Genomic DNA, 285,000 nt, shown 5'->3' with positions numbered 1-285,000 from the left:
GCTAGATGCAGGAAGATTGTTCCCGATGTTAGGGAAGTCCAGGACAAGGGGTCACAGCTTAAGGATAAAGGGGAAATCCTTTAAAACCGAGATGAGAAGAACTTTTTTCACGCAGAGAGTGGTGAATCTCTGGAACTCTCTGCCACAGAGGGTAGTTGAGGCCAGTTCATTGGCTATATTTAAGAGGGAGTTAGATGTGGCCCTTGTGGCTAAGGGGATCAGGGGGTATGGAGAGAAGGCAGGTACGGGATACTGAGTTGGATGATCAGCCATGATCATATTGAATGGCGGTGCAGGCTCGAAGGGCCGAATGGCCTACTCCTGCACCTAATTTCTATGTTTCTATGTTTCTATGTTACCATAACCCTCCATTCCCTTCTAATCCATATGCCTATCCAATTTATTTTTAAATGATACCAATGAACCTGCCTCCACCACTTCCACTGGAAGCTCATTCCACACCGCTGCCACTCTCTGAGTAAAGAAGTTCCCCCTCATATTACCCCTAAACTAAATGTATCTTGTATCTTGAATCTTGAGGGTCAGACCCCAGCTGAACACGGGCGCTTGCTGGGGTTAAAGTGAACCGTGAATGTTCCTTCCGACCAACCTACCTGATTATACTTCAAACAATCCATCATGCTTCAGCTAAATTTATTTTGAGTCTGTAATAATTTTAAGTCCATTCTTGGCTGAGTTTTTTCCATTGTTGCTTTATCTGGAAACAACCCAAGCACCAAGTGTATCAAAAGTGCTGGAGAAACTCAGCGGGCGAAACCGAAGGACATAGGCAACCTTTTAGGGCCGAAACCCTTCTGGAAATAGGAAACGTTGCCTATTTCCTTCGCTCCATAGACGCTGCTGCACCCGCTGAGTTTCACCAGCACTTTTGTCTACCTTCGATTTTCCAGCATCTGCAGTTCCTTCTTAAACAGACACAAAATGCTGGAGTAACTCAGCGGGGGCCAGACAGCGTCTCTGGGGAGAAGGAATGGGTGACGTTTCCGGGGACGAGACCCTTCCTCAGACCACGAGTCAGGGGAGTGCGGAGACACAGAGATATGAAAGGGTAAGGTGTGAAGAGGACAGATCAAAAGGGGGACGTCGGTCAAGGAAAATGTGGAACGGTCCATTGTTGGAGGAGGGGAAGGTGACAGCGAGGCACACAATCAGTAATATTTAATCAGGGGGAAAGTGAGACAATAGACAATAGGTGCAGGAGGAGGCCATTCGGCCCTTCGAGCCAGCACCGCCATTCAATGTGATCATCCCCGTTCCTGAGACTAGTCGGGGAGAACTAAGATGGGGAGGGGATGGAGAGAGAGGGAAAGCAAGGGCTATCTGAAGTTAGAGAAGTCAATGTTCATACCGTTGGGGTGTAAACTGCCCAAGCGAAATATTGGGGCACTGTTCCTCCAATTCCTCATACGGACAATGGAGAAGGCCCAGGATAGAAAGGTCAGGAATGGGATTGGGAATGGGAGGGGGAGTCTCCCCCAATGCAGGTCTAGGCGGACTGGGGGTCTCAAGTGTACCAGCCCAATGCCTCCTCGAACCACGAGGCTTCATTACATGTACAGAGGGCGTCTGTGGCCGGATACTGCCCCCAATCCCAGGGGGTGACCTCACTGCGTCGGTGCAGCGGGTGGAGCTGCTGCCTCACAGCGACATTGACCCGGGTTGGATCCTGACCTCGGGTGCTGTCTGTACGGAGTTTGTACGTTCTCCCTGTGACCGCGTGGGGTTCCTCCGGGCGCTCCGGTTGCCTCCCACACACCGAAGACGCGCAAATTCGTTTATAAGTCACTGGTGCAGAATTAGGTCATTTTCACACAGAGGCTGATGGGTTTATAGAACGAGCTGCCGGAGGAGGTAGTTGAGGCAGGAACTATCATGACGTTTCAGCGACAGAAAGACAGGTACATGGATAGGACAGGCTTAGAGGAATATGGGCCAAATGCCTGCAGGTGGGACTAGTGTAGATGGGGCATGATGGTCAGCATGGGTAACTTGGGCCGAAGGGCCTGTGTCCACGCTGTGTGACTCTGGCTATATTCAATGTCTTGCCCACCTGTCTGTCGAGATCATGTCATAAGGTCATAAATGATAGGAGTAGAATTAGGCCATTCGGCCCATCACGTCTACTCCACCATTCAATCATTACTGATCTATCTCTCCCTCCTAACCCCATTCTCCTGCTGTCTCCCCATAATCAAGAATCTACCTCTGCATTAAAAATATCCACCGACTTGGCCTCCGCAGCCGTCTGTGGCAAAGAATCCCACAGATTCACCACCCTCTGGGTAAAGACATTCCTTCTCATCTCCTTCCTAAAGGAACGCCCTTTAATTCTGAGGCTGTGACCTCTAGTCCTAGACTCTCCCACTAGTGGAAATATCCTCTCCACATCCACTCTATCCAGGCCTTTCACTATTCTGTACGTTTCAATGAGGTCCCCTCATCCTTCTAAACTCCAGCGAGTGCAGGCCCAGTGACCGCCTGTTGATTTGACCCTCCCCCCCCTCCCCTCCACAGACAGCGTAACAGACGCACATCAAACCCACGAGAGCTCAGTCACAACCCTGACCTTTCCCAGACGTCAGGCCAGCAAATGTCACCCACACCTTGCCTTGCATCAAAGGTTCACACCAATACCTGACTACACAGGGTCTCACCACCGGCGTTCTCAGTGCTCAGCTCATTAGCTCATATGAGATAGGAGCAGAATAAGGATATCACAATTTCAATAATACTTTATTAGCCAAGTATGTTTTGCAACATGCGAGGAATTCCATTTTCCAAGTCAGTCATACAAATGAAAAGCAACAGAACACACAAAACCCATTTTAACATAAACATCCACCACAGTGACTCCTCCACATTCCTCACTGTGATGGAAGGCGAAACAAAGTTCAATCTCTTCCCTTCTTTGTTCTCCCGCGGGATGATCTTGACCCCCGTATAGCCGGCAGCGTTTGGGCCTTCCACATCGGGGCGATCAGCTCCTGCATCGAGGGGGGGTGTCAGCTCCCCCGCGCCGGATGATCAAACCCCACGTCGGGGCTGGTCGAACATTGGAGCTCCCAACGTCCACCGCCTCTCCCGAGACTGCGAGCTCCCGGTGTAAAGTCCGCAGATTGGAGCGATCCCAGGTAAGGGATCAACTCCGATGTAAGTCCACCTCCCGCGGTGGGGCCCAAGGTCAGTCCGAGGAGACCTCCAGCTCCATCGATGGTAGGCCGCAGAGCAGCCGGAGAATGCGATCCGAATATTAATCGCATCTCCGGAAACTGTCCTCTGACCCTCTCCCCCTCCCCCCCAACATAAAACAAACAGGAGAACATTTACACAGACGTTTAACACACGCTAAAAATGAAAAAAATACAAAAAAAAACAAACAGACTGTTGGCGGGGCTGCCAATCGTGCAATGCAGAATGCAGCAGAACAAAGCTTTTCACTTTACCTCGGTACACGTGACAATAATACACCTGAACTACAACCTAAACATACTTCCACTATCTCTGCCTCCACCACCCTCTGTACTGTTTATTGTGTTCTTTTCACTCAAATATCACTGTACCTTAAATGGTGCATGTGACAATAATTGTGAACGTGAACTTGAACTAGGCCATAGTCCTGATCTTCCAACCTACCTCGTTGCACTTGATGTTATCTGCACTTTCTCTGTAGCTGTAACTGTGTGATGCTTTAACACTAGATTCTGCACTCTGGTATATTTCTCTTTGTTGTATTTGTGTGTGACTTGATTATACTCAACATGGTATGTTGTGACGATATCACAGAGAGTTATTCACTGTACCTCGGTGCATGTGACAATAATAAACTGATATCATGGCCAATTGTAAAGTGATCGCCCCCTTTCTGGTCCACACATCTCCCACAAGCTGGTTAACACCTCATACCTCACTTGGGCAGCTGAAACAAGCCAGCAGTATGAATATTGATTTCTCTAACTTCAAGTAACTCTTGCTTCCCGAAGATACACTCGACACAAAATTCTGGAGTAACTCAGCGGGACAGGCAGCATCTTCGGAGAGAAGGAATGGGTGAAGTTTCGGGTCGAGACCCTTCTTCAGACCCTGAAGACTTCTCAAGAAGAGTCTCAGCCCGAAACGTCACCCATTCCTTCTCTCCAGAGCTGCTGCCCGTCCCGCTGAGTTTCTCCAGCTTTTTGTGTCTATCTTCAGTATAAACCAGCATCTGCAATTCCTTCCTACATAGCCCTTGCTTTCCCTCTCTCTCCCTCCCTCCCTCCCCCACCTTAGTTCTCTGACTAATTTCATTGTCCTCCTGATTAAATATTACTGATTCTCCCCTACGATCTCTGTTTTCACACCTTATCCTTTCATATCTCTATGCTTCCCTCTCCCCTGAGTGTCAGTCTAGTTTATTGTCACGTGTACCGAGGTACAGTGAAAAGCTTTTGCTGCGTGCTATCCAGTCAGCGGAAAGACAATACATGATTTAAACTAAAGAGTGGGGTCTGGAGACAAATTGGAAATACAGGGATGGAGTTAAAGGGAAAGAGAGTATAGGAAAAGATAAGAAAGACACCAGAATTAACGGAGCAGAAAGCTCACAAATGGATAGGAGAGTACGGCCAAGTGCTATAGGGATCGATGTGAAAGGTGAGGTTAGTAATGGATTAAAAGTATTATATATGAATGCGCAAAGTATAAGAAATAAAGTGGATGAGCTTGAGGCTCAGTTAGAGGTTTGTAGATATGACATTGTGTGGATTACTGAGACGTGGCTGCAGGAGGATCGGGACTGGGAACATAATATTCAGGGTTATACATCCTATAGAAAGGACAGGCAGGTCGGCAGAGGAGGGGGGGTAGCTCTGCTGGTGAGGGATGGAATTCAGTCCCTTGTGAGGGAAGACATAGGGACTGACGAGGTAGAGTCACTGTGGATAGAATTGAGGAATTGTAAAGGCAAGAAGACACTAATTGGTGTTATCCACATAACCCCAAACAGTAGCCTGAATGTAGGGTGTAAGTTACAGCAGGAGTTAAAACTGGCATGTAACAAAGGTAATGCCACTGTGGTGATGGGGGATTTCAATATACAGATAGACTGGGAAAATCAGTTTGGTTCTGGACCCCAAGAAAGGGAGTTTGTAGAGTGCCTCCGAGATGGATTCTTAGAGCAGCTTGTAATGGAGCCGACCAGAGAGAAATCGAAGGTACACAAAATTGCTGGAGAAACTCAGCGGGTGCAGCAGCATCTATGGAGCGAAGGAAATAGGCGACGTTTCGGGCCGAAACCCTTCTTCAGACTGATGGGGGGGGGGGGGGGGAGGTTGAGAAGGAAGGAAAAAGGGAGGAGGAGGAGCCCGAGGGCGGGGGGGGATGGGAGGAGACAGCTCGGGGGTTAAGGAAGGGGAGGAGACAGCAAGGGCTAGCAAAATTGGGAGAATTCAACGTTCATGCCATCAGGACGCAAGCTGCCCAGGCGGAAGAAATTCTGGACTTGTCTAATGAACCAGATTTGATAAGGGAACTCGAGGTAAAGGAACCGCTAGGAGGTAGTGATCATAATATGATAAGTTTCAATCTGCAATTTGAGAAGGAGAAGGTTAAATCAGAAGTGTCAGTGATGCAGTTGAACGAAGGGGACTATGAAGGCATGAGAGGGGAGCTGGCCAAGGTCGACTGGAAAAGGGATCCTAGCAGGAATGATGGTGGAACAGCAATGGCAGGAATTTCTGGGCATAATCCAGAAGATGCAGGATCATATTCCAAAGAGGAGGAAAGATTCTAAGGGGAGTAAGAGGCAACCGTGGCTGACAAGGGAAGTTAGGGATAAAACTAAAAGAAAAGGTGTATAACACAGCAAAGAGTAGCGGGAAGCCAGAGGATTGGGAGACTGTTGCTTTTAATTGTATGACTGACCTGGCCAATTCCTCGTATATGTTGCAAAACATACTTGGTGAATAAAGTGTGATTCTGATATATATTAATGATTTAGATGATGGAATTAAAAGAAACACCAGCAGATTTGCAGATGATACAAAGCTGGGTGGCAGTGTGAACTGTGAAGAGGATGTTAGGAGGTTGCAGGGTGACTTGGACAGGTTGAGTGAGTGGGCAGATGCAGTATAATGTAGATAAATGTGACCTTATCCACTTTGGCGGCAAGAACAAGGAGGCAGATTATTATCTCAATGGTGTCAGATTAGGAAAAAGGGAAGTGCAACGAGACCTGGGTGCCCTTGTTCATCAGTCACTGAAAGTAAACATGCAGGTATAGCAGGCAGTGAAGAAAGCATCTATGGAGCAAAGGAAATAGGCAACGTTTCGGGCCGAAACCCTTCTTCAGATGAAGAAGGGTCTGAAGAAAGGTTTCGGCCCGAAACGTTGCCTATTTCCTTCGCTCCATAGATGCTGCTGCACCTGCTGAGTTTCTCCAGCATTTTTGTGTACCTTTGATTTTCCAGCATCTGCAGTTCCTTCTTAAAAGCTAATGGCATGTTGGCCTTCATAATGAGAGGATTTGAGTATAGGAGTAAAGAGGTCCTTCTGCAGATGTACAGGGTCTTGGTGAGACCACATCTGGAGTATTGTGTGCAGTTTTGGTCTCCTAATTTGAGGAAGGACATCCTTGCTATTGAGGGAGTGCAGCGTAGGTTCACGAGATTGATCCCTGACATGGCAGGACTGTCATATGAGGAAAGATTAAAAAGACTAGGCTTGTATTCACTGGAATTTAGAAGGATGAGAGGGGATCTTATAGAAACGTATTAAATTATAAAAGGACTGGACAAGCTAGATGTGGGAAAAATATTGGAAAAGTCCAGAACCAGGGGCCACAGTCTAAGAATAAAGGGGGGGCCATTTAAGACTGAGAAGAGAAAAGAAATTCACCCAGAGAGTTGTGAATTTATGGAATTCTCTGCCACAGAGGGCAGTGGAGGCCAATTCACTGGATGAATTTAAAATAGTTAGATACAGCTCTAGGGGCTAACGGAATCAAGGGATATGGGGAGAAGGCAGGCACGGGTTATTGATTGTGGATGATCAGACATGACCACAATGAATGACAGTGCTGGCTCGAAGGGCCGAATGGCCTCCTACTGTATCTATTGTCCATGTTTCTATTACAATCGAGCCGTTCCCAGTGTACAGATACATGATAAGGGAATAACGTTTAGTGCAAGGTAAAGTTAGTAAATTCCAATCAATGATAGTCCGAGGGTCACCAATGAGGTAGATAGTTGCTCTGTACTGCTCTCTGGGTGTGGTAGGATGGTTTGTTGCCTGATAGCAGCTGGGGAGACTCTCAGTCTGAAGAAGGGTCTCGACTTGGAACGTCACCCCTTCCTTCTCTCCAGAGGTGCTGCCTGTCCCGCCGAGTTACTCCAGCATTTTGTGTCTATCTTTGGTTTAATCCTTTGTTGATTCTCCAGTCTCCGACAATCAATCATATAAATTAAGAATCGTCCCCGGGGGCAAGTGAATGGATCGATACCAAGCTGCCCCTGTGTGCCCATGTTGTCTGCTGGCTGGGAGCTGCATCACTGAGTGGAGGCTTGGATCATAGAGTGATACAGTGTGGAAACAGGCACTTCAGCCCAACTTGCCCACACCGGCCAACATGTCCCAGCTACACTAGTCCCACCTGCCCCCGCTTGGTCCATATCCCTCCAAACCTGTCCTATCCATGTATCTGTCTAACTGTTTCCACACACACACACACACAACCCCACACACACACACACTCAAACACACGCACGCCTACACACACTCACACACACACACAACCCCACACACACACACACACACACACACACACACACACACACACACACACACACACACACACACACACACACAGGCACGCACACACACACGCACAAGCACACACGCACACACACAGACACACACACACACACACACGCACGCACACACACACGCGCACACACACACACACACACACACACACACACACACACACACACACACACACACACACACACACACACACACACATAGACTCACACACACACACACACACACAGACTCACATACACATACACACACCCACACACACACACACACACGCACGGTACACACGCACACACACAGCACGCACGCACACACACACACACACACACACACACACACACACACACACACACACACACACACACACACACACACACACACACACACACACACACACACACACACCTGGGGAGGTGGTGAAGCAAGTGAGGGCGAATGTTCCCGCATAAGGTCATTGGTGATAGGAGCAGAATTAGGCCATTCGGCCCATCAAGTCTACTCCACCATTCAATCATGGCTGATCTATCTCACCCTCCTAACCCCATCCTCCTGCCTTCTCCCCATAACCTCTGACACCCGTACTGATCAAGAATCTATCTATCTCTGCCTAAATATATCCACTGACTTGTGGCCTCCACAGCCGTCTGTGGCAAAGAATTCCACAGATTCACCACCCTCTGACTAAAGAAATTCCTCCTCATCTCCTTCCTAAAGGAACATCCTTTAAATCTGAGGCTGTGACCTCTAGTCCTGGACTCTCCCACTGGACACTTCCATGAGAGAGCTAGATAGGGCTGTTAAAGATAGCGGAGTCAGGGGGATATGGGGAGAAGGCAGGAACGGGGTACTGATTGGGGATGATCAGCCATGATCACATTGAATGGCGGTGCTGGCCTCCCCTGACATCAGTCTGACGAAGGGTCTTGACCCAAAATGTCAACCATTCCTTCTCTCCAGAGATGCTGCCCGTCCCGCTGAGTTACTCCAGCACCTGTTGTTCTATCTTCTACACATGAAGCTATTTCTCCCGCTTGCCCCGGTGTGTGTGAGTGCACGGATTTAGCCGTTGGTTGTGAGGGTGTCAATAGACAATAGACAATAGGTGCAGGAGTAGGCCATTCGGCCCTTCGAGCCTGCACCGCCATTCAATGGCTGATCATCCCCAATCAGTACCCCGTCCCTGCCTTCTCCCCATATCCCCTGACTCCGCTATTTTTAAGAGCCCTATCTAGCTCTCTCTTGAAAGCATCCAGATATCCTGCCTCCACCGCCCTCTGAGGCAGAGAATTCCACAGACTCATCACTCTCCGTGAGAAAAAGTGTTTCCTCATCTCCGTTCTAAATGACTTACCCCTTATTCTTAAACTGTGGCCCCTGGTTCTGGACTCCCCCAACATCAGGAACATGTTTCCTGCTCCAGTGTGTCCAAACCCTTAACAATCTTATACGTTTCAATGAGATCTCCTCTCATCCTTCTAAACTCCAGAGTGTACAAGCCCAGCTGCTCCATTCTCTCAGCACATGACAGTCCCGCCATCCCGGGAATTAACCTTGTAAACCTACGCTGCACTCCCTCAATAGGAAGAATGTCCTTCCTCAAATTAGGGGACCAAAACTGTACACAATACTCCAGGTGTGGTCTCACTAGGGCTCAGTGCAACTGCAGAAGGACCTCTTTGCTGCTATACCCGACTCCTCTTGTTATAAAGGCTTTCTTCACTGCCTGCTGTACCTGCTGTCGGGGAATGTAGGTGAGCCAGTTCCTGCCGCGGTTAGACAACAGAGAGAGGACGGGGGTGGGTGTAAGCATGGTGGCTGCTGTCTGCCGCTGTGCCATGGAGCCTGACTAACGATCCAATCCTGTTACTGTGGAGCCAGCCGTGTGTGTGTGTGTGTGTGTGGGAGTGAGCAGGCAGGCTGCAGGCAGGCAGCTCTCTGATTCACCTGCCCCACATCACTGCAGGAGCATCCAAAAATCACAGCCTGCCCACGGCCACAGACCCGTCACCACTCCCCCCCCCCCTCACCCCACCCCCCCCCCCTCATTGCCCCTCCCCCACAGCATGGCGCCCCCTCACCCCTGCCCCCCCTCTCCCGGGTGGGGTTAGGGAGGGGCTACGCGCTGTCCACAGGCACCCTGTGGTATTTGCGGGACCGCTGGTCACTGCGGGGGGTGGAATGTATCCTGGACATAGGGGTGTAAGATAGATGTATAATACTCAGTATATTTGATAGTTGATTTAATTTATTTTTGGTTCAAAAAATAAAACAAAACAGCACGGCCATGATCACATTGAATGGCGGTGCTGGCTCGAAGGGCCGAATGGCCTCGTCCTGCACCTATTGTCTATTGTCTATTGTCACACACTAGGGACAATTTACACCTACACCAAGCCAATGCACGTCTTTGGAGTGTTGGAGGGAACCGGAGCACCTGGAGAAAACCTACACAGGTCACGGGGAGAACGTGCAAACTCCGTTCAGACAGCACCTGTAGTGAGGGTGGAACCCGGGTCTCCGGCGCTGCATTGGCTGTCAGGCGGCAACTCTACCGCTGCCGCAGCGTGTTGGCAGATGAGCGTACATGACTGAGATGTGGGCAAGGTGACCAGTGACTCAGCCTCTCCCTGCCAACAAGCTGAGAGCTCTCGTTAAACATCCTCTCTCGGGGACTGGGGTTGACAGAAGCTTGCGTGCTCAGAATCCATTCCCCACGACACAAGGCTGGCGGGGAATTCTAATCAGCAAGAGTTGTCCTTTACAGAGACCTGGAGCGTGGGCTGTGACATGAGTTGGTGTTTGTGGAGTGAACACAGAGGGAGGGGGAGCCAGCCGGGATCTCCACAGGCAGCCGTTGTCTGCAATGTACTGGGAGTTTCCTCACCTCCACACCACAGGTTCACAAGTCCAGAAATGATATTATCTAGTTATTATCTAAATGGTGGCCGATTGGGAAAGGGGGAGATGCAGCGAGACCTGGGTGTCATGGTACACCAGTCATTGAAGGTAGGCATGCAGGTGCAGCAGGCAGTAAAGAAAGCGAATGGTATGTTAGCTTTCATTGCAAAAGGATTTGAGTATAGGAGCAGGGAGGTTCTACTGCAGTTGTACAGGGTCTTGGTGAGACCACACCTGGAGTATTGCGTACAGTTTTGGTCTCCAAATCTGAGGAAGGACATTATTGCCATAGAGGGAGTGCAGAGACGGTTCACCAGACTGATTCCTGGGATGTCAGGACTGTCTTATGAAGAAAGACTGGATAGACTTGGTTTATACTCTCTAGAATTTAGGAGATTGAGAGGGGATCTTATAGAAACTTACAAAATTCTTAAGGGGTTGGATAGGCTAGATGCAGGAAGATTGTTCCCGATGTTGGGGAAGTCCAGGACAAGGGGTCACAGCTTAAGGATAAGGTGGAAATCCTTTAAAACCGAGATGAGAAGAACTTTTTTCACACAGAGAGTGGTGAATCTGTGGAACTCTCTGCCACAGAGGGTAGTTGAGGCCAGTTCATTGGCTATATTTAAGAGGGAGTTAGATGTGGCCCTTGTGGCTAAGGGGATCAGGGGGTATGGAGAGAAGGCAGGCAGGTATGGGATACTGAGTTGGATGATCAGCCATGATCATATTGAATGGCAGTGCGGGCTCGAAGGGCCGAATGGCCTACTCCTGCACCTAATTTCTATGTTTCTATGTTTCTATGATAGGAGCAGAATTAGACCATTCGGCCCATCAAGTCTACTCCGCCATTCAATCATGGCTGATCTATCTCTCACTCCTAACCCCATTCTCCTGCTTTCTCCCCATAACCCCTGACACCCGTACTGATCAAGAATCTATCTATCTCTGCCTTAAATATATCCACTGACTTGTGGCCTCCACAGCCGTCTGTGGCAATGTGACCCTGCTCCTAGAAGAATGCCAGTGAGGGTCCAGGGGTCGGGGGGGGGTGTGGGTTAGGGGGGTGTGGGTCAGGGGTCAGTGGGTGTAGGTCAGGGGGGGTGGGGTCAGGGGGTGTGGGTCAGGGGTCAGGGGGTGTAGGTCACGGGGTATGGATCAGGGGCAGGAGGGCGATGTGAATCGAGGGGGATGCACTCCAATCCTAGTGAAAGGCCTGGATAGAGTGGATGTGGAGAGGATGTTTCCACTAGTGGGAGAGTCTAGGACCAGAGGTCACAGCCTCAGAATTAAAGAATGTCCCTTTAGAATGGAAATGAGGAGGAATGTTTTCAGTCAGAGGGTGGTGAATCTGTGGGATTCTTTGCCACAGACGGCTGTGGAGGCGACAAGTCAGTGGATATATTTAAGGCAGAGATAGATAGATTCTTGATTAGTACGGGTGTCAGGGGTTATGGGGAGAAGGCAGGAGAATGGGGTTAGGAGGGAGAGATAGATCAGCCATGATTGAATGGTGGAGTAGACTTGATGGGCCGAATGGCCTAATTCTGCTCCTGTCACTTATGAAGTTATGAACAGATGGTGGTTGGGATGTGGAACTCACGGCCTGAGAGGCTGGTGGAGGCAGACATAGTGGCAGTATGTTTAGGTTGTGTATTATTGTCACGTGTAGGGAGGTACAGTGAAAAGCTTTGTTCTTCATGCTGTCCATACTGATCAGATATACAATCGTCAAACTCAAAGTCCAACAGGTCGAGGAGCAAAGGGGAAGATACAGAGTGCAGAATATAGTTCTCAGCATTGTAGCGCATCAGTTCCACAGACAAAGTCCAATATCCGCAATGGGGTAGAGGTGAATCGGACAGTACCCTAGCTTATGGAAGGACCGTTCAGAAGCCTGATCACAGAGGGGAAATAGAACTGATTAGTTTAGTTTAGGTTCGAGATGTAGCACGGAAACAGGCACTTCAGCCCACCGAGTCCGCGCCGACCAGCGATCCCCGCACAAGGGCGGCCACGGTGGCACAGCGGTAGAGTTGCTGCCTTACAGCGTTTGCTGGGCCAGTGACCCGGGTTTGATTCCGACTACGGGCGCTATCTCTGTACGGAGTTTGTACGTTCTCCCCGTGACCTGCGTGGGTTTTCTCCGGGATCTTCGGTTTCCTCCCACACTCCAAATTCCTAGTGTGTGTTGGACAGCGTTAAGTGCGCGGGGATCGCTGGTCGGTGCGGACTCGCTGGGCCGAAGGGCCTGTTTCCGCGCTGTATCTCTAAACTAAACGAACGCAATCCTACACACACTGGGGACAATTTACGATTTTTACCAAAGCCAATGAACCCACAAACCCGCACGTCTTTGGAGTGTGGGAGGAAACCAGAGCACCCGGAGAAAACCCACGCAGGTCACGGGGAGAACGTACAAACGCCGTACAGACAGCACCCATAGTTGGAATCAAACCCGGGTCTCTGGAGCTGTGAGGCAGCAACTCTACCCGCTGTTCCTGAGTCTGGTGGTGTGCGGGCTTTCTCCTCTGAGAAGGTCACGGAAGCGAAGGAATGAAATAAAATGAAGAATGATGTACTGGAACGCGCCCAGATTGTGCAGGCCAGGTACTGGCAGAGTAATGGCACATTACGGCTGATCATTCCACGGGAAGGCACAACAAGCTGGATTAACTCAACAGGACAGGCAGCATCTCTGGAGAGAAGGAATGGGTGAGGTTTCGGGTCGAGACCCTTCTTCAGGCTGGTCTGGGATAAGGGAAACGAGAAATATAGACGGCGATGTAGAGAGATAAAGAACAATGAATGAAAGATATGCAAAAAAGTCACGATGATAAAGGAAAGAGGCCATTGTTAGCTGTTTGCTGGATGGGAACAAGAAGCTGGTGCGACTTGGGTGGGGGAGGGATAGAGAGAGAGGAAATGCTGGGGCTACTTGGCATTAGAGAGATCAAGATTCATGCCACGGGGCTGGAAGCTGCCCAAGCGAAATTTGAGATGCTGTTCCTCCAATGTGCGTTTGGACAATAGACAATAGACAATAGACAATAGACAACAGGTGCGGGAGGAGGCCATTTGGCCCTTCGAGCCAGCACCGCCATTCAATGTGAACATGGCTGATCATCCCCAATCAGTACCCCGTTCCTGCCTTCTCCCCATATCCCCTGACTCCGCTATCTTTAAGAGCCCTATCTAGCTCTCTCTTGCAAGCATCCAGAGAACCGGCCTCCACCGCCCTCTGAGGAAGAGAATTCCACAGACTCACTCTGACAATGGAGGAGGCCCAGGACAGAAAGGTCAGTGTGGGAATGGGAAGGAGAATTAAAGTGTCCAGCAAGCGGGAGATCGGGTAGGTTCAGGCGGGCTGAGCCAAGGTGTTCCGTGAACCGATCGCCCAGTCTGCGTTTGGTCTAGCCGATGTATAAGAGTCCACGTCTGGCACAACGGATACAGTGGATGAGGTTGGAGGAAGCATTCTGTGTGGCCTGGCCAAATGTACAGAGGACATCATCTTTAGCAACAGACCCCTCATAGAGAGTGTTCTGGAGGGGGGCGGGCATGATGATGAGCCTATGATGAATGTTTGTCGGCACTGGGCCTGTACTCGCTGGAATCTAGAAGGATGAGGGGGGGGCCCTCATTGAAACTTAACGGATAGTTTTTTTTTTACCGACATGGATTGTTGTCTCTGGAACGTCAGAGATTGAGGGGGGACCTGATAGAAGTTTATCAAATGATGAGAGGCGTAGATAGGGTAGACAGTCACAGCCTTGTCCCCAGGGTGGGGATGGCACAGGATAGAGGGCGCAGCTGTAGGGTGAGAGGGGCAAAGTTTAAAGGAGATGTGCGGGGCAAGTGTGAGGGTGGTGGGAGCCAGGGGTGGGGGCGGAGGCAGATACGATAGTGGTGTTTAAGAGGCTATTGGATAGACACGTGGATATGCAGGGAGTGGAGGGATATGGATCACGTGCAGGCAGAGATTAGTTTAACTTGGCATCATGTACAACACGGACATCATGGGCCGAAGGGCCTGCAACTGTTCTATACAGTTCTGTGTTCTACGTACGGCAATGATAAACGTCGCCAGAAATCTTGGGAAGAGCTGAAGTGATTGGAAGAATAAATCACTTCCCTTGATTCACGGCCAATAGAATCAATTGCACAAATTAAACACTTTTATTCCACTGCCAGGTGGAAACTTCACAAAAATTATTTATGTGATAATTGCTGCCTTTCATCAGTTGCCGCGGTTACACTGTGTGAGTCCCACACTGCAGGAGTCGGCACAGCCCCCTGTATCCACTCCTCCTCCCCCCCCCTCCCTCACCCCCTCCTCTCTTCCTCCCCACCCACCTCACCCTCTCCCTCACCCCCTCCTCTCTTCCTCCCCACCCCCACCACACCCCCTCCCCAAACCCCCCCCACCCCCCCCCCATCCGCTTCCCCCCCCCCCCACCCCCCCCCCACCCCCACCCTCCCCCCCTCCCTCACCCCCTCCTCTCTTCCTCCCCCCCCCCACCTCACCCTCTCCCTCACCCCGTCCTCTCTTCCTCCCCACCTCACCTCACCCCCTCCCCCCCAAACCCACCCCCCCCCCACACCCACCCCATCCCCTACCCCCCACACCCACGTTTCAGGTCTGAACAAGGGTCTCGACCCAAGACATTACTTATTCCATTCCTCCAGAGATGCTGCCTGACCTGCAGCATCTGGTGTTTATCTTGCTGTAATCTATGTGGGCAACACCAGGCAATGGTGAAGTTATTCAGATACGATCATCCCTCAGAAACTCCACGTGGCCACCTCTTTCCAGCCGCTGCTCTAGGCGTCAGCTGCATCGGTGAGACCAAGCGCAGGTTTGGCGATCCATTCACCCAACACCTCCGCTCGGTTTGCATTAGCCAACCTGCTCAGCACTTCAACTCCCACTCCTATTCCGAATCCAACCTTTCTGTCCTGGGCCTCCTCCATGGCCAGAGTGAGGCCCACTGTAAATTGGAGGAGCAGCATCTCATATTTCGCTTGGGTAGTTTACACCCCAGTGGTATGAACATTAACTTCTCCAATTTCAGGTAGTCCTTGCTTTCTCCCTCCTTCCCCTCCCCTTCCCAGCTCACCCACAGCCCACTGTCTCCGCCTCTTCCTTTCTTCTTCCCCCCCACATCAGTCAGAAGAACGGTCTCGACCTGAAACGTCACCTATTCCTTCGCTCCATAGATGCCTCCTCATCCGCTGAGTCTCTCCAGCATTTTTGTCCACCTTATAGACAATAGACAATAGGTGCAGGAGTAAGCCAATTCGGCCCTTCGAGCCAGCACCGCCATTCAATGTGATCATGGCTGATCATCCCCAATCAGTACCCTGTTCCTGCCTTCTCCCCATATCCGCTGACTCCGCTATCTTTAAGAGCCCTGTCTAGCTCTCTCTTGAAAGTATCCAGAGAATCGGCCTCCACCGCCCTCTGAGGCAGAGAATTCCACAGACTCACAACTCTCTGTGTGAAAAAGTGTTTCCTCGTCTCCGTTTTAAATGGCTTACCCCTTATTCTTAAACTGTGGGCCGAATGGCCTGTCGCTGTGCTATACTGTCCTATGGTCTGTGTGTCGTAGAACTGGTTCTAATAGTTTTCCCAGCACCGTGTTAAATGGGCTGGACAACTCATAGAAACATAGAAACATAGAAATTAGGTGCAGGAGTAGGCCATTCGGCCCTTCGAGCCTGCACCAGCCATTCAATATGATCATGGCTGATCATCCAACTCAGTATCCTGTACCTGCCTTCTCTCCACACCCCCTGATCCCTTTAGCCACAAGGGCCACATCTAACTCCCTCTTAAATATAGTCAATGAACTGGCCTCAACTACCTTCTGTGGCAGAGAATTCCAGAGATTCACCACTCTCTGTGTGAAAAATGTTTTCCTCATCCCGGTCCTAAAAGATTTCCTCTTTATCATTAAACTGTGACCCCTTGTTCTGGACTTCCCCAACATCGGGAACAATCTTCCTGCATCTAGCCTGTCCAACCCCTTACGAATGTTGTGAGTTTCTATGTTTTTATGTCTTCATGTCTTTAGACTTTACTCTAGGCTTTAGAGATACAGCGTGGAAACAAGCCCTTCGGCCCACCAGGTCCGCGCCGACCAGCGACCACTCCGTACACTAGCGCTATCCTACACACACTAGGGACAATTTACAGGGACAATTAACCTACAAACCTGTACGTCTTTGGGATGTCGGTGTGTGAGGTTATGGGGAGAAGGCAGGAGAATGGGGTTAGGAAGGAGAGATAGATCAGCCATGATTGAATGGTGGAGTAGACTTGATGGGCCGAATGGCCTAATTCTGCTCCTATCCCTTGTGAACTAATGAAACCGGAGCATGCGGAGAAAACCCACGCCGTCCCGGGGAGAACGTGCAAACTCCGTACAGACAGCGCCCGTGGTCAGGATGGAACCTGGGTGCTATACAACTCTACAGCTGCACCACCGTGCCGGGCCAACAGAAGGTTGGGGGGGACGGAGGGAGGGGGTGGGGGGGGGGGGGGGGGATGGTTACAAGTTCATCCGAGTGGGAGCAGCATGAAAGGGAATGTTTTGCAAGATGCAGAGGGAGTGTGGGGACTGTCTGTCAGAGAGTCCCTGTTGTCCAGGTAACCATTACTCCACAAGCCAGCAGTGCATGTGAGGACCGACACAAACACACTCACTGGATCAGGGAGGCTGGGATATTACCAGCTTTACACTTTAGAGATACAGCGCGGAAACAGGCCCTTCAGCCCACCGTGTCCGTGCCGACCAGCGATCCCCGCACACTAACACTATCCCACACACACACTAGCGACAATTTACACATACACCAAGCCAATGAACCTACAAACCTGCACGTCTTTGGAGTGTGGGAGGAAACCGAAGATCTCGGAGAAAACCCACGCAGGTCACGGGGAGAGCGTATTAGACAGGCTCCGTAGTCAGGATCGAACCCGGGACTCCGGTGCTGTGAGGCAGCAACTCTACCGCTGCGCCACCGTGCCGCTCTCATCTCGCTGCTACCATCGGGAAGTTGACACAGGAGCCTGAAAACCGTGACCTCCAGGTTCAAGAACAGCCTTCTTCCCAGCAATCAGCGGACACTAAATGCTGGAGTAACTCAGCGGCGACAGGCAGCATCTCTGGAGAGAAGGAATGGGTGACGTTTCGGGTCGAGACCCCTCTTCAGACTGGGAGTCAGGGGAGAGGGAGTGCAGAGAAATGGAAGGGTGATGTGTGAAAATTGCAGATCAAAAGACAATAGACAATTGGTGCAGGAGTAGGCCATTCGGCCCTTCGAGCCAGCACCGCCATTCAATGTGATCATGGCTGATCATCCCCAATCAGTACCCCGTTCCTGCCTTCTCCCCCATATCCCCTGACTCCGCTATCTTTAGGAACCCTATCTAGCTCTCTCTTGAAAACATTCAGAAAATTGGCCTCCACCGCCCTCTGAGGCAGAGAATCCCACAGACTCACAACTCTCTGTGTGAAAAAGTGTTTCCTTGTCCCCGTTCTAAATGGCTTACCCCTTATTCTTAAACTGTGGCCCCTGGTTCTGGACTCCCCCAACATCGGGAACATGTTTCCTGCCTCTAGCGTGTCCAAACCCTTAATAATCTTACATGTTTCAATAAGATATCCTCTCATCCTTCTAAACTCCAGAGTGTACAAGCCCAGCCGCTCCATTCTCTCAGTATACGACAGTCCCGCCATCCCGGGAATTTACCTTGTAAACCTACGCTGCACTCCCTCAATAGCAAGAATGTCCTTCCTCAAATTTAGAGACCAAAACTGCACACGATACTCCAGGTGTGGTCTCACTAGGGCCCTGTACAACTGCAGAATGACCTCTTTGCTGCTATACTCGACTCCTCTTGTTATAAAGGCCAACATGCCATTAGCTTTCTTCACTGCCTGCTGTACCTGCATGTTTACTTTCAAAGCAGACAATGTAAATGAAATGTAGATTTGTTCATTGTTAGCTGAGGGGGCGATGACATTGAGACATACAATCAGTAATATTTAATCAGGAGGACATTAGGGTGGGGGGGAGGGGACGGAGGGAGAGGAGAAGCAGAGGTTACTTGAAGTTGGCTAAATCAATATTCATACCACTGGGTTCTAAGCTGCCCACGCAAAATATAAGGTGCTGTTGCTACAATGTTACAACCTGGCTCTCAGTCTGAGGAAGGGTCTCGACCCAAAACGTCACCCATTCCTTCACTCCAGAGATGCTGCCTGCCCCGCTGAGTTACGCCAGCACTCTGTGCCTTCAGTGTAAACCTGCATAAGGCCATAAGGAAAAGTAGAAACACTACTCCGCCATTCAATCATGGCTGACCTATCCCCCCCTCCTAACCCCATTCTCCTGCCTTCTCCCCATAACCTCTGACACCCGTACTAATCAAGAATCTATCTATCTCTGCCTTAAAAATACCCACTGACTTGTGGCCTCCACAGCCGTCTGTGGCAAAGAATTCCACAGATTCACCAAAGAAAGTTTTCATCTCCTTCCTAAAAGAAAACGTCCTTTAATTCTGAGGCTGTGCCCTCTGGTCCTAGACTCTCCCACTAGTGGAAACATCCTCTCCACATCCACTCTATCCAGGCCTTTCACTATTCTGTAAGTTTCAATGAGGTCCCCCCTCATCCTTCTAAACTCCAGCGAGTACAGGCCCAGTGCCGACAAACACTTATTCGTTCTTGTTCTTGTAACCCACTCATTCCTGATCGTTCTTGTAAACCTCCTCTGGACCCTCTCCAGAGCCGGCACATCCTTCCTCAGATACGGGGCCCAAAATTGCTCACAATATTCCAAATGTGGCCTGACCAGCGCCTGATAGAGCCTCAGCATTACATCCCTGTTTGTGTGTGCAAGCCCTCATGAGAACCCAAGACGGCCACGGGGTGAATGGACAAACTCCGCACACACAGCACCCGTGTTCAGGATCGATTCCCAGGTCTCTGGCGCTGTGAGGCATCAGCTCCACCCGCTGCGCCACCATGCCGCACAAAGGGCCAAGTATGAGTAGGTGTTTTATGGGCTGTCGGAGTGGGCGACTCGCTCTGTCAACGGCAGCAATAATATTTAGCCTGGGGAAGTTTTATGGTGTTGTTGCTGCTTCTCTGGGAAGAGTCTCAGTGGCAAGGAGTTGCAGAGCCAGGCGTGGGCTGCACAGCTGTGTACAGATGTTGCTCCACACAGCTGGACCACAGGCACTTCCACATTCAGGGACAGTGTCTTCCCAGCTGTTACCAGGCCACTCGAAGAATTCAGAATAAGGGGTCGGCCATTTAGAATGGAGATGAGGACAAAACCTGTTCACCCAGACAGTTGAGAATCTGTGGAATTATTTGCAGTGGAGGCCGATTCACTGGATGTTTTCAAGAGAGAGTTAGATTTAGCTCTTTGGGCTAACGGAATCAAGGGATATGGGGAAAAAAGCAGGAACAGGGGTACTGATTTTAGATGATCAGCCATGATCATATTGAATGGCCGTGCTGGCTCGAAGGGCCGAATGGCCTAGTCCTACACCTATGTTTCTCTCACCTTCCAGACCTCCCATCCACCTCATTGGAGACCCTCGGACTATATTTAATCAGACTTTATCTTGCACTAAACGTTATTCCCTTTATCCTGTATCTGTACACTGTGGACGGCTCGATTGTAATCATGTGTTGTCTTTCCACTGACTGGTTAGCACGCAACAAAAGCTTTTCACTGTACCTCGATACACGTGACAATAGACTAAACTCAACTACAAACTAGAATTACATTTACGTTATTTGCCACAGCCATCTGTGGCAAATAATTCCCCAGATTCACCACCCTCTGATTAGATACATTTCTGCTCATCTTCTTCCCAAAGGAACGGCCTTTAATTCTGAGGCTGTGCCCTCTAGTCCTAGACTCTCCCATGGTAGTCTGTCAAGAGTGGACAGAGCGGTAAAGAAGGCGAACGTTACGCTGGCCTTCATCGGTCGGGGCGTCGAGTACAAGAGTCAGGAAGTCACCATGCAGCTTTATCGGACTTGGGTCGGGCTGCATCTGGAGTATTGCGGGCAGTTCTGGTCGCCCCCATCACAGGGAGGATGTGGGGGCTTTGGAGACGGTGCGGAGGAGGTTTACCAGAACGATGCCGGGATTAGAGGGTTTCAGCTACAGGGAGAGGGTGGACAGACTTGGGTTGTTGTCTCTGGAACGTCAGAGATTGAGGGGAGACCTGATAGAAGTTTATAAAATGATGAGAGGCGTAGATAGGGTAGACAGTCACAGCCTTGTCCCCAGGGTGGGGATGTCACAGACTAGAGGGCACAGCTTTAGAGTGAGGGGGGCAAAGTTTAAAGGAGATGTGCGGGGCATATATATGTATCTTCTGCCGGATGGTAGAGAGAAGTGGGAATCGGTTCCTTCAAACAGATTACAGCAAGGCAAGGGGGAGTGGGGGATAACAATAGACAATAGACAACAGGTGCAGGAGGAGGCCATTCGGCCCTTCAAGCCAGCATCGCCATTCAATGTGATCATGGCTGATCATCCCCAATCAGTACCCCGTTCCTGCCTTCTCCCCATATCCCTTGATTCCTTTAGCCCTAAGAGCTAAATCTAACTCTCTCTTGAAAACATCCAGTGAATTGGCCTCCACTGCCTTCTCTGGCAGAGAATTCCACAGATTCACAACTCTCTGGGTGAAAAAGTTTTTCCTCATCTCAGTCCTAAATGACCTACCCCTTATTCTGAAACTGTGGGTGACCCCCTGGTTCTGGACTCCCCCAACATCGGGAACATTTTTCCTGCATCTAGCGTGTCCAATCCCTTAAGAATTTTATGTTTCTATAAGATACCCGCTCATCCTTCTAATTCCAGTGAATAATTCCTTGATGATGTTGGCTGCTTTCCCGAGGCAGCGTGAAGTGTAGATGGAGTCGATGGTGGGGAGTGTGGTCTTTGTGATGGACTGGGTTACATCTACAATGGTGGGGAGTGTGGTCTGTGTGATGGACTGGGCTACATCTACAATGGTGGGGAGTGTGGTCTGTGTGATGGACTGGGTTACATCTACAATGGTGGGGAGTGTGGTCTGTGTGATGGGTGTGGACTGGGCTACATCTACAATGGTGGGGAGTGTGGTGTGTGTAGGACTGGGCTACAGCTACAATGGTGGGGAGTGTGGTGTGTGATGGACTGGGCTATATCTACAATGGTGGGGAGAGTGGTGTGTGTGATGGACTGGGCTACATCTACAATGGTGGGGAGTGTGGTCTATGTGATGGTCTGCTCTATGTCCACAACTCTCTGCGATTTCTTGCGGTATTGGCCAGACTTGCTCCCAAACCAAGCTTTTAGACTTTCAAGATACAGTGTGGAAAAAGGCCCTTCAGCCCATCGAGTCCGCATAGACCCGCGATCACACTGGCACTATCCAACACACAAGGGACAATTTACCATTGTACAGAAGCCAATTAACCTACAAACCTGCACGTCTTTGGAGTGTGGGAGGAAACCGAAGATCTTGGAGAAAACCCACACAGGTCACGGGGAGAACGTGCAAACTCCGTACAGACAGCAACCGTGGTCGGGATCGATCCTGGGTCTCTGTTGCCCTGAAGCAGCAGCTCTACCCGCTGCGCCACCGAGAATGGAAAGATGATGAATAAGTGTGTTGGCCAAGTATGCACATACAAGGAATTTGCCGTGGTGCTCCGCCCGCAGGTGACAACATGGCAAACAGTGACAGCTTGGAATGACACATCAAACATTAACGATAAAACATGATTGAATAACACAGCTGAGTCCGTGCACACGGGGCTGGGTGGCTAACATGTTTATTGTTGCGCGCTCCATACAGTCACGGCTTCAACACGGCAAACACACGTCACAGGCGTGTCAGGAGCAGAGCGGTACATCGAGAGCGAGGCCATGCACTGCCATCCCCAAAACACGCAACTCCCCCGCTACATCCGTGTCCCAGCACACGGCAACACGCGTACCACACGGGCTGGGGCAACGTGACGTCCGACCCCCCCCCCGCTGGTGGTCCCTGACCCTCCGAACCCCAACACCTCCCCACCCACCCACATCTTCCCCTCAGCATGCTGGCACTGGGACCCTAGGGGGGGGGAGGTGACAAAGGCATTAGCTATCCTTGCCTTCACCATTCAGGGCATCGCGTTACAGGATCTGCGGTCCACAACTCCCTGACAGTGGCCACCCAAGTGGACAGAGCGGTAAAGAAGGCGAACGTTACGCTGGCCTTCATCGGTCGGGGCGTCGAGTACAAGAGTCAGGAAGTCACCATGCAGCTTTATCGGACTTGGGTCGGGCTGCATCTGGAGTATTGCGGGCAGTTCTGGTCGCCCCCATCACAGGGAGGATGTGGGGGCTTTGGAGACGGTGCAGAGGAGGTTTACCAGAACGATGCCGGGATTAGAGGGTTTCAGCTACAGGGAGAGGGTGGACAGACTTGGATTGTTGTCTCTGGAACGTCGGGAGACAAGGGTAGACCTGATAGATGTTTATAAAATAATGAGAGGCGGAGATAGGGTAGACAGTCACAGCCTTGTCCCCAGGGTGGGGATGTCACAGACTAGAGGGCACAGCTTTAAGGTGAGAGGGGCAAAGGTTAAAGGAGATGTGCGGGGCAAGTGTTTTACACAGAGGGTGGTGGGTGCCTGGAACGCGCTGCCAGGGGTGTGGGTGGAGGCAGATACGACAGTAGTGTTTAAGAGGCTGTTGTGGAGAGAGAGGCAGAGGGTCGGGAAGGAGGGGAGAGAAAGGTTGGTGAGGCCAGAGGTCAGTGAGGGGCCAGAGGTCGTGGGGATTGTCGGTGGGGTCGGAGGTCATTGTGAGTCAGAGGTCGGTGGAGTTGGAGGTCAGTGTGGGTCAGAGGTCGGTGGGGTGAGAGGTCGGTGTGGGTCAGAGGGGTTGGAGGTCTGTATGGGCCAGAGGTTGGTGGGGGTGAGAGGTCAGTGTGGGTCATAGGTCAGTGGGGTTGGAGGTCGCTGAGGGTCAGACGTCAGTGGGGTGAGAGGTCAGTGTGGGTCACAGGTCAGTGGGGTTGGAGGTCAGTGTGGGTCAGAGGTCGGTGGGGTTGGAGGTCAGTGTGGGTCAGAGGTTGGTGGGGTGAGAGGTCAGTGTGGATCAGAGGTCAGGGCCCGCCCACGGTGCTGACGGTGGTGTAGCTGAACTTGGAGAGGGAGGTGGCGGTGGTGGTGGGCTGGTCGTTGTGGGCGGTGAGGGTGCGGATGGGCGCGAGGCAGCGGGCCAGGGTGGCGAGGAACGCCTGGCGGAAGCGGCGGTTCATGAAGCAGTAGACCAGGGGGTTGACACAGGCCGAGGTGTAGGTCAACAGGTGGATGAAGGAGATGGGGGCCCCGGACAGCACGCGTGTGGCACTAGCGTGATCAAAGGCCCGCCACGTGTTGGCCGTGTACAGGGGCATCCAACACAGGAAGAACATGCCCACAATCACCATCAGCATCCGCACTACCCGCTTCTTGCCCTCCAGCTTCGACTCCGAGCCGCTGCACCGCACTCTCCCTCCGTCTGGTCCAGACATCTCCATCGAGGTCCGTCTCCTCCCAGTCTGTACGTAGCAGCCGTCCCCGTCCTCCGACGAGTCCCCTCCCCCACCCCCCCCCCCGCCCCCGCCACCTCCACCGCCCGCCTGTGCTGTAAAACACAACAACCCCACCGGTCAAACTGGACCCCAGACCAAGACACACAACCCAACCCCCTATCTCCCCATTCCCCCACCCCGACCCCCTTCCCCCAACCACCTCCCCTTCCCCCTCTGCCCCCCCATTCCCCCCACCCCCCCCCCCCCAATCCATCCCCCTTCCCTCCCTCCCCCCCCCCTATTCCCCTCCCCCTCCCCCCCCAATCCCCCCCTTCCCCCTATCTCCCCCCCCCCCCCCCCCCCATCCCCCCTTCCCCCCCCCCTCCCCCTTCCCCCTCTCCCCCCCTTTCCCCCCATTCCCCTCCCCCCCCCCAACCCTCCCCCAATCCCTCCCCTTCCCCTATCTCCCCTTCCCCCACCCCCATACCCCTTCCCCACCACCATCCCCTTCCCCCCCCCCATCTGCCCCCTTCCCCCCCATTCCCCTCCCCCTCCCCCCAATCCCCCCCCCCTCCCCCTCCCCCACCCCAACACCCCCCCACCCTTCCCCAACCCTTCCCCCTCTCCTCCCATTCCCCCACCCCGACACCCCTTCCCCATGGTCTCACCAACGTCTTATACAAGTCAGGCTATAGGGGCTGCTCACAAGGAACGGCCTCAAGGGGCTGACGAGGTTCCCCGATAGCCTGAAAAAGGATCCCGACCTGAAACGTCACCTATCCATGTCCTCCACAGATGCTGCCTGACCCGCTGAGTTACTCCAGCACTCTGTGAAACGTCACCTATCCATGTTCTCCACAGATGCTGCCTGACCCGCTGAGTTACTCCAGCACTCTGTGTCTATCTTCCCTAATAGAGGCATTGCACTTTGGGAAGTGGAGTGTAAGGGGAAAACATACAATTAGTGGCAGGACCGTCAACAGGGATGTTAGGGTCCAGATCCACAACTCTCCTGAAAGTGGCAACAGGAGTAGACATAGCGGTGAAGAGGGCGTCCAGAATACTGTGTTAAAGAGGGAACCTGGATTAGCTGGAGAAACTCAGCGCCTGGATTAGCAGGTCTCAGCTACAGGGAGAGATTGGACAGCTTTGGAGTTTGGCTGGAGACCCGTTGGCAGCATGTGAAGTGTGAGAGACATAGATAGGGTAGACAGTCAGAACCTTTTCCCCATAATGGACAATAGACAATAGACAATAAGTGCAGGAGGAGGCCATTCGGCCCTTCGAGCCAGCACTGCCATTCAATGTGATCATAGCTGACCATCCCCAATCAGTACCCCGTTCCTGCCATACCCCCTGACTCCGCTATCTTTAAGAGCCCTATCTAGCTCTCTCTTGAAAGCATCCACCGCCCTCTGAGGCAGAGAATTCCACAGACTCACAACTCTCTGTGTAAAAAAATGTTTGGGTGCCTGGAAGGCGCTGCCAGGGGTGGGGGTGGAGGCAGATACGGTGTTTAAGAGGCACGTGGAATGGAAGGATATGGATCACGTGCAGGCAGGTAGGAGATGGTCTTGGCATCATGTTTGGCATGGACATTGTACAGTTTAGTCTATTGTCTTGTGTACCGAGGTACAGTGAAAAGCTTTTGTTGCGTGCTAACCAGTCAGCGGAAAGACAACACATGATTACAATCGAGCCATTGTACAGTACGAGTGTACAGATACAGGATAAGGGAAGGTAGACAAAAATGCTGGAGAAACTCAGCTGGTGAGGCAGCATCTATGGAGCAAAGGAAATAGGCGACGTTTCGGGCCGAAACCCTTTTTCAGACTGATGTGGGGGTGGGAGGGGGGGCGGGAAGAAGAAAGGAAGAGGCGGAGACAGTGGGCTGTGGGAGAGCTGGGAAGGGGAGGGGAAGGATGGAGAAAGCAAGGACTACCTGAAATTGGAGAAGTCAATGTTCATACCGCTGGGGGGTAAACTACCCAAGCGGAATATGATAAGGGAATAACGTTTAGTGCAAGGTAAAGCCAGCAAAGTCCGATCAAGGATAGTCCGAGGGTCACCAATGAGGTGGATGAGTCGTTCAGCACTCATGTTCTATGTTCTACAGGGTGGTGAAGATGGTTTGTAGCACGCTGGCCTTCATCAGCCAGGATATTGAGTACAGGGATTCAGAGGTCACGTTATACTTGTACAAGACGTTGGTGAGACTGCGCTTGGAGCATTGTGATCTCGATTGCTCGGCCTGCTGTGGCTGCAAAGGGTGAAGAGAAGATTTACAAGGATGGCGCCAGGACTCAAAGGCCTGAGTCATAGAACAGACCCTTTGGCCCGACTAGCCCATACTGACTAACATGTCCCATCCACACTAGGAGGAGGGGTGAGGAGTAGGGGAGTGAGGGGGAGGGAGGGAGATGGGGGTAGGGTGAGGGGGGCGGTGGGGGTGGAGGTGAGGGGGGGGGGGGGGTGGAGGAGGGTGTGGTAGGGAGGTGTGAGGTGGAGGGAGGGAGGGGGGGGGGTGAGGGTGGGGAGAGATGGGGTGAGGGTGAGGGGGGAGAGGGGGGAAGATGGGGCTGAGGGTGAGGGGGGAGATGGGGAGAGGGGGGATGGGGGGGGATGGGGGAGTAGGGGGGAGTAGAGGAGGGGAGTAGGGTGGGGTAGGGGTGGGGTAGAGTGGGGGAGGGGAGGAATGTTTGGGTGAGGGGGGAGGTGGGGGTAGGGGTGGGGGAGCGGTGGGGGTAGGGTGTGGGGGGGGGGGGTGGGGTGGGGGAGCGAGGGGGTGAGATGGGGGGGTGGGGGGGAGGGGGGAGATGGGGGGAGATGGGGTGGGGAGGAGAGGGGGGAGAGATGGGGTGAGGGTGGGGAGATGGGGGGGGAGGGAGGGGAGATGGGGTGAGGGTGAGGGTGAGGGGGAGATGGGGGGAGGGATGGGGGGAGGGGGTGAGGGGGGAGTGGGGGTAGGGATGGGCGAGGGGGGGGGTCTCTGTACCTTTGGCCTCCTGCCGCTGCCGGAGCTCGAAGCGGATGCCGCGGTAAAGTTCGCGGGAGATCATGCCGTAAGCGCCGGCCATCACCGCGCCCGGCACCACGAATAATAACACCAGCAACAGCAGCACGTACCTGGGGTAGAGAGAAAGGGTTAATGTACCCGACCCCCCATAGCCCCCCCCGAACATCATCCCCCTGAATCCCACCCCCCTGACCCCCCGACATCATCCCCCATGAATCGCCCCCCCCTGACCCCCTGTACCCCGCCCGAAACATCACCCGCCCTGCACCCCCAACCCACATCCCCCCGAACACACCACCTCGTCATCACACAGACATATCCCCTCGACCCCAAGGAGCGTGACGGGGGGCGGAAGCTAGTGTAGCTGGGACATGTTGGCAGGTGTGGGCAGGTTGGGCCGAAGGGCCTGTTTCCACACTGTATCACTAGGTATGTTGCAAAGCCTACCTGAAGCGTCGCTGAAAATCTGTCCCAGCCCGTGTGCGCGATTTTGGCGCCGTTTAGTGGGAGCGGGTTTAAAACGCGATTTTCTCTAGGCTGTTCCAATCGAAGATGTTCAGCCTAGTTAAATATTAACAAAAAATCGCTGGAAGACCCCGTCGCAAAAGCTATTATTAGTTTTAAAGGCCTTGTATAATAGTTATAGTAGTTTAAAAATCAATCTCTAAACCCGCGACAACCGGCAGCCGTCAGGGTCGCATAGAGCAGACAACAGAAGGTAGGCTGTTTATTTTTACATTAAAAAGGGCTTCTTAAGATCCCTTTATACAAAGTTTACTATTGCGAGTAGCTCATTTTGGGCCCATTATATCCCGCAGTATTTTTCTGGGCATTTGAGGCACAAATCTAGCGCAATGTGAACGTTCTAAACCAGCGCGTTCACAGGAACCCACTAGAAAGCTGATTTAAAATGGACTTTAATTTACAGCAATTAAACACTAAATTCCTTCCATTTGGCCTATAAATTAATGTAAATTAGATTTAAAAATCATGTTTTATTGTGAATTATTTATGAATATTATTTGGACACTTAGGCTATTTAAAAATGTTAATCATTTATTAAGAAATGGATAGATGTTTAGATCTAGTAATTGAAGTTTGAAATTAGCTACACTTGGATAACTAACTAATTATATGCCTTAATTTCAGGTAATCCAAGTAAGATTATTTTATATTTGTTTCAGAATGGTTCAATCTACGATAACTGAAAATTTCATTCAGTTCTCTTAATTTTTAAGAAGGTTATGGGCTTTTGACTGCACACGACCACAGTTTTTTTGTTATGTCCATAGAAAATCAATAGCGAACAAGATGCTTATTTCCGAGTATGAAAATGGCCATAACTTTTTTAAATACTTGAGATATGAAAGTGAATTAGGTGTCAAATTAAACTTCTTTTTATGCTTTATCTGATGGGATAAATTACAGACTTGATTTTTAAAATCTCAAAATTTTGTAACATTGCTAGTATCACTCTATTGAAGCGGCAACTGCTGGTGCTCGCAAGTATCGAACCCTGCGGTCGGAAGCCGCGCGCACGTGACTCTGGGAGGGGTGGTGTTTTGGTGCGGTTTTCAAGGCTCTGCCCTTCAGTTGTTGTTCTGGTCAGTTGTGTTCTCAGTGGCAATTGTCAAGACCATGATCGGCGAATCATGTTGAGAATAAACCAGCGGCCTTTGTCTTGATCCGGCCAAAGTGGTGACCCCGACGTGATCACCACCCACTGTGGGGCCCAGTTCACACCTGGCAATTGTCAAGACTGTGATTGGTGAATCACATTGTGAATCACACAGCTTCGAATTCCTGGGCGTGCACATCTCTGAAGATCTTTCCTGGTCTGAGAACACTGATGCAATTATCAAGAACGCTCATCAGCGCCTCTACTTCCGGAGAAGATTACGGAGAGTCGGTTTGTCAAGGAAGACTCTCTCTAACCTCTACAGGTGCACAGTAGAGAGCATACTGACCGGTTGCATCGTGGCTTGGTTCGGCAACTTGAGCGCCCTGGAGAGGAAAAGACTACAAAAAGTAGTAAACATCCAGTCCATCATCGGCTCTGACCTTCCTTCCATCGAGGGGATTTATCGCAGTCGCTGCCTCAAAAAGGCTGGCAGTATCATCAAAGACCCACACCATCCTGGCCACACACTCATCTCCCTGCTACCTTCAGGTGGAAGGTACAGGAGCCTGAAGACTGCAACAACCAGGTTCAGGAATAGCTACTTCCCCACAGCCATCAGGCTATTAAACCAGGCTTGGACAAAACTGTGAACATTAATAACCCATTATCTGTTATTTGCACCTTATCAGTTTATTTATTCATGTGTGTATATATTTATATGGTATGGTATATGGACACACTGATCTGTTTTGTAGCCAATGACTACTATATTCTGTGTGCTGAAACAAAGCAAGAATTTCCCCACCATCTCCCCCCCCTCCCCCCCCCTCCCCCCCCCCCCCCCCCCCCCAGTACCAGGCTCTGTGGACGGCGAGGCTGGGCCAGGCCAGTCGGCAGAGATGGGCTGTGGATCCATCACCCCCCAAAGGGAAAAGGGGGAGAGGCGGCTGTACAGAGGGTAGGGAGCCATGAGGAGGGCAGCCAGGACCCAGGTCAGGCCGATCACACGGCAGGCGTGGGAGCGTGTCTGCCAGGCCCGGGACTGGAGCGGTTTACAGATGGCGTTGTAGCGCTCCAGAGCAATGGCCACCAGGCTGAGGGTAGACACCGTCACCGAGGTACCTGCGCGGGGAGACAGGGAGGGGGGGGGGGGGGGGATAGACAGGGGGGGAGGGGAGAGTGTTAGAGAGGGGGGGGCAATGTGTACCACTAACCCATCCCCACCCCTCCCCTCCCACCCCTTTCCCCCCCCTCGCCTCACCTCTCCTCCTCCTCTCCCCTACCCACCCACCCCACCCCTCCTTCCCCACCCCTTCTCTCCCCACCCCACCCCTCCACACCCCCACCCCTCCCCCCACCCCTCCCTTTAGAGATGGGGGAGTCTCCCCCTCCCCCTTCCACCCAACCCTTCCCATCCGCGCCATCCCACCCCCCCCCTTGTGCATCCCGCCCACTTGCCGCCCATCCCCCCACCCCAGGGGAGAGACCCCCATCTCCCCCCAGCTTCCATCCAACCCTTCCCCCATCCCCCCCCATCCCCCCCCCCCCACATGCATCCTCCCCCCCCCATCCCCCCATCCCCCCCCCCCCCCCCCCAGCCCCCAGCCCCCATCCCCCAGCCCCCAGGCTGACCCATGAAGAAGGCGGTGATCTTGCACATGGCGGCACCAAAGATGAAGTCGCCCAGCAGGTTGGGCACGAGGGTGAAGGGCATACAGACCAGCGCCAGGAGCAGGTCACTGCCCGCCAGCGAGCGACAGCAGGAAGCAGTTGGTCACCGTCCGCAGGCGCCGGTTGGCCCCCAGCACCGCGATCACCAGCGCGTTGCCCACCACACTCAGCAGGAAGATCACCGCGTACAGCACGATGCGCACCCAGTACTCCCAACTCTGGGGGGCGGGGGGGGGGAGGGGGGGGCAGGGGGGGGGGGGGGGGGCAGGGGGGGGAGAGGGGGGGAGAGGGGGGGGCAGGGGAGGGAGAGGGGGGGCAGGGGGAGAGGGGAGAGGGGGGAGAGAGGGGGGGGCAGGGGGAGAGAGAAGGGGGGCAGGGGGGAGAGAGAAGGAGGAGAGAAGGGGGAGGGGGGGAGAGAGGGGGGAGAGAGGGGGGAGTGGGGGGGGCAGAGTGGGGGGAGAAGGAGAGAGGGAAGGAGAGAATGGGGGGGCAGGGGAGAGAGGGGGGGAAGAGGGGCGAAGGGAGAGAAGAGAGAGAGGGGGGCAGGAGGGGAGGGGGGAGGAGAGAAGGAGAGAAGGGGGAGAGAGGAGAGGGAGAGAGGGGAGGGAAAGAGGGGGGGAGGAGAGAGAGGGGGTAGAGAGGGGGAGAGAGATGGGGAGAGAGGATGGGGGAGAGGGGGGAAAGAAGAGGGGAGAGAGGGGGAGAGATTGTCATTGGAGTCCCCACAGCAAACACACCACCCCTCCCTCAGTGCAGCCCTTCCCACAGTCCGAACCTTCTCCCAGAATAAATGTATAAAAGACTAGAGGGCACAGCTTTAAGGTGAGAGGGGCAAAGTTTAAAGGAGATGTGCGGGGCAAGTGTTTTACACAGAGGGTGGTGGGTGCCTGGAACGCGCTGCCAGGGGTGTGGGTGGAGGCAGATACGACAGTGGTGTTTAAGAGGCTTTTAGACAGGCACATGGATATGCGGGTAGTGGAGGGATGTGGATCACATGCAGGCAGAGATTAGTTCACCTTGGCAGCGTGTACAGCACGGACATTGTGGGCCGAAGGACAATAAACAAAACTGAAAATGTCCCGCTGAGTTACGTCAGCATTTTGTGTCGATCTTGAGTTAATACAGAGTTGTCTCTGCACCAGCTGCCTGTCCAGTCTAGATCACAGCCCCGTGACATAAATGGCGCACGCCAGCTCTCCAAACGCAGACACCAGCCCTCGATGGAGATTTATCTCTCGGCGTTAGTCCCAAGTCTTGCTCAAGGTCCTTGCACCAACATCAACAGCCTCTCTCTGTGTTTAAACACACTCTGCATTGCTGAGCCTACTGCCAAAGTGGATTATCTGTCAGCTCTCCGCAATACACCAGCCCGCCCTCCCATCCTCAGCACCCTCTCACTCACCCCCCCCCCTCATCTCCATCCACCACGCCAGACCACGGACAAGTGGACCGAGGTCTTCACACCTTCTCCCTTGAGTTGTGGACACAGCCCGGACCTTCACACACACAAACCAACCTCCCATCCATTGACTCCATCTACACCTCACGCTGCCTCGGCAAGGCCAGCAGCAACATCAAGGACCAGTCTCACCCCAGTCACTCCCTCTTCTCCCCTCTCCCATCCCCATCGGGCAAGAGGTACAGAAGTGTGAAAACGCACACACCTCCAGATTCAGGGACAATTTCTTCCCGGCTGTTATCAGGCAACTGAACCGTCCCACCACAACCAGAGAGCGGTCCTGAACTACTATCTACCTCAATGGAGACCCTCGGACTATCTTTGATCAGACTTTACTGGCTTTACCTTGCACTAAACATTATTCCCTTTATCCTGTATCTGTACACTGTAAACGCCTCAATTGTAATCATGTGTTGTCTTTCCGCTGACTGGTACACGCAACTAAAGTTTTTCATTGTACCTCGGTACACGTGACAATAAACTAAACTAAATTTATGTGAACTGATCCTTACAAATGCAGATATATCACATCCACTAAATGCACAGAGTCTCTTGCCCAGAGTAGGGGAATCGAGGACCAGAGGGCACCGGTTCAAGGTGAAGGGGAAAAGATTTAATAGGAATCTGAGGGGTAACTATATTACACAAAGGGTGGTGGGTGCATGGAACAAGCTGCCAGAGGAGGTGGTTGATGCTGGGACTATCCCAACGTTTAAGAAACAGTTAGACAGGTAGACAATAACTAATAGGTGCAGGAGTCGGCCATTCGGCCCTTCGAGCCAGCACCGCCATTCAATGTGATTATGGCTGATCATCCCAAATCAGTACCCCGTTCCTGCCTTCTCCCCATATCCCCTGACTCCGCTATCTTTAAGGTGCAGGTTTGGAGGGATATGGACCTACAGGTGGGACTAGTGTAGCTGGGACATGTTGGCCGGTGTGAGCGAGTTGGGGTGAAGGGCCTGTTTCCACACTGTATCACTCCACACAACCTCATCCTTATCAACCCTGGCCACCCACAATCTCATGAAACCCCAGCAGATAAATCAAATGTGATGTGGCTTCCACAAGTCTACACCAGAGGGATCTGGGAGTCAACGTACATCGTTCCCTGAAAGTTTGCATCACATCCAGCTGGACAGGACAGGGTGGTCAAAAAGGCTCTCGGTACGTTGGCCTTCATTGGTCAGGGCATTGAGCATGGAAGTTAGGGGAGGCCACATCTGGAGTGTTGTGGCCAGCTTTAGTAATGGTGCCGTTAAGGTGGAACGAGTTCAGAGCAGATTAACGAGGATGTGTAGGAAGGAACTGCAGATGCTGGTTTAAACCGAAGATAGACACAAAAAAAGCTGGAGTAACTCAGCGGGACAGGCAGGACACGAGACGTCACCCATCCCGCCTCTCCAGGGACGCTGAGTTACTCCAGCTTATTGTCTCTATTTCCGAGGATGTGACCTGTCTCTGTCTGTTCCACACTTCTCCTTTTTCACCTCGCTCAGTTCGGTCCTTACAGCACAGAAACAGGCCCTTCGGCCCAACTCATCCATGCTGGCCAAGATGGCTCCCTGTGCTAGTTCCACATATAACCATATACCAATTACAGCATGGAAACAGGCCATCTCGGCCCTTCTAGTCCGTGCCGAACACTTATTCTCCCCTCGTCCCATCTACCTGCACTCAGACCATAACCCTCCATCCCTTTCCCGTCCATATAACTATCCAATTTATTTTGAAATGATAAAATCGAACCTGCCTCCACCACCTTCCGCTGGAAGCTCATTCCACACAGCTACCACTCTCTGAGTAAAGAAGTCCCCCCTCATGTTACCCCTAAACTTCTGTCCCTTAATTCTCAAGTCATGTCCTCTTGTTTGAATCTTCCCTACTCTCATGTAACCCTGTCCTATCCATGTACCCGGCCAAGTGTCTTTTAAATGTTGGGATAGTCCCAGCCTCAACTAGCTCCTCCGGCAGCTCATTCCATACACCCACCGCTCTCTGAGTGAAAAACGTTGCCTCTCAGCTTCCTATTAAATCTTTCCCCTCTCACCCTGGTCACTCCCTCTTCTCCCCTCTCCCCTTTCCCATCGGGCAAGAGGTGTGTAAACGCACACCTCCAGATTCAGGGACAGTTTCTTCCCGGCTGTTATCAGGCATTTGAACCATCCTACCACAACCAGAGAGCAGTCCTGACCTCCCATCTACCTCATTGGAGACCCTCGGACTATCTTTGATCGGACTTTACCTTGCACTAAACGTTATTCCCTTTATCCTGTATCTGTACACTGTGGACGGCTCGAGTGTAATCATGTATTGTCTTTCCGCTGACTGGTTAGCACGCAACAAAAATGCTTTTTACTGTACCTCAGCACACGTAACAATGAACTCAACTATTTTTTATTCTCTGGGGGTTTTGATATTTGACGCCAGTGTCACCAACATCTCATCGTCTCACGGTAGAGTTGCTGCCTCACAGCGCCAGAGACCTGGGTTTGATGCTGACTACGGGTGCTGTCCGTAAGGAGTTTGCACGTTCCCCTGTGTCCTGCATGGGTTTTCTCCGGGTGCTCCGGTTTCCTCCCACACTCCAAAGACGTGCATTTTTGTCTGTTAATTGGCTTCGGTAAAAATTGTAAATTGTCCCCTAGTGTGTGTTGGATAGTGTTACTGGAGGGGAATCGCTGGTCAGCATGGACCTAGTGGGCCGAAGGGCCTGTTTCCGTGCTGTATCTCTAAACTAAACTACCACTCTGTGCAGGAAGGAACTGCAGATGCTGGTTTCAATCGAAGATGCTGGAGTAACTCAGCGGGACAGGCAGCGTCTCTGGAGAGAAGGAATGGGTGACGTTTTGGGTCGAGACCCTTCTTCAGACTGTCTCTCTCAGCCTTTCCTATCCCACCCCAACCATGACCCTGGGTGGCCCCTCTACCCTGGCAGTGATCACTGCTGAAGGAATCAAACATTTGTTCTAAATGACAAATTATTTAATTGAATGAGTAAAACTATCATTGACCTTTTAGTGCCATTTGCTTCAGCTTACAGCTTTGATTTATTTGTCGTTGTGCGTTCAGATTCACTACAGGAACCTTCCACCACTTTAAGGCCCTTCGGCCCACGATGTCTGTGCCAAACATAAAGCCGAGATAAACTCATCTCCTCTAACTGCACGTTATGAGATGTTGTGCGGAAACAGGCCCTTCGGCCCATCCAGCCTGTGCCGACCAGCCATCTCCATACACTAGTTGCATCCCACACACAAGCGACAATTTACACAATACAATTAACCTAAAAAAACGCACGTCTTTGGAGTGTGGGAGGAAACCGGAGCACCCGGAGAAAACCCACGCAGTCACGGGGAGAACGTACAAACTCCGTACAGACAGCACCCGAGGTCAGGATCGAACCTGGGTCTCTGGCGCCGTGAGGCAGCAACTCTACCGCTGCGCCACCGTGCCTCCTGCACGTGATCCATATCCCTCCATTCCCCGCATATCCATGTGCCTGTCTAAACGCCTCTTAAACACCACTGTCGTATCTGCCGCCACCCACACCCCCACCCCTGGCAGCGCGTTCCAGGCACCCACCACCCTCTGTGTAAAACTCTTGCCCCACACATCTCCTTTAACCTTTGCCCCTCTCACCCTACAGCTGCGCCCTCTAGTCTGTGACATCCCCACCCTGGGGACAAGGCTGTGACTGTCTACCCTATCTCCGCCTCTCATCATTTCATAAACATTTATCAGGTCTCCCCTCATCTCTGACGTTCCAGAGACAACAATCCCAGTCTGTCCACCGTCTCCCTGTAGCTGAAACCCTCTAATCCCGGCATCGTTCTGGTAAACCTCCTCTGCACCGTCTCCAAAGCCCCCACATCCTCCCTGTGATGGGGGCGACCAGAACTGCCCGCAATACTCCAGATGCAGCCCGACCCAAGTCCGATAAAGCTGCATGGTGACTTCCTGACTCTTGTACTCGACACCCCGACCGATGAAGGCCAGCGTAACGTTCGCCTTCTTTACCGCTCTGTCCACTTGCGTGGCCACTGTCAGGGAGTTGTGGACCGCAGATCCCTCTGTACATCAATGGTGTTGACAGTCTTGCCATTAACTGTCGACTTCCCCCTTCATTCCCCCAACACCTCTCACTCTTTGCTCACAGTAAATTCCAGTGGCCAGTCCTCCACGTATTTTCGTCACTAATATTAATTCCACTGCCTGATTGATTCTTGAGTCACAGAGTCGTAGAGTGATACAGTGTGGAAACAGGCCCTTCGGCCCAACGTGCCCACACTGGCCAACAATGCCCCATCTACCCTAGTCCCATAGAAACATAGAAATTAGGTGCAGGAGTAGCCATTCGGCCCTTCGAGCCTGCACCGCCATTCAATATGATCATGGCTGATCATCCAACTCAGTATCCCGTACCTGCCTTCTCTCCATACCCCCTGATCCCCTTAGCCACAAGGCCCACATCTAACTCCCTCTTAAATATAGCCAATGAACTGGCCTCAACTACCCTCTGTGGCAGAGAGTTCCAGAGATTCACCACTCTCTGTGTGAAAAAGTTCTTCTCATCTCGGTTTTTAAAGGATTTCCTGTCCCTATCCATTGTCCTGGACTTCCCTAACATCGGGAACAATCTTCCTGCATCTAGCCTGTAAATTAAGAATTTTGTAAGTTTCTATAAGATCCCCTCTCCAATCTCCTAAATTCTAGAGAGTATTCTAGATTCTAGAGATTCTAGAGATACAGTGTGGAAACAGGCCCTTCGGCCCAACTTGCCCACACCGGCCAACATACCCAATCTACACTAGTCCCACCTGCCTGCGCTTGGTCCATATCCCTCCAAACCTGTCCTATCCATGTACCTGTCTAAATGTTTCTTAAATGATGGGATAGTCCCAGCCTCAACTACTCCCTCTGCCAGCTTGTTCCATACACCCACCACCCTCTGTGTGAAAAGGTTACCCTTCTGATTCAATCTTGTCCTCTGGTCCTCGATTCCCCTACTCTGGGTAGAAGACTGTGCATCTGCCCGATCTATTCCTCTGATGATTTCATACACCTCTATAAAATCAGATTGAGATGCAGCGAAGTGCTTTGTTGTGCGTTGTCCAGACAAATCATACTACACACAAGCAAGTCACACCATGTAGTGCAAAGAGTAAATGACCAGAGTGCAGAATATAGCCATCAGCTATGGAGAAAGTGCAGATTTTAAAAAAGTGCAAAATCTGCAATGTGGTAGGTTGGAAGATCGGGACTACACCCTAGCTTATGGAAGGGCCGTTCGAAAGCCGGATCACAGAGGGGAAGAAGCTGTTCCTGAGTCTGGTGGTGCGCGCTTTCAAGCTTCTGTACCTACTGCCGGACGGGAGCGAGGAGAAGTGGGAATGACCGGGGTGTGAGTGGTCTTTGATTTTGTCGGCTGCTTTTCCCGAGGCAGCGTGAAGTGTAGCTGGAGTCGATGGGCCCTTGTGGGATTTGTATCTCCACCTGCTAGTCCTATGACTGCCGGATTTTCCCGCCTTGGAATTGGATGCGTTGGGAATGAAAGGACACAGAGTGCTGGAGTAACTCAGCGGGTCAGGCAGCATCCGTGGAGAACATGGATAGGTGACGTTTCACAGAGTGCTGGAGTAACTCAGCGGGTCAGGCAGCATCTGTGGAGAACATGGATAGGTGACGTTTCACAGGGTGCTGGAGTAACTCAGCGGGTCAGGCAACATCTGTGGAGAACATGGATAGGTGACGTTTCGGGTCGAGACCCTTCTCCAGAGATGTTGACTGTCCCACTGAGTTACTCCAGCACTTGGTGTCCTTTTGTGCAAAGCAGCATCTGCAGTTCTTTGTGTCAGTGACGTGAATAATCTCCTGGTGTTGGGGGGGAAGGGCGGTGGTCAGAGACTGACCCACGACATCTCGGACAGGCCGGACAAAGGAGCGGTCAACGGCAGAATAATCTGCATGGGGCAGGTCACCGTTGGGGGTGGGAGATGGGGGGGGAGAGAGGGTGAGGGGGGAGGGAGTGATGGGAGTGGGTGGGGGAGAGAGAGAGAGTGTGGGGGAGAGGGTGCGGGGGGGTGAGGGTGGGGGGGGATGATGGAGTGGGGGGGGTGAGGGAGTGGGGGTGGGGGGGGAAGGGGGAACATCTGTAACAGCTGGACGGTTGTATCAACTGCATAGGGTCAGGGGTGTCCTGAGGAGGGGGGGGGGCAGAGGGAATAAAACTGAGGGGGGGGCAGGAGTTTCACAGCAGGAGAGGGGGCAGTGAGGCAGGAAGTGAGGGGATTCAAAGCTACAGGTTGTCAGAGAGGCTGTTCCCCCCGGGTTTGGGGACTGAGACTGGGGGGTGGTGAGGGTGGGGGTGGGGGGAGGGTGGGGGGGGGTTGGGGGTTGTTCTGTGACCAGTCCCCTGGGATCCTACTGTGCACTGAATGGTTTTCAAACTCCCCCTGGGAAACGTTTCCCTTGCGGTAGCGCCGGGGACGATATCCCCCCCCTCCCCCCCCCCCCCCCCCACCTCCCTCTCCCGGGGCACCACCCAGGGAGACACCTCTACTCCACCCCCACACTCTCCCTCTCTCCCTCCCACACTCATCTCTTCGTTTCAAGAGAGAGTTAGATTTAGCTCTGGGGAGAAGGCAGGGACAGGGAACTGATTGTAGATGGTTGAATGGCCGTGCTGGCTCGAAGGGCTGAATGGCCTACACCTGCACCTATTTTTCTATGTTTCTCCCATTCCTCTCCCCCTCCTTTCTCTCTCTCTCTCTCTCCCCCCTCTCCCCTCTCTCTTCCCCTCTCCTTCTCTCTCTCTCTCTCCCCCACTCACCTCTTCCATTCTTCTCTCTCCCCCCCCTCTCTCTCTCTCTCTCCTCTCTTCCCCTCTCCTTCTCTCTCTCTCACTCCCACACTCCCCTCTTCCCCTCCTCTCTCCCCCCCTCTCTCTCACTCTCCTCTCTTCACCTCTCCTTCTCTCTCTCTCACTCCCACTCACCTCTTCCCCTCCTCTCTCTCCCCCTCTCTCTCTCTCTCTCTCTCCCTCTCCCCCCTCACCTCCTCCCCTCCTCCCCCCCCCTCCCTCTCTCTCTCCCTCCTCCATCCCCTCTCCTTCTCTCTCTCTCCCCTCCTCTTTCTCTCTCTCCTCTCCCCCCATCTCTCCCTCCCTCCCTCTTTTTCTCCCTCCCCCTCCCTCTCACTTCCTCCCCTCTCTCTCCCTCCCTTTCCCCCCTCTCTCCCCTCTCCCCTCTCTCCCTATCTCTCTCTCACTCTCACCTCTTCTCCCCCTCCTCTCTCTCTCTCCCACACACTCACCTCTCTCCCCCCCTCTCTATCTCTCTCTCACCACTCACCCCTCTTCTCCCCCTATCCCCTCTCCCCCTCTCTCTTTCACACTCACCTCTTCTCCCCTCCTCTCCCCCTCTCTCCCCACTCACCCCCTCTCCTCTCTCTCTCCCTCACACACACTCTCACTGTCTTCTCCCCCTCTCCCCTCTCCCCCCTCTCCCTCTCTCTATCTGTCTCTCCCTCTCTCACCCATCTCTGCCCCTCTCTTTCCCACTCTCTCTCCCTCTCCCTCTCTCTCTATCTCTCTCTCACACACTCACCTCTTCTCCCCGACCGCCCCTCTCCTCTCCGCGATTCCTCGCACGACCCATTGATCAGCATCGACTGGTTCCCGCAGCCGCTCGGCATCAGGCGGCTGGTGTTGGCATCCATGGCCGGACCGCGGACACTCGGAGCCGGGGCACCCAGACCCCTGTAGCCGCTCACACCCGCACCGACCGCGGCCACTCGGAGCCGCCACCAAACCCGGCTCCTGAACTGCAGCTCCCGGGGAATGGGAGAGACAGACAGACAGGCAGACACACCCCCGACCCTCCCCCCGAGCCGACGCCTCCCCCAGACACAGACCCAGACACAAACCCACAGACAGACTCTGCCCCAGACACAGACACACACACAGACAGACACACAGGCAGCCACAGACACAGACACGTACACACAGACACACAGACAGACACACACAGACAGACACTGCCCTAGACACAGACCCAGACACAAACCCACAGACAGACACTGGCCCAGACCCACAGACACAGCCCTAGACACAGACCCACAGACACAGACCCAGACACTACAGCAGACTGAGAGTTATAGTGGTGAAACCATGAGAGGAATAGATCGGGCAGATGCACAGAGTCTTTTACCCAGATTAAGTGAATCGAGGACCAGAGGACACAGGTTCAAGGTGAAGGGGGAAAGATTTAATAGGGACCTGAGGGGTAAATTTTCCAAACAGAGGTGGGTGTATGGAACGAGCTGCCAGAGGAGGTAGTTGAGGCTGAGACTATCCCAACATTTAATAGACATTTCAACAGATACTTGAAGAGGAAAGTTTAATCAGATTAATTCCCGGGATGGCAGGATTGTCATGTGTTGATACGAGGAACCACTTTTTCTCACAGAGAGTGGTGAATCTGTGGAATTATCTGCCTCAGAGGGCGGTGGAGGCCGGTTCTCTGGATGCTTTCAAGAGAGAGCCAGATAGGGCTCTTAAAGATAGCGGAGTCAAGGGATATGGGGAGAAGGCAGGAACGGGGTACTGATTGGGGATGATCAGCCATGATTGCATTGAATGGCGGTGCTGGCTCGAAGGGCCGAATGGCCTACTCCTGCACCTATTGTGTATTGTCTATTGTGTATTGTCTATTGCCGACCCCATATTCCCAATCACCGCTCCTCGATGTTTTACGATCTCTGATGATATTATGATCACTCTTCCCCAATTCCTCCACATTGTGACGTAGGTTGCACTTTGAACTCCCGCTGACCCCGAGAGTGTTTTATTATCACATGTCCTGAAACGGAAAGAGTCAAATTCTCGCTCCATCTCTGCTGTCTCGACTCACAGCAAATGGAAAACGTTCACCAATGAAGGAAGGTGGTGCAGCGGGTAGAGCTGCTGCCTCCCAGTGCCAGAGACCCCGGGCTTCATCCTGACCTTGGGTGCTGTCTGTGTGGAGTTTGCACGCTCTCCCTGCATCCCTTTGCAACTGGGTCGTCGAATTGCTCATCGAGAGACCACAAGTTTGATCTGGATTGGCAACTACACTTCCTCCTGGATGACCATCACCCCAGGGGCACCTGAAGACTGGCTGTGTCGTGTGCTCAGCCCCCTGCTCTACTCACTCTACACTCATGCAGTTCAAACTCACCCACCACACCACCAAGGCTGGATGCATTACATGTCATGATGAGACAGAGTACAGCAGGGAGATTGATCGATCGATCGACTGACCAGATGGTGCTGGATCAACCACCTTGCTCTCAACGTCAATAAACCAAAGATCTGATCGTTGACTTTAGAGGAGGAAGTACAAGGATAAACAAACCTGTCTTGTTATTGACAATATACAACAGACAATAGGTGCAGGAGTAGGCCATTCGGCCCTTCGTGCCAGCACCGCCATTCAATGTGATCATGGCTGATCATCCCCCATCAGTACCCCGTTCCTGCCTTCTCCCCATATCCACCGACTCCGCTATCTTTAAGAGCCCTATCTAGCTATCTATCTATTGAGGGAGTGCAGCGTAGGTTTACCAGGTTAATTCCCGGGATGGCGGGAGTGTCATATGCTGAGAGAATGGAGCGGCTGGGCTTGTACACTCTGGAGTTTAGAAGGTTGAGAAGGGATCTTATAGAAACATATAAGATTATTATGCGTTTGGACACGCCAGAGGCAGGAAACATGTTCCCGATGTTGGGGGAGTCCAGAACCAGGGGTCACACAGTTTAAGAATAAGGGGTAAGCCATTTAGAACTGAGACGAGGAAACACTTTTTCTCACAGAGAGTTGTGTGAGTCTGTGGAATTCTCTGCCTCAGAGGGCGGTGGAGGCCGGTTCTCTGGATGCTTTCAAGAGAGAGCGAGATAGGGTTCTTAAAGATAGCGGAGTCAGGGGATATGGGGAGAAGACAGGAACGGGGTACTGATTGGGGATGATCAGCCATGATCACATTGAATGGCGGTGCTGGCTCGAAGGGCCGAATGGTCTACTCCTGCACTTGTTGTCTATTGTCTATTGTCTTCATCAATGGGACGGTGGTTTCAAATGCAAAACAGCTTTGAATTCTTGGACGTGTGTATCTCTGAAGATCGATAACTAAACCAAATCGATGTCTCTAATTCCTTGGAAGAGTGAGGAGATTTGGTAATTGACAAAAACTCTCTTGAAGGTCTACAGGTGTGTGGTCGAGAGCACTGTGACTGGTGGCATCATGGCCTGGTTCAGTAACTCAAATGCCCAGGAATGAAGAGAATACAGAGAGTGGTGGACACTGGCTGCTCCAGCACAGGTCATAAGTGATAGGAGCAGAATGGTGCCATTCGGCCCATCAGAGACAGAAAGACAGGTACATGGATAGGACGGGTTGGGAGGAATATGGGCCAAACGCCTGCAGGTGGGACTAGTGTAGATGAGGTATGATGGTCAGCATGGGTAAGTTGGGCCGAAGGGCCTGTGTGATCGCTGTGTGACTCCGGCTATATGTAATGTCTTGCCCACCTGTCTATCGAGATCATGTCCTAACGTCATATGTGATAGGAGTAGAATTAGGCCATTCGGCCCATCAACTCTACTCTGTCATTCAATCATGGCTGTTCTATCTCTCCCTCCTAACCCCATTCTCCTGCCTTCTCCCATAACCCCTGACACCTGCACTAATCAAGAATCTATCTATCTCTGCCTTAAAAATATCCACTGACTTGTGGCCTCCACAGCCGCCTGTGGCAAATAATTCCACAGATTCACCACCCTCTGGCTAAAGAAATTCCTCCCCATCTCCTTCCTAAAGGAACGCCCTTTAATTCTGAGGCTGTGACCTCTGGTCCTAGACTCTCCCACTAGTGGAAACATCCTCTCCACATCCACTCTATCCAGGCCTTTCGCTATTTTGTAAGTTTCAATGAGGTTTCCCCTCAACCTAAACTCCAGCGAGTGCAGGCCCAGTGCACAGGTACTGACCTCCCCACCATCGCAGGGATCTACAGGAGGCGCTGCCTCAAAAAGGCAGCCAGCATCGTCAGAGACCCACACCACCCTGGCCACGCACTCATCTCCCTGCTACCACCAGGAAGAAGGTACAGGAGCCTGAAAACCGTGACCTCCAGGGTCAAGAACAGCTTCTTCCCATCAGTTGAACACTGCACGACACTAACTAAACTACAAACGCTTGTTTGCTCTCGAGACCATTGTTGTAAACTAATATAATTTCATATTTTTAAATGTATTGATCAGTTCTTTGTTTATTATGTTAGTTATTGAGTCTTGTGTTTGCAGATCGGTTATGCTGCTGTAAGTAAGAATTTCATCGTTCTGTTACAGATGACAATTCAACTCCCTTAACTAACTGTTGGTGATGTGGGTTTGCTGCGGGTGCTCCGGTTTCCTCCCACTTCCCAGAGACGTGCGGTTTTGTAGGTAAATCGGCCCCTCTGTAAACTGCCCCCTAGTGTGTAGGGAGTGGATGAGAAGGTGGGATAGCATGGAACTAGTGTGAGCGGATGGCCGATGGTCGGCATGAAATCGATGGGCCGAAGGGCCTGTTTCCGCGCTGTATCTCTTTAACCAAACTCGCAGTGGGGGTTGGGGTTTGGGGGGGGGAGAGGGAGGTGGGAAATGGGGGGTATTTAGAGATAACATGATCAATATCAGACTGAGAGTCAGGGGATTTCTATGTACCGACCATATCTCTAGTTTCCCTCTCCCCCTGACTCTCAGTCTGAAGAAGGGTCTCGACCCGAAACGTCACCCATTCCTTCTCTCCAGAGATGCTGCCTGTCCCGCTGAGTTACTCCAGCTCTTTGTGTCCATCTTCGGATTAAACCAGCATCTGCAGTTCCTCGCTCCATGCGACCACTCTGTTCCTGTGCCGAGTGCTGTCTGACATCACCAGGTCTCACGCTGCAGGCTACTCGGCCCATCGATCCTGTACTGGTTCAGGGTGAGAGGAATACATCGACTCCGATTGTAATCATAGGGAGACAAAAATGTTGGAGAAACACAGCAGGTGAGACAAGGTGGGTCCCCAGCTGTGACCCACATCTGTCCCCAGCTGTGACCCACATATGCACACAGCTGTGACCCACATCTGCACACAGCTGTGACCCACATATGCACACAGCTGTGACCCAACCAGGGATAAAGGATCCCCTGTCTCCTGCATTGTCTACCTGTTCATAAACCCTGACACGTGTGGGAACCACTCACCCTGCTCTCACCTGGGTTATCCTCCTATTCCCTGGAGCGCAGGAGGATGAGGGGGGATCTTATAGAGGTGTATAAAATCATGAGAGGAATAGATCGGGTAGACGCACAGAGTCTCTTGCCCAGAGTAGGGGAATCGAGGACCAGAGGACATAGGTTCAAGCTTAAGTGGAAAAGATTTAATAGGAATGCAAAGGGTAACTTTTTCACACAGAGGGTGGTGGGTGTATGGAACAAACTGCCGGAGGAGGTAGTTGAGGCTGGAACTATAGCAGCATTTAAAATACATTTGGACAGGGAAATGGATAACCATATAACAACCATATAACAATTACAGCACGGAAACAGGCCATCTCGGCCCTACAAGTCCGTGCCAAACAACTTTTTTTCCCTTAGTCCCACCTGCCTGCACTCATACCATAACCCTCCATTCCCTTCTCATCCATATGCCTATCTAATTTATTTTTAAATTTAAAGATAGGGCAGGTTTATGTGGACCCACTACCCCCCTCTGTCCCACACCCCTGCATCAATCCCACACTAATCCCACTACCCTGCTGGGTTAGTTGTTGGTCCCCAGGGTGAGGGTGGGTGGGCAGTGAGCATTTGGAATATTGTGAATACATTTTGGCCCCGTATCTGAGGAAGGATGTGCCGGCTCTGGAGAGGGTCCAGAGGGGGTTTATAAGAACGATCCCAGGAATGAGTGGGTTAACCTATGATGAGCATAAGGGTCTCGACCCGAGACGTCACCTATTCCTTCGCTCCATAGATGCTGCCTCACCCGCTGAGTTTCTCCAGCATTTTTGGCTACCTTCGATTGTTCCACCATCTGCAGTTCCTTCTTAAACACATATGATGAGCGTTTGTCGGCACTGGGCCTGTACTTGCTGGAGTTTAGACGAATGGGGAGGGGGGGGGGGGGGGGGCTCATTGAAACGTACAGAATAGTGAAAGGCCTGGATAGAGTGGATGTGGAGAGGATGTTTCCACTAGTGGGAGAGTCTAGGACCAGAGGGCACAGCCTCAGAATTAAAGGACGTTCCTTTAGGAAGGAGATGAGGAGGAATTTCTTTAGTCAGAGGGTGGTGAATCTGTGGAATTCATTGCCACAGACGGCTGTGGAGGCCACAAGTCAGTGGATGTTTTAAAGGTACAGATAGATTTGTGATTGATACGGGTGTCAGGGGTTATGGGGAGAAGGCAGGAGAATACGATACGATTATTTATCGCAGGAGGGAAATTGATCAGCCAACAGTCATAAAAAACATGAAATTAAAATGACGAGTGGAAAGGCTTGGGGGATGTGCAAAGATTGGGGGGGGGGGAGTCAATCTAAAGATAGCGGAGTCAGGGGATATGGGGAGAAGGCAGGAACGGGGTACTGATTGGGGATGATCAGCCATGATCACAGTGAATGGCGGTGCTGACTCGAAGGGCCGAATGGCCTACTCCTGCACCTATTGTCTATTGACGGAAGGGGGATGAGTTGTACAGTTTGATAGCCACAGGGAGGAAGGATCTCCTGTGTGTGTGCTGCATCTTGGTGGGGTTAACAAGGAAGAGATAGATCAGCCGTGATTGAATGGTAGAGCAGACGATGGGCCGAATGGCCTCACTGATGACATTATGGGGGTGTGGGTGAGGGGGTCGGTGGCCTGGGACTGACTGGCCGCAGTGACGGTGCGGAGAGTGGCCAAGCCTGCCACCTTGTGGCCGCTGCCGGCACGGGCTGGTGAACTCTTCTTTGCATCTCGACTCTGGGGAGCTGTGACATTAATATTGCTAACTCTCTCTCAATGTCCCAGCTGCAGATGTTACTCCAGGTGCCGAGCGGCGGGTAGAGTTGCTGCCCCACAGCACCAGAGACCCGGGTTCCATCCTGACTGGGGGTGCTGCCTGTGCGGAGTTTGCATGTTCTTGCTGTGACCGCGTTGGTTTTCTCCGGGTGGCCCGCTTTCCTCCCACAATCCGAAGACGTCCGGGTTTGTAGGTTAATTGGATTCGGTAATATTGCAAATTGTCCCCAGTGTGTGCAGGATAGTGCTGGTGTACATCCTGTATCTGCAGTTCCTTGTCTGAAGAAGAGTCTCATAGAAACATAGAAAACAGGTGCAGGAGTAGGCCATTCGGCCCTTCAATATGATCCTGGCTGATCATCCAACTCAGTATCCTGTACCTGCCTTCTCTCCATGCCCCCTGATCCCTCTAGCCACAAGGGCCACATCTAACTCCCTCTTAAATATAGCCAATGAGCTGGCTTCAACTACCTTCTGTGGCAGAGAATTCCACAGATTCACCACTCTCTGTGTGAAAAAAAATGTTTTTCTCATCTCGGTCCTAAAAGATTTCCCCCTTATCCTGAAACTGTGACCCCTTGTTCTAGACTTCCCCAACATCGGGAACAATCTTCCTGCATCTAGCCTGTCCAACCCCTTAAGAATTTTGTAAGTTTCCATAAGATCCCCCCTCAATCTTCTAAATTCTAGCCAGTACAAACGAGTCTATCCAGTCTTTCTTCATATGAAAGCCCTGACATGCCAGGAATTGACCCGAAACGTCACCCATGCCTTCTCTCCAGAGATGCTGCCTGTCCCGCTGAGTTACTCCAGCATCCGGTTTAATCCTTCCTACACGTTCCTTGTTTCTACCTCCTCTGGCAGCTCGTTCCATACACCCGCCACCCTGTGTGAAAAACATTGCGCTCCTTGTATTCTGAGGTTGTGCCCTCTGGACCTTGACAATCCCACTAGTGGAAACATCCTCTCTATCTTGGCCTTTCCATATTATGGACTGGGTCACCAATCATGACAAGGGCTTGGACAGGGTGGAATGTGTCAAATGTGAATGAATGAATGAATGAATGAATAAGTTTATTGGCCAAGTATTCACATACAAGGAATTTACCTTGGTGCTCCGCCCGCAAGTGACAACATGACATACAGTGTCAGTTGGGAATGACACATAAAACATTAATAATAAAACATTACTGATTAAACATGTGAATTAAACAAAATACCAGAGCAAAAGGAGGCTACAGATTGTTGGCTGTTGAGTAGAGCAACTACTCGTGGAAAAAAAGTTATTTTAATGTCTGGCTGTGGCAGCTTTGACTGTCCGGAGTCGCCTTCCAGAGGGAAGTGATTCAAAGAGTTTGTGGCCAGGGTGAGAGGGGTTAGAGATGATCTTGCCCGCTCGCTTCCTGGCCCTTGCAGTGTACAGTTCGTCAATGGAGGGAAGGTTGCAGCCAATAACCTTCTCAGCTGATCGGACGATTCGCTGCAGCCTCCAGGTGTCGTGCTTGGTGGCTGAGCCAAACCAGACCATGATGGAGAAGGTGAGAATGGACCGTGTAGAATTGGACCATCATTGCCTGTGGCAGATTGTGCTTCCTCAGCTGCCACAGGAAGTACATCCTCTGTTGTGCCTTTTTGACTGTGGAGTCGATGGTAGCCCCCACTTAAGATCCTTGGAGATGATGGTTCCAAGGAACTTAAAAAGCTCCACAGATGTGACTGTGGTGCTGTTGATGGTGAGTGGGGTGAGGGTAGGGGGAGCTGGAAATGTGTTCAAGAAAGCATCCGTGATCAATGTATTGAAGGCCTTACTAGTCTGTAATAAATATATTGAGATCCGTGAGGATTAGTAATCAGTAATCAATATATTGAGGACATATATTGTGTCTGTAATCAATATATAGACACAGAATGCTGGCGTAACTCAGCAAGGCAGGCAGCATCGCTGGAGAGAAGATTCGGGTCGAGACCCTTCTATATCAAGGTCCTTACTAGAGAAGGTATAATGTTAGACCAACTCATATGGCAACAAGGCAGAAGTGCCACAGAGTCAGTGTGAGGATCACTTTGGAACCAGTGGCCAGAGTTGTATTACCCTTTATAAAGTAGTTATGAAGGAAAGGGCAGGCCCCCAAGTTAAGGTCGTCAGCTGGAGAGGGGCCAAGTTTGGAGGCTTCAGGTGGGCTTTGCAGAGGGGGGCTGGAAGGGAATGTTCAGGCCCGTGTTCAGTCAGTCTCAGGAGACGCGGGTCTCTGCTCATTCCCGGGAAGACAGCAGTTAAGAGGTGAAAGGAGACACCGGGAACTGCAGCTGCCGGGATCTGGAGCAAAACACAAAGTGCTGGAGGAACTTAGCAGGTCAGGCAGCATCTGCGGAGGGAATGGACCGAGGACATTTTGAGTTGGGTTCCCCTTCTTCTTGAGTTTGAATGAGGGTCCTGACCTGAAACGTCGTCTGTCTGTCCTTCCAATGCGGAGAGGGAGCTGGGTGGGGGAAGGGGTAAACATAGAAACATCGGAAATAGGTGCAGGAGCAGGCCATTCGGCCCTTCAAGCCTGCACCGCCATTCAATATGATCATGGCTGATCATCCAACTCAGTATCCTGTACCTGCCTTCTCTCCATATCCCCTGATCCCTTTAGCCACATCTAACTCCTTCTTAAATATAGCCAATGAACTGGCCTCAACTACCTTCTGTGGCAGAGAATTCCAGAGATTCACCACTCTCTGTTTGAAAAATGTTTTTCTCAACTCGGTCCTAAAAGATTTCCCCCTCATCCTTAAACTGGGACCTCTTGTTCTGGAACAATGGGAGTTAGGGGAAGGATAAGAGATGGATGATGATCAGATTGAGGGAAAAGCGTAAAGTCTCTTGCCCAGAGTAGGGGAATCAAGAGGCAGAGGACATAGGTTTATAAACCCAGGGAAGGCGACACCGGACTGTCAAAGCCAGACATAAAACTATTTTATTTTCACGAGTAGTAGCTCCACTCAATAACCAAAAATCTGTAGCCTCCTTTTGCTCTGGTGTTTTCTATTATTTCATTCACAAGTTTAAACTAGAATGCTTTATTATTAATGTTTAATGATTTGTGTCATTCTTAATTGTTTACTGTGTGTCGTGTTATTACTTGTGGGCACTTGCGGAGCACCAAGGCAAATTCCTTGTATGTGAACATACTCGGCCAATAAACATATCCATCCATTCAAAGTGAGAGTGGAAAGATTTAATAGGAACCCGGGGGACAATGGTTTCACACTGTAGGTGGTGGGTGTATGGAACGAGCTGTCAGAGGAAGTTGTTGAGTCAGGGACTATAACAACATTACAAATACACTTGGACAGGTACATGGATAGCAAAGGTTTGGAGGGATATGGGCCAAATGGGACCAGCTTAGATGGAGAAGAACACAGAGTGCTGGAGTAACTAAGTGGGTCAGGCAGCATCTGTGGAGAACATGGATAGGTGACGTTTCACAGAGTGCTGGAGTAACTCAGCGGGTCAGGCAGCATCTGTGGAGAACATGGATAGATGACGTTTCACAGAGTGCTGGAGTAACTCAGTGGGTCAGGCAGCATCTGTGGAGAACATGGATAGGAGACGTTTCACAGAGTGCTGGAGTAACTCAGTGGGTCAGGCAGCATCTGTGGAGAACATGGATAGGTGACTTTTCGGGTTGGGACCTTCCTCTGACCAGCATATCATGGTTAGCACGGACCAATTTGGGCCGAAGGGCCTGTTTCCATCCATGAATCAAAAAACCTATGTTCTTGAGTCCCTTGAGCTGGAGATGTCTCTCACCCCCACGGATGCTGCCTGACTAGTGGAGTGTTTCTGTCTCAGACATGCCCTGCCAATGCACATTATACACGGCCCCCACCAGGGTGTGTGTGTGTGTCTCTGTCTCTTCTTCCATGTCTGTGTGTGTGTGTGTGTGTGTGTCTTTGTGTATCTCTCTGTGTGCTATGTGACTGCGTGTATGGACCTCTGTCTGTGCGTGTTCCTGCATCTGAGTGTGTGCAACCATGTTTGTGTGTCCACATGTGTGTGCGTGTGGATGTCTTTGTGTGGGTGCGTTTGTGCCCACGTGTGTGTGCGCCTGTCTGAGCGCGAGCGTCCATGTGTGTATGCGAGTCTGTGTGTGTGTCTGCGTGCTGGTGTACACGTGCGTGTGTGTGTGTACACGCGTGTGTACGTGCTTGTGTACACTTGCGTGTGTTGTGTGTGTACACGCGTGTGTGCGTGTGTGTACACGCGTGTGTTTCACTTACCGCTCTCCAGTGGCAGGGTCGGAGTCCGGGTGAGTTGCCGGTGTCTTCAGGTGCGTGCGTGCGGTGTATAGTCGGGGTGAAGCTGAGTGAGGTACAGTGACACACTCTCCCCTTCCCTCGATGAGCGGCCCCTCACCAGAGGGGAGGGGGGGGGTCCCATCCTGGGGAGCCGGTAGCCCCCGGGGGTGGTGAGAAGACAAAGACATTGCACGTGCTGGAGGATTTACATCGGTCCAGTTTATTGCTTGCATGCACTCTGCGCTTGTACATCCTGGAAGAACATCCTTTACACTTTCCTTTTGCTCAAATTTACATACATTTCTCTCCTTAACAAACAGCGAGGGTGGGGTGGGGTGGGGGTGGGGGGAGCAGAGGTGGGGGGGGGGAGGTACAGATTCTCCATCGCCAAACACTCACCCCTCCCATCAAAGGGGCATTACCCCTGCCCCTGCCCCCACTTACCCCCCCCTCCTCATTCCCACACCCCTCCCCTCCCCAAGGGGACACGACCTTTGTCCACTCCCCCCCTCCCCGCGGATGAACAGGGGGTCGGGGAGGGGGATCAGAGGGGGGGGGGAGGGGGGGATATTTCTCACTGTGCCCCTAGGCCAGCCACTGGTCTGGGCACCATTTCCCGAGTGGATAGGGGGATAAGGGGGGGTTAGACACTGTGCACAAGCTGCAATGGATGGGGGATTTGGGGGGAGGGGGAGGGGGGTGCCTCTCGATCTACAGGGACACCATGCTTCCCTGACATGCATTACACGTGTCTTTGGGTGAACACACACGGAACACGGGAGCTCGCGACACGCCTGCGCTCCAGAGCTGCTCACTGGGCACTGGACACTGGCTGGGACGGGGCGAAGGCATCTGTGATCCCACGGTGTGGAGGGACACGGGTAATCACGCGTGTGAACATGCCAGCCCCGCGTGTGCCCGCTTAGACAGACCCTGGACATCACAGTCTGTGTGTGACAGACTCCCAGGGCAGGGTCAACATAGGTTAGATACACAGAGAGTGGGCTGACCTGTCACGCACACACGTACACACACACACGCGCACACACGCGCACGCACGCGCAGGTACACACACGCACGCACACACTCTCAAAACAGAGTGAAGCTCTCTCTACCCGTCCCATCCACTCCCCCCCCGCAGTCAGTCACACAATGAAGCTGCCCCCCCCCACAGACAGGGGAAGCCTGTTTAAATTAGTTTAGTTTAGAGATACAGCGCGGAAACAGGCCCTTCAGCCCACCGAGTCCGCACCCACCAGCAATCTCGGCACATTAACACTATCCTACACACACTAGGGACAATTTACACTTACACCAAGCCAATTAACCTACAAATCTGTATGTCTTTGGAGTGTGGGAGGAAACGGGAGCGCCCGGAGAAAACCCCAGGTGGTCACGGGGAGAACGTGCAAACTCCGTACAGACAGCACCCGTGGGCAGGATGGAAGCCGGGTCTCCGGCAAGTCTACCCGCCCGGGTTCCACATGACGGGGGGCCTGTGCTCACGGGTGAGGGGGGGGTCAGGGTGAGGGGGGGCCTGTGCTCACGGGTGAGGGGGGGGTCAGGTGAGGGGGGGGGCCTGTGCTCACGGGTGAGGGGGGGTGACCAGTACAGCCGTCTGCCCACGGGTGGCAACATGCATGGCATGCATCGGTGAACCCACTGCACGCCCACACACACATGCAAGCACGCACACGCACACGCACAAACACACGCACACATAACCGATCTTTAATCGGACTTGACCTAGCGCTAAACGTTATTCCCTTTTATCCTGTATCTGTACACTGCGGACGGCTCGAGTGTAATCACGTGCAGTCTTTCCGCTGACTGGTTAGCACGCATCAAGAAAGCTTTTCACTGTACCTCGATACACGTGATAATTAACTAAACACACACACACACACACATACATACACACCTACGTACGCACGCGCACACACACGCACACACTCCCAGAGCTGACCACTACCTCCCAGCCGGCCTGGTCAGTGCACAAGCCGCACGTGAAGTGCCCACGCATGCCCCCCACATGAAGCAAACTCCAAGGCTACATTCACTACTTTGGCCAAGCAGCCTGGCGGCCAGTCACGGTGACCTCGGTCCACTGGGACCACCACACGGTGGAGGTTCGCCAGGGTGGTGCATGGGTGGAATTCCTTGCCACAGACGGCTGCGGGGAGGCCACAAGTCAGTGGATATATTTAAGGCAGAGATGGATAGATTCTTGTGTTTAAGAAGGAACTGCAGATGCTGGAAAATCGAAGGTAGACAAAAAGGCTGGAGAAACTCAGTGGGTGCAGCAGCAGCAGCATCTATGGAGCGAAGGAAATAGGCAACGTTTCGGGCCGAAACCTTTGCTTTCGGCCCGAAACGTTGCCTATTTCCTTCGCTCCATAGATGCTGCTGCACCCGCCGAGTTTCTCCAGCATTTTTGTCTACCTTAGATAGATTCTTGATCAGTACGGGTGTCAGGGGTTAGAATGGGGTTAGGAGGGAGAGATAGATCAGCCATGATTGAATGGCGGAGTAGACTTGATGGGGATAGACAATTGGCTAATTATGCTCCTTTCACTTATGACCTTATGGCCCAGGGCAGACAGTGGGTTCCCCCCCCCCCCCATCCCCAACAAGAGTAACTCAGCCCCAGCTAGACCAAACCATGCATGCAGCAGGGGAGCGGGCAGGGACATGCAGGCACGGAGGCTGACTGACCCTCACCGCCAGTGGTCAGGGACAAAGTCGGGACAAACACCAGTCACGTGTGCGGGAGTTGGCGGTCAGTCTGGTGATCAGGCCGTGACCCTAGACGTGAACCCCCCCCTGCCACCCCCCTCGCCCCTGTGGGCAGCTCAAACCTTGAATCTAAACCGTCCTCTCACCAACTAGAGAGCGGTCCTGAACTACTATCTACCTCATTGGTGACCCTCGGGCTATCCTTGATCGGACTTTGCTGGTTTGACCTTGCACTAAACGTTATTCCCTTTATCCTGTATCTGTACACTGTGGACGGCTCGATTGTAATCACGTGTTGTCTCTCCGCTGACTGGTTGGCGCCCAACTAAAAAGCTTTTCACTGTGCCTCGGTACACGTGACAATAGACAAAACCAGTCTGAGGAAGGGTGTTGACCCGAAACGTCACCCATCCCTTCTCTCCAGAGATGCTGCCTGACCCGCTGTGTTACTCCAGCACTTTGTGCCTAACTTAAACTAAGTTAAAGGTGGACAAAAAGCTGGTGTAACTCTGCGTCTGTGGAGAAAAGGAATAGGTGACGTCTCGGGTCGAGACCCTTGTTCAGGTTGAAACTAAATCTGTGCTGACTGCAGTGGACAAGACATTTACATCCAAGCAGCCCGGTTATGGTAGAAAGGTCAGAAATACAGAATATTGCATCTTTAAACAGCAAAGGCAAAATATATAAAATCTCAGCCAGAGGTGGGGGGGACAAGGAACAGTTGGAGGGGGGGGGGGGGGGGGGGGGGGCTGGGGGGTAACAGGCTACTGAGTGCCACAGAGGGCCAGGGACAATAGAATGGGCTCAGGGTGGGCAACAGCTGGCCATCCAGATGTTTTACATTGAAACCTGACTTTAGGGATTCGAGATCGATGAACAGGCCAGCGAGGGCTAAAGAGGACTGGAACCGTTAACAGAGGAGTGCAGTTAGAGCTCTTGGGGCTAACGGAATCAAGGGATGTGGGGAGAAGGCAGGAACGGGATACTGATTGTAGATGATCAGCCGTGATCATATTGAATGGCGGTGCTGGCTCGAAGGGCTGAATGGCCTACTCCTGCACCTATTGTCTACATTTCTATGTAGAGAGAGATTGACAGTGTATGGTGAAGAGGGAGAGCCACAATGTTAGACCACATCTGGAGTATTGCGGGCAGTTCTGGTCGCCTCCATTACAGGAAGCGTGTGGGGGCTTTGGAGACGGTGCAGAGGAGGTTTACCAGAACGATGCAGGGTTTCAGTTACAGGGAGAGGTTGGACAGACTGGGATTATTTTCTCTGGAATGACGGAAGAGGGGAGGCCTAAAAGTGTATAAAATGATGAGATAATGTAGATAGGGTAGACAGTCAGAACGTTTTACTCAGGATGGAAACATCCAACAATAAAGGGCATAGTTTTAAGGTGAGAGGGGCGACTTTTAATGCACTGGGCCTGTACTCGCTGGAGTGTAGAAGAAGGAGGGGAGGACCTCATTGAAACGTACAGAATAGTGAAAGGCTTGGACAGAGTGGATGTGGAGAGGATGTTTCCACTAGTGGGAGAGTCTAGGACTAGAGGGCACAGCCTCAGGCGTTCTTTTAGGAAGGAGATGAGGAGGAATTTCTTTAGGGGGTGGTGAATGTGTGTCATTCTTTGCCACAGACGGCTGTGGAGGCAACATGTCAGTGGATATATTTAAGGTAGAGACAGATAGATTCTTGATCAGTCCAGGTGTCAGAAGTTATGGGGAGAAGGCAGGAGAATGGGGTTAGGAGGGAGAGATAGATCAGCCATGATTGAATGGCGGAGTAGACTCGATGGGCTGAATGATCAAATTCTATTCCTATCACATGATCTTATGATGTGCGGGGCAAGTGTTTTGGATAGGGAGTTAAGGGTGCCTGGAACGTGCTGCCGGGGGAGGTGGTGGTGGTGGAGGTAGGCACGGTCGTGGTGCTTCAAGGGAATTGACATACACACATGGAATGGCAGGGAATAGAGGGGTATAGACCCTGTGTGGTCACATTGGTGCCATGGTTGCCACGGGCATCCTGGCCTGTAGTGGCCTATGTTTAACAGTGGGGGGTGTGAGAGAATGGGAGTGTGGGGGGTGAGAGAGGGAGAGTGAGTGGGGGGGGGGGGCGAGAGTAAAAGTGTGGGGGGGGGGGGGGGGAGCGAGGGTTATAGATTTACACTAGGTGCGAGTTCAACACCAGAGCAGTGGGTTCTTGGTATCAGTTTGTGTACCGAGATACAGGGAATACATTTATTTGGCCCAGAGGCAGAGAAAATGTTTAAGATGCAGGGTATTTTTTAAGGGGATTGTTGATCAGTAACGGGTATCAGGGGTTAATGGGAAGAAGGCAGGAGAATGGGGTTGGGAGGGAATGATAGATCAGCCATGATTGAATATAGCGGAGTTGACTTGATATGACTATGGCCAGAATGAGGGTCGGGCCGCATCTGGAGTATTGCGTGCAGTTCTGGGGAGGATGTGGGGGCTTTGGAGACGGTGCAGAGGAGGTTTACCAGAACGATGCCGGGATTAGATGGTTTCAGCTACAGGGAGAGGGTGGACAGACTGGGATTGTTTTCTCTGGAACGCCAGAGGTTGAGGGGAGACCTGGTAGAAGTTTATAAATGATTTCTTCTGCAGTTGTATAGGGCTCTGGAGACCACATCTGGAGTATTGTGCACAGTTTTGGTCTCCTAATTTGAGGAAGGACATCCTTGTGATTGAGGCAGTGCAGCGTAGGTTCACGAGATTGATCCCTGGGATGGCGAGACTGTCATATGAGGAAAGATTGAAAAGACTAGGCTTGTATTCACTGGAGTTTAGAAGGATGAGGGGATATCTTATAGAAACATATAAAATTATAAAAGGACTAGACAAGCTGGATGCAGGAAAAATGTTCCCAATGTTGGGCGAGTCAGGGGCAACAGTCTTAGAATAAAGGGGAGGCCATTTAAGACTGAGGTGAGAAAAAACTTTTTCACCCAGAGAGTTGTGAATTTATGGAATTCCCTGCCACAGAGGGCAGTGGAGGTCAAGTCACTGGATGGATTTAAGAGAGAGTTAGATAGAGCTCTTGGGGCTAGTGGAATCCAGGGATATGGGGAGAAGGCAGGCACGGGTTATTGATAGGGGACGATCAGCCATGATCACAATGAATGGCGGTGCTGGCTCAAAGTGCCGAATGGCCTCATCCTGCACCAATTTGCTATGTTTCCATGTGGGACGTAGATAGGATAGACATTCTGAGCCTTTTACCCAGTGTGGAAATAACAATTAGCATGGGGCACGACTTTAGGGTGAGAGGGGCAAAGTATTGAGATGTGCGGGGCAAGTGTTTTACACAGAGGGCGGTGGGTGCCGGGGGTGGGGGTGGAGGCTTTTAGGTAGGCACATGCTTATGCAGGGAATTGAGGGACATGGATCAGGAGCAGGCTGATTGGCACTCTACATGTCTGGCTATGATATTATGGGTCAATCAGCCTGTTCTTGTGCTGCCCTGGTCTAAGTCTAAGTGTGGAGGCTCAGGGATAGAGAGAGGAGCAGAGTTATGAGACAGAGTTAGTGAGATGAACAATGAAGGTGTTAACACTGTGGGCAGTGAAGGTTGCAGAGGTTAGCAGTGTAGGGGAGAGGGTCGGGGGGCAGGAGGGAAGGGCAACGAGGATGACAGGGATTAGTAGTGTAGGAGACGATTGGTGTAGAGGAGGGTTGAGGATTACAGAGACAGGTGACAGAAACTGCGTGTCCGAAATCAACACAGAACTGGTGAAACACTCAGCGGGTCAGGCAGCATCTGTGGAGAACATGGATAGGTGACGTTTCACAGAGTGCTGGAGTAACTCAGCGGGTCAGGCAGCATCTGTGTGGAGAACATGGATAGGTGACGTTTCATAGAGTGCTGGAGTAACTCAGCGGGTCAGGCAGCATCTGTGTGGAGAACATGGATAGGTGACGTTTCACAGAGTGCTGGAGTAACTCAGTGGGTCAGGCAGCATCTGTGTGGAGAACATGGATAGGTGACGTTTCACAGAGTGCTGGAGTAACTCAGCGGGTCAGGCAGCATCTGGGAAGCATCTGATGTTTCATGTTGAGGGGATTGGGGAGGTGGAGAGGAGAGGAGGATTTGAGGGGGAGTTAGAGAGGGATGGAAGTGTGTAACAGAGGGAGTGTGATGAAGTCTGGATGAGAGGGTCGTGGCAGAGAGACGTGTTGTGCTGGAGTGAGATTAACACTGGAGAGGAAATGCTGGCGGAACCCGTGGCCTGGATGTTTACCGGCTGATGATTTATTTTGCGTTGGGCAGGGGGCTTGTTGGCGGGAGGGGGGAGGGGGGGGGGTTGCGATTGTGGCACTGGAGCTGTAGGTGAGGGTCGCAGCGCAGGACACCACTCGAGCCCTTTCCCAAGTCTGGACTTTGTACATTTTTACATCTTTGGAACCGAGAGCAAGCCTCACAGTGAAGAGAGTTGGACGGGGGTGAATGGAGCGGGCATAGCCCTGACCCCACGACCACAGGACCCCGACCCAAGGGACGAACTGACCACCCACCCTGGGAACAAACAGGATCCCCACCCTGGGGACTAATACCCCACCCCCCCTCCACCTTGGCAAGTGGGGACAAAGGGGCAGACTCATCTGCCAACCTCTGGCACAGGTCTGCTGTGCATCGCTACATGACCAAACCCTAAATCAAACCTCCCTCAGGGGATAGTTTTTTAAAAATCATTTATCACTATTATTATTTTTTTGCTTTAGTTTTGTTTTTGCGGAAGCGTGGCGCGCGCATGCTGACCTGACACAAGGCGGGCGGGCGGGCAGACGGACAGACAGACACCAGCATGTGGGGGGGGGGGGGGGGGGGCATGCAGCGCGAGAGAGGGGAGGGGGGGGGGGGGGGAGGCGCGGGAACGGCCGCCTCTAGCTGCTCCGTCACCAAACAGGAAACACCAGTCTGTAAAATAAATAAGATTAAATAAAATCCACTCCCTGGGGACAAAGCCTGCGGACTTGAGTGAAGGTGTGTGTGAGAGAGTCTGCCCCCTCACTCTCACTCACTCACTCACTGCGACAGTTCTGGTGTGTCTCTAGACCACTGTAGTCTAGACGACTACTTCACCTTCTTCTTGAAGAGTTTGAAGCCAGGTTTTTTCTTGCTGGGGTTGGGCTCTGTGTCCTCGCCGGTCGAGGTGCTGTCATCTTCCATGGGGGATTTTTTGGTGGCCAGCTGCGGGATCTTGGTGGTCTTGGAGCCGCCGTCGCGGGGCTGCGGTTGGCCGGTGCCGGCGGCGGAGGCGGCGGCAGCTTCGGGCTCGGTGGAGGTGGGGCTGAGGGAGCGGGACGATTCGGACGGGCTGATGGCCGACCCCTCGTTGCCGCGGTGGATCTCGCTCAGGCTGGCCGACTTCTCCAGGCCGCGGGCGGAGGGGGGCTTCCTGGCGGCGGGGGGAGTGTCGGCCACGCTCTCCGAGTACATGCTGCCCAGAGAGTCGCCCGCCTGGCTGCTGCCGTTGGGGGTGGGCGTGTTAGAGTCCGAGGCCGTGCTGTGGGTGGGGGTCAGCTCCTCGGTCAGTTTCAGCAGGGAGCAGGGTCTGGAGGGCAGCGAGCGGGGGCCGGAGCTGTGGGCGTGGGGGGAGGAGGCAGGCGGGCGAGGCGGCTCACTGCACGACTCCTGGTCCGAGTGGTTTAGTTCCCTACGGAGAGAGAAACAGCACTGGTTAGCACTGGCACCAGACAGCGTGGGCTGGCCCACATTGACCTATGGCTAGACACTGACCCCGTAGCTGGGCACTGAGCCACGCTGACCCACACAGCCCTGTGCTGACCAGTGCCAGCACTGACCCACACTGCCCCTTGACCCCGCTGGCCATTGCCGCTGATGCAGAAGCCATTCGCATTTTAAGAGACATTATTATCTGTCCTGCACAATTGAAAGGCAGCGGGCGATGTCAGCGATCCTGGCCGCATGGCCAGACCAGACCACACCAGACGGGACGAGGCACTCACACTGCAGCAGCCAGCAGCCCCTGTAATGTCCAGCCACAGACGCCAGCAGCTCCCTGGGGTGGTGTGGGAGCCCTAACCCAGAGACTGGGACCCTGCGTCGGGCCAGACTGTGCGTCTGGGACCCTGCGTCGGGCCAGACAGCAGCCAGACTGTGCGTCTGGGACCCTGGGTTGTACCAGACTGCAGCCAGACTGTGTGTCTGGGACCCTGCGTCGGGCCAGACAGCAGCCAGACTGTGCGTCTGGAACCCTGCGTCGGGCCAGACAGCAGCCAGACTGTGCCGTCTGGGGCTGGGGTATGAATAGCCGAGCTAAGGCCAGCACAACCTCTCTGCCCAATGATGTGGCTTTGTCGGGACCACCCATCCATCACAAGTCACTCAGATGTTTCTTGTTCCCAAATCCTGGCCATTCCCACTTTGGGAATCGACAGGAATGACTTTCCTGTGTTTTTTCAGGAACAGCTTCTTCCCCGCTGTTATCAGGCTTCTGAACGGCCCTTCCATAAGCTAGGCTACTGTGCGATTCAACTCTACCCCATTGCGGACATTGGACTTTGTGTGTGGAACTGATGCGCTCCAATGCTGAGAACTATATTCTGCACTCTGTATCTCCCCCTTTGCTCCATCTGTTGTACTGGAGTTTGACTTGATTGCATTCATGAATCTGTGGAATTCTTTGCCACAGACGGCTGTGGAGGCCAAGTGAATGGATATTTTTAAGGCAGAGATAGATGGATTCTTGGGGAGAAGGCAGGAGAATGGGGTTAGGAGGGAGAGAACGATCAGCCATGATTGAATGGCGGAGTAGACTTGATGGGCCGAATGGCCTAATTCTGCTCCTATCCCTTATGACCCAATGATAGAAAGTAACTCAGCGGGTCAGGCAGCATCTGTGGAGAACATGGATAGATGACGTTTCACAGAGTGCTGGAGTAACTCAGCGTGTCAGGCAGCATCTGTGGAGAACATGGATAGATGACGTTTCACAGAGTGCTGGAGTAACTCAGCGGGTCAGGCACCATCTGTGGAGAACATGGATAGGTGACGTTTCACAGAGTGCTGGAGTAACTCAGCGGGTCAGGCAGCATCTGTGGAGAACATGGATAGGTGACGATTCGGAGTCAGAGGTCCCCAAGGTCTGTCCAGTGTGAAGAAGGGTCTCGACCCAAAACAACACCCATTCCTTCTCTCCAGGGATGCTGCCTGACCCGCTGAGTTACTCCGGTCTATCTTCAGACTACTGAAGCTCATGTTATAGGAGTAGAATTAGGCCATTCGGCCCATCGAGTCTACTGCGCCATTCAATCATGGCTGATCGCTGCCTCCGAATCCCATTTTCCTGCCTTCTCCCCAAAAAACCCTTGACAACCAAAGAATTTGTCCATCTCTGCCTTAAAAAATATCCAGACTTGGCCTCCACAGCCCTCTGTGGCAATGAGTTCCACAGATTCACCACCCTCTGACTAAATAAGTTCCCCCTCACCGCCTTGCTGCAAATTAGACCTATTGGCATTACATCCTGCCTTGCTCCATTGGTCAGGAGTGATTGATGGAGAAACTCAGCGGGTGCAGCAGCATCTATGGAGCGAAGGAAATAGGCAACGTTTCGGGCCGGTTTCGGCCCAAAACGTTGCCTATTTCCTTCGCTCCATAGATGCTGCTGCACCCGCTGAGTTTCTCCAACATTTTTGACTACCTCCGATTTTCCAGCATCTGCAGCTCTTTCTTAAACACGTCAGGAGTGCTTGATTCCTCATTGTCAGTCAATAATCACCGATAGACTGGAGTATTTGCTGCAGAGGCTGGTGGGCAGAGCACTGGTGGGCAGCTGGTAGCAGTGCCCTGGGGGTTGGGGAGTGGGCCCCTGTTCACTCTGCTGGGGGGGCAGAGTAGCACCTCTGTTTGACCACAGCTGAGGCCATGCAGGGGAACAACTCGGAGAGGAGTGAGATGGAAGCAGAGAAGAGGGGGGAAAAAAGGCACTACTAATGTCAATGAATTGTAAAAGCTGAAATGTAGCAACAGCAAAACCACGTGACAGCCAACGCACGCGCCAGCAGGTACGATTCCCCGACTCCATTCACACCGGTCCCAGCAAAGCCTGCGGAACGCACACATACGTACACACGGACACACGTACACAGACACACGTGCACACAAGTACAGCACTCAGTGAAACACACACAGGCACACACGCAGGCACCCACAGGGACAAGCACACAAATATACACACACACACACACACACAAATACACACACACACACACACACACAAATATACACACACACACACACAAATATACACACACACACACAAATATACACACACACATACACAGACACACACACACACAAATACACACACACACAAATATACACACACACACACAAATATACACACACACAAATACACAGACACACACACACAGATATGCATGCACAGGCACACACATGGATACATGCAGACACACACATACGGACACATACACACACACGTGGAGACACATACTGACACACACAGATGCTGACGCACACACGTGCGCAGTCAAGCACTCAGACACACATGGACCCGCACGCCGACACACATACACAGACACGCTCACACCGACACGTACGCATAGACTGATGCTGACACACACATACACGCATGTGGAGACACGCATTGACACACTAGCAGACACACACACGGACACGCACGCTGACACACACGCACGCTGACACACACGCATAGTCACGCTCTGTCCAGTCGCTGTCGTGGCAGCTCCGCGAAAACTGTGCCTATTTTTTAACTTGCATGTTCTTTTTCAATTTATTTCTAAGTTCTATCTCCCTAGTACTAACAAAGTATGGCAGGGAAACTCTCTTAAATCTAAACTCTAGCGCAAACGGAGACCTTTTAAACGCTGTACTTACCGATCCAGAGTGGCCAGCAGAGATCAACAGAGAGCGCCGCGGCAACAACAGTGGGAGCGTGGCTACAAGGAAAACCCGGAGAAAACATCGGGGTAAGCGGGGGGGGGATTCAGAATAGGCTGAGAGCCCAAGCCTTTCGTCCTCCTCTGCCCAGCATTCTTCTGGCGAACGTCCAGTCCCTGGAGAACAAGCTGGATGAGGGTCAGATTCCAGCAGGACATAAGGAACTGCAACATCCTCTGCCTTACTGAAACATGGCTGACCTCACTGATTCCGGATCAGGTAATCTGCCCAACCGAGTCCTTCACTGTCCACCGTGCTGACAGAACAGAAGCATCTGGGAAATCCAGGGGTGGAGGAGTCTGCTTCATGACCAATAACAACTGGTGCAACCCTGGAAATATCAAGATGCTTTCCCATTCCTGCTCGCACCTGACGATCTCGTGCCGCCCATTCTACCTTCCCCGGGAGTTTGGCTCAGTGATCGTCACAGCCGTCTACATTCCACCGCAGGCGGACACCGACGTGGCACTATCGGCCCTACACGATGTGCTATGTCGACATCAAGACAAGAACCCAGATGCGGCTATGGTGGTGGCTGGAGATTTTAATAAATCAAATCTCAAGAAGGTCATGCCCAACTTCTACCAACACATCACGTGTGCCACCAGGGGGGGAGAGAACATTGGACCACTGCTATACGCCGTTCCGGAAGGGCTACAAGGCCCTCCTCTAGGAAAATCTGACCACGCTGCCATTTTCCTGCTGCCGGAATATAAACAGAGGATAGTTCGGGAAGCGGTAGAGACGAGGGACGTAAAGCGGTGGTCCGACCAGTCAGAGGCCATGCTGCAAGATGCACTGAGCGATGTCGACTGGAATATGTTCCAAGCAAGTTCCAGTGACGTCAGTGAGTTCGCGGAAGCAGTCACGGACTTCAACGTAACAATAGCCGACAACATCGTCCCCACGGTAAGGGTAAGCACCTTTCCGAATCAAAAACCCTGGGTAGACATGTCCGCTCGTGTGGCCTTGAATGCTCGCACCGCTGCCTACAACTCGGGCCTGGCATCAGGAAACATGGACGTCTACAAGGCAGAGTCCTACCGACTGCGAAGGGCGGTGAAGGACGCAAAGAGAAGGTACAGAGACAAGATGGAGTCACAGATGGAGCAGCAGGACACCAGAAGCCTGTGGCAGGGGCTACGGACTGTAACCAACTACCGAAGCACCCCTCCCTCATCCGCAAGTGCCAGCACCTTCATAGCTGATGACCTGAACTCCTTCTACGCTCGTTTCGAGACGGGCAACATCACCCCAGGTTTGCCGACTAACGACAATACCGCCAGCGGGCTGGCTACCGAAGCTGAAGGGAGGAGTGTGCACACATTCTCGCTGTCCGAGCACGACGTGAGGAGGGCTCTGACACGGGTGAACACGAGGAAAGCTGCAGGCCCCGATGGCATCTCGGGGCGAGTACTCAAGTCCTGTGCTACGCAGCTAGCTCCGGTGCTCACTACAATATTCAACCTCTCCCTGGACAAGTCCGTGGTCCCTGCCTGCTTCAAAAAATCCATCATTGTACCGGTACCATTAAATGCCTCCCCAGCCTGTCTGAATGACTACCGTCCGGTGGCCCTTACCTCGGTAGTCATGAAATGCTTTGAGAGGCTGGTGAAGAAACACATCTGTGCCTTCCTCCCTCGGAACATGGACCCGTTGCAGTTCGCATACCGTCCGAACAGATCCACGGACGATGCGGTCTCCCAGGTCTTGCACACCGCTCTCTCCCATCTGGACAGCCAGAAGGGGGGCTGTGTGAGGATGCTGTTCATAGACTACAGTTCAGCCTTCAACACGATAGGCCCCACCAGACTGGCCGGGAAGCTACTGGAATTGGGGCTCAACACCTCCCTGTGTGCCTGGGTCCTGGACTTTCTCACCGCCAGGCCCCAGGTAGTCAAGATGGGAGGGAATACATCGGAAGTCTCTCACCCTGACCACAGGATCCCCCCAGGGTTGCGACCTCAGCCCCCTATTGTACTCCCTGTACACACATGACTGTGTGGCCAGGTTCAGCTCCAACTCTATAATCAAGTTTGCTGATGACACTGTGGTGGTGGGCCTGATCTCAGACAATGATGAGAAGGCCTACCGGGAGGTGGCTGATCTGGCACTCTGGTGTTAGGATAACAGCCTCCTCTTGAACATCAAAAAAACTAAGGAGCTGATCGTGGACATTAGGAGGGCACATCATCCGAGGACGTACACTCCATTGAGGATAAATGGGGATCCTGTGGATAGGGTGAGCTGTTTTAAATACCTGGGTCCACATCACAGAGGATCTGACATGGACATCACACGCTGCAGCACTGGTGAGTAAGGCAATGCAGAGCCTTTACCATCTCAGGCAATTGAGGAAATTCATAGTGTCTCCAGTCCTTCTACTCAGCGGCTGTGGAAAGCATCTTGTCTGGGAACATTACCATCTGGTTCGGCAATTGCTCTGCCCAGGACAAGAAGGCTCTGCAGTGAGTATTGCGTTCAGCCGAACGCACTATGGGAACTACACTCACCCCCCTGCAGGAACTATACATCAGAAGGTGCAAATCCAGAGCCAGCAAGATCATGGGAGACCCCTTCCACCCCAGCAACGGACTGTTCCAGCTGCTACAGTCAGGCAAACGCCTCTGTTGCCATGCTGTGAGAACGGAAAGGATGAGGAGTTTCTTCCCAGAGGCCATTAGGACACACACACACACACACACACTAATGCGCACACATAGACATGGATGCTGACACACACACACACACACAGACACACTTGGGCACAGACACACCCGCACATGCTAACACACACACGTGCACACACTCACGCTGACACACACGCAGACACTGTCAGGAATCTCGGCAGTGAGCGTTGGGAAAGAAAGAGAGAGAGAGAGAGAGAGAGAGAGAGCGCACAAGCGGGGGGTGGGTGGGGGGTGGTGGGGGGGGGGGCAGGCAGGCAGACAGGAAGAATGAAAGAAGCCGTACCCGTAACTGAATGTCCGTGGGCGGGTCCCGGCCGTCACGTCAGGAGGGGGGAGGTCGGCAATGGTTTCCAGCGAAGGATAGTGGGAGAGGTGATGGAAGCAGTGAGAGTGGGTGCAGGAGGAGGATGCGGTGGGCCCAAACACGTCGGAACAGGGGCACGAGTAGGAAAGGCTTCGCATACGGCGGAGAGATGCCCTGTTGCTCCACTGAAGTGATTCACAGCCCGGGCCAGCGTTAAACCCTTCTACCAACCTCTGTGATGGTGCCGTGTGCTGGCCCTCCACCTGGCGCTGGCGAACCGATGGGTGAGCACTGAGAGAGGCTGCGGGCGAGAGAGAGAGAGAGAGAGAGAGTTAGAGCCAGGGGAAGGTCCACCCGCCCGTCACCCCAGCCGCTGACCGCCCAGTGAGCAGCGCGGCCTGAGGGCTGGCCGGACTGACCACTGGGCAGCTGCAGGACACAGGACAGGGAGCTGCCAGCTGACCACACACACGCACACACGCACGCACGCACGCACGCACGCACGCACACACGCACACACACACACACACACACACACACACACACACACACACACAGTGCTGGAGGAACCTAGTGACTTGGAACAGCTTCTGTGGAAGCCACGGGGTCAACGGTTCCTGTCCGCACATTTCTTCAGCCAGCCCCTCCTCCTCTGCTGCCATTCCCACTGTCCGGCTGACATTCCCACTGACATTCCCGCTGACATTCCCACTGCCCGCCCCACTGTCGTTCCCACTGTCGGGCTCACATTCCCACTGCCATTCCCACAGTCCGGCTGACATTCCCACCGCCACTCCCACTGTCCGGCTGACATTGCCGCTGACATTCCCACTGTCGTTCCCACTGTCTGGCTGACATTCCCACTGCCATTCCCACAGTCCAGCTGACATTCCCACAGTCCGGCTAACATTCCCACTGACATTCCCACTGTCCGGCCAACATTCCCACTGCCATTCCCACTGTCCGGCTGCCATTCCCACTGTCGTTCCCACTGTCCGGCTCACATTCCCTTTGCTCTCCTGCTGTTTGACCAGTGTGAGGAGGGGTCCCGAGCTACACCGTTGCATGTCCGCCCGCTTCCACAGAGGCTGCCGGCCCCACTGGCTTTCTCCAGCACTGTGCGGCTGATTCAGGCTCGGGGGCACAGCTGGCAGGCTCCCCTCACACACCCTGGCGACCAGGGGCATGATCCCTGCTCTGGGCAAGGCTGGCAATGCCGGCGGGAGGCGGGAGCGGGGAGAAGGGGCTGTCGTCCCAGTGCCCATCCCTCCCACACACAACAAACCACAAGTGGCAGGAGCGACAGGCAAGGATTAGACGTGGCCCCATTTGTCCTGAAGTAGCAGCTGTTAACCACAAGGGGGGGTTAGACCAGACAGCGGCACCTTCACCTCGGCTCACGGGCTGGCCAAGGGTCACAGAGAGGGGGGGGGAGGGGGGGGGGGGGAGAAGTGGAGTGGGGAGGGGAGGGCGGGGGGGGGGGGGGGGGGGGGGGGGGGGGGGGGGGGGGGGGGGGGGGGGGGGGGAGAGGGGGGGGGGGGGGGAGGGGGGGGGAGGGGGAGGGGGGGGGAGAGAGAGAGGGGGCACAGAGGGGGAGGGGGGTGGGAGACGGGGGGAGACAGCCGGGGAGATGAGAGAGGAGGGAGAGGTGGGAGAGGAGGGGGGGTGAGAGAGGGGGGGAGAATGGGAGAGAGAGAGGAATGGATTAGAATGGGAGAGATGGATTGGGAGAGGAAAGGAGAGCGAGGGAGAGAGGGAGAGAGAAAGGAAGAGGGGGAGGAAAGAGAGGAGAGAGGAGGAGTTATGACAGAAGAGGGGCGGTGGGAGGAGAGGTAGGTGTCTCCAGGAGGGGGGGGTGAGAGGAGAGGGGTGAGGGGTGAGGCAGGAGGTGGTGAGGGAAGCTGACACATCCCAGAGCGGGGGGGGGGGGGGGGGGGGGGGGGGGGGGTAGGGGGGGTGTGTGTTGAGCGGTGGGATTAGCCTGTAATCCGGTAACCCGGCGACAGTGGTGGAGTTGCTGGGTAGTCAGCGACATGGGGGAAAGATGCTTTGTACCCGCTGTAGGCAGTGACCGAGGGTCCCTGTACCGACCCTCCCTCCCTCCTACCCCCTCCCCTCCTCGCTCCCTCTCTGCCACTGCTCCCCCCCCCCACCGCTACCCTCCCCGGCCCACTCGTGTGTGGGCTCGTGTGAAACAAACTGCCCCGGTGTCCAGATAGCAACCACAACGTTACAACTAGTGCCCTCCTCCAACCTACCCTGGCTTGTTCCATCCACACCTCTGACGGTTCGCTCCCTCAGTCTCCTAAACTCCAGGCAATGACACAGCTAGTGCATTAGCTGCAGCCTGTCCACCTCAAGCACAAGCCCACCCTTCATGTGGCCACCACTCCACACAAGGATCCACGTCTAGTCTGACCAGTGTCTGGTAAAGTCTAAAACATGCCTACAAGTCCTATCAGGGACACATGACAATAAACTCTCTTGAATCTTGCATCATGTCCCAGCCTGTGAAGGCAAGGGAGCCACATGCCTCCCTGTCCACCTTCTCGTTGTGTAATAAGGCTCACACAAAGTGATAAGAATCCAAAGTCCTTTATTAGCTACTCTGCAGAGGTAACCTCATCTCAGCATGCGTATGTAGTCTAAGAGCGAGAGAAAGCGTGCAAGAGAGAGAGTGAGAGAGTTCTCTAATAAGCCTGTGAGTGGAGTGACTCTAATCTACACCTCCACCTGTGTTGCCACTGTCAGCGAACAGTCCACCTGAATCCCACCATCTCTCTGTTCATCGACATTCCTTGCTGAGCTATCTTTACTAAGCATCTTGACTTGGAAAAGTGTATTGGCTTGTCCTTGCCACGACTAAACTCCACCTGCCGGCCGTTCCACCCTATCTCCACGCCGCTGTGGTTTTCCTCACCAACTCTCTCGTCACGTGCATGCTGAACGTGCCTGGTTAGTATTATGACAATAGACAATAGGTGCAGGAGTAGGCCATTCGGCCCTTTGAGCTAGCACCGCCATTCAATGTGATCATGGCTGATCATCCACAATCAGTACCCCGTTCCTGCCTTCTCCCCATATCCCCTGACTCCGTTATCTTTCAGAGCCCTATCTAACTCTCTCTTGAAAGCATCCAGAGAACTGGCCTCCACCGCCCTCTGAGGCAGAGAATTCCACAGACTCACAACTCTCTGTGAGAAAAAGAGTTTCCTTGTCTCCGTTCTAAATGGCTTACCCCTTATTCTTAAACTGTGGCCCCTGGTTCTGGACTCCCCCAACATCGGGAGCATGTTTCCTGCCTCCAGTGTGTCCAAGCCCTTAACAATCTTATATGTTTCAATAAGATCCCCTCTCATCCTAAACTCCAGAGTGTACAAACCCAGCTGCTCCATTCTCTCAGCATATGACAGTCCCGCCATCCCGGGAATTAACCTTGTAAACCTACGCTGCACTCCCTCAATAGCAAGAATGTCCTTCCTCAAATTAGGGGACCAAAACTGCACACAATACTCCAGGTGTGGTCTCACCAGGGCTCTGTACAACTGCAGAGTTATTCTTAAACTGTGACGCCTATTGTCTATTGAATGATGAGGAGGAGAGTTAGGTAGAGCTCTCAGGGCTAGCGGAGTGGAGAGATTCTGAGCTCGATTAGCCTGGACATCTGGTGTATTCCGTGAGCCATTCCCGGGCGTGAAGGGCTGGCGTCTGACCCATCTCTCCCTGTGGTCCCGGGCACTAGCTACAGCGGGTGAGGAAGCTCGGCATGCCCTGGTTTGGTGAGCAGGAGTGACGATTAGGGAACAAAAGGAGACATGTATATATGTAATGCCAAACCCGTGGAGCTCCATGTCGACAGACTGTCTATGGGTGTCCGGGAGCGGTCAGTAACTCTGTGATCCATTAACCATGCCATATCTGGTCCCAAACAATCCATGGAAAAAAACACCAACATGTTCACACAACACAGTCATTAGTTCATGAGTAGAATCAGGCCATTCGGCCCATCAAGTCTACTCCGCCATTCAATCCATCTTTCCCTCTCAACCCCATTCTCCTGCCTTCTCCCCATAACCCCTGACACCCGCACTAATCAAGATTCTGTCTATCTCTGCCTTAAAAAAAATCCACTGACTTGTGGCCTCCACAGCCGTCTGTGGCAACGAATTCCACAGATTGCCATAGAGGGAGTGCAGAGACGGTTCACCAGACTGATTCCTGGGATGTCAGGACTGTCTTATGAAGAAAGACTGGATAGACTTGGTTTATACTCTCTAGAATTTTGGAGATTGAGAGGGGATCTTATAGAAACTTACAAAATTCTTAAGGGGTTGGACAGGCTAGATGCAGGAAGATTGTTCCCGATGTTAGGGAAGTCCAGGACAAGGGGTCACAGCTTAAGGATAAGGGGGAAATCCTTTAAAACCGAGATGAGAAGAACTTTTTTCGCACAGAGAGTGGTGAATCTCTGGAACTCTCTGCCACAGAGGGTAGTTGAGGCCAGTTCATTGGCTATATTTAAGAGGGAGTTAGATGTGGCCCTTGTGGCTAAGGGGATCAGGGGGTATGGAGAGAAGGCAGGTACGGGATACTGCATTGGATGATCAGCCATGATCATATTGAATGGCGGTGCAGGCTCGAAGGGCCGAATGGCCTACTCCTGCACCTAATTTCTATGTTTCTATTCACCACCCTGACTAAATAAATTTCTCCTCATCTCCTTCCTAAAGGAACGTCCTTTAATTCTGAGGCTGTGAGTCCTAGACTCTCCAACTAGTGGAAACATCCTCTCCACATCCACTCTATCCAGGCCTTTCACTATTCTGTACGTTTCAATGAGGTCCCCCCCTCATTCTTCTAAGCTCCAGCGAGTACAGTCCCAGTGCCGACAAACACTCATCATAGGTTAACCCACTCATTGCTGCAATAATTCTGGTAAACCTCCTGTGGACCCTCTCCAGAGCCAGCACATGCCGTGCAAGTCAACCCAGCATGGCACGCTGCCCCCTAGACAAGCCACACGCAGAAACACAGCACACTAGCCTAGCTCAATAACTTAGACAAAAATGCTGGAGAGACTCAGCGGGTGAGGAGGCATCTATGGAGCGAAGGAATAGTTGACATTTCAGGTCGAGACCCTTCTTCAGACTGATGTGGGATGCGGGGGGTGGGAAGAAGAAAGGAAGAGGCGGAGACAGTGGGCTGTGGGAGAGCTGAGAAGGGGAGGGGAAGGAGGGAGAAAGCAAGGACTACCTGAATTTGGAGAAGTCAATGTTCATACCGCTGGGGTGTAAACTACCCAAGCAAAATATGAGGTGCTGCTCCTCCAATTTACGGTGGGCCTCACTCTGGCCATGGAGGAGGCCCAGGACAGAAAGGTCGGTTTCGGAATGGGAGGGGGAGTTGAAGTACTGAGCAGGTTGGCTAATGCAAACCGAGCGGAGGTGTTGGGTGAATGGATGAACCTCTGCCGCACCTGGAAAGATTGAGCAGTCTCACCCATTTCTCCAGCATTTTTGTCTACCATCGGTTTTTCCAGCATCTGCAGTTCGGTCTTAAACAGCTCAGTAACTTGGTCACTGGGCACAAGGATCAGGACTGAGACAGGCATCTATCTCATCATTTAATGTGTCAATGAAAGCAGAACATTATTGCTTCACCCGCCCCAGTATTGACACTATCAACATAGCTCAATCTGATAAAGAGTCACATCGCATGGAAGCAGACCCTTCAGCCCAACTCGACCCTGCTAACCAAAATGCCCCATCTACACAATCTGCCCGTGTTGGTCCCATATCCCTCTAAACATTACCTATCCATGTTGGCAATAGACAATAGGTGCAGGAGTAGGGCATTCGGCCCTTCGAGCCAGCACCGCCATTCAATGTGATCATGGCTGATCATCCCCAATCAGTACCCCGTTCCTGCCTTCCCCCCATATCCCCTGACTCCGCTATCTTTAAGAGCCCTGTCTAGCTCTCTCTTGAAAGTATCCAGAGAACCGGCCATGTACCTGTCCAAATGTCTTTGACATGTCGTTATATAGTACCTGTGTCAATCATCTCCTCTGTCAACTCATTCAATATAACTACGTCAAGACCCCCCCCCCGAGTTGAAAATCTGCCCCTCTGGTTCCAATTAAATCTTTCCCCTCTCATGTATAACCTCGGCCCTCCGGTTCTTGAACCCTTACCCAGGCAAAGACACTGTGTATTCACCCAATCTATTCCTCTCATGGTTTTATACACCTCTATAAGATCACCCCTCATCCTCCTGCGTCCAAGGCCCAGCCTCACTTTCTCTCTCTGTAGCTCAGGCCCTCGAGTCCTGGCACCATCCTTGTAAATGTTTAGTTTAGTTTAGCGATACAGCGCGGAAACAGGCCCTTCGGCCCAAAAGTCCGTGCCGACCAGCGACCCCCCCCCCCCCCCCCCCCGTACACTAACCTACACACACTAGGGACAATTTGCATCTATACCAAGCCAATTAATTTGCAAACCTGTACGTCTTTGGAGCGTGGGAGGAAACCAACACGGTCACGGGGAGAACGTACAAACTCCACACAGACAGCACCCGTAGTCAGGATCAACTGTGCAGCAGCAACTCTACCGCCGCGCCACCCAATTCTCTACATGCTTCCAGCCTAACGGCATCTTTAATGTCCTGAGACTGTGGGGATTGGCAAAATGAAGGCAGCTATTGATTTGTGGAAATGAAGGAGAATGGTGACTTACATTGGAGGGTGACGGGAGTCACCAGTTCCTCCTCCATATCATCCAGGTCATCGGTGAGGATGAAGTGTGTCGGCGTGGATCGGGATTGTCCAAGCCAGCTTGGATCCATGTTCAGCACGGCGTGGAGCGCACTGATCCCGGGGTTGTTCACGATCTGGAACTTACACAGCATCTCCACTTGCTGCCAGCGGTGGAGCCGTTCCCGCAGGGCCGCTGTCACCTCACTCAGCGACTGTCTGTGATAGAGAGAGAGGGGCAGCTGGTCATGGGTGCCCCCCGCACACCCACACCTCCCCACCACCCACACCTCCCCCACCCCCACCCCCCACCCCCACAGAGCCACCGTTACCTCCCTCAGCGACTGTCTGTGATAGAGAGAGGGGGCAGCTGGTCATGGGGTGCATATACACTGGCACCCAGCCACACCTCCCCACCCCCACCCCCCGCACCCCACAGAGCCACCGTCACCTCACTCAGCGACTGTCTGTGATAGAGAGAGAGGGGCAGCTGGTCATGGGGTGCATATACACTGGCACCCCCATCACCCTCCCCACCACCCCACAGAGCCCACCCCCACCCCACAGAGCCCACCGTTACCTCACTCGCGCGGACTGTCTGTGATAGAGAGAGGGGGGCAGCTGGTCATGGGGTGCATATACCCCCGCACCCCCCACACCATCCCCACCGCCCACACACCTCCCCACCCCCCCCCGCACCCCACAGAGCCACCGTTACCTCCACTGTCTTGATAGATAGAGGGGGGCAGCTGGTCATGGGGTGCATATACCCCCGCACACCCACACCTCCCCACCCCCCACCCCCACCCCACAGAGCCACCGTCACTCACTCAGCGACTGTCTGTGATAGAGAGAGACAGCTCACCATGGGGTCCATATACCCCCGCACCCCAACCCCCCCCCCCCCCACCCCCGCGGGCCATCACCTCACCCAGTGGTAAGGCCGCTCACACCCCCCCCACCCCCCCCCCCCCCCCCCCCCCCCACCCCCGTAACACGCCTGCCCAGGGAGGTCCCCACAGACCTATCCCCCTCCACCCCGTGCCATTCCACCCCCTCCTCCTACCCGGCCCCCAGAAGCTGCAGAAACCCCTTACACACAATCGCCCGATCCCAGGCCATCCCCATACCCAACCCCAGGGCTGGTTCAACCCCATTCTCGTGCCTTCTCCCCACAACTCCTGACACCCGTACTAATCAAGAATCTATCTATCTCTGCCTTAAAAATATCCACTGACTCGGCCTCCACAGCCGTCTGTGGCAAAGAATTCCACAGATTCACCACCCACTGACTAAAGAAATTCCTCCTCTTCTCCTCCCTAAAGGAACGTCCTTTAATTCTGAGGCTCCAGTGGAAACATTCTCTCCACATCCACTCTATCCAAGCCTTTCGCTATTCTGTACGTTTCAATGAGGTCCCCCCCCCCTCATCCTTCTAAACTCCAGTGAGTACAGGCCCAGGGTCGACAAACGCTCATCAGAGGTTAACCCACTCATTCCTGGGGCCATTCTGGTAAACCTCCTCTGGACCCTCTCCACAGACCCAGCACCTCCTTCCTCGGGTGTGGGGCCCACAAGTGCCGCTTTAAATCTGCTCGGTGCTTACTTTGCGGCGAGGATTTTGTGATCGACGTCGTCCAGTGAGGAGCTGTGCGCTACGTGGAATGTCCCAAACAAGGTGTTCCTCTTTTTCTTGATCTTCTCTGCCTGTAGATGGGGAACGAGACAGAGGTGTTTTAGTATCACCAGAACCCCAGCAATTCATTAATTACTTGGAGCAGCACAACTGGTCTCTAAACACAATGATAAACACCAACAAACTTCAGTATATATATATATATACATATACCCCCAAGTCTATGTAGCTCAGAGCCTATTTGGAAGTTGTCTTATGGATGCTGACCATGGGTGTGTCCAGGGTGCTATTCCTTATATGGAGGACGCCTGTGCGTGACTTTGTTTAACGTTGGGGAGACTGGTGCACAGACAGCAACCCCACAGTCCTTGACAGATCTGGGTCAGGATCCAGTGGCATGGAGTCCAAGACGACCGGAGACCCTTTTCTGCTACAGGACAGGTAGCGTCTCTGGAGAGAAGGAATGGGCGACGTTTTGGGTCGAGACCCTTCATCAGACTATGATCATGTCATTGTAATCCAATAATTGTGATCATGTACTGTCTTTCCGCTGATTGTTAGCAAGCACCAAAAGCTTTTCACTGTACCTCGGTACACGTGACGATAAACTAAACAGATTGTTTTGTTTGTATATTAATCCATAGTTATGGAGTTATTCTGGAGAAAAGAACCAGGTGACATTTCAGGTCGGAACCCTTACGACCGGAAACGTCACCTATCCATGTTCTCCACAGATGCTGCCTGACCCGCTGAGTTACTCCAGCACTCTGTGAAACGTCACCTATCCAATTGATTTGTGCGCGTGTCAGAGGTTATGGGGACACGGCAGGAGAAAGGGGTTAGGAGGGAGAGATAGATCAGTAATGATTGAATGGCGGAGTAGACGTGATGGGCCGAATGGCCTAATTCTACTCCTATCATTTATGACCTTATGACATGATCTAGACAGACAGGTGGGCAAGACATTGAATATAGCCAGAGTCACACAGCATGGACACTAGCCCTTCGGCCCATGCTACCCATATCAGCCCAGATTGAATGGTGGAGTAGACGATGGGGCGAATGGCCTGGATGTGCTGCTGTCATCCATGGGCATGAAGACTGGGGTGGAAGATTGCAACCTTCACTGGTTCGACTAATGCAATCAACTCGACGAGCACAAACGGAAGATCAAATAGAACAAGTTGTCCAACAAGTTTAGGCTGTGCACGCCACACGATAGAAGAAGAAGCATGAAGACTCACCCCTTCCTTGGCAATATAGAGCTGCCGCTCGGCACTCTGCTTCTTGATGTTGTAGTACTGGACTTCCACCTCGTGTGTGAGCTGCAGCCACTTCTGCAGGCTGTCGGGCGGCGACCAGCTGCCCCGTGACTCCAGCTCCTTCTCCGCCTTCTTCAGCGCCATGCGGACCTGAGGGAGACAGCTCACTGTTTCATTTCCCAGCGTCTGTCTGTCTGTGTGTCGTGCTGCCCCACTCCCTGGTCCCAGACGCTCCCCCCGCTCCACACCCTCGCCCTCCACCACCCACCCACCCACCCACGCAAAGCACCCGAGGCTGGGGGGAACACAGCGGCTCCGGCAGCCTCTATGGAGGGAGGGAACAGATAGAAACATAGAAAATAGGTGCAGGAGGAGGCCATTCGGCCCTTCGAGCCAGCACCGCCATTCAATGTGATCATGGATGATCATCCAACTCAGTATCCTGTACCTGCTTTCTCTCCATACCCCCTGATCCCTTCAGCCACAAGGGCCACATCTGACTCCCTCTTAAATATAGCCAATGAACTGGCCTCAACTATTTTCTGTGGCAGAGAATTCCACAGATTCACCACTCTCTGTGTGAAAATTTATTTTCTCATCTCGGTCCTAAAAGATTTCCCCCTTATCCTTAAACTGTGACCCCTTGTTCTGGACTTCCCCAACATCGGGAACAATCTTCCTGCATCTAGCCTGTCCAACCCCTTAAGAATTTTGTAAGTTTCTATAAGGTTCCCCCCTCAACCTTCTAAATTCCAGCGAGTACAAGCCGAGTCCATCCAGTCTTTCTTCATTTGAAAGTCCTGCCATCCCAGGAATCAGTCTGGTGAACCTTCTCTGTACTCCCTGTATGGCAAGAATGTCTTTCCTCAGATTAGGAGACCAAAACTGTACGCAATACTCCAGGTGTGGTCTCACCAAGACCCTGTACAACTGCAGATGTCCGCTCAGGACCCTTCCTCAAGCACTGTGTATGGTCCCTCACTACTCTGCCATCTTGTTTGTGGTGTGTTCAAGAGCTGGGTCCTTGCCCCCCTACCCCCGTCTCTCTGCCTCACCCCCACGTCCTCCCCTTGCCCACTTCCTATCACCCCCTCCTCCCCCCCATCACCCCCCCTCCTCCCCCCATCACCCCCCCCCCCTCCTCCCCCATCACCCGCCCTCCTCCCCACATCACCCCCCTCCTGCCCCATCACCCCCTCCTCCCCACATCACCCCCCTCCCCCCATCACCCCCCTCCACCCACATCACCCCCACCTGCACCCCCCTCCTGCCCCACCACTCACCCCCCTCCTCCCCACTCACCCCCCCTCCTCCCCCATCACCCCCTCCGCCCCACCAATCCCCCCCTCCTGCCCCATCCCCCTAGCCCCCCCTCCCCCCATCACCCCCTCCTCCCCCATCACCCCCCCCCCTCCCCCCACATCCCCCCCTCCTCCCCCATCACCCCCTCCTCCCCACATCACCCCCTCCTGCCCATCACCCCCTCCTCCCCACATCACCCCCCTCCTCCCCCATCACCCCCTCCTCCCCACATCACCCCCTCCTCCCCCATCACCCCCTCCTCCCCACATCACCCCTCCTCCCCTCCCCCCATCACCCCCTCCTCCCCACATCCCACCCCCTCCTCCCCCATCATCCCCCCTCCTCCCCCCCCCATCCACCCCCCCTCCCCACATCTTCCCCCCCCTCCTCCCCCATCACCCCTCCTCCCCCTCCTCTCCCCCCCTCCCTCCCCCCCTCACCCCATCCTCCCCCTCCTCCCCCCCATCACCCCCTCCTCCCCACACACCCCCTCCTCCCCCATCTCCCCCTCCTCCCCCATCCTCCCCCCTCCCTCCCCCATCTCACCCCCTCCCTCCCCCCACATCTTCTTACCCTCCTCCCCCATCCTCCCCACCTCCCCCCCCTCCTCCCCCCCCTCCCCCATCTACCTCCTCCCCCCCTCCCCCCTGCTCCCCCCATCCCCCCCTCCTCCCCACATCTCCCCCTTCTCCCCCCCCCTCCTTCCTATCCCCCCTCCTCCCCCATCACCCCTCCTCCCCACATCCTCCCCCCTCCTCCCCACAGATCCCCCCGCCCCCATTACCCCTCCCCACCTCCCCCCACTCTCCCCCCCCCCCTTTTCCCCCATCCCCCCTCCCCGCATTCTCCCATCATACCCCACCTCCCCACATCTCCCCCCGCCTCCCCATCCCCCCTCTTTCCCCCATCACCCCCTCCTCCCCCATCACCCCCTCCCTTCTCCCCTCACATCTCCCCCTCCCCCCCTTCGACCCCTCCTCCTCCTCCCTCTCCCTCTCCTCAACCACCCTCCCCTCCCCCATCTCCCCCCTCCCCCCTCCTCCCCCCCTCCTCCCCACTTTATCTCCCCCCGCCTCTTTCCCCCTCCCTTTACCCCACCCTCCTCCCCCCCCTCTACCCCCTCCTCTCCCCATCACCCCCCCTCCTCCCCATCTCCCCCTCCTCCCCACCATCACCCCCCTCCTTTTCCCATTCACCCCCCCTCCCCCTCTCAGCACCCCCCCCCCCTCCCACCCCACACCCCACCCCCCCCTCCCCCCCCCCCACCTGACTCCGCCCCACATCACCCCCCTCCTCCCCCTTCTCCCCCCCACCCCTCCCCACATCTCCCCCTCTCCTCCCATTCCATCGTCCCCCCTCCTCCCCCATCTTCCCCCCTCCGGCCACATCACCCCCTCCCCCCCCAGCACCCCCCCTCCCCCCCATCCTCCCCCCCCCATCACCCCCCCCCTGCCCCATCCCCCTCCGACCTCCTCCCCCCATTCACCCCCGCTCCTCTTCCCATTACCCCCCCCCTCTCCCCTATTCCCCCTTCCTGCCCCATCACCACACCCCCCTCACCCCTCTCCTCCCCCCCATCACCTCCCTCCTGCCCCACAAATCACACCCCGCCTGAACCCCCGCCTCCCCCCCGATCACCCCCCCGGGGCTCTCCTCTCTATTCCCCATCCTCCGTCCTCTCCACTTCACCTCCTCTCCATTCTCCTCACCACTCCCCCCCCCCAGCACCCCCCCCCCCCCCCCGGATTGTCCTCTGTCTGCGTTGCCCCTCCCCTCCCCTCCCCCCCCGCACCCCAGTGGTGGTCCCCTGGCTGTCACCCCTTACCCCTACATTCCCCACCCCTCCCCAGTGCCGGTCTCTGTCTCCGCCCTCCCCGGGGCTGGTCTCTACCCCTCCCCCCTTGTGGCCCGTCTCTCTCTCCCCCCCGTTGTCCCCGCCAGCCAGTACCTGGTCCTAGTGAAACGTACAACTCCCACCTGTTCCAACTCCTCCTCGGCGTATTTCTGTCGGCTCAGCTGGTTGACGGTCCCCTCGCGGAGCTCCCGCAGCCGCTGGGCCTCCTGCTTGGCCGCATTGATCTCGTCCCGCAGCTTCTGCTCCAGGTTCACCTTCTCCACCTCCACCGAGCGGTGCTCCTCCTGTGCCTTCAGCAGCCTGCCGGGGGGGGGGGTCAGTGTCAGGGTGATACTGGGGTACAGCACACACGAGCGACACCCGGCCCACACTCACACTGATAGCAGCCGAGCATGGGCGTGGGGTTTGGGGCGGTGGCACCAGGGGCAGTGGCAGCAACGTTACACAGACTGTCCCCTGACTGGCAGCAGCCGGTGGGAGAGAGAGTAGCAGGGGGCACAGTGTGGTACAGCACCCACTGTCTCCCCTCTCACACGGACAACAGCTGGCCAGGGCGAGCGTCAGTGCCGCAGCACCCTGGGGTGCCAGGCTGCGGGTGGGTGTGAGCACACTGGGGTGGGATCTCACTTCTCCTGCAGGTCATGCAGGTTCTGCTCAGCCTTCTGCAGCCCCTCCAGGTCCATCATCCACTTCATGTGCTCCTGGGGTGCCAGGCTGCGGGCGGGTGTGAGCACCCTGGGGTGCCAGGCTGCGGGGGGGTGTGAGCACCCTGGGGTGCCAGGCTGCGGGCGGGTGTGAGCACCCTGGGGTGCCAGGCTGTGGGTGGGTGCCAGAGCACCCTGGGGTGCCAGGCTGTGGGTGGGCGTGAGCACCCTGGGGTGCCAGGCTGCGGGTGGGTGTGAGCACCCTGGGGTGCCAGGCTGCGGGGTGGGTGTGAGCACCCTGGGGTGCCAGGCTGCGGGTGGGTGTGAGCACCCTGGGGTGCCAGACTGCGGGTGGGTGTGGGCACCCTGGGGTGCCAGACTGCGGGTGGGTGTGGGCACCCTGGGGTGCCAGACTGCGGGTGGGTGCGAGCACCCCGGGGTGCCAGGCTGCGGGTGGGTGTGAGCACCCTGGGGTGCCAGGCGTGGGGTGGGTGTGAGCACCCTGGGGTGCCAGGCGTGGGGTGGGTGTGAGCACCCTGGGGTGCCAGGCTGCGGGTGGGTGTGAGCACCCTGGGGTGCCAGGCTGCGGGTGGGTGTGAGCACCCTGGGGTGCCAGACTGCGGGTGGGTGTGGGCACCCTGGGGTGCCAGGCTGCGGGTGGGTGTGAGCACCCTGGGGTGCCAGGCTGCGGGTGGGTGTGAGCACCCTGGGGTGCCAGGCTGCGGGTGGGTGTGAGCATCCTGGGGTGCCAGGCTGCGGGTGGGTGTGAGCACCCAGGGGTGGGCTCTCACCTCTCCTGCAGGTCGTGCAGGCTCTGCTCAGCCTTCTGCAGCCCCTCCAGGTCCTTCATCATCCGCTTCATGTGCTCCTTGGAGTAGCGGTTCTGGATGTAGGCAAACCAGCAGCCACCCACACCAATCACAATGGACACCACCAGCATGAAGTCCTTCAGGTGGTTGTGGCGGGTCACTGCAACACACACACACACAGAGAGACAGTCAGCACACAGGCAGGGAGGGGAGAGGAGGGGTGGAGGGGGATGTGAGGGGAGGGAAGGAGAGGGGAGGGTGGGAAAGGAAGGAGGGGATTGGTGGGGAGGGGGAGGAGGAGGAGGGAGGGGGAGATAGCACAGCAGGCACTAACTACCCCCACAGATAGCGGAGTCAGGGGTTATGGGGAGAAGGCAAGAACCGGTTACTGATTGGGGATGATCAGCCATGATCACATTGGATGGCGGTGCTGGCTTGAAGGGCCGAATGGCCTACTCCTGCACCTGCTGTCTATTGGGAGAGGAGGGGGGAGTGGAGGAGGGGTGAGGAGGAGGGGAGAAGAGTGGAGGGGAGGAGAGGGGATGGGTGGAGAGGGGATGGGGCGGGGATGGGATGGGAGGAGAGGGGATGGGAGGAGAGGGAAAAGGGGGAGTGGGAAAGAAAGGGGAGGGAAGGGGAAGGGAGGGAGGGGGAGAGGAGAGGAGAGGGGAGGAAAGGTAAAGAGGAGGGGTGGGGTGGAAGGCATGGAGATGTATACCGAATCTGCAGAGACACGTGGAGCAGAGAGGATCAGACAGTCACTGACATCAATGCCAAAGCCAGGATGTACGATGGCCAATTGGCTTCTGTAAATGATAAATGGTCCCATGTGTGTAGGATAATGCTGGTCGGCTTGGACTCCATCGGCCATAAGTTTAGAAATACAGTTCGGGATCAGGCCCTTCGGCCCACCAAGTCCGCACTGACCTGTGATCCCCGTACACTCGCACTGCCCTACACCGAATAAGGACAATTTACAATTTTACCAAAGCCAATTAACCTACAAACCTGCACGTCTTTGGAGTGCGGGAGGAAATCAAAGATATTGGAGAATATCAGGCAGGTCACGGGGAGAACGTGCAAACTCCGTACAGACAGCACCCGCAGTCAGGATGGAACCCGGGTCTCTGGCGCTGTGAGGCAGCAACTCTACCGCTGCGCCACCGTGCCGCCCTTAACATGGGTGATATATATTCTGCCTGTTCCTGTGGTTGGGATACATGGCAGGTTTGTACACGAGCCTCACCATGCCCCTGAAATAGCCCCAGCATGGGGGCTGCAGGGTGGCACAGTGGGTAGAGTTGCTGCCTCACAGCGCCGGAGACCCGTGGTTCCATCCCAACTACGGGTGCTGTCTGTACGGAGTTTGTACGCTCTCCCCGTGACCAGCGTGGGTTTTCTCCAAGGTCATCGGTTTCTTCCCACACTCCAAAGACGTGCAGGTTTGTAGGTTAATTGGCTTGGTGTCAATCTATAAATGTGTGTGCAGGATGGTGTTAGTGTGCGGGGATCGCTGGTCGATGCGGACTCACTTCCGTGATGTATCTCGAAACTAAACTGAATCAACCATTGTTCATCATCGTTGCTTCATTGCATATATCTTTCATTCATTTGTTCAATATCTCTCTACGTCACAGTCTATGTCTCTCCTTTCCCTCTCCCCTCACTCTCAGTCTGAAGAACAAGGGGTCACAGTTTAAGGATAAGAGGGAAGGAAGTCTTTTAGGACCGAGATAAGAAAATCATTTTTTACACAGAGAGTGGTGAATCTGTGGAATTCTCTGCCACAGAAGGTTATGAGGCCACAGTTCATTGGCTATATTTAAGAGTGAGTTAGATGTGGCCCTTGTGGTTAAAGGGATCAGGGGGTATGGAGAGAAGGCAGGGATGGGATACTGAGTTGGATGATCAGCCATGATCACATTGAATGGCGGTGCAGGCTCGAAGGGCCGAATGGTCTACTCCTGCACCTATTGTCTATGTTTCTATGTAAGAAGGGCCTTGACCACAAACGTCACCCACTCCTTCTCTCCAGAGATGCTGCCTGTCCCGCTGAGTTACTCCAGCATTTTGTGCCTGTCTGTAACCAAACCTGCAGCAGCAGCAGTGTCCACGGTGGGAGGGTGCGGGCGCTGAGACGGTGTGGGGACGGTGGCGGCGGTGAGATGGTGCCTGGTGTGGGGACGGTGCCTGCGGTGAGTCGGTGGTGGACGGTGGCCGCGGTGGGCTGGTGCATAGAAACATAGAAATTAAGTGCAGGAGTAGGCCATTCGGCCCTTCGAGCCTGCACCGCCACTGGCCTTGACTACCCTCTGTGGCAGAGAGTTCCAGAGATTCACCACTCTCTGTGTGAAAAAAGTTCTTCTCATCTCGGTTTTAAAGGATTTCACCCTTATCCTTAAGCTGTGACCCCTTGTCCTGGACTTCCCCAACATCGGGAACAATCTTCCTGCATCTAGCCTGTCCAACCCCTTAAGAATTTTGTAAGTTTCTATAAGATCCCCTCTCAATCTCCTAAATTCTAGAGAGTATAAACCAAGTCTATCCAGTCTTTCTTCATAAGACAGTCCTGACATCCCAGGAATCAGTCTGGTGAACCTTCTCTGCACTCCCTCTATGGCAATAATGTCCTTCCTCAGATTTGGAGACCAAAACTGTACGCAATACTCCAGGTGTGGTCTCACCAAGACCCTGTACAACTGCAGTAGAACCTCCCTGCTCCTATACTCAAATATAACATACCATTCGCTTTCTTCACTGCCTGCTGTACCTGCATGCCTACTTTCAATGACTGGTGTACCATGACACCCAGGTCTCGCTGTATCTCCCCTTTTCCTAGTCGGCCACCATTTAGATAATAGTCTGCTTTCCTGTTTTTGCATGGTGTGGGGACGGTGCCCGCGGTGAGGTAGTGCCCCCTGTGGGTCGGTGCAGACTAGCACCTGAGCTGCCGCATCTCATCCACTATCATGCCAGCTTCACCCACTCACTGGATCTCCCCTCAATGGAAATATTAATCAGATGGGATATGGGCCAGATTAAACCCAGATTATCACTTCCTATTTTCAAAGCTACGATGAGATAATGAATTATATTTTTAGCTCCGGGGTTGATATTTGAGAAAAGCTGACGTCTGTACGTTTGCAATTGTTCCAACACAACAATCAGTACAACCTGCTGCCAGAATAAACATGCCTTCGCGTAGTGAGGGAGAGGGAGAGGGAGAGAGAGAGGTGGCGGGGGAAGAGAGGAGAGAAGGGGAGAGAGGGGGAGAGAGGGAGAAGAGAGGAGAGAAGTGAGGAGAGAAGAAGGTGAACAGAGGGATCTGGGAATAACTGTGCACAGTTCCCTGAAAGTGGAATTCATGTAGATAGGGTGGTAAAGAAAGCTTTTGGTGTGCTGGCCTTTATAAATCAGAGCATTGAGTATAGAAGTTGGGATGTAATGTTAAAATTGTACAAGGCATTGGTAAGGCCAATTCTGGAGTATGGTGTACAATTTTGGTCGCCTAATTATAGGAAGGATGTCAACAAAATAGAGAGAGTACAGAGGAGATTTACTAGAATGTTAACATAGAAACATAGAAATTAGGTGCAGGAGTAGGCCATTCGGCCCTTCGAGCCTGCACCGCCATTCAATATGATCATGGCTGATCATCCAACTCAGTATCCCGTACCTGCCTTCTCTCCATACCCCCTGATCCCCTTAGCTAGAAGGGCCACATCTAACTCCCTCTTAAATATAGCCAATGAACTGGCCTCAACTACCCTCTGTGGCAGAGAGTTCCAGAGATTCACCACTCTCTGTGTGAAAAAAGTTCTTCTCATCTCGGTTTTAAAGGATTTCCCCCCCCTTATCCTTAAGCTGTGACCCCTTGTCCTGGACTTCCCCAACATCGGGAACAATCTTCCTGCATCTAGCCTGTCCAACCCCTTAAGAATTTTGTAAGTTTCTATAAGATCCCCTCTCAATCTCCTAAATTCTAGAGAGTATAAACCAAGTCTATCCAGTCTTTCTTCATAAGACAGTCCTGACATCCCAGGAATCAGTCTGGTGAACCTTCTCTGCACTCCCTCTGGGTTTCAGCAACTAAGTTACAGAGAAAGGTTGAACAAGTTAGGGCTTTATTCTCTGGAGCGCAGAAGGTTAAGGGGGGACTTGATAGAGGTCTTTAAAATGATTAGAGGGATAGACAGAGTTGACGTGGATAAGCTTTTCCCACTGAGAGTAGGGAAGATTCAAACAAGGGGACATGACTTGAGAATTAAGGGACAGAAGTTTAGGGCAACATGAGGGGGAACTTCTTTACTCAGAGAGTGGTAGCTGTGTGGAATGAGCTTCCAGTGAAGGTGGTGGAGGCAGGTTCGTTTTTATCATTTAAAAATAAATTGGATAGTTATATGGACGGGAAAGGAATGGAGGGTTATGGTCTGAACGCAGGTGTATGGGACTAGGGGAGAACACGGACTAGAAGGGTCGAGATGGCCTGTTTCCGTGCTGTAATTGTTATATGGATATATGGTTAAGAGAGGGGGAGAGATGGGAAGAGAGGGGGAAGGGGGTTAGGGAAAGAGGTAGGGAGAGAAAGAGAGAGAGAGAGAGACTGTCAGATTGAGAGAGAGACAGAAAGAGAGACAGTGAGAGAGAGAGAGAGATAGAGTGATAGACAGAGAGAGAGTGTGAGCAAAAAGAGGAAATAAGAAAGAAAAAGCACAGAAACAGGAATCCAGACCAACGTGTACATGCCGACCAAGTTGGCATTCCGAGCTAGTCCCATTTACCTGCGTTTGGCCCATATCCCTCTAATCCCTTCCTATCCATATATCTGTTGAAATGTCTTTTAAAAGTCATAATTGTACCCGCTTGTACAGCTTCCTCTGGCAGCTGGTGCCAGATACAGACCACCCTCTGAGTGTTGAAGTTATCCCCGACATCCCTCTTAAATCTCTCCCCTCTCACCTTAACCCTGTGCCCTCTAGTTGTAGAATCCTCTACCCTGGGAAACAGACTGTGAGCGTTCACTTTATCCGTGCCCCTCATGATCTTGTCCACCTCAATAAGGTCACCCCTCAGCCCCCTACGCTCCACAGGACAAAGTCCCAGCCTATCCAACCTCTCCCTGTAACTCAAGCCCGCAAGCCCTGGTGCCATCCAGGTGAATCTCTGCTGCACCCACTCCAACAGATCGTCAGCCTTCCAGTAGCCCGGTGACCACAACTGCACACAGTGCTCCAGGTGTGGTCTCACCAACGTCTGACTGTAAGGGCCCTGGTGAGACCGCACCTGGAGTATTGTGTGCAGTTTTGGTCTGCTATTTTCAGGAAAAGCATTCTTGCTATTGAGGGAGTGCAGCGTCGGTTCACCAGGTTAATTCCCGGGATGGCGGGACTGACGTATGATGAAAGAATGGGTCGACTGGGCTTGTATTCACTGGAATTTAGGATGAGAGGGAATCTTATCGAAACAGATAAGATTAACCATACAACCATATAACAATTACAGCACGGAAACAGGCCATCTCGGCCCTACAAGTCCGTGCCGAACAACTTTTTTCCCTTAGTCCTACCTGCCTGCACTCATACCATAACCCTCCATTCCCTTCTCATCCATATGCCTATCCAATTTATTTTTAAAAGATACCAACGAACCTGCCGCCACCACTTCCACTGGAAGCTCATTCCACACCGCTACCACTCTCTGAGTAAAGAAGTTCCCCCTCATGTTACCCCTAAACTTCTGTCTCTTAATTCTGAAGTCATGTCCAAAGAAGATTCTTAGAGGATTGGACAGCGTATATGCAGGAAACATGTTCCTGATGTTGGGGGAGTCCAGAACCAGGGGTCACAGTTTAAGAATAAGGGGTAGGACTGAGATGAGGAAAAAACTTTTTCACACAAAGTTGTGAATCTGTGGAATTCTCTGCCACAGAAGGCAGTGGAGGCCAAATCACTGGATACTTTCAAGAGAGATTTGTCTCCTAGGGCTAACGGAATCAAGGGATATGGGGATAAATCAGGAACGGGGTGATCAGCCATGATCATATTGAATGGCGGTGCTGGCTCGAAGGCCGAATGGCCTACTCCTGCATCTATTGTCTATGTTTCTATGTCTTGTACAGATGCAGCAACCAGAGGCTCATATGCATTGGCTTTCACTTCCAGGGGTGGGGGGAGGGGTGGGGGGTGGTGGTGAGTTGGGGTTGGGTGGGTGGGGAAGGAGGGAGGTGGGTTGGGGGGGTGGATGGGGGGAGGTTGGTGGGGTGTAGGTGGGTAGGGAGGGAGGGGGTGAGTGGGGAGGGAGGGTGGGGGGTGGGTTGGAGGGTGCTGAGGGCGGGGGGGTGGGTGGGGAAGGAGGGAGGTGGGTGGGTGGTGAGGTTGGGGGTGGGTGGGTGGGTGTACAGGGAGGTTGGGGGTGGGTGGGTGGTGAGGGTGGGGGTGGGTGGGTGTGTACAGGGAGGTTGGGGGGGGGTGGGTGTACAGGGAGGTTGGGGGGGTGGTGTACAGGGACGTTGGGGGGGGGTGGGTGTACAGGGAGGTTGGGGTGGGTGGGTGGGTGTACAGGGAGGTTGGGGGGTGGGTGTACAGGGAGGGTTGGGGGGGGGGTGGGTGGGTGGGTGTACAGGGAGGTTGGAGGTGGGTGGGTGGGTGGGTGGGTGTGTACAGGGAGGTTGGGGGTGGGGTGGGTTGCTGCGAGGGAGGGGTGGGGGACGGAGCGTAAACTTACACAGGGGTGGCCCGAAGAGCACGGTGTCGAGAGCTTTGAGCTGCAGCTTCTGGCGGTGACTGCGGTCGTTGACCTTCAGCAGAGAGCAGGCCAGGGTCAGATTATTCACGGCCAACCTGTCACATCAACACAAGACACACATCAGGGGCAAGGGGCGGCTCGTGAAGGCAGTCGCATTCAACGCTGACGCTATTACACACAAACTTTAACTACAGTTTAGTTTATTGTCACGTGTACCAAGGTACAGTGAAAAGCTTTTGTCGCGTTCTGTCCAGTTGGCGGAGAGACAATACATGATTACAATCGAGCCGTTCACAGTGTGTAGATACATGATAAAGGGAATAACGTTTAGTGCAAGGTAAAGACAGCAAAGTCCAGTCAAGGATAGTCCGAGGGTCACCAATGAGGTAGATAGTAGTTCAGCACTGCTCTCTGGTTGTGGTAGGATTACTTGACAAGTACGTTAGGTTTTGAAGTACATCACATCAGTTTGAAGAATAATCTCGACCCAAAACGTCACCTGCTACTTTTCTCCACCCGCTGAGTTTCTCCAGCATTTTTAGTCTGCTCACAAAATATACTGGAGCCTTGATCAGGCGCCGTTTACTTCCCAGCCAGGACGTCCCAAAGCAAGATGATGGGGGGGGGGGTCTCACTGAAACTTACCGAATACTGCGAGGCCCGGATAGAGTGGATGTGGAGAGGATGTTTCCACTCGTGGGAGAGTCTCGGACCAGAGGGCACAGCCTCAGAATATATGGACATTCCTTCAAAAAGGTGACGAGGAGGAATTTCCTTGTCCAGAGGGTTATGAATCAAAGGAATTTTATTGCCACAGACGGCTGTGGAGGCCAAGTCAATGTGAATTTTTATAACGGAGATTGATAGGTTCTTGATTAGTACGGGTGTCAAAGGTTATGGAGAGAAGGCAGGAGAATGGGGTCAGGACGGAGAGATAGATCAAACATGATTGAATGACGGAGTAGACCAGATGGGCCGAATGGCCTAATTCAACACCTCTGTCAGAGACAGATTGATACAGTGTGGAAACCGGTCCTTCAGCCCAACTTGCCCACACTGGCCAACATGTCCCAGTTACAGTAGCAATAGACAATAGATAATAGGTGCAAGAGTAGGCCATTCGGCCCTTCGAGCCAGCACTGCCATTCAATGTGATCATGGCTGATCATCCCCAATCAGTTCTCCGTTCCTGCCTTCTCCCCATATTCCCTGACTCCGCTATTTTTAAGAGTCCTATCTAGCTCTCTCTTGAAAGTATCCAGAGAACCGGCCTCCACCGCCCTCTGAGGCAGAGAATTCCACAGACTCACCGCTCTCTGTGAGAAAAAGTTTCCTTGTCTCCGTTCTAAATGGCCTACCCCTTATTCTTAAACCGTGGCCCCTGGTTCTGAACTCCCCCAACATCGGGAACATGTTTCCTGACTCTAGGGTGTGCAAGCCCTGCACACAGCAGTAGTGAGCACTGGTGCAAGCCTGGTACACAGCAGTAGGTAGCACTGGTGCAAGTCCGGCACACGGCAGTAGTGAGCAGTGGTGCAAGCCCGACACACAGCAGTAGTGAGTAGTGGTGCAAGCCCGGCACACAGCAGTAGTGAGCAGTGGTGCAAGCCCGGCACACAGCAGTAGTGAGCACTGGTGCAAGCCCGACACACAGCAGTAGTGAGCACTGGTGCAAGCCCGGCACACAGCAGTAGTGAGCAGTGGTGCAAGCCCGGCACACAGCAGTAGTGAGCACTGGTGCAAGTCCGACACACAGCAGTAGTGAGCAGTGTTGCAAGCCCAACACACAGCAGTAGTGAGCACTGGTGCAAGCCCGACACACAGCAGTAGTGCACAGTGGTGCAAGCCCAGCACACAGCAGTAGTGAGCACTGGTGCAAGCCCGGCACACGGCAGTAGTGAGCAGTGGTGCAAGCCCAACACACAGCAGTAGTGAGCACTGGTGCAACCCCGGCACACAGCAGTAGTGAACAGTGTTGCAACCTCGGCACACAGCAGTAGTGAGCAGTGGTGCAAGCCCGGCACACAGCAGTAGTGAGCAGTGGTGCAAGCCCGGCACACAGCAGTAGTGAGCAGTGGTGCAAGCCCGGCACACAGCAGTAGTGAGCAGTGGTGCAAGCCCGGCACACAGCAGTAGTGAGCAGTGGTGCAAGCCCGGCACACAGCAGTAGTGAGCACTGGTGCAAGCCCGGCACACAGCAGTAGTGAGCAGTGGTGCAAGCCCGGCACACAGCAGTAGTGAGCACTGGTGCAAGCCCGACACACGGCAGTAGTGAGCAGTGGTGCAAGCCCGGCACACAGCAGTAGTGAGCAGTGGTGCAAGCCCGGTACACAGCAGTAGTGAGCAGTGGTGCAAGCCCGGCACACAGCAGTAGTGAGTAGTGGTGCAAGCCCGGCTGTACAGTAACTAGGCTGCGTTCTCCAGCATGTCGGGAAGCACACTATATCATGTTGTGCAGAAGGCCTGACAACTACACAGCATCCAACATATCACAGTGTGTCACCACATGCAATGATTACTGGCTCATTCATGACACTGAAAAGCCAACTGTGGCTCGGCCCTGAGCAAAGTGAGACCTGCGGGGACAAGAAGAATTGAACAGCATTCCTGGGACTAAAAACACGAGATATGGGAAATATTCAGCGGGTCAGGCACTGCGCTGGAGAGATGGTCCAGTAATCAGGCAAATGGACCATCCTACCACAACCAGAGAGCGGCCCAGAACTACTATCCACCTCATCGGAGACCCTCGGACTATCTTTGAGCGGACTTTATTGGTTTTACCTTGCACTAAACGTTATTCCCTTTATCATGTATCTGTACACTGCGAATGGCTTGATTGTAATCAGATACAGTATCGTCTTTCCGCTTGGTCACGAAGGTCTGAAGAAGGGTCTCGACCCGAAACGTCACCCATTCCTTCGCTCCAGAGATGCTGTCCGTCCCGCTGAGTTACTCCAGCTTTGTGTGTCAATCTATAATCGTTCTGCTGGCTGGATAGCACACAACAAAAGCTTTCCACTGTACCTCAGCACACGTGACAATAAACTAAACGGAACATACAGTTTCAGCCTGACAAACATTCTGCTCATCAGAGCTCATGAGATATTCCCATTTCAGAGTGATAGTTAGATTGGATGGTCACAGGGAGAACGTGCAAACTCCACACAGACAGCAGCCGAGGCCAGGATCAAACCGTGGTCTCTGGCGCTGTGAGGCAGTGGCTCTACCCACTGCGCAACTGTGCCACCCTAAGGTATGGTGGGCGGCATGGTTGCGCAGCGGTAGAGTTGCTGCCTCACAGCGCCAGAGACGCAGGTTCCATCCTGACTACGGGTGCTGTCTGTACGGGGTTTGCACGTTCTCCCCGTGACCTGCGTGGCTTTCCTCCGAGATCATCGGTTTCCTCCCACACTCCAAAGACGTACAGGTTTGTAGGTTAATTGTCTTGGAATAAATGTAAATTGTCCCAAGTGTGTGTAGGATAGTGTTAGTGTGCGGGGATCGCTGGTCGGTGTGGACTCGGTGGGCCGAAGGGCCTGTTTCCGTGCTGTATCTCTAAACTACACTAGGAGGTATCCAGAACCAAGGGGCATGGTTTCAGAGTAAGTGATCACCCAGCTAATTCACAAATGAAGCGTTCTGCTTGCATGTTTGTCAATCTTTGCAATTTACCTCCCACCCTAGATGGCAATGAAAACTGAATCAAAGCAGAACGGACAAGTCTTTGAGTGATTAAAGCATCAAGGGGAATGAGAGAGCAGGATTATGTTGAGGGTGAGCCTGTGACAGTTGCGATTTAATTTTCCCTGCTCCTTCTCCTGTTTTTTAAAGTTAGACAATAGACAATAGGTGCAGGAGTAGGCCAGTCGGCCCTTCGAGCCAGCACCGCCATTCAATGTGATCATGGCTGATCATCCCCAATCAGTACCCCATTCCTGCCTTCTCCCCATATCCCCTGACTCCGTTATATTTAAGAGCCCTATCTAGCTCTCTCTTGAAAGCATCCAGAGAACCTGCCTCCACCGCCCTCTGAGGCAGAGATTTCCACAGACTCACAACTCTCTGTGAGAAAAAGTGTTTCCTCGTCTCCGTTCTAAATGGCTTACCCCTTATTCTTAAACTGCGGCCCCTGGTTCTGGACTCCCCCAACATCGGGAACATGTTTCCTACCTCTAGTGGGTCTGTAAGCCAGTTATTTTAGTTTTACAGAGACAGTGCGGAAGCAGGCCCTTCAGCCCACCGTGTCCGTGCCGACCAACGATCCCCACACACTAACGCTATCCTACACACACTCGGGACGATTTACAATTATAGCAAGCTAATTAACCTGGAGTGTGGGAGGAAACCGGAGCACCCGGAGAAAACCCACGCAGGTCACGGGAAGAACTTACAAACTCTGTGCAGACAGCACCCGTAGTCAGGATGGAACCCGGGTTGAGGCAGCAACTCTACCGCTGTGCCACCGTGCCTTGTTGGGGAACTGACAGTGCGATGGGGAGAGGACCTAAGGGGGAGGAATATCTCATGGGAGAAATAGGAAGTGATAAAATCAATCAGATAGTCACACAGCACGGAAACAGGCCCTTCGGCCCAACTCGTCCATGCTGACCAACATATCCCATCTACACTAGCCCCACCTGCCTGTGTTTGGCCCATATCCTTCTAAACCTATCCTATCCACCTACCTATCCAAATGAATTTTAAATACTGTTATATTTACAGCGGTAGAGTTGCTGCCTTACAATGCTTACAGCCCCAGAGACCTGGGTTCGATCCTGGCCACGCCTGCAGTTTGTACGTTCTCCCCGTGACCTGCGTGGGTTTTCTCCGAGATCTTCGGTTTCTTCCCACACTCCACAGACATTGTTAATTGGCTTGGTGTAAATGTAAATTGTCCCTGGTGTGTGTAGGATAGTGTTAATATGTGGGGATCGCTGGTTGGCGAGGACTCGGTGGGCTCAAGGGTCTGTTTCCGCGCTGTATCTCGAAACTAAACTACCTGCCTCAAGTACCTCCTCTGGCAGCTCGTCCTATACACCCACCTCCTGAATCATCTCTCTGAAGGCCAGTCACAGGGCTGTAACTGATAGAGAGGCCCCATAGCAGAAGTGTCCACGTTGCGGGGGGGGCTGGAAACTGGAAGTATCCTGAGCTAATTCTGCCACCACCACCATCTATTGCAACAAGTGATGGTTCCCACTGATTGTCGCCGGAAGCTTGTGTCCTTTACAGGACGGATGATGACAGAAAGGTCAACATTTGAAACATGGAAGTTGGACACGAAATAAGAAGACTGATAGAGAACGGGGTAAAAAAAATGGGAGGGGATCGGGGTGGGGGGGAGCATAGACACAGGAAAGTTGGACTTCAGGAAGATGGAGGGAATGTGGGAAGAGGTATTTGAGGGTTTAAGAAGGAACTGCAGATGCTGGAAAATCGAAGGTAGACAGAAATGCTGGAGAAACTCAGCGTGCAGCAGCATCTATGGAGCGAAGGAAATAGGCAACGTTTCGGGGCCGAAACCCTTCTTCAGACTGGTATTTGAGGGATTTGATTGGGAAGAAGGCATGGTGTCACCTAAGGATTTAATGAGGACCAATGCAAACACCTGTTGTTGTTGTTGAGAAAATCTCATTCTTATCGCCTTTGTGAAGCGGTATGCCGTTAAATCAGGGGGTTTAGGTCAGTGAATATTCTCTTGTTAGAACACAGAACATGACAGCACACGAATGGGCCCTTCGGCCCACAATGTCCGTGCTGAACACGATGTTAAACAGAATCTCCTCTACACGTGATCCACACGAAACATAGAAATTAGGTGCCCATTCGGCCCTTCGAGCAATGTCACCGTGCATTCAATATGATCATGGCTGATCAAAACTCAGTAAACCTAATCTCTCCATACCCCCTCCCTTTACCACAAGGGCACATCTAACTCCATAAATATAGCCAATGAACCCTCACTACCCTCTGTGGCATTCCAGAGATTCTCTACTCTCTGTGTGAAAAAAGTTCTTCTCATCTCGGTTTTAAAGGATTTCCCCCTTATCCTTAAGCTGTGACCACTTGTCCTGGACTTCCCCAACATCGGGAACAATCTTCCTGCATCTAGCCTGTCCAACCCCTTAAGAATTTTGTACGTTTCTTACAAGAACCAGAGCCACCACATATCCCTCCACTCCCTGCATATCCACGTGCCTGTCTAAAAGCCTCTTAAACACCACTATCGTATCTACCTCCACCACGTTCCAGGCACCCACCTGTGTAAAACACTTGCCCCGCACATCCCCTTTAAACTTTGCCCCTCTCACCTTAAAGCTGTGCCCTCTACTGTTGGACATCTCCACCCTGGAATAAAAGGTTCCGACTGTCTACCCTATCTACGCCTCTCGTCATTTAATAAACTTCCATCAGGTCTCCCCTCAACCTCTGACGTTGCAGAGACAACAATCCAAGTCTGTCCAGCCTCTCCCTGTAGCTGTAATCAGGGCAGCATCCTGGCAAACCTGTTCTGCTCAGAATTCTAACACCGAGAAAGTTATGCTCACAATGAATGGTATTATTTCAAACTCTGAGAGGAATGCCTCCATGAAATGTCCGTGATCTGGAGCAGGTGGGAACGGTTCTAAAAACTACTAAAACTAAGCTGATTGTGGACTTTAGAAGGGCACAACAACCGAGGATGTACACGCCACTGGAGACTACTGTGGACAGGGTGAGCTGCTTTAAATACCTGGGAGTCCACATCACAGAGGATCTGACATGGACATCACACACTGCCGCACTGGTGAGTAAGGCAAGGCAGCGCCTTTACCACCTCAGGCAGCTGAGGAAATTCACAGTCTCTCTGAGGATCCTTCAATCCTTCTACACAGGGGCTGTAGAAAGCATCTTGTCCGGCAACATCACAATCTGGTTTGGGAACAGCTCTGCCCAGGATAGGAAGGCTCTGCAGAGAGTAGTGCGTTCAGCCGAACGCACCATGGGAACTACACTCACCCCCCTGCAGGACCTATACACCAGGAGGTGCAGATCCAGAGCCAGCAACATTATGAGGGACCCCTTCCACCCCAGCAACGGACTGTTCCAGCTGCTACGGTCAGGCAAACGCCTCCACTGTCACGCTGTGAAAACAGAGAGGATGAGACGGAGTTTCTTCCCACAGGCCATCAGGACTGTAAACTCTGATCTCACCAGAGACTCATTCACTGTTGTGTGTCTTTTTAAAATGTTAATACTGGATCTGTTCTGTTGTTGTTTTGCACACAATCCCGCAGGCATTGCCACTTTCATTTCACTGTACATCTTGTATGTGCATGTGACAAGTAAAGTTGACTTGACTTATTAAATGAGTCATTTAATTCTTATTCAACCAGATGCTGCCACATCACAGCCAAGCAAACACTGAAGTACATTCATGTAATAACAACATTCCAATGCCCATGCAGAACCTTCTAGACAGCTAAGACATTGATGAGGCCGCATTTAGAGTATTGTGTTCAGTTCTGGTCACCATGTTATAAGAAAGATGTTATCCAGCTGGAAAGAGTGTGGAAAGGATTTGCGAGGATGTCGAGGGCCTGAGCTACAGGGAGAGGTTGAGTAGGCTGGGTCTCTATTCCTTGGAGCGCAGGAAGATGCGGGGGGTTATCGTATAGAAGTATACGAAATCACGAGAGGAATAGATCAGGTAAATGCACAAAGAGTCTTTTGCCCAGAGTAGACGAATCGAGGACATAGGTTTAAGGTGAGAGTGGAAAGATTGAATGGGAATCTGAGGGGTAATATTTTTTAACTCAAAGAGTGGTGGGTGAATGGTAGTTGAGGCAGGTACCATCGCAACGTTTAAGCAACATTTAAACAGGTACGTGGATAGGGCAGGTTTGGAGGGATATGGGCCAAACGCGGGCAGGTGGGACTAGTGGAGATGGGACATGTTGTTCGGCGTGGGCAAGTTTGGCCCATGCTTCCGTGTTGTGTGACACTATGTGTTTTAAACAACGGTAACAGTGACTATGAAACTGTTGTAAAGACTGTTGTCAGCAAGAAAAACGAATGGAAGAACGCTACAGTTGCAAAATCCAGGATCTTGAGAGGCCTAATAATGAGCCTGGTAGAGGGTGGTGAATCCCTGGAACTCTGCACCAGGGGCCTAGCAGGAAGCTGCCTGCAGGTTAGTTTGTTTGTTACGTTATGTACACACCTGTCATGCTGCTGCAAGGAAGAGTTCCACTGCTCCGTTTCAGTACAGGTGTCATTAAACTCTTAAAAATAGCGGAGTCAGGCGATATGGGGAGAAGGCAGGAGCGGGGTACTGATTGGGGATGATCAGCCATGATCACATTGAATGGCTCGAAGGGCCAAATGGCCTACTCCTGCACCTATTGTCTAAACAGTGGTGCAGTGGTATGCAGAGAATATAGGGGGTTAGGTGAAATGCTGAGACTGAAGAAGGATCTCGACCTGAAACGTCACCCATTCCTTCTCTCCAGAGATGCTGCCCGTCCCGCTGCTTTACTCCAGCATTTTGTGTCTACCTTCGATTTAAACCAGCATCTGCAGTTCCTTCCTACACATTCTATACTACAGGAGTCAGCCTGTTGTTATGTGCTTCAGGGCGAGGGGGTGATTGGGTGTTATCTCCCTGTTCAGAGGGAGGGGAGATTAGGTAGGTGGGAGTACTGTGGCCAGGCAGAGGAAACGTTTCATCTATCGAGTTCATCTTGTTAATCCTGAATAAACTGAAGGAGAGCTTGCAGCCTCTATAATGGCTGCTGGATTTGCTACATCGGTGATGACATGTCAAACGCATTCACCAGCCGTCCTGTGATCAAGAACCGCACTGTGTAAATAAATAGATCGTGCTTCCTTTCATTTCATGACAGATTTTCACTTAGAAAGAATCATATTTGGTCTAAAAAAATGCACTAATTTTCTCAGATACACCAGACTGCTTTGAAGTGTTGGGTAGTATAAACGACAGCAGTTTGCTCATTCCCTGCATTGTCAGTTGTAATCTCTGCCTCAATCAGTCCACAACCTTTACATGTGGATCACGAGCACACAGCTGTGTTTTAGGTGGACCAAAATGCTGGAGAAACTCAGCGGGACAGGCAGCATCTATGGAGCAAAGGAACAGGTGACGTTTCGGGTCGAGACCACATTGTGTAAGTTACGAGATTGATCCCTGGGATGGCAGGACTGTCATATGAGGAAAGATTGAAAAGACTAGGCTTGCATTCACTGGAGTTTAGAAGGATGAGGGGGATCTTATAGAATCATATGAAATTATAAAAGGACTGGACAAGCTAGATGCCGGAAAAATGTTCCCAATGTTGGGCGAGTCCAGAACCAGGGGCCACAGTCTTAGTATAAAGGAGAGGTCATTTAAGACCGAGGTGAGAAAAAACTTTTTCACCCAGAGAGTTGTGAATTTATGGAATTCCCTGCCACAGAGGGCAGTGGAGGCCAAGTCACTGGATGGATTTAAGAGAGAGAGCTCTAGGGGATAGAGCTCTAGGGGCTGGTGGAATCAAGGGATATGGGGAGAAAGCAGGCACGGGTTATTGATAGAGGATGATCAGCCTTGATCACAATGAATGGCGGTGCTGGCTCGAAGGGCCGAATGGCCTCCTCCTGCACCTATTTTCTATGTTTCTCTGTTTCTATGAGACCCTTGATGTGGGGGGTGCAGGGGACGGGGGGGGGGGGGGGGGGGGGGGAGAAGAAGAAAGAAGGGGCGGAGACAGTGGGCTGTGGGAGAGCTGGGAAGGGGAGGGGAAAGATGGAGAAAGCAGGGACTACCTGAAATTGGAGAAGTCAATGTTCATACTGCTGGGGTGTAAACTACCCAAATGAAATATGAGGTGCTGCTCCTCCAATTTATGGTGGGACTCACTCTGGCCATGGAGGAGGCCCAGGACAGAAAGGTCGGATTGTGAATGTGTGGCGGAATTGAAGTGCTGAGCCACCGGGAGATCAGGTTGGTTAGTTTAGTTTGCTTTGGAGATACTATGCGGAAACAGGCCCTTCGGTCCACCGAGTCCACGCCGACCACACATTAACACTATCCTACACACACACTAGGGACAATTTACATTTACACCAAGCCAATTAACCTACAGACCTGCACGTCTTTGGAGTGTGGGAGGAAACCGACGATCTCGGTGGAAACCCACGCAAGTCACGTGGAGAATGTACAAATTCTGTACAGACAGAACCCGTAGTCAGGATCGTACCCGAGTCTCTGGCGCTGTGAGGCAGCAACTCTAGGGCTGTGCCACTGTGCCACTGATCCAGCAGGCCAGTAGACAGAGTAGAAACCGGGACAAGGGGGAAGAAAAGGGGTATTTTTCTCTTCAGCAAACACAGAGTGCTGGAGGAACTCAGAGGGTCAGGCAGCATCTGTGGAGGGAACGGACAGGCGATGTTTGGGGTTGGGTGGGATGGAAGGACCCGTCTGTTCATTCCCTCCACAGATGCTGCCTGATCCACTGTGGTCCTCCTGCACTTTGTGTCTATCTTTGGACAAGTATAAAAACGGATACAGGCTCACAGAGAGACTGCTTCATTGAAGATCATTTCACAGCCATTGTTCAAGGTGGGATCAAGCTTTCAATGGTTTCTAATTCATCCACGTTTGTGGCTGGAGGCTGATGTCAGGGTGGGAGGGTGGACCGGTACACTGTGGCAGGGTGGATCACCAGTACACAGTAGCAGGGTGGATCACCAGGTACACTGTGGCAGGGTGGATCACCAGGTACACAGTAGCAGGGTGGATCACCAGGTACACTGTGGCAGGGTGGATCACCAGTACACTGTGGCAGGGTGGATCACCAGTACACAGTGGCAGGGTGGATCACCAGGTACACAGTGGCAGGGTGGATCACCAGGGTACACTGTGGCAGGGTGGATCACCAGTACACTGTGGCAGGGTGGATCACCAGTACACTGTGGCAGGGTGGATGTGGCAGGGTGGATCACCAGGTATACTGTGGCAGGGTGGATCACCTGTGGCAGTACACTGTGGCACGGTGTGGATCACCAGTACACACACCAGTAGCAGGGTGGATCACCAGGGTGGACACAGTAGCAGGGTGGACTGGATCACCAGTGGCAGGGTGGATCACCAGTACACAGTGGATCACCAGGGTGGAGGGTGGATCACCAGTACACTGTGGCAGGTGGACTGTGGCAGGGTGGATCACCAGTACACTGTGGCAGGGTGGATCACCAGTACACAGTGGCAGGGTGGATCACCAGTAAACAGTAGCAGGGTGGAGCACCAGTACACAGTGGCAGGGCGGATCACCAGTACACTGTGGCAGGGTGGATCACCAGTACACTGTGGCAGGGTGGATCACCAGTACACTGTGGCAGGGTGGATCACCAGTACACTGTGGCAGGGTGGATCACCAGTACACTGTGGCAGGGTGGATCACCAGTACACTGTGGCAGGGTGGATCACCAGTACACTGTGGCAGGGTGGATCACCAGGTACACTGTGGCAGGGTGGATCTGTGTGGCAGGGTGGGTCAGGGTGGATCACCAGTACACTGTGGCAGGGTGGATCACCAGTACACTGTGGCAGGGTGGATCACCAGTACACTGTGGCAGGGTGGATCACCAGTACACTGTGGCAGGGTGGATCACCAGTACACAGTGGCAGGGTGGATCACCAGTACACAGTGGCAGGGTGGATCACCAGTACACAGTGGCAGGGTGGATCACCAGTACACTGTGGCAGGGTGGATCACCAGTACACTGTGGCAGGGTGGACAGGTACACACCTTGGCATGTCGTGTCCATTGATGTTGAGTTTTCTGAAGTGTTCCTCGTACTGCGGCAACTCCACGTAGTTGATGAGCCACTCAATCACCTCCTCTCCCGTCCAGTTGAACACTGAGGGAACAGGAAAACACCATTATTGCCTTTAGACAATACACAATAGGTGCAGGAGTAGGCCATTTGGCCCTTCGAGCCAGCACCACCATTCAATGTGATCATGGCTGATCATCCCTAATCAGGACCCCGTTCCTGCCTTCTCCCTGACTCCGCTATTTTTAAGAGCCCTGTCTAGCTCTCTCTTGAAAGCATCCAGAGAACCGGCCTCCACCGCCCTCTGTGGCAGAGAATTCCACCACTCACCACTCCCTGTGAGAAAAAGTCTTTCCTCGTCTCCGTTCTAAATGGCTTACTCGTTATTCTTAAATTGTACTTTACACTTTGGAGCTACAGCGCAGAAACTGGCCCTCAGGCCCACCGAGGTTGCACCAACCAGCCATTACCACTGACACCAGCGCTGTCCTACATTCACCAGGGACAATTTTACTGTCCTATAAACCTGCATATCTTTGGAGTGTGGGAAGAAACCAGAGCACCAAGTGAAAACCCACGTGGTCACAGGGAAAAGGTACAACCTTCGTGTAGACAGCATCCGACTGAGGTCAGGATCAAACCAGGTCTCTGGCGGTGGAAGGCAGGACAGAGCCCTTTACCCAAAGTAGGGGAATCAAAGACCAGAGGACGTAGGTTTAAGGTGAGAGGGGAAAGATTTAATAGGATCCTAAGGGACAAAGTTTTCACACTGAGGGTGGTGGGTGTATGGAACGAGCTGCCAGAGGAGGTAGTTCAGGCAGGTACTATAACAACACTTAAAAGATACGTGGACAGCAAATGGATAGGAAAGGATCAGCGGGATATGGACCAAACGGGGGCAGGTGGGGTTGGCATGAATGGGGCATCTTATATGCCATGGGCAAGTTGGGCCGAAGGGCCTGTGTATGTGCTGTAGGGCCGTGATGAGGGAAGGTGGTAGTGATAGGGGACTTGTAGTCAGGGCAACTGAGCAGCATCTCTGTGGCTGTAAGTCAGCAAGTCCCAGATGGAGTTGCTTTCCCGGTGTCAGGATCACTGGTGGGAGATGAGGGGGGGGTTGTTTGTTTGTTTGTATAGTTCATAAAATCATAAGTGATAGCAGCAGAATGAGACTATTCCGCCCATCAAGTCTACTCTGCCATCCAATCATGGCTGATCTATCTCTCCCTCTCAACCCCATTCTCCTGCCTTCTCTCCATAACCCCTGACACCCATACTAATCAAGAATCTATCTATCTCTGCCCTAAAAATATCCACTGACTTGGCCTCCACAGCCGTCTGTGGCAAAGAATTCCACAGATTCACCACCCTCTGACTAAGGAAATTCCTCCTCATCTCCTTCCTAAAAGTATGTCCTTTAATTCTGAGGCTCCTAGACTCTCCCACTTGTGGAAACATCCTCTCCACATCCAGGCTTTTCACTATTCTGTACGTTTCAATGAGGTCTCCCCTCATCCTTCTGAACTCCAGCGAGTACAGGCCCAGTGCCGACAAACACTCATCATAGATTAACCCACTCATTCCTGGGATCATTCTGGTAAACCTCCTCTGGACTCTCTCCAAAGCCAACACATCCTTCCTCAGATACGGAGCCCATAATGGCTCACAATATTCCAAATACGGCCTGACCTGAAAAGAGTCTTTATTCCCGCTACCAAAATGCATGACTCCACACTTTGCTACGCTGTAATCCATCTGCCACTTCTCTGCTCACTCTCCCAACCTGTCCAAGTCCTTCTGCAGAGTCCCTGCTTTCTCTACACTGCCTGCCCCTTCACCTATCTTCCTATTAACTAAAATTGGTGAATTCACAGAGGGTGGTGGGATATGAAACGAGTTGCCAGAGGAGGTGGTTGAGGCAGGGACAGTAACAATGTGTAAAAGGCATTTGGACAGGTTGGTGGACAGGACAGTCTTAGAGAGATACGCATCAAATGTGGGCAAATGGGACGAGCCTAGATTGGGCATCTTGCTTGGCATGGATGAGATGGGCTGAAGGGCCTGTGTCCGTACTGTGTGACTCTACGAGCCAGTACGGGACACAAATGTCCCAGGGTAGTACAGGAACTGCTCTGCCCAGGACAAGAAGGCTCTGCAGAGAGTAGTGCATTCAGCCGAACGCACTATGGGAACTACACCCACCCCACAGCAGGAACTATACATCAGAAGGTGCAACTCCAGAGCCAACAAGATCATGTGAGACCCCTTCCACCCCTGCAACGGACTCTGTTGGCAAACGCCTTGCCATGCTGTGAGAATGGAGAGGATGATAAGGAGTTTCTTCCAGAAGGCCATTAGGACTGTAAAGTCTCTCCAGGGACTAACTTTACTGAACCAAATTACTGTCTATTTAAAATTGCTGTTTTTTTCCCCTTTTCTTCCCTCCCTCCCACAATTATGTAATATGTGAATCTGTTCCATTCTGTTTGTAGTTTGTTTGATTGTTTTTTGCACAATTCGCGAGCATTGCCACTTTTCATTTCACTGCACATCTCGTATGTGTATGTGACGAATAAACTTGACTTGACTTGATTTGAGAACAATGTCCCAGGGTAGTACAGGGAACAATGTCCAGGGTAGTACAGGAGAATGCCCCAGGGTAGTACAGTAGAATGTCCAGGGTAGTACAGGAGAATGTCCAGGGTAGTACAGGGAGAATGTCCAGGATAGTACAGGGAACAATGTCCAGGGTACAGGAGAATGTCCAGGGTAGTACAGGAGAATGTCCAGGGTAGTACAGTAGAATGTCCAGGGTAGTACAGGGAACAATGTCCAGGGTAGTACAGGAGAATGTCCAGGGTAGTACAGGGAACAATGTCCAGGGTAGTACAGGAGAATGTCCAGGGTAGTACAGGAGAATGTCCAGGGTAGTACAGGAGAATGTCCAGGGTAGTACAGGGAACAATGTCCAGGGTAGTACAGGAGAACAATGTCCAGGGTAGTACAGGAGAATGTCCAGGGTAGTACAGGAGAATGTCCAGGGAAGTACAGGAGAACAATGTCCCAGGGTAGTACAGGAGAATGTCCAGGGTAGTACAGGAGAATGCCCCAGGGTAGTACAGGAGAATGTCCAGGGTAGTACAGTAGAATGTCCAGGGTAGTACAGGAGAATGCCCAGGGTAGTACAGGAGAATGTCCAGGGTAGTACAGGAGAATGTCCCAGGGTAGTACAGTAGAATGTACCAGGGTAGTACAGTAGAATGCCCAGGGTAGTACAGGAGAATGCCCAGGGTAGTACAGTAGAATGCCCAGGGTAGTACAGGGAACAATGTCCCAGGATAGTACAGTAGAATGTCCCAGGGTAGTACAGGAGAATGTCCCAGGGTAGTACAGGAGAATGTCCAGGGTAGTACAGGAGAATGTCCAGGGTAGTAGTACAGGAGAATGTCCAGGGTAGTACAGTAGAATGTCCCAGGGTAGTACAGTAGAATGTCCCAGGGTAGTACAGGAGAATGTCCAGGGTAGTACAGTAGAATGTCCAGGGTAGTACAGTAGAATGTCCAGGGTAGTACAGGAGAATGTCCAGGGTAGTACAGTAGAATGCCCAGGGTAGTACAGTAGAATGTCCAGGGTAGTACAGTAGAATGTCCAGGGTAGTACAGGAGAATGTCCAGGGTAGTACAGGAGAATGTCCAGGATAGTGGGCCCACATTTACCTTCAGAACTCTTCCATGATTTCCACAGGTCCTCCACACTGATCAGCTTGTCGCCCCCATGGAAGGTGCTGTGTTTGGCCGCCGCATCTTGGTAGTTCAGGTCTTCACGCAAAAACTGTGGAGACAAAGCTTCAGTTCAGTTTATTGTCACATGTACCGAGGTACAGTGAAAAGCTTTCGTTAGAGTCATAGAGTTATAGAGTGATCCAGTGTAGAAACAGGCCCTTCAGCCCAACTTGCCCACACCAGCCAACATGTCCCAGCTACACCAGTCCCACCTGCCTTTGCTTGGTCCATATCCCTCCAAACCTGTCCTATCCATGTACCTGTCTAACTGTTTCTTAAATGAGGGGATAGTCCCAGCCTCAACTACCTCCTCTGGCAGCTTGTTAAATGCACTCATATTGTGTGAAAAGATTACCCCTCAGATTCCTATTAAATCTTTTTTCCTTCAACTTGAACCTATGTCCTCTGGTCCTCAATTCCACTACTCTGGGCAAGAGACTCTGTGCATCTACCCGATCTATTTCTCTCATGATTTTATACACCTCAATAAGATTACCCCTCATCCTCCTGCGCTCCATGGAATCCATGGAGTCCCAGCCTACTCAACCTCTCCCTGTAGCTCAGACCCTCTAGTCCTGGCAACATCCTCATAAATCTTTTCTGAAAACCCTTCAAGTTTGACAATATCTTTCCTATAACATGGTTGCGTGCCAACCAGTCAGTGGAAAGACAATACATGATTATAATCGAGCCATTTACAGTGTATAGATACATGTTAAGGGTATAATGTTTCATGCAAGGTAAAGCCAGCAAATTCCGATCATGGATAGTCCGAGGGTCACCAATGATTTAGACCTACATCCTACTCTGGTTGTGGTAGGATGGTTCAGTTGCCTGATAACAGCCGGGAAGAAACTGTCCCTGAATCTGGAGGTGTGCGTTTTTACACAAGTACCTGTACCTCATGTCTGATGGGAGAGGGGAGGAGGGAGAGGAAAGAAGGGAGAAGAGGGGTAGGTCAAGTGTAGAGGAAGGTGGTTTGGTTTAACACCTTGATGAAGCATGCACATGACACGTCACCTCCAGGGCCAGCCCGGACACCCGACCTCCCTCCTCCCAGCAGATGGACACATGGCCCAATATCACCCTCTGAAAGATATCGAGGCAATGGCACAGACAAACTTGGATCTAAAGTGTCTCTTCCCTCAGTCACTGCACACCCACCTGTAAGTTCAAGTTCGTGTTTACTGTCACTTAACCAACTAAAGTACATTGAAATTTGAGTTATCACACAGCCACACTAAGTGAAAAGCAACGATACCATTTAACACAATTCAACATAAACATCCACCACAGTGGAATCCACATTCCTCACTGTGATGGAAGGCAATAAAGCTCAGTCATCTTCCTCCTTTGTTCACCCATGGTGGTCAGAGCGTTTGATCCCCAGCAGTCGCTGCTGCAGACGGTCCGATGTTCAAGCCCTCGCGTGGGGATGATGGAAACTCCGGCGTCGGGACAGATCGGAACACTCCGCGGCATGGAGCTCCCGAGTCGGCCTCTTCTTACCGGAGACCGTGGCTTCACGGTGTTAAAGTGCACAGGCTCCGCGGTTGGAGCGCTTTAGCTGGCGATCCTCGGCAATGGATCGCCCCTCCGCGATGGTAAGTCCAAAGCTTGAAGCTCCAAGCCAGGCCCCATGGGAGGCCGCACTGCTCCACGTTGTTAGGCAGCGGGGGTGGGGGGACGGAGATGCGACACGGGGAAAAAAATCGCATCTCCATCGAGGTAAGTGGCTGAAAATAGTTTCCCCGATCCCCCCACGTAAAATATACCAAGAAACACTAAAACATACCCTTAAGACTCGAAATAACAAAAACAGAGATGGGACAGGACAGGCTGTTGGCGAGGCAGCCATTACTGATGCTGCTGGTGCCACCCAGTTGGTTACTGCATGCCCTAATCAGCATCAGTTTAGTTTATTGTCATATGAGCGGCACGGTGGCGCAGCGGTAGAGTTGCTGCCTCACAGCGCCAGAGACCCTGATTCCATCCCGACTACAGATGCTGTCTGTACGGAGTTTGCACGTTCTCCCCGTGACCTGCATGGGTTTTCTCCAAGATCTTCGATTTCCTCCCACACTCCAAAGACGTACAGGTTTGTAAGTAAATTGGCTTGGGTATATACGTAAAAATTGTCCCTGGAGTGTATAGTTATATGTGCGGGGATCGCTGATCAGCGCGGAGTCGGTGGGCCAAAGGGCTTGTTTCCATGCTGTAACTCTAAACTAAAGTAAACTAATGTACCGAGATACAGTGAGAAGCTGTTACCTGGCACTGCACCATCCTCTCACCAACTAGACCCTCGGACTATCTTTAATCAGGTGACCCTCGGACTATCTTTAATCAGACTTCACTGGCTTTAACCTGCACTTTCATAGCAAAAGGATCTGAGTATAGGAGCAGGGAGGTTCTACTGCAGTTGTACAGGGTCTTGGCGAGACCACACCTGGAGTATTGTGTACAGTTTTGGTCTCCTAATCTGAGGAAGGACATTCTTGCCATAGAGGGAGTACAGAGAAGGTTCACCAGACTGATTCCTGGGATGGCAGGACTTTCATATGAAGAAAGACTGGATTGACTCGGCTTGTACTCGATAGAATTTAGAAGATTGAGGGGGTAATCTTATAGAAACTTACAAAATTCTTAAGGGGTTGGACAGGCTAGATGCAGGAAGATTGTTCCCGATGTTGGGGAAGTCCAGAACAAGGGGTCACAGTTTAAGGATAAGGGGGAAATCTTTTAGGACCGAGATGAGAAAAACATTTTTCACACAGAGTGTGGTGAATCTGTGGAATTCTCTGCCACAGAAGGTAGTTGAGGCCAGTTCATTGGCTATATTTAAGAGGGAGTTTGATGTGGCCCTTGTGACTAAAGGGATCAGGGGGTATGGAGTGAAGGCAGGTACAGGATACTGAGTGGATGATCAGCCATGATCATATTGAATGGAGGTGCAGGCTCGAAGGGCCGAATGGCCTAATCCTGCACCTATTTTCTATGTTTCTAAACTTTATTCCCTTTATCATGTGTCTGTACACTGTGGACGGCTTCAATGTAATCGTGTACAGTATTCTCGCTGGCTGGATAGCACGCTGGATAACAACAAGCTTTCCACTGTACCTCGGGACACGTGACAATGAACTAAACTAAATAAATGAGCAATCCAAATTCTGTTCACCGATACAAATACTCACTACTCACGTGCATTCACTACTCACAGTGTGGGCACAGTGCTCGCTGCTGCAGCCATATGAACACCTGCAAACAAGCCTGGCTACAGACATCACTCCCGTCACCTTGCCCTTCTGGTAAAGAAGGAAGTGTTCTCGTCCCTGGCAGAGGAGTGATGGGGGGAGAGGAGGTTCAGGAGGCCAAGCTGCTGTGGCACGGCCAGGCTGTGAGCATGCAGCTTCCACAGGACCACAGTCGAGGGTCCTTCCTCTGCTGGACATGGGGGGCAGGGTGTGGTGGAGACGCCCCTCAAAATAAGGGAAGGGATTCCACGCCACATAGAAACATAGAAAATAGGTGCAGGGATAGGCCATTCGGCCCTTCGAGCCTGCACTGTGACCCCTTGTTCTGGACTTCCCCAACATCGGGAACAATCTTCCTGCATCTAGCCTGTCCTACCCCATAAGAATTTTGTAAGTTTCTATAAGATCCCCCCTCATTCTTCTAAATTCTAGCGAGTACAAGCCGAGTCTATCCAGTCTTTCATCATATGAAAGTCCTGATCACATCACATGATGGCAAGGGTGGGAGATAAATTTGTGATAAATTTGTGAAATTTGAGCAATGTATGTAAACAGTACTAGACTAAATGGGACCCGTTGGGTCCCAGCATCACATAGGAGGGCTGGTCATCCAACGCAATATTTCACCTCTCCACCAATTCTAATATTGGTGCCAGTTGGGGGGGGGGGGGGCTTTCTGGAGCGCTAGTATGGGTGTTGTGGGCTGAAGGGACTGGTTTCCAGATGGATAGTATGCAAATTGTACGCCAAATGGATTCTTGGGCTGGCGTCTCAGTCAATCAAGCCTGTTGTGCTGGCAACTCACTCACTCACGGCTGGTGGGCTGGTAGTTGACTCACGGCTAATCCTTGAAATTCTATTTCATGCAGGGTATAAGGCCACCAAATTCAAGTGCAGTTTCTTACCACTTCTAGCTGGGTGCAAGGCCACCAAATTGAAGTGCAGTTTCATACCATTTGAAGTAGGGTGCAAAGCCACTATAGACAGCAAGTCGTGACCTCGCCCTCCTCCATCTTGCAGAGACTGAGCCACACCCACATTTCTGGGTTTTATAACCCCTCGCCCCCTCACCGGAAAAGGTGTGGCTTTCATGGAGTGATTGACAGGAGAGAGATTCTCAAGTTTTTTTTTAAACTAATAACACTTTTATTTTTCATTGATGGGAAGAATTCCCTGCACCTACTCAGCGGAGGGGGGCTGAGTAAGATGGCCAAAAATCACAGCCGTAAGTGGTAGCGTTTTATCTAAAATCAATATACAGTGCAAACAGGAAGTAAGTGCATTTACAGTAGTGCCTTTTAACTTCAAGCCAAAGCGCCCAAGCCATCATTTACAGTAAGTAGTGCCTTTCAACTTCAAGCCACCATTTGCAGTAAGTAGTGCCTTTCAACTTCAAACCACACCCAAGCCACTATTAGCAGCAAGTAGTGCCTTTCAACTTCAAACCACACTCAAGCCACCATTAGCAGTAAGAGGTGCCTTTCAACTTCAAGTCAAAGCTCCCAAGCCACCATTTGCAGTAATAGTGCCTGTCAACCTCATGCCACCATTTGCAGTAAGTACTTTTCTACTTCAAGCCAAAGCTCCCAAGCTACAATTTGCAGTAATAGTGCCTGTCAACCTCATGCCACTATTAGCAGCAAGTAGTGCCTTTCAACTTCAAACCACACTCAAGCCACCATTAGCAGTAAGAGGTGCCTTTCAACTTTAAGTCAAAGTTCCCAAGCCACCATTTGCAGTAAGTAGTGCCTTTCAACTTCAAGCCAAAGCACCCAAGCCACCATTTGCAGTAAGTAGTGCCTTACACTTCAAGCCAAAGCAACCAAGCCACCATTTGCAGTAAGTAATGCATTTTAACTTCAAGCCATTGCACCCAAGCCACCATCTGCAGTAAGTAGTGCTTTTCAACTTCAAGTCAAAGCTCCCAAGCCACCATTTGCAGTAAGTAGTGCCTTTCAACTTCAAGTCAAAGCTCCCAAGCCACCATTTGTAGTAAGCAGTGCCCTTTCAACTTCGTCAAAGCTCCCAAGCCACCATTTGCAGCAAGTAGTGCCTTTCAACTTCATGCCACCATTTGCAGTAAGTGGTGTCTTTCAATTTCTAGACACACCCACGCCAAGCCAACCAGGGGAGGAGGGGGAGGGAGGGGGCGCTTTTTGAAGCGCTAGTATGAACCAATTTAGAACCAATAGACTGTTGCACCATTTTTTTGCAAGCTTTAGAACCAATAGACATTGTTTTGCAAGCTTTAGAACCAATAGACATTTTTTTGCAAGCTTTAGAACCAATAGACAATTTTTGCAAGCTTTAGAACCAATAGAGACATTTTTTGCAAGTTTTAGAACCAATAGACATTTTTTTGCAAGCTTTAGAACCAATAGACTTTTTTTTTTGCAAGCTTTAGGATCAATAGACATTTGTTTGCAAGCTTTAGAACCAATAGACATTTTTTTTGCAAGCTTTAGAACCAATAGACATTTTTTTAGAAGCTTTAGAATCAATAGTGGGGAATTTTGTAAAAACATTAATATCTCTATCATTTTTAATCAACGGGAAAAATCCGCGGCACACATGCGGCGGAGGGGGCTCTGAGCGAGGTGGCAAAAAGTGACGGCCGTAGGTGGCGGCGTTCTCTCGGAAATCGCAGCACAGATGGCCAAAACCGGTCAAGAACAGATTTTAGTAATATAGATTTTATAGCCTCTGAAAAATGTCGGATGAATTTTTTGCATGGTTCATGCATTGTATATATTTATTACCTGAATAAAGTCTATTTTAGAAATATTTTAAAAAGGTGTAACATGAATTCACGTACAGTACTTGGAGAGCAAAACTTTGGAGGGATATTTCCATTGGTGGGAGACCCTAGAACGAGAGGTCATAGCCTCAGAATTAAAGGACGCTCTTTTAGGAAGATGAGGAGGAATTTCTTTAGTCAGAGGGTGATGAATCTGTGGGATTCTTTGCCATGGAAGGCTGTGGAGGCAGAGTCAATGGATAGTTTTAAGGCAGAGATAGATAGATTCTTGATTAGCACAGGTGTCAGGGGTTACGGGGAGAAGGCAGGAGAATGGGGTTAGGAGGGAGAGATAGATCAGCCATGATTGAATGGGCCGAATGGTCTAATTCTACTCCTATTCCTTATGACGGTGTGGGAGTAGGGCATTCAGCCCTTCGAGCCAGCACCGTATTCAATATGATCGTGGGTGATCATCTAAAATCAGTGCCCCATTCCTGCTTTTTCCCCATATCCCTTGATTCTCTTAGCCCCAAGAGCTAAATGGGCCAGCCGCAGGCAGGTGGGATTAGCATAGATGGTTTGGCCTGGCCGAATTGTGTAGAAGGGCCTGTGCCCATGTTGTATGACTCTAAAGCTCTCAGATGGATGAAGGGATCCTATGGTTTTATCCGTGTAGGAAGGAACTGCATATGAGGAAAGATTGAAAAGACTAGGCTTGTATTCAGTGGAGTTTAGAAGGATGAGGGGAATCTTATAGAAACATATAAAATTATAAAAGGACTAGACAAGCTAGATGCAGGAAAAATGTTCCCAATGTTGGGCGAGTCCAGAATCAGGGGCCACAGTCTTAGAATAAAGGGGAGGTCATTTAAGACTGAGGTGAGAAAACACTTTTTCACTCAGAGAGTTGTGAATTTGTGGAAATCCCTGCCACAGAGGGCAGTGGAGGCCAAATCATTGGATGGATTTAACAGAGAGTTAGGTAGAGCTCTAGGGGCTGGTGGAATCAAGGAATATGGGGAGAAGGCAGGCACGGGTTATTGATTGGGGACGATCAGCCATGATCGCAATGAATGACAGTGCTGGCTCGAAGGGCTGAAAGGCCACCTCCTGCACCTATTTTCTATGTTTCTATGCTGGTTTAAACCAAAGATAGACACACAATGCTGGAATAACTCAGCGGGCCAGGCAGCATCTGTGGAGAGAAGGCATGGATGACGTTTTGGGTCGAGGCCCTTCTTCAGTCTGAAGTTACACTGAGTTACTCCAGCATTTTGTGCCTATTTATGTTTTTTTCCTGTGCATTTGTATCTTCATTGGGTAACACGGTGGTGCAGCGGTAGAGTTGCTGCCTCACAGCACCAGATCCTGGCTGCGGGTGCTGTCTGTACAGAGTTTTACGTTGTCCCTGTGACTTGTGTGGGTTTTCTCCGGGTGCTCCGGTTTCCTCCCACACTTAGGTTAATTGGCTTTGGAAAAATTGTAAAATTGTCCCTAGTGTGTAGGATGATGCAAGTGTGCGGGGATCGATGGTCGGCGTGGACTCGGTGGGCCGAAGGGCCTGTTTCCGCGCTGTAGCTCGAAACTAAACCAAAGAAAGAAAACTCGCTGCTACACAATGAACCACAGTGACTCATTCAGGAAGCAAATCAGTAACGTCAAACTGCCAAGTTTTAGAAACATAGAAAATAGGTGCAGGAGTAGGCCATTCAGCCCTTCGAGCCAGCACCGTCATTCAATATGATCCTGGCTGATCATCCAACTCAGTATCCCGTACCTGCCTTCTCTCCATACCCCCTGATCCCCTTAGCCACAAGGGCCACATCTAACTCCCTCTTAAATATAGCCAATGAACTGGCCTCGACTACCTTCTGTGGCAGAGAATTCCACAGATTCACCACTCTCTGTGTGAAAAATGGTTTTCCTCATCTCGGTCCTAAAAGATTTCCCCCTTATCCTTAAACTGTGACCCCTTGTTCTGGACTTCCCCAACATCGGGAACAATCTTCCTGCATCTAGCCTGTCCAACCCCTTAAGAATTTTGTAAGTTTCTATAAGATCCCCCCTCAATCTTCTAAATTCTAGCGAGTACAAGCCGAGTCTATCCAGTCTTTCTTCATATGAAAGTCCTGACATCCCAGGAATCAGTCTGGTGAACCTTCTCTGTACTCCCTCTATGGCAAGAATGTCCTTCCTCAGATTAGGAGACCAAAACTGTACGCAATACTCCAGGTGTGGTCTCACCAAGGCCCTGTACAACTGCAGTAGAACCTCCCAGCTCCTATACTCAAATCCTTTTGCTATGAATGCTAACATACCATTTGCCTTCTTCGCCTTTTGTCAGAACATTTCAGTATTCTAGTACTTGAAAATCAGCATTTTGCTGAGGAAATCAGTATTTTTACGCGGTGCCATTTTGCTGAAATTTTCTATGTGCGGTCATACCCATTTAAGAGTACAAGAATGCATAACTTGTTTATTGTGTATCTGTAATACAGTTTATTGTGTATTATATGTCATAGCTGCTTTCTTGCATCTCTCTCTCTGTGTTGGCTGCAGCCATCATCTGCTTCAGTAAGGGAAATGAGAAAGAACGAGATGCAGAGATACCTCAACCCAAACACCGCGGCAGACCAACGCCCACAAAAACAATCATCCAGATCTTGAAACCCAAAAACACCTGAGGGTCTTGGCCCGAAACGTTGCCTATTTCCTTCGCTCCATAGATGCTGCCTCACCCGCTGAGTTTGTCCAGCATTTTTGCCTACAATAGATTTAATTTCTTACAATCCCCAGAGGTACAGCATGACCCCCCACATCGCTGCATTTTCCAAGCAGCAAGATCCCAAATCAACTCCACCAGGCCACTACCCCTGCATTGGCGAGTAGCATGGCAAGGAAACAGGAAGTCGGGCCACTCCCACCTGCCCGCTACAACTCGTTGTTACGATTATCTATGGTTGATTTTGGGTTGTGAAATACGGGCTTTTTAAAAATCCATATTTAACAACGCAAAACCGTACATCTGCATTCTTATCGCATTTCCGTACAAAATACGGAAAATCCGTACTACTTGGCAGCTCTGCAAACAAGAAGCACATTGTTATTGTCCGTGGGGGAAATCAGTTCAGTTTATAGACACACAAAGCTGGAGTAACTGAGCGGGCCAGGCAGCATCTCTGGAGAAAAGGAGTGGGTGCTGTGGGGCACACTGTCTGAAGAAGGGTCTCGACCCGAACCGTCACCCAATCCTTCTCTCCAGAGATGCTGCCTGTCCCGCTGAGTTACTCCAGCAGTTTGTGTCTATCTTTCAATTTAAACCAGCACCTGCAGTTCCTTCCAACACATCAGTTTAGTTTAGTGTCATGTGTACTGAAGTACAGTGGAAAGCTTTTGTTGCATGCTAACCAGTCAGTGTAAAGGCAATACATGAATATAATTGACCCATTTACAGTGTACAGATACATGGCAAGGGAATCTCCCTCCCTTCCTGTAGTATTCTGGGCTGCTGCCCAAGATCAAGGGTCAGGAGTGTTAATTGTCATGTGTGCCAGATAGAACAATGACATTCTCACTTGCAGCAGCACAACAGATGTAAACATAGTGCACTGTAAACAATATAATAAACGAGAGAAGTTCAGTGTGTGTGTGAAACATAAATAATAGGTGCAGGAGGAGGCCATTCGGCCCTTCGAGCCAGCATCGCCATTCATTGTGATCATGGCTGATCATCCACAATCAGTAACCCGTGCCTGCCTTCTCCCCATGTCCCTTGATTCCGCTGACCCCTAGAGCTCTATCTAACTCTCTTTAGAATTCATCCAGTGACTTGGCCTCCATTGCCTTTTGTGGCAGAGAATTCCACAAATTCACAACTTCTGGGAGAAAAGGTTCAGAGCTTGTAGTGTTTAACAGCCTGACGGTTGTAGTGAAGGAACTACAACCCTGGACCTGGACATTACAGTTTTCAGGCCCTTCATCCCGATGGCAGGGGTGAAATGAGTGTGTGGCCAGGGTGGTGTGGGTCTCTGATGATGCTGGCTGTCTTTTTGAGGCAGCGACTCGGGTAAATCCCTTCGATGGTGGGGAGGTGAAGGATCCATTAAAGGCAGGGGTCGGCAACGTCCGGCCCACGGACCGGATCCGGCCTGTAACCCAATATCATCCGGCCCGCAGGCGTATTCTTTTTCAATTCGTTTCCGCGACATGGGAACTGCAGCCAGTCCCGGGGCAGGCGGGCTGATCTGGGAACTGCAGCCAGTCCCGGGGCAGGCGGGCTGATCTGGGAACTGCAGCCAGTCCCGGGGCAGGCGGGCTGATCTGGGAACTGCAGCCAGTCCCGGGGCACGCGAGCTGATCTGGGAACTGCAGAAAACGAATTGAAAAACACGTGAAAACTAATGCTAAAAGAACACCAAGTGTCACCACTATGCCGATAGATGTGGCCCGCCATCCTCTCACACACATGGGTCCTGGCCCCTATGCAGAACAAGGTTGTCAGCCCCTGGTCTAAGGCATGGTCTCTCAGCCAAGGTGCAGACTGGACATTGCGGTGGTCAGCAATGTAAAAGTGTCCACGCACCGCCAGCGGTGCCCGCCTGAGTCACTTAATGGGCAACACACTTTAAAGCACCACTTGTGAAATACTTTATGGGGTAGAATGAATGTTACAAAAGACTGTCTTCATCTGAACATTCTCAAACCCATTGTCCCCCAGTCTTTCTCACTCACTCACACAGGGCTGCCATTCACGTCACCGTGTGAACTCCAACATCAGACTTTCTTTCAAGGACAAAGCACGCCAACGCATAAGACGTACACACCGTTGCTAAGCGAAGGGGAATGGTTGCTCTTTGTTTAGTTTCCCACTCTAGTCATCAACTGCTGTTAGATTTATTACACGCCTGAGATTGGCATCAAAAGCCACCTGTCCCTGTGATGGGACAATGGAGGAACTACTGCCATTGTGGACCTGTCAGTGACTGGAGGGCCACAATCACATCGAGACAGAGCCCTGACAGTGGCTGCTGTGCCCGGTGTCTGAGCCACATGGCAAGGGAGGTGCCGAGGGGAGCTTGTCGCACACACACACTCACGTGCTGGAGGGTAGCATGTCTCACACGCGTGCTAGATGGTAGCGTGTCTCACAAACACACACACACGCGTGCTAGAGGGTAGCGCGTCTCACACACACACGCGTGCTAGAGGGTAGCGCGTCTCACAAACACACACACACGCGTGATAGAGGGTAGCGTGTCTCACAAACACACACACACACGTGATAGAGGGTACCGCGTCTCACACACACACGCGTGCTAGAGGGTAGCGCGTCTCACACACACACACACACACACACACACGCGTGCTGGAGGGTAGCGTGTCTCACAAACACACACACACGCGTGATAGAGGGTAGCGCGTCTCACAAACACACACACACGCGTGCTAGAGGGTAGCGTGTCTCACAAACACACACACACGCGTGATAGAGGGTAGCGCGTCTCACAAACACACACACACGCGTGATAGAGGGTAGCGTGTCTCACAAACACACACACACACACGTGATAGAGGGTACCGCGTCTCACACACACACGCGTGCTAGAGGGTAGCGCGTCTCACACACACACACACGTGTGCTGGAGGGTAATGTGTCTCACACACACGCGTGCTGGAGGGTAGCGTGTCTCACAAACACACACACGCGTGATAGAGGGTAGCGTGTCTCACAAACACACACACACGCGTGATAGAGGGTAGCGTGTCTCACACACACACACAAGCGTGCTAGAGGGTAGCGTGTCTCACACACACGCGTGTTAGAGGGTAGCGTGTCTCACAAACACACACGCGCGTTAGAGGGTAGCGTGTCTCACACACACACGCGTGTTAGAAGGTAGCGTGTCACACACACACGCACACACGTGCTGGAGGGGACGTTCTTTTAGGAAGAGGAGGAATTTCTTTAGACAGAGGGTGGTGAATCTGTGGAATTCTTTGCCACAGAAGGCTGTGGGGGCCAAGTCAGTGGATATATTTAAGGTAGCGATAGATAGATTATTGATTTGTACGGGTACAGGTCTCAACCTGAACCTTTAACTCTGTAGCCCAGTCCGTCACACAGACCAGAGTCCCCACCATCGACTCCATCTACACTTCACGCTGCCTCAGGAAAGCAGCCGACATCACACCCTGGTCATTCCCTCTTCTCCCCTCTGGGACAGGGAGCAGGTGAGGAGTTAGCGTTGGGACATTGCATTACTGACCTCGTCGCTCTCCTCCACATCCACGTTGCCATTGGCGTCATCGTCCATCTGCTTGTGAATGCTCATGATGGCCTCGAAGCGGAGAACCTCATCCTCAATGTGGCACGAGGCTTCGTCGATCCTGCACAGATCTGGACACAGAAGCACAATTAGACTGGCACCACATCTCAAACCGCAGCACAAGTCCAAGCGACTTGCCCAAAGAGAGCCCACCGCAGACAATACACTTGCATCACCAGCACTTAGCCCTGCAAACCCGCGTCTTTCCACTGACTGGACAAGCCCGTTCCTGCCTCACCCGTTGAGTTACTCCAGCATTATGTGTCTACCAATTATTATCTGAACAGTGTCAAGTTGGGAAAAGAGGAAGTACAACGGGATCTGGGGGTCCTTGTTCATCAGTCTATGAAAGTAAACATGCAGGTACAGCAGGCAGTGAAGAAAACGAATGGCACGTTGGCCTTTATAACAAGAGGAGTTGAGTATAGGAGCAAAGAGGTCCTTCTGCAGTTGTACAGAGCCCTAGTGAGACCACACCTGGAGTATTGTGTGCAGTTTTGGTCCCCTAATTTGAGGAAGGGCATTCTTGCTATTGAGGGAGTGCAGCGTAGGTTCACTAGGTTAATTACCGGGATGGCGGGACTGTCATGTGCTGAGAGAATGGAGCGGCTGGGCTTGTATACTCCAAAGTTTGGACGAATGAGAAACATCCAAGAGGATCTTATTGAAACATTTAAGATTATTAAGGGTTTTGGCACGCTAGAGGCAGGAAACATGTTTCCGATGTTGGGGGAGTCCAGAACCAGGGCGTACAGTTTAAGAATAAAAAGTAAGCCATTTAGAACGGAGATGAGGAAACACTTTTTCACAGAGAGTTGCGAGTCTGTGGAATTGTCTGCCTCAGAGGGCGGTTCTCTGGATACTTTCAAAAGAGAGCTAGATAGGGCTCTTAAAGATAGCGGAGTCAGGGGATATGGGGAGAAGGCAGGAACAGGGTACTGATTGGGGATGATCAGCCATGATCACATTGAATAGCGGTGCTGGCACGAAGGGCTGAATGGCCTACTCCTACACCTATTGTCTAAAAGCTTTTCACTGTACCTTGGTACACGTGACAATAAATTAAATTGAACTGAGCCTTTGCTTTTGCTTCAACCCAGTCACATACGCAGGTCTTAATACAGACGGCACAGTGAAGCAGCGGCAGAGTTTGCTGCCTCACAGTGCCAGTGACCCAGCTTCAACACTGACTATAGGGGCTGGAAAAAGGCCCATAAGTCACTTGCTTATATTGAAGGATGTTGTTGTGTTGTTGCATTTACAGCCGCAGCAAGAAAGAATAGCATTGATCTGACCCTAACCTGGTACAAATGAAACTTAAACACTCGATGCTTGACAATGCTCATAAAGTGTTCTGCGTTTTTCAAAACTGCTGTTCATGCGTAAAATGAAAGTGCTTGATGATAAAGTGGGGCTTGTGACTTGTGCCTTCCAGCGGCTAGCTGGAGAGGGTGGCAGAGGCACCGAACAGTCACAGAGTCTTGTTAGTAGCCCAGCGGAAACCGATGAATAGTCCAGAGGCAACCTGGAGGTAACGGCTGGTCAGGTCCTCTAAGCTTCTACCTGCCTCACACTGCACATGGCTGGAAACAAGCAGAGAAACAACGAACTGCCAACTCTGGCTAGTACACAAAATGACACAACATATAAAGACAGGACAATAAAATAAACTGAACATGTATAGGTGACATTTCGGGTCAAGACCCTTCTGCAGCGCTGAAGATGAATCTCGACCTAAAAGGCCACCTATCCATGTTCTCCACAGATGCTGCCTGATCCGACTCCAGCACTCTGTGAAATGTCACCTATCCATGTTCTCCACAGATGCTGCCTGACCCGCTGAGTTACTCCAGCACTCTGTGAAACGTCACCTATCCATGTTCTCCACAGATGCTGCTGCCTGACCCGCTGAGTTACTCAAGCGCTCCTCATCACCTACACGATCCTTTTCCTCCATGAGATCTGGCCTGACCATGCTGAGTTGATCCATCACGTTGTGAAACCTCACCTACCCATGTTCTCTCCACAGATGCTGCCTGACCAGCTGAGTTACTCCAGCACTTTGTGAAACGTCACCTATCCATGTTCGCCACTGATGCTGCCTGCCCCGCTGGAGTTACTCCAGCACTGGATAGGTGACGTTTCACAGAGTGCTGGAGTAACTCAGCTGGTCAGGCAGCATCTGTGGGGAACATGGATAGGTGACGTTTCACAGAGTGCTGGAGTAACTCAGCGGGCCAGGCAGCATCCGTGGAGAACATGGATAGGTGACGTTTCACAGTGCTGGAGTAACTCAGTGGGTCAGGCAGCATCTGCGGATGGAATGGACAATCGACGTTTCGGGTCAGGACCCTTCCTCAGGCTGAGGGGAAAAAGCTGGAAAAGAGATGTGGACCGGACAAAGTCTGGCGAGTGATGGTGATATCCCAGCATTGCATCCTGGACTCTAACCATTCACTGAGTGCCTATTCTTCATGCCAATCCGGGTAGTTTCAGCACTCACCTTCGTCTGTCATCTCTGGTCTTTTGATCTCTACACTGAAAGTGATAGTTACTGTCTGTCTAAACCATTCAGGATATGCAACACCTCATGGAGACAGAGTTGTACCACACAGAAACAGCCCCTTAGACTAACGGCAAGGTCCACACAGACCTCTTAGCCTATCAATGTTAATCGCATCCGTCTACATTAGTTTAGTTCATGGTAACGTGCTCTAAGGTACATTATGACTGTGGCCTTCCTTCTATGCTCTGCCTATTTGACTGCCAATCTAATTGCCTCTTAAACAGAAGTGGACCTGATTGAGAGCTTCAAGTGCCTTTGTGTGCACATTATCAACAATTTGTCCTGGTCTAACCACATTCCACATTGATACCACGACCAGGAAAGCACAACAATACCTCAACTTCTTCAGAAGCTTGAGGAAATTCAACGTCTGCCATGAGTCATAAGGGGTAAGCCATTTAGAACGGAGACGAGGAAATACTTTTTCGCACAGAGAGTAGTGAGTCTGTGGAATTCTCTGCCTCAGAGGGTGGTGGAGGCCGGTTCTCTGGATACTTTCAAGAGAGAGCTGGATAGGGCTCTTAAAGATAGCGGAGTCAGGGGATATGGGGAGAAAGCAGGAACGGGGTACTGATTGTGGATGATCAGCCATGATCACATTGAATGGCGGTGTTGGCTCAAAGGGCCGAAAGGCCTACTCCTGCACCTGTTGTCTATTCCAATTTGTAAAGATCCACCACAGAAAGCATCAGAAGGTCCTAAGTGATTAGGCCATTCGGCCCACCAAGTCTACTCCGCCACTCAAACATGGCTGATCTATCTCTCCCTCCTAACCCCATTCTCCTGCCTTCTCCCCATAACCTCTGATTGCACCGTAGTCTGGTCTGGCAACTGCTCTGCCCAAGATCATGAGAAATTGCAGAGTTGTGGATGTAGCCCAGACCAGTCTCCCCGCTCCCGCCGTCCCAACCATGGTCTCGGTCTACACCACGCCACCACAGGACCCCGGCAAAGCATGACCACTCACACACCCGTCATTCCCTCTCCCGTCAGTTAGAAAATACAAAAGCTTGTAAAGACGATTACCACCAGATTCAAGTACAGATTCTCCTCAGCTGTTATCAGACTATTCAGCGTACCCTCATAAGCTACGGAGGTATTTGCGATCTTCCCATCTACCCGATTGTGGCCCTTGCACATTTTATTATCTGCATTTTCTGTGAAGCTGCAACATCATATTCTGCACTCTGTGTATTTTTCTCTTTGCACGACCTCTGCACTTGTTCATGGCTTGGTTCACTCATGCATGGTACCATTTGCCAGGATTACACTCAAAGCAGTTCTTCACTGCATCTCAGTGCACGTGACAATATTGAACCCAAATAATGCCAGCAGTATCTGATTCTACCACCATCCCTGTCTCTGTCCCAGCATGGGGGAGTCTTAAACTAGAGGGCATAGATTCAAGATGAGAAGGAGAAGATTTAAAATATTTACTTTCAAGAGAGAGTTTGATAGGGCTCTTAAAGATGGCGGAGTCAGGGGATATGGGGAGAAGGCAGGAACGGGGTACTGATTGGGGATGATCAGCCATGATCACATTGAATGGTGGTGCTGGCTCGAAGGGCCGAATGGCCTACTCCTGCACCTATTGTCTATTTCAATCCTCAGAACCCGATCTCTACTCCAGTTTATAGAATCATAGAAACATAGAAAATAGGTGCAGGAGATGGCCATTCGGCCCTTCGAGCCAGCACTGCCATTCATTGTGATCATGGCTGATCGTTCCCTATCAATAACCCGTGCCTGCCTTCTCCCCATATCCCTTGACTCCACTAGCCCCTGGAGCTCTATCTAACTCTCTCTTAAATCCATCCAGTGATTTGGCCTCCACTGCCCTCTGGGGCAGGGAATTCCATAAATTATCATGGGAGGAGATGACCAGATACAAAGGAGATTGAAGGACGTGCCCAAAATTGGTGTGATAAGGTGAATGCACAGAGACTTTTACCCAGAGCACAAGATCAAGAACTAGAAGCATAGATTTCAGGAGAGCTGAAAGGAACATTTGAATGGGAAGCTGATGGGACATCTTGGCCAGCGTGGGCATGTTAGGCCACAGGACCTGTGTGCGGGCTGGGTGACTCTAATTTCCGGGTGGGCAATAAACAATGGTCTTGCCCTCGGCCTGAGTATGCACAATGAAAGAACAAACTCCACTGCCTATTGTAAACCTGTGGTTCAGTGGGAGATAGAGTACAGGAACAGGCTGTGCCCTTTTTAAAAGGCCATTAATCAGTCACGAAACAATGCTCAAACTATTTCAGGTTCAGCAAAGCTAGGAACAAAGAACTGCAGGTGGCCACAAAATACTGGAGTAACTCAGCGTGACAGGCAGCACCTCTGGAGAGAAGGAACACGTTTCGGGTCAATAGACAATAGACAATAAGTAAAGGGCCTGTCCCACGAGCACGTGACTAGCGCAACCAAACCAGAAGTGGGGGCCGCGCAGAGGTCGAGTGAGTGACATGAAGTTCGAGCGGAGTCCGCGCGTGACGTACGGCGTCGAGGCGGTGCGTACAGCGGCAGGCCGTCGCAGCGCGGAATTTTTGAACACAGTCGGTTCTTCGGAGCCCCGCGCGATGTCGGGACACAACTCCATACGGCTCCGGCGATCGAAGTGGGACCGGACCCGCGAAGCCATACGGCTCAAGCGACCATGTTAGGTCGCGCTTGCCGCATGGAGTCGCATGCTCGTGGGACAGGCCCTTTAGTAAGTAAGTACGAGCAGTGGATCAGGATTGTTCGCTGAACATTTGTAACTTTGTCCCCACCCATGTCTACTGTCTCAGTCACATACAGCCCGGTATACAGCAGAAACGGCATTTCGTTTGGACCTCAAGGGGTCCAAATGACAATTAAATGTATCTTGTATCTTGTATCTTGGTTTTACCGGGCTGTATGCCAAACAAAGCATTTCACTGTGAAGTATCATTGAATAATTGCATCTGAAGAAGGGTCTCGACCCAAAACGTCACCCATTCCTTCTCTCCAGAGATGCCGCCTGTCCCGTTCAGTGACTCCAGCATTTTGTGTCTATCTTCGGTGTAAATTCAGTGAGAATCCAGAAATCGGAGGTGCAAAGAGACTTGGGAGTGCTGGTGCAGGATTCCCAAAAATGTAATCTGCAAGGCGAATCAGTAGTAAGGAAGGCAAACACAATGCTAGCATTTATTTCAAGAAGGCTTGTACACATAAACAGAGATGTAATGCTGAGGCTCTATAAGGCGCTGGTCAGGCCACATTTGGAATATTGTGAGCAATTTTGGGCCCCATATCCGAGGAAGGATGTGCCGGGTCTGGAGAGGGTCCAGAGGAGGTTTACAAGAATGATCCCAGGAATGAGTGGGTTAACATATGTTGAGCGTTTGTCGGCACTGGGCCTGTACTCACTGGAGTTTAGAAGAATGAGGGGGGGACCTCATTGAAATGTACAGAATAGTGAAAGGCCTGGATAGAGTGGATGTGGAGAGGATGTTTCCACTAGTGGGAGAGTCTAGGACCAGAGGGCAGTCTAAGAATTAAAGGACGTTCCTTTAGGAAAGAGGTGAGGAGGAATTTCTTTAGTCAGAGGGTGGTGAATCTGTGGAATTCATTGCCACAAAAAGCTGTGGAGGCCATAAGTCAGTGGATATATTTAAGGCAGAGATAGACAGATTGTTTAAGAAGGAACAACAGATGCTGGAAAATCGAAGGTAGACAAAAGTGCTGGAGAAACTCAGCGGGTGCAGCAGCATCTATGGAGCGAAGGAAATAGGCAACGTTTCGGGCAGAAACGTTGCTTATTTCCTTCGCTCCATAGATGCTGCTGCACCCGCTGAGTTTCTCCAGCACTTTTGTCTACCTTAGAGATAGATAGATTCTTGATCAGTACGGGTGTTAGGGGTTATGGGGAGAAGGCAAGAGAATGCGGTTTGGAGGGAGAGATAGATCAGCCATGATTGAATGACAGAGTAGACTTGATGGGCCGAATGGCCTTATGACCTTGAACGAGCAGTTGCTACCGACGACACATTGAATGCCTCCTCCGTGGTGCTGGGAGACCCGGCCAAGCCCCCCCCCCAGTGAGGGCAGGCCACTCATCTCAGACCTTTGTGTGGTGCTGTGCATGCGGACAGTGAGCTGAAGGTCCAACCACGGGACAGGAGGCTGAAAGCACACACCGTTTGTCCAGGAGCCCGCGGCAGGGTTGCGCACAACTTGCCCAAGATCGTCGACTTTGATAACCCGAGGAAAGAAAGTGCCTGGAAATGTGAGCTGACTTTATTTTTAGCAGCAGGGATGGGCTGCAGAGATGGCTCAGCCGCAGCCTGGCGCGGTGAAGGGGGAAGAACGAGCAAAGGAGAAGCAGGGACACTTTCACACTGTGTATACTCTGAACTGCAGGGGGGTTAGGTTGAAGCATAGCCTGCCATTCTCTCCTTGGTGCATGTGCTGAAGCCATTCGCATGGTGCAGCCCAGGTCTCAACAGCTACCCTAGTGGCTGCTTTATACACCCTTTCTAATATAACACTCTGCATGTAATTTAAAGAGGCTCTGAGCCAAGCAGCTAATCCCACAGAACTGGAACTAAACAGCTTAAACAACTTCAAACTGCAAGTGCGCAAGAAACTGACAAACGTTCTAACAAATGTTGATTTAAATGAGTCAAGCCACGGCAAGAATGGAGGAGATAAACATTTGGACAAAGTGTAGCCAAAGCTTGCCATGCATGGTCAGAGTATATCAATAAGGCTGTGGACTGACTGGGAGGCCAGAGTTAGTGAGTGACAGCCGGTGGTGAGAACGGAGCTGAATGCTGCTTATTGCAAGCAGCCTTGTCATTCAGCTAGCGCTGCTGGCAACTAACTATTGCTTCTCAATATATCTGCTTCCTTATCAAGGTCTTGTTTAGTTTACACAAAAAGGCCCTTCGGCCCGAGTCCATACCGTCCAGCGATCCCCGCACGTTAAAACAATCCCACACACACGAGGGACATAGATGTTCAAGAAGGAACTGCAGATGCTGGAAAATCGATGGTAGACAAAAGTGCTGGAGAAACTCAGCAGGTGAGGCAGCATCTATGGAGCAAAGGAAATAGGCAACGTTTCGGGAAGAAACCCTTCTTCAGACTTTTGTCTACCTAGACAATAGGTGCAGGAGTAGGCCATTCGGCCATTCGAGCCAGCACCCCCATTCAATGTGATCATGGCTGATCATCCACAATCAGTACCCCGTTCCTGCCTTCTCCCCGTATCCCTTGATTCCGTTAGCCCGAAGAGCTAAATCGAACTCTCTTTTGAAACGCATCGATTTTACATTTATACCACATCAATTAACCTACAAATGTCTTTGGAGTGCGGGAGGAAACCGAAGATCGCGGAGAAACCCACGCAGGTCACGAGGAGAACGTACAAACACCGTAGACAGCACCCGTAGTCAGGATTGAACCCGGGTCTCTGGTGCTGTGAGGCAACAACTCTACCGCTGAGCCACTCCATTCCGCCCTTGTCTGATGCATCAATGGCGCTTATGTCAATGATTTTGTACCTTCCCGAGATCTTGAGAATCAGCCAACAATAGACGCAGGAGTTGGCCATTCGGCCCTTTGAACCAGCACCACCATTCAATGTGATCATGGCTGATCATCCACAATCAGTACCCCGTTCCTGTCTTCTCCCCATATCCCTTGACTCCACTATCTTTAAGCTCTCTCTTGAAAGTATCCAGAGAACCTGCCTCCACCACCCTCCGAGGCACAGAATTCCACAACTCACAACTCTCTGTGAGAAAAAGTGTTTCCTCGTCTCCATTCTAAATGGCTTACCCCTTATTCTTAAACTGTGGTCCCTGGTTCTGGACTGCCCCAACATCGGGAACATGTTTCCTGCCTCTAGCGTGTCCAAACCCTTAATAATCTTATATGTTTCAATAAGATCCTCTCTCATTCTTCTAAACTCCAGGGTGTACAAGCCCAGCCGCTTCATTCTCTCAGTATATGACAGTCCCGCCATCGTGGGAATTAACCTTGTAAACCTACGCTGCACTCCCTCAATACCTTCAACAATATTTGGCCGAGTTATTTTGAGATATTTCTAGAGATCCCCAGACAGGTATCCATAAAAGCCAAGGTCTGCTCTGACTCTAGCAGAGTGTTTAGTCAGGGAATGGAGTTGCCAAAATATCCAGCTTGTAGAGCAGAACTGCCTTTGAAATCTGCGAACAAGATTGGTATTGGTTTGTTATTCTCACATGAACCAAGATACGGTGAGAAACTTTGTTTGCCTGCTATCCAGTCATCTCATACTGTACACAATTCCAATCAAGCCACATACGTACAACAGATAGTGCAAAGAGAATTATGCCAGAGTGGACAGTGTAGACTATTACAGCATTATCACGCTAGTTACAGATAAAGTGTAGGTTGTAAAAAGTGCAAGGGGCGCACGGAGATGGGCTGGGAGATGGGGATAGCTTACCCACTGTTTTAATTAAAATCAGGAGTAGTTGCTGGGATATATATTTGCTTAATTACAGGTAAACTTGCCAAAGACACAGTCCAGCACAACATGCATTTGTTCTTCCAAAAGCTATCATTTGGTCGCAGTTACCTTGCCAGATGGAGTTGCGACTGAATTCAGATTCTGATTCACTGTAGGCTATGATGAAGGTTCTCCTAAATAGAGTCATAGAGTTGGACAGCATGGACACAGGCCCTTCAGCCCATCTCGTCCATACCGATCAAGTCGGCATACTGGGCTAGTCCCATTGCCCTCTAAACCCTTGCTATCCCTACATCTGTCTAGTTGTATCACAGATAGACACAAAGTGCTGGAGTAACTCAGCGGGACAGGCAGCATCTCTGGTGAGAAGGAATGGGTGATGTTTCGGGGCGAGACCCTTCTTCAGACTGATTGCCAGTTGTATCACAGAGTGAGGACAGATTTTGGCTGAGCGATGGGAGCGAGACATACTATTCTTCCTGCACTGGCGATCCAGATGGGATTGAGATGCTGCAGATTAACTGCGGAAAAACACACGTTGCAACTGCAGAACGTCAATGAAGCTGGGAGCCTCCACCACGATCAGTCTGAAGTAAAGCCCCAACCCAAAACGTTACCTATCTGTGTTCTCCAAGCTGCTGCCTGACCCACTGAGTTACTCCAGAACTAGTGTCTTTCTTTTCCTCTCTAAACCGTTCCATAGAAACATAGAAAATAGGTGCAGGAGGAAGCCATTGGCCCTTCGAGCCAGCACCGCCATTCATTGTGATCATGGCTGATCGTCCCCCGTCAATAACCCGTGCCTGCCTTCTCCCCATATCCCTTCATTCCACTAGCCCCGAGAGCTCTATCTAACTCTCTCTTAAATCCAACCAGTGATTTGGCCTCCACTGCCCTCTGTGGCAGGGAATTCCACAAATTCACAACTCTCTGGGTAAAAACGTTTTTTCTCACCTCAGTCTTAAATGGCCTCCCCTTTATTCTAAGACTGTGGCCCCTGGTTCTGTACTCGCCCAACATTGAAAACATTCTTCCTGCATCTAGCTTATCCAGTCCTTTTATAATTTTCTATGTTTCTAATGTTCCAATTCATGTAACTGTCCAAGGCATGGTGTTGTCAGTCCATTCCACCAACAGATGCTGCCTGACCCGCTGAGTTTTGGTTCTGCTCAAGATTCCTGAATCGGCAGCTCCTTATGTCGACATGTTGCTTGAATGTGGATGATGTTTTAGGGGCAACAATGATGCAGCTCTCCAGTGAGTAGACCACTGCATGAGGTTCAAGACCAGAGGCAAACAGGAAGACACAAGAGGCTGCAGACATGGAATGTGTGGAGGACATTGGACATGCCATTTCAAGTCCAGACCCTTCTTTAGACTGAAGTTTTGGAGCTGGATTTGAAGTCTTGACCACAAAAACATTCCTTTGCTCAGATGGTCAAAGCATTAACGGACCAGGTAGTGTAAGAAGGAACTGCAGATGCTGGTTTAAACCGAAGATAGACACTAAAAGCAGGAGTAACTCAGCGGGGCAGGCAGCATCTCTGCAGAGAAGGAATGGGTGACGTTTCGGGTTGAGACGTCACCCTTCTGTAAGTCCAGGTAGGTCTTGTTGTCCAAATACACAAATACGTAAAAGCCAAACACTAATTAAGGAGGATATACAGAACTATGGAAGCAATGCATTATCTGTACATTGCCTTAATTGGATCTCGTGCAGAGTAAATGAAGAGTCGGGTTGATGAGAAGAGTGGAAATCTACTCCCACTCTCACAGACGGCCGCAGAAACCCAGGATCAGTTTATCTTTTCTAGTCATAGATTTTCTTTCTTCCAGTATGTCTTCCGTGACACACTAGTCAACCTGAGGAGCACCTTCAGCAACAGACTGGTTCCACCAAGATGCAGCACAGAACACCACAGGAGATCCTTCTTCCCTGTGGCTATCAAACTGTACAACTCCTCCCCCTTCTGTCGTGGGGTAGACTGAGACTGAGACTGACTCACCTCCCCTCCCACAATCTTTGCACATCCCCAATCGTGGCCTTCCCACTCTTCACTTTGATTTTGTGTTTCATAACCATATAACCATATAACAATTACAGCACGGAAACAGGCCATCTCGGCCCTACAAGTCCATGCCGAACAAATTTTTTCCCCTTAGTCCCACCTGCCTGCATTCGTACCTTCATGTATCTTGTTGCGTTTTATGACCAGTTCTATCGTATCGTATTGAAGAGAAGGTTGGAAAATGAGTGGGGATCTGGAAGTTACTGCCTGAACAGGTGATGGAAGCAGATTAAAAAGTGGCTTTCTGAAGGAAGTTGTGGAAATCATCCCTGACTGTCACTGTATGTCATGTTGTCACTTGTGGGTGGAGCGCCAAGGCAAATTCCTTGTATGTGAATGCTTGGCCAATAAACATATTCATTAATTCATTCACAAAGTGCTGGAGTAAGTCGGCGGGTCAGGTAGCATCTCTGGAGGAGAAGGATAGGTAACATTTTGGATGCCGAAATGTAGAAACAAAGAACTGCAGATGCTAGTTTATACCAAAGTGCTGGAGTAAATCAGCATATTTGACAGCATCTATGGAGACAATGGATAGGTGACGTTTCGTGTCGGGACCCTTCTTCAGAATGGTGTACTTGCCTTCATCGGTCCAGGCATTGAGTACAAGAGTTAGGAAATCACAATGCAGCTTTGTAGCACTTTGGTCAGGCAGCATCTGGAGTATTGCGTGCAGTTGTGGTCACCCCCATTACAGGAAGGATGGGGAATTTTGAAGGTTGCAGAGAATGTTTGCCAGAGTGATGCCTGGATTAGGGAGCAGTTTAGTTTAGAAGAGCTCCAGGGAGAGGTTGGGCAGTCTTGGATTGTTTTCTCTGCAATGCCAGAAGTTCAAGTCAAGTTAAATCAAGTTTATTCATCACATACACATACGAGGTGTGCAGTGAAATGAAAAGTGGCAATGCTCGCGGACTTTGTGCAAAAAGACAAACAAACAAACTACAAGCAGAATGGAACAGAATCACATCTTCTTTTACATATTGTGGGCGGAAGGAAAAAGGGAATAAACAGCAATTTAAAAAAAAGCAGTAGAGTGGTACAGTAGATTTAATCCCTGGTGAGATAGGAGTTTACAGTCCTAATGGCCTCTGGGAAGAAACTCCTTCTCAACCTCTCCGTTCTCACAGCATGGCAACGGAGGCGTTTGCCTGACCGTAGCAGCTGGAACAGTTCGTTGCAGGGGTGGAAGTTGTGGAACTATATAAAATTATGAGAGGCGTAGATAGGGTAGACAGGCAGAATCTTTCCCCCATGACAAAGGAGCAGAATTAGGATATTTGGCCCATCAATGTTGCTCGGCCATTCCATCATGGCAGATCTATCTTTCACTCTCAAGCCCATTCTCACTCCTGCCCAATAATGTTTAACACCCGTAAGGGCCTGTCCCACTTACGTGTCCTTGGCACGCAAATTACGCGACCTCGTCGTCGGGTTGAGGCGCACAGGCATCGTATGGCCGCACGGGGCCGGTCCCACTGAGAAGCGCGGAGGGGTATGTAGTTGTGCGCGACATCGCGCGGGGCTCCGAAATTTTTGTAGCGAACAAAATCTTTGCCCGCCAATTGCCTGTTGCGTACCTGACAGCCAAAGTGTGACAGTCGCAACGCAACGTCTCACCTCTAACAGCAGCAGAAGCAGGCAAATGATCGCCAAACTCGGCCTGGGGCTCACGGCCGTTGCAGTCCGAATCCACCCCCACTTCTACTCCCAGAGCGGGGCCAAGAAAATTGAAGATAGACACAAAATGTTGGGGTAACTCAGCGGGACCGGCAGCATCTCTGGAGAGAAGCAATGGGTGACGTTTCGGGTCAAGACCCATCTTACAGACTGAAGAAGAGTCTCGACCCGAAACATCACCCATTCCTTCTCTCCAGAGATGCTGCCGGTCCCGCTGAGTTACTCCTGCATTTTGTGTCCATCTTCAAATGACGTCACACGCTCCAGACGGCTGTGTGGGCGCATGAAATCACGCCCGACCTTCGCGGGACCGTCGCTCCTCAACGCGGCCACGAGGTGGCGTAATTAGCGTGCCAAGTGGGACAGGGGCTTTACTAATCAAGTGGAAATATCAAAGACTAGAGGGCACAGCTGTAGTGAGAAGGGCAAAGTTTAAAGGTGATGTTTTGTTTTTTTTAGTTCAGAGATACAGCGGGGAAACAAGCAGTCATTGCATGCAAAGGATATGCAACAAAATACTAAACATGACTACATTTACATGACATTGCTGTGTCCCAAACATTATGGTGCCCTGAAATAGGGGGGGGGGGGACTATGTATAAACACAGCTGTAATTTCTATCATGGTGAAACCAAAATGTATAAAAATGGCCTTTAATAATATCTGACACTGTGCACTTTAACCACATGTGATTTTTTCAATTACAAATCTCTATTTGTTGAGTACAGAGGCAAATAAATAAATGATGTGTCTTTATCCCAGACATTATGGAGGGCACTGTATATTCTAATGCTTCTTAAGCATCGAGATAGTCCCTGCTCAACTACTTCCTCCAGCAGCTTAGAAACATAGAAAACAGGTGCACGAGTAGGCCATTCGGCCCTTCGAACCAGCACCGCCATTCAATATGATCATGGTCGATCATCCAAACTCAGTACTGTTTTTCCTGCTTTTTCCCTATACCCCTTGATTCCGTTAACCCTAAGAGCTAAATCTAACTCTCTCTTGAAAACATCCAGTGAATTGGCCTCCACTGTGGCAGAGAATTCCACAGATTCACAACTCTCTGGGTAAAGAAGTTTTTCCTCATCTCAGTCCTAAATGGCCGACCCCTTATTCTTAAACTGTGACCCCTGGTTCTGGCATCCATACACCCTTGGTCCATACACCCAACACCAATGAAACCATGGGTTCCAGTCAGCCATGAATCAAAAGGGTGGTGAATCTGTGGAATTCTATGCCACCAAAGTCCAAGTCAGCGGACATTTTTAAGGCAGAGATAGATAGATTTTGGATTTGTACGGGTGTCAGGGGCTATGGGGAGAAGGCAGGAGAATGGGGTTTGGAGGGAGAGATAGATAAGTCATGATTGAATGGCGGAGTACACTTGATGGGCCGAATGGCCTAACTCTGCTCCTATCACTTATGATCTTATGAAGAGTCTAGCCATCAGATGCCACCAATTTTGGGACCGGCCTCCTGTTTGGGCAGTCCGCAGGTGGAGATGAGGCTAGTCTGCTCCAGGATGGGGCAGTGGGTTACTGACGGAGTGGGTAGATTGGGGTTGTTGTGTGCTTCCACCACTTACTTACACAGAGCGTACATGCAGTCTTCTTGCATGGCCCCAAGGTTCGCGACATCACCCTTAAAGCCCGTTCTCCACTTGCAGTAGCCATGGGCTGGGTATTCCCGGTAATAGATGTACAGCTTTGTAGGTTAAAATGTCCCTAGTGAGCGCAGGATAGTGTGAGTGTGCGGGGATCGCTGGTCGGTGTGGACTCGGGTAAACACCCCCCTTCTCTCTCCGATCTACCCATGTCCTCTACACCCTCTGCCCTCCCCCCTCATTCTTTAGGAAACAGGGGTTCTCGTCTTCCATTATAGATGAGGCTCTCACTAGGGTCTCCTCAATATCCCGCAGCTCTGCTCTTGCTCCCCCTCCCCCCATCCGTAACAAGGACAGAGGCCCCCTTGTCCTCACCTTCCACCCCATCAGCCGTCGCATACAACATTTTCATCCTCCAACATTTTCGCCACGTCCAACGGGATCCCACTACTGGCAAAATCTTCCTATCTCCACCCCTTACTGCTTTCCGCAGAGACCGCTCCCTCCTAAACTCTCTGGTCAACTCATCCCTTCCCTACCAAACCACCCCCTCCCCTGCTACTTCCCCCCCCCGCAACCGCAGGAAATGCAACACCTGTCCAAAGTGGTGTCTGTCCATTCCTTCCACAGATGCTGCCTGACCTGCTATGTTCCCCCAGCACTTTGTGTTTTGCTCAATTTTCCAGCATCTGCTGTCTCTCATGTTTCCATCCGTCTCACCCTGTTTGCCAACCCTGGGTTTGACAAAAAGCCTGCAGGGTTCCTACTAAATGCAGGAACTCCACTTCAGGCAGATTACATTCCATCTGTGGAAATACATCGGCACTCAAGGATGGGAGAGCAAATTAATATTCAAGCTGGTTAAGAAAGAACTGCAGATGCTGAAAAAATCGAAGGTAGACAAAAATGCTGGAGAAACTCAGTGGGTGTTGCAGCACCTATGGAGCGAAGGAATAGGTGATGTTTCGGGTCGTAGATGCTGCCTCACCCGCTGAGTTTCTCCAGCTTTTTTGTCTACCTTCAATAAATTCAAGCTGGTTGTTTAAACACCTTTCTCAAAAAGACCTGCTCCAATACAATCCCACAGACTCTGTGTGTGGACGGTAGAGGCAGGTAATGTCCCTGCCTCCATTTGCCATTGTGAGAACTGTCACATGGACAAACAGCACCTCATATTTCGCTTGGGCAGCTTAGACCCCAGCGGTATGTTTCTCTAACTTTAAGTAACCCTTGCATTCGATCTCTCTCCTTCCCTCCACCACCCTAGTTCTCTGACTAGTTGCACTGTCCTGATTAATTTTACTGATTGTGGTATACCATCAGATCCTGAGAGCGATGCCGTCTGGAGCTATGCTCCTGGTAGTGCCACCCATGGCAGTAAGCCACAAACGGCTGGGAAGATGGATGAAGGCTACAGCAGTAAAGGGTCTCCGGTCGTCTTGGACTCCATGCCACTGGATCCTGACCCAGATCTGTCAAGGACCGTGTGGTGGCTGTCTGTGCACCAGTCTCCCCACGTTAAACAAAGTCACGCACAGGCGGGTCCTCCAAACCTGGAGACACCCCTGGTCAGCCATGACCGAAGGGGGCCTAAGAATGCCTTGTTGTCACCTTCCCCTCAGCCAACAATGAACCATTCCAACATTTCATTAATCATTGTCTACTTTGATCTGTTGTTTGCACACCTTACCCGTCCAAGTCTCCCTCTTCCCTGGCTCTCAGATTGTTAAGGGTTTGGACACACTAGAGGCAGGAAACACGTTCCCGATGTTGGGGGAGTCCAGAACCAGGGGCCACAGTTTAAGAATAAGGAGAAAGCCATTTAGAACGGAGACGAGGAAACACTTTTTCTCACAGAGAGTGGGTGGAATTCTCTGCCTCAGGTTCTCTGGATGATTTCAAGAGAGAGCTAGATAGGGCTCTTAAAGATAGCAGAGTCAGGGGATATGGGGAGAAGGCAGGAATAGGGTACTGATTGTGGATGATCAGGCATGATCACATTGAATGGCGGTGCTGGCTCGAAGGGCCGAATGGCCTACTCCTTCACCTATTGTCTATTGTCAATCTGAAGAAGGGTATTGACCCGAAACGTCACCCATCCCTTCTCTCCAGAGATGCTGTCTGTCCCAGTGAGTTACTCCAGCATTTTGTGTCTGTCCTCGGTGTAAACCAGCATCTGCAGTTGCTTCCGACAAACAACATCCAGTTAAAATGTCTACATTATGCACAGCTGATACGAGGTTTGAGGTTCAGTGTGGACTTGCCCACAGCACAGATGAGACACCTGCAGTCCCACTGCACCAGAGGTAGATGAGTGGGGTAGCAATGGAGCCTGCTTGCATTTCCTCAGAAGAGAAGCATGGGTCCTGTGCAGGTAGATTATGCCAGTGGGTCATCACCGCTAGATACGGGACCAAAGAATCTCAGCCCAGTGATGAGCTGAAATTTAATTTTAAACCACTCCACTACTTACATAACGTTAGCTACCGTTAGCTAGCCTGACTTTAGCTAGTCTTTGCAGTTTGAAAATACCCTATGGCCCCAGCCTAAGGTGCAAACAAGATGCTATATTTACCCGTGGAAATGCACCCTCGCTTTGTGACTATGCTATTCATTATTTTAACATGTGCTTTACATGGGCACTATAATACACTGTAATTGGGCACTAATACACTGAAATTTAGAAGGAGAGAGGGCATCTTATATAAGATTATAAAGGGATTGGACACACTAGAGGCAGGAAACATGTTCCTGATGTTGGGGGAGTCCAGAACCACAAGAAAGGAGATGAGGAAAAGCCATTTAGAACGGAGATGAGGAAAAACCTTTTCACCCAGAGAATTGTGGATCTGTGGAATCCTCTGCCTCAGAGGGCGGTGGAGGCCGATTCTCTGGATTGTTTCAAGAGAGAGTAAGATAGAGCTCTTAAAGATAGTGGAGTCAGGGGGTTATGGGGAGAAGGCAGGAACGGGGTACTGATTGTGGATGATCAGGCTGGCTCGAAGGGCCGAGTGGCCTAGTCCGGCACCTATTTTCTATTGTCTATCCAGTGTTAATTGAAGGGGTGGGAGATTGCAACCTTCACGTGGTCCGCCCTGTTTCGACGAATGCAATCAAGTAAGATGAAATGGAACAAGTTGTCCTACAACTTTAGGCTGTGCACGCCATACGCAAGAAGAAGCAGAAGTGTTAATTGAAGAGAGTGGCTGGAGATGTATGCTTGGCAGCTTCACAACTGGCGAGTGAGTGGAGGATGGGGAGCCGGTGCGATCCGTCACTGGGGTCCATGTTTACAAGTGGGTGAAGGTGAACCTCAGCACTGCCCAGGGAGCCGGGCTGGCTCGATTCAGCTGAGCAGAGGAAGTCGGCACCAAGTGATCAGAGGACATTCAATCCCACGCTGGGAGCTCAGAAAGGTCGGCGGATCAGTTACTTCAGCCACAGGCACTGGGGTCCGATTACACGCGACTCACTTGGTGGCAAAATTCGGAATAACAATTCCAAAATTGTACACTTAAGCAGGATCCTCAAATAGACAATCTGTTAATCTCTGACATCCGTTCACTGGCTTTTTCAAAGAAAAATATTTCGGAAAGTTATTTTCAGAATGTCAGCTGGCGCAGAATCTTTGCACTGTAAGTGGGGGATCAATGCTGAGACTGTGACACAACGTTCCCCTTTCTCTGACGTACAGGATCAATACCCGCCCCACACACCACCACCTCATCCTTTCTCCTGACTTCCAATGTCAGCAAGCACTGCCCTGGGCCTCCTCCACTGTCACATTCAGGCCCAATGCAAATGCGAGAATCAGCACCTCATACTTCACTTGGGCAGTTCCCACCCCAGCAAGTAACCCTTGCTTCCCCTCTCGCTCTCTCTCTCTCCATTCCTCCCCCACCCTAGTTCTCCAATTAGTTCCACTGTCCTCCTGATTAAATATTACTGATTGTAAGCGTGTTGTCACCTTCCCCGCAACCAACAATGAACCATTTTTCTTGCATCATCCGAAGGGTCTCGACCCGAAACATCACCCATTCCTTGTCTCCAGAGATGCTGCCTGTCCCGCTGAGTTACTCCAGCGTTGTGTGTCTATCCGAGAGAGAGAGGCAGCAATCCAAACTGGATCCAGTCTGAAGAAGGGTCTCGACCCGAAACGTCACCTATTCCTTCTCTCCATAGATGCTGCCTCACCCGCTGAGTTCCTCCAGCATTTTTGTCTACCTTCGATTTTTCCAGCATCTGCAGTTCTTTCTTAAACAATCCAAACAAAAAGATCTGTGATGTGAGGTAATAAGAAGAGGGATGAGCATACAACTGCTCACGGCCTGTTAGCCACTCGATGACTCTATTGTACTGAAGAGATCATCAGTATAGAACAGCAATACAGAGCTCAGTAAGAAAGCAGCGATTTGTCTTGGTCCTGGCACAATGCCGTGACAATCTACAACGCCAGTGTGTTTAACATCAGACATTACTTCTCTCATTCTGCAAGCTTTGGCAGCGTGTGTAGTGCCAGCAGCCAAAGCCAGCTCCCAATGCACAAGTCAGCAACTTAAGGTGAGTCTGCATAGGTCAATATGCACAGCTGCCTGCCTGCCTGACTGCAGCTCTGCAACATCGGTGTGGACAAGACCAAGAGCCTTCAACTGCACTGGGACAAACTCAAGGTCTGCTCTCTGGTTAATGAAGGGGAGAAACAGCCTCTTCTTGCCAAGGCACCAACGCTATAAACAAACCAAGGCTTCCTCTGGAATCCTTGGGTGTTTCCATAACCTCAATGCTAGCAATCCCACCTTTACATCAGCACGCTTCACTACTTATGCTTCATAAGGTCATGGAGCAAAATTAGACCATTCGGCCCATCAAGTCTACTCCGCCATTCAATCATGGCTGATCTATCTTTCCTCTCAACCCCATTCTCCTGGGAGTACAGGCCCAGTGCTGTCAAACACTAAACTCCAGGGAGTACAGGCCCAGTGTGGTAAACTCCAGGGAGCACAGGCCCAGTGTGGTCAAACACTAGACTCCAGGGAGCACAGGCCCAGTGTGGTCAAACACTAAACTCCAGGGAGCACAGGCCCAGTGTGGTCAAACACTAAACTCCAGGGAGCACAGGCCCAGTGTGGTCAAACACTAAACTCCAGGGAGCACAGGCCCAGTGTGGTCAAACACTAAACTCCAGGGAGTACAGGCCCAGTGTGGTCAAACACTAGACTCCAGGGAGTACAGGCCCAGTGTGGTCAAACACTAAACTCCAGGGAGTACAGGCCCAGTGCTGTCAAACACTAAACTCCAGGGAGTACAGGCCCAGTGTGGTCAAACACTAAACTCCAGGGAGTACAGGCCCAGTGTGGTCAAACACTAAACTCCAGGGAGCACAGGCCCAGTGTGGTCAAACACTAAACTCCAGGGAGCACAGGCCCAGTGTGGTCAAACACTAAACTCCAGGGAGCACAGGCCCAGTGTGGTCAAACACTAAACTCCAGGGAGTACAGGCCCAGTGTGGTCAAACACTAGACTCCAGGGAGTACAGGCCCAGTGTGGTCAAACACTAGACTCCAGGGAGTACAGGCCCAGTGCGGTCAAACACTAAACTCCAGGGAGTACAGGCCCAGTGTGGTCAAACACTAAACTCCAGGGAGTACAGGCCCAGTGCTGTTAAACACTAAACTCCAGGGAGCAAATGCCCAGTGTGGTCAAACACTAGGCTCCATGGAGTACAGGCCCAGTGCTGTCAAACACTAGGCTCCATGGAGTACAGGCCCAGTGTGGTCAAACACTAGGCTCCAGGGAGCACAGGCCCAGTGTGGTCAAACACTAGGCTCCAGGGAGTACAGGCCCAGTGCTGTTAAACGCTCATCACACATGGTGCTTGAGCACATAATCCATTGTTATTGTGGGGCATCACGGAGGGACTGCTGCAGTGTGCGCTCCAAACAGAGAACAGTATAGCACAGGGACAGGCCCTTCGGCTCACAAGGATGGACAGGCGGAACATTTCTTCCCACGGTTGAAATGTCAAGGACTTGAGGGCATAGTTTGACAATGAGAGGGGCAATGTTTAAAGGAGATGTGCGGGGCAAGTGTTTTACACAGAGGGTGGTGGGTGCCTGGAGCGCGCTGCCAGGGGTGGGGGTGGAGGCAGATACGATAGTGGTGTTTGAGACAGGCACGTAGATATGCCGGGAATGGAGGGATCACGTGCAGGCAGAAGAGATTAGTTTATCTTGGCATCATACTCAGCACAGACATTGAAGGCCGAAGGGCCTGTTCCTGTGCTGGGCTGTCCTATGGTCTGTGTTAATGTCCGTGCCGAGCTTGATGGCAATATGAATTAATCTCCTCTGCCTGCACTTGATCCGTATCCCCCCATTCCCTATATATCCACGTGCCTGTTTAAACGCCACAGAGATTACACTTCAAAGACCTGTGAAGCGCTTTGCAGATCCTAAAGATACAAATGGCACCACAGAAAAGCACAGAATATTATTTGTCCAACACTGAAACCATGGCCTTGCCCCCATCTAAAGTCTCCTGAAATTCCATCCACAAACATCCAACATATGGCTTGTAATCCCAAAACTCAATGTGTTAATGTTTAACATTGTGGCCTTGGATATGAAGCGTTGGGTAAGGCACGTGGTAGTGGGTTATTCTGACTTGCATCAGTGGCAACACTTCAAGGATGCTACACTGGCAGCCGTTTCATCCACCTTCCCCACCCAGTGGATGTGGTGTATCTGGACTTTCACAAAGCCTTTCGTAAGGTCCCACACAAGAGATTAGTGTGCAAACTTAGACCACATGGTATTGGGGGTAGGGTATTGACATGGATAGAGAACTGGTTGGTAGACAGGAAGCAAAGAGTAGGAATTAACAGGTCCTTTTCAGAATGGCAGGCGGCGTCTTGTGGTTTGCAATATATATTAACGATTTAGTCGAGGGAATTAATGTGATATCTTCAAGTTGGGACACAAAGCTGGGTGGCAGTGTGAGCCGCGAGGAGGATGCTATGAGGATGCAGGGTGACTTGGATAGGTTGGGTGAGTGGGCAGATGCATGGCAGATGCAGTATAATTTGGATAAATGTGAGGTTATCCACTTTGGTGGCAAGAACAGGGAGGCAGATTATTATTATTATGTTCAGTCACTGAAAGTAAGCATGCAAGTACAGCAGGCAGTGAATAAAGCTAATGGCATGTTGGCCTTCATTGCGAGAGGATTTGAGTTTAGGAGCAAGGAGGCCCTGCTGCAATTGTACAGGGCCCTGGTGAGACCGCACCTGGAGTAGTGTGTGCAATTTTGGTCTCCTAATTTGAGGAAGGACATTCTTGCTATTGAGGGAGTGCAGCGCAGGTTCACCAGGTTAATTCCCGGGATGGCGGGACTGATATATGATGAAACAATGGGCCGACTGGGCTTGTATTCACTGGAATTTAGAAGGATGAGAAGATTTCATAGAAACATGTAAAATTCTTAAAGGATTGGACAGGCTAAATGCAGGGAAAATGTTCCCAATGTTGGGGGAGTCCAGAACCAGGGGTCCCAGTTTAAGAATAAGGGGTCGGCCATTTAGGACTGAGATGAGGAAAAATCTCTTCACCCAGAGAGTTGTGAATCTGTGGAAATTTCTGCCACAGAAGGCAGCGGAGGCCAATTCACTGGGCATTTTCAAGAGAGAGTTAGATTGATCTCATAGGACTAAGGGAAACAAGGAATATGGAGGAAAAGCTGGAAAGGGGTACTGTTTTTAGGTGATCAGCCATGATCACATTGAATGGCGGTGCTGGCTTGAAGGGCTGAATAGACTACTCCTGCACCTAGTTTTCTATGTTTCTATCCCAACCCTACTCTCCCCCCCATCCACACTCACACAACACTCCCCCCACCCTCCCAACCCACCCTACTCTCCCCCTCCATCCTACCCACCCTACTCTCCCCCTCCATCTACCCACCCTACTCTCCCCCTCCATCCCTACCCACCCTAGTCTCCCCCTCCATCCTACCCACCCCTACTCTCCCCCTCCATCCTACCCACCCTACTCTCCCCCTCCATCCTACCCACCCTAGTCTCCCCCTCCATCCTACCCCACCCTACTCTCCCCCCCCATCCTACCCACCCTAGTCTCCCCCCTCCATCCTACCCACCCTACTCTCCCCCTCCATCCTACCCACCCTACTCTCCCCCTCCATCCTACCCACCCTAGTCTCCCCCTCCATCCTACCCACCCTACTCTCCCCCCTCCATCCTACCCACCCTACTCTCCCCCTCCATCCTACCCACCCTACTCTCCCCCCCCCATCCTACCCACCCTACTCTCTCCCCCCCATCCTACCCACCCTAGTCTCTCCCCCTCCATCCTACCCACCCTAGTCTCCCCCTCCATCCTACCCACCCTAGTCTCCCCCTCCATCCTACCCACCCTAGTCTCCCCCTCCATCCTACCCACCCTACTCTCCCCCTCCATCCTACCCACCCTACTCTCCCCCCTCCATCCTACCCACCCTACTCTCCCCCTCCATCCTACCCACCCTATCCTCTCCACCACCATCCCATATGCACCTGTCTCACTCCTGGACAATATTTCCTTGCATCCTCGCTTTCCTCTCCCATATTCTCATCCACCCACACCCCTCCCTCCAGCTCCACATTTCACACCTCTTCTTTCTTTATCTCAAACCCTTTTGTCTCCTTTCCACCCTCAGCCTTTGTCATTTACTCCACGTATCTACAAATCCCCACCCCCCCCCCACCTGCGTCCACCTATCACTCGCCAGGCTTTGTCACGCCCCCACCCCTTTTCTTTACCAGCTTTCACCCGCCCTACATTAGTCTGAAGAAGGGTCCTGAAACGTTGCCTGCCCATTGCGTCCACAGATGCTGCCTGATCCGCTGAGATCCTCCAGGACACAAAGTGCTGGGGTAACTCAACACTTCAGGCAGCATCTCTAGGTGACGTTTCAGAACGAGACAATTCTTCAGACAACACTTTGCTTTTTGTTCATGATTCCAGCATCTCCAGACTCTGCCTACGACGAGTAGTTGCTTATTGCAAGTTTGCAGATTTAGTTTGAGAGATACAGCGCGGAAACCGGCCCATTGGCCCACCGTGTCCGCACCGACCAGCGATCCCCGCACATTATCACTATCCTACACATATTAGGGCAAATTTTTATAATGTTTTTTTAACACCAAGTCAATTAACCTACAAACCCGTATGTCTTTGGAGTATGGGAGGAAACCAGAGCACCAGGAGAAAACCCACGCAGGTCACAGGGAGAAGGTGCAAACTCTGTACAGACAACACCCGTAGTCAGGATGGAACCCGCGTAGCTGGCGCTGTGAGGCAGTAACTCTACCAATGCACCACTGTGCCGCCCAAATGACATATCAGATTACAATGTGTCACCCATTAAGCTTCATTAAAGCAGATTCTTCCAGTTAGTTACTCCGTGGGTGAGAGGAAGCCCATCTGTCCTCCCTCAGGGGATGTACTTTGCGTCACCTGCTCTCTAACGCATGGCTGACTCTTCGTGAGACTCCCCTGCTATTATGCACAGATTTAGTTGGAGACAGACAGTGAGCTGCACAAAGCAGCATCAGGATGTGACCAAAAGCTTTGCTTTGAGGAACGACATGAAGAAGGAGAGATGTTTATAGTTCAGCTTTAGAGATACAGCGCAGAAACAGGCCCCTCGGTCCACCGAGTCCGCACCGACCCGCGATCCCCGCACACTAACACAAGCCTACACACGCTAGGAGCAATTTACACAGTATACAAACCCAAGCCAATTAACCTACAAACCCGCACATCTTTGGAGTGTGGGAGGAAACCGAAGATCAGAGTAAAACCCACACGGGTCACTGGGAGAACGCACAAACTCCATACAGACAGCACCCATGGTCGGGATTGAACCCGGGTCTCAGGCGCTGCAAGCTCTGTAAGGCAGCAACACTAACACTGCACCACCGTGCCACCCTTGTACAGGATTGTACAGATGTAGATTGGAGCAAAATCCAGAATGCAAAGAATTAAAGACACAAAAGTCAATAGCGGAGGATGGTGCAATCCTCCGATTCTCTGAATAATATTTTTGCTAAATCATGGTTCTAGCGTGTGCTAATTTCCTCCCTCGTTTCTTTCAAGTCTGTCACATATTTCAAAGGGGACACAAGAGACTGCAGATGCTGCAATCTTGAACAAAAACAAACTGCTGGGGAAATTCAGCATGTCTGTGGAGGGAATCGATAGATACTGTTTTGGGTTGGGACCTGTCCATTCCCTCCAGGGATGCTGCCTGACCCACTGAGTTTCTCCAGCACTTTGCTCATCGTCATCCAAGTCTGGCAATTTATCCAGACTATCAATCTCTTAATCCCACTCCTGCTGACATTTACCAGGCTGTTTGAAGTAATGAGGGTCGAGATTACTAATATGGGAATTCCTAATCCCACCTTTCTGTCCTGGGCCTCCTCCATGGCCAAAGTGAGCCCCACCTCAAATTGGAGGAGCAGCACCTCATATTTTGCTTGGGTAGTTTACACCCCAGCGGTATAAACATTGACCTCCAATTTCAGGTAGTCCCTGCTTTCTCCCTCCTTCCCCTCCCCTTCCCAGCTCTCCCACAGCCCACTGTCTCCATCTCTTCCTTTCTTCTTCCTGACCCCCCCCCCCCACCCCCACCCCCATTAGTCTGAAGAAGGGTCTTGACCCAAAACGTCACCCATTACTTCACTCCATAGATGCAGCCTCACCCGCTGAGTTTCTCCAGCATGTTTGTCTTATAGACAATAGGTGCAGGAGTAGGCCATTCGGCCCTTCGAGCTAGCACATGATTGAATGATGGAGTAGACTCGATGGGGCTGAATCGCCTAATTTTACTCCTATAACTTGTGAATTTGTGAAAACACTGGATGCTGGGGCCAGCCAAAGTCAACACAATATCAATTTGATTTAAAATTAGTTAAACTTATCCCGGCATTTAAAAATTTCAATCAGAGCACAACAATCTCTTCCCTTGCCTCCTGGGATAAATCTCATCCTACCCTGGGCATTTATCCATCTTTAAACTTCCTGAGACATCGAGAATCTCCACTATGTATGGAGATATGTACTAGAAACATAAAGAATTCCATTCTTTAGTCAAAGGGTGGTGAATCTGTGGAATCCATTGCCACAGAAAGCAGTAGAGGCCAAGTCAATGGATATTTTTAAGGCGGAAATTGACAGATTCTTGATGAGCAAGGGTGTCAGGGGTTATGGGGAGAAGGCAGGAAAATTTCATTGAGAGGGAACGATAGATCAGCCATGGTTCAATAGCAAAGTAGACTTGATGGGCCGAATGGCCTAATTCAGCTCCTTTGATATATTAACTTATTTCCTTTGTGAAGTCCGTATCCTTCACATAAGGGTGAGTGAAAATCTTTCCTATCCCCACCTCAACAAAAAAGGAATCCAGTGAAAACGTCACAAGTTAAATGTAGTTTGTGTCTATATTAGGGACATTATATATTACTGACACGCGGCAATATTGTCTTAAAATACAATTATCCATGATCTAACAATGGTGGAGTTGCCTCCAGGGGCCGAATGGGCTGTTAGGTATTACCGTTGCTAGGCTAGGGCACACCGCTCCGTGTTTCTGTTTCTGGGGGGCACTGTTCCCTATGCCAAATCCCTCAATGTTGATTCAGTAAATTAAACCATGCAATGATTTACAGACAGCAAATCAAAGTGGTGAGAATTCACCAGTGTAAACACATACAAGAGTCACCCACCATTCTTCAGACTTCCTTATAACGACCGCGATGGACTTCTGACCCACTCGTTATTAACAACCTAGTAATTAGTCAAGAAACTGAGGTTACTGCTCAAACGGGTCAACCTTAAGTGGCTGTCAGGTTAAAGAGGGCACGGTCAGGTTCAAGAGGGGACATTCCCATATTATGCAATCACAAACACAATGGCTCATATTTCACTTGGGCAGCTTACAACCCAGTGGTATGAATATTGATTTCCCTAATTTCAAGTAACCCTTGTTTCCTGCTCTCTGAGATATCGAGAACCTCCACTAAGTATGGAGATTTGTACTACAATCTCACCTCCTGATTCCATTCTTTAGTCAGAGGGTGGTGAATCTTTTACACACAGAGTTATGAGTGTGGAATTCTCTGCCTCAGAGGGCAGTGGGGGGTGGAAGATTGCAACCTTCACGTGTTTCGACTAATGCAATCAACTCGACGTGCACAAACGGAAGATCAAATAGAACAAGTTGTCCAACAACTTTAGGCTGTGCACGCCACACGAAAGAGGGCGGTGGAGGCAGGTTCTCTGGATACTTTCAAGAGAGAGCTAGATAGGGCTCTTAAAGATAGCGGAGCCAGGGGATATGGGGAGGAGGCAGGAATAGGGTACTGATTGTGGATGATCAGCCATGATCACATTGAATGGCCTACTCCTGCACCCATTGTCTATTGTCTCTCCATCCCTCCCCCATCCTAGTTCTCCAACTAGTTTCACTGTCCTCCTGATTAAATGTTACTCTGAATGCCTCGCTGTCACCTTCCCCGAGCTAACAATGATCTAGTCTACATTTTCCTTCATCCCCATTGATCTCTCATTTTCACACCTTACCCTTCCACATCTCTCCTTCCATTCCCTCTCCCCTGACCCTGCCTGAAGAAGGGTCTCGATGCAAAACGTCACCCATTCCTACAATCCAGAGATGCTGCCTGTCCAGCATTTTGAGTGGTATACATCTTCGGTGGGAACCAACATCTGCAGTTGCATCCTACACTGGGCACGCTCAGTACCATGCTGCTTAGTGAAGGCAGCTTCAGAGCAGAAGCTGAACATATTTGGAGAAGTCAAGTAATGCAGCGATAGAGTTACTGCCAGCGACCCGTGTTCCATCCCAACTACGGGTGATGTCTGTACGGAGTTTGTACGTTCTCCCTATGACCACATCTCGAGTATTGTGTACAGTTTTGGCCTCCTAATTTGAGGAAGGACATCTTTGTGATTGAGGCAGTGCAGTGTAGGTTCACGAGATTGATCCCTGGGATGGCTGGACTGTCATATGAGGAAAGATTGGAAACATTAGGCTTGTATTCACTGGAGTTTAGAAGGATGAGGGGAAAATCGTATAGAAACATATAAAATTATAAAAGCTAGATGCAGGAAAAATGTTCCCAATGTGGGGCGAGTCCAGAACCAGGGGCCACAGTCTTAGAATATAGGGGAGGTCATTTAAGACTGAGGTGAGAAAAAACGTTTTCACCCAGAGAGTTGTGAATTTATGGAATTCCCTGCCACAGAGGGCAGTGGAGGCCAAGTCACTGGATGGATTTAAGAGAGAGTCAGATAGAGCTCTAGGGGCTAGTGGAATCAAGGGATATGGGGAGAAGGCAGGCACGGGTTATTGATAGGGGACAATCAGCCATGATCACAATGAATGGCGGTGTTGGCTCGAAGGGCCGAATGGCCGCCTCCTGCACCTATTTTCTATGTTTCTATGACCGCGTGGGTTTTCTCCAGGTGCTCTGGTTTCCTCCCACATTCTGAAGACGTGCAGGTTTGTAGGTTAATTGGCTTCGGTAAAATTGTCCCTAGTGTGTAGGATAGTGCTAGTGTGCAGGGGATTGTTGGTCGCCGTAGACTCAGAGGGCCGAAGGGCCTGTTGCTACGCTGTATCTCTAAACTAATAAGTCAGATCCCTTCTGGATATGGTTGGCAGAACTGTGCCTAATTTTGAGATATTAAACGAGGACCGAACAGAAAGAAATGGAGGTGCGGTGAGCATTGACAGACCCACCCTGGGATACGGCATCAGTCTTAATCGCAGACACAGTTTGACAACTTTACGTCGCACCACAGATGGATTTATGTCATTGCTTTAACACAACAACACTTTCCAGCAGTGGCACCAGACTAATTATGACACCGAGTTACACCAGGTAACATTCAATCAAATGAGCAAAGGCTTAATCACACACAGAATCAGACTGCACGGAAACAGGCCCATCGGCCCAACTTGCCCACGCCAACCAACACGGCCCATCTACACTAGTCCCACCTGCCTGCATCTGGCCCATAGCCCCCTATCCATGTACATGCCCAAATGTCTTTTAAATATTGTTATAGTCTCTACCAGCTCTGGCAGCTTGTTTCATATACCCACCACCCTCTTTTAAACAATTGTCCCTATCAGCTCTGAGATGCTGTATGACTCTTTGACTATTACTCTTACAACTTTTGCTATTTGCTTACGTGCTTGCTTCTTTCATTCACACTGGGTTCTACCCATTGAACCCATCCCCCCCCGCATCACAAACTTCTATAGCCTGGAATATTAAGCTGCCTGTCCTGGCTTTGTCTTAACCACATTTCCATGATTACTACATTATAATTTCATAAGTTCTAGGAGCAGAATGAGGCCAGTCAAGTCATTCAAGAATGCCAATCTATCATTCCCTCTCAAACCCATTCTCCTGCCTTCTCCCCAAAGCCGACACCTACACTAATCCATGACTCATGCTGGAAGCTCGGTGCTTCAAAGAGAATGCAGCTGAGGCAGCCAGCCCTACCGCAGTAACCCACCTGCCTCTGTCTCTCTGCCCACTGCACTCGTTTGCTGCACTGGCCATACTACTCCCCCCACCAACACCTCGACGATGCTGCCCGCGACCACGCCAGCCAAATTAATTACAACCTTCTTCAGGAGCGTGAGAAGATTTTTTTGCATTTTGTTTATGCATGTTATGAATTTCTATTAAGAAATAAATGTGTGCACACCATCAAGTGGTGCCTGCACCACAACAATGTGCTCACAGGTGCACGTAGATACATAGATACATTGACAATAGATGCAGGAGGCCATTCAGCCCTTCGAGCCAGTACTGCCATTCACTGTGATCATGGTTAATCATCCACAACCAGTACATCATTCCTGCCTTCTCCCCATATCCCCTTCACTATCTTTAAGAGCTCTATCTAACTTGGTTTTGAATGCATCCAGTGAATCGGCCTCCATTGCCTTATGAGGCAGGGAATTCCACAAACGCACAACTCTCTGGGTGAAAAAGTGTTTCCTCATCTCAGTTCTAAATGGCTTACCCCTTATTCTTCGCCCCTGGTTCTGGACTCCCCTAACATCAGGAACATGTTATCTGCATCTAGCGTGTCCAATCCCTTAATAATTTTATATGTTTCTATAAGATCCCCTCTCATCCTTCTAAGTTCCAGCGAATGCAAGCCCAGTCGCTCCACTCTTTCATCATATGACATCATATCCCGGGAATTAACCTGGTGAACCTACGCTGCACTCCCTCAATGGCAAGAATAACCTTCCTCAAATTTGGAGACCAAAACTGCACACAATACTCCAGGTGTGGTCTCACTAGGGCCCCGCACAAGTGAAGAAGGACCTCTTTGTTCCTATACTCAACTCCTCTTGTTATGAAGGCCAACATGCCATTTGCTTTCTTCACTGCCTACTGTACCTGCATGTTTACTTTCAGTGACTGATGTACTAGGACATACAGGTCTCACTGTACTTCCCCATTTCCTAACCTGACACCATTCAGATAATGTCTGAAGTCTGAAGAAGGGTTTTGGCCCGAAACGTTACCTATTTCCTTCGCTCCATAGATGCTGCTGCGCCAGCTGAGTTTCTCCAGCATTTTTGTGTACCTACCATTCATTTAATAATCTGCCTTCCCGTTCTTGCCTCCAAAGTGGATAACCTCATATTTATCCACATCATACTACATCTGCCCACTACCCCAACCTGTCCAAGTCACTCTGCATCTTCATAGCATCCTCTGCACAGTTCACTCTGCCACCCAGCTTTGTGTCATCTGCAAATTTGCTGATGTTACTTTGAATCCCTTCATCCAAATCATTGATGTATATTGTAAATAGCTGCGGCCCCAGCACCGAGCCTTGCGGTACCCCACTAGTCACTGCCTGCCATTCTGAAAGGGACCCGTTAATCCCTACTCTTTGTTTCCTGTCTGCCAACCACTTCTCTATCCATGTCAGCACTCTACCCCAAATACCATGTGCTTTAATTTTGCCCACTAATCTCCTATGTGGGACCTTATCAAAGGCTTTCTGAAAGTCCAGGTACACTACACCCACTGGCTCTCCCTTGTCCATTTTACTTGTTACATCCTCAAAAAATTCCAGAAGATTAGTCAAGATGATTTCTCCTTCGTAAATCCATGCTGACTCGGACCGATCCTGTTACTGCTATCCAAATGTTCGGCTATTTCATCTTTTATAATTGACTCCAGCATCTTCCCCACCACTGATGTCAGGCTAACTGGTCTATAGTTCCCTGCCTTCTCTCTCCATCCTTTCTTGAAAAGTGGGATAACATTAGCTACCCTCAAACCCATGGGAATTGATCCAGAATCTATAGAACATTGGAAAATGATCACCAATGCGTGATTTCTAGAGCCACCTCCTTGAGTACCCTGGGTTGCAGACCATCAGACCCTGGTGATTTATCAGCCTTCAGTCCCATCAGTCTACCCAACACCATTTCCTGCCTAATGTGAATTTCCTTCAGTTCCTACGTCATTCTAGATTCTCTGGCCACTAGTACATCTGTGAGATTGGTTCTGCCTTCACTAAGGAAGACACAAAGTACCTGTTCAACTCATCTGCCATTTCTTTGTTCCCCATAATAAATTCACCTGTTTCAGTCTTCAAGGGACCCACATTTGTCTTAAATATTTTATTTTATTTTCACATACCAAAAGAAGCTTTTATTATCCTCCTTTATATTCTTGGCTAGTTTACCTTCATTGCCTTTTTAGTTACCTTCTGTTGATCCTCTGGCTTCCCACTCATCTTTGCTATGTTATACTTCTCTATTATTTTTATACTGTCCTTGACTTCCCTTGTCAGCCACAGACGCCTCTTACTCCCCTTAGAATCTTTCTTCCTCTTTGGAATGAACTGATCCCGTACCTTCTGTATTATTCCACAGACGGCTGTGGAGGATATGGAGAATGGGGGTGAGAGGGAAAGACAGATCAGCCATGATTGATTGATGTATATGGTAAATAGCTGCGGTCCCAGCACTGAGCCTTGCGGTACCCCACTAGTCACTGCCTGCCATTCTGAAAGGGACCCGTTAATCCCTACTCTTTGTTTCTTGTCTGCCAACCACTTCTCTATCCATGTCAGCACCCTACCCCCAATACCATGTGCCCTAATTTAGTAAATGTTATACTACACAGACTCCTGTCACTGCCAGTGATGTTAACCACAAGCCTCTGCCCACCCTTCCTCACCTTGTCTCTTCACCCACACCTTCCGTTTTCCACAAGCGGACTCAGCTCCTCTTAAATGCATCATTGCATTTATCTTGAATCATTTTCTGTGGAAGTGTGCGTGGTTTCTCCCTGAACTCCCCGTCGATCACAATGCTTTGACATATAAGTTTCTCTTTGGGTGAAAATCAAGGTACCCAGAATTGATAGATCAACAGGAAGTGGTTTTCACATAAACTAAATGTCACTAAACTCTTTGAATCACTTCCCTCTGGAAGGCAACTCCGGACTGTCAAATCTGCCACAGCCAGACATAAAAACAGCTTTTTCCCCCCACGAGTAGTAGCTCTACTGTATATCGTGTATTTACTTGTGAGTAAAGCACCGAGGCAAATTCCTTGTATGTATACATACCTGGCGAATAAAATGTATTCACTCATTCCTTCATTCGTCATAGAGTTAGATAGACACAAAATGCTGGAGTAACACAGTAGGACATAGAGCCATACAGATTCAAAACGGCCATTTTGGCCCATCCAAGTTGGCATACTGGGCTAGTCCCATTTGGCAGGATTCATTCACCCTGTGAATTCCCACTTGTTTAATCCCCTCCCCCACCCCCACCCCCTCAGCGATGGGAAGGAGGGGGTTAAAGCAGTGGGAATTCACAGGGTGGGGAGCCACGGAGCCCCCAGCCCCACACGCGTTGTGCCGGGGACGAGGCCGGTACTCACGCCGCCTTCATGCCGCTTGCTCTCTCTCCACTCCCGCAACCAGGAACTCCCGTCACATGGTGCCAGCTCACTGGGTAACCGGCGGGGGTGGGGGGGGGGCGATGCAACAGGGGCCTTGGTCTGCTATAACCAAAATCCGTTATATCTGAAGGAGGGTCTCGACCCGATACGTCACCCATTCCTTCTCTCCTGAGATGCTGCCTGTCCCGCTGAGTTACTCCAGCATTGTGTGTCCATCATCCGTTATATCGAGGTGCGTTATTGGGAAGGTTTACCGTAATTCTATTAGCAACCCCACCCCCCCCCCCCCCCACTACCTCCGGCACTCCAAAGAAAATAATCCAAGTCTATCCAACCTCTACCTGTGGCTGGTACCCCCCCCCCCCTAGGTAAATCTAGGTAACATTCTCTGCACCATCTCCAAAGCCTCCATATCCTTCCTGTAATGAGTCAACCAGAAATGCACGCAATACTCAAATTGTGGCCGAACCAAACTTTCATCATGACTTCCTGACCCTTATGCTCAATGCCTTAACCAAATGAAACCACATCTTTATCATTCTAGAACGACTAGAAGTTGCTATCTTCACTTAACAAGAAATATTTCACAAAGAATCATCTCCAATGGCTGCTTCTGGTCAGGACAGGCAATCTCTCTCTCCCGTTACCTCCATTCTGTACATAGTCCCCAATAGAACAACACATTCTCCCGCCAGGCCTCCCTTCTCTGGACATACATGGTAAAACATAGGTTTGACGAGTCAGACAGAATGGAATAACGACCTATGTTTTACCATGTATGTCGTAGTGGATCATTAACAGACATTATATGTGGAGTGGAGATTATAAATGGTGTGGATTAATAAAGGTTAATCTACAGATACCGCATCAGTTTTTACACAGTTTGTGTAAATCCAATATCAAACTCTTCCCCCATTTTCATGCCGGTGACATTTTAGACAATCAGGAGAAACGTCTGCAAAGCTGGGAGAGGTGGGAGGGTTCCCAGAGTATCCCAAGATAATTAAACAGCCAAATGTGAAAGGGAAGGAGGGATGACGTTTGTTCTGCACTGCTTAAGATGTGTCATTTGTTTCTCCTTTTCATTAAATCCACGCTCAGTTAAAATTAGGTAAATGCCCGTAATGAATTGAAGTAATCCTGTGTGTGCAATGACAGATAAATGACACTGATCAAAATACATCCCACTGATGTGGCTCAGAGAGTCTGGAATCATACAGCACGGAAACAGGCCCTTCAGCCCAACTTGCACATGCCAACCAAGGTGCCTTCCAGAGCTAGTCCCAATTGTCTGCATTTGGCCCATGTCGCTCCAAACCTTTCCTATCCATTAACCTGTCCAAAGGTCTTAGAGAAGTTGTAGCGGTACCTGCCTCTAGCACCTCCTTTGGCAACTTGTTTCGTATACCCACCACCCACCGTGTGGAAAAATAGTCTCTCAGATGCCCTTCAAATCTTTCCCCTCTCACCTTAAATCTATGCCTCTAGTTTTAGACTACCATACCCCGAGTAATAAACAGTGTCATTCCTGCCTATAGACAGGAAAAGTCATAGCTGGCACCCTGGTGCCTTCGTAACAACCTGGAGCTCAATGCTTTTAAGATAGTAAGAGCTCCCCCTCCCCTCACCCCACTCACCATCAACAGCACCACAGTCACATCTGTGGAGTCTTTTAAGTTCCTTGGAACCATCATCTCCAAGGACCTTAAGTGGGGTGGGCTACCATCGACTCCACAGTCAAAAAGGCACAACAGAGGATGTACTTCCTGTGGCAGCTGAGGAAGCACAATCTGCCACAGGCAATGATGGCCCAATTCTATACGGCCATCCTCACCTTCTCCATCATGGTCTGGTTTGGCTCAGCCACCAAACACGACACCCGGAGGCTGCAGCGAATCGCTTGATCAACAGAGAAGGTTATTGGCTGCAACCTTCCCTCCATTGACGAACTGTACACTGCAAGGGCCAGGAAGCGAGCGGGCAAGATCATCTCTGACCCCTCTCACCCTGGCCACAAACTCTTTGAATCACTTCCCTCTGGAAGGCGACTCCGGACAGTCAAAGCCGCCACAGCCAGACATAAAGACAGCTTGCTTCCACGAGTAGTAGCTATGCTCATTCATTCATTCATGCCACACGATCTATGCTCCTCATGGATTTGTAAATCCCTGAGGTCACCCCCTCAACCCCCTTCATCCCAGCTATCCAGTCTCTCCTCATAACTCAAGCCCTCCAGTCCCACTAAATCCTTCCCAATCATTCCTGCACCTTCTCTAGCTTCTTTGCATCCTTCAGAGCTGCAAACCATATTGCAGGTGTGGTCTCATCAACGCCTTGTACAGCTGTGACACGACAACCCAACTCTTGTACTCAACTGTGTAGAAATTTAGTCTCAATTCAGTCTGAAGAAGGGAAAATGGAGGAGGACTGGTCAAATATTGTGCCTTCCACCACAGTGATGAATGCTGTGGTGGATGTTTGTGTTAAGTTTTGATTGTGTTTTTGTGTGTTCTTTTTCATTGTGCCGCTGTTGGCAAATTCATTTCACTTGCACTTTATGTGCAAGTGACGAATAAAATTGATTGATTGATTGATCAAGGGATATGGGGAGAAAGCAGGAACTGGTTCTGGATGATCAGCCATGATCATATTGAATGACTGTGCTGGCACGAATGGCCTACTCCTGCACCTATTTTCTACGTTTCTAACACCTCCTTCTCAAGGCAAGTAAGGATGGGCAATAAATGCTGGCATTGCCAGAGGTGCTCAGTTCCCAATAGTGAATTTAATGCAAAGCACAGAGAGCACATGTTAAAGGTATGAGGGGGGGGCACAAGGACCGGATGGTCACAGTTTTATTCTCACCCAAAGAAAGGAGGGTAGGAAAGTCCAAAACTGGTAGAGGGCATAGGTTTGAGGTAATTGGAATTTGCCTTGGTGCTCCGCCCATAAGTAACAACATGACATACAGTGACAGTTACGAATGACTCAGAAAACACTAAACATTAATAATAACAAATCATTAATGATAAAACACTATTGATTAAGAATGTGAACCAACAAAATACCAGATCAAAGGGAGGCTACAGATTTTTGGCTGTCGAGTAGAGCAACTACTCGTGGATAAAAAATTGTTTTATCCACGACAAAAACTGTCGTGGATAAAAGGAGAGGTTTAAGAAGGAACTGCAGATGCTGGATAATCGAAGGTAGATGAAAGTGCTGGAGAAACTCAGCGGATGAGGCAGCATCTATGGAGCGAAGGAAATAAGCAACGTTTCCTCACTGGTCGGCGAGGACCCATTCGGGTCTCGACCTGAAACGCCGCTCCATAGATGCTGCCTCACCCGCTGAGTTTCTCCAGCACTTTTGTCTACCTTTAAAAGAAGAGGGAAACTTTGTCATGCAAAAGGTGGTATTCTTCCCTTCTTGCGAATGAAACATAAATAAGCCAGAGGAATAGTTAGATCTCAAGCCGGGTGTTGAGCAGCCAGGTTGTTGTCTCTTCATCAATGTCTGTCAGGCTCTGAGCTCCATTTGGTGGGTGGTAGAGCGGGCACCCAGAGATGACAAGTTGGTTGTCTGTGGTTCTGAAGGTGGTGGATATATGGAACGAGATGGCAGAGGAAGAGGCAGAGGCAGAGGTGGGTACAATTACAATGTTCAAAAGACATTTTGACAGGTACATGGTAGGAATGGCTGAGAAAGATACGAGCCAAATGGGACTAGCTCAGGTAAGTGACTTCATGGGCATAGAAAATAGATAATAGACAATAGGTGCAGCAGGAGGCCATTTGGCCCTTCGAGGCAGCACCCCCATTCAATGTGATCATGGCTGATCATCCACAATCAGTATCTCGTTCCTGCCTTCTCCCCATATCCCCGACTCCGCTATCTTTAAGAGCCCTATCTAGCTCTCTCTTGAAAGTATCCAGAGAACCGGCCTCCACTGCAGAGAATTCCACAGATTCACAACTCTGTGTGTGAAAAAGCGTTTCCTCATCTCCATTCTAAATGGCTTACCCCTTATTCTTAAACTGTGGCCCTGGTTCTGGACTCCCCAAACATTGGGAACATGTTTCCTGCCTCCAATGCGTCCAAACCCTTAATAATCTTATATGTTTCAACAAGATACCCTCTCATCCTTCTAAGCTCCAGAGTACACAAGCCCAGCCGCTCCATTCTCTCAGCATATGACAGTCCCGCCATCCCGGGAATTAACCTTGTAAACCTTCGCTGCACTCCCTCAATAGCAAGAATGTCCTTCCTCAAATTTGGAGACCAAACCTGCATGCAATACTCCAGGTGTGGTCTCACTAGGGCCCTGTACAACTGCAGAAGGACCTCTTTGTTCCTATACTCAACTCCTCTTACGAAGATAGGTGGAGGGGCAGGCAGTGTAGAAAAGCAGGGACTCTGCAGAAGCACTTGGACATGTTGGGAGAGTGAGCTGAGAAGTGGCAGATGTCATGCATTCTGGTAATGCGGAGTCATGCATTTTGGTAGTGGGAGTAAAGGTGTAGATTATTTTCTAAATGGAGAAGGAATTCAGAAATCGGAGGTGCAAAGGGACGTTGGGAGTGCTGGTGCAGGATTCCCAAAAAGATAATTTGCAAGTTGAAGCGGTACTAAGGAAGGCAAACGCAATGCTAACATTTATTTTGAGAAGGATGGAATACAAAAAACAGGGATGTAATTCTGAGGCTCTATAAGGCACTGGTCAGGCTGCGTGTGAAATATTGTGAATAGTTTTGGGGCCCATATCTGAGGAAGGATGCTGGCGTTGGAGAGGGTCCAGAGGAGATTTACAAGAATTATTCCAGGAGTGATTGGGTTAAGATATGATGAGCGTTTGCCAGCACTGGGCCTGTGCTCACTGGAGTTTAGAAGAATGGGGGGGGGGGGGGGGGGGGGGGGGGGGGGGGGGGGGGGGGTGGGGGGGGGGGAGGGGGGGGGGGGGGGGGAGGACCTCATACCCATTCACCGAATAGTGAAACGCTTGGATTGAGTGGAATTGATTACCACAGAAGGCTGAGGAGACCAAATCAATGGATATTTTTAAGGCGGACATTGGCAGGCTCTTTATTAGTGAGAGTATCAGGCGTTATGGAGAGCAGGCAGAGGGAAAGATAAATCAGCCTTGATTGAATGCCGGGGTAGACTTGATAGGCTGAATGACCAAATTCTGCTCCTGGAACCTATGCTGAACTTCCTACGCCTTCAAAGAAAGTGGAGGTGTTGGTGTGCTTTCTTGACCGTTGCTTCGATATGGTGATGGTCCAGCACCATCAATGTATGAAATACTTGCAAGGCTCAAGTATTTCACCCTCGACGTCTCCTTCATGACAATCTCTTTCAATTTTAACTCTCCAACAATGCAGAAAATCTGTAGCTGAAACATTGCGTCTGCATCTTAGAATAAAGGGGAGGTCATTTAAGACTGAGGTGAGAAAAACCTTTTTCACCCAGAGAGTTGTGAATTTATGGAATTCCCTGCCACAGAGGGCAGTGGAGGCCAAGTCGCTGGATGGATTTAAGAGAGTGGTAGTTAGAGGTCTAGGAACTAGTGGAATCAAGGGATATGGGGAGAAGGCAGGCACGGGTTATTGATAGGGGATGATCAGCCATGATCACAATGAATGGCGGTGCTGGCTCGAAGGGCCTCCTCCTGCACCTATTTTCTATGTTTCTATGTTTCTATTGTGCAGGTGAAATACGAATGAAATGTAAAGTAAATCAATTCGAGTCTAAAGGGTGAGCATTTTTTTTTCAAACTTGGAAACACTTATGACAAAAACATCTCAAGTTTAAAGGCTCAAAGCTGCAGAAAGTGTACATCTAAAGTAATAAGAAAGAATGCTCTTTCTCTCAGCCTCTGCAGAGAGCAAGCTGATATTTCACGTTAGGTCGACAAAAATGCTGGGGAAACTCAGCGGGTGAGGCAGCATCGATGGAGAGAAGGAATGGGTGACGTATCGGTCGAGATTGTACGTTAATCTCTTTTAATCAAAACCCCTTTCCTGTTATCTTTCTATCACCACAGATGCTGCCTGACCTATGATGTGTTTTCCGCAGAGTCATTTAATATCAAACAAGGCTTTGTTGTTGGAATGCGTAGGACGCAACTGCAGATGCTGGTTTAAACGGAAGAAAGATACAAAATGCAATCACCTCCTACAAGGCGAAATCAGGAGGCAACTCGAGTGTCGGCGTAGCATCACTCCCTGACGAGCTCAATGCGTTCTACGCACGCTTTGATAGGGAGAACACTGATGTGCCTTCCCGAGCCCCCATTCTCTGTAATATTTCAGTCTCAGTCACAGAAGCTGACGTCAGTAAATCCTTCAGAGGGGTGAACCCTCGAAATGATCCTGGACCTGATGGTATACCAGTTTGTGTTCTAAAAACCTGTGTGGGCCAACTGGCTGGAGTTTTTACGGACATTTTCAACCTCTCACTTCGGAGGTCTGAGATTCCCACCTACTTTAAAAGGGCATCAATAATATCAGTGCCCAAGAAGAGCAAGGTGACATGCCTCAATGACTATCGACCAGTGGCACTAACGCCGGTGGTGATGAAGTGCTTTGAGAGGTTGACTAAGGCGCAAATCATCTCATACCTCGACAAATTCCTGGACCCACTGCAGTTCGCTTACCGCCACAACAGATCAACGGTGGATGCGATCTCGCTGGCTCTCCACTCCGCTCTGGACCACTTGGATAACAAAAACTCATATGTCAGGCTGTTATACATCGATTACAGCTCGGCATTTGATACAATCGTCCCCTCCAAGCTGGTTGCCAAGCTCGCAGAACTGGGTCTCGGCGCATCCCTCTGCAATTGGATCCTCGACTTCCTCATTCACAGACCACAGTCTGTTTGTATTGGTGGAAAGGTGTCAGCCTCAATAACAATCAGTACGGGAGCACCTCAAGGCTGCGTGCTCAGCCCCCTGCTGTACTCACTCTATACTCATGACTCCGTAGCCGGACATAGTGCGAACTCCATCATCAAGTTCGCCGACAACACCACTGTTGTGGGACGTATCACTGATGGGGACAAGTCTAGAAGTGAGATCGACCGACTGACCAAATGGTGCCAGCACAATAACCTGGCCCTCAGCACCAGCAAAACCAAGGAACTGATTGTGGACTTTGGAAGGGGTAGGATGGGGACCCACGTCGATGGTGGAAAGGGTCAAGAGCTTCAAATTCCTGGGCGTGCACATCTCTGAAGATCTCTCCTGGTCCAAGAACACTGATGCAATTATAAAGAAAGCACATCAGCGCCTCTACTTCCTGAGAAGATTACGGAGAGTCGGTATGTCAAGGAAGACTCTCTCAAACTCCTACAGGTGCACAGTACAGAGCGTGCTGACCAGTTGCATCGTGGCTTGGTTCGGCAACTTGAGCACCCAGGAGCAGAAAAGCCTACAAAAAGTAGTAAACACTGCCCAGTCCATCATCGGCTCTAACCTCCCTTCCATCGATGGGATCTTTCGCAGTCGCTGCCTCAAAAAGGCTGGCAGTATCATCAAGGACCCACACCATCCTGGCCACACACTCATCTCCCCGCTACCTTCAGGTAGAAGGTACAGTAGCCTGAAATCTGCAACATCCGGGATCAGGAATAGCTGCTTCCCCACAGCCAAGTTGAATGTACTGCTGTCTGCACAGGTGCGGTGAGCTAGGTTGAATGAAGATCTTGCCAACAGCAACATCACAACCACGTAGACAACATACAAAAACAAATCATACGTAAATTCTGCAAGACCGGGAAAAGAAAAAGAACTGTGCAAAAAAAAACACATTAGTGCAAAAGACGGTTTGTAAACCAGTCCATGGTAGGGCAAGAGGTGGTCTGTAGTGTTTAGTTTCGAGATACAGCGTGGAAACAGGCCTTTCAGCCCACGGGGTCCGCGCCGACCAGCGATCCCCGCATATTACCACTATCCTACACCCACGAAGGACAATTTTTTTTTGACATTGGACATTTACCAAACCAATTAACCTACAAACCTGTTCATCTTTGGAGTGTGGGAGGAAACCGAAGACCTTGGAGAAAACCCACGCAGGTGACGGGGAGAACGTACAGACTCCGTACAGACAGCACCCGTAGTCGGGATGGAACCCGGGTCTCCGGCACTGTGAGGCAGCGGCTCTATCGTGACCGTTTCCGTGGCAGAATTAGGGTTGTGCAGGTCGGTTCAAGAACCAGGCGGTTGCAGGAAAGTATCTGTTCCTGAACCTGGGGGTGTGGGACTTCAGGCTTCTGTACCTCCTACCTGACGGCAGCTGTGAGAGGAGGCCACGGCCCAAATGGTGGACATCCTTGATGATCGATGCCGCCATCTTGAGGCAGCGCCTGGTGTCGAAGGTTTCCATGGTGGGGGACGGCAGTGCCCGTGACGGACTGGGACCAGACAACGATACGATACAACAGAACTTTATTTATCCCAGGAGGGAAATTGGTCAGCCAACAGTCATAAAACACAACCAGATACATGAAATTAAAATGACAAATGGAAAGTCCAAGATTTGGGATGTGTAAAGATGGGGGTGTGGGGGGGGGGGGGGGGGGGGTCAGTCAGTCTACCCCCAATCTTTACACATCCCTAACCTTGGACTTTCCATTTGTCATTTTAATTTCATGTTTCATGTACCTTGTTGTGTTTTATGACTGTTGGCACGGCAGAAGGGGGAGGAGTTGTACAGTTTGATAGCCACAGGGAAGAAGGATCTCCTGTGGCGTTGTGTGCTGCATCTTGGTGGAACCAGTCTGTTGCTGAAGGTGCTCCTCAGGTTGACCAGTGACCGAGCTATATTGTCCAGGATGCTCCGCAGTTTGAGGAGCATCCTCCCCTCCACCTTCCGTGAATCCAACTCCACTCCCACGACAGAGCCGGCCTTCCTGATGAGCTTGTCGTTCTGTTGGCATCTGCGGCCTGTATATGACGGGCACAGGTCCTTGGCAGCTGAAGACATGGCCACCACTCACAATGCATTGCAATTCCATGGTGCCAGACCACGGGGAGCAAAGATTGTTGTGAGGAGACGTGCGACTAGAAGTGGGATGCCATGTGGGGATTTGAGAAGGAAGAGAGCATTGGAAATGTATCATTGCCTAAGAAGAGCCTCAAGTCACGGCACCCTTTTCCCATGCAAGCTCAAGAGATGCTCTGCACAACGCTTCTAAGGCCGCCTGGGTCAAGACGAGATGGAGAGACCAGTGGAAGTCAGCGGAACCATCTAGGCTACACCATTACATCGACAACCCTCATCCGCTTGAGGACAGGCTTCGGACACTATGGAATAGTAATGAAGAGGTGGCGCCTCGTGGACAGCGCCTCCTGTGAGTGTGGGGACCCAACATAGACAGTGGAGCACATAGTCACCTGTTGCCCCAAACACCGGCCACCGAATGGTGAACGAGGTCTGATTGAACTGGACGATGACACGTTGGCCTGGCTCGCCTCAACGGAGCTGCAGGTCTAAAAGGCATACGACAGAAGAAGAAGAGAGCCAGCGTTGGTCACCAAGAGAAGGAATGACACATGACTTGGCATGCATGAAGTAAAGGGCACTGAGCTGAAGTTTATGAAGAGCAGGATGAGGGCACCGGGCCAGCGACGGGTTGGACAGCTGTCCGGAAATAACAAACGTAAGGACCAGCATCCAAGCAGCAAATTCATTTCTCCAAAACACTTTGAAACCAGACCTGCCCCAATTCCCCTCTCCCTCGCTCTCTCACACAGTGTTGGGGAATCAAGAACCAGAGGACGTAAGTTTAAGGTGAGGGGGAAAGATTTAATAGGAACCTGAGGGGTAACCTTTTTACACAAGGGTAGTAGGCATATGGAATGGGCTGCCAGAGTAGTTTGTTGAGGCAGGGACTATCATAATGTTTAAGAAACATTTAGACAGGTACATAGATAGGACAGGTTTAGAGGGCAGATGGGACTAGTGTTGGGAGTGCAGTGTAGGTTTATAACGTTAATTCCCTGGATGGCGGAACTGTCATATGCTGAGAGAATGGAGCGGCTGGGCTTGTACACTCAGGAGTTTAGAAGGATGAGAGGATAGAAGTGAGAGGATATCTTATTGAAACATAAGATTATTAAGGGTTTGGACACGCTAGAGGCAGGAAACGTGTTCCCGATGTTGGGGGAGTCCAGAACCAGGGGCCAGTTTAAGAATAAGAGTTAAGCCATTTAGAACGGAGACGAGGAAACACTTTTTCTCACAGAGAGTTGTGAGTCTGTGGAATTCTCTGCCTCAGAGGGCGGTGGAGGCCGGTTCTTAAGATACTTTCAAGAGAGAGCTAGATAGGGCTCTTACAGATAGCGGAGTGAAGGGATATGGGGAGAAGGCAGGAACGGGGTACTGATTGGGGATGATCAGCCATGATCACATTGAATGGCGGTGCTGGCTCGAAGGGCCGAGTGGCTTACTCCTGCACCTATTGTCTATTGTGTAGTTGGTCGGAGTGGGCAAGTTGGCCCGATGAGCCTGTTTTCTCGCTGTAAGACTATGACTCTACAACAGGCCCACACCATAGGCCCACTGCTATACAGTGATTTCCAAACCGCTCTCACTTCAATCAGCACCCTGCCTAACCTGGGGCAATTTTAAATACTTCTGCGGTGAGAAAAGATACCTTTCAGTAAAGTTAAGGGGGGGGGAAAATTAATATTAAACGTAAAATGATCCAGTTATGCAAGATCATAAAACGCAGATACAAATATAATCAAAAAATGAGATATTATTGGCTGATGTTGGAAGATTTCGCTGTGATTGTAGGTGGATTGATGAGGCTTCATTTGGGAGTGTCTGAAACACTTGTCTTCGAGACAATGCATCATGGTTTTATCTGGATAGATGAGAAGGAGTGATCTCATTGAGACATTCAAGATTCCAGAAACGTCAGGGCAGACACCAAGATATTATTCCCTCCAGCTGGAGAGAGTAATATCCGGGGGCCCCAGGCTCAGGAAAAGGCATGTTTAGTTAAATTAAGTTTAGATTAGTCCAAAGATTTATTCACAAATTCACATGTTATAGGAGTAGAATTAGGCTATTCGGCCCATCGAGTCTACTCCCCCATTCAATCATGGCTGATCTCTGTCTCCTCATCCCATTTTCCTGCCTTCTCCCCTTAACAACTGTTCAAATCAAAAATTTGTCTATCTCTCCCTTTGAAATATCCACTGACGATCTCCACAGCCCTCCGAGTTCCTCCTCGCCTCCTTTCTAAAAGAGCGACCTTTAATTCTGAGGCCTCTGGTCCTAGGCTCTCCCACCAGTGGAAACATCCTTCCACATCCACCCTATCTATGCCTTTCATTGAGTTTCAATGAGGTCCCCCCTCACTCTTCTAAACTCCAGCGAGTACAGGCCCAGTGCAGTCAAGTGCTCATCATATGCTAACCCACTCATAGGCTTGGTATAAATGTAAATTGTCCCCAGTGTGTTAGTGTGTGAGGATCGCTGGTCGGTGCGGACTCGGTGGGCCCTGTCTCCGCGCTGTTTCTCTAAATTAAACTAAAGAGGCCTGGATAATCTAGACAAATTGCTTCACAGCTGTGGAAGTTAAAAGCAATCAATTAAATAAATCCAGAATGAAGACGATGCATGCAACAAAAGCTTTTCACTGTACCTCAGTACACATGACAATAAACTGTAAAGCTGCGATCAATTATGCTTTTGTAAAAATAATCCTTCTTGGTCACAAATGTTCTTCAAGAAAAATTACCATAAGAGTGTAGGAAGGAATTGCAGATGCTGCTTTACACCGAAGATCAACACAAAATGCTGGAGTAACTCCGCGGGTCAGGCAGCATCTCTGGAGAAAAGGAATAGTGACCTTTCAGGTCGAGGTCCTTCTTCAAGACCATAAGACATAGGAGCAAAATTAGGCCATTTGACCCATCGAGTCTGCTCTGCTATTCATCTACTTTCCCCTCTCAATCCCATTCTCCTGCCTTCTCCCCGTAAACCTTGATGCCCTTTCTAGCCAAGAATCTCCGCTTTACAAATACCCAAAGAAATCTTCCCGTTGGCTACTCTGTGCTATGTATGGCTCCACAGCCCCTGTTGTGGGTCTGAAATGGCCCTGCACACCACTTGGATCAGCCACCATTACACACAGGCAATTACCTTCAGGTTTATTATCCACATGGACCAAGGTACAGCTTTATAGCTCTGTCTGAAGAAGGGTCCTCTATTCCTTTTCTCCAGACCTGCTGAGTTACTCCATTGGTACTTTTTGTGTCAATAGGCAATAGATAATAGGTGCAGGATAGGCCATTTGGCACTTCGAGCCAGCACTACCTTTCAATGTAATCATGGCGCTTATGTCAACGATTTTGTACCTTCCCGAGATCATGAGAATCAGCCAACAATAGGCAATAGGTGCAGGAGTTGGCCATTCGGCCCTTTGAGCCAGCACCGCCATTCAATGTGATCATGGCTGATCATCCCCAATCAGTACCCCGTTCCTGCCTTCTCCCCATATCCCTTGACTCCGCTATCTTTAAGAGCCCTATCTAGCTCTCTTGAAAGTATCCAGAGAACCTGCCTCCACCACCCTCCGAGGCACAGAATTCCACAGACTCACAACTCTCTGTGAGAAAAAGTGTTTCCTCGTCTCCGTTCTAAATGGCTTACTCCTTATTGTTAAACTGTGGCCCCTGGTTCTGGACTCCCGCAACATCGGGAACATGTTTCCTGCCTCTAGCATGTCCAAACCCTTAACAATGTTATATGTTTCAATGAGATACCCTCTCATCCTTCTAAACTCCAGAGTGTACAAGCCCAGCTGCTCCATTCTCTAACTTCTGTCTATCTTCTGGTGTAAAATTTGCATCTGCAGTTCCTTCCTACAGCTTTGCGTTACATGTTATCCAATCAGATTAGATAATACTCTGCATAAATACTCCCAAGTTAAACTCGTACAATAGGTGGAGTATGGGGGAAGATGCAGAGTGCAGAATATAGTTCTCAGCATTGTTACACATCAGTTCCAGAGACTAAGTCCAATGTCGGCAATAGGGTAGAGGTGAATTGGACAGTACCTGTCTTAGCCAAGAATATCCAGATATAGGAACAGCTTTTCCTCCACTGAGATCAGACGACGTAAAGGTCCTCTCATAAGTTGGTACATAGCTAATCTTCCAACCTACTTCATTGTGAACCTTGCACTTTTTTTGACCTGCGCTTCCTCTCTACCTTGTAACACTGTAACGCTAAATCCTGCACTCTGATATTTTTCGCTTTGCACTACGTGTTATGCGTGTGTGTGGCATGGTTGTATTCATGTATGGTATGAGTTAGCAGGGTGGCAGGTGAACGGGTTTTGCACTGTGTCGCAGTACACGTGGCAAACTGAAAGCATCTGTGAGAGGGCCCGGTAGATTGAGGAGGGAGGTGGTGACATTTACCTGAGATTGGAGACTTCAGTGTTCATGTCATTGGGCTGTAGGCCACCCAGGTTTGGTTTAGTTTAGAGATACAGCACGGAAACAGGCCCTTCGGCCCACCCAGTCCATGCCGACCAGTGATCCCCGCACATTAACACTATCCTACACACACTAGGGACAGTTTACACATACACCAAGCCAATTAACCTACAAACCTGCACCTCTTTGGGGTTCGGGAGGAAACCGAAGATCTCGGAGAAAACCCACGCAGGTCACGGGGAGAACGTAGAAAATTCGTACAGACAGCACCCGTAGTCAGGGTGGAACACGGGTCTCCGGCGTTGCAAGCACTGTAGCGATATGCGATATGCCATTTATTGTCACTATACATGTACAGTGAAACTGAAAGCTGCTCGTACTCAGTGCATACATACAATTTAGCACAAAAAACAAGAAACAGAAAAACAAAAACAGAAGGGAGAAGGGGGGGGGGGGGGGGGGGGGGGGGGGGAGATAGGTGCACAATTCTGCAGTAGGGCAGCAACTCCACCGCTGTGCCACCGTATGAGGTGAATAGGAGGTGCTGCTGGGTCAGATTGCGTGCCCCCACTCTGGCAGTGGAGGGGGCCCGAGGACAGGCATGTCCATGTGGGAACGGGACGAGTAGCTGATGTAGTGTGTAACCACGAGCTGGCCCTGGCCAATCTGACTGGTCTGGAATGTCAGCAAGGGAAAGTGCTCTGCTCCTCAACATTTGGCTCTACTTCTATTTACTCTGTCTAGGTCTCTGGTCATTTTATACACCACAGATAACTGTCCCTCAGCCTTCTGCTCCAAAGAAAACAACCATACTATTATAGGCACAAAACGCTGGAGTAACTCAGCGGGACAGGCAGCATCTCCGGAGAGGAGGAATTGGTGACGTTTCGGGTCAAGATTCTTCACAGTTACTCCGAGATGCTACCTGCCCCGCTGAGCTACTCCAATATTTTGTGTCTATCTTTGGTTTAAACCAGCATCTGCAGTTCCTTTCCTATACTATCTTCACCAGATAAACGTTGTCCAGGGTCTGAGCTCCCCAGAGGAGCGTGGATGGGTGAAGCTCAACAGACTTGGTACTGGAGTTGGGCGATTCAACGCCAGCGTGTGGAGATGGGGGCTCCCTCCACCAGAGCCCAGCCTGTGAATGTGGAGCAGAACAACAGACAGCCAACCATGTCATCTCTGGGTGCCCGCTCTATCACCCACCAAATCAGGGCCTGGCAGACATTGACGCCAACAGAGACAACAACCTGGCTGCTCAACACCCGGCTTGAGATCTAACTATTCCTTTGGTTCATGTTTCATTCGCAAGAAGAATACTATTATACAATCTTTCATTGCACCAATCTCTCCTCTGCACCATAATCATATCTACCTTGGAATGTGACCAAAGTGTTGGCTGACTGGTTTAAGGATCCAGTGTAACCTCCCTGCTCTCAGCTACCAAGGAAAGGGAGGTTGCCTTCCTAGAAAACTGCCCGCATCACAACTTTCCACAACGCAAAATGCTGGTTGATAAAAACTAATTTGTGTTGATTCATTTACTATCTTCAAGATAAAATGTTACGCCATATTCCAGACTTCATGATAGTGATTTGTGAATTCAGGAAGGGCAGATTTCCTTAATGCAAACTTACATATCGCAGGGGTGGCCTGTATGTGTGATCTCGGCTATCAAAGTAGTCTCCACTTCATTGATGGGTTCTGCTGTCTTTAAGACCCGTGGATGTATAGTCCAAGGTGGCTCTGTGCCTCAACACTCTTAAACCTTCCAGCCATTTGCTGCATTTAATTCTGGCCAAATACATCACAATAGACAACAGGTGCAGGAGTAGGCCATTTGGCCCTTCGAGCCACCACCGCCATTCAATGTGATCATGGCTGATCATCCACAATCAGTACCCCGTTCCTGCCTTCTCCCCATATCCCCTGACTCCACTATCTTTAAGAGCCCTATCTAGCTCTCTCTTGAAAGCATCCAGAGAACCGGTCTCCACCGCCCTCCGTGGCAGAGAATTCCACAGACTCACATCTCTCTGAGAGAAAAAGTGTTTCATCATCTCCGTTCTAAATGGCTTACCCCTTATTCTTAAACTGTGGCCCCTGGTTCTGGACTCCCCCAACACAGCCCTGGATTAAATTCCATGGACCACTCTCTACCCAACTAACCAGACCATGATTGATTAGTACAGGTGTCAGGCGATACGGGGCAAAGGCAGGAGAATGGAGTTGAGAGGGAAAGATAGATCTGCCATGATTGAATGGCGGAGTGCATTAGATGGGCCGAATGGCCTAATTCTGCTCATAGATCTTATGAACCATCTATATCTTCCTAACCACACCGCCAAGTTTGTACCACCTATATTCCTGCATCTTGCCCCTGTATTAAACTCCATCATTAACACTGCAAGAGGAAAGTAGTAATCACGGAGCCTTGTGGAACCCACCTGTAACAAAACATCCATCAAGTTTCGCTGTGCCAGTGCGCTAGCGCTGATCCTATCCGCCTCTCCCTTGGATCCCATAGACTTCAGCTGTCTGACCAGGCTGCTATAACAGATTGCTAAAAAAACTATGTATATTACATCAAACGCACACCTCCTCAAAACATTCAGTCAAATTATTCAAAGATGTCAGGTCGACAAAAATGCTGGAGAAACTCAGCGGGTGAGGCAGCACCTATGGAGAGATGGAATAGGTAATGTTTCGGGTCGAGAACCATGGGTTATCTATTCCTTCGCTCCATAGATGCTGCCTCACCCGCTGAGTTTCTCCAGCATTTTTGTCTACCTTCGATTTTTTCCAGCATCTGCAGTTCCTTCTCAAAAATATTCAGAGATGACTCTCTCCCAGCAATTCCATGCTGACTGTCCCAATAAAAACCGCGCAGATTCCACCAATGTATCTAACACAGCAATATATCTATTTCAAAGCTTCGTATCATGACAACGTATGAAACAATTGACATCTATATTACTAAAAGTCTGTTCTTGACCGGTTTTGGCCATCTGTGCTGCGATTTCCGAGAGAACGCCGCCACCTACGGCCGTCATTTTTGGCCACCTCGCTCAGAGCCCCCCTCCGCTGTATGTGTGCCAAGGAATTTTCCCGTCGATGAAAAAAGACAGATATATTAATGTTTTTACAAAATTCCCCATTCTCTCTGCTGCTCCTGCTGGTGGGAGGGGAAGGGACTATAAAACCAGGAAGTGGTGTGCCTCAATTAATCTCTGCAAGCTGGAGCTCTGTCAATTAGTCTCTGTCACTCTGAGCTCTGAATGACACTGAACAAATGTCTACAGCACTGTGAGTACCCTTAATTTGGTTTGAAAATGAAAATATAGATAGTTTGAAGTAAAAAAGCACTGCCTGTAAATGGTTGTTTGGGTTTGGGTTGAGTAAAAAAGGCACTCTCTCTCTCTCTCCACCTGTCTCTCTCCTATCCCTCTCTCTTTCTCCCCCTCTCCCTCTCCCCCCTCCCCTCCCCCCCCTCGTCTCCACACCCCCTCTCTCCTCTCTCCTCCTCCACCCCCCCTCTCCTCTGCTCTCCTCTCCACCCCCCCTCTCTCTCTCCCACCCCCCCTCCCCTCCTCCCCCCCCCTCTCCTCTCCCTCTCCTCCCCCCCTCCTCTCCACTCCCCCCCCCCCCTCAATGTCCCTCTCCTAAACCCACCTCCCCTCCACACACCCCTACCCCCTTCCCTCCACCCTCCCTCCCCCTCCCCCTCCCCACCTCTCCCCCTCCGCTCATCCCCCCCCCTCTCAGCCCCCCTCTCTCTCCCTCCTCTCTCTCTCCCCACCCTCTCCTCCCCCCTCCCCTCCCCACCCCCACACCCCTCCCTCCCTCAGCCCCCCCCACCACACCCCTACCCTCTACACTCCCTCCCCCTGCCTGCTCCCTCCTCTCCCCCCCTTCAGCATCCCTCCCTCTCACCCTCTCTCTCTCCTCCCCTCCTCCCCCATCTTCTCCCCTCCCTCTTCTCACCTCCCACCCCCCTATCCCTCTTGCCCCTCTCTCTGTGTCTCTGTCCCTTCTCTCTCTACCCTCACTCACTACCCCCCCCCCCCACCCCCTCTCTAGATGTGACTGCAAGTTGTGGGGCTATGTGTCATTAGATAGGGCGGTTATGGGGTAAAATGAGCAAATTAATAATATTAATATAATATCAAGGGGGGGTAATTAGCGTGAGTGCAGGGGGGGGGGAGATAGTTAGTGTGTGACGCTGCATGCGCCTCCCCCCTCACGTTGGGGGAACAGACCCAACGGGTCTGCACTTGATCTAGTAGGTCATAGAAACATAGAAATTAGGTGCAGGAGTAGGCCATTCAGCCCTTCGAGCCTGCACCGCCATTCAATATGATCATGGCTGATCATCCAACTCAGTATCCCGTACCTGCCTTCTCTCCATACCCCCTGATCCCTTTAGCCACAAGGGCTACATCTAACTCCCTCGCAAGACCCAGCTGACAATATTTGTGAAAGAACGTTGTAAAAGTATCCAAGAGCATACGTGAAAAGTGAGAGTGGTCCGTTAAGAGTCCCGGACTCTCACAGGTCCTTCAGCCCAACTTGCCCATGCCGACCATGATGACCCATCTACACTAGTCCACCTGCCCGCATTTGGCCCATATTCTACACATTTCATCTGCTCCACTGCAAAATCTCCACAAGGCATGCCTACATTGAAGAAGTTTTCCTCCTCGCTCCGACAAGAGTTCTGCAACTCTCTCTCTCTCGCTGCTCCCCCTCTGTGATTCTATATCTCTCGTTTTCCTTTCCTGATGCGCAGACTGAAGGGTCTCGACCCGAAACGTTACCTATTCCTTTTCTCCAGAGATGTTGTCTGACCCGCTAAGTTACTCCAGCTTTGTGTCTATCCCTCTAAACATTTCATGTCCATGTACCTGTCCAAATGTCTTTTAAACACCCTGCAATGCTGCATCATTTCATAAGTTGATCCCGATCCTCTCCCAACTTCATCCACACATCAGTTTATCTGCATGTTGAATTTATTAATTGCCTGCACATTCAAAGTCCCCATGTAACGACTTCCAAGGGTCCAAACAGCTCTGTGACTCCTAATCCCAAGATTACGAATCCTCCCACGTGCGGGAAAATATACATTTCAGAGCAAGAATGGAGAAATTGTAATGATACTAATTGGGAAACTATGGATCCTCAGCAGAATTACATGTGGAAGCTCAGATTGAATTAGGCTAGAACTGTCTGCTGTTGGAGATAAAAGCAGGGTTTACAGGGAACAGGATAAGAATGTAAAATAGCAGTGCTTATGGGAGCAGAAAACACAGTTGGAAAAGCAGGCACAATAGAACAATACTAAATTGATATGGAGCCTCCCTGAAGCTTGAGAGATTAGTTTTTGTACAGACTGAGCAATCCAAGCCTTGACTTGCAGCTGGACTGCAGTGCACAGATCCTTGCACCAAGCAAAGGGTGCAGCAGCTTTCCCACGCACCATGACAACGGGTGTGCACTGTATGGTGGCTCAGCGATGAGCAGCTCTCTGCATGCTCACTGCTGCATGCACACTACTGCGTGCACACTGCTGCGTGCACACTGCTGCGTGCTCACGGCTGCATGCACACTGCTGCATGCACACTGCATGCTTCCAAGCAAATAGTCCATTTGAATTCTCCCCACACATACAGAACCTTCCACAAACAACACCCCCAGTCCCGACCAAAGACGTTTCACACACAGACAGGGTGGTGGGTATGTGGAACCAGCTGCCAGAGGATGTAGCTGAGATAGGTATGAGACAGGTACAATAACAACATTTAAATACACTTGTAGACATAAGGAACTGCAGATGCTGGTTTACTAAATAAGAAACAAATTGCTAGAATAACTTAGCAGGCCAGGCAGCATCCCTGACTGAAGAACGGTCTCGACCAGAAACGCCATCTATCCATGTTCTCCACAGATGCTGCCTGACCCGCTGTTACTCCAGCACTCTGTGAAACGTCACCTATCCATGTTCTTCACAGATGCTGCCTGACCCGCTGAGTTACTCCAGCACTCTGTGAAACGTCACCTATCCATGTTCTCTACAGATGCTGCCTGACTCGCTGTTACTCCAGCACTCTGTGAAACGTCACCTATCCATGTTCTCCACAGATGCTGCCTGACCCGCTGTTACTCCAGCACTGTATATCTTTTATTTTAAATACACTTGTACAGGTAAATGGGTAAGAAAGGTTTAAAAGGATACGAGCCAAACGCAGACAAGTGGAGCCAACGAAAGTGGTTAGGCAATTTGGTTGGCAAGGATATGTTTGGCCGAAGGGCCGGTGTAACCATGACCCAGGAAGAACAGGTACAATTGCAGTACTTGAGCCCAAACATATAGAGCTATTCCGTGCATACCCAACGCAGACCTACTGGGTTGTCATTCTGTGACACTGTCGTCCCATACACCAACCCCATACTTGTCACAAAACCACATGTCAATCTACGGCAAATGACAAACATTTATTTTCATTCAACTCTCAGCTACTTGTAACATTAAGAATGCGCAGAGACATCTGAACAGCACTGTCTGTGGTGTACAGCATAGAAACCATGGCTTCTATGCCAACCTTCTTGTTTATCTGTGCTAATCCCACGCCTGCATCAATTCCAGAGCCTTGCATTGCTCATTCAAGTGCTTGTCTGGCTGCTGTTGTTACTGCTCCTGCCTCTGGCAGCTCATTTCACATACCCGAGCTACATCCCAAACAAGCTCTGTGAAATATTGATTTGTGAACAGAACAGCAACATCAATCATAAATATCACGTCACATGATACATCATATCATAAAAGTTGGGTCATTCACACACACCTTGCCATGGATTAACAACCCCAGTTTCACTCACCCTGACCCCAGAATCTGCTCTCCCAGGTAGACCAGAACCAGGTGTTACTCAATCCCGTTTATTGCCCCTTAATACTGGGGCTTGCCCCCAAGAGAGGGGGGGGGTTATATCCATCCTGACCCTGCACCCCAACCTAACCTAGAATAATGCCCCCGTCATAGACATACACTTACCCCCAGCATCAGCTACTACCTTACCCACACTGACTATGGCCACTGCCCAATCCTGGGTAATATCCATCCTGATTTAAGGCACAGATTTATCCTGATCAGAGGCCCACTGTATCCCTGGGTACTGCCTATCCCGTATATACCCCCGACACCCCACGTCTGCGCCCATCTTCACCCTGATTACCCCAAAGATATGCCCACCCAAACCCCTGGGCACTTCCCTATCCCAATTATATATATATGCCATAACCCTGGGGATCTTAGGCCCTGTTCGGTCATGGCTGACCATGGGTGTCTCCAGGGTGCTATTCCCTATATGGAGGACGCCTGTGCGTGACTTTGTTTAACGTGGGGAGACTGGTGCATAGACAGCCACCATGACAGATCTGGGTCAGGATCCAGTGGCATGGAGTCCAAGACGACCGGAGACCTTTTTCTGCGGCAGCCTTCATCCGCCATCCTAGCCGTTGTGATGCTCCACTAAGGCCAGCCATCGTCCTCTGCCTGTTCCACCGTTGAGGTCTTGGTTGGATTGCTCTTTGTCAGAGACCTCCCCCTCGACCTTACCGCCATGGGTGACCCTACCAGGAGCATAGCTCCAGGCGGCATCGCTCTCAGGATCTCAGATCCACACAAGCTTCCCCACCACGACACAGTGACAATCTACGGAGAACCCTGGGGATAGTCTTATCTGAATTGTATGTTTATTCTGATCCGCAGACACTGACCTACCCTGGGTATAGTACTGGGTACGAAGGTACTGCAGATACTGGTTTACATCAAAGATAGACACAAAATGCTGGAGTAACTCAGCGAGTCAGGCAGTATCCCTGGAGAGAATGAACTGGAAAAGGAATAGATCCAAGTCTGATGAAGGGTCTTGCCCCAAACATCACCTATTCCTTTTTTTCCAGAGATGCTGCTGGACTGCTGAGTCACTCCAGCTTTTTATGTCTATCTTCTGGGTACAGTACTTGTGTTTTACTGCCCTTCCCCAATGATATGCCTATTCTGACCCTGCATACTGACCTTTTCCCGGCACTGAAAAACTAAGTGCAATACTATCCCAACTGCATACTCGCCCTCACCCTGGGCAAAGCCCTATCCCTGGTACATTCGCACTCTAACCTGAACATGCATTACATTAAACAGTATTACAGAATTACAGTATGAAGGAACTGCATATGCTGGTTTAAACCAAAGATAGACACAGAAAGCTGGAGTAACTCAGCGGGGCAGGCAGCATCTCTAGAGAGAAGGAATGGGTGACGTTTCGGGTCGAGGGGTCTGAAGAAGGGTCTCGACCCGAAACGTCACCCATTCCTTCTCTGCAGAGATGCTGCCTGTCCCGCTGAGTTACTCCAGTTTTTTGTGTCTATCTTCACATTAAACCAGTATGTAGTCTTAACATATAAACACCGCACCCTCACAGTCGATACACATCCAGACAGAGATGCTGCCTGTCCCCGCTGAGTTACTCCTAGCATCTTGTGTCTATTTTCGGTGTAAACCTGCATCTGCAGTTCCTTCCTACACACCCAGACACGGGCCACTGCGCCGCGCTGGTAACCAGCCTGTTTGGTAAATAGCCAGGTTGAGCCCAACCTGATAACTAGTCCGGGCGGTTGGTAAACGTGTAGGAAGGAACTGCAGATTTTTAAAACAATCCGAAGAAGGGTTTCGGCCCGAAACGTTGCCCATTCCTTCGCTCCATAGATGCTGCTGCACCCGCTGAGTTTCTCCAGCATTCCTGTGTACCTGCAGATTTAAACTGCTTGTTTAAACCGATGACAGGCACAAAATGCTGGAGTAACTCAGCGGGGACAGGCAGCGTCTCTGGAGAGAAGGAATGGGTGGGTGATGTTTCACCTGGTTGGTAAATAGCCTCCAGTTTAAATTCCATTTGGAATATTGTGGTGGACCAAGAAAGCAAGAAGAAGCAGCCAGGCTGAGCCCGAGTCGTCTGCGACCCACTCTAGCCCGGCATGCAGACCCAGACAGAGCCCGAGTCTGAATATACCCTTAGGTTCTGGACCTGAAACGTCCCCGTCCCCCCCATTGCTCTTCCCCCCCACAGACCCGTCCCGTCCCGCTGAGTGAGCTACTCCTCCAGCATCATGTTGTGTGGGGTTTGTCTTCAATATCTTGCAGTCGTAGTTAAGACACAAACGCCGTCCTGACCCGGGTGGGGAGCGGGCTTCAGCCACCCAGGCCGGGTGCACAATGATTATTGCCGCCTCCGGCCTAACCCCGGGCCCGGCGTCAGCTGTAGCTGTAGCTGGATCCGCGGCCTCGGGCCCAGGCCTCGACCCCCCCCCCCAGCCCGCCCGCCGCCCCACAGCCGCCCGCAGCCGCCCGCCCGCAGCCGCCCTCACCTGCCACGGCCGCCTCCTCCAGCGTTGCCCCGCTCCACCTGAGCAGCGTGGCGCAGAGCAGCCAGGTCAGCAGCGTGGCGCCGGCCTCCATGGCGGGGTCGGGTCGGGCGCTCCCTCACTCAGGCCGCCGCGGCGCTCCCTCACTCAGGCAGTCAAGTCCGCTCTACTCCGTCCGCTCCGCTCGGCCTCCGGCCCGCGCACGCGCACTCCGCAGCCCATACCAGCGCGCCTGCACCAGGATCGGCGCACTGGGCGCCGCCATATTTGATGCTGGCGGGGGGGGGAGGGCCCGCGCCAGCACCAGGGGCAATTTGCCTGCATACACACACACACACACACACACACACACACACACACACACACACACACACACACACACACACATACACACATACACACACACACATACACACACACACACACACACACACACACACACACACACACATACACACACACACACATACACACACACACACACACACACACACACACACACATACACACACACACACATACACACATACACACACACATACACACACACATACACATACACACACACACACACACCACACACACACACACACACACACACACACACACACACACACACACACATACACACACATACACACACGCACACACACACAACACACACACACACACACACACACACACACACACACACACATACATACATACACACACACACACACACACATTCAGATTCACATTCAATTTTAATTGTCATTGTTAGTGTACAGTACAGAGACAACGAAATGCATTTAGCATCTCCCTGGAAGAGCGACATAGCAAATGATTTGAATAAATAATAATAAGTGTCCGGGGGGGGTGGTGATTGGCAGTCACCGAGGTACGTTGTTGAGTAGAGTGACAGCCGCCGGGAAAAAGCTGTTCCTCGACCTGCTGGTCCGGCAACAAAGAGACCTGTAGCGCCTCCCGGATGGTAGGAGGGTAAACAGTCCATGGTTGGGGTGAGAGCAGTCCTTGGCGATGCTGAGCGCCCTCCGCAGACAGCGCTTGCTTTGGACAGACTCAATGGAGGGGAGCGAGGAACCGGTGATGCGTTGGGCAATTTTCACCACCCTCTGCAATGCCTTCCGGTCGGAAACAGAGCAGTTGCCATACCATACTGTGATGCAGTTGGTAAGGATGCTCTCGATGGTGCAGTGGTAGAAGTTCACCAGAATCTGAGGAGACAGATGGATCTTCTTCAGTCTCCTCAGGAAGAAGAGACGCTGATGAGCCTTCTTGATCAGAGTAGAGGTATTGTGGGTCCAAGAGAGGTCATCGGAGATGTTGACTCCCAGGATCCTGAAGCTAGAAACACGTTCCACCTCCGTCCCGTTAATGTGGATGGGGGTGTGCATGCCGCCTCTGGACTTCCTGAAGTCTACAATGAGCTCCTTGGAGTTAAGGGCCAGGTTGTTGTCAGCGCACCATGCTGCTAAGTGCTGGACCTCCTCCCTGTAGGCCAGCTCATCGTTGTTGCTGATGAGGCCAATCACCGTTGTATCATCTGCATACTTGATGATGGTGTTAGTACCATGTACAGGTGTGCAGTCATAGGTGAAGAGGGAGTAGAGGAGGGGGCTCAGCACACAGCCCTGTGGAACGCCAGGTGGTCAGGTGAGGGTTGAAGAGGTGAGCTTGTCTAACCTCACAGACTGGGGTCTGTTGGTTAGAAAGTCCAGTATCCAGTTGCAGAGGGAGGGGTCGATGCCCAGGTTACCGAGTTTGGTGATCAGTTTTGATGGTATAATGGTGTTGAATGCTGAGCTGTAATCGATGAACAGCATTCTTACGTAAGTGGCCGTGGCAGGTGAGGGCGGCTGCGGGCGCCTGTGGGGCAGCGGGGGAGTAGAGGCCTGGGCCCGAGGCCGCGGATCCAGCTACAGCTACAGCTACATACATACACACGCGCACACATACACACACACATACACACACACACACACATATACACACACACACACACACACACACACACATACATACACACACACACACATATATACACACACACACACACACACACACACACACACACACACACACACACACACACACACACACACACACACACACACACACACACACACACACACACACACACACACACACACACACACACACACACACACACACATTTTGGTCTCCTAATCTGAGGAAATGCCATAGAGAAGATTCAGCAGATTGATTCCTGGGATGGCAGGACTTTCATATGAAGAAAGACTAGATAGACTTGGGTTGTACTCGCTAGAATTTAGAAGATTGAGGGGGGATCTTATAGAAACTTACAAAATTCTTAATGGGTTGGACAGGCTAGATGCAGGAAGATTGTTCGCGATTTTGTGGAAGTCCAGGACAAGGGGTCACAGTTTAAGGATAAGGGTGAAATCTTTTAGGACCGAGATGAGGAAAACATTTTTCACACAGACAGTGGTGAATCTGTGGAATTCTCTATGTTTCTGTGTTTCTGTGTTTCTATCTCTCCAGGGACTAACTTTACTGTACCATTTTACTGTTGTGTGGTGTCTTTTTAAAATTGCTGTTTTTTCCCTTTTTCTTCCCTCCCTCCCACAATTATGTAATGTGTGAATCTGTGATTCTGTTCCATTCTGTTTGTAGTTTGTTTGTTGTGTTTTTTTTGCACAATTCGCGAGCATTGCCACTTTTCATTTCACTGCACATCTCGTATGTGTATGTGACAAATAAACTTGACGTCACGTGGTCCACCCCGTTTCGACTAATGCAATCGACCCGACATGCACAAACAAACAGATGCAGTGTTTTGGTGTCTACAACTTTAGGCTGTGCACCCCATATGCAAGAACAAGATGACCTATCAATGTCCTCCAGAGATGCTGCCTGTCCCACTGAGTTACTCCAGCGTTCCTTAATGCTGTATCTACTTGAACTGTCTATCTATTTATCAGAATTCATGATCATCTCACTGTCAGTTATACAGCACAGAAACAGGTCCTTCAGTCCAACTCATCCATGTCAACCAAGACACCTCATCTAAAGATAAACATTAAATGCTGCAGCGGCTCAGGTCAGGCAGCATCACTGGAGAAAATTATATCCATTCTTTTTCAAGGACACTGCCTGTCCTGCTCAGTTTTGTGTCCACCTTTGGAAGTATTTTCACACAGAGAGTGGTGAATCTGTGGAATTCTCTGCCACAGAATGTAGTTGAGGCCAGTTAATTGGCTATATTTAAGAGGGAGTTAGATGTGGCCCTTGTGGCTAAAGGGATCAGGGGGTATGGAGAGAATGCAAGTACGGGATACTGAGTTGGATAATCAGCCATGATCATATTGAATGACGGTGCAGGCTCGAAGGGCTGAATGGCCGACTCCTGCACCTAATTTCTATAAACCAGATTCTGCAGTTCCTTTGCATTATATATCACATCTGAGCTAGTTCCATGTGCCTGCAGTTTGTCCATATCACTCAAAACCTTGCCTATATACGTACCTGTCCAAAGGTATTTCAAATGTTATTGTATCTGCCTCACTACCTGTTTAAGAAAGAACTGCAGCTGCTGGAAAAAAAATCAAAGGTAGACAAGAATGCTGGAGAAACTCAGCGGGTGAGGCAGCATCAATGGAGCGAAGGAATAGGTGACGTTTCGGGTTGAGACCCGAAACGCCACCTATTCCTTCGCTCCATAGATGCTGCCTCACCCGCTGAGTTCCTCCAGCATTTTTGTCTGCCTCCTCTGCGATCCTATTCCATGAGTGAAGACCTTGGGGTGGGAAGATTGCAACCTTCACGTAACCCGCCCTGGTTCGAAGAATGCAATCAACCTGGCGTGCACAATCAAATAAGATCAAATAGAACAAGTTGCCCTACAACTTTAGGCTGTGCACGCCATACGCAAGAAGAAGTGAAAACCTTGTGGCTCAGGTTCCTGGTTCTCGATTCCTTTACTCTGGGTTACAAAAACTATTCCCCTCATGATTTCATATTGATTAGCCGTCAGTCCCCTGTTTTCCAAGGAATAAAGCCCTAGCTTGTCCAACCTCAATCTATAGTTTGTATTGGGAAGGGTGATTATAGGGTGATGGGTTGGTATATATGAGTAAGAGATACTTTATAGTATATGAGGGGTTTTTCTTTTCTTTTTTCTTTTTTTCTCTCTTTTTTTTGTATGGCTTTGTAAATACTTGATTAGTGTACAAATGTAAATAATTTGGTGTACATATAGCTGCTGGCGTACATATGGTGTACATATAGCTGCTAAATTTGTATCAGATAATTACAAGCAGTTGAATAAGGGGTGGGAATGAATAAGCTTTGGCTTCTTCCTGCTCCTTTTCGGAGACATACGATTTCATTTATTTATAGATATTGTTCATGACACTTTATACATATTCTTGTTTTGTTTTTTTGTTTTTTGTATGCTGTTTCACACTTGCTTTTTATTCTGTTCGGAAATAAATAATTAATTAATTTGACAAATAAATAGATAGATAGATAATTCCATGCAGTCTTGGGCAGAGCTGTTGACAAAGCAAACTGCGATTTGTGGAAACTGTTAAGTTCTGGAGGTTCAGAATTTCTGCAACAACTGTGACCAATTTCTGCAGATGCACAGTTAAAAAGCATCCTGACAGGTTGCACCATAGATTGATTTGCCAACTACTCTGCTGATAACCACAATAAATTGCAGACAGCTGTGGATGTAGCCCAGTCCACCACCCACAGACCAGACTCCCGCTCATTAACTGCATCTTCCAGTCCCGCCTCAAGACCCATCTCTTCACCTCTGCCTATCCTTAGCCCCGCGTCCCCCTCCTTTTTCATCTGTGCATTAATTTCCTCATATTGTGTTTTGAATTGTATTCTGTCTTTACTCTGTGTACTAGTCATGTCTCTACCATTTATTTCATTCCCCTTACATGCTTTTCCTCTACCTGCTAAATATTTGTAAGGTGTCCTTGAGACTCTTGAAAGGCGCCCATAAATAAAATGTATTATTATCATTATTATCACACTTCATGCTGCTTCAGGAGAGCAGCAAATATAGGGGGATCTTATAGAAACATATAAAATTATAAAAGCACTGGACAAGCTAGATGCAGGAAAAATGTTCCCATGTTGGGCGAGTCCAGAACCAGGGGCCACAGTCTTAGAATAAAGGGGAGGTCATTTAAGTCTGAGGTGAGAAAAAAACGTTTTCACCCAGAGCGTTGTGAATTGTTATTCACACTACTCAACAATGTACCTCGGTGACTGCCAATCACCCCCACCCCACCCCGCCACCCCGGACACTCCTCCCACAGGAAAAACACTATGACTGTATGCATGTAAATAGATTTATTTATTGAAATCATATTCTACGTCGCTCTTCCAGGGAGATGCTAACTGCATTTCGTTGTATCTGTACTGTACACTGATCATGACAATTAAAGTTGAATCTGAATCTGAATCTGAATTTATGGAATTCCCTGCCACAGAGGGCAATGGAGACCAAATCACTGGATGGATTTAAGAGAGAGTTAGATAGAGCTCTAGGGGCTAGTGGAATCAAGGGATATGGGGAGAAGGCAGGCACGGGTTATTGATAGGGGACGATCAGCCATGATCACAATGGCGGTGCTGGCTCGAAGGGCCGAATGGCCTCCTCCTGCACCTATTTTCTATTATGTCTATGTCTAATATAATCAAGGGTGAAACAAAGTTACTGGTGAAGAGCCAGCATTTTAGGTTTATTGCCCTCCCAGTATTCACCCTACTGGTGAAGAGCCAGCATTTTTATTATTAATGTCTAATGTTTTATGCGTCATTCTTAACTGTCACTGTATGTCATGTTGTCACTTGTGGGGGGAGCACCAAGGCAAATTCCTTGTATGTGAATACTTGGACAATAAACGTATCCATTCTCACTCTCCAGACCGGTGGAGATGAAAGCTGGAAGAGGGCGAGGGCATGTCAAAGCCAAGCAAATCATTGAGTCAGAGTGATACAGTGTGGAAACAGGCCCTTCGGCCCAACTAGCCCACACTGGCCATGTCCCAGCTACACTAGTCCCACCTGCCCGTATTTGGACCATATCCCTCCAAACTTGTCCTGTCCATGTACATGGATCCAAATGATAAGAGAATGAGGGGGATTCAAATGATAGGCGAACAATTAGGCCATTCGGCCCATCAAGTCTACTTCGCCATTCAATCATGGTTGATCTATCTCTCCCTCCTAACCCCATTCTCGTGCTTTCTCCAGATAACCTGACACCCGTTTTAATCAAGAATCTATCTATCTCTGCCTTAAATATATCCACTAACTTGGCCTCCACAGCCTTCTGTGACAATGAATTCCACACATTCACCACTCTGAGTACAGAAATTCCTCCTCACCTAAAAGAACATCCTTTAATTCTGAGGCTGTGACCTGTAGTCCTAGACTCTCCCACTAGTGGAAACATCCTCCCCTCATCCACTCCATCCAGGTCATTCACTATCCTGTATGTTTCAATGTGGTCCCCCCTCATTCTTCTTCTTCTTGCGAATGAAACATAAACCAAAGGAATAGTTAGATCTCAAGCCGGGTGTTGAGCAGCCAGGTTGTTGTGTCTGTTGGTGTCAATTGTCTGCCAGGCCCTGACACATCTCCGTTTGGTGGGTGGTAGAGCGGGCACCCAGAGATGACATGGAAGGTACACAAAAAAGCAGGAGAAACTCAGCGGGTGCAGCAGCATCTATGGAGCAAAGGAAATAGGCAACGTTTCGGGCCGAAACCCTTCTTAAACACAGAGATGACATGGTTGGCTGGCCGTTGTTCTGCTCCACATTCACAGGCTGGGCTCTGGTGGAGGAGCCCCCATCTCCACACGCTGGCATTGAAACGCCCAACTCCAGTACCAAGTCTGTTGAGCTTCACCCACGTTCCCCTGGGGAGCTCAGACCCTGGACAGCTTTTGATCAGGTATCTCATTCTTCTAAACTCCAGCGAGTACAGGCCCAGTGTTGACAAACTCTCATCATATGCTAACCGAATCGGACAAGTGGAGTTGGCAAAGGAACAGTAAAGGGCTGTTTTGTTCACAAGGGATTGCAGAACGGAGTCAAGGAAACACTTTTTCACACAGAGTTGTGAGTGTGGAATCTCTGCCTCAGAGGGCAGTGGAGACCGGTTCTCTGGATACTTTCAAGAGAGAGCTAGATAGGGCTCTTAAAGATAGCGGAGTCAGGGGATATGGGGAGAAGGCAGGAACAGGGTACTGATTGTGGATGATCAGCCATGATCACATTGAATGGTGGTGCTGGCTCGACGGGCCGAATGGCCTACTCCTGCACCTATTGTCTATTGTGTTAAGTTTCTGTTATCTAACTAGGTTACATAAATATTATTCTTTTTACCATCTTCCTGCCTTGCCTGTCCTTGATTCAGAGGTGGTCTTTTAGTTTGTTCGAGCGGGAAGGTCTAACTTGAACAGAAACAATGAGTGATCAAAGGATTGGTTGGCTTTGTGTCAAGGGCATTGGGCAGAGGACTAAGGGAAGGAGAAGATAGACACAAAATGCTGGAGCAACTCAGCGGGACAGACAGCATCTCTACAGGGAAGGAATGGGTGACGTTTGGGAAATGTCACCCATTTGGGAAAGGGATTGGATTGTGGAATGGGTAGACGAAGATAAAAAGGATGATAAAATGGAGACTCGCTAAGTTACTCCAGCACTGGTTGACCCTTGATTATGTTGGTTGCTTTCCCTGTGAACTGTAGATGGAGTTGATGGGTGGGGGAGGAAGGAAGAAGGGAGTCTGGTCTGTGATGGTCTGGGCTACATCCACAGCTCTGAAATTTCTTGCAGTGTTAGGCAGAGCTGTTGCCAAACCATCCAGATAGGACACAAATTCCTACAGATGCACTGTAAGTCATTGGAAACACGCCAAACTTCCTAACTGTGTGTGGGAGAGGGGGAGAAAGAGACGTACACTCACAGAGGCAGAGTCTCTCAGCCTGTGTATCAGTATCAGTATCCGTATATCAGTATATCTTTATTGTTATTTCCTGAGTACTCACATACCCAGAGGAAACAAAAAAACGTTGCTCAACCAGTGTCCATTCAGTGTGCAGTACAAATAACAACAAGCAAATAGAAATAAAAATACATATATCATGAACAAATTAAATTAAACACTGTTTAACACTGTGTGAGAGGGAGGGAGGGAGAGAGAGGCACACACAAGGTGGATGTGAAATCTCACCTGCCTGTTTCAGTGACAGACACCCGCCGCCAGTAAATGAAGACCCATCTGTCTCCCCCTCCTCTCCCTCGACTCCCCCACCTTTCCCTCCCAACTCCAGTCCCGTCCCGGGCCCCTGGGAAACTGAAGGGAGCAACAATTAACTGCTGCCTGCCCGCTGAGTTAAAGAGTTCCCACGGTAGTAAGACGATGTTAGTTGCGCCCAAGTTTAAATTTCCAACGTGTGTTTCAGAGTAAAGAGTCAGCGCAGAATCCTTGATAATCAAAAACTGTCTGAATCAGCAAGTTAGACACAAAATGCTGGAGTAACTCAGCGGGCCAAGCAGCATCTCTGGAGAAAAGGAATAGATTCCATTTTTGGTCGGGACCCTTCTTCGAGATGATTGTAGGGGGTAACTGGAAGCAAGAAAAGACCGGGACAAATCAGGGCCAACAACAGATGACCTCAGCAGGGTATTTTGAAGAGGGGTTCCGACCCGAAATGTCGCCTAACCCTTTCCTCCAGAGATGCTGCCTGACCCACTGAGTCACTCCAGCACTTTATGTCTATATTTGGTTCCCTGATAGGCCAATTGTTGGCTAGGGATAGTGTGATCCCAAGAGGGAACCAGCGTTGCAAACCTTGGACTGGTTAACCAACATTTACTGCATGGGGGAGGGGGCAGGAGGGAGTGGGCGAGGGAGAGAGAGAGAGTGTAAGTTACCTAAAATTAAATAATTCAATGTTCATAGTGAACACAGACACAAAATGTTGGAGTAACTCAATGGGTCAGGCAACATCTCTGGAGAAAATGAACAGGTGGCGTTTGTGTCTATCTTCGGTAAAAACCAGCATCCGCAGTTCCTTCCTGCACAATGGATCTCAGTGTCAAGTCTCTGACTCCCGTTGGCAGGCCATTCGGCCCACAGCCCGCCCAGCGATGACTAACCCATGTCACAGGGGGATGGTGTGAAGGCGGAGTTAGACAGAGCTTGATTAATGTTACGGTTGGGGAATGGGCCATAATATGGCCAGGGAAACGCTGTTATTCATGACGCCCCCTCCGCCCTTTCCCAGCTGTTCTCAATCGCACCCCTGGCCACACAAAAAATTATACTTTAAGAAGGAATACACGGAACATTTAAACTCCGAACGCTTCTAACAGAGTGAGCCATGTGAGCACTTTGATCATTCTCCCTGTATTTGCATTTGACAAAATAGTCGGGAAAAAATGTTTAAAAGTGTTCATACCTTTTGCTATGCCTAATTGGCCCTTACCTCTGCGAAAATAGTCTGATATTCGTAGGTGAAATGTCACCAACAATAATTGATTCTATTATTAATTGAGTAATAATTGACTCTATTAGCGGAAAGATGCAATTCTGATCTAATATTATAAGTGCCTCTGTCTTTGGAAGCAACACCAGCAATTTATTAAATCTGACTACATGCGGCACAGTGGTAGAGTTGCTGCCTCACAGCCCCAGAGACCGGGGTTCGATCCTGACCATGGGTGCACCGGTTTCCTCTCACACTCCAGAGATTACAGGTTTGTAAGTTAATCGGCTTCGGTAACATTGTAAAATTGTCCCTGGAGTGTATAAGAATAGGTGGTCGGCGCGGACTCGGTGGGCCGAAGGGCCTGTTTCCGCGCTATATCTCTAAAATCTGAAGTTAGGTAATGTCTAAAGGAACTGCAGATGCTGGTTAATACGCACAAAAGGACACAAAATGTTGGTGTAACTCAGCAGGTAAGTCAGATCTGGGAAGAAAAACATAAAAAGCTGGAGTAAGTCAGCGTGTCAGGCAGCATCTCTGGAGAAATACGTGGCGATTCGAATCGGAACCTTTCTTCAGACATCCTAATCGGAATTGAGTCTGAAGATGTGTCTCGTCCCGAAACATCACCTATCTTTCTCCAGAGATGTTGCTTGACTCGCTGAGTTACTCCAGCTTTTTGTGTCTGTCTTCGTTTTAAACCAGCACGTGCAGTTCACTCCTTTACACGGGTCTCTGGAGAACGTTGATTGGTAGCGTTCCGGACCCTGCTTCGGAAAGGCATCGATCGCTGGTCGGCGAGGACTCCGAGCTGTATCTCTCAAAGAAGTACATGTGAAAAATTTCTCACGGACCATAAAAATGCGGGACCTTTCAGTAAAGTCCCTTTTAAAGATTATAGTTATTTTCTTAAATCTCATAACTCATGAATAAGTTGATGTCCATATGCGGATGCAAATCTTTATTTTTTAAATTCAATCCCACAGAAGACAATTTCTACTCACCTTCTGTCCCCTCTGTCCAGCTTCCGGGTTCACCGTTCGCAGGAGTTCCCACGGTACATGCAAGAGTCAGTACGGATATCGCACTGGCCACTACGTCCATATAATGTTGCAATGTTCAACCACAAGTGTACAAGTCACTCTTGGAGAAATTCAAGCTTGTTTGAATTTTCTCCCGAGTCACCAAGTTACACGAGTACCTGCCGTTAGCGCCACGGTGGTCCACGAATGCCAAACGGTTATCGCAAGAGGTTCCCACGATGTTCAACTCTGGTTAACTCTTGCGTCAAGTCGCCCCGTGAGAAAGGCGTTTTAGTCTTCCAAGTATTGAGGCTCTGAACAGCGTGTGGGTCAGGAACATACAGGTAGGATCTTGCAAACCCCTAGAGTACAGGTATGCAGTAGATGCAAGCAAACCAGAGGAGCGAAAACAGCATGATAGTTTTGGCAGAGATTTTGTTTTAAATAGGTATTTAATCTCGATCATCTCGATCTGGTTTGGGAACAGCTCTGCCCAAGACAGGAAGGCTCTGCAGAGTAGTGCGTTCGGCCTAACGCACTATGGGAACTACACTCATCCCCCTGCAGGACTCATTGTAGCAAGGAGCTCATTGTAGACTTCAGGAAGTCCAGAGGCGGCACGCACACCCCCATCCACATTAACGGGACGGAGGTGGAACGTGTTTCTAGCTTCAGGTTCCTGGGAGTCAACATCTCCGATGACCTCTCTTGGACCCACAATACCTCTACTCTGATCAAGAAGGCTCATCAGCGTCTCTTCTTCCTGAGGAGACTGAAGAAGGTCCATCTGTCTCCTCAGATCCTGGTGAACTTCTACCGCTGCACCATCGAGAGCATCCTTACCAACTGCATCACAGTATGGTATGGCAACTGCTCTGTCTCCGACCGGAAGGCATTGCAGAGGGTGGTGAAAATTGCCCAACGCATCACCGGTTCCACGCTCCCCTCCATTGAGTCTGTCCAAAGCAAGCGCTGTCTGCGGAGGGCGCTCAGCATCGCCAAGGACTGCTCTCACCCCAACCATGGACTGTTTACCCTCCTACCATCCGGGAGGCGCTACAGGTCTCTCCGTTGCCGAACCAGCAGGTCGAGGAACAGCTTCTTTCCCGCGGCTGTCACTCTACTAAACAACGTACCTCGGTGACTGCCAATCACCCCCCCCCCCCCGGACACTTATTATTTTTTTTTTAAATTCAAATCGTTTGCTATGTCGCTCTTCAAGGGAGATGCTAAATGCATTTCGTTGTGTCTGTACTGTACACTGACAATTAAAATTGAATCTGAATCTGAATCTTAATCTGAGGACCTATACACCAGGAGGTGCAGATCCAGAGCCAGCAACATTATGGGGGACCCCTACCACCCCAGCAACGGACTGTTCCAGCTGCTACGGTCAGGCAAACGCCTCCGCTGTCACGATGTGAAAACAGAGAGGATGAGACAGAGTTTCTTCCCACAGGCCATCGGGACTGTAAACTATAATCTCACCAGGGACTCATTTACTGTTGTGTCTTTTGTTTTCAAATATATAAATACTGATTCTGTTCTATTCTGTTCTGTTGTTTTGCACAATCCGCAGGCATTGTCACTTTCATTTCACTGCACATCCTGTATGTGACAAATAAAGTTGACTTGACTTGACATACAGCATGGAAATAGGCCCTTCGGCCAAACATGTCCCAGCTACACTAGTCCCACCTGCCTGCATTTGGCCCACATCTCTCCAAACTTATCCTATCCATGTACCTGTCTAACTGTTTCTTAAACGTTGGGATAGTCCCAGCCTCAACTAACTCCTTTGCCAGCTTGTTCCAGACATCCACCACCCTTCGTGTTAATACGTTTTCTCAGATTGTTATTCAATCTTTCCCCCTGCACCACAAGCCTATGTTATGTAAAGTGCCTCTCAAATATCACATTGATTTCCATGTGAGGAGCCTCAGGAGATGGGCGAGGTCCTCAATGAATATTTAAATGGCTTCCGACCAGCCCACAGTAGTCTGTGAACGTGATGCAGAGTCAACTATTGGTGGAGTGATACAGGGCGGCTGCCAAGACTTTGCAAGTTCCCGAGCTCCACAAATACACAATGAGGAAGTAAAACCAAGCAAGGAAACGGATACTCTGCAGTGCTTGCATTGCAGAGCACGAATCAACTTGCCTATCAGATGGCGGATGTGCGGGAGTGGGCGCCGTCTGTGTATGGCAGCCTGCCCGCAGTCCGTCTCTACACCTTTTTTTAATTTTATTTTATTTTAAGTCCTGTTAAAAAATGTTAGTGGAGGTCTTCTATGTGGGGGGTGGGGGTGGGGAAGGGGGAAACTTTATTTCTTAGTCCCCTACCTGGTCGGAGAGGCAGCATCCCTCCGAGCTGCTTCTTCGCCCCGTCCTCGCGGCCTACCATCGAGAATGGAGCAGCGTTTCCTGTCGGGACCGGCCGGGACTACAGCTTCGGCGGCGGTGGCGCAGCGCTGGGATACCAACACGGAGCGGGCGATGCCTTACTGGGTCGCCGTGCGGTAAGCTCCGGAGCGCTGTGGCCGTCGATCCCAACATCGCGGAGCTGTGGCTGCAGGCGTCCGGCCACGGGCGGCGCTGGATTTGGAGCGCCGCGGAGCCTGGGATCGAGTTTGCCGGGGTCGGAGCTCCAACCGGCGCGGCCTGACGGCTACGAGTGCCCCGGTCTCTGGGGAGGAGGCAGCCGCTCCAGACTTTTCCAAGCCGCTGAGGAATGTTTCATCCGACGCCAAAGTTCCAACTTCACGGCAAGAGGGCCCTGAAAATCATCGGACTGGCTGCAAGGCCACAAATGGGCCCCGACCTCGGGTGTTTCACAGAGGAAGAGGACTTAACTTTCTGGTGCCTTTCCCCACAGTGGAAAGTTTTGATTCTGCTGTGGGGGGACGTTTGTGTTGAACTCTATAATGCGATGTGTCCATTTTATTCATTTTTTTTTTAAACCTTTTTCTATGGTTTGTAATGGAACTTATTATTTAATTTATGTAAAGCACTTTGGTGTCAATGCGAGTTGACTTAAAAGCGTGCTATATAAATAAAACTTACTTACTTACTTACTTACAGTGCCCTCTATAATGTTTGGGACAAAGACCCATCATTTATTTATTTGCCTCTGTACTCCACAATTTCAATTTTGTAATAGAAAAAATCACGTGGTTAAAGTACACATTGTCAGATTTCATTAAAGGCCATTTTTATACATTTTGGTTACACCATGTAGAAATTACAGCGGTGTTTGTACATAGTCCCCCCCATTTCAGGGCACCATAATGTTTGGGACACGGCAATGTCATGTTTAGTATTTTGTTGCATATCCTTTGCATGCAATGTCTGTTTGAAGTCTGCGATTCATGGACATCACCAGTTGCTGGGTGTCTTCTCTGGTGATGCTCTGCCAGGCCTGTATTGTTGTCATCTTTAGCTTATGCTTCTTTTGGGGGCTTGTCCCCTTCAGTTTTCTCTTCAGCATATAAAAGGCAAGCTCAATTGGGTTCAGATCGGGTGATTGATTTGGCCACTAAAGAATTGAGCATTATTTAGCTTTGAAAAACTCCTTTGTTGCTTTAGCTGTATGGGTTAGGGTTAACAGTTTCATTCTTGTTTCTCAGTCTCATAATGGCTTCTTTGACTTTAATTGGCACAACTTTGGTCGTCATGTTGATAAACAGCAATAAAAGTTTCCAAAGGTGATGGAAAGACTGGAGGAAAGACTAGTTGCTGAGAGCTTACTTATATTTGCATTGAGGAGGCATTTAAACACACCTGAGCAACTACAAACACCTGTGAAGCCATGTGTCTCAAACATTATGGTGCCCTGAAATGGGGGGGATTATTTTTTTAAATTTCAAAATAGACTTTATTCAATTGATAAATATATACAATTCCTGAACCATTCAAACAAACAAAATTCATCCGACATTTTCGGAGACTATACAAGTTTTTCCAGTACAATTTTTTTACATTTGTCAAATTTCACCAAACAGTCCCCCACCCGTGCCACTCTGTGGCCCCTGTCCAAGTAATAAATATATACAATGTTTACACAGTGCGAAAATTCCATCTGACATTTACATTTCCACAAAAAATGTCCCCCACCCGTGCCACTCATGTGGCCCCCTGGCGTGGGATACCTTCCCTTAATTTAATTTGAGGGGCGTCTCCACCATACCGTGCCCCCCATGTCCTAGACTGTGGCCCTCCCCCACCGAGCCTTGGCGTTGGCTGCACCGAGCTTCAGCGAGTCCCTTAGCACGTACTCCTGCAGTCTGCAGTGGGCCAGTCGGCAACATTCCCTGATTATGTGTAAACACTGCTGTAATTTCTACATGGTGCAACCAAATGTATAAAAATGGCCTTTAATAAAATCTTTTTCTTTTACAAATCTCAAATTGTGTAGTACAGAGGCAAATAAATAAATGATGGGTCTTAGTCCCAAACATCATGTAGCTGTTTGTACGTGTTTATCAAAGGGGAAGCTGTGTGGTATATTTACATATAACTATGCAAACTAGTCACATGATCAGAGAGTAAAGAACAATTGTACATGGCGAAAAACATGCAAGGTTTTTACAGAGGATGTGTTTATAGTATCAGATGGGATGAGAACCTTGAGCATTGATGGGCCCCAGCTATGCCCATCCTTTTGCAGGGATCATTGAACACTCCTTGTTCTACAGCGCTTGAAACACCACAGACTCAGGCTCGATCCCGACTACGGGTGCTGTCTGTACGTTCTCCCCGTGACCATGTGGGTTTTCACCGAGATCTTCGGTTCCCTGCCACACTCCAAAGACATACAGGTTTGTAGGTTAATTGGCTCGGTATAAATGTAAAATGTCCCTAGTGCGAGTAGGATGGTGTTGGTGTGCGGGGATCGCTGGTCGGTGCAGACTCGGTGGGCCGAAGGGCCTGTTTCCCCGCTGTATCTCTAAACTATGGCACAATTGCCCGTCTTTCTCTGCTGCATTGGTGACTGAATCAGGACTCCCTGTTGAAGAGGGAGTTAGATTTAGCTCTGAGGACCAAAGGAATCAAGGGATATGGGGAGAAGGCAGAAATGGGGTACTGATTTAGGATGATCAGCCATGATCATATTGAATGGCAGTGCTGGCTCGAAGGGCCGAATGGCCGACTCCCTGCACTTATTTTTCTGATTCTATGCTTATTTCTAGAACTCAGTTTTATAATGATATTGATGAGGATATTTATAGGCAACGACGCATGCTGTATGTACAGGCGAATATTCCCTTGCACAAGTTTGGTGCGTGTACAGATGTGGTGAAGATGTCGCCGTTTAGAAAATATTGCACACCACTCTACACTGCGCACCTGTGGTCGAACTATGGAAAGACAAGTTTGCAGAGACTAAAAGTGGCCTGTAATGATGCCATGAGAACACTGCTAAGGAAACCTAGATGGTGTAGTGCTAGTAACATGTTTGTGGCTGCAGGAGTCAGTACTTTAGAAGCTATCGTAGGAAATCATATGTATAAATTCATCTGCAGGATAAATGACTCTAAAAACGTATTTATTGTGGCCTTGTCAAACATAAGGTTTAGCACAACACGCTACCAATCCCAGTTGTGGAGACACTGGTATCGTTGCCTCGTTGTAGGACACTGATCATTTTTTTAATTCTGGATTGTAATTCGTGTATTGTGTTTTTTTTAATATATAATTTATGATGCTTTTATAAGTGATATACTAAGATTTTATATGTACTTTATGATGTTTTTAATATGCAATGTATTTTTATGTAATGTTGTCCCTTGTCTGGACCTTGAGTCCAAAATAAACTTTATCATTATAATTATTATATAATAATAACTTTACGGCTAACCTCAAATTCACCGTGCCCTCAAATTCACTTGGACCATATCTGACCCCTCGCTTCCCTTTAGGGGACAGACCAACAAGGGCCACAAGTCTGAAGGCAGCCCTAACCCAAAACATCATGTGTCCATTCCCTCCACAGACGCTGCCTGACCCACTGAGTTCCTCCAGCACCATTTTCAAATCCAGATTTGCCTTTTGTGCTGCAGCCAAGACACAAGCATTTGAGCAAAGCACAACGTGCTGGAACAACTCGGGTCAGGCAGCATCTGGGAAGGGAACGGACGGACAAGGTTTCAGGTCGGGACCCTTGGTGAGAACAGTTATATCAGCCATTATTATTGAACCCAGACAGTCGTGAATCATCCAGAGAAATCATCCAGAGAAATTACGGGTTTGGACACGCAAGAGGCAGGAAACATGTTCCCGATGTTGGGGGAGTCCAGAACCAGGGGGCACAGTTTAAGAATAAGGGGTAAGCCATTTAGAACAGAGACGAGGAAACCACTTTTTCTCACAGAGAGTTGTGAGTCTGTGGAATTCTCTGCCTCAGAGGGCGGTGGAGGCCGGTTCTCCGGATACTTTCAAGAGAGAGCTAGATAGGGCTCTTAAAGATAGCGGAGTCAGGGGATATGGGGAGAAGGCAGGAACGGGGTACTGTTTGGGGATGATCAGCCAAGATCACATTGAATGGCTGTGCTGGCTCGAAGGGCCAAATGGCCTACTCCTGCACCTATTGTCTATTGAGTTGTGAATCTGTGGAATTATCTGCCAAAGAAGGCAGTGGAGGGAAATTCACTGGGTTTTTTTCGAGATAGTTAGCTCGCAGGGCTAAGGGAATCAATGGATATGAGGAAAAAGCAGGAATGGGGTACTGATTTTGGATGATCAGCCATGATGATTTTGAATGATGTTGCTGGCTCAAATGGCTGAATGGCCTACTCCTGTACCTATTGTCTATGTTTATGAATCAAGCCAACGTACCAGAAAAGATAAAACAGTATTGTTCAGGAATGTTTAATGATCACATAATCAGTATCAAAAGTCAATACAATGCATATTCTTTGTAATGGAACAGAAGGTAGATTTTCGATTAGTACGAGTGTCAGGGGTTATGGAGAGAATGGGAAGATAGGTGAATTAGTCATGATTGAATGGCAGTGAATGGTAGCACCAGATATTACACCCATGTGATGAAGATGTTTATAAAACCATACCAACAGCAGGAGCATGCGTGCATCACTCCAGCACAGACACTCCAAGTCTTCCCACCCGAATAACAAGCCCAGCTGCCCGAGGATACTGCCAGCCGTAACAGAGTCATCTCCCGTGAGACACGGCATCAAAAGGTGAGAGAAGACGAACAGTTCAATGGGATCCCATTGGTACATTTTGTTGAATCGTGTATTATCATTAATTGTTGTGGATCTGGTGGAGGTGCCTTGCTGTGAGGCTGTTTTTGTGGCTCCTACCTAAGGATTAGACGGGAGGAGGATGCTGGCGGGTGCTCCTGGTCTAGGAGCCACACATCAGGCAGTCGGCACGGTTCTCCAGCGAGCACACCATGGCCGCCTTGTTCTTCTCCTGCTCCGCGGCAGCCGACGAGCTTTCCCGCAGTTTCTCCTTGTTCAGTGTGAACTGGATCGGATTGGCTGCAGGTCTGGTCCTCAGGTAATACATGCCGGTCTTCAGCCCCTGGAGAGACAAGCAAAGTGATCAGCACTGCACGTACACTCTCAGGGGGTGGGAGATTGCAACCTTCACGTGGTCCGCCCTGTTTCAACTAATGCAATCAACCTGGCGTGCACAATCAAATAAGATCAAACAGAACAAGTTGTCCTACAACTTTAGGCTGTGCACGCCATACGCAAGAAGTAGAAGAAGTAGACTCTCAGCATTCAAGAGTCAAGTCAAGAATGTTTTACTATCAGATGTCTGTGCAATTCATTGCCACAGAAAGCTGCGGTGGCCAAGTCAATGGATATTTTTACAGCAGAGATAGATAGATTCTTGATTAGTACGGGTGTTGCGGTTACGGGGAGAAGGCAGGAGAACGGGGAGATGAGAGAAAAATAGATTAGCCATGATTGAATGGCGGAGTAGACTCGACTCAACGGGTCAAATGGGGCTCCCATTACATAGACAATAGGTGCAGGAGTAGGCCATTCAGCCCTTCGAGCCAACACCCCCATTCAATGTGATCATGGCTGATCATCCCCAATCAGTACCCCGTTCCTGCCTTCTCCCCATATCCCCTGACTCCGCTATCTTTAAGAGCCCTATCTAGCTCTCTCTTGAAAGTATCCAGAGAACCGGCCTCCACCTGAGGCAGAGAATTCCACAGACTCACTTATAAATTCATGTCCCGAAAGAGAACAATAAAAATCTTAATTGCAGCAGCATGACAGATATATAAGCATAGTACTCTGTAAAACCGATAGTAAATAACCACTGATTGTGGATGTTTAAGAAGAAACTGCAGATGCCGGAACAATCAAAGGTTGACAAAAATGCTGGAGAAACTCAGCGGGTGAGGCAGCATCTATGTAGCGAAGGAATAGGTGACGTTTCGGGTCTCTCGACCTGAAACGTCACCCATTCCTTCGCTCCATAGATGCTGCCTCACCCGATGAGTTTCTCCAGCACTTTTGGCTACCTGCTGATTACGGATGATCAGCCACGATCACATTGAATGACGGTGCTGGCTCAAAGGGCCAAATGGCCTACTCCTGCACCTATTGTCTAAAATGTTCAGGCATATATTAAAAACAAAGGATAATTAGTAGCACAGACAAAATAATGATCCCAGGTTTATATAGTTCTGAGCCTGTTTGGAGGTTGTAGTGTTTAATACCTAACTTGATGTGTACAAGATCATGAGGGGCACGGATAAAGTGAGCACTTGGTCTTTTTTCCTGTTTAAGAAGGAACTGCAGATGCCGGAAAATCAGAGGTAGACAAAAATGCTGGAGAAACTCAGCGGATGCAGCAGCATCTATGGAGCGAAGGAAATAGGCAACGTTTCGGAGTAGAATTAGGCCATTTGGCCCATCAAGCCCATTCAATCATGGCTGATCTATATCTCTCTCCTAACTCCATTCTCCTGCCTTCTCCCCATAACCCGACACCCGTACTAATTACGAAGGGCCTGTTTCCATACTGTACAGCTGACTGTGGGACTGACCCCGGCCTGCTTTCTGCTCACTCCTGCTCCACTCACCTGCTTCCACCCGTAGAAGTGCATGCTGGTCAGCTTGGCGTAATTGGGTTCGGCCACATGGATGTTGAGTGACTGGCTCTGGTCAATGAAGGCCCCACGGTCTGCTCCCATCTTGATGATAGTCTTCTGTGATATCTCCCACACAGTCTTGTACAGAGACTTCAGGTCATCTGGGATCCCTTCAATGACCTGCCAGAAACAAATGTTTGCAATACCCAAAAACATCGACTTAGAAGCACAAGAGCACAGTTCATCCCTTTCACTTGAAGGAAAAAAAAAAAAAAACTTTTCTGCAAGTTCCTCTATTTCTAAAGACCTCTTCCCTCAGGGTACACCTACATGCTAAATGGGATTCTCCAAGGGGCTTCCCTGTGTAAACATAGGAATCCAATTTTCTGGTTGAACAGTGCAGCAGTAGAATTGCTGTCTTACAGCGCCAGAAACCCGGGTTCGATCCTGCTGCGGGTGCTGTCTGTACAAGGTCTGTACATTCTCCCCGTGACCAAGTGGGTTTTCTCCGGGTGATCCACTTTCCTCCCACACTCCAAAGATGTACAGGTTTGTAGGTGAATTGGTTTCTGTAAATTGTCCCTAGTGTGTAGGTTTGTGCTAGTGTACAGGGTGATCGTGGCTGGCATGGACTCGATGAGCCAAAGGTTTGTTTCCGCGCTGTATCTCGAATCAAGGCAGACCAATTGATATCTGGTCCATGGCAGAGGTCGTAGAGGATCAGATACAGTCAGTCACTTTGTTTGAAAGACATTTAGGCAGACACTTCAATAGGCAAGGGAGAGAAAGATATGGACATAATGCAGGCAGATGTGATTAGTGTAGATTCCTATTAAATCTTTATCCCCTTCACCTTAAACCTGTGTCCTCTAGTCCTTGATTCCCCTACTCTGGGCAAGAGTCTGTGCATCCACCCGATCTATTCCTCTCATGATTTTATAGAAACATAGACAGGAACTGATCAGGGGATATGGAGAAAAAGGCAGAACAGGGTACTGATTGTGGATGATCAGCCATGATCATATTGAATGGCGGTGATGGCACGAAGGGCCGAAAGGCCTAATGCACTTATTTTCTATGTTTCTATGATTATACACGTCTATAAGATCATCCCTCATCCTCCTGTGCTCAAATCTGATCATTCTGTGATCTATTAATGGGTCATAGAAACATAGAAAATAGGTGCAGGAGGCCATTCGGCCTTTCGAGCCAGCACCACCATTCATTGTGATCATGGCTGATCGTCCCCTATCAATAACCAGTGCCTGCCTTCTCCCCATATCCCTCGACTCCACTCGCCCCTAGAGCCCTATCTAACTCTCTCTTAAACCAAGTCAAAAATTGGGTCAGCTCGAGGGACTCAATTCTCCCCCTGATGCAAGGGAGGGGGACGCTGGGACGCACTGGCTACCTGGATCGATCCGTTCTGGGCGATGATCTGGTTCTTCATGTCCTCGTTCCACATCCCTCGCTCCGTCAGGTCCTTCAGTAAGTGCGGGTTCACGATCTGCAAGATCACACACGGCATTACAAGCTGCCCCATCCCTGCGACACTGTATAAAAACCGCACCGGCCCAGTCCCACACCACCACCCTGAGCTGTGGACCATCGGCTGGCTACCAGTCTCATTCCCACCGTGGTATTCAGAGAATTTAAACGTCAAGAAATTAAGTAAATCAGGGAAAGAAGCTACTAACAGCAACCAGGAAACTTAAACACTGACTGGTTCACATCCACTCCTCAGGGAGAGCACCCTTCCCCCCTCTAACTGAAAAGGACAAAGCGCCGGAGTAACTCAGTGGGTGGGGCAGCATCTATGGAGAGAAGGAATTGGTGATGTTTCGGGTCTCAACCTGAAACGTCACCCATTCCTTCTCTCCATAGATGCTGCTCCAGCCGCTGAGTTACTCCAGCATTTAGTGTCTACCTTCACTTACTCACTACCTTACTCACACATGCCTGGGGAACATGTAGAGGTGACGTTTTGAGTAACGGCCCTTCTTCAGACTGAATCAGACTGATAAGGCTGAAGGATCCCAACCCAAAATGTTACCTATCCATGTTTTCTAGGGATGCTGCCTGACCCACTGATTTATCCACCACTTTGTGACTTTCCTTGGTAAACCAGCACCTGCAGCTCCTCGTTTCCACATTTAACTCCTTTCTAACTGCTTGAAATAACGGCTAATTCATTTAGAACGGAGATGAGGAAACACTTTTTCAGAGTTGTGAGTTTGGAATTCTCTGCCTCAGTGGAGGCTGGTTCTCTGGATACTTTCAAGAAAGAGTTAGATAGGGCTCTTAAAGACAATGGAGTCAGGAGATATGGGGAGAAGGCAGGAACGGGGTACTGATTGGGGATGATCAGCCATGATCACATTGAATGGCGGTGCTGGCTCGAAGGGCCGAATGGCCTACTCCTGCACCTATTGTGTATTGGTCCTACACCCGACTCCAGAGCCACAGATGCAGCTGCGTCGTAACTACCCAAGTCCATAACTAGGAAGAAATAGATAATTTGCAAAGTTGCCAGAGATTTCTACATCCCTGAACAAGTAATTAAAGTTCCCTTTTGCACAGGAAGGAATTGCAGGTGCTAGTTTAAATCGAAGATAGAGACAAAATGCTGGAGTAATTCAGCGGGACAGGCAGCAACTCCGGAGAGAAGGAATGGATGACGTTTTGGGTCCAGACCCTTCTTCGGACCAATCTACCATTCCCTTTTGCATTCCACATTACAGCACACTGACCTGGAACTCCCCAGAGAGCACCCGCCTGGTGTAGATGTTGCTGGTGTAGGGTTCAATAGACTCATTATTACCCAGGATCTGGGCAGTGGAGGCAGTGGGCATTGGAGCAATCAGGAGGCTGTTTCTAACTCCGTACCTAAGAGGATTCAAGTGTAGAAAAGCAGGTCAGTATGTTTATGAAGAACTCTCAAGTCCAACTAGTTTAAAACAACTTAACGGCCTGTCCCACTTGGCAATTTTATCTGCGACTGCCGGCGTCAATGACTGACGTATATCAGGGTCGCCGAAAGATTTTGAACATTTCAAAATCCAGTGGCGACAACAAAAATGTTGCAACATTCGAGGAAACACCGCACGTCAATACGTCGTCACGTATACGTATTTTTTGGTGACCTGATACATCAGTCAATGATGCCGGGAGTCGCTGAAAAATAATCGCCAAGTGCGACAGGCCCTTTACAAACTAACAAAAGCAAGCCAACTCAAACCTGCAATTAGTGGTTTTAATTTTATAACAGATTATACAACATTTGGCCTTGGACCCATGTAAACAACAAAAGTGCTATTCACATACTCCAATACAGCCCTCCTTCTCAGAACCAAAGAATTAAGTTTGGTTCAAGTTTCCAAAATCAACATGTGACATGCTACATGTGACGTGCTAGATTTGGGATGATGTTTTCCCCGGCTGGAGTGTCCAGGGTTGCTAAATAAGTATTTGAATCAGCCACAAAGTGCTGGAGTAACTTGGCAGTCAACCAGCATCTATGAAGAACATAGCTAGGGTCACAATCGGGTTGTGTCACGAACGTGTCGCAAAGCGTCCATCATCCATGATCTCCAGAGATGACGAGTTACTCCAGCACCATGTCTTTTTTTTTTAAACCAGTATTTGCAGTTCCTTATATCTACAAGTATGACATGTATGGTATGGTACTTGATCTAATTGAATCACTAAGGTTTAGAAATATTATAGCCGTGTAGATAATGTTGTCAAGGCCTTGCCCTGATAGCCATAAAACCCCATGGTGACTGTGAATGGCTTTAGTTCACGCACTCACCGAGCTTCAGTGAGAACAAAACGAGTCTTCCAGTCGTAGAATCTTGATTCATTGGCTTTTAATAAAGTAATACAAAGCAAGAAATAGTTTGTCACACTACAATCTCAATTGCTGTTGCATTACGCCATAAACTTGCTTTAAATCTGTAATGTCTATTAGTCAGGGGATATGGGGAGAAGGCAGGAACGGGGAACTGATTGGGGATGATCAGCCATGATCACATTGAATGGCGGTGCTGGCTTGAAGGGCCGAATGGCCAACTCCTGCACCGATTGTCTATTGTCTATCCATAGCTCAGCACATGGTTCAAAGCACGATAAAACTCAGTGCCTGTGTGGTAAAAAAACGGAGACATCTCAGCCCCACAAGGTTTAAACCGCAACTAACCTAAAAAGCCCCTTGCTCCACCCCTTCACGTAAGCATGCTGATAGCAATTACAGGCAACTAGACAGAATACATAACATGCTGATCACCGCTAAATGGCTCCTACAAGAAGGTTAATGGGAGTTAATGGGCAGTGGTCCAAAGGGCCTATTTCCGTGCTGTCTAATTGGGAGAGTCTAGGACTAGAGGGCACAGCCTCAGAATTAAAGACGTTCTATTTGGAGATGAGATGAATAGGAATTTCTTTAGTCAGAGGGTGGTGAATCTGTGGGATTCTTTGCCACAGACGGCTGTGGAGGCCAAGTCAGCGGATATATTTAAGGCAGAGATAGTTTCTTGATCAGTACGGGTGTCAGAAGTTATGAGAAGGCAGGAGAATGGGGTTAGGAGGGAGAGATAGATCAGCTATGATTGAATGGTGGAGTAGTGTTGATGGGCCGAATGGCCTAGTTCTGCTCCTATCACTTATGATCTTATTTCACCTTAATTACGAGACATTTAATCAGACACCTTACTCTTTCTTTTCTCAAACCTTGTCAAAGTGGCAGCAGTGACTTACTTTGCAATTTTCTCCTTTAGGTCCTTCCAGTTCCAAAGATCAGTGGGCGTGACGTTCCACATGTCATACTGGAGGATCTGAAAGCAACGCAGTCAGTATGTCACACATTTAAAAGTCCTGCTGCTACAGAGGAACTCACAATCTCAAACTGCTGGAGCCAGGCAAAACCTCAAAAACAATCTAAACATGTTGACTCCACTGCTACACTAAGCAGATGATTTGACAGTACAATGCCGAGGTAGCACGCCTATTTCCAACCCATCAAGGGGGCTTGATTCAAATTCCAAATGCTCGAGATTAAATGGAAACGGTGAAGAAGAGATTCCATAGACACTGGAGTAGAATTAGGCCATTTGGCCAATCAACTCTTCTCCGCCATTCAATCACGGCTGATCTATTTTCCCTCTCAACCCCACTCTCATACCTTCTTGCCTTAACCTTTGATGTGCTTACTGATCACAAACCTGGATTCAGCGGGATTTTCCTTGGGCTTGAGTTAAGGGCGAGGTTGGTTGCGCTGGGACTTTTTTCTTTAAACCATAGAAGGCTGAGACGTGTCAGGCATTTGCCCCACCGACATCTCTTTTCCAGCTTTCTTCCCCCCTCCCCCTACTGCAGTCTGAAGAAGGGTTCCTTCCTGGCCGATTGGGAAAGGGGGAGATGCAGCGAGACCTGGGTGTCATGGTAAACCAGTCATTGAAGGTAGGCATGCAGGTGCAGCAGGCAGTGAAGAAAGCGAATGGTATGTTAGCTTTCATTGCAAAAGATTTGAGTATAGGAGCAGAGAGGTTCTACTGCAGTTGTACAGGGTCTTGGTGAGACCACACCTGGAGTATTGCGTACAGTTTTGGTCTCCAAATCTGAGGAAGGACATTATTGCCATAGAGGGAGTGCAGAGACGGTTCACCAGACTGATTCCTGGGATGTCAGGACTGTCTTATGAAGAAAGACTGGATAGACTTGGTTTATACTCTCTAGAACTTAGAAGATTGAGAGGGGATCTTATAGAAAATTACAAAATTCTTAAGGGGTTGGACAGGCTAGATGCAGGAAGATTGTTCCCGATGTTAGGGAAGTCCAGGACAAGGGGTCACAGCTTAAGGATAAAGGGGAAATCCTTTAAAACCGAGATGAGAAGAACTTTTTTCACGCAGAGGTAGTGGTGAATCTCTGGAAACTCTCTGCCACAGAGGGTAGTTGAGGCCAGTTCATTGGCTATATTTAAGAGGGAGTTAGATGTGGCCCTTGTGGCTAAGGGGATCAGGGGGTATGGAGAGAAGGCAGGTACGGGATACTGAGTTGGATGATCAGCCATGATCATATTGAATGGCGGTGCAGGCTCTAAAAGGGCCGAATGGCCTACTCCTGCACCTAATTTCTATGTTTCTATGTTTCTAACCCAAAACATCAACTGTCCATTCCTTTCACAGATGCTGCCAGACCCCAGCATCTGCAGTTCCTCGAGTCGCCTTCCCTGACCTCCTGCTCCTACACAAGCCTGCGACACTGCATCACACCCGTGGCTCAAATTTCCTTGGTGGATCTAACAAGAGCCACATTCGCTGCCCGAGACAGTTGCTACATCCTTCTCCGGCAACCATGGACAAATGACAAATCCTCAACTTCAATGGAAGAATTTAATTAAATCTATAATGTCAGAAATCCACATGATGATGAATAGAGACAAGAGGTTTAGTGTAGTTTAGAGAAACAGGCCCTTCAGCCCACCTAGTCCAGCAATCCCTGGACACTAACACTATCCTACACACTAGGGACAATTTACATTTATACCAAGCCAATTAAACAACATACTTGTCCGTCTTTGGACTGTGGGGGGAAACGGAAGATTTTGGAGAAATCCCACAGGGAGAAGCTCCAAACAAGCACCGGTCGTCACCAGTCAGGATCAAACCCGGGTCACTGGCGCTGCAAGGCAGTAGCTCTACCGCTGTGCGGCCCTAACCAGTGTAATCGAGCAGTGAGAAACACAGGCAGCTAGAGTACAGAAACAGTCACTCCCCGACCCAGCCACTCACCCCCTTGCTGACCGGGCAGCCCTGGTAACTCTCGTACGGACCCAACTCCTTGGCCAAGTCACAGCTGGCATCCAGGGCTGCGTAGTAAATGGTCTCAAAGATCTGAATGTTGAGCGTCTGAGCCTCCTCGCTTTCAAAGGGGTATCGCATCATGATGAAGGCGTCCGCCAGCCCCTGGACGCCAATTCCAATCGGCCGGTGCTTCTTATTGGAATATTCCGCCTGAGAGAGAGAGGGAGACAAAGGCATTTCATGTTCAAGTTTACATTTATTGTCACGCGCACCAATTGGTACAGTGAGATGTGAGTTACCAGACAGCCATACGAATATAAAAAGAACACAATCCACGATAGAGTTTAACATGAACATCCCCACACAGCAGAATCAACGTTTACCACCGTGAGGGAAGGCAATAAAGTTCAGTCACACGTGGTCGGGGCCTTTGAGCTCGCCGCAGTCGGCGTTACGGGCGGCCCGATGTCCAGGCCCTCTCGCCGGGATGGTTGGAACTCCGACGTCGGAACGGAAGAACATTCTCAGCGGCTTGGAGTTTCCGAATCGGCCACTTCTTACCGGAGACCGGGGCTCCCGAAGTCTACAGGCCGAGCTGGGCGGAGATTCAACACTGGCGACCCTCGGCAAAGGGATCACCAGGACTCCGCAATGTTGAAGTCATTTAAAGTGCAACCAGTTACAGCCAGGGCAAGTTACACCCAGGGCAAGCCAGGAAGGGGCAACATAGAACATTGCAGGACAAAATGTGTAGGAAGGAACTGCAGATGCTGGTTTACACCAGAGATAAAATGGTCAGCTTGTTCTGAACCTTTTCATACCTCCAGCTTCCCTCTCCTGACTCTCAGTCAGAAGAAGGGTCTCAACCCGAAACGTCACCAATTTTTCTCCAGAGGTGCTGCCTGACGCGCTGAGTTACTCCAGCATTTTGTGTCTATAGAACATTGCAGCACAGGAATAGGCCCTTCAGCCCCTTCGGTGGACATCGGACTTTTGTCTCTGGAACTGATGTGCTACAACTATATTTTGCACTCTGTATCTTCCCCTTTGCTCTATCGTATTTGATTTAGACCAGATTGTATTTAGTATTTTTCAGACCGGTTAGGATAGCATGCAAATCAAAGCTTTTCATTGTACCTTGGTACACTTGACAATAATGAACCTAGACCAGTGTCCATGCTGAACAACTCGTCATGTGTACCAACAAAGGAACATTGACATTTTTACTTGCTGCAACATGCAGACCCATTAATGTAATTACACAGATAAATATATGTCACTAGACAGAATCCCCAGTCGGGTCATGAAGAGATTCAGTACGGCAGGCATCACTGCTCTAGAGCTTGTGTCATCATCTTAAGAAAAAATCTTAAATCTGTACGAGGTAAATCCAGCCGAGATTCTTCCAGCTGAGGAGTCTAGAACTAGTTTCAGTTTTTAGAGATACAGCACAGAACCAGGCCCTTCGGCCCACCAAGTCCGTGCCGACTGGTGACCCCCACACACTAACACTAGGGACAATTTACAGTTATACCAAGCCAATTAACATACAAACCCACACGTCTTTGGAGTGTGGGAGGAAACCGGAGATCCCGGAGAAACCTCACGCAGGTCACGTGGAGAACGTACAAACTCCATACAGACAGCACCTGTAGTCAGGATCAACCCAGGGTCTCTGCCGTTGTGAGGCAGCAAATCTACTGCTGAGCCACCGTGGTGTCAGTCTGAAAGGAGGTGGCCAGAAAGGACAAAGATGAGGTGAGATGTCTTCAACGCATCGGTCGAACACTGACAATTCTTTGTCGCAAGGAGCTGCGAGGACAGTCTCTAAAACTGAATCATTTCTGGATGTTAAAGGAATTGGGATACGTATCAAAGGCAAAGAAATGGGTTTAAGCCACAGCACCTGCTCTTACTAGTGGAAGACCAAGTTCAAATGGCTACTCCTGGTCCTACTGTCTATGCATACAGAACAAAGAGCACAGCACAGGGACAGGCCCTTCAGCCCACCGTGACTGCACATTACTGCACAGTTCCAATAACAATGAAAAGCTCATCATCCAGCACTTTGTGTTCCACTGTTCCTTGTGGCTCTAAACTATCTACATGGATAGGAAAAGTTCAGAGGATTACAATAGACAATAGGTGGAGGAGTAGGCCATTTGGCCCTTCAAGCCAGCACCGCCATTCAATGTGATCATGGCTGATCATCCCCAATCAGCACCCCTTTCCTGCCTTCTCCCCATATCCCCTGACTCCACTATTTTTAAGAGCTCTATCTAGATCTCTCTTGAAAGCATCCAGAGAACCGGCCTCCACCACCCTCTGTGGCAGAGAATGCCACAGACTCACCACGCTCTGTGAGAAAAAGTGTTTCCTCGTCTCCGTTCTAAATGGCTTACTCCCTATTCTTAAACTGTGGCCCCTGGTTCTGGACTCCCCCAACATCGGGAACATGTTTCCTGCCTCTAGCGTGTCCAAGCCCTTAACAATCTTATAAATTTCAATGAAATTCCCTCTCATCCTTCTAAACTCCAGAGTGTACAAGCCCAGCCACTCCATTCTCTCAGCATGTGACTGTCCCGCCATCCCGGGAATTAACCTTGTGAACCTACGCTGCACTCCCTCAATAGCAAGAATGTCCTTCCTCAAATTAGGGGACCAAAACTGTACACAATACTCCAGGTGTGGTCTCACTAGGGCCAAATAGAGGCAAAGATGCACTGTGGCATTGAAGAGGCTTTTCGATAGTCGCATGAATATGCAGGAATATGGATCACGTGCAGGCAGAGCGGATTAGTTTAACTTGGCATAATTTTCAACACGGACATTTTGGGCACTGATCCTGAGTGGCCCTGTTCTACATTGAACAGCACAGCACAGGAACAGGCTCTCTGGCTCAATGTCTGTGCCGAGCACGATGCCAAGACCAGCTTTGACCCTGCCTGCACAAAATATTTCCCTCCATATCCACATGCCCATCCAAAAGCCTCTAAAATGCCACTGCTGCCTCTGCCTCCACCTTCACCCCTGACAGTGAGTTCCAGGCCCCCATGTTTAAAGACCCCACCTATCTTTAGATAGAGCTCTTAAAGATAGTGGAGTCAGGGGATATGGGGAGAAGGCAGGAACGGGGTACTGATTGGGGATGATCAGCTGCGATCACAATGAATGGCGGTGCTGGCTCGAAGGGCCGAATGGCCTACTCCTGCACCTATTGTCTATTGTCAAAAAAACCCTGCAGTGTACATCTGATAAACGTTGCCCCCCTCACCTTCAAGCTGTGCCCTCTGGTATTTGATACTTCAATCCTGTTCAAGTTCAAGTTCAAGAGTTTATTGTCATGTGTCCCCTGATAGGACAATGAAATTCTTGCTTTGCTTCAGCACACAGAACATAGTAGGCATTTACTACAAAACAGATCAGTGTGTCCATATACAATAATATAAATATATACACACATGAATAAATAAAATGATAAAAGTGCAAATATCAGATAATGGGTTATTAATAATCAGAGTTTTGTCCGAGCCAGGTTTAATAGCCTGATGGCTGTGGGGAAGTAGCTATTCCTGAACCTGGTTGTTGCAGTCTTCAGGCTCCTGTACCTTCTACCTGAAGGTAGCGGGGAGATGAGTGTGTGGCCAGGCTGGTGTGGGTCTTTGATGATGCTGCCAGCCTTTTTGAGGCAGCGACTGTGATAAATCCCCTCGATGGAATGAAGGTCAGAGCCGATGATGGACTGGGCAATGTTTACTACTTTTTGTAGTCTTTTCCTCTCCAGGGCGCTCAAATTGCCGAACCAAGCCACGATGCAACCGGTCAGCATGCTCTCTACTGGGCACCTGTAGAAGTTAGAGAGAGTCTTCCTTGACAAACCGACTCTCTGTAATCTTCTCCGGAAGTAGAGGCGCTGATGAGCGTTCTCGATAATTGCATTAGTGTTCTCAGACCAGGAAAGATATTCAGAAATGGCAATGCCTATCCCACCCATACCCCCATTTTATACAGCATTTGATGGCTCATAGAGAACAATCCAAGTCTGTCCTACCTCTCCCTGTAGCTAATACCCAGAGTTGCCAAGCTTTGTCAGAGCATTTCAGTATTCTAGTACCTGAAAATCAGTATTTTGCTGAGGAAATCAGTATTTTTACGCAGTGCCATTGCGCTAAAAAAAAAGATTTTTTTTTTATGTGCGATCATACCCATGCCAGCAGTTGTCTGTCTTTTCACCGTTTTATTTTTATTTTTAGTTAGTTAAAAGTGTTTTGTTTGGAGGTGTTTTGTTTGGAGGTCTAGAATTTTTGTGTGGGGGGTGGGGTGGAAAGGGGGAAACTGCCTTTCAGGGTCCCTACCTGGTCGGAGAGGCAGCTTTTCTCCGGGCTGCAGCTTCGACCCGTCCTCGCGGCCTACCAGCGGGCCTGGAGCAGCGTTTCCTGTCGCGGACCGCCCAGATCCTCGGCTTCGGCGGCGGCACAGCGCAGGAGCGCTATCGTGGAGCGGACGATGCCTTGCCTGGGTCGCCGCGCTGGAGCTCCGGTGAGCTGAGACCGCCGGGAACAACATCGCGGAGCTGCGGGACTGTGGAGCGGCCAGCTGCAGGCGGCGGCGCCGAACTTTACACCGGGCGCCTGGGATCTCGCGACGAGATGGCCAGTTGTGGAGCTCCAACCGGCGCGGCCTTGTCGGCTTCGGAAGCCACGGCCTCCAGTACGGAGGCGGCCGTTCCAGGGTTCCCAGGCCGCTGTGAGGACTCTCCCGACGCCGGAGCACCACCACCCGGCGAGAACGGCCAGGAACATCGGACCTCCATAGAGGCAACTGTGGAGGCCTCAATAGGCCCGACTATGGGTGAACTGGGGTTGGGGACTGGACTTTGTGCCTTCCCTCATGGTGGGAGCCATTGTGGGGGGATGTTCTTTGTGTTTAAGACTCTCATTGGTGTTATGTCTGTGTTCTTTTTTTGTGTGCTGCAAAATGGCAAAAAGCATTTCACTTCATTACACCTCGCTGTATGTGAATGTGACTAATAAAAACCTTTGAATACTTTGAAGAATGCATAACTTTGCTACCAATTGACATGTCTTCTACGCACCTTACTTGACAGTGCATTCATTGCCATCTCTTTGTATATTTCTGTTTGAACCGCTGCTTCCTGCTTTTAGCACCAGATGATGATCTAGAAGCCATTTTGGAAGCCTCCCTCTCCCTCCCTCGCTCTCTCCCTCCTTCCTCTTTCCCTCCCTTTCCTTCTCCCTCTCTCCTTCCTTTTTTTCTTCCTCCCTCTCTTATTCCCTCCCTCCCTCACTCCCTCTCTCCTTCTCCCTCCCTGAACAGTCTGTGACCCATAGCGCTGTGGCCATAGCACTATTTGTAAAGCCCATAGCACTGTGTGTAAAGGCAATGGTGCTCCAGCTGGTAGCACTATAATGAGAACGCATTGCACTGTTCCCACGAGTTAAACTGACACCGCTGTTTAAACCTGTAGCGGGACAGGCAGATCAAAGCGTAATTATCCAGATCTTGAAATTTAAAATACTAATAGATGTAATCTGTATTTTACAAAGCAAATCCGTACATCTGAATTTTTGTCGCATTTCCGTACAAAATACGGAAAATCCGTACTACTTGGCAGCTCTGAATAGCCCTTAATCCAAGCATCATTCTGACAAACATCCTCTGCACCCCCTCGAATGTCATGGATCTCAACAAAAAGCTTCCATCAACACCGCAGTTTGTCACACTTGTGTGCGTGCATGCACATCAGAAACACAGTAAAAATTAATATACCAACCCAAATCATTTGGATCAAGCTGGAAAAGATGGAGAAGCTTTACGAGGATGATTCCAAAATCTGAGTGCCTGACCTATAGGGAGAGGTTGAGGCAAGGACTTTGTTCCTTGGAGCGCAGGAGGATGAGGGGTGATCTTAGGGGTGTGTAAGATTATGAGGGGAGTAGCTAGGGTGAATGCAAAGTCTTTTACCCAGACTAGGGGAATCAAGAACCAGAGGATATAGGTTTAAGGTGAGGGGAGAACGATTTAATCGGAACCCAAGGGGCAACTTTTTTTTCTCCACACAAAGGATGGTAGGTGTGTGTAACGAGCTGGCACAGGAGGTAGTTGGGGCAGGTACTTTCACCACTCTTAAAAAACATTTGGACAAAAACATGGAAAGGATAGGTTTAGAGCAGGGGACGGCAACCTTGTTCTGTATAGGGGCCAGGACGCATGTCTGTGAGCAGATGGTGGGCCACATCTATCACGTGTCCACATGGATCGCGCCCCGGATAGCAGTCGTCAAATCACTGTTCACAGAAGGTAGGTGAAAATGCTGGAGAAACTCAGCGGATTGCTCGTGCAATCCTTGCACGTCTCACCCGCTGAGTTTCACCAGCATTTTTGTCTTCCTTCGAGTTTTCCAGCATCTGCAGTTCTTTCTTAAACGTGTTCACAGAAGGTGCGCGGCTGTGCCGGTGGCTTTGCCCAGGATGCGGTACCGCCAGAGCTCGGCTGCGCTCGGATGCACACGGGAAACAAAATCCGCCTGCGGGCCGGATGATTTCGGGTTATGGGCCGCATTCGGCCCGGGGGCCGTAGATTGCCGACCACTGGTTTAGAGGGATATGGGCCAAACGAGGGCTGGAGGGACTAAAGTAGATTGGAGCATGTTGGTTAGCGCGGGCAAGGTGGGCCAAAGGGCCTGTTTCCATGCCGTCTTGACTCCATCAACCTCCCCGTGCTTTTCCACCAATGAATTCGAAGCTCCAGCACAGACCTACCTCGGGGACTGGGTAATAGTTCACTTCGATGATTTTATTCAGGTTCTTCACGGCCACCCGGGTGACGTCGGCCAGTTTATTGAAGTCGTAGCTGCGATCTGCAGTAACGTACATGTTCAGTGCCAGCGAGGCCAAGTTGCAAACAGCCACCTGTCACAACAAACAAACCAGGAACCACAGTCAGCTTTGGTAACCACCGCAGACCAATGGAAACTCCCAAGACAGTTCATAAGTGATAGGAACAGAATTAGGCCATTCGGCCCATCAAGTCCACTCCATCATTCAATCATGGCTGATCTATCCCTCCCTCCTAACCCCATTCTTATGCCTTCTCCCCATAACCAGACACTTTTACTAATCAAGATTAATAAGATTAAACGAGAACTTACCAGTTTGAAGTTTGATCTGTATTTTATGAGGAGTTACGATGAGGGATTACGTGAAGAACCCGCTCAGCGCTGCATACTTCAAAGCAGCGGTGTGGAATCACAGATAGACACAGTTATTGAAGTAAACATAGTAAAGATAAGGAGACATCAGTTTATGAATTTGACCCATATTATTGCGGGTGGGAGCGGAGGGCACGTAATCCCTCATCGTAACTCCTCATAAAATACAGATCAAACTTCAAACTGGTAAGGTACACAAAATTGCTGGAGAAACTCAGCGGGTGCAGCAGCATCTATGGAGCGAAGAAAATAGGCGACGTTTCGGGCCGAAACCCTTCTTCAGACTGATGGGGGGTGGGAGGGGAGAAGGAAGGAAAAAGGGGAGGAGGAGGAGCCCGAGGGCGGGGGGATGGGAGGAGACAGCTAGAGGGTTAAGGAAGGGGAGGAGACAGCAAGGGCTAGCAAAATTGGGAGAATTCAACGTTAATGCCATTAGGATGCATGCTGCTCAGGCGGAATATGAGGTGGTGTTCCTCCAATTTCCGGTGTTGCTCACTCTGGCAATGGAGGAGACCCAGGACAGAGAGGTCGGATTGGGAATGGGAGGGGGAGTTGAAGTGCTGAGCCACCGGGAGTTCAGGTTGGTTATTGCGGACTGAGCAGATGTGTTCGGTGAAACGATCGCCCAACCGCTGCTTAGTCTCCCCGATGTAAATCAGCTGACATCTAGAGCAGCGGATGCAGTAGATGAGGTTGGAGGAGATACAGGTGAACCTTTGTCGCACCTAGAACGACTGCTTGGGACCTTGAATGGAGTCGAGGGGGGAGGTGAAGGGACAGGTGTTGCATTTCTTGCGGTTGCAACGGAAAGTGCCCGGGGAGGGGGTGGTACGGGAGGGAAGGGAAGAATTGACAAGGGAGTTGCGGGGGGAGCGGTCTTTGCGGAAGGCAGACATGGGGGGAGATGGGAAGATGTAGCAAGTGGTGGGGTAACGTTGGAGGTGGCGGAAATGGCGGAGGATTATGTGTTGTATTTGCCGGCTGGTGGGGTGAAAGGTGAGGACCAGGGGGACTCTGCCCTTGTTGCGAGTGCGGGGATGGGGAGAGAGAGCAGTGTTGCGGGGTATGGAAGAGACCCTGGTGCGAGCCTCATCTATGGTGGCGGAGGGGAATCCCCATTCCCTGAAGAACGAGGACATTTCCGTTGCCCTGGTATGGAATGTCTCATCCTGGGAACAGATGCGGCGTTGGTGGAGGAATTGGGAGTGGGGGATGGATTCTTTACAGGGGGCAGGGTGGGACGACGTGTAATCCAGATAGCCATGTGAGTCAGTTGGTTTGTAGTGTATGTCGGTCAGAAGTCTGTCCCCTGCGATGGAGATGGTGAGGTCAAGGAATGGTAGGGAAGTGTCGGAAATGGTCCAGGTGTATTGGAGTGCCGGATGGAAGTTGGTGGTGAAGTGGATGAAGTCAGTCAGTTGTGTGTAGGTGCAGGAGGTGGCCCCAAAGCAGTCGTCAATGTAACGGATGTAAAGGTCGGGGATGGGGCCCTGGTACGCATTGAACAAGGATTGTTCAAACTGGTAAGTTCTCGTTTAATCTTACTATTTTACTTCGTAGTCACGTGAGTGATTCCGTGAAGATTTCATAGCTCTGTGATTTCAAACCGTGTAACAGTTATTACTACATCACTGCCGAAGTCTTTGAGGGAGGAAGTGTGTTATCGTAACCAACCAATGATCTGTTTGTAGAAAAACACAATGGTATTTTTTAACAAATTCAATTGCTCCCCTGGGCTTAAATTAAATATTTGCAGTCGGTAAAATCTTTCCTGCAAATAAAACAGGTTTTGCCAACGTCTTATTATAAAATTTCTGAACGGTCTTTCCCCCCCACCATCCTGCTGTAGCCAGGATGAGGTTTATAGGCACGTCCATTCTTTTAGCCGTCGACGTGGATGCTGCCCTGGTGGAATGAAATTTGTACATGTTAGTTTTTATCCCAGCAGTTTTTAGCACCTGCTTGAGCCATCTCGAAATGGCTCGTCACCCGACCATAAGGTTTTTTTATGACTGACCCACAAGGCTTTTCATCTCCCTCGAATATTTTGGTTGTGTCTATGTAGGATAGTAGGGTCATGGCACATAACCGTGTTTCTAGCGGGTAAGCCCGGAATTCCACGACTGGATTAGGTGTTCCTGGTCTGCTCTGTTCGATCATTCCCTGGATAACGACAGAGATCTGGTCTGGAGCTGTGAGCATGGTGTCCAGTCGCAATAGGTGTAGTGACTGGACCCTCTGTGCAGATACAATTGCCATCAACATGAGTGTTTTGAGCATAGATGGTTCCAGGTTGAGGGATCTGGCTGGTGGCCATCCCCTGAGGTATGTCGGGACCACACTGACATCCCATATATGGGTGTACCTTGGTCTAGGGGGTTAGAGTTGTAAATACCCTTCATTAGTTTGACCACCAGCTGGTGGGACCCCATGGCCTGTTGTCCTGGAGCTGGTTTTAAATAGACAGGCAGGGCAATTCTAGCTGTGTTGATGGCTCTGTAGCTGAGTCCTTCATCGTGGTGAAGGTTCGCCAGGAATTCCAGTACGTTGGTAACTGTAGCGGTTGAGTAGGTGGTCCCTGTATCCAAGCAGTACGTCTCCCATTTTTTGATGCTGGACAAGTGCTGTTTTTTAGTGGATGTTCAGAGGGATGCTGACATGGTGTCGACGGTTTGTTCAGATAATCCCAGTCCCAGAAGTGGTTTGTGCAGAATCTGCAACCCAGGAGTTTGATTTTTTCATGGCACGGGTGGCTTGTGCCCGACACTGGGTGTTAATAACTCTGGGTCACTGGGGAATACCATCGGAGCTTCAACAACCATGTCATGGAGTATTGGGAACCATGGCTGTGTAGGCCAGTCGGGTACTATCAAAATACCTGAAGCAGAGTCCATTTGTACTGTGCGTAGTCCCCGACTGATGAGGCAGAAGGGAGGAAATGCATAGAAGAAGAATTTCCCCAATCCAGCGCGAACGCATCTACCGCTGCTGCCTCAGGGTCTGGTTCCCAAGCGACATACATAGTTACCTGGTGATTTAGCCGATGCAAATAAATCGATATCTGGCGTGCCATATTGCTTGATAACTTTTGTGAAAATTTCTTTGGGGTTTCAACATCCATTCGATGTTGTCATTAAATTTACGTGACCTGGTGTCTGCCACTGTATTTAGCTTACCTGGCAGGTAAGTTACTGATAGCCAAATATGTCTTTGGACACACCATTACCAAATTGTGTTGACCAACTTGTCGCATGATACCGATTTTATGCTGCCCATATGGTTAATGTAGGCCACCACCGTAGTATTATTTATTTATAACCGTACATGCAAGTGATGCATATTTATGCATATGCTTTTAAACCATAAAAGTCACCCAACATCTCTAGATAATTAATGCCCAGTGTAAGTGGTAACGATGATTGTGGGTTAGTCCATCTACTACTTGTGCTGGATATAGAGTTAGTTACTCCTCAGCCTTGAGCACTGGCACATGTTTGGATAACTGACGTAGGGTTAGTGATGATAATAGGCTGAAACTATGTCAAACGTTTTTTGCCCACCACTGTAGTTCTGATATTACTTCAGTGGGTAACTTCATGAAATTATCATAATAACCTGTATGTCGTTTTTGGTACAAAGGTCCGAATTATGTAGCCGGAAATGCTGCTACCATTTTCCCAATTACTCTGTTACTTCTCGAGTAGTTGGTAGTTTGTTGACCATTAAATTGTTGCATGATTGTGCCAATTCAACAATGTTGTCTCTTGGCAATGTTACAGTCACGTAGACTGGATTAATTGTGAAGCCCAAGTAGTCCATGATAGTGGATGGCTTCAACTTAGATTTATCTGGATGTAAGATAACCCCAGGGTTTCGCATAACTGTTTGGTAGCTGAACAGCTAACATAGTCAATTTCATGGTCTTGCCTACCATTTAGGATATCATCAAGATATGCCATGACAATATGTTTTTGTCTTCTGAATATTGCCAGAGCTGGTTTTAGTGTCTTGATGACACTCTTGGGCTGATGTGAACCCATTGGGTAACGCTTTAAACTGCTATAGCTGCCCCATCCAGGTAAATTTCAGGTATCTGCGATGATCCTTGTGAATGGTACTAAATAGTAAACATCTTTAAGATGAATGCTTGCCATGAAGTATCCTTTGGAATTTAGTTGTTTGGCAGTAACAACCGGTTCCATTTTGAAATGTATATACTTAACAAACATATTTAGTGAAGTTAAGTCAATGATGATGCAACATCCACCATCTTTTTTGGGTTTAGTGAATATATTTGATACGAATTGCAAGGGTTCAGGTTTTCCCATGATCCCTTTGTGATTATGCTCACCAGTTCAGCTTGTCCCTCTTGTTTCTTTAACGGAGAGGGGAAAAATACCCTCTGGGGTGAATGTTGACCTGGTGGCAATTTTTCTAGTATGAATTGTATTTGTATTCACTAATGCCATTGAGTATATACTGATCACTCGTGATAGACTCCCATGTGTTAGTATTACTCTATATACTGGTAGGAACCAGACCCTCCATAGTTATAGGTATTCTTCTGTTTCCTGCCGGTCCAACGAGTGTTGCACGTCGTCTGACGTGGCGGTGACGTTGGGGGGTGGCACATATTCCATGGGGTCCGCTCTGGGCCCTGGTCTAATAAGACTTTCGGTGATAGAATGCGGACTCCGAGCTTTCATCAGTCCGATATGGTAGACGTTGACTGATGGACGCGATGGGGTGCTGCTGCGTAGGAATTACTGTTTTTGGTTACTCGTCCCGGCCCTACCCTCATGCGCCGAAAGTTTTGTAAAACCTCTTGCATGTCCTTCATATGCTTTGTGAGGTTTTTGCCAAAGAGCAGTGGGTCTGGCTCAGTCGCTGGGGTATGCACAACCCCGCAATGTAGGATTTTATGGCAGGTCTTATGACTTGTTTACGAAGGTTGTGGTCATCTCCGTATTTGTCCATGGAACGAGGAAAAACGATGTGATGGCTGATGTCAGGCTTTTAACGGCCTCCTGTACGTAGGGTTTCCATGTAGCTGTCCACCACACACCACACCTAGCAGCTCTTCCTGTTCCTGCACCCCTTGCATACTCCCGAGATCTTCAGCCATTGCCCCTGTTCTTGACCAGCCCAGTCCTGGTCACCAAAGCTATCCTCTGGAAAGGAGGAAGCAATAGACCGTGCACAAGGCACTGTGGAGGGAGTGCCGGACCCCCCTCTGCGAGAGCGCTGCTCCTGGGGTGCACCTCGCTGGAGCTCCTGCTCCAAGAGTCGCTCCATGCGGCTCAGGCGGCTGTCTCTCCCCTGCCCGGGTGGAGAGACGTCCCCGTCCGACAAGTCGGAGCCACCGGCCGGACGCCTCTTCCATGGCTTTACATCCAGCCCGCTGCTCAGGCGCTAGCGGGCTGGGCTCGGCGGCGGGATAGCGGAGCGCCGGGTAAGCGGTCCTACCGCCTTGATGCTGCCCCCCCCCCCCCCAGATGGAACGCTCCTCCATGGAGTCGAGCGGGGGACAGGTCTGTTCTGTTGCTGCCCCCCCCCAGATGGAACGCTCCTCCGTGGAGTCGAGCGGGGGACAGGTTTGTTCTAGAGCCTTTCTTCTCTGCCTGAAAGCAGAAGGCTCCCTGTGAAAGAAAAACCCGACGTCAGCTTACCTGACGGTCCATTCTTTCACCTCCATAGCGGGAGCGCCTGACTCCCGCTGTGCCGCTGTTGCTCGGCTGGACGTAATGCCGCGCATGCGTGCTGAACGGGTTCTTCACGGAATCACTCACGTGACTCCGAAGTAAAATCTATCTACCTCTGCCTTAAATATATCCATTGTTGGCCTGCACAGCCCTCTTTGGCAATGAATTCCACAGATTCACTACCCTTTGATTAAAGAAATTCCTCCTCATCTCCTTAAAGGATCGCCCTTTAATTCTGAGGCTACGACCTCTGGTTCAAGAATCCCCCACTAGTGGAAACTGAACACACTCGAACTAAAAGCAACGGGCTGACGTGTAGTACGCAACGGTACGGAACGTGGGCCTTTTTTTCATCCATTTCAGTAACCCGACCCGACTCGCAGTGTAATCAACGTTGCGAGGAAACAGTTTGTGTTGATAAATTAAAATTCTGAAAAGGAAGAGAAGATTTTTCCCAAATAACTTTTATTTTTACGAGGATGTTTCCGTAACCGGCTTCCGTCTCCACACTAGTATCCTATGGGATCTTTGGTGCGGAGACGGAAGCCGGTTACGGAAATAAGGCCGAAAATTACCCATGAATCTGCCCATACTACGTCTTTTTCGTCGAGTAATCTATCTTGCTTACGATAGGATCTTTGCTCGAACTGACCTCAAACCAGGAGCATCAGTACCTGCCTGTGCCGGGTCGGGCAGGGCAGCCACAAAGACGCTGACAGAGTGACATGGTCTAGACGTGCGTGGGGCTCACCTCGTTCACACTGCTGTATTCCACGATCTCGGTGCAGAGGTTGCTGCATTTGATGGTCCCCAGGTTCTGCTGGTTACTCTTCCTGTTGCAGGCATCTTTGTACAGCATGTAGGGCGTCCCAGTCTCTGTCTGCGACTCGATGACTGCGTACCACAGCTGCTGCGCCTTCACCACCTTGCGTGCCCGGCCCTCCTTCTCATACCTGCAGCAGGCAACAGCTCAACTGTAGCACACACTCAGCATTGAAACCACGTCCTTCTGCCCAACCAAGGCACCGCATTCTATGCTAGTCCCATTCGCCTGCCTTAGCCCCATATGCTTCTAAGTCCTATCGAATAGACACACAGGTGGGCAGAGAGGATGGGGAAGCTCTGTTGGTAAGGAATGAAATTCAGTCCCTTGCGAGGGGTGACATAGCATCATCAGATGTAGAGTCAGTAAGGATAGAACTGAGGAATTTGTAAGTGTAAAAATACCCTAATGACCCTCATCATCGGCGGTCACTGGAAACGAGTGTGGCTGTCCCCTCATGGAGGACGCCTGTGCATGACTTTGTTTAACGTGGGGAGACTGCTGCACAGACAGCCACCTCACGGTCCTCAACAGATCTGGGTCAGGATCCAGTGGCATGGAGTCCAAGACGACCGGAGACCCTTTTCTGCTGCAGCCTTCATCCGCCTTCCCAGCCGTTGTGACGCTCCACTAAGGTCAGCCATCGTCCTCCGCCTGTTCCATTGTTGAAGTCTTGGTTGGATCGCTCTTTGTCAGAGACCTCCCCCTCGACCTTACCTCCATGGGTGACCCTACCAGGAGCATAGCTCCAGACGGCATCGCTCTCTGGTTCACACAACTTCTCCACCACCCCAAACAGCAGGCAGTGAAGAAAGCGAATGGCATGTTGGCCTTTATCACAAGAGGAATCGAACATAGGAGCAAAGAGGTCCTTCTGCAGTTGTACAGAGCCCTAGTGAGACCACACCTGGAGTATTGTGTGCAGTTTTGGTCCCCTAATTTGAGGAAGGACATTCTTGCTATTGAGGGAGTGCAGCGTAGGTTTACAAGGTTAATTCCCGGATAGCGGGATTGTCATATGCTGAGAGAATGGAGCAGCTGGGCTTGTACAGTCTGGAGTTTAGAAGGATGAGAGGGAATCTTATTGAAACATATAAGATTGTTAAGGGCTTGGACCCACTAGAGGCAGGAAACATGTTCCCGATGTTGGGGGAGTCCAGAACCAGGGGCCAGTTTAATAATAAGGAGTAAGCCATTTAGAATGGAGACGAGGAAACACTTTTTCCCACAGAGAGTGGTGAGTCAGTGGAATTCTCTGCCTCAGAGGGCAGTGGAGGCAGGTTCTCTGGATGCTTTCAAGAGAGCTAGATAGGGCTCTTAAAAATAGCAGAGTCAGGGGTTATGGAGAGAAGGCAGGAACGGGGTACCGATTGGGGATTATCAGCCATGATCACATTGAATGGCGGTGCTGGCTCAAAGGGCCAAATGGCCTACTCCTGCACCTATTGTCTATTGATTCAAAGTAACATTAGCAAATTTGCAGATGACACAAAGCTGGGTGGCAGTGTGAACTGTGAGGAGGATGCTATGAGAATGCAGGGTGACTTGGGCAGGCTGGGTGAGTGGGCAGATGCAGTTTAATTTGGATAAATGTGAGGTTATCCACTTTGGTAGCAAAAACAGGAAGGAAGATTAATATCTAAATGGTGTCAAGTTGGGAAAAGGGGAAGTACAATGAGATCTGGGGGTCCTTGTTCATCAGTCAATGAAAGTAAGCATGCAAGTACAGCAGGCAGTGAAGAAAGCGAATGGCATGTTGGCCTTTATAACAAGAGGAGTTGCGTATAGGAGCGAAGAGGTCCTTCTGCAGAAGTACAGGGCCTGGTGAGACCACACCTGGAGTATTGTGTGCAGTTTTGGTCTCCAAATTTGAGGGACATTCGTGCTATTGAGGGAGTGCAGCTTAGGTTCACGAGGTTAGTTCCCAGGATGGCGGGACTGTCATATGATGAAAGAATGGTGCGTCTGGGCTTGTGTACACTGGAGTTTAGAAGGATGAGAGGATATCTTATTGAAACATGTACGATTATTGAGGGTTTGGACACGCTAGAGGCATGAAATATGTGTCCGATGTTGGGGGAGTCCAGAGCCAGGGGCCACAGTTTAAGAATAAGGAGTAAGCCATTTAGAAGGGAGACGCGGAAACACTTTTTCCCCAGAGAGTTGTGAGTCTGCAGAATTCTCTGCCTCAGAAGGCAGTGGAGGCCGGTTCTCTGGATACTTTCAAGAGAGAGTTAGATAGAGCTCTTAAATATAGCGAAGTCAAGGGATATGGGGAGAAGGCAGGAACAAGGTACTGATTGTGGATGATCAGCCATGATCACCGTGAATGGCGGTGCTGGTTCGAGGGGCTGAATAGCCTACTCCTGCACCTATTGTCTATCCATGCACCTGGACAAATGTCTTTCAAATGTTATTGCACCTGCTTTATTTACCTCCACTAGCAGCTCGTTCCATCCATGAGTGAAAAGCTTGCCGCTCAGGTTCCTATTAAATCTTTCTCCTCTCCCACTAAACCCATGCCCTCTGGTTCTTGATTCCCCTAACCTGGGCAATAGACCTTCTCTATTCCCCTCATGATTTGATACACCTCTCAAATCACCCTCAACCTCCTGCACTGCAAGGAATAAAGTTTGAAGGGGATGCAGTCTGGTCAGTGCGGGTGATTCAAGGTAAGCAGGGAACAGAGCACAAGAATTACTAAGAGGATGGCACGTTGCTGAGTTATAATTTCTACCCAGTTTTACTTGACAGCTTCTGCCACAATGTCAGATGCCACAGTGCAACCTGTGACAAGTTGAACCCCAGTAACAAACCCTCACGACAGGGACACAGCTACACATCTTCCAGGTAATGCAGTAACTCTGGAGCTGCTCACACAATGGAGGAACCGGAGTGTTTCCCCCCCCTACTAACCTAGCCAAGATTTATCGTTCAAGAGGTGATTATTGCGTTAGGATTTGAGCGAGAGGGGATCCTTACCTCTCGTACAGAGCCTCAAACTCCTCTCCCCAAACATCATCCAGGCCGGGGCAATCATGCGGGCACATCAAGGACCAGTCCTGCAAAATCAAACGGCAATGAGAAAAATGTGCAGACACTTCAAAGTGGTGCAGCGATAGAGTTGCAGCCTTACAGCACTTGCAGCGGCGGAGACCCGGCTTCCATCCCGACAACGTGTGCTGTCTGTACGGAGTCTGTACGTTCTCCCCGTGACCTGAGTGGGTTTTCACCAAGATCTTTGGTTTCCTCCCACGCTCCAAAGATGTACAGGTTTGTAGGTAAATTGGCTTGGTAAATGTAGAAATTGTCTCTAGTGTGTGTAGGATAGTGTTAATCTGCGGGGATTGCTGGTTGGCGCGGACCCGGTGGGCCGAAGGACCTGTTCCCGCCCCGTATCTATAAAGTAAACTTTACCTCAAATGCCGGCTTCAAACAAGTAGAGTTTAAAAGCCATCTCCACTGGTCAGATACAGCTCCAGAGAAACTTCATCTGTTCGTGTCCAAGCACTGAACCTTGCCTTGCATGGTCCCACAGCAGGAATAGGGGCCTTTCTGCCCAACTCATCCATACTGGCCAAGCTGCCCCATCTAAGCTAGTCCCGTTTACCTGTGTTTGGCCCATATCCCTCTAAATCTTTGATATCCATGTACCTCAATAGACAATAGACAATAGGTGCCATTCGGCCCTTCGAGCCAGCACCGCCATTCAATGTGATCGTGGCTGATCATCCCCAACCAGTACCCCGTTCCAGCCTTCTCCCCATATCCCCTGACTCCGCTATGTTAATGAGCCCTCTCTTTATCTAGCTCTCTCTTGAAAGTATCCAGAGAACCTGCCTCCTCCACCCTCTGAGGCAGAGAATTCCAGACTTACCACTCTCTGTGAGAAAAAATGTTTCCTCGTCTCCGTTCTAAATGGCTTACCCCTTGTTCTTAAACTGTGGCTCCTGGTTCTGGATTCCCCCAACATCGGGAACATGTTTCCTGCCTCTAGCGTGTCCAAACCCGTAAAAATCTTATATGTTTCAATGAGATCCCCTCTCATCCTTCTATGTCCAAGTGTCTTTTTAATGTTATTGTACCAGTTCCACAGCCAGCTGCGGTAGCTCCTATGACCACCACCACCCGTGTGGAAAGTGCTGTCTCTCAGCCTCTCACCGTACAACCTATGCCCTCTAGTTCCTCAATCCCCGACACTGGGTGCATTCACCTCATCGGTTCCCGTTTATATACACCTCTAACATCACCCCTCGTCCGTCCTCCTGCACTCCAACGAAAATCCTCGCCTGCTCAAACTCTCCCTGTAGTTCAGGCCTCCACCCCTCGCTGCAGCGTTGTAAATCTTCTCCCCGCTTCCATTTTCCAAAACGATCTTAGCACAGCTTCTTTTATGACTGCTGCAGTAGAGTGGGAGTTCTCCAGCAAGCAGGGAAGCTGTGGGCTGAGGCAGGACTCGATGTATGGACCATTACCCAGACTGCCACGGCTCATTACCACAGACTGTCATGCCACAGTTTAAGAGTAAGGAGTAAGCCATTTAGAACGGAGACGAGGAAATGCTTTTTCTCACAGAGAGCGGTGAGTCTGTGGAATTCTCTGCCTGAGAGGGCGGTGGAGGCTGATGCTTTCAAGAGCTAGATAGGGCTCTTAAAAATAGCGGAGTTAGGGGATATGGGGAGAAGGCAGGAAAGGGTACTGATTGGGGATGATCAGCCATGATCACATTGAATGGCGGTGCTGGCTCGAAGTGCCGAATGGCCTACCCCTGCACCTATTGTCTATTGACTGGGAGATTCGCACTGCTGGTGCAGCCTGTCATTAAGCAGTCAATTCTCATTTGCCTCCCCATGGTGTATAAAAATCTACAGATACTCCTAGAGCAGCAGGAGAGTTTGACCGAACGTCCTAATAAAACTGCCGAAAAATATAACAAAATCAGCAGAATAGCACTTTCAATTTCAGGGCACATGAGGCTGATGCAAAACAACAGGGGATGTTTTAAGGAGTTGCTCAAGAGCTCACATTATTTTAACCCTACACACAGCCGCTGGTGTTGCCCACGATCGCCAACTTTCATGTTTGTTTCCTGGCAATTCTCCCAATCTTTATTTCAACATTGTGAGCAATGTCTTTCCCCCCCCCCCCAACAATAAACGGTGACAAGCAAATGTGCTAGAGGAACTCAGCAGGTCAGGCAGCATCTGTGGAGAACATGTATGTGGAGACGACATGTCAAGTCTGGACCCTTCTTCATTTCCTCCACAGATGCTGCCTGACCCACAGAGCTTTGTTTGCTGAAGACTGCAGCATCTCCAGTTTCTCACGTCCCAAAGCAAACTCTCACCTGGTTGTTCTCCACACGCCTCATGAAGAGGTCTGGGATCCAGAGCGCGTAGAAGAGATCGCGAGCACGTTGCTCCTCCTTCCCAGTGTTCTTCTTCAGCTCCAAGAAGTCAAAGATGTCCATGTGCCACGGCTCCAGATAAATGGCAAAGGCCCCTGGACGCTGCAGAGAGAACAGTTCAGCTTTGTAGCATCACTAGAGAATAGGCAGGGACCGGGTACTGATTGGGGATGATCAGCCATGATCACATTGAATGGCGGTGCTGGCTAGAAGGGCCGAATGGCCTCTACTCCTGCACCTATTGTCTATTGTCTAATTGGCGCAGCACATTACAACCTCCCACCACATTCCAAGCATCATCCGCGGTCGCTCGAAACTGTGCCTTTGACTTTGTTTAACGTGGGGAGACTGGTGCACAGACAACCACCCCCACGGTCCTTGACAGATCTGAGTCAGGATCCAGTGGCATGGAGTCCAAGACGACCGGAGACCCTTTTCTGCTACAGCCTTCATCTGAAGAAGGGTCTCGACCTGAAACGTCAGCTTTTCCTTCGCTCCATAGATGCTGCCTCACCCGCTGAGTTTCTCCAGCATTTTTGTCTACTTTTGTTACTACTCTGAGTGGTTACCACAAAACACACTACAGACTTCTCCAATGGACCAACCCCAATTCACAGACTGACCACCGTTACAAACTTTTTCCAGACACTGTCAATAGATTAGCGCACCACCACCAACAGCAGCAGCAGCAGCAGTCTGCCACACAGCCTCATGAACCTGGATAGCCCGTCCGATTAAGGCCAACAATGGAACACTGCGGTCCACCTCCTGCACCACCATCGGCTCGCTTTGTTCCGAGATGTTTTTGCACTCATTTTGCTCAAGTGTCTAAAGAATAAATTGTTTAATTCATGTTTTTATGCACCTGTGATGTTTTTACAAGCAAGGTTTTCAATGTACCTGCACCTCTACTATGGAATAAACTCATGTACCTGCACCTCACTCTACTATGGAATAAACTCACCGAACTCCAGTTGCTGGTTTACGCCAAAGATAGACAATAAATGCTGGAGTAACTCAGCAGGAAAGGCAGTATCTCTGGAGAGAAGGAATACCGGAGGTTTCAGGTATTTCTTTTCTCCAGAGATGCTGCCGAATGGCCTACTCCCTGCACCTATTTTCTATGTTTCTATGCCTGACCTGCAGAGTTACTCCAGCATTTTGTGCCTCTTTCTTTGTACAATAAACTCAACTGGAGTGGAAGATTGCAACCTTCACGTGGTCCACCCTGTTTCGACCAATGCAATCAACCCAACGTTCACAAACAAATAGATCAAATAGGACAAGTTAATCTACAACTTTGTTATGCATGCCGTACGTAAGAAGAATAAGCACAACTTAACATGGTCATGAACTATCTATCATTAGACCAAATGTTGCCATACGTGATCTTTTGCACGTGCTTCCTGACATTACTCCTGCAGACCCATCACTAAATTTCAACATTACCCCATTGCTCCTCTGCCCATAGTTATCAACTTGAAGACAGACACAAGATGCTGGAGTAACTCAGTGGGTCAGGCAGCATCTGTGGAGAACACGGATAGGTGACGTTTCACAGAGTGCTGGAGTAACTCAGCGGGTCAGGCAGCATCTGTGGAGAACATGGATAGGTGATGTTTCGAGCGTAGACCCTTCTTCAGATTGATGTTATCAACTTGAATCCTGAATCATTAACTGCTGATGAGCAAACTGCATCAAATTAAGCAATAGCTGTTTTCCTCTGCACATGCCACCTGATCTGAGCTTTATATCAGGACCAACCTGTTGAATTCTCAGCCGTGCTCAGCAGAGACAACAGGTCCCGAACCTCAGCACACTCACCTTGTTCCCTCCCTGGTCGACGTAACGCGCTGTGTTGTTGTAAACCCGCAGCATGGGTACCAGGCCATTGCTGCTTCCATTGGTCTGAAAGGACAAGGAGGCATTGAAGTGTGCAGCATGTACACAGCAGCCAGAGAACGGTGTGGTCACAAGCAGCACCAGGTCCCCGGCAACAGGAGCATTAACAAGTATTTGATACCTCCTAATTGTTTGGACACAGCTTGCAAGGGAGAGGTTTATGAAGAGAATCCCAGAGCTCAAGGCCAATGTAGCTGTAGGCACAGCTGTGAAATGGTGGTGTTTAAAGCTGAAGACACACAGGAGGCCAGAACTGGAGAAGGACTGAGAATATCAATTGTTATTTTGCACGACATATAACCTTGGGGGAAAGGGTAACTTGTTTTAAACCCATCCTCAGCATTAATGCCTCTTCAGTTCAAGGGCAATGTGGCTCACATATAAATAGGTTGTGACTGTCGATTGGACAGATACATGGATAGGAAATGTTCAGAGGGAAACGGGCCAAAGGGGGACAAATGGAACTAACTTGAATAGGGCATCTTGGTCAGCAGGGATGAGTTGGGCCTGTTTCAGTGCTGTACGGCTTGTAGACCGGGCCAAGGCAACACTATTTGCTTGAGGCTTCTCAGCAGGATGTCTGAGTGGCTGCACTGTGCAGCAGTGCCCGAGACCCAGGTTGGATCCCGACCTTGAGTGCTATCCATGTGACGTTTGCACGTTCTCCACATGACAAAATGGTTTCCTCCGGGTGCTTCGGTCCCCTCCCGCATCCCATAGACATGTAGGTACGTAGATTAATTGGCCTCTGATGCCGAAGGGAGACAATGCAAAAGTGGGGATTACAGAACCAGGGTGAACAGATGTTTAAGGTAGACAAAAATGCTGGAGTAACTCAGCGGGTGAGGCAACGTCTATGGAGAGAAGGAATAGGCGACATTTCGGGTCGAGACCCTTCTTCAGACAGATGATTAATGGCCAGTGTGGACTCGGTGGGCCAAAGGACTTGTTTTCATGCTGTATTTTACAATTGAATTAAATTGAACAGATTACTGGTTTGTAAGACACAGCTGTGGAGGCCAAATCTATGGATATTTTTAAGGCAGGGATTACATATTTTTGATTTGTACGGGTGTCAGGGGTTATGGGAGAAGGCAGGAGAATGGAGTTGGGAGGGAAAGATAGGTCAGCCATGATTGAATGGCGGAGTAGACCTGATGGGGGCATAATGGCCTAATTCTGCTCCTAGACCGTATGAATTCTCAATGGGATGTTTACAACATTGCAGCTCGCCATACTCACGCCCGCGATGTAGCTTCCCCTAGCTCGGATGCAGCTCACAGCAACACCTATACCGCCAGCAGATTTGGAAATCAGAGCGCACTGCTTCAGAGTATCATAAATGCCTTCAATGCTGTCGTCCCTCATGGTGAGCAGGAAGCAGCTGCAAGGCAAACAGCAGGCTAAGCAACCAGGCCAGAGGGAACAATAGAAACATGGAAATTAGGTACAGGAGTAGGCCATTCGGCCCTTCGAGCCTGCACCGCCATTCAATATGATCATGGCTGATCATCCAAACTCAGTATCCCGTACCTGCCTTCTCTCCATACCCTCTGATCCCCTTAGCCACAAGGGCCACATCTAACTCCCTCTTAAATATAGCCAATGAACTGGCCTCGACTACCCTCTGCGGCAGAGAGTTCCAGAGATTCACCACTCTCTGTGTGAAAAAAAGTTCTTCTCATCTCGGTTTTAAAGGATTTCCCCCTTATCCTTAAGCTGTGACCCCTTGTCCTGGACTTCAATAAGAAACAGGAGTGAATTCAGAAAGTGTGGGAAAAGGCAAAGGGAGCTCTGGTTCAAGAGTGGTAATAACAACAAGATCAATACAGCAGCAGCAGGAGGAAGCGTGCTAAGCAAGATCTTTTATTGTGTGTGGTAAAGATGAACCAAATAGATTACAGCAGGGGCTCCAGACACTGGAGTTCATTCATTCTGGGGCATTAAGAGTCTGAGCTGCATAGCATTGAAGCAGGCCTATCGGCCCACCTTTTCCATGCCCACCAACCAGCCTGGCATTCTGGGCTACGACCAATTGCCTGTATTGGTCCCATGCGCTTCTAAACCATTGCACTACCATCTACCAAGGGAAAAACATTGAGCATTCAGCAGCAGAAGAAGCAGGAGTTGAAAGGCACGAGGGGACATAGGTTATTAGGAAATAAATGAGACCACGGGAGCTGTCAGACCCAGCATGAATAGATTGGCTGTGGAGGCCAAATCAAAGAATGTTTTTATGGCAGAGATTGACAATGTTTGTTCAGCAAGGGTGTCGGGGGGTCATGGGGCAAAGACAGGAGAATGGGATTGAGAGGGAAAAACAGATCAGCCATGATCGAATTGTGGAGTAAAGACTTGATGGGCCAAATGGCCTTATTCTGCTCCTAGAAATTATGAACTCAAAGGGCCAAATGGCCTCTTCTGACAAGTAAATGAAAAATGGGGGAGAAAAAGAGCCGGTCTCCCTGGAAACCATCAACCGATGAGCACTGACACTGCCACATTTCCACAGTTGAGACAAGACACTTCAGATGCTGGAATCTTGAGCAAAATAAATTGCTGGATGAACTCAGCAGGTCGCACACACAGCATTATCTGACAACTTGAACAGGCCATGTTTTGGGTCGGGACCCTTCTTCAGTCTGAAGGGCCCCAACCCACATGTTACAACCTATGCTTTCCAGAAATGCTGCTGGACCTGCTGAGTTACTCCAGCAATTAATTTTGTCTTGTTGTAAATCAGCATCTGCAATTCCTTGCATCTACAAGTATATCACAAGCTGGAGACAGATGGTGACAAGCCCAGGCTTGGGGACAAGGGGTAGTGTACCTGGAGAGCTGAGGCCTGTTGGTGCCAGCATTGAAGAGGGTGGGAGAGGCATGAGTGAACCAGCGCTCGGACAGCAGGTTGTACGTTTCAATGGCAGCATCAATGTCCCGCTTGTGGATTCCAACAGAGACCCTCATCAGCATGTGTTGGGGACGTTCAGACACTGGAAAACAGCAAACAGATCAAACCGGTGGCCAAATACCAGTGTATGTATTAGAGCAGGAACCAGACCATTCAGTAACGGAGCCCATTCCAACATTGTAGACAACATTGTAGACACTGGGGATCGTAACCTCAACTTCAGTCCCTATGGACCCCGGACCCGAAACCCCGGAATCATTCGGCCTGTGGGCGTATGTTTTTTTCCCATAATCATCCGGCCCACAGACTTCCATCATCTCCGGTACCTCCCGAGGCCGCGGCGCCCTTGCACGGTGACTCAAGGAGGCCCGCGTTGGCGGCCGCAATGGCGGAGCCACCGAGCAGCGCCGATCTCTGGCTGTACCGCATCCTGCGCAAAGCCGCCGTCACAGCCCTGCACCTTCTGTGTCTGGGCTTCACTGTCGGGATCGGGGTTGCCAATAGGCCGGGGACGTAGTGAGTATGAGTATTTGAGCCACCGCCTTCAGAACAGAGCCAAGGCAATGGTCCGTAGGGTGCGCCATGTTGGCGAGCGCCCGTAACTAGGGGTCAGTGCTCCGGGTGCCGTCCTCGAAGGAGCGGGATCCATGTGTACACGTGATAGATGCAGCCCGCCATCCGCTCACAGACATGTGTTCTGGCCCCTATGCAGAACAAGGTGCATTACACCTTTGAACCCATGACAGATATTAGTCTAATTGGCCTGCAGCTGCCCGTCTCTCTCCATTTTAAGACTACAGGCAGTTACAGCCATTATTTTTCAATATAATGGACCCTCATTTTGGAAAGTAAAACTATTGTATTAACTATCTCACCAGCCACATCTTTTAAGACTGTGTTTCAGTAGTTGTCTCAGGATCAAGAGTGAATCCAATGTTTTAGTTTGGAGATACAGCATGGAAACAGGCCCTTCAGCCCACCGAGTCCATGCCGACCAGCTGTCCCGTGTTCACACTGGTTCTGTTATCCCACTTTCCCATCTGACACACTTGAGGCGATTCAGAGGCCAATCACCCGTCAAGCCCACGAGTCTTTAGTATGCGGGAGGAAACCCACGCGGGAGAAGGTGCAAACTCTGTACAGGCCCGCACCAGCAGCCAGGATCGAACCCAGGCCCCTGGTGCAGAGGCAGCAGCTCTACCTGCTGTGCCACCCTGATGGGAGACCGCAACGGCGACTTCTCCCGCCCGAGTTGCGGGGTCGAAGAGTACCTGGCGGGGCCTTACATCACCGCCCCGGCGCGGCTTGGAACGGCTGCGGGACTTTGCTAGTGCCCGCCGGGGGCTGCAACAAGACCCGGAGCGCGGCCTTGCATCACCCGGCGCGGCGTTAATGGCTGCGGGACAATTACCATTGCCCGCCGGGGGCTTTGACTGACATTGGGAGGGGAATTGGAGAGTGCAGGGGAGGGATAAGTTTTTGTCTTCCATCACAGCGAGGAGGAGATGCGCTGTGATGGATGTCTGTGTAAATTGTCTTGTGTCTTGGGTCTTTTTCTTGTGTGTATGACTGCAGAAACAACATTTTATTTGAACCTCAAATGACAAATCAAATTGTATTGTATTGTATTGTATTGTACCTGCGCCTGCTTGTAGGAACAGAGTTATTTTGCACCTTCCTTTACCTTCACCCCCCTCTAGCTGGACATTTCACCAGATACCAGAAATGTTGAAAATGGCAAAAAGCATGAAACTTTACTCCTTCCACTGGCGATGAGCTGGAATGTTGGATCAAAGTGCTGCCTGCCCAGTTACACAGAGGATCAGGGGAGATAACTAGCTCACTGCATCAAGAGACAGCAGAAGGCACATACCTTTTCCATTGATCTTCAGCAGATAGGAACGTTCGAGGGTCTGTGAAAAGAAATGGCAGGAATAAGGCAGAGTGATGAATGGATCCTGCAACAAAGCCAGTCCCATCTCCGGAAATACCCTACCTTAAAACCGAAGAAATTGTAGGAGAAGTCCCGGTCAAAGATGATAGCAGAATTCAGGCGCTTAAGAGAAAGAACAGATCACTTTAGTACTGGTCTTTGGAATCACTCAAACACTGCTCACAAACACACACGGTCTAATCAGTCTCGCCACATCTCAACATCTAGCAGCTACAACATGGCACCCAACCCAGGCTAGTCACAAACGTGGATCTGCAACCACGCATTACATTTGTTCCACTCTTAAATCTCCAGGAGCCAAAAAGACTGCAAAAAGTAGTGACCACTGCCCAGTCCATCACCGGCTCTGACCTCCCCATCATCGAAGGGATTTATCGCAGTCGCTGCCTCAAAAAGGCAGCCAACATCATCAAGGACCCGAACCATCATGGCCACACACTCATTTCACCATTGCCATCAGGAAGAAGGTGCAGGAGCTTGAAAACTGTAACGTTCAGGTTCAGGAACAGCTTCTTCCCGACAGCCATCAGGCTATTAAACACGACGACCTCAAATAAGCTCTGAATTACATACAGACTGTTATTATGATTGCACTATAATTGTTTGTTTATTGAGTATGTGTGTGTGTATATAACCATATAACAATTACAGCACGGAAACAGGCCATCTCGGCCCTACAAGTCCGTGCCGAACATCTTTTTTCCCTTAGTCCCACCTGCCTGCACTCATACCATATGAGTATATATATGTTATGTACTATGTTTACATATTGTGTTGTGCTGCAGCAAGTAAGAATGTCATTGTTCTATCTGGAACACATGACAATAAAACACCCAATAGACAATAGTTGCAGGAGTAGGCCATTCGGCTCTTTGAGCCAGCACAACCATTCAATGTGACTCATGGCTGATCATCCCCAATCAGTACCCCGTTCCTGCCTTCTCCCGATATCACCTGGCTCTTAAAGATAGCGAGCCCTATCTAGCCCTAAAGAAAGAGATCCCTATCTAGCTCTCACTCTAAAGTATCCAGAGAACCTGCCTCCACCGCCCTCTGAGGCAGAGAATTCCACAGACTCACAACTCTCTGTGAGGAAAAAGCGTTTTCTCATCTATTCTAAATGGCTTACTCCTTATTCTTAAACTCTGACCCCTGGTTCTGGATTCCCCCAACATCGGGAACATGTTTCCTGCCTCTAGCGGGTCCAAGCCCTTAACAATCTTATATGTTTCAATAAGATAACCTCTCATCCTTCTAAACTCCAGACTGTACAAGCCCAGCTGCTCCATTCTCTCAGCATATGATAGTCCCGCTATCCCAGGAATTAACCTTGTAAACCTAGGCTGCACTCCCGTCAATAGCAAGAATGTCCTTCCTCAAATTAGGGGACCAAAACTGCACCCAATACTCCAGGTGTGGTCACACTAGGGCCCTGTACAACTGCAGAAGGACCTCTTTTCTCCTATATTCGTCTTGTTATAAAGGTCCACATGCCATTCGCTTTCTTCACTGCCTGCTCTACCTGCATGCTTACTTTCATAAGAATGCTGCTGCACCCGCTGAGTTTCTCCAGCATTTTTGTGTACCTGCTTACTTTCATAGGCTGATGTACAAGAACCCCCAGATTCCGTTGTACTTCCCCTTTTCCCAACTTGACACCATTTAGATAGTAATCTGCCCTACTGTTTTTGATTCCAAATTGGATAACCTCACATTTATCCATATTAAACTGCATCTGCCCACTCACCCAGCCTGTCCAAGTCACCCTGCATTCTCATAGCTTCCTCCTCGCAGTTCACACTGCCACCCAGCTTTGTGCCATCTGCAAATTTGCTAATGTTACTTTGAATCCCTTCATCCAAATCATTGATGTATATTGTAAATAGCTGCGGTCCCAGCGCCGAGCCTTGCGGCACCCCACTAGTCACTGCCTGCCATTCTGAAAGGGACCCGTTAATCCCTACTGTTTGTTTCCTGTCTGCCAACCACTTCCCTATCCATGTCAGCACTCCACCCCCAATACCATGTGCCCTAATTTTGCCCACTAATCTCCTATGTGAGACATTATCAAATGCTTTCTGAAAGTCCAGGTACACTACATCCACTGGCTCTCCCTTGTCCATTTTCCTAGTTACATCCTCAAGAAATTCCAGAAGATTAGTCAAGCATGATTTCCCCTTCGTAAATCCATGCTGACTCGGACCGATCCTGTTGCTGCTATCCAAATGTGCGGCTATTTCATCTTTTATAATTGACTCCAGCATCTTCCACACCACCAATGTCAGGCTAACTGTTCCGTTTATTATTCCGTCTATAATTCCGTTTTCTCTCTCCCGCCTTTCTTAAAAAGTGGGATAATATTAGCTACCCTCCAATCCACAGGAACTGATCCTGAATCTATTGGAAAATAGAAAACATATTGAAAATTATCACCAATGCATCTACGATTTCTAGAGCCACTTCCTTAAGTACCCTGGGATGCAGACCATCAGGCCCTGGGGATTTATCAGCCTTCAGTCCCATCAGTCTATCCAACACCATTTCCTGCCTAATGTGGATTTCCTTCAGTTTCTCCGCCACCCCAGATCCTTTGACCACTAGTGCATCAGGAAGATTGTGTCCTCCTTAGTGAAGACGGATCCAAAGTACCTGTTCAATTCATCTGCCATTTCTTTGTTCCCCATAATAAATTCACCTGTTTCAGTCTTCTAGTGTCCAACTTTGGTCTTATCTAATTTTTTCCTCTTCACATACCTAAAGAAGCTTTTACTATCCTCCTTTATATTCTTGGCTAGCTTACCTTCGTACCTCATCTTTTCTCCCCTTATTGCTTTTTTAGTTATCTTCTGTTGCTCTTTAAACATTACCCATTCCTCTTGCTTCCGCTCATCTTTACTACGTTGTACTTCATCTCTTTTATTTTTGGCCTACTCCAGCAACTATTGTCTATAACCTCTTCTCCCTGCATCTCTTGATTGTTGCTTCTCCAAGAGTAAGCACTCTTGACTTGACATTTCTTACTTTAACTATGCTAAGTGTTATTCACGTTATTGCCTTCATCTGTATCTGTGCACTGCGGATGGCTCAATTGCAATCATGTACAGACTTTCCGCTGATTGGTTGCTGGCTCGAAGGGCCGAATGGCCTTCTCCTGCACCTATTGTCTATTGTCACACCTTAAAAGCGTTTCAATGTAAGCTCAGTACACGTGACCATAAACTAAACTCAGCTGTTGCCATCAGCAGCAAAGGGGCAAGCAGATTCCACCCAACACCAAACGCAGGCAACAAAGGCACTTACATCTTTATTTTCAAGCACAATGTCCAAAGTTTCCTTGGAAATCATGGGCGAGTGGTTATTGGTCAGAGGGCTCACATAGTTGTACAGATCTTCCATCACGTCTGGAAAAGAAAACAGCCAAGAGGTACACATTGGTGGACAAAGACCAAGCGAGAGTGCAGGTAAGATTCACTAGAATGGGACCAGGATTGGACTTGAGGGAGAGATTGGATCGGCTGGGCACGTACTTACTGGAGTGAAGGGGGGTGAGGTGTGACCTGAGAGGAACATAATATTAGAACATATAGTACTGTACAGCACAGGAAACAGGCGCTTTGGTCCACAGTGGTACAGAAGGCTATTGTTAGAAAAGGTCACGTCTTACAAACAGGTTTTTTTGAGGAGACGACAAAAATGATTGATGGGATTAGGGCAGTGTGTATTGTATACATATGTTTCCAAGGCATTTAACAAGGTCCTTCATGCTCGGCTGTTCCTAGAAGATTACAACACACAGGATTCAAGGTGGAAGCATGGATTCAAAATCAACTGAGCCATAGAAGAAAGCAGGTGGTGGTTGAGAGGTTCTTCTGACTAGAGGTCTGACCACAGGTGTTGCTTGTAATTTACAGGTAGGTGGGTTGATTAGCAAGTTTGCGGGCAAAAAAATAAGTATAATTATGGGTTTAAGAAGGAACTGCAGATGCTGGAAAATGGAAGGTAGACAAAAGTGCTGGAGAAACTCAGCGGGTGCAGCAGCATCTATGGAGCGAAGGAAACAGGCAACGTTTCGGGCCGAAACCTGAAGAAGGGTTGCTGCTGCACCCGCTGAGTTTCTCCAGCACTTTTGTCTACCTAGTATAATTATGGATAGGGAGGAAGGTTGTCAAAGAATACAGTCGGATAAAGACCAGTTGAAGTAATTGTATTGTATTGTATTCAAATCTATTGTCATTGTCTCAATTAGAGACAACAAAATGAATTTCCCTTTACAGTCAGTATCATAAAAATAAATAAATAATAAATATTAAAACATATTAAAAAAAAAAAATAGAAAAAATAAAATAAAATAAAATAGAATTAAAAAAAATAAAATTAAAAAAAAAAGCACAAACACAGAAAGTCCACGACACAACACAACACAGTGGCACCAAGGTGAGGAAGGCACCATTGTTCAGCCAGCCTCCCCTCCGATTTTCCCAGATGTTCATCCGTGGTCGGGATGTAGAGAATGTAGGGATGTAAGTGAGCAGGGAAATGGCAGCTGGAGTTTGATCTGGAGAAAGTACACTTTTAGTGACCAGACCGCACCGGAGCATTGATGCAGAGGGATGTAGGTGTACAAGTTACATATAGGATAGAAAAACAGAGTATTTTTCCAGGCTGGAAATGTCAAAGACTAGAGGCCATAGGTTTCAGATGGGAGGAGCAAAGTTGAAAGGGAATGTGTGGGGCAAGTGTTGTTTTATTAATACAGTGTGCAGTATGAACGTGAGCTGCAGGGCTTTGTCACCATCACGTTACTCACCAGAGAATACCTTCTTGGTTTCCTTGTGTAGATTGGAGACGGCGATCCGTGCGGCCAGGATGGCATAGTCGGGATGTTTAGTCGTCATGGTGGCGGCTGTCTCTGCTGCCAGTGTGTCCAATTCAACGGTTGTAACGCCACTGTACAGGCCCTGAATCACCTTCATCGTAATCTGTGCCTTAGTAGATAAACATCAAATCAGCAGCAGGACACCTGCTACAACTTGCAACTGCCAGCTGGTGTGACAGCATTTGCTGTCCTCTCACATAACAAGAAATCTATCCAGTCTCCAAGTGAGCTTCATTCCCAGAACAAGCCAGCAGTGCCTTATCTGCGTCTGAAGCATCTAAAGTTAAAGATGCTTCAAAACTCCACATTTGAACCAGTTAATCTTTTAATGGGTGGTCACTGTTATAATGGCAAAAACATGCTATCCACCTAGTGCCCTGTAATCTCCATAAACCACAATGTGACTGCATAACACTGACAGTTTCTGCAACATTGTGGAGTGATACATGCTCAAGATGTATCTGTGGGGGGAAATGGGGCAGACTGATAAGTGCCGGATCAAAACATCTGGTGTTGTTGCTGCCAGGACATTGGGTCTTTAAGGCCAAGTTAAGGCTCCATTTTATTTTAAAAGAACTTAATACTTGAAAACTAAAAGTTGGCACCAGAAACACAGTGAGACCCGTACTGCCTCGGAAGAAGTTGACTATTATTTTTAACGCACTACAAATGTTGCACTCTTACTTATGTAAGATTGTGCTCACGTATAGTATGATTTTACTGGGCACTGTGCAGAATAAAGCATTTCACTGAATCTAGACTCATGTGACAAGCAACAAGATCTTGAGGAGAGATCCTCTGTAAACATGTGCTATGAATCTTCAAATACACCCAAGAACTTTGGTATCTCGGACAGTCCAGGACAATAATTCACAGCTTAGAGGCAGCAAGATGCTGGCGGCCGTTGTCTGTTGACATTCAAAGTCACTAATACAGAGCCTTTGGTTGAGGCTGACCAGATTCTATCACATTTCCAGAGTTAACTCCTCCAAGTAAGGACACTGCTGTTGGATCACGGCCATGCTTGGCACTAGATCAGCTGCAGATGGCAGAGTTTGACTTCAACCTTTTACACTGACTACAAAATGGGCTTCAATAACGGCAAAGCACTTTGGCACGCTGCAGAGACTGCAACGAGGACATGGAGCTGGCTTTCCCAATGGTTTAGAAATCTGATAATTATCCTGTAAATCACAGACATAGAGTTCACATTTATGAAATGGATTCGATTTGGGAACTGGTTGCTGGCCAATCGCAGCAGAAATTCATGAGCATAATCAACCACTTACTGGATCTACGAACTCAGGGTTCAGACCATAACACAGCTTCTGGATTCGCGAGGTAATCTTGTCAAACATGACTCTCTCCTGACGACCATCTGTAAAACAACAACACAGGTTAACGTTACCTTCCTTGGCAGGTCACATCTTTCATAGAAACATAGAAAATAGGTGCAGGAGTAGGCCATTCGGCCCTTCGAGCCTGCACCGCCATTCAATATGATCATGGCTGATCATCCAACTCAGTATCCTGTACCTGCCTTCTCTCCATACCACCTGATCCCTTTAGCCACAAGGGCCACATCTAACTTAAACATAGCCAATGAACTGGCCTCAACTACCTTCTGTGGCAGAGAATTCCACAGATTCACCACTCTCTGTGTGAAAAATGTTTCTCTCATCTCGGTCCTAAAAGACTTCCCCCTTATCCTTAAACTGTGACCCCTTGTTCTAGACTTCCCCAACATCGGGAACAATCTTCCTGCATCTAGCCTGTCCAACCCCTTAAGAATTTTGTAAGTTTCTATGAGATCCCACCTCAATCTTCTAAATTCTAGCGAGTACAAACCGAGTCTATCCAGTCTTTCTTCATATGAAAGTCCTGCCATCCCAGGAATCAGTCTGGTGAACCTTCTCTGTACTCCCTCTATGGCAAGAATGTCTTTCCTCAGATTAGGAGATCAAAACTGTACGCAATAATCTTGCACTTACACAATGTGAAGTAGTTATTCAGCATGGAACCACAGTCATCCCAACATTATATCCACACTGAAGATTGACACGAGATGCTGGAGTAACTCAGCACAGCAGGCAGTATCTCTGGGGAGAAGTGGGTGACGCTTCGGGTCAAGACCCTTCTCCACTCTGAAGGATCTCGACACGAAACGTTATGTATTCCTTCTCTCTAGCGATGCAGCCTGTCCTGCCGAGTTACTCCAGCATCGCGTCTGCCTTGGGTGTAAACCAGCATCTGCAGTGCCTTCCTACGCATCATATCCACACTGACTGGTGGGCATTCATCTCTAATAATCCCACCAGCACTTGGCCCAGTCTTGTGCCCTGGTAATTTCCAGTGATTGGCCAGACAACTCAGTCTGAAAAAGGATCCCAACATCACCTATCATCACATCACCTATCCGTGTTCCCCAGGGATGCTGCCTCACCCAGAGGTACTCCAACACTCTGTCTCTCCTTGACTATCTGGACACAAGCACCATTAGTGAGTGCTATCACCAGTACATTCCAGCTACTCAACTCTCAGTTGTCCCCCAGGTGTAGTTTGGCTGCAATTTGCCAACTTCCCCGGCTCCATAGACCCCAACCTTATGTACTATGTGGGACAGTGTCCAAGGCTTTACTGGTATCCATATAAATCACATCTACTGCACTGCCTTGCAGCACCAATACATTGCATTGCACTGCATCAGTACATTTTATTCACTTCAAAAATTTCAATCCGGAAAGAATAGGAATTAAAACGCTCGGAGACTTGTATGAAACTGGAAAATTATTATCATTCCAACATTTACAATTAAAATATAATCTGAGAAATAATCATTATTTTAAATATTTTCAAATATGTGATTATTTGAAAAAAATATACACAAGATTATTATAATATGCCACCAGATTTACTGGACGAAGCAATGAAGACAAAGGCAGAATCAGCAAATGTAATATCATACTTGTATAACATCATTCTAAATATAGAAAATCCATCAACCAACGGTATTAGAAGAGACTGGGAACAAGAACTAGCTATAAAAATTTCAAAAGAGAGCTGGGATAAACATTTACTATATGTGCATAAATGCTCGATTAACGCAAGACGTATTCTAATTCAATTTTAAATCTTACATAGATTATACTATTCAAAAACCTAACGTCTCACCTATTTGTGATAAATGCCGTTCTCAAGAAGCTACTATAGCGCACTCATTTGTTTTTTGTATAAAAATTCAAAAATTCTGGACTGAAATTTTTGAAATCTTCACAAAATTATTTAAAATAAAACTGATACCAAAAGCAGAATGGATTATCTTTGGAACAATGGAAGGTAGCCCTGAACTAAATGTATTTCAAAGGAATTTATTTGATTATGGGTTAATAACGGGAAAAAAGCTTATACTTAAATTCTGGAAAAACGCTCCTATTCCAACAATAAATATGTGGATCTCAAATATGTTTGAAACATTACACCTGGAAGATATGAGACTCCTCCTTGCAGGCAAATCAGACCACTTCCAAAAGACGTGGTCTGCATTTATCGACTTATTACAAGTATAAGGTGCAACCGTACTTTAAAAAAGAAATGGTGTCAGGTTCTGGTAAGGGGGGGGATGAAAAATATGAAGTTGGTATATCCCTTTTTGCGCGGTATTTATAATAGAGCTTGTGTTTCTTTTTTTCTTTTTTTTTTCTATGGCCTATTTCTTAACTTTCTTCTCTAATTCTTTGTTTAACGGGTTTTTCTTTTTGATCACTCTTTCACACTAACACGACTATCTCTCTTTCTTTACTTTCTTTATTTCTATCTTTCCTTAAAGCTTAAAAAATGAAGGGGTACAATAAATGTAATAAGATATATGTGGCTTGTACTACTGTAACTTACTGTACTTCTAATAAATAAAAATATATTAAAATAAATAATAATAATTTCAATCCAATTGGTCAGATAGGATCTGTCTCCCCCCCCCCCCCCCCCCCCCCCCCCGACACAGACACAGTCAAGCTGCCTATCTCCAACCAGTCCCAGGCTTTCCAAGTGACCATTAATCCCACATCCCACTCCGGTTGGAGCTCCCCGAATTCTGTCCCCAGCATAGGCTGCCAGCTCCACAATGTTATCCCGCAGTGTGGACAGAGATACGGTACGGATAAAGTCACATCTCCGTCGAGGTAAGAGTTTTAAAAAGGTTTCCCCCAACTCACCCCCCGTCCCCACCACCCACATGAAACAAGCTAAAGAACACTAAAACATACATTTAACACATACTAAAAAACAACAACGGGAAAGGTCCCGTGGGAGTCACTACATTATTCCAAATGATACACTGTACTCCAAATATATTCTGACCAGATTCACTGTGCCTTTCACATTACTTCCTCACTTTTCAATTATATACAACCAAGAAACCAAACTCCAGTAGACAAGTCAAAAGTGAATCTGAAGAAGGGTTTCAGCCCGAAACGTTGCCCATTTTCTTCGCTCCATAGATGCTGCTGCACCCGCTGAGTTTCTCCAGCACTTTTGTCTACCTTCCATTTTCCAGCATCTGCAGTTCCTTCTTAAACCAAACTCCAGTGCCTCGTTTCGCTGTATTAAAACCTTACCAGTTATATATCAGGAAATCAAAGATGCATTTAACAAGGGCAATTCAATAAATATCAGGGGGATTTTTCTACATATGTACAGGACAAAACAAATTAGTAGAATGAAGGATGAATTTAGGGTGCATTAGGGATTGTTTACAACATCAGTATGAGGGAAAGATAATTTTAGGTTTAGTATAATATAATAGATTGAGTAATGGTTAATTAAAAATAATCTGGTTTAGAGGCCTTTAGGGTAGAGTAATTATAAAACATTTTGTGTTTAGTTTATTTTTTTTGAAAATTATTTTTAAGGAAGACCTTTGGAAAACAATGATGGGTTCTACGCAGTCAACGTGGATTAATGAAAGGAAACCAAGAGTGCCATAGGGATCAGTACTAGGGCCCCTGCTGCTCACCGTAAGGGAACAAGGGTAACATATCCAGGTTTGATGATACAAAATTTGTCTTCAGAGAATATATACAAGTAAACAGGAGGAGATGTCGCAGATGCAATATAATGTCATCCACATAGGTAAAAATACAGATAGGTTTTTTTTAATGGCTGAATTGCCTATTCCTATTTCTGAAGTATTTTCCAATATATTATGCAAGGTTTGCTAATTGGCATACATACTTCAAAGTTGCTCAATTTTTATACCTATTTGTTACCAAAATGTTCTACCATTCATTGATTTGTCCCGCCGCACAAGGTCTCAGCGGGACTGCACCTGGAGTATATTACAGGTTCGGCTTCCTTACCACAAATGCGTTTGTCATTGAGATTAGAGCAACAATTTCAAAGACTGGGTGTGAGATACAGTTTAATATACAACGAGTAGACCACACCTATACACCTACACTCAAAAATGTGGGTAGGAATTTTTTTCGATCGCACTAAATTCTTACCGGGTACAATAGAGAAGATGCTTCTCATTGCAAGGAGATTAGAACGAGGTCAGACTCAGAAAAAAAAGGCAAGCCGTGTATAAATGGCTGGTGGCCATTTGTTAATGAATCCATTCTGCCCCAGTACTGACTGTCCCCTTCTCAATCGCAATTAATCTGACTCTATAATATGTACTTTTGATTACTTAAACATAATTATGAACAACAGTTTAATTGGTTGCCATGTTGCCGTGAACCGGAAGCAGTGAGAGCTAATATTGGCTGGAAGTCGGTCAGGTGATAGCTGATCGAGCGCGATCAGCCGAGAGCATAAAACCGGCCAGGTCGGCAGTGGGTGGAGTGCAGGGAGTAACTGAGGAACTTCATTGTTAAATTAGGCACATTAGACAATGAAGTTTGCTCTAGGGGCGCGGCCATTGGGAAACGGCGAGTCTTTGGCACGGGAGTCCGCGGAGAGAACACTACGCCAAAAGTTTCCAAAAGGACGGAACGTGGTAAAGACAATGGCGGGTAAGCTGATTCAGTGTGTGGCTTGCAAATCGACCAGGTCGGCAGCAGGTGAAGTGCAGGGAGTAGCCGAGGAATTTGATTGTTAAATTGGACAATTATTTAGCCAGGGTAGCGGCCTTGTGAGGGAAGTGCGAGATGAGGAGATTCTGTAACGGCAGACGAGATGCAAGGATTGTCTGTTGCCTCCCTGGTGCCAGGGTTCAGGATGTCACGAGCTGAATTCAGAACATCCTCAAGAGAGAAGGTGAACAGCCGGCAGTAGTTGCGCACCTAGGCACATACGACATCGGGAAGAGGAAGGAGGTTCTCCAACGTGAGTAGAGTTAGGAAGAAGATTGAAATGCCGGACTTCTAGAGTGGTTATCTCTGGATTGCTTCCAGTACCTCGTGCTAGTGAGGACAGGAACAGGGAGTTAGGGGATCTGAATGTGTGGCTGAGGGGCTGGTGCAGGGAGCAAGGATTTAGATTTATAGACCACTGGGATCTCTTCTGGGGTAGGGGTGACCTGTACAAAAGGGACGGGTTACACCTTAGCTGGAGGGGGAGCAACGTTCTGGCAGGCAGGTTTGCTAGGGCTACACGTGTGGGTTTAAACTAAAATATTGGGGGGGGGGGGGGGGGGGGGGGGGGAAAGGATTGACAAATTGGGAAGATGGAGTCGAAGGGAAGTGAGTAAAGGAAAAATTACAATAGATTCTCAAATTAATGTGAAGGAAAGTTCGAAAAGGGGTAAAAGAGTACGGTCAGGGCCAATTGCGAGCGGTGTGAGGGGGGACGTGAATACAGAGGTCAAAGTGGATATGAATGCGCAAAGTATAAGAAATAAAGTGGACGAGCTTGAGGCTCAGAAATTGGCAAGTATGATGTTGTGGGAATTATTGAGAATTACATAGACAATGGGTGCAGGAGTGGGCCATTCGGCCCAGAGCCAGCACCGCCATTCAATGTGATCATGGCTGATCATCCCCAATCAGTACCCCTTTCCTGCCTTCTCCCCATATCCGGACTCCGCTATTTTTAAGAGCCCTATCTAGCTCTCTCTTGAAAGCATCCAGAGAACCCGCCTCCCTCTGAGACAGAGAATTCCACAGACTCACCACTCTCTGTGAGAAAAAGTGTTTCCTCGTCTCCATTCTAAATGGCTTACTCCTTATTCTTAAACTGTGGCCCCCTGGTTCTGGACTTCCCCCAACATCGGGAACATGTTTTCTGCCTATAGCGTGTTCAAGCCCTTAACAATCTTATATGTGTTCGTGGCCAGGGCGTGAGGGGGTTAGAGATGATTTTATACGCTCCCCTCCTGTCCCTTGCAGTGTACATTTTGTCAATGGGGGGGGGGGTTGCAGCCAACAACCTTCTCAGCTGATGTCGCGCTTGGTGGCTGAGCTTAACCAGACCATGATGGAGCAGGTGAGGACAGACTCTACGATGGCCATATAGAATTGGACCTTCCAGAGAAAACAAACCAAGTTTGTCCAACCTGTCTCTATAAATAATACCTTCAGAATTATTTATAGTAGCATTCTGGTAAACCTCTACTGCACTCTCACGGGTTAGAAGGTAGCAAAACTAACGCCATCAGAAAAGAGCATGAGAGTTATAGCAAGGAACTATAAGGCAATTAGCTTAACAGTGGTATAGAAATAAATTCCTTAAAAATAGATTTCAACATTTTGTGTTTAGTTTATTTTTTTGAAAATTATTTTTAAGGAAGACCTTTGGAAAACAATGATGGGTTCTACGCAGTCAACATGGATTAATGAAAGGAAACCAAGAGTGCCATAGGGATCAGTACTAGGGCCCCTGCTGCTCACCGTAAGGGAACAACGGTAACATATCCAGGTTTGATGATACAAAATTTGTCTTCAGAGAATATATACAAGTAAACAGGAGGAGATGTCGCAGGTGCAATATAATGTCATCCACATAGGTAAAAATACAGATAGATTTTTTTTAATGGCTGAATTGCCTATTCCTATTTCTGAAGTATTTTCCAATACATTATGCAAGGTTTGCTAATTGACATACATACTTCAAGAATGCTCAATTTTTATTCCTATTTGTTACCAAAATGTTCTACCATTCATTGATTTGTTCCGCTGCTACCGCCGCACAAGGTCTCAGCGGGACTGCACCTGGAGTATATTACAGGTTCGGCTTCCTTACCACAAATGCGTTTGTCATTGAGATTAGAGCAACAATTTCAAAGCTGGGTGTGAGATACAGTTTAATATACAACGAGTAGACCACACCTATACACCTACACTCAAAAATGTGGGTAGGAATTTTTTTCGATCGCACTAAATTCTTACCGGGTACAATAGAGAAGATGCTTCTCATTGCAAGGAGATTAGAACGAGGTCAGACTCAGAAAAAAAAGGCAGGCCGTGTATAAATGGCTGGTGGCCATTTGTTAATGAATCCATTCTGCCCCAGTACTGACTGTCCCCTTCTCAATCACAATTAATCTGACTCTATAATATGTACTTTTGATTACTTAAACATAATTATGAACAACAGTTTAATTGGCTGCCACGTCGCCGTGAAGCCAGAAGCAGTGAGCTACTATTGGCTGGAAGTCGGTCAGGTGATAGCTGATCGAGCGCGATCAGCCGAGAGCATAAAACCGGCCGGGTCGGCAGCGGGTGGCGTGCAGGGAGTAACTGAGGAACTTAATTGTTAAATTAGGCATATTAGACAATGAACTAGCCAACATAAACAAGTTTGCTCTAGGGGCGCGGCCATTGGGAAACGGCCTTGTGAGGGAAGCGCGAGTCTTTGGCACGGGAGTCTGCGGAGAGAACACTACGCCAAAAGTTGGAGCGGACGGAACGTGGTAAAGACAATGGCGGGTAAGCTGATTCAGTGTGTGGCTTGCAAATCGACCAGGTCGGCAGCAGGTGAAGTGCAGGGAGTAGCCGAGGAATTCGATTGTTAAATTGGACAATTATTTAGCCAGGGTAGCGGCCTTGTGAGGGAAGTGCGAGTCTTTGGAGCGGAAACTATGCCAAAAGTTGGAGAGGACGGGACGCGGTGAAGACATGATGGGCAAGGTGATTCAGTGTGTTGCTTGCAGGATGTGGAAGGCCAGGAACAGTGACGGTGCCTCTGGCTGCTACAACTGTGATAAGCAAAGATCCTATAGCAGAGCAAGATAGCTTAATCCTGCGAAATGCAATGGGCTGACGAGTAGTACGCTACGGAGGGGATCCTGGGCATTTTTCCCTGCCCATTTTAGTAACCGGAGCCTACCTGACCCGATCCGATTCACAGTGTAATCAATGTTGCGGGGCAACAGGTTTTGTGCGTAATATAGGGTTAGATTCATAATTCTGTTAGTTCATACTTCTGTTAATTATTGTTAAAGAATAAAATGTTTATAAACACACATACATGAATGTGATATAAATGTATATAATCATATAACACACACAATTATATTTCTTCTGATTTTTATATCCAATTATCAACTTTATTTCAGACTAGCCAAGGGACATTAAATAAGAAACATTGTAAACCTCCCTGCAACTTCACACTCACACTAGGCCCTATCCCACCCCTCAACTCTTCCCCCCAGCACTCCCTCCCCTCCCCCCACACTGCAATGTCTCCCCCCCCTATGCCCCTCTCCCCGCTGCCCCGGGCCGCGCACCTCCCTCTCCCCGGGCCGCACACCCCTTCTCCCCGCTGCCCCGGGCCGCACACCTTCTCCCCGCTGCCCGGGGTAGAGGGAGAGAGAACAAACTTTTCACAAACTAACAAAAACATACATAAACATTTGATAAACAAACAAAAATAATTATTCATATAACATCCCTAAATGACAGGTAAAAATTACTATGAATGAGGGACTGTACCTGCACGCCAGCAAGAAGCCCGTGCTCGCGGTCTGGAGCCTTTAATGACAGCGAATTTTAAGAAAACCCGAGCTTTTTAAAAATGTAAATTTCCAAGGCTATTTTGCTGCAACATGGCCGGTGCAGCGGTGACTCGTTACGATTATCCATGGTCGTTTTTTTTTAAATCCGTATTTCCGTATTCTTATCGTATTTCCGTACGAAATACGGAAAATCCGTACTGCTTGGCAGCTATGCGAATGGCATGTTGGCCTTCATAACAAGACAAGTTGAGTATAGGGGCAAAGAGGATGTTTTGCAGTTGTACAAGGCCCTAGTGAGACCACCTGGAGTATTGTGTACAGTTTTGGTCTCCAAATCTGAGGAAGGACATTCTTGCTAATGAGCGAGTGCAGCGTAGGTTTACAAGGTTAATTCCCGGGATGGCAGGACTGTCATACGCTGAGAGAATGGAGCAGCTGGGTTTGTACACTCTAGAATTTAGAAGGATGAGAGGGCATCTTATTGAAACATATAAGATTATTAAGGGTTTGAACATGCTAGAGGCAAGAAACATGTTCCCGATGTTGGGGGAGTCCAGAACCAGGGGCCAGTTTAAGAATAAGGAGTAAGCCATTTAGAACAGAGCTGAGGAAACACTTTTTCACAGAGTTGTGAGTCTGTGGAATTCTCTGCCTCAAAGGGCGGGAGGCCAGTTCTCTGGATACTTTCAAGAGAGAGCTAGATAGGCCTCTTGAAGATAGCCGAGTCCGGGGATATGGGGAGAAGGCAGGAACGGGGTACTGATTGTGGATTGCCGAACCCTGGTGTAATGTGTTAAAGGTGGGTGGAAGGTGATGTGGAGTTGACATTACTGTGTCTACAATGTTGGAGTGGACTCCGTTACTGAATGGTCTGGTTCCTGCTCTAATACATACACTGGTATTTGGCCACCGGTTTGATCTGTTTGCTGTTTTCCAGTGTCTGAACGTCCCCAACACATGCTGATGAGGTTGGAATCCACAAGCGGGACATTGATGCTGCCATTGAAACGTACAACCTGCTGTCCGAGCGCTGGTTCACTCATGCCTCCCCCACCCTCTTCAATGCTGGCACCAACAGGCCTCAGCTCTCCAGGTACACTACCCCTTGTCCCCAAGCCTGGGCTCCTCACCATCTGTCTCCAGCTTGTGATATACTTGTCGATGCAAGGAATTGCAGATGCTGATTTACAACAAGACAAAATTAATTGCTGGAGTAACTCAGCAGGTCCAGCAGCATTTCTGGAAAGCATAGATAGTAACGTTTGGGTTGGGGCCCTTCAGACTGAAGAAGGGTCCCGACCCAAAACATGGCCTGTTCATGTTCTCAGACAATCCTGTGTGACCTGCTGAGTTCCTCCAGCAGTTTGTTTTGCTCAAGATTCCAGAAGTGTCTTGTCTCAACTGCGGAAATGTTTTTTTTCTACTGGTTTTATTGTCTTATTTCAGTGTCAGTGCTCATCAGTTGATGGATGCCAGGAAGGCGGGCTCTTTTTCTCCCCCATTTTTCATTTACTTGTCAGAAGAGGCCGTTTGGCCAATCAAGTGAACTCCACAATCCGATCATGGCTGATCTGTCTATCCCTCTCAATCTCATTCTCCTCTTTGCCCCATAACCTTCAACACCCTTGCTAATCAAACATCTGTCAATCCTTGCCATAAAGAATCATTTAGAATGTAGATGAGGAAAAACTTTTTCACACAGAGGGTTGTGAATTCTCTGCCTCTGGGGTGAAGGCAGGAACGGGGTACTGATTGGGGATTATCAGCCATGATCACAGTGAATGGCAGTGACAATAGACAATACGTGCAGGAGTTATCATCTGTCTCTCCCTCCTATCCCCATTGCCCTGCATTCTTCCCGTGACTGGTCTTCTTAAACTGAAGCTCATGCCTGTCGCTTGCAGGTGGAGGAACTGAAGACCCAGCTCCAAGTGGCGGAGGACCAGGAGATGCACGAGTTCCAACACAAGGAGATACTCGACCTCAAGCGCTCAATGACCGATGAAGTGAAGGAGAAGGAGGCGGTGCAGCGGTCCAACGAGGAGCTCAGATCCAACATCAAGAAGACAGAGAGCGAAAGAATCAGGTACAGGACCGACACGGCACACAGCCCAGGAACAGGCCATTCGGCCCGCAATGTCCCTGATGTCATGTTGGCTTGGGTAAAATCAGTACCCCGTTCCTGCCTTCTACGAATATCCCGACTCCGCTATTTTTTAAGAGCCCTATCTAGCTCTCTCTTGAAAGCATTCAGAGAACTTGCCTCCACCGCCGGCTGAGGCAGAGAATTCCACAGACTCACCACTCTTTGTGAGAAAAAGTGTTTCCTCGTCTCCGTTCTAAATGGCTTACTCCTTATTCTTAAACTGTGGCCCCTGGTTCTGGACTCCCCCAACATCGGGAACCTGTTTCTTGCCTCCAGCGTGTCCAAATCCTTATATGTTTCAATAAGATCTCCTCTCATCCTTCTAAACTCCAGAGTGTACAAGCCCAGCTGCTCCATTCTCTCAGCATATGACAGTCCCGCCATCCAGGGAATTAACCTGGTAAACCTATGCTGCGCTCCCTCAATAGCAAGAATGTCCTTCCTCAAATTAGGAATTAGATTGGGGATGATCAGCCATGATCACAGGATGATCAGCCATGATCACAGTGAATGGCAGTGCTGACTCGAAGGGCCGAATGGCCTACTCCTGCCCCTATTGCCTGCCTAGGTAGACTATATACATGATTACATTCAAGCTGCCGAATGTACACATACAGAATAAAGGGAATGACGTTTAGTGTAAAGTCCATTATAGTCTGAACAGTAGTTTTAATACAGGAGAGCTATGCTACAAGAAGTATTGTCAAGGCTTTCAGAAATAACAAGTTAAAGCATGTAATTTTCATTTGCTGGCAGATCGGACCCAGCTAGAAACTCGAGCTTCATTCGCCCGGTCAGGAGCAGTGGATGAGATCGTCGGCCGGCACCAGGACTGCCTGAAGCAGCCGGTGGGCACTGCGGGAGTTTGCAGAGCAGTCGGAGGCTGCGTACGGAAAGTAAGGACAGAGCTCGCAAACTTCCCGCCACTCTGACAACACGGCGCCTGGGCGCCAAATTCAAACCGAAAACAGTACAGAGTAGCAGCCACACACACACACACACACAGAACCCCTCGGGGCACCCGACACCCCGCCCCGCTGCATAAGATCAAGGTCCACGCTTCCCCGCCTCTGCCCAATGACCAAATCAATCCCCGTCTCATGCAGATCCAGACAGTGCCGCGCTTAGATCAGTCAGTCTGCAGCATTAGCAACAAAGAGTTAGCTGCACATGCTGGCTTTTACCAAATATAGACACAAAGTGCTGGAGAAACTCGGCTGGGCAGGCAGCATCTGTGGAGTGGAATCAGTCAGACAGACGGCGTCTCGCAGTTCCGGGTCGGGAACCCTCTTCAGACCAAAGATCTTCGCTATAAGATCTTTGCTTCAGACTAAAGGATCTTTGCATCAGACTGATGGGGTGCGCGGGGCGGGGGGGGGGGGGGGGGGGGGGGGGGAGCGAGCTGGAAAGGAGGAGGGGCGAGCCAAAGTCTGCCGAGTGATAAAATGAGATAAAGGGGTCATTGGCTGATGGGTGGAGGAAGTGACAAGGGCTAGGGAGGAAAAGAAGACAAAAGAATGTCAGACAAGGAGAGAATAGGTGGAAGGGGACAGGTGAGAGGGGGAAGGCGGTAACATTGAAATAGGGGGAATAGACAATGTGCAGTAGGCCATTCGGCCCTTCGAGCCAGCACTGCCATCCAATGTGATCATGACTGATCATCCCCAATCAGTACCCCGTTCCTGCCTACTCCCCATATCCCCTGACTCTGGTATCTTTAAGAGCCCAATCTAGTTTTCTCTTAAAAGTATCCAGAGAACCTGCCTCTGCCAGAGGCAGAGAATTCCACAGACATAGAAATTAGGTGCAGGAGTAGGCCATTCGGCCCTTCGAGCCTGCACCGCCATTCAATATGATCATGGCTGATCATCCAACTCAGTATCCTGTACCTGCCTTCTCTCCATACCCCCTGATCCCTTTAGCCACAAGGGCCACATCTAATTCCCTCTTAAATATAGCCAATGAACCGGCCTCAACTACCTTCTGTGGCAGAGAATTCCACAGATTCACCACTCCCTGTGTGAAAAATGTTTTCCTCATCTCGGTCCTAAAAGATTTCCCCCTTATCCTTAAACTGTGACCCCTTGTTCTGGACTTCCCCAACATTGGGAACACTCTTCCTGCATCTAGCCTGTCCAACCCCTTAAGAATTTTGTACATTTCTATAAGATCCCCCCTCAATCTTCTAAATTCTAGCGAGTACAAGCCGAGTCTATCAAGTCTTTCTTCATATGAAAGTCCTGACATCTCACGAATCAGTCTAGTGAACCTTCTTTGTACTCCCTCTATGGCAAGAATGTCTTTCCTCAGATTAGGAGACCAAAACTGTACGCAAAACTCCAGTTGTGGTCTCACCAAGACCCTGTACAACTGCAGTAGAACCTCCCTGCTCCTATACTCAAATCCTTTTGCTATGAATGCTAACACACCATTCGCTTTTTTCACTGCCTGCTGCACCTGCATGCCTACTTTTAATGACTGGCGTACCATGACACCCAGGTCTCGTTGCATCTCCCCTTTTCCTAATCGGCCACCATTCAGATAATAGTCTACTTTCCTATTTTTGCCACCAAAGTGGATAACCTCACATTTATCCACATTATATTGCATCTGCCATGCATTTGCCCACTCACCCAGCCTATCCAAGTCACCTTGCAGTCTCCTAGCATTCTCCTCACAGCTAACACTGCCCCCCAGCTTCGTGTCATCCGCAAACATGGAGATGTTGCATTCAATTCCCTCGTCCAAATCATTAATATATATTGTAAATAGCTGGGGTCCCAGCACTGACCCTTGCGGTACCCCACTAGTCACTGCCTGCCATTGTGAAAAGGACCCGTTTACTCCTACTCTTTGCTTCCTGTCTGCCAACCAGTTCTCTATCCACATCAATACTGAACCCCCAATACTGTGTGCTTTAAGTTTGTATACTAATGTCTTATGTGGGACCTTGGCGAAAGCCTTCTGAAAGTCCAGATATAACACATCCACTGGTTCTCCCTTATCCAGTTACATCCTCGAAAAATTCTATAAGATTCGTCAGACATGATTTACCTTTCATAAATCCATGCTGACTTTGTCCAATGATTTCACCACTTTCCAAATGTGCTGCTATCACATCTTTAATAACTAATTCTAGCAGTTTCCCCACTACCGATGTTAGACTAACTGGTCTGTAATTCCCCGTTTTCTCTCTCCCTCCCTTTTTTAAAAGTGGGCTTACATTAGCTACCCTCCAATCCTCAGGAACTACTCCAGAATCTAAAGAGTTTTGAAAAATTATCACTAATGCATCCACTATTTCTGGGGCTACTTCCTTAAGTACTCTGGGATGCAGCCTATCTGGCCCTGGGGATTTATTGGCCTTTAATCCATTCAATTTACCTAACACCACTTCCTTGCTAACCTGGATTTCACTCAGTTCCTCCATCTCATTTGACCCCCGGTCCCCTGCTATTTCCAGCAGATTATTTATGTCTTCCTTAGTGAAGACAGAACCAAAGTAGTAATTCAATTGGTCTGCCATGTCCTTGTTCTCCCATGATCAATTCACCTGTTTCTGACTGCAAGGGACCTACATTTGTTTAAACTAATCTTTTTCTCTTCACATATCTATAAAAACTTTTGCAGTCCGTTTTTATGTTCCCTGCCAGTTTTCTTTCATAATCTATTTTCCCTTTCCTAATTAAGCCCGTTGTCTTCCTCTGCTGGACTCTGAATTCCTCCCAGTCCTCTGGTAGGCTGCTTTTTCTGGCTAATTTGTATGCTTCATCTTTTGTTTTGATACTATCCCTGATTTCCCTTGTTATCCACGGATGCACTACCTTCCCTGATTTATTATTTTGCCAAACTGGGATGAACAATTGTTGTAGTTCATCCATGCAGTCTTTAAATGCCTTCCATTGCATATCCACCGTCAACCCTTTAAGAATCAATTGCCAGTCTATCTTGGCCAATTCACGTCTCATACCCTCAAAGTTACCTTTCTTTAAGTTCAGGACCCTTGTTTCTGAATTAACCATATCACTCTCCATCCTAATGAAGAACTCAACCATATTATGGTCACTCTTGCCCAAGGGGCCATGCACAACAAGACTGCTAACTAACCCTTCCTCATTACTCAATACCCAGTCTAGAATAGCCTGCCCTCTCGTTGGTTCCTCTACATGTTGGTTTAGAAAACAATCCTGCATACATTCCAAGAAATCCTCTTCCTCAGCACCCTTGCCAATTTGATTCACCCAATCTATATGTAGATTGAAGTCACCCATTAGAACGGTTTTACCTTTGTTGCACGCATTTCTAATTTCCTGTTTGAGACTCACCACTCTCTGTGAGAAAAAGTGTTTCCTCGTCTCCGTTCTAAATGGCTTACCCCTTATTCTTAAACTGTGGCCCTTGGTTCTGGACTCCCTCAACATTGGGAACATGTTTTCTGTCTCTAGTGTGTCCAAGCCCTTAATAATCTTATATGTTTCAATGAGATACCCTCTCATCCTTCTAAACCCCAGAGTGTACAAGCCCAGCTGCTCCATTCTCTCAGCATATGTCAGTCCCGCCATCCCGGGAATTAACCTTGTAAACCTACGCTACACTCTCTCAATAGCAAGAATGTCCTTCCTCAAATTAGGGGACCAAAACTGCACACAATACTCCAGGTGTGGTCTCGCTAGGGCTCTGTGGTCTCCCTAGGGCTCTGTACAACTGCAGAAGGACCTCTTTGCTCCTATATTCGATTCCTCTTGTTAAAAGCCAACATGCCATTTGCTTTCATAAAGAATACCTTGACTTTGTTCACTGCATGCTGTACCTGCATGCATACTTTCATAGACTGATGTACAAGGACCTCCAGATCCCGTTGTACTTCCCCTTTTCCCAATTTGATGCCATTTAGATAGTAATCTGAAAGTAAAATTCCACTGACTCGCAACTCAGTGTGAAAAGCTGTGGTCTCGACCCGAAATGTCACCTGTTCTCTTTCTCCAGAGTTGCCTGACCGGCTGAGTTATGGACCTGTCCCACTGTACGAGGTAATTCAAGAGTTCTCCCGAGTTTCCCCCGATTCAAACTTGGAGATTTATGGTAATAGCCGCTCGTAGGTGCTCGGGGCTCTTGTGGACATTTTTCAACATGTTGAAAAATCTTTACGAGCTTACCGCGTTTCCAGAGTACCTGCCATTAGCGTTACGAGTTGCCAAGAGACGTCCCAAGCTCCGACGTACCCGCTACGTACATTCCAGGAGCTTACCACGAGTTTGATTTTTTTTTTAAACTCGGGAGAGCTCTTGAATTGCCTTGTACAGTGGGACAGGCCCTTTACTCCAACACTTTGTCTTAACTGCCCCTCCAGCCCAGCCTTGATAACTCATTGCCCAACGCCACGCCGATCAAATGAGGGAAGCCTTCCTCTGCACCCAGGACCTTGCACCGAAAGTACCTTGCCCCAGGCCGGCCTCAGGCCAATTCACCCACTATCTTCCCCCCCCCCCCCCCCCCCCCCCCGGGGGAAGAAGGTCGTAGATGTTGGGGGAGTCCAGAACCAGGGACCGCAGTTTAAGAATAAGGGGCAAGCCATTTAGAACGGAGACGAGGAAACACTTTTTCTCACAGAGAGTTGTGAGTCTGTGGAATTCTCCGCCTCAGAGGGCGGTGGAGGCCGGTTCTCTGGATGCTTTCAAGAGAGAGCTAGATAGGGCTCTTAAAAATAGTGGAGTCAGGGGATATGGGGAGACGGCAGGAACGGGGTACTGATTGTGGATGATCAGCCATGATCACATTGAATGGCGGTGCTGGCTCGAAGGGCCGAATGGCCTACTCCTGCACCTATTGTCTATGTTTCTATGCTAATTGGCTTTTGTAAAATTGTAAAATTATAATTTATCACCAGTGTGTGTATGTGTGGGATAGTGTTAAGTGTCCGGGGTGATCACAGGTCGGCGTGGACTCGGTCGGACGCTGTATCTCTAAAGTCGAAAAAACGAAATAAATCATTTTTGATCTCCGGTGCCAGTTATTTGGATTAGTTATAGTATTAATACGAAACTCTGGGTTTTAATGTTCAATTAATGCATCATGCGTTCTCTCTGTAAGTGGACTCGGGCGAGAGAGAGTTAGATTTAAGCCCTTGGGGCTCACGGAATCAAGGAATATGGGGAGAATTCAAAGGCTCCCCCCACACCTCGCCCCTAATGCAGGCCCAGAGCCGGAGAGAGTCGCCCCTACCTCGCTTAATGACGAACATAGCGGCTGGAGGGATCCGGGCCGTGTTGTGAGAGGAATTCCTGCTCTACGCTTTTCGCGCCCGAACTTCAGTCCACGCACGAAAACGTACGCAATCCAGCAAACTAGGCTGTGAGTGGCTAAGCATCACACACATTCATATATATAATTTATAATATATATATATATATATATATTTATTTATATTATATATATATAAATATATAAATATATATATATATTTATTTATTTATTTAATTTGCGCACAGTGTGTGTTAAAGCAATACAAGGGAAAGTGCAACAAAGAAACGGGGGCTGGGGAGGGAAATGGGCAGAAACAGTTGGATTAAGCAGGTGGAAAACATTAAAAAATAAAATTAACTAAACTATGTGAAGTGATAGATGAGCTATGTCACACACTGTTCCCCTACAACGATGATTGCACTGCGAGCGACATAACGGAAGTCACGTTTTGCTTGCCAGGATGGCGGCCGTGACGCCCCTTTCCCAACTACACCTCAGTGTATTCTGAACCAAAGATCCTAAAGCGGAGCAAGATAGACCACTCCTGCTAAATGTAATGGGCTGACGTGTAGTACGCAACGGAGCGGAACGTGGTCCCTTTTTTTCATCCATTTCAGTAACCCGACTCAATCAATCAAAGACTTTATTGTCATTCAAAAAGAAATCAACAAATGCAAGTCTGAACGAAATTTTGTTGCACCTGGCTCACCGTGCAACGTAAAATAACAAAAGGATAAAATAGATAAAAAGATAAAATAGATAATAGTGGCAGCACATTATATGGAATTCAAGAGTCTGATGGCTCGGGGGAAGAAGCTGTTGCAAAACCTGGCCGTTCTGCTCCTTATACTGCGATACCTTTTGCCCGAGCAGAGTGAACAATCCACGATGGAGATGTGTGGGGTCTTTTATAATGCTGTTGGCCTTGGACAAGCAACGTTTGCACGCAATGTCCCGGGTTGAAGGAAGAGAAGTCCCGATGATTTTTTCAGCCGTCCTCACCACTCTCTGCACGGACTTCCAGTAGGAGGCAGTGTAATCAACGTTGCAGGGGAACCGCTTGTGTTAATAAATTATAATTCTGAAAATGAGGAGAAGATCTTTACCAAATGTAGATGGTTTATGCATGCAACCTATAATGTAGCTACCTCATCACCATTAACACGCCCCATCATATCAGTATAACTATGATATCCTCCCCTTGCTTCCTCCCATTTTGGTCCCGGTATGCCTGTAGGCTGGATGCAGCCAGTGCTGGGACGTGTGTACCATGTGCTTTAATAAACGCTTTAGTAAAGGTTACAGTGTGTCAGACTAAGCACCTTTACATGGTGTCAGCTAGTTAAACTCGCGCCTCCCGTTTACCGGTTTTCTTTTCATTGCTACCCCGCGTTCCTTGTTTGGTCTTCCCTTGAAATGGCTTCCTTGTGCCGAAAACCATCTCCCCTTGTCTTTGATGCTGACATTGCGGAGCGATGGGCTACTTTTGTGATGGATTACACCCACTTCGTTAACATTGTGCACAGGAATGACCCAGCTGTTGTCCGAGCCTCCCTCCTGCTTAACCTGGCAGGTCCCGACGCCATGAAGAGAGCTCAGGCTTTCGTCTACGATCCAGCAGTCCTGGATGACAACGGCCAGCCCGTCGAGCCAGCTGAATCTGCCGATGACCCGGTATGTCTTTTGCGCAAGTTTGCCGAGATTTGCGACCTGCCCTCCAACCGCATATTGGAGCGGGCTCGGTTTTTCTCACGGAAGCAACAGCCGGATGAACCTGTCGAGTGTTTCATCGCTGACCTGCGCTACCTTGCTCAGCGGTGCTGTTTTGAGACTATGCACGACCAGCTCACCAGGGACATTTTCGTTACTGGCATGTTGGACCAGAAATTACGTGCTGATTTGTTGCAGCGGCCTGACCTGACCCTGACTCAGGCAATGCATGCGTGCCGCATCGCCGAAGTGGTACCTCCTACACATGGGCTGAGGGGATCTGACAGCCGGGCTGTCCATCTGACTGGCATTGCAGGGCCACGCCGTATGCAGGACAACTTTCGCCCTCCAACGCGGCCCGCTCGTACATCTCGGGACCCGCGGTCTCAAAAGTGTCCTAATTGTAACTATGTCCACCCCGTGCAGCCCGGCCCAGCTCTTGGAAAATCCTGCAATTTCTGCAAAAAAATGAACCATTTTGCAGCTGCCTGCCGATCCCGTGGGAATGTGCCATCAGCTCCAAGGCGAATCCTAAACAACCTTCAGCAAGTTGATAGCGAGATGGATTCTCAGTCCTCTGTCGACACTGCCCCCGACTCTGAGCTCGGATATTCCATGGGAGAGGCAAGTGTTTACACAGTCCTTCACAGCCGATCTCGCCTCCCCGATCCTTCTGTGCTCATTACGGTGAACAACAAGTCATTCTCTGCTAAGCTCGACACGGGTGCAAAGGTCAACGTTATGTCAACATCGCTTTTCCACCAGATAAGGAATAATGAGCTGTTGACTGCTGATCGCTCTGTTTTGCGTGCCTATGGGGGAGAGGAGCTAACACCTGTGGGGAGGGCGACCTTCCACTGTGTGCTGCAGAAATCATCCCGTGACCTGTCGTTCTTTATTCTGGATTGCGACTGTGTCACTTTACTGAGCAACCAGGCCTGCCAGGATCACGGTCTGGTATCTTTCGACCGGACGGTCCACCAGTTTACAAGCTGTGATGGATCCACTATCTGAGTATCCGGACCTTTTCGACGGCAAGCTGGGAAAGCTGCCGCTGGGGTATAAAATTGCAACTGACCCCTCCGTGGTGCCTGTGATCTGCCCGCCACACAGAGTGTCGTTCGCCATGAAGGGCAAGGTGGAGGCTATGCTGAAGGATATGGTTGACATGGGAGTGCTGGAGTCTGTCAGCGAGCCCACCGAGTGGGTCTCCACCATGGTCGCCACGATGAAAAAAGGAAAAAACGAGATACGGGTGTGCATCAACCCCAAGGACTTGAACTTGGCAATCAAGCGGCCCCACTACCCAATGAGGACCGTTGAAGATGTCGCTGCCCAGGTCGGACAAGCCACGGTGTTTTCCGTCCTCGATGCCAGGAGTTCATTTTGGCAAATACCCCTGGACAAACGATCCTCGGACTTGACAACATTCGGTACACCCTTCGGCAGGTTTAAATTCTTGCGGATGCCGTTCGGCATCAACTCCGCTAGTGAGGTATTTGAGCGTTCTATGGAGCAATTGTTTGCAGGTCTGCCCTGTGCGATTATTGTGGACGACATTCTGGTCTACGGCAGGGATGTGGCTGAGCATGACCGCCACCTCCGAAGAATCCTGGACCGCGCACGGCAGATCAATCTCAAGCTGAACCCGTCAAAATGCCAGTTCCGGGTACCTGAGGTCCCGTATGTTGGCCACATTTTTACGGCCAACGGGTTGAAGCCCGACCCGCAAAAGACAAACGCCATCTCCGAACTGCCTGCCCCCACAGATGTTGCCAGTCTACAGCGCTTCCTGGGCATGATCAACTACCTGGGCAAGTTTATCCCTGACCTCAGCGAGTTAAGCGCACCCCTGAGACAACTTACTAAAAAGGACATTGCTTGGTCCTGGTTCCCACACCACCAGCAAGCTTTCGACCTACTGAAGAAGAAGCTGGTCAGCACACCCACTCTGAGGTTCTTTGATTTACATCGTCCTGTGGTGGTGACGTGCGACGCTTCCCGCTTTGGTCTGGGTGCTGTTTGCCTGCAGCCGCATGATGATGGTTCACTGCAGCCGGTCTCCTATGCCTCTAGGACCATGACGGACACGGAGCAGCGCTACGCGCAGATAGAGAAGGAGCTGCTGGCTGTTGTGTTCGCTTGTTCAAAGTTTAAAGACTTCCTCTTTGGCAACAGGTTCACTGTGGAGACGGACCACCAACCCCTGGTGACGATCCTAAACAAGCCTATACACATCGCTCCAGCCAGGTTACAGCGGATGATGCTGCAGCTACAGCGGTTTGACTTTAAAATCGTCTATAAGAGGGGCACCGAGATGCATGTGGCGGACGCGCTGTCCCGGGCCCCCCGGACCTCATGCGACCAGCACCCCTTCGAGCAGGATGACCTACAGGTGCTGAACGTGAACTTCGTCCCTTCCAAGCAGCTCCAGTGCCTGGTTGAGCACACCGCCAACGACCCCGATCTGCAGCAGCTTGCCGCTGTCATCAAGCGTGGATGGCCTGTCAAACGCACCTCTTTACCTGCTGGCGTTCACCCCTTCTTCCTGGTTCGTGATGAGCTGGTGCTCATCGATGGCATTATCATCAAGGGCCACAAAGTGGTCGTCCCTGCCTCACTGTACGGCCTGTACTTCAATGCTGCCCACATGGGGCATCCTGGGGCCGACGCCACCATCTCGCATGCCCAGGAACAGTACTATTGGCCGGGCATGGCGAAGTACATCAAGGCCAGGGTGGCCTCCTGCCCGGGCTGCAACTCTCTTGCCCCGGATCAGCAGCGTCAGCCGCTGCTACAACAGCCTGCCCCTGACATGCCCTGGTCCTCGCTGGCTGCCGATATTTTTGAATGGCGTGGGAAGCAATACCTCGTATTAGTAGATTCTTACTCAAGCTGGTTCGAGATGGACCTTCTCCCTGCCGTCACTTCGGAGATGGTCATCAGCAAGCTCCGACGACACTTCGCCACGTTTGGTTCTCCCGTTCGGTTGCAGACTGACAACGGCCGGCAGTTTACTAGTGCTGAGTTCAAAGCTTTCGCTGCGAAGTGGAACATCAATCACTACACGAGCAGCCCGGAGTACCCGCAGAGCAATGGACTGGCTGAATGTGCTGTGCGCAGTGCAAAGCACCTGCTTGAACAATCCTATCTCTCGAATGGTGATTTCTACCAGGGTCTGTTGAACCTTCGGAATATCTCCAGGGACAGCACCATGCGATCCCCTGCCCAACGGCTCATGTCCCGCGTCATTCGCCCTCCGATGCCGATCGCCCAGCAACCTTTGGTTCCCAGGGTCCTACAGCCTTCTGCCGTCCAGCAGCGGATCGCTCAGAAGCACGAAGTCCAGCGCCGCTCGCACGACAAGTCCTGCCGCCCTCTATCCCCACTGCTGCCTGGCCAGGTCGTCCGCTTACAGATGTGTACCAGTTTCTCCCGGCTCGCTACCGTGGTTGGGGTCGATGGTTCGCCACGTTCATACTTGGTGGACTACGAGGGGACTATCTACCGGTGTAGCCGCCAGCACCTGGTGGTGGTCAACGAGCCTAAGCCACCTCCTGCTGTTCCTTATTCACCTCCATCGCGTGTTGAACCCCCTCCAATAACTTCCCCTCTGTCCGCTGCATGCCACGCTGGGTTCGTGTGCCTCGGTCTCCTCCCTCTGCTCTTCCTGGTTTCGCCTCTCCGGTCCGCTCGCCCCCTGCCAGTCCCTCTCTCTCTCCGACTCCTGTTCATTCTACCCCTTCTGTTTCACCTGGTTCACCTGTGCCTCCCAGCTCTCCTTTCAAGCTGGGGTCCCCGCCTGCTTCTTCCCTCCCACCTGTTCCTGTTCCCGTTCCTCCTCCTCTTCTTTCGGGTGGGGAGGGTGAGGGTGCTGTGCGCACTCGCTCGGGTCGGATTGTCAAAGCTCCGGATCGCTACGGAGACTTCGTTTAGTTTCGCAGGTCCTGTATAATTAACCTGCTACTATTGTAACTTTGTTTAAATTGTAAGGGAAAGGATGTAGATGGTTTATGCATGCAACCTATAATGTAGCTACCTCATCACCATTAACACGCCCCATCATATCAGTATAACTATGATATCCTCCCCTTGCTTCCTCCCATTTTGGTCCCGGTATGCCTGTAGGCTGGATGCAGCCAGTGCTGGGACGTGTGTACCATGTGCTTTAATAAACGCTTTAGTAAAGGTTACAGTGTGTCAGACTAAGCACCTTTACATCAAAGAACTTTTATTGTTTCGTGGATGTTTCCGTAACCGGCTTCCGTCTCCACACTAGTATCTTTGCTCCGCTATGGGATATTTGGTGCGGAGACGAGAGCTGGTTACGGAAATTGGGCCGAAAATTACCCATGAATCTGCCCATGACCGTGCTACGTCTTTTTCGTCGAGTGGACTATCTTGTTTGCTATAGTATCTTTGTTCTGAACCTTCTGAATTTTGTAGTCGGCAGGGTAGTACTCTGCATATTGCCAACTTTACATTTTGATCAAGCCAATTAATCAAGCCAATTAACCTACAAACCTGTACGTCTTTGGAGTGTGGGAGGAAACTGAAGACTTCGTATTGCATTACGCAGGAGTGGAGTATCTTGCTCCGCTCCATGATCTTTGGCTGTGACCAGTTAGGCTTGGAAACAAAGAGCTGCACTAGTCTAATGGAGTCTAACCCGAAACTTGATGCTGCCTGATCTGCTGAGTTACTCCTTGTACAATGTTATGCTCCTTGTAGACAAAAATGCTGGAGAAACTCAGTGGGTGAGGCAGCATCTATGGAGCGAAGGAATAGGTGACGTTTCGGGTCGAAACCCTTCTTCAGACCCGAAACGTTGCCTATTTCCTTCGCTCCATAAATGATGCCTCACTCGCTGAGTTTCTCCAGCATTTTTGTCTACCTTTGATTTTTCAGCATCTGCAGTTCCTTCTTAAACTTTATACTCCTTGTACAATTTTACATTGGACACTCAGAAGATTATAGGGGGGTTGCACGTAAGGTCATCGGGTTAAAGGGCGTGATGCTTTCTGTGAATCGGGAAAATCCTCGCAGATGTCATTCAATACAACCAAATGTCATACTATGCACGTCTCACACAAGATTAAACCACTTTTATTAGATTACAACATGGGGATTGCCTGCTGTCAACCATCACCCATATCGAGGTCGAATTAAGCAAAGATTTAAGTTGAGCGACACATATTAGTGTTAACATATTTCCATTGTGAAACATTAGTAACTCCCAATACAAAAGAGATTTTGTTTGCTACAAATGTCAAAGAAGTTTGTTCTGATCGTTGAAGTATTTAAGCACTGTACTACTATCAGCACAGTGATCTTGGTCAATCAGCAACAAAGAGAAGCAGGGAGAAGAGCCTATTGGATGAAACCCGTGGGAAAGGTGAGTAAGTCACAGGGGAAAAACAGTTTAAAACTGAGGAATTTGGTTTGTATATTGATAAATTAGGCAAATTATCAGTCAACATAAGCAAGGCTGCTCTAAGGGAGTGGCAGTGAGGGAGCGGCCTTGTGTGTAAAGTGTGAGTCATTGGCTGTGAGTCTTCGGTGAGGAGGCCGAGGGAGGATGCCACACCAAACGCTGGAGAGGGAGAGACGAAAGAAGGAGATGACAAACAAGCTGATTCAGTGCGATGTATGTGGGAGGTCAAGGACACCGCTGGTGCATCTGACTGCTACAAATGTGAGAAGTACATCCAGGTACAGCTCCTGAAGGACCGTGTTGGGGAACTGGAGAAGCAAGCGGATGACCTCAGGTTTGTCCGAGAAACTGAGTCGTTCCTCGACAAGTCCTACAGTAAGATTGTTACACCTAAGGTACTGGAAGAGAGAAGGTGGGTGACGGTGAGAAAGGAAGGAAACGGGGAATGCAAAGGTCCCCAGGTATGGTACCTCTTGTGAACAGGTTCACCCACTTAGAAGCTGTCAGGACAGAAGACTGGGTATCTGCGGTTTGCTTCCAGTTCCTCGTGCTGGCGAGAGCAGGAACAGGGAGATACGGGACCTGAATGTGTGGCTGAGGAACTGGTGCAGGGGGCAGGGATTTAGATTCTTAGATCACTGGGATCTCTTAGAGTAAGGGGGAATTGTACAAAAGGGACGGATTGCATCTTAACAGGTGGGGGACCAGCATTCTGACAGGCAGGTTTGCCACTGCTACACAGGTGATTTTAAACTGAATAAGTGGGGTGGGGGGGGATGTCAAACGGGATAGTCAAGGACGGAGTTAAAGGGAAAGAGAGTAAAGGGATGGTTAATGACCCCAGAATTAATGGGAAAGAAAGCTCACAAAGGAATAGGCGAGTATGGCCAAGTGCTATAGGGATCGATGTGAAAGGTGAGATGCGTACGGAATTAAAAGTATTGTATATGAATGTGCAAAGTATAAGAAGTAAAGTAGATGAGCTTGAGGCTCAGATAGAGGTTGGTAGATATGACATTGTGGGGATTATCGAGACGTGGCTGCAGGAGGATCGGGCCTGGGAACTTAATATTCAGGGTTATACATCCTATAGAAAGGACAGGCAGGTGGTAAGAGGAGGGGGGGGGGGGGGGGGGGGGGGGGGTAGCTCTGCTGGTGACGGATGGAATTCAGTACCTTGGGAGGGAAGACATAGGGACTGACGAGGTAGAGTCACTGTGGATTGAGTTGAGGAATTGCAAAGGCAAGACACTAATTGGTGTTATCGAAAGACCCCCAAATAGTAGCCCAGATGTAGGGTGTAAGTTGCAGCAGGAGTTAAAAGTGGCATGTAACAAAGGTAATGGGGGATTTCAATGTGCAGATAGACTGGGAAAATCAGATTGGTTCAGGACCCCAAGAAAGGGAGTTTGTAGAATGCCTCCGAGATGGATTCTTAGAGCAGCTTGTAATGGAGCCGACCAGAGAAAAGGCAATTCTGGATTTAGTGTTGTCCAATGAACCAGTTTTGACAAGAGAACTCGAGGTAAAGGTACCACTTGGAGGAGGGATTAAAATATACTGTGATTTGTTTTTGGAATTGTACGGTTAGTGAATGCGATATTACATGAATGGTTGTGTTTGTATAGGAGTGTGGTTTTGTATGATAATAATAAGTGGTATGATTTATTTTCTGTATTTGGTTTTGCTTGTGTCATTTGCATGTGTTTAGATTGAGGTTGCTATCGGTATAGAAAACGGGCTGCGGGAACGTGTTTGATTGTTCCCTGGAGCACCTTGATCTTTGGAAGATTGAGGATTGGTAAAATTGTTGAGTTTCAATTGTGTGGATTTATGGGAGACAATAGAATAATTTGAATAGTACATTGGAAAGATTGATTATGCGATTGCATTGAAAGAGGTGCGAGACTGCTAGCGTTTCGGAGTCGTTGGCCATTGTTCGGAATCGAGCTTGGTAGTCTCGGAGATTGAGATAAGGGGTGAATTGTTAAGAAGGTGTGAGTGGCTAAGGAGTTGCTTCCATTGTCCAAAAGAATGGGGAATCACGTGGAACGAGATATGACTGCCGATTCGGAAAGTCCATTACAATTAATATGCAGAGAATTTCCACAGAGCGCTGAACGATTGAGAAATCTATCCGGAGTATTAAATAAAGAATTAGGGAGCGAATTATGGCCCGAGGGCAGCGTTGGTAAACCTAGCAATTATAGACCAGTTAGTTTGACATCAGTGGTGGGCAAATTAATGGAAAGGATACTTAGAGATAATATATATAATCATCTGGATAAACAGGGTCTGATTAGGAACAGTCAACATGGATTTGTGCCTGGAAGGTCATATTTGACTAATCTGCTTGAATTTTTTGAAGAGGTTACTAGGGAAATTGATGAGGGTAAAGCAGTGGATGTTGTCTATATGGATTTCAGTAAGGCCTTTGACAAGGTTCCACATGGAAGGTTGGTTAAGAAGGTTCAATTGTTGGGTATTAATAGTGGAGTAGCAAGATGGATTCAACAGTGGCTGAATGGAAGACGCCAGAGAGTAGTGGTGGATGGCTGTTTGTCAGGTTGGAGGCCAGTGACTAGTGGGGTGCCACAGGGATCTGTGTTGGGTCCACTGTTGTTTGTCATATACATCAATGATCTGGATGATGGTGTGGTAAATTGGATTAGTAAGTATGCAGATGAAACTAAGATAGGTGGTGTTGTGGATAATGAAGGCGATTTTCAAAGTCTACAGAGAGATTTAGGCCATTTGGAAGAGTGGGCTGAAAGATGGCAGATGGAGTTTAATGCTGATAAGTGTGAGGTGCTACATCTTGGCAGGACAAATCAAAATAGGACGTACATGATAAATGGTAGCGAATTGAGGAATGCAGTTGAACAGAGGGATCTAGGAATAACTGTGCATAGTTCTCTGAAGGTGGAATCTCATGTAGATAGGGTGGTAAAGAAAGCTTTTGGTGTGCTGGCCTTTATAAATCAGAACATTGAGTATAGAATTTGGGATGTAATGTTAAAATTGTACAAGGCATTGGTGAGGCCTATTCTGGAGTATGGTGTACAATTTTGGTCGCCAAATTATTATTATTATTATTTATTTTTTTTGTTTTTGTTTATTTTATTAGAAGTTAATACAGTACAAAACAGTACAGTGGAACCTAATTTTAGGTGCCAACTATGTAATACCGTAATCCATTCTATGTACAACCTCTAGTTTTATGTTATGAGAAGGAAGTAAGCAAGACAAGAAAAAGAAAACAATAGAAAGAGGAAAAAGTAGAAAAATAGATGGTAGAGAGTAGAAAAACGTGAAGTGTGTATATAAAAAATAAAAAAGAAAGAGAAAGTGGAAAGTAAAAATAGAAGAGAAGGCCCCTTAAAAGAGAATTTTTCAAATCTGTATTCGGAGATGTAGATCTATCCACGTCATGAACTGAAATCAGCAATCTTTACGGTACTGCTGCATCACATGATTCCAAAAAGTCGATGAAAGGAGACCAACTCCTTAAGAATTGGTCATATTTATCTATTAGTCGGAGTCTCATTTCTTCAAGGCGTGCTATGTCCATCATATTCCTAATCCACATTTTAACGGTTGGTGTGGTTGTATTTTTCCAAAATTTAAGTATCAATTTCTTTCCAATTATTAACCCATAATTTTAAAAAACATTTTAATCTTTATTTAAATTGGTATCTTCTCCTATTATTCCAAATATAATCCATTCCGTTTTGGGTTCTATTCTTGACTTGAAATGCTTTGTAAATATATCAAATATATCACTCCAAAATTTATTCAACTTTGTACATCCTACAAATGAATGTGTTATATTAGCGTTTTGAAACAAACATTTATCGCATCTGGGAGAGACGTTTGGATAAAATTTATTCAACCTCGTTTTTGAATAATATAGTCTATGTAATAATTTGAATTGAATTAAATTGTGTCTTGCATTAATAGAACAGTTATGTGTATTCATCAAATACTTTTCCCATCTATCCTTCGAGATCTTTATCATTAGCTCATGTTCCCAATCTTCCCTTAGTGCTTCTGTTGAGGGTGATTCTCTATTTAATATATTATTATAAAAGTATGATATTAATTTTTGTGAATCAGCCTTAATATTCATTGCTTCTTCTAAAGGATCTAAAAATATAGTTTGAAATCTATGTGTATATTTCTTCATAAAGTCACATACCTGTATATATTTAAAATATTGATTATCCTTCAATTTAAATTTTAATTTTAATTGTTGAAATGATAACAGTTTGCCCACTTCATACATACCCCCTACTTTCCTAATCCCCAGTCTATTCCATTGTTGATATGTGTTGTTGATGAGAGAAGGTTTGAATGCGGGGTTGTTCAATAGTGGGGTTAGTACTGATAAATTATTTAATTTCAAGGATGCTTTTATTTGTTTCCAAATTCTTATTATATTGTGAATAATTGGGTTCTTCTTATATATTTTACTATTCAATTTTAACTGTGAGAGCAGGATCGTTCCTATATCGTGCGGATAGCACTTCCTCTTTCTCCATTCTTATCCACTCCAACTGCTGAGTGGAACTATCCAGCCAGTAAATTATGTTCTTAATATGCACTGCCCAGCAGAAATACATAAAGTTAGGTAATGATAAACCCCCAACTTCTTTAGATTTGCACAAATGCTTTCGTTGAATTCTATGTGTTCTGTAGTCCCATATAAAATTAGTGATAGTGGAATCTAGTTTTTTGAAAAAATATTTTGGAATATATATTGGGATCGCTTGAAACAAATATATTAATTGTGGTAAGAAAGTCATTTTTATAGCGTTAATTCTACCTATCAATGAGAGCGGAAGCGTTTTCCAAAATTTAATCGTATCATTCAGTTTATTTAATAGTGGTATAAAATTGGCACTAAATAATGATTTGTGTCTTCTCGTAATTTGAATACCCAGATACTTGAATTTTTCTGTTGCAATTTTGAAGGGGAATTTTAGTAGGTGTTTCGAATCCTGTGGTTTTAAAGACATAATTTTGCTTTTATTCCAATTTATTCTATATCCTGAAAAAGAGCCGAATTCCTCAATTAGTGTTAATAAGGTGGGTATACTCGTTTGTGTATTAGTAATATATAAAAGGATATCATCAGCATATAATGAAATGTTATTCTTTGAGTCCTTAGTGTTATATCCGTGAATATTCGGGTGATTTCTAATCCTTTCGGCCAGCGGTTCTATCATAAGGGCAAATAGCAATGGTGATAAGGCACACCCTTGCCTATTACCCCTTGATAAGTAAAATTTTGGAGATAGCGTATTGTTAGTTAATATTCTTGCCGTAGGTCTATCGTAAAGTAGTTTAATCCATCTAATAAAATTCTCTCCCGTATTAAATTTTTGGAGTACCTTGTATAAATACTGCCATTCTACTTGATCAAATGCCTTCTCTGCATCCAGCGTGACAACTGAAATATTTTCATTGTCCTCATTGTGAGAGTACATTATATTGAAAAGCCTTCTCAAATTATTAAATGATTGCCTTTTGGGTATAAATCCCGTTTGATCCGTATTTATTAAATTGTTAATATAATTATTTAGCCGTCTAGCTAGAATCTTTGCTAAAATTTTCTGATCCGTATTTAGAAGTGAAATAGCTCTATAAGAACCCGGTTCATCTAAATCTTTATCTTTTTTTGGTATAAGCGTTATTGTTGCTTCTGCTAGGGCTTCTGGTAGTTTATTTTCAGTATAAGCCTGCATGTATAAATTGAATAATCTTGGTACGATTGATTCCTGAAATCTTTTATAAAATTCATTACTAAAACCGTCTGGTCCTGGGGTCTTCCCATTTTTCAGTGAGTTTATTATTTGTTTTATTTCTTCACTAGTAATCCGTGCTCCTAATTGCTCTTGTTCTAAACTATCCAATTTTGGGAGCTTGCAATTATCTAAAAAATTTGTAATTTTACTTACATCTGTCTTTATTTTAGATGTATATAAATTATGATAAAATTGGGCAAACCTCTTATTAATATCCTTAGGCAATGTTAGAAACTCACCCTTATCCGATTTAATTTTAGTAATAGTTTTTTCCTTTTTCTTGTTGCTTCAGTTGCCTCGCAAGTAGTTTATGTGGCTTATCCCCAAATTCGAAGTGTGCTTGTTTTGTAATTTGGAATAATCTTATTACTCTAGCCGATAGTATTCTATTGACTTTATATTTTAATAAAGTTATCTTATTATGTTTATTTATGGTTGGGTCAGTTGCATTGTCCAGTTCTAGTAATTTTATTTTCTTTTCTATCCGCTGAAGTTCTCTTTTATTTTCCTTATTTTGAAAACTTTGGTAAGAGATTATGACACCGCGAATATATGCCTTGAAGGTTTCCCATAATAGCGGTGCAGAAATACCCGGCGTGTCATTTATTTTGAAAAAAAGTTTTGTTTGTTCTTTTATATACTCATAACCCTGCGGGTTATTTAATATGTGTGCATTGAACCTCCAAAAAGGTTTTATACTCGGCATTCCCTCAATTTTAAGTATAAAAGTCAATGGTGAGTGATCAGAAATAATACTATTATGATATGATGGTTTATTCGTATACGGGATCAATTTTGTGTCCAATAAGAAATAGTCAATTCGCAAATAAGTTTTGTGAACTGATGAATAAAATGAGTATTCCCTACCACTTGGATTTGCTATTCTCCAAACATCAGCTATGTTATTATTTTTTATATAAGTATTTAAAAATTCACAGGTCTTAGTTTTAACAAGACGCTTCCCTAGCTTTATTGATTTATCTAAGTATGGGTCTATAACACAGTTAAAATCTCCCCCCATTATTATATTTTGAAAATTATGCTCTGCGATTAAATCTATTATTTTCCTAAAGAATTGTGGGTTATCAAAATTAGGCGCGTAAATATTTATCATAGTTAATGGTGTATTGTAAATTTCTCCCGTGACTATAACATATCTTCCCTCTTTATCCGATATGGATTTCTTTAATTTAAAAGGTATGCCCTTCCGAATTACAATGACCGTGCCTCTTGCTTTAGAGGTGAATGAGGAGTAATAGGTTTGACCTATCCAATTTGCCCTTAATCTGATCTGTTGTTTCAAATGTGTCTCTTGTAGGAAAGCAATATCCATATTTAATGATTTTAATTGTGCCAGAGTTTTACCCCTCTTAATTGGCTCATTCGCACCTCAGATGTTCCAACTACAGAAGGTGAGACCTCCGATATTTATTCGACTATTATCTTGCATTGGCTATTATTACCAGACTGTATGATTCATGTGATGCAGCCAAGTACCTCAGAATCCCGAATCCAGAGTTGTCCTTCATAATTTCTACAGTAGTTCTACATCTCCTGACACTATTAAACATAATTAAGGGAAAGAGAAAAACATAAAATAAAGTGTACATAAAAATTATTGAGTCATACAACACATAATTGTGAATAAACAAAAAAAGTGAATGTAATTTATCAAAAAAGCGATAAATTACAAAAAAGCCACCTAAGGTAGCTAGATTTGTTTTTAAATTGACCTCCGTCGATGAGATTATGCACTGGGCCTTATCCCCCTATTAGAATTTGACCCAACGTTAGTCGGTTCCCTCTAGTTGTTACCAAAATTATCATATCAGGTCATCGCTGAACAGTTTAAAATAGAATAAAATAAAAGGGAAGGTAGAAGATTTGGATTAAAATAAAAGTAATTATGGGTTAAAGTACCTCGTCAAAAATTACACTTTTCATTTACCTGTATGTTAGTTAATTCATTATTAGTATTTAGTATTTAAAATATATGTCTAACCTCCCCCACCCTTCCTGCTATATAGTTAATTGTGTTAGTATAGGACATTACGCCTTTAACGTTGGTTGAGTTTATTGCACGTAATTGGATAATAGGTCATATAGTGTGGAACAGATGCCTCATATCATGTCCATTTCAAAAGGAGACGATCTCATAGTTCTCCGTGCTGAAGGGTTTGGTGACGAGCTTGCGACCTTGAGCTTTCATACGTGCTTTCAGTTCAGAAGTTTAAATCGGCCCGTGTTATTAAACAGCACATTCTTGCTAGATAAGCCTGTCTGGTAACCGTCTGAAGCGTTCTAGTGTCTTGGAACAGAAAAAAACAAAGTTCCACAGATAAAATGGCTATTATTCTGTTCCTCCTTGAATTTTGTTTAAAATCTCCTGGGCGTATTTGCAAGCAGAGTCCGGGTCTGTGAATGAGCGTTGCTTGCCCTTAAACGTAATTATCATTTTTGCTGGATAGATCACGCCATAACGAACTTCAGAATGCCCATATAAAATACTGCTTGCCCTTTTAAACTCGCGTCTTTTTGCCAGAATTTCCCGAGGATAATCCCTGTAGAATCTTACGATATTATCAGCGAATGTAAGATTTTCTCCATAGGTTATCTTCTTTAATAGAGTTTCCACAGTTGAAATATCTAGAAACTTTACAATAATTTGCCTTGGTGTAGCATTATCATGTTTTTGGAAGTGACCCACTCGATGAGCCAGATCTATCTTTGGTTTTTCAGGAAGTTTGAAAACATCTTTAAGTAGATTAGTAATAAAATCACGCATTTGAAGGCCGTGTTCAGCACCCTCTTTAACTCCTACTATTCTCAGATTTTTCCTCCTTGACCTGGCCTCTAAATCTTGACATTTCTCATTCAGTTTATTCATTAACTCCCAATTCGTGTTGTTTTTTCAGACCTGTTATTTCTTGGCTCATCTGTACCATCTCACCCTCCATTTCTTCCATCAATTTTTCCGTGTCTGTTAATTGCTTCAACAGGGTGTCATGTTTGTTGTTGTAATCTTTCTGCATACTTTCCATTTCCTTCACTGTCCTGGACTCCAAATCTTTAAACTGCTGGTTCAGGGCTACATAAAGCTCTTTTACTTCGCCGCAGCTATTATCAATTTTCTTAGAAAGATTGTCCTCCATAGTGGAGAAGTTATTCTGAATTGTAGAATTCATTTTGGCAAATTGCTTCTGAAGATCTTTAGTAATGTCTTTAAGAATATTAGCTCTTACCGTTTCTTCCCAGCTTTTCATTTCTTTCTCCTTGGTATCACTTCTCGCAGCCATATCGCTTGTAGGTTGTTGAGGTTCCAGCTCCTCTTCCAAACGTGGGTTCAGGGGTGGTTTCAAGCTCATCTAGAGCTTTTTGGAGCTGGAAACTGATTGTAGTTTTCTTGGGTCCTCTCTGACCTCTTCTCTTTCTCATCCAGTTTTTACGATAAGATCGTTTTAAATCCCAAATCTACCAGTACCGTTTGATGGAGTCAGTACCCTTGACGTTCAGCAAACCTGATAAGAATTTTTAACTCGATCCTGGCATGGGAGTCGACTTTAAACACGATTTGGCTGGAGGAGAGCTCAGTGCAGCTGCCTTCACTGCTTCATAGCAGCCACTGGAAGCCAAATTATAAGAAAGATGTCAACAAAATAGAGAGAGTACAGAGGAGATTTACTAGAATGTTGCCTGGGTTTCAGCACCTAAGTTACAGAGAAAGGTTGAGCAAGATAGGTCTTTATTCTTTGGAGCACCAAAGGTTGAGGGGGGACTTGACAGAGGTCTTTAAAATGATGAGAGGGATAGACAGAGTTGACGAGGATAAGCTTTTTCCATTGAGAGTAGGGAAGATTCAAACAAGAGGTCATGATTTGAGAATTAAGGGACAAAAGTTTAGGGGTAACATGAGGGGGAACTTCTTTACTCAGAGAGTGGTAGCTGTGTGGAATGAGCTTCCAGTGGAAGTGGTGGAGGCAGGTTCGATTTTATCATTTATAAATAAATTGGATAGGTATATGGATGGGAATGGAATGGAGGGTTATGGTCTGAGTGCAGGTAGATGGGACTAGGTGAGAGTAAGCGTTTGGCACGGACTAGAAGGGTTGTTTCCGTGCTGTAGTTATTATATGGTACATTGAAGGGATTGAAGTACATTGAGTAGATTATCTGGCAAAGCAGTGATAGCGAAGAGGCAATTAATTGGATTGTGGAAAAACTATTATGAGGAGCGGAAAGCGAATGTAAACGCTGAAAGAATGGCGAGTTGGAAGGAAGCCACTGTGAAGCGGGGGATAAAATTGAAGGATACTGAAGCGTAACGACCTCCAGGCATCTTGATAGAGGAGCCTGAAAGTATTAACGATAATGTAAGAAGGAAATCTTCCAAATTGAAACGGGCACCAGTAAATCTCGAGCTTGAGGACCCGATGGTTGTCGTTATTTTTTAGGGGAACGCGGTGAGTATTTAGAAGATTGGGGAAGTGTTAGAAGTGGAGATCCACGACCCCACCTTATTCTTCTTACCTTCCCCGCGCTTCAGATACGCATTGTGTAGCTTGCGAACAGAATAGACAATCAGATTCTGTAGCACAGGATTCCTTAACCCGACCGCTCCATTAATAATAGATAGTCTGAGAGTTCACGGTACAAGTATTCACTGGAGTTAGGCTTGTATTCACTGGAGTTTAGAAGGATCTTATAGAAACATATAAAATTATAAAAGGACTGGACAAGCTAGATGCAGGAAAGAATTTCCCAATGTTGGGCGAGTCCAGAACCAGGGGCCACAGTCTTAGAATAAAGGGGAGGCATTTAAAACTGAGATTCGGATTCAGATTCAGATTCAAACTTTATTGAGAACTGAGATGAGAAAAAACATTTTGTGAATTTGTGGAATTCCCTGCCACAGAGGGCAGTGGAGGCCAAATCACTGGATGGATTTAAGAGAGGGTTAGATTGAGCTCTAGGGGTTTGTGGAATCAAGACATATGGAGAGAAGGGAGGCACGGGTTATTGATTGGGGACGATCAGCCATGATCACAATGAATGGTGGTGCTGGCTCGAAGGGCCGAATGGCCTCCTCCTGCACCTATTTTCTATGTTTCTAAGAAGCCAAACTAGAAAGAAAACTCAAGTAGTTAAGGACAAAGAAGGTGGAAGAAGGGTACAGAAGCCAGGGTAGTTTTGCGAGCTTAAACCTAGACGAGTTGAACGAGCAGGGAGAGAAGAAAAGGAGTTATTTAGAACGTACCGTGAACCCCCTAGTGAAGGAGAAGACACGTCTGGGGGTGAGGCAATAATTGAAGATACCAAGATAGATCTTGATATGGCAGAAAGTAAGAAAACAAAACAAACACCCCTTAGGCAGTTCCCTGTTAGGGAAATGCCTAATCCTTCTTTTGATCCAGCCAATGTAGTGAGTGCAATAAGTGTTTATACGCCACGGAAGCCAAACGAGATGATGGCCATTTTAAGTCCAATACCCAATGGTAGAAATTCACCTGCTTCCTTTGTGGATCATCCAAGAACTACAAAGCACGTACATCACGCTGACTGCCGAGATGTATGGGCAGTGATCCAGCAAATACTTACCCCAAGCGAACACACCAGGTTCCTAACAATTCGAGGGCATCCGTCGCACGAACCTTGAGCGAATATAATATTCAGTATTAGTACTAACTTTAATGTAGTTTCATACATACGAAAAATTGTTTCTCATCAGTTTTTGTCAGTGCAATTAATAAAAACAGAAATAAATACATACAAATTAAAAATTATCTTATCTAAAATAGACCTAAACTTGATCTAAAAAACAGACATTCAACCCGAACAGTGACTTTACCTTGACAGGTGTCTAGCTGTCAATGTTTGGGCGAGGTTAGATGTGGGGGTGTATGTGTATGGGGAGGGGACACAGTCTGTTAATCATTTTTGTTACTTGTGGGAAGAAGCTGTGTAGCATCCTGCTGGTTCTGCAGCTGATACGTCTGTACCTGCTCCCAGATGGCAGAATGGAGAAGATGTGGTGGGATGGATGGTAAGGGTCCTTAATGATGGAGATGGCTCTGCGGATGCAGCGCTTCTGATAGATCTCCAATAGGAAAGGGAGTGGGGCACCAATGATCCTACTGGCTTTCTTCACTATCCTGTTCAGCTGTCTTTGTTCATAAGCCTTGCAGCTCCCAAACCAGGAAGTGATGCCGTAGGTCAGTATGCTCTCAATGGTCCCCCTGTAGAAGGTCGTGAAGTGAACAGTGGGGGGGACCTGCTTTTTTGAGTCTCTGGAGGGGGTGAAGCCGCTGCTGTGCTCTTTTGATGACTGCTGTGGTGTTGGTTGTTGAGGTCAGGTCGTCCGCCAGGTGAACTCCCAGGAACTTCACTCTGCTAACACTCTCCACAGTAGCGGATAACAGTACAAGGGAAGAGGCTGTTTTAATGGCCCTTGCAAATCTATCTATCTATCTATCTATCTATCTATCTATTGGTTATATTTAAGAGGGAGTTAGATGTGGCCCTTGTGGCTAAAGGGATCAGGGGGTATGGAGAGAAGGCAGGTACAGGATACTGAGTTGGATGATCAGCCATGATCATATTGAATGGTGGTGCAGGCTCGAAGGGCCGAATGGCCTACTACTGCACAATTTCTATGTCTCCCTCTCCTCACCCCTCTCCCTCTCCTCACCCTTCTCCCTCTCCCACCCATCCCTCTCTCCCCCACCCCCTTCCCTCTCTACCCCACCCCCTTCCTCCTACCCCTCTGTCCCTCTTCCATCACTCCCCCCACCCCTCTCCTCCTCCCCTCCCCTCTTCTACGTCTCCCCTTCTCCCCTTCCCCCTCCACTCTCCATCCCCACTCTTTACCCCCTCTCCCCCCACCCCTCTCTCCCCCTCCCCTCCCCTGCCTCCCCATCCCCCCTCCCCCACATCTCTCTCTCCCCATCCCCCTCTCTCACCCCCTACCCCGCTCTCCTTTCCCTCCCAAATCTGTCATGTTTCCTCCTCCTCCTCCTCTCCCCCTCCCTCCCCTCTTCTCACCCCACCTCCCCTCCCTCCACCTGTGAGTTTGGGGGGTGGTTAATTTGAGTGTGATGCCGCAGCCCCCCCCTCCCCCGGCAAACGGGTCTGCACTTGGTCTAGTTATATATTAAAACTGTGTGGCTGCCGCCTGCCGTCCGGCTGCCTTTCTGCCTTTTGATTCGCTGTTCCTTCCTATCCGCTTCCAACACACTTCAAAACAAAGTTGCAAGACAGGAACACTCTGAACTTTTCACCTCAATGGGATATCACAGCAAGTGCTTCAACAGGAGGGGGAGGGCCAATTGGTATTGCAATTGGAACTGCTGCAGCAGGCAGGGGAGATGAAATTGGAATTTTTTTTAATCCACTGCTGAGGGAGGCAGGGGAGTGCTGGAATCTTACATTTGGGAACGGGTTCAGTTACGTTGGAGGAGACGGGTGCATGGTGGAATATTGGGTTGGGGAATCACACCATTGGGGGAGCAGACCCAATGGGTCTGCACTTGGTCTAGTACTCTTTAAAAGCCGATTTACTTAGCCAGAATCCTAGATAAAGACTAAAAAAGGGAGAGGGAGCTGATGAATTTTTAGAACGATTCTACGAATTATACATGGATCAATTGGGCGAGTTGAATGATCGAAACGGAGTAAATTCCCCACAATATTGTGCCATCTTATTGAATTGCCTAACGTAGCGGAATCCATTAAAACAAATAACATGGACTGGACAGAAAATAGTGCCAGCCAAATGGCCTGGGCTGTAGGGTATCACTGGAGAGACATAAAGAAGCAGGAGATTCCGCCTGCAATAATACAAAAGACTGAATATGCAATCGGACAAAGAAGTGCCAGAATATGATCCTGAACCATGGGTCCCCTGAGAACCTGCAGGGAGGTTCTACTGCAGTTGTACAGGGTCTTGGTAAGACCACACCTGGAGTATTGCGTACAGTTTTGGTCTCCTAATCTGAGGAAAGACATTCTTGCCATAGTACAGAGTACAGAGAAGGTTCACCAGACTGATTCCTGGGATGTCAGGACTTTCATATGAAGAAAGACTGGATAGACTCGGCTTGTACTCGCAAGAATTTAGAAGATTGAGGGGGGATCTTATAGAAACTTACAAAATTCTTAAGGGGTTGGACAGGCTAGATGCAGGAAGATTGTTCCCGATGTTGGGGAAGTCCAGAACAGGGGTCACAGGTTAAGGATAAGGGAGAAGTTTTTTAGGACCGAGATGAGATAAACATTTTTTACACAGAGAATGGTGAATCTGTGGAATTCTCTGCCACAGAAGGTAGTTGTGGCCACAGTTCATTGGCTATATTTAAGAGGGAGTTAGATGTGGCCCTTGTGGCTTAAGGGATCAGGGGGTATTGGAGAGAAGGCAGGTACAGGATACCGAGTTGGATGATCAGCCATGATCATATTGAATGGCGGTGCAGGCTCGAAGGGCCGAATGGCCTACTCCTGCACCTATTTTCTATGTTTATGTTGCTATGTTTCTACCAGCAAATTACGGATTGGGAGAAATTAGAGTCCGATATCACCGAGAAATCGGTCGAAAAAATTTCGACCGATATCACCGAAAAATACCTGCCCCAGAGCCAGTCTCCCAGAAACCACGTTTGAGGAAATGCCGATCATCAGGAGTGGGCCAGTGTTACACTTGTGGAGGGTTAGGTCACTGGAGTAGGGAGTGCCTAAATAGAGAAAGGAATGAAAGAAGGAGTCACAAAATAAATTTCCAAGACCAAAGAGAATGGAGAGACCCCAGAGATCAATAGACAATAAACAATTGGTGCAGGAGTAGGCCATTCGGCCCTTCGAGCCAGCACCGCCATTCAATGTGATCATGGCTGATCATACCCAATCAGTATCCCGTTCCTGCCTTCTCCCCATATCCCCCGACTCCGCTATTTTTAAGAGCCCTATCTAGCTCTCTCGTGAAAGTATCCAGAGAACCTGCCTCCACCGCCCTCTGAGGCAGAGAATTCCACAGACTCACCACTCTCTGTGTGAAAAAGTGTTTCCTCGTCTCCGTTCTAAATAGCTTACCCCTTATTCTTAAACCGTGGCCCCTGGATTTGTAATACTTGCTGTTATTCCTGCCGTTCCAAAGCCGGGAAAGGAGGGCCAATGTAGACTGGTGCAAGATGTGAGAGAAATCAACTCTGCTGTGGAACCGTTCCATGCCCTAGTGCCAAACCCTGCCCATACCCTAGCCCAAATACCGGCTGAAGCAAAAATCTTTTCGATAGTCGACGAGCAACATGCATTCTTTTCTCTGCCTCTTCACGAAGACAGCCAATTTTTGCTTTTACATACAGGGGCTTAAAGTTTGCTTTTACATATAGGGGCCAACAATACACCTGGACCAGATTGCCTCCAGGGTTTATCAATCCGCCTACTTTATTTTCCAGGTGTCTACAAGACCAATTGAGTGCTTTAAAATTCAAAATGAATTCAACATTAGTGCAGTATGTAGATGATTTATTAGTGGCCAGCAAAAACGAATCCAGTAATCGGAAAGATATTGCACTAAGCTGTACTACTAAACCATTTAGCTGATTTAGGATATGTAGTCTCCCAGTCAAGAGTGCTGATGGCCCAGGAGGAAGTAACATTTTTAGGGATTATAATTTCAGCAACCGAAAGGAGTCTCGAGAAAAGCAGACTTGAACCCATCCGCGAATTGCCAATTCCAAAAGAAGCCAAACAAATGAGGCAATGGCTTGGCATGGTCATTTATTGTAGACCCTGGATCCCAAACATCGCTCTGGAAACCAAGGAGCCAACACCCTATACTCTCCTCCATGGCCACAGCGAGTAGCACCGGAAATTGGAGGAACAGCACCTCATATCTGAAGTCTGAAGAAGGGTTTCGGCCCGAAACGTTGCCTATTTCCTTCGCTCCATAGATGCTGCTGCACCCGCTGAGTTTCTCCAGCTTTTTTGTGTAACCTTCGATTCTCCAGCATCTGCAGTTCCCTCTTAAGCACCTCATATTCCGTTTGGGGAGTCTGCATCCTGGGGGCATGAACATCGAATTCTCCCAATTTGTTAGTCCTTGCTGTCTCGTCCCCTTCCTCAGCCCCCCTGCTGTCTCCTCCTATCTCCCTAGCCTTCGGGCTCCTCCTCCTTTTTCCTTTCTTGTCCCCGCACACCCCCGCCCCCGATCAGTCTGAAGAAGGGTTTCGGCCCGAAACGTTGCCCATTTCCTTCGCTCCATAGATGCTGCTGCACCCACTGAGTTTCTCCAGCTTTTTTGTGTACCCTATACTATAAGTAGGGCGAATTCAAATTAACAAAGAAAGCACAAGAGGCCTTCGAAAACCTAAAAAGATCGCTGATGCAAGCTCCGGCATTGGGAAGACCATTATTATGACCAAACCTTTCACCTCTATTGCACCATTTTATCTGAATGGGCAACTTCAGTTCTGACTCAAAAACATTTTTTTAAATTATTTTTTTTTAATTTAATTCTTTATTTCGATCAGAATAAAAGAATAAAAAGCAAGCGTGAAACAGCATACAAAATACAAAACAAGAATATGTATAAAGTGTCATAAACAATATCTATAAATAAATGAAATCGTATGTGTCCGAAAAGGAGCAGGAAGAAGCCAAAGCTTATTCATTCCCACCCCTTATTCAACTGCTTATAATTATCTGATACAAATTTAGCAGCTATATGTACACCAGCAGCTATATGCACACCATATGATATATGTACACCATATGTACACCAGCAGCTATATCTACACCATATGTACACCAGCAGCTATATGCACACCATATGATATATGTACACCATATGTACACCAGCAGCTATATCTACACCATATGTACACCAGCAGCTATATGCACACCATATGTACACCAGCAGCTATATGCACACCATATGATATATGTACACCATATGTACACCAGCAGCTATATCTACACCATATGTACACCAGCAGCTATATGCACACCAAATTATTTACATTTATACACTAATCAAATATTTCCAAAGCCATACAAAAAAGAGAGAAGAAAAAAAAAAAGAAAATAAAAAACCTTCATATACTATACTATACTATACCCCCATATCTCACTGACCTCCTCTCCCCCAACCAACCCTCACAGTCCCTCAGATCCACATCAGCCGGTCTCCTCTCCATCCACGTCCAACCTCTGCAGTTTTGGGGACAGAGCCTTCTCCAGGGCAGCTCCCAGGCTCTGGAACTCCCTCCCCCAACTGATCCGCAATTCCGTGTCCCTCACCATCTTCCAGTCCCGCCTCAAGACCCATCTCTTCACCTCTGCCTATGTCCTTAGCCCCACGTCCCCCTCCCTTTTCATCTGTGCTTGAATTGCCTCATATTGTGTTTTGAATTGAATTCTGTCTTTAATTTGTGTACTAGTCATGTCTCTACTATTTATTTCATTCCGCTTACATGTTTTTCCTCTACTTGCTAAATTTTTGTAAGGCGTCCTTGAGACTCTTGAAAGGCGCCCATAAATAAAATGTATTATTATTATTATTATACATATACTATATACTATACATATACTATACAGTATCTTAATCATATATGGGAATAGACATAGACCAGTTGCTTATGACTCCTCTAAATTAGATCTGGTTGCCAGGAGACATCCACTTTGCACTCAAATTTTAACTAATATATAATAGTTTACAATCAGCTGCTAATTTGACACTCCAGCAAGAGATTGTAGTGTACAGTTCACATTCAGTATCGGCATTGTTGGGGCAGCTTCAAACACAGCATTTAACAATGGCTCGCCAAAATGAGTATGAGATCTATCTTTTGAAAAACCGAAACTGCAGTTCAGACATTGTACATTCATTAACCCAACCTCTTTTCTTATTTCACCACCAGAAAAGCAATCAGAAGCAGGGCATGACTGTCTATTTGTTATAGAGGATGAAACATCAGTGAGAGAGGACTTGAGGGATACAGCCATAGAGGACTCTGACAACACATTATATGTGGACGGGAGAGCATCTATTGGACCGTGGAGTGAGAGATTGTCTGGGTATGCAATTGTTAATCAGAAAGCGGAGATTGTAGAAGCAGCTGCCTTTGAGTCACCTTATTCAGCACAGCAAGCTGAATTATTTGCTTTGAATTGGGCTTGTATTATTGGGGAAAATTTAAAAGTAAATATTTACATTGATTCTCGGCATGCATTTGGAGTAATGCATGATTTTTGACAATTATGGAAAAATAAGGGGTTTCTAACTTCCGTAGGAACTCAAATTTCAAATAAATAATTTGTGACAGATTTATTAAAGGCCTTAATTCTACCCAGACACATTTCTGTTATGAAATGTAGCACCCACACTGGACAGTCTTATTTTTGGGAGGTGTCGTATATAAAAAATGTTTTTTGTAACTTTGGTAACTTTTGTAACTTTTGGACAGACTCCAGTAGATATCAGGAATTGTAATGCCAACTTAGTAGCTAAGAAAGTATCATACCAGGGACTCAAAGAATAAAATCTCATTATATGCAGACGATATACTTTTATATATTACAAAGTCACAAACGAGCATACCAAATTTATTAAACTTAATAGAGGAATTTGGGTCTTTTTCTGGACAAAGAATAAACTGGAATAAAAGTGAAATCATGACATTAAAACCTCAAGAACCTACACACTTATTGAAGTTCCCCTTTAAAATCGCAACAGAAAAATTTAAATATTTGGGTATTCAGATTACTAGAAAATATAAAGCATTATTCAACGCTAATTTCATACCTTTATTAAATAATCTTAATACGCTGATTAAATTTTGGAAAACACTTCCCTTATCATTATTGGGTAGAATAAATGCAATACAAATCTTACTACCACAATTACTATACCTATTTCAGTCCATACCGGTATATATACCAAAATATATTTTTTTTAAATTAGACTAATATTACTAATTATATTTGGGACTATAGATCACATAGAATTACAAAAAAACACTTATGTAAACCAAAAGAGGTCGGGGGACTTTCACTTCCGAATTTTATGTATTATTACTGGGCAGTGCATATTAAGAATATGATTTATTGGTTGGATAGTTCTACCCAACAGACAGAATGGATAAAAATGGAGAAGGAGGATTGCCATCCTTGTAATATAGGAACGATCCTCTTCTCCCCCAAAAAACTGAATAACACAATATAAGAAGAACCCAATTATATATGGTACAATAAGAATTTGTAAACAAATAAAATTATCTTTAAAATTAAGAAATCTATCACTGTTAATGCCAATAGCGAATAACCCTTTATTTAAACCATCTCTTATTGATAAGACATATAACCAATGGGAAAGTCTCGGAATTAGAAGGATCGGGGATATGTACGAAATGGGAAACCTACTATCATTCCAACAATTACAATTAAAATTTAAATTGAAAAACGACCAATATTTTAAATATCTTCAGATTTGTGATTTCATGAAAAAAATATATACAAGGATATCAAAAAGTAACTCCTGACTTATTGGAAGAAGCAATGAATATTGAAGCTGACTCACAAAAATTAATATCATATTTATATAATAGTATTCTAAATATAGACCTACCATTGACAGAGGTACTTAGAGAAGAGTGGGAACGGGAACTAATGATAAAAATTACGAAGGTTAAATGGGAAAAATACGATATATATTCATATATGTTCAATTAATGCAAGACATAATCTAATTCAATTTAAAATTGTACATAGATTATATTATTCAAAAAAAATGATATTTTTGAAATATTTACAAAATTATTCAAGACAAGAATGGAACCTAATACTGAAATGATTATATTTGGTGTAATGGAAGATGGGAATAAATTGAACACATCTCAAAATCTATTCCTTAACTATGGTTTAATAATAGCAAAAAAATTAATATTTAAATTTTGGAAGGGTACATCAATACCAACGCTTAAAATGTGGATTGCAAGTATGTTGGACAGCGCTCATCTTGAGGAAATGCGATTCCTCCTAATGGATAAATCAGACAAATTCATAACGAGTTGGTCTCCATTCGTCGTTTTTTTGGAATCATATGGTGCAACACAATTGTAAAAACTAACTGTTTCAGGACCAAAATAAATTTTAAAAAGTATCATGGGAACGAAAGATGGTGGTACCCAAAATGATGACTAAAAGTCTAACTAACGTCCCCCTCGGAGAGACTGATGCCAACCATCCAAGAAATTGTTCAATTACAGGAGGAGGCTACTGAAGGAGATAAGGAAAGGTGGGAGCGCTGCAAGCCGTCAGCAGCGTGTCCGTTTTTTCTACTTTTATTTTTTTAATATGTTTTAATGTGTTTAATGTTTCTCTGTGTGTCTTGTGTGGGGAGTGGTGTGGGGGGGGTGAGGGTGGAACCGCTTCGGTCGCCTCCTCCACGGAGAGGCGACTTTTTCCAGGTCGCCTCCCCCCGTGGCCTAACAACAAAGATCAGCGTGGCCTTTCCCGGAGACGCGCCCGGGGCTTCAGCGGCGTGCGCAGCGCGGACTCTCGGCGTGGAGCGGGTAAGCCCTCGCTGGGGCTAGCCGGAGGGGAGCACTCCGATTCGCTGGCCCGTGGCAGCCGGCAGCCTGAAGCCGCGGTCTGCACAGCTCCAGCTGGCGCGGCGTCTACAGCCCGGGGTCTCACGTTGGGGACCCGGGAGAAGAAGGAGCTTCCACCGCTGGCCCGCGGCCAACTTCTACCGCGGATGCGGACTGGACTTACCATCACCCCTGGAGAGGAGCTTCGACCGCCGGCCCTGCGGTCTGCGGTGCTTCTGGCTGCGGCGCGGACTTTAAATCTACAACCGCCGGCCTGCGGCTTACACCATCCTGAAGCCGCGGTCTCTGGTGGGGAAGAGCCGACTCTGGACTGACTCTGGACTATGGTCCCGACCAAATTTTGTGACTTCCACCACAATGATGAATGCTGTGGTGGATGTTTGTTTTACATTTTTATTGTGTATTGTATGTTCTTTCTCATTGTATCACTGCTGACAGATTCATTTCACTTGCACTTCATGTGCAATGTGACGAATAAACCCGTACTGTATTGTATTGTATTGGAGACAACTGGGATGTGTACTGGGTTGTATAACTGGACTGTGGACCACTGCAGCAGGGCAGACCTGCATAACAGATTCATTGGCGGTATGGGTTTATAGAGTGCATGCACTATGCAATCCATTGTGGTGCAAGGGCAGTAGGGGACACTCTATTGGCTACTTGGTGGCATCCAAAACTACAATCTTTAGCTCAGAAGGTAAGCAGTAATTGCCTGTTCTGCCTGAAATACAATCCAGGGGAAGGAATAGGAAGCTAAGAGGGAAAAAACACCATTGCCTATGGGCCAGTTTGAGACATTGCAGATGGACTATATCGAATTGGAAAAGTGCCAGGGTTATAAGTATGTATTTGTCATAGTCGATGTATTCAGCCAGTGGATCGAAACTTTTTCCCAACCCTTGATAACAAAGCGGCTACTGTTGTCAGTGTTAATGAGAGAAATTGTCCCTAGATTCGGTATCCCCATTCAACTTAGTTCAGATAACGGTCCACACTTTATTGGACAAATCAATAAAGAATTTTGTGAACAGCTGGGGATCCAGCAGCAATTACACTGTGCTTATCGACTGCAGGCTGCTGGACTTGTAGAAAGAAAAAAAAATCAGACCCTTAAAACAAAATTAGCCAAATTGAAGGCAGAGACTGGACTTGGATGGATTAAATTACTCCCATTAGCTCTATTTCAGATGAGAGTCACACCTGTAGGGAAATCTAGATTAAGCCCAGCTGAAATTGTTTGTGGTAGACTCTGAAACCAGAATGCAATGAAAATAATCAACTTCCACCATATGACTGTGGAGATGACCGACTACATTCTAGCTTTGACCAAAGCCTTAAGGGACTTGCTTTGTAGAGTAAAAGCAGCCAATAGTGAGATGCCTTTGTTAGCAACTCCCATCAAAGTGAAACCTGGAGACTATGTCCTTATCAAGAATTGGGTGAGGAAAAGATTGGAGGTTCATTGAGAGGGACCTTACAGGTTCTTCTAATGACTCCAACAGCTGTGAAAGTGGATGGAAGAAATGCATGGGTAGATCTCCATCACTGTAAATGTAACGGGTATAGCTTGGACCCAATAGCAGCACAGAATCAGGCAGGTATAATTGGTAATGAACTTTATTACGAAACTGTAACACAGAGTAGTAACACAGGAATGGGTACACTGTACTCACACAGAGGCTCAGGATTGAGCGAGGGTTCCGAAAGGGGGCAGGCAGGAGACGTAGTCGGGGTAGCGGAAAGTCCGGTAACCAAGAGATCCAACACACGATGCAAACAAACCAACGAGGGACAGACGAAAGGAGAGTCGAAGCCAGGCAGGAAGTCGCCGGAGAGTCTTGCATGAATGCTGAGAACAATCTGGCACTGTGTGAACGGTGAGGAGAGTCTATATACCGGGTTAATTGGTGATCAGAGGCAACTGAGTGCAACAGGTGAGGAGAGTTGGGCTGATGAGAGGGGAGTGGCAGGCAGGATGGTGAGGAGAAGGAGGGACCGGTGGAAAAGTACTGGGAGATGAAATGGATGAGAATGAGGAGCGGGCAGACCGTGACAGTAAAAGCATCAGTGAAGGTATGGATTGCTAACTTACTTCATCCCAGGTTCTCTTAGGAATGCTAAACTCTATTATGAATCAAGCACAGATGAACTAGCAGCACAGATGAACTAGCAACACGGATGGCGGGGATTCGCGCTCACGAAAACTCGGGAGTTGAAGACTCATCAGACGGGAATCGTGAAGCCACACCCACGAAAACTCGGGAAGCTTGATGAAGTTCTGGGAAAATACATCAGTATCTTTTTGTTAGGACATTTGTTTGAGTGAAGCAGTCGTTATTGTATTTTAAGTTATCATTAATGATGAGGGTTATCATAAATGATAAAACGGGGGAATGTTAATATTGACCAAATTGAAGACACTATAAAATGCAGAATCCCTGCATTTGTCAGAATTGCTTAACCTTTGTCAGTGGAAAATTACAGGCTGTGAATGGCTCCGACTGGTCTGAGCTTCAGATTGATATGCAGGATGGTGAAAGATCCAGGTGTTCTCCTCATTTCCCCTTAATTGATAAAATGTATAAAAACTGCGAACAAACTTAAATACATTGATATGATTGGATTGCTGTAAAAGAATTGTAAATAATGTAAATAATGTTGCAAGACAGTTACCCTGCTGTTTTTTGATTGGCCAAAGTGCTAAGCCCTGACAGGATTGTTTTGAGTTCCAGGGTAAATGTTGCAATATTCAGTTAGTTAGCTTCCTTCCCGAAGCTTCTGCAAGAAACATTGTATGGGAGACTCTGCAATTGGTTTGGGGAACTGTCAATAATGATTTGATGTAATTAATATGTTTGATTGGACTGTAAAGTGACCACTCCTATGTAGTTCGGCCCCTCAAGGTTTGTGGACCTATATAAGGTAGCCCCCATTTTAGATCTTCTGGAATAGCGCTTGGGACTGCGTGACCTTTTGGAGCGTTTCTGCTTGCACGAGGCTGAAGGGCTTGGCTAGGCAGAGACAAGGATCGAACCCGCGGTGGTTTAGGTATCGTCGAGAGGAATTTGCTGTTCAATCTAAAAATAAAGTTCATTTTTTCCAGTGCTTTGAATCAGATTTTTTTATTGAACTAGACTAGGAGTTGGGGGGGGGGGGGGGGGGGTGGGTAAGCTTTAGAAGAACATATTTACAGTAGCTCTGGCACAATTGTGTTAAATGCAGAGCTAAATTCAACAAACAAAATCCACACATAGGTCCCCTGGCGGTCTAGGTGCTGGAGGATGAAGTGCAGTCCCAGGTTGACTGCGTCATCCACAGACCTATTGGCCCGATATGCAAACAGCAGAGGGTCCATGTGATATTTTTCAGCTTGGCCAGCACACGCCTTTCAATGGTCTTCATGACTACAGAGGTCAGTGTGAGAGGCCTGTAGACATTAAGTCCTTAGATACACAAAAATGCTGGAGAGACTCAGCGGGTGCAGCAGCATCTATGGAGCAAAGGAAATAGGCGACGTTTCGTGCCGAAACCCTTCTTCAGACTGAAGAAGACAGCAAAGTCATTAACATAGAAACATAGAAACATAGAAAATAGGTGCAGGAGTAGGCCATTCAGCCCTTCGAGCCTGCACCGCCATTCAATATGATCATGGCCGATCATCCAACTCAGTATCCTGTACCTGCCTTCTCTCCATACCCCCTGATCCCTTTAGCCACAAGGGCCACATCTAACTCCCTCTTAAATATAGCCAATGAACTGGCCTCAACTACCTTCTGTGGCAGAGAATTCCAGAGATTCACCACTCTCTGTGTGAAAAACGTTTTACTCATCTCGGTCCTAAAAGATTTCCCCCTTATCCTTAAACTGTGACCCCTTGTTCTGGACTTCCCCAACATCGGGAACAATCTTCCTGCATCTAGCCTGTCCAACCCCTTAAGAATTTTGTAAGTGCTTGCCTTTTTGCCTGTACAGGTTTGAAAATGTGTGTGTCGACCAGTGCCAGTTGCTTGAGAGTAGAGAGGCAAACATTGTCCAGTCCTGAAGATCTCCGGCTTTTCTGTCTTCTGAAAAGCCTCTCCACCTCCTCTATTTTTATTGCTGATGAAGGCGGAAGTGATGTTGTGCAGCACGGAGGGTGTGGGTAATTGGGTGTGAAGTGGTGATTGGAGAGGGGTGGGTGGGAAAGGGTCTGGTCTTTTCAGACTGGAGTCTTGCTTTAAGTATGTGTGAAGTGGTGAATAGGGAGGAGTGGGTGCAGAAGGACCCAGGGGTTAGACAGGGAGATTATATCAATAGGCATCCGCAAGCTATCCACGAGACATTCAATGCCGCCGAAAGATAAATCTTCCAAAACACAGTCTCTTAATTAATGGTTTCTTTATTGTTGTACTAAAAACAGTAAGCTATCCATCCAAACTTCTTGTTTAAGTACATTCTGATCTTACTTGTAGTCAAACTGGTGCATGGTCAAACTGGTGCATGGTGGAAAGCTGTGACCTCTCCCCCATGCTTCTTCAAAACTAAAAACTACTAGAGTCTGCGCGAGAATCCCAGCCGCAAACACGCCTCAAACTACGTAATAAATCCCACCCACATCATTACGGGCAGTTATAATTTAAAGGTAACTGGTTATAGTTATAACACACTGAGTTAAGCTAAATGGCTACTACATATGGTAAGTTTTCCATTTAGGTTTATTATTAGAAACATAGAAAATAGGTGCAGGAGGAGGCCATTCGGCCCTTCGAGCCAGCACCGCCATTCATTGTGATCATGGCTGATCGTCCCCTATCAATAACCCGTGCCTGCCTTCTCCCCATATCCCTTGATTCCACTAGCTCCTAGAGCTCTATCTAACTCTCTCTTAAATCCATCCAGTGACTTGGCCTACACTGCCCTCTGTGGCAGGGAATTCCATAAATTCACAACTCTCTGGGTGAAAGTTTTTTCTCACCTCAGTCTTAAATGACCTCCCCTTTATGCTAAGACTGTGGCCCTTGGTTCTGGACTCGCCCAACATTGGGAACATTTCTCCTGCATCTAGCTTGTCCAGTCCATTTATAATTTTATATGTTTCTGTAAGATCCACCCCTCCTGAATTGAATTGAATTGAATTGAATTGAATCCTTCTAAACTCCAGTGAATACAAGCCTAGTCTTTTCAATCTTTCCTCATATGACAGTCCCGCCATCCCAGGGATCAATCTCGTGAACCTACGCTGCACTGCCTCAATCACAAGGATGTCCTTCCTCAAATTAGGAGAGCAAATTGTAACATGTCCTGAGGTACAGTGAAAAGCCGTTTTGGAGGAGGCGAGACTGACGTTTGCAGCGCCCTCTGCCTTCTTTATTTATTTTTTATTTTGTCCCATTGAGTGTATAGTTTGTAGTGGTTTTTATATTGTTTTTAAGTGTGTATGTGTGGGGGGCGGGGCGGGGGGGTGGCGGAAACTTTAAAATCTCTTCCCTGTACGGGGGACTCGACCTTTTCCCTGTCGTGTCTCCGTTTGTCGTTGGGGCCTAGCACCGTGGAGCGGCCTCCAACCGGAACGACCTGGGGGCTCCAGTCGCGGAGCTGGCCGAGTTCGGAACGGGAGGAGCTGTGGTGGCGCGCTGCTGCGGCCTGACTCCGGAGCGTGGAGAGCTGTGGTGGTGCACGGCTGCGACCAGAATCCGGAGCTTCGGAGGCTCCAGCCGCAGGTCCGGTGGACAGTAACATCGGGAGCTCACGGGTCCCTGGTGGGAGACCGCTTTTTGGGGCTTCCGCAGCGGCAACTTCTCCCGCTGGAATCGCGGGGTTGATAATGACCCGGAGCGGGGCCTTCCATCGCCCGGCGCGGCTTTAGCGGCCGCGGGACTTACCAGCGCCCGCCGGGGGCTTTGACATCGGGAGAAGAATGGAGAGCAGGGGAGAGACAATGACTTTGCCTACCATCACAGTGAGGAGGAGATTCACTCTAATGGATGTTTGTGTAAACTGTGTTGGTTGTTAATTGTTTCTTTTTGTTGTATGATTGCAGAAACCACACTTCATTTGAGGTTCAAATGACAATACACTACATTTTAATTGTAATTTATTTTTCATGTATCCAATCATAGAACAGTATAGCACAGGAACAGGCCCTTCAGCCCACAATGTCTATACTGAACATGAGGCCAAGAACCTCTCTTGTCTACCCGTACATAATCCAGATCCCTCCATTACGTACACATCCAAAGTCTCTTAACTGCCACTACTGTTTCTGCCTCCACCACTGTAAGTAAGTGACTCAGCCACACGTTAAGGTACAACACAATTTTATTAAAGCACTCGTAGCAGAGGATCTGCAGTACATTACATCTCCAAGCTGCTGCATCTACTGCGTGATGTAGGTGAGTTCTAATATTATAAGCATGTACTAGGCGGGGATACTACTAACAAGCACGATGATTGTCTAGCATGCAATAGCAGATCTACAACCACCATCAATCCCGACAGCGTGTTCCAGGCACTCAATTAAATCAGTTTGCATGCTATCCATCAAATTTGCCTGGATAGCAGGCAAAACAATTGTTTTCACTAGATCTTAGGATATATGACAATAACAAGCCAATAGCAATGCCGTCTACGCATGCCAGTGTGAGGCCAAATGCAAATTGGAGGAATATCACCTCTAATTTTGCTGGGGAAGCTTATACAGCGATATCAATATTGATTTCTCCAATGTCAAGTAACCTTTGTCAAGTATTCCCTCTTTCTCTGTCCCCACTCTAGTCTTCCTGCTAGTACCACTGTTCATATTCCTTCATTAGCAATAGATAATAGGTGCAGGAGTAGGCCATTCGGCCCTTCGAGCCAGCACCCCCATTCAATGTGATCATGGCTGATCATCCCCTATCAGTACCCCGTTCCTGCCTTCTCCCCATATTCCCTGACTTCACTATCTTTAAGAGCCCTATCTAGCTCTCTCTTGAAAGCATCCAGAGAACCGGCCTCCACCGCCCTGTGAGGCAGAGAATTCCCCAGACTCACAACTCTCTGTGTGAAAAAGTGTTTCCTCAACTCCTTTCTAAATAGCTTACCCCTTATTTGTAAACCATGGCCCCTGGTTCTGGACTCCCCCAACATCGGGAACATGTTTCCTGCCTCTAGCATGTCCAAACCCTTAATAAACTTATATGTTTCAATAAGATCCCCTCTCATCCTTCTAAACTCCAGAGTATACAAGCCCAGCCGCTCCATTCTCTCAGCATATGACAGTCCCGCCATCCCGGGAATTAACCGTGTGAACCTACGCTGCACTCCCTCAATAGCAAGAATGTCCTTCCTCAAATTAGGAGACCAAAACTGCACACAATACTCCAGATGCGGTCTCTTTGCTCCTATACTCAACTCATCTTGTTATGAAGGCCAACATGCCATTCGCTTTCTTCACTGCCTGCTGTACCTGCATGCTTACTTTCATTGACTGATGAACAAGGACCCCCTAGATCCCGTTGTACTTCCCCTTTTCCCAATTTAACACCATTTAGATAATAATCTGCCTTCCTGTTTTTGCTACCAAAGTGGATAACCTCACATTTATCCACATTAAACTGCATCTGCCCACTCACCCAGCCTGTCCAAGTCACCCTGCATTCTCATAGCATCCTCCTCACAGTTCACACTGCCACCCAGCTTTGTGTCATCTGCAAATTTGATAATATTACTTTGAATCCCTTCATCCAAATCATTGATTTATATTGTAAATAGCTGCGGTCCCAGCACCGTGCCTTGCGGTACCCCACTAGTCACTGCCTGCCATTCTGAAAGGGATCTGTTAATCCCTACTCTTTGTTTCCTGTCTGCCAACCAATTTTCTATCCATGTCAGCACCCTACCCCCAATACCATGTGCCCTAATTTTGCCAACTAATCCCCTATATGCGGCCTTATCAAATGCTTTCTGAAAGTCCAGGTACACTAAATCCACTGGCTCTCTCTTGTCCATTTTACTTGTTACATCCTCAAATAATTCCAGAAGATTAGTCAAGCATGATTTCCCCTTCATATATCCATGCTGACTCGGACCGATCCTGTTACTGCTACCCAAATGTGCCGCTAATTCATCTTTTGTAATTGACTCCAGCATCTTCCCCACCATCGATGTCAGGCTAACTAATAACCATATAACCATATAACAATTACAGCACGGAAACAGGCCATCTCGGCCCTACAGGTCCGTGCCGAACAACTTTTTTTCCCCCTTAGTCCCACCTGCCTGCACTCATACCATAACCCTCCATTCCCTTCTCATCCATATGCCTATCCAATTTATTTTTAAATGATACCAATGAACCTGCCTCCACCACTTCCACTGGAAGCTCATTCCACACCGCTACCACTCTCTGAGTAAAGAAAATTAAACTGGTCTATAATTCCCTGTTTTCTCTCTCTTAAAAAGTGGGATAACATTAGCTACCCTCCAATCCACAGGAACTGATCCTGAATCTATAGAACATTGGAAAATTATCACCAATGCATCCATGATTTCTAGAGCCACTTCCTTAAGTACCCTGGGATGCAGACCATCAGGCCCTGGGGATTTATCAGCCTTCTGTCCCATCAGTCTATCCAACACCATTTCCTTCCTAATGTGGATTTCTTTCAGTTCCTCCGTCACCCCTGATCCTCAGGAAGATTGTGTGTGTCCTCCTTAGTGAAGACGGATCCAAAGTACCTGTTCAACTCACTGCCACTTCCTTGCTCCCCATATTAAATTCACCCTTTTCAGTCTTCCCCCTCCAAGGCCAACAATGGAGCATTGTGGGTTCCTTGACCATCGGTGGCAGCTCCAATTTGTTCTGTACCTCTTCATACCTCTAGTTTCCCTTGCCCTGACACTCAGTCAGAAGAAGGGTCTCGACCCATAACGTCACCTATTCCTTTTCTCCAGAGATGCTGCTTGACCCACTGAGTTACTGCAGCATTTTGTGTCTACCGGGTGGGGGAGGGGTTTGTGGGGGAGGGGAGTTGGGGAGGGGGGGATGGGGGAGCGGAGGCTGTGTGGGAGGGAGGGTGGGGGAGGGTCAGGTGGGGGAGGGGGTGTAGGGGAGGGGGGGCGGGTGGGGAAGGGGAGGGGGGGGGGGGGGGAAGTGTGTGTGTGGGGAGAGGAGGTGTGGGGGGGGGGGGGCGGGTGGGGGAGGGGAGGGGAGGTGGGGGAGGGGGTGTGGGGGAGGGGCTATGTGGGGGGGTTGGGGGGGACGTGGGAGAGGGCGGCGGGTGGGAGAGGGTTGTTGCGGGGGAGGGGGAACCTTCGAATCCTTCATAACTTTTGTACTATTTCACCACAAAACGTATTTGATTTGCAGCAGTGGAGAATGGTGAGTAAGGTGGGGGAAAATTGTAGCGCTGTGGGGGATCGTTTTTGTGCAAATTTAATTACAATGCAGACAGAATGTGGTGAAGATGAGAGTTTTAGTAATATACTAGACCAAGTGCAGACCCGTTGGGTCTGTTCCCCCAACGTTCAGTTGCGGGGAGGGGGGGCAGCATGTGGCGTCACACACACTAACTACCCCCCCCCCCCCCGCACACCCGCTAACTACCCCCTTGATATTATATTAATATTATTAATTTGCTCCTTTTGCCCCATAACGGCCCTATCTACTGACGCATAGCCCCCAACTCGCAGGCGGTTCTAGAGAGGGAGGGGGGGGGTAGAGAGTGAGGGCAGAAAGAGAAGGGGCAGAGACAGAGAGAGAGCGGCAGAGACAGAGAGAGGGGCAAGAGACAGAGGGAGGGGGGGAAGAAGAGGGAGGGTGGGAAGGGAGGGGAGAGGTGGGGGGAAGGGTGGGGGAGAGGTAGGGGGAAGGGTGGGGGAGAGGTAGGTGAAGAGGTGGGGGGAGAGGGTGGTGGGAGGTGGGGGGAAGGGAGGGGGAGAGGTCAGGGGGAGGGAGTGTGGGGAGGTGGGGAAAGGGAGGGGGAGAGGTGGGGGGGAGGGGGGTGAGGGGGGAGATGGTGAGAGGGGGTATGGATGGGAGGAACGAAGGGGGTGAGGGGGGGGGAGTGTAGAGAGGGGGGGAGTAGAGGGGGGGTAGCCACCAAACCCAACAGTTCAGTAGACATTCAGTGTGTCCGGTTGATTCGCAGATCAGACAGAGTCATGACCTCTCCCTTCCCCATCATGCAGAGACTGAGCCACACCCACACTTCCGGGTTTTATAACCCCTCCCCCTCCCACCGGAAAAGGTGTGGCTTTCAGGGCGTGATTGACAGGAGCTAGATTCTCAACATTTTTTAAACACCACACAATTTTATTTTTCATTGATGGGAAGAATCCTCTGCACCTGCTCAGCGGAGGGGGGACTGAGTAAGATGGCCAAAAATCACAGCCGTAAGTGTAGCAGTTTATCTAAAATAAATATACAGTGCAAACAGGAAGTAAGTGCATTTGCAATAGTGCCTTTTAACTTCAAGCCAAAGCTCCCAAGCCACCATTTGCAGTAATAAGTGCCTTTCAACTTCAAGCTAAAACACCCGCCACCATTTGCAGTAAGTAATGCCTTTCAACTTCAAACCAAAGCACCCAAACAACCATTTGCAGGCAGAGCCTTTTTACTTCAAACAAACCATATTTTCACTTTCAAACCACATTAAGGGTACTCACAGTTGTGTAGACATTTGTTCAGTGTTATTCAGAGCTCAGAGAGACGTGACCCTTGGCTTCATCCATCTTGCAGAGAGCAAGTGAGGCACACCACTTCCTGGTTTTATAGTCCCTCCCCCTCCCTCCAGCAGGGGCAGCAGAGAGAATGGTGATTTTTTTAAACTTCAAGCCAAAACACCCACGCCACCATTTGCAGTAAGTAGTTCCTTTCAACTTTAAACCAGCTCCCAAGCCACCATTTGCAGTAAGTAGTGCATTTCAACTTCAAGCCAAAACACCCAAGCACCATTTGCAGTAAGTAGTTCCTTTCAACTTTAAACCAAAGCTCCCAAGCCACCATTTGCAGTAAATAGTGCATTTCAACTTCAAGCCAAAGCACCCAAGCCACCATTTGCAGTAAGCAGTGCCTTTCAACCTCATGCCACCATTTGCAGTAAGTAGTGCATTTCAACTTCAAGCAAAGCACCCAAGCCACCATTTGCAGTAAGTAGTGCCTTTCAACTTCAAGCCAAAGCACCCAAAACAACCATTTGCAGGCAGTGCCTTTTTACTTCAAAAAAAAACATATTTTCATTTTCAAACCACATTAAGGGTACTCACAGTTGTGTAGACATTTGTTCAGTGTCATTCAGAGCTCATAGAGACGTGACCCTTGGCTTCATCCATCTTGCAGATAGTGAGTGAAGCACACCACTTCCTTGAGAGAATGGTGATTTTTTAAAAAACATTAATATCTCTCTGATTTTTCATCGATGGGAAAAATCCTCCGCACCCGTAAGGCGAAGGGGGGCTCTGTGCGAGGTGGCCAAAAATGACGGCCGTAGGTGGCGGCGTTCTGTCGGAAATCGCAACACAGTGGGCCAAAAGCAGTCAAGATCAGAGATTTAGTAATATAGATATATATGCCTGTTGGAGACACAAGGAACTCGAGATGCTGGAATACATTGTTAGAGGAACTCAGCGGGTCAGGCTTTTATCGAGATCTACTTAAAGCCAGGAATCTGGTCACCTTCAGCCAGGGCGCTGCTCCACAGGGGGAGGGGGATGATGTGGCTGCGAGGGTGGCCAGTCCTCACCCTGTCACGGTGGGTATCGTGTGCGTGGAGCGATTCCGGCCAAGCTTACCCCCGCTCCGTCGGAATTGCTCATAGGACTTACGACCCAGGTTCCTTCCCGAGAGCCGGCCCCACGCAACATGAGCCGCCTTTCCGAGTTGCCCAGCGTGCCGTTCCGTGACGCTGAGAGGCGCGTACTGTACAGGCTGCTCCTGCACACTCTACGCTTCCTCGCCCTTGCCTTCCGTCCAGACACGCCCTGGCGGTCCGTGTCACCACCTGACGGCGGGAGTGGTCCCCAGTGGAGGTCTCTCTATAATGAAGTCCTCCCCCTTTACATCGGGGACCTGGGGTGGAGAGTGTTGCGCATGGCCGTGGCCTGTAACAGATACTTGAGCCGGTTCACAGACTTGCCAGCCGTCTGTCACTTCTGCGGTGAGGATGAGACTGTGTTCCACGTCTACATGCAGTGTGAGAGGTTGCAGCCTCTGTTCGACTATCTGAAGGGGCTAATCCTCAGGTTTTGGCTACATTTTAGTCCCACGCTCCTGATGGCCGCAGCGGGGTCGGCTGCCTGCCCCTTTTCCGGGCCTATGTACGTGCCCGCATGTCCCTGGAGGGCGAGCACACACGCGGTGTCCACGGGGACTGTGGAGGCCGTCTGTCAACGCTGGTCGCCGCGGGAGGTCGAGCATTCTGTTGTTAAAGTTGGCGTGATATTAATTTGATGATCGTTTATTTGTAAAACTGTCCACATAGGCAGCCTTTGATTGTGCTCATTTGTATATTTATTTTTATTTTTTGAATAAACGTATTTGTATAATAATTCTTTATTTTTAAACAGTGTAGTAGCGGCGCCTGCTGGCGCACGCAGGTACTGAACCCTGCGTTCGGAA

General features: G+C 48.9%; 3 protein-coding genes across 7 annotated transcripts; all 3 read right to left on the bottom strand.

The window, feature by feature from the left end:
• Nucleotides 1–22,931: 22,931 nt before the first annotated feature.
• LOC129698438 (cholecystokinin receptor-like) lies at nucleotides 22,932–52,446 on the bottom strand. Its single transcript, XM_055637582.1, is given in 9 exon segments — nucleotides 22,932–24,414; nucleotides 27,297–27,427; nucleotides 29,794–29,861; nucleotides 29,864–30,060; nucleotides 30,571–30,694; nucleotides 30,696–30,827; nucleotides 36,089–36,141; nucleotides 39,676–39,898; nucleotides 52,396–52,446. Coding segments are annotated over 9 exon segments (1,503 nt in total). The 3' UTR covers nucleotides 22,932–23,890.
• A 5,594-nt stretch (nucleotides 52,447–58,040) lies between these two features.
• On the bottom strand, nucleotides 58,041–169,565 carry stim1b (stromal interaction molecule 1b). 4 transcript variants are annotated; one of them, XM_055637433.1, is made up of 13 exons: nucleotides 169,377–169,565; nucleotides 113,993–114,123; nucleotides 101,667–101,781; nucleotides 97,923–98,034; nucleotides 86,110–86,225; nucleotides 79,369–79,546; nucleotides 78,047–78,233; nucleotides 74,759–74,926; nucleotides 73,485–73,585; nucleotides 71,862–72,097; nucleotides 68,965–69,045; nucleotides 65,359–65,428; nucleotides 58,041–58,843 (listed from the first exon to the last, which is right to left on the bottom strand). In XM_055637433.1, exons 1-13 carry the CDS (start codon nucleotides 169,465–169,467, stop codon nucleotides 58,261–58,263), a joined length of 2,169 nt encoding a protein of 722 aa, XP_055493408.1. In that variant the 5' UTR covers nucleotides 169,468–169,565; the 3' UTR covers nucleotides 58,041–58,260. The 4 variants fall into 4 exon arrangements, with proteins under 4 accessions (XP_055493408.1, XP_055493409.1, XP_055493410.1 ...); XM_055637434.1 differs by having other exon boundaries at nucleotides 78,056–78,233; XM_055637435.1 differs by lacking the exon at nucleotides 68,965–69,045.
• A 17,186-nt stretch (nucleotides 169,566–186,751) lies between these two features.
• rrm1 (ribonucleotide reductase M1 polypeptide) lies at nucleotides 186,752–244,995 on the bottom strand. Of its 2 annotated transcripts, none has more exons than XM_055637429.1 (19): nucleotides 244,849–244,995; nucleotides 227,878–227,966; nucleotides 226,520–226,697; nucleotides 225,013–225,113; nucleotides 221,755–221,814; nucleotides 221,632–221,671; nucleotides 219,678–219,840; nucleotides 218,090–218,231; nucleotides 216,770–216,853; nucleotides 214,886–215,047; nucleotides 212,521–212,600; nucleotides 209,467–209,668; nucleotides 202,565–202,714; nucleotides 195,771–195,992; nucleotides 193,735–193,811; nucleotides 191,730–191,865; nucleotides 190,391–190,486; nucleotides 188,971–189,159; nucleotides 186,752–187,445 (listed from the first exon to the last, which is right to left on the bottom strand). In XM_055637429.1, exons 1-19 carry the CDS (start codon nucleotides 244,865–244,867, stop codon nucleotides 187,266–187,268), a joined length of 2,370 nt encoding a protein of 789 aa, XP_055493404.1. In that variant the 5' UTR covers nucleotides 244,868–244,995; the 3' UTR covers nucleotides 186,752–187,265. The 2 variants fall into 2 exon arrangements, with proteins under 2 accessions (XP_055493404.1, XP_055493405.1); XM_055637430.1 differs by lacking the exon at nucleotides 244,849–244,995 and adding an exon at nucleotides 239,811–239,935.
• Between the last annotated feature and the right edge of the window lie 40,005 nt (nucleotides 244,996–285,000).

This window comes from Leucoraja erinacea, chromosome 6 (assembly GCF_028641065.1).
Source record: "Leucoraja erinacea ecotype New England chromosome 6, Leri_hhj_1, whole genome shotgun sequence".
NCBI lineage: Eukaryota > Metazoa > Chordata > Chondrichthyes > Rajiformes > Rajidae > Leucoraja > Leucoraja erinaceus.
The sequence above is the reverse complement of the archived record's forward strand: the minus strand, read 5'-3'. Positions and strand labels throughout refer to the sequence as shown.

Coding starts and splice junctions, on each gene's coding strand:
- stim1b (XM_055637433.1), bottom strand. CDS start 169,467: ATGGAGGCCGGCGCCACGCTGCTGACCTGGCTGCTCTGCGCCACGCTG. Junction 78,234..79,368: donor CTGCACGACCTGCAGGAGAG/GTGAGAGCCCAC, acceptor CCCCCCCGGCAG/GCTGCTGAAGGCACAGGAGG. Junction 73,586..74,758: donor TCTATATTGCCAAGGAAGGG/GTGAGTCTTCAT, acceptor CCCCATCTACAG/GCAGAGAAGATCAAGAAAAA.
- rrm1 (XM_055637429.1), bottom strand. Junction 212,601..214,885: donor GGCGTGTGGAGAACAACCAG/GTGAGAGTTTGC, acceptor TTGATTTTGCAG/GACTGGTCCTTGATGTGCCC. Junction 191,866..193,734: donor CTAAAGGAGAAAATTGCAAA/GTAAGTCACTGC, acceptor GAATCCTCTTAG/GTACGGAGTTAGAAACAGCC.